The sequence below is a fragment of the Puma concolor genome, chromosome E4 (genome assembly GCF_028749965.1).
Source record: "Puma concolor isolate L17-30 chromosome E4, mPumCon1.1.hap2, whole genome shotgun sequence".
Classification (NCBI taxonomy): domain Eukaryota; kingdom Metazoa; phylum Chordata; class Mammalia; order Carnivora; family Felidae; genus Puma; species Puma concolor.
The window spans coordinates 31148074-31436431 of NC_141683.1; the positions used below are offsets into that span (position 1 = coordinate 31148074).

At 37.1% G+C, this 288358-nt stretch overlaps 1 long non-coding RNA gene and 1 pseudogene across 1 annotated transcript; one reads left to right on the forward strand and one right to left on the reverse strand.

Moving 5' to 3' along the window:
• The first annotated feature begins 10108 nt into the window (after window positions 1-10108).
• On the forward strand, window positions 10109-208220 carry LOC147572555 (uncharacterized). Its single transcript, XR_015245782.1, has 3 exons — window positions 10109-10242; window positions 108173-108287; window positions 208083-208220. It is a non-coding gene; the product is annotated as an uncharacterized LOC147572555 (long non-coding RNA).
• On the reverse strand, window positions 72952-73485 carry LOC147572556 (large ribosomal subunit protein eL29-like; annotated as a pseudogene).
• Window positions 208221-288358: the final 80138 nt, after the last annotated feature.

A 288358-nucleotide genomic window follows, 5' to 3' on the forward strand; every position in this document is an offset into this window, starting at 1 on the left:
ATTTAAAATATTATTACTATTTTGAATAAACAAGGTTGTAGAGCTAATGTTTTTTCTAGTGGCTTATTTTTTTTTTTTTTTCTCAAAGAACTCTGCTTGGAACATTATGGAAAGTTTACATTTTAAAAGTATAACCATGATATAAAACTTTTCAAAGAGGACACAAAAAAGGAAAATGACAATTCATTTTGCAGATTTTATTTTTGAGTGTATATACAAACAAAACTTCAAAGTTACACGAGCATAAGAACAACAACTAATTTACAGCAAAGAGAGTTTTTATTTATTATCAGGGAGTCTATTTGTGTGTATTATCAATATGTGAAAAAAATCATCACAAAAGATGCTAAGGTAGTATTAATAACATTCTATATTGATTCTTTATAATGATAAACTATTACCAGAAATATTCTTTAGCTTGATTAAAATAAAATATCTATAACCAACAATGTACTAAATAGAAACATTAGAACTATTTTTACTAAATTTGAGAACAAGGATGGATGGTAATCATTATTATTATTTAACATTATCCTAGAAATTCTAGCTGTTTCAGTAAGCATGAAGCAAGGGCACGTGGGTGGCTCAGCTGGTTGAGCTTCTGACTTTGACTCAGGTCATGATCTCATGACTCATGAGTTGGAGCCCCGTGTTGGGCTCTGTGCTGACAGCTCAGAGCCTGGAGCCTGCTTTGGATTCTGTGTTTCCCTCTTTCTGCCCCTCCCATGCTTGTGCTGTCTCTCTCTTTCTCAAAAACAAATAAACATTAAAAAAATTTTTAAAAGTAAGCATGAAGCAAGAAATTATTAAGAATTACAGGGTATTAAAGAAGAAGAAAAAATATGCTTACTTTCAGATTATTTTTATGGTCCCTCCAAACATATCAACTGAAAAAACCATTAGGAAAAACCATTTGGTAAAGTGGCTACTTAGCTCATTATCAAAACCGATAATTTTTCTATAAACTTGTATAACAAGCTAGAAATATGATGAATAAAATATCTTCCCAGTAGACACAACAATTAAAATACTTAATAAATTTAATAAGAAATGTAGGATGTATATGAAGAGTACAGCTTTCCAGAGGAATATAAAGTAAAACAAATACATGGGAACATTACCCTTTTCTTGGATAAGAAGACTGAATATTACAAAGATGTTTATTTTTAAATTACTTTTAGATTGATTTCAGCTACATTTCAAATTCCAGTTTTTTTTCTAACTTGGTTAAATGAGTCCAGATTTCAATGAAAGAAAAAAGAATATTTATGAAAATTTGAAAAAAAGGCATGTGAGGAAGAACATTTCCTCCTAAATAATAAAAAGAATGTGGTTTTGGTACAAGAATCACCAGACTGACTAGTAGGCCCAAATAACTCAGAAATAGATCCTAGTATATGAAAGGATTTTGCATATAACACAAGAGATAGTATAAGTTGGTGAAGAAAGGAAAGTTCATTAACAATGCTGAGAGAATTGTTTAAAAATTTGCCATACATAAAGTTACATATCACCTCTTACTTGTAACCAAAGTAAGTTCTCTACATTCTTAGGAGTGATTCTTAGGGGAGATATTTTTAAAAATTAAAATATTAAGATAAATACTGAGTAAAAATGGCTATATTTTACTTAAAAATAAAAGTACATCATTCTTGAAAATATAAACTTAAAAGACAAATAAAAAATTAGGAAATCAGGGGCACCTGCGTGGCTCAGTCAGTTAAGCATCTGACTCTTTGATTTTGACTCAGGTCATGATGTGATAGTTGTAACATCAATGCCTGTGTCCAACTATGTGCTGGGCATGGAGCCTGCTTAAAAGTCTCTCTCCTTCTCTCTCTATCCCTCCCCCACTTTGTGCTCACTCTCTCTCTCTCTCTCTCTCTTTCTCAAAAAAAAAAAAAAAACCCAACAATAAAAATATTAAGAAATCATGTATCACTGGTGCTTGAGAGACCAAGGGCTACTATATTAAACATAAAAAGACTTCATAAAAATGGATTAGCAAAAACACTAGACCCCTGAAATGAGAAGAGAAAATGGGCAAAAGATAAGGTTAGGCAAGACACAGTAGAAAATATTTACCAGAAAGTAAATTAAGGGAAAATATTCAGCACAAAGAAGTATAAATTTAATCACAAACTTTTCCTACTTATTAGTTTAGGAAATATGAGGGACAAAGTGGTATTTGATGTTAGCAGGCATTTGGAGAAATAAGCTATTATAATGCTGGTGGGAAGTAAGTTGGTATAATCTTCCTGGTAGGAACATGGCATGAAAATAGTTCTGACCTTTTGACTAATTCCCCTGGTAAGTAAGGTGTTGTCCTAGAGACATAATCATACATGTATACAAAGATTTATGTGGCCTGATATATAATACCAAGAAAATTGGAGATGAGAGAAAATAATAAATTTTAGAGCATACACAATGGAATATTACTCAGTCATTAATAATTATGTTTTCAAACTGTATTTAAACAGATGGAAAAGTGCCTATAAAGTTCAAGAAAAGGAAGGAAGCTTAAACAGGCATAAAATGATGCTAACTGTGAGTTGGTGTGTATGTCTATGTAAAATATGTGTACACATAAAGAAAAGACTGGTAGAAATAAAGTGTCAACAGTGTATTTTTCATGGTATCATTATTTTCTTTATCCTTTCCCCCTTTTTTTTTAAATTTCTACATTATGGAATGGTTCTGTACACCACAATTTCATTTAAATAAATTGTAGGTGCTTATTGTGAATAATGTATAAATACAGAGTTACATGAAGGCAGTAGGGTTATAGGATCTATTGCTTTAAATAATTTTCACATGCTATTTTTAAATTTAAGAAAATGGGAATTTATGGAGAGTTGAAGACAAAGATATTTTAATATTTCTGAATCCTCTAATGAACTTTTTTGATGGAAAACTATCATTAAGACAAAATCCAGATAAAAGCACAGTGAATGCGGCTCCATTTCCTATCATCTTTTTTTTCTTCTGCTTATCTGGGTTTAGGAACGAATTTCAAAAATTTTGACTCATATTTTCCCTAAAAGATCTTTGAAGAAGTAAGTACTCTGCTTTGAAAAACTAAGTGGACATCTACAATTTTGTTTTGCATTAATGAATAAAGTAGAAGAGTAGTAATTTCTGATGAATTGCAAATGTTTAAAATTTTAAAGTAAGTTGCTAGATTAATTTCTAAATGTATCCAATGGAATCAGAAAAGCTTAGCCCCATGGTCCTGCTATGTGGCTGACGGACAATGGAATTCTGAAGGCCGTTTCAGGTTATCTGCCAGGTCAGTGATATTTTCATAATGAGAAGTGGTTATTTGCCTTTTCCCACTGGCTTGGCCTGTATGCAAAAGCATATGGTGGATATAACTGCTGGCACTTTAGCGTGGATCAAGATAGGCACTCAACCCTATGAGTTATTGGTGAGTGTGTATCTCCTTCCCATACAATCATGGTGAAGAAAATGCCAGTTGCACTTAAGAATATTCTTTAATTTTATTAAATCTTGACCCTTGAATATGCATCTTTTTGATATTCTGTGTGCCAGTGTGGGAATACACATAGTTATTTCAAGCAAAAGCATTTTGCAATTGTTTTGGTTGATAACTGAACTAGTTACTTTTTTTTTTCTCATGGAACCACATTTTACTTGAAAGAACTGTTGACAAACTAGATTTGTCTTGATTCTTTAGACTTAGATGTTTGTTAGACATTTTTTTTTTTTTTTCAAAAATGAACCAAGTGAGTCTGTTGTGTCAAGAAAAACAACTGATAGTATTTGTGGTCAGAGATACACATAAGGCTTTCAGGCAAAACTTAAAGTTTGGAAAATTTGTATTTGCTGCTGGGAACATGGCAGCCTCCCCAAATGTCAAGACTTTTCTCATGAGACCAGTGGTGATAGCTAACATGAATTTTTGATATTGCATAATGAAATGTGTCAACACCTGGAAAATCTCTAATTCAGTGAATGCATATTTTCTGAATAACCAGTATAGAATGTTCAAACTCATGCACAGGAAAAACATCCATTCAAAGCAGAAGATATGTCAATGGATTTTAATGTAACAGAACATGAAAACTTTCCTGATATGCTTTCAGATTCACAGTGCAACTCACCTTTAAGGAACTACCACTTGTTGAGTTTTAGTGCATTGTCAAAAAAGGGTATCTACAATGGTAAAAGATTAATTAAAACACTCTTATCTTTTCCAGTTACCTATCTTTGAGAGACTAGATTTTCTTCATATACTTTAACCGAATGGATTATCAGATAGGTTAAATGCAGAAGCAGGTATGAGAATGTGGTTGTCTTCTAAGCCAGATGTTAAAGATACTTGGCAAGGGGCACCTGGGTGGCTCAGTTGGTTAAGCAGCTGACTCCTGATTTCTGCTCAGGTCATGATCTCACAGTTTGTGGGTTCGAGCCCCGCATCGGGCTCTGCTCTGACAGTGTGGCGCCTACTCAGGATTCTTGCTCTCCTTCTGTCTCTGCCCATCTCTCCCTTCTTAAAAAAAATAAAGATACTTGCAAAAATGTAAAATAGAATCATTCTTCTTACTAACTTGTTTTGTTTTTTGAAAGTGTAGCTATTTTTCATAAAACATGAAATTTATATTAACATGAATGAGTTTATGATTTTTAAAAAATTTTTTTAAATGTTTATTGTTTTTGAGAGAGAGAGAGAGACAGAAACAGAGACAGAGCCTGAGAGGCGGGGGGGAAGAGAGAGAAGGAGACATAGAATCCAAAGCAGGCTCCAGGCTTTGAGCTGTCAGCACAGAGCCAGACGTGGGGCTCAAACTCACAGAGTGCAAGATCATGACCTGAGCTGAAGTCAGAGCCTTAACTGACTGAGCCACCCAGGTGCCCCGAGTTTATTATTATTTTTAAATGAATGAATTAAAAAAACTTACAATAAGTAGCTTGAAGTTTGAAAATGTTATTAAAAACATCTTTTGGGTTGAAATATTACACTATTATTAGTGCATGCCTGATTAAAACAATAACATAAATACATCTCACATTTTGGTAAATACTAAATATCAAAAGTAAAATTTTATTGAGATCCTATCTCTTCAGATGATGGACATGGCTGTTTTTCCCCTTCAATTAGCTCATGTATCTTATAAATAAATATCACATGTGCTAGTTGAGACCAGATTCAATAAAAACTAACATTAAAGGAAGGTAAGTAATTGGGCTATTAGGAAGTGCAGTGCTTAAAAAAGTTCCACTAGTGATTATATTTTAAGAGCAATTGTAACATTTGGATCCCCAACATCTTCCTGTTGAGTTAATTTAAATTAAATAAATGTATTGGAAGAGTAAATACATAATCAGAGAAATGGTTGAGGACAAGTTGGAGACATTTCCAAGGAGAAGAAATGAATATCGCTCTATGCTACGCTCTATTCTTTTGGAAAAGTAATGAAAACGTTTCTTTTATGAGATTCAATACACCGCCAAGGAAATAGAACTACCAGTTACCGTTGACATGTGTTACTTCTACCCAGGATGTAGTGCTGAGCTGTCAAAGGTCAATGCGAAACTTTTTGCCACCTTGAAATCATGCAAAATACACAGCTGAGAAGCAGACTCATGTCTCAGTTAACAGAGGCTTATAAGACATGAATATTTCATGTCCCTTTGCCACCTCAAAGAACTCATACTTTAGGGACAATGTACCATAATAAGAATCAGAAAGGACAAGAAGTATGCCTTTCTTTTGTAAAGAGGGTAAAGGGCAATTGTGCAAGGAAGGTGCAAAAGGAGAATAGGTGTGATGCCCTGACAGTGGCTTGCTCTTAAGCAGATCAGTTTAGGAGAGTATATATGGAATGTGTAGGTCTGGAAATGGATTACCTTAAAACTAAAATAAATGGCTACGTCATTTTTTTTTTTTTTTTAATTTTTTTTTTCAACGTTTATTTATTTTTGCTACAGAGAGAGACAGAGCATGAACGGGGGAGGGGCAGAGAGAGAGGGAGACACAGAATCGGAAACAGGCTCCAGGCTCTGAGCCATCAGCCCAGAGCCTGACGCGGGGCTCGAACTCACGGACCGCGAGATAGTGACCTGGCTGAAGTCAGACGCTTAACCGACTGCGCCACCCAGGCGCCCCATTTTTTTTTTTTTTTAAATGTATCCTATGGAATCTAAATATCGATGCAATTTGTTACTCATTATCATTATTTTATAAAATGCATGGAAAAGCTCTTCTTTTCTAGTTGGAATTTATAATTTCTTTTCTCAAATTCTTATTTTATCCTTTACGCTTGAAAGCTTTTTACTAATCACTGTGCAATAAAAGTGCCTTCACTGGGGCACTTCACTTCTCTGTCTTAGAAATTCACGATAGGAATCTGAGCTACACCCAGTGAGACATCTCGTTCTCTTGGTGCCTTCTTTAAGGCTGCTAAACATTGCAGTGGGATTCGTTAATTTTGCTTTTACTTTTGGTGGGTTTCTTACTTTAGAATGAAGGACGACTAAGGACTATTTATACTTTCTGTAGATTCCCTCGACTCTGATTTCTATTTCAAATATAGAAGGCAAAGTTTTTTAATTTTTTGCTTTTTTTTTTCCCTCTTCCATAACTTTACGGGAGGGAGGGAGGTATTGTCTCAAGTTACTTATCTATAGACTGATGCTAGCATGAATATAAGAGTTTCATGCTTTTGAACCTCTTTTGATCTTAATCCCAAATGCCTCCCTGTTCAGAGCCTTGGTGCCTCGAATTCTGCCCCAAAGGATGCATTATCTTAGACTAGCAGTCTTGTTGCTTTTCTCTACCAATGAAATGAGAGGGTGAAAGAACCCAGGACAGCGGGTTGTGAAAGAAGTGCGGAAGGAAGATAGAAGCTTAGAGAAAAGGTAGCTGGAGTTCTTAACAATGGAGAGGAGACTATTTTGAAGTTCTAAGACCAATTCCAACATGTGTGTCTCCAAGCAATTCTCCTATACCAGTGGGGTATCCTAGAATTCAACTCTGTTCTGACACTATCTACTAGAGATAGCATCACATCCTGCAGGTTAAGGGCTCAGTCATTCAAGACTGCCCCCCCATCCAGACACCAGTCAAGAGCCTAGGTTGTCACCTGTACTTTTGACCAACTGGACATAAATTGGAGGTTCCTACAAGCCCCTCTTTGGGTTTGTTTAATTTGCTAGAGTGTCTCATAGAACTCAGAAAAACATTTTACTTACTAGATCACTAGTGTATTATAAAAGGATATAACATAGCTAGGTATGGGGAAAGGGGCAGGGCTTCCATGACCTCTCTGAGTGTGCCAGTGTTCTCAAATTTCCCTGTGTTCACCAACCCAGAAGCTCTCTGATCCCCAGTCCTTTTGGATTTTTTTAAAAGTTTATTTATGTTGAGAGAGAGCGAGCGAGTGAGCATGTGCATGAGCGGGGAAGAGGCAGAGAGAGAGGGAGAGAGAGAGAGAATCCCAAGCAGGCTCTGTGCTGTCAGAACGGAGCCTCATGCAGGGTTCAGTCTCATGAACCATGAAATCATGACCTGAGTGACAATCGAGAGTTGGATGCTTAACCGACTGAGCCACCCAGGTGCCCCCTTTTGGATTTTTATGGAGCTGTCGTTATATAGGCATGGTTGATTAAACCAATGGCCATTGATGATTGATTCAACCTTCTGTCCCTCTTCTCTCCCCGGGGGTCAGGGAATGGGACTAGGACATGGTTGATTCCCTTGGCAAGCATCTTTGATCCCTAGGTAGAGTCTAAAAGTCACCTCATTAACATAAGAAAAGATGTCTTTATGGCTTTTATCACCTAGTAAATCCAAGGATTTTAAGAGCTATGAGCCAGGAACTGTGGAGAAGACCAAATATATATGAAAAATCTGAATGGCCAAATACATGTTTCTTATAAATCACAATATCTCATAGACCAAACACAAAGCAATTTGACTTCATGATTTTGCCTCAGACTGACTATGAAAGTATTCTAAATGAGAAAGCCTAATGTTAGAATCAAAGTTCCATCAAGGAGGAGAATGCAGAGAGAAAATTTTGGGTGTGATTCCAAATATCTGAGTTAAACCCATTTGTCAACACACTTGAGCAGCTTTATATTTTTATATATTAAGGGAGTCTCAAATTCATTATGACTTATAATAAGACCTTTACAAGGGGACTATGTGGATTGTGTTTAGACAAAACCAGTTTGACCATTTTAACTTAACTGAAGTGTTTCCCATGTCAGTTGACTTGTCACCTGTTAAAAGGTAGAAATGTTAGTGCGAGAAGATAATGTTTTGTAATGGTTTTCCTCTGAGGGCAATGTTTTCATGTGTCCCGGTTATTTTAAATTTTTTTTTTTTTTCAACGTTTATTTATTTTTGGGACAGAGAGAGTCAGAGCATGAACGGGGGAGGGGCAGAGAGAGAGGGAGACACAGAATCAGAAACAGGCTCCAGGCTCTGAGCCATCAGCCCAGAGCCCGACGCGGGGCTCGAACTCACGGACCGCGAGATTGTGACCTGGCTGAAGTCGGACGCTTAACCGACTGCGCCACCCAGGCGCCCCTGTCCCGGTTATTTTTATTGCTTACATGAAAAAGCTATGCCACATGGCTTATGTATATACAAGTGTTGCTTTGAAGGCAAGCACAGGTTTACACCTGCTAAGCTTATGTTGGAATTTATTTTAATTCATTGTACAGGCACTGGCGTTTTAGATAGCATATTAAAATACGATTAAAGTCATAGGAAAGTTAGATATCATTTAGCCTTGTCTTCGTAACTTGCAGTTACAAAATTATGTATTAGCCAACCTAAAAATTGAGTATGTTATAATTAACATAATCGAATATATATAATCAAATACATGTATAATTAAAAGATAGGTGCATCATGGGCTTTGGAGTCTTGTGTTTGAATTTTGACTGTGCTGCTTGCTTTGGACTTTGAATAAGTTACTTAACTTCCTTTTGACTCCATTTCTGTATTTGTAGAGTGAGGATATTAGAGATCCTTCATGGAGATGTTGTAAAGGTTAAATGACACAATACAAATGAAGCACTTAGCATAGTGTCTGACAGACTAAGTGTTCAGTACACATTAGCTAAATTGTTTTTATTTATAAGTTAAGAATTTGAGACAAATTGCTTATGTTTTGGGGTAATGTGGAATATATACTCAAGTAATGTGGAAATAGATATATTGAAACATCTTATCTTTTCAGTGGGTGCCAAGGGTAAAGAAATACATATATATTATATTATGTCTAAATAAATGGGTCAGCATAAACTAGAGGTTTGGTTAAGCTCAGTGAACTGGTACGTATTAACCTGATTATGACGATGTAGTTATTGTGTGGGAACAAGGCCAGGACTCACTGAGACAAAATTAAGTCTTAAGATGCCAGGCTTTCAACTCATATTATATACAGTGAAAACCTTCCTGTTACATTAATACCTAAACTTTTCTTTTTATTTACTACAAATCCATCTCCTTTTATTTTTTCTTTTTTTATATGAGCAGGGGAGAATATTGTAATCATTCTTCATAAAACACTGCATTATAAAGACTTTTTGTAAATGTCCACAGGCGTCCTTAGCTGAGAATGAATCCATTTGAATAAAACCAGTAATCTGAAAGTAATTAAAGTAGTTTTGTAAGGTGCAATAAACATCCATTGTTGGGTCTACAAAGCATTAGTTTATGCTATTGTGAAGAAGATGTCTTTTTAGGCCCTGAGCTGTTTTGAAAAATTTCAGAGGCCACAAATCTGAAAAAAACAAGGACAAGATAATGACTGGAGACACAATTAATCCTGGTGGGTGCCTCTGTATAGTACAAACTGTTACAACAAGCAAAGAAAAAGCTGGTCAGGGGTTATAGAAAGAGAAGTTAATGCATAGTCTTAAAAAAAAAGCTTATATGTAGAGGACTCAATGCGTGGAATGAACAATAGCTGAGAAATTAAACTAGCATAAGACAATACATTGTGTTATAAAGAAAGGGAAAATGAATTTAAAATGTTTGCAGAAAATATGAAATATAATTTGTATCCATGTGTATGTGAAGACCAGATTGAATTTAGGTAAATACTTTTTTGTTTCTTTAGGCATGACCTCAGTTGGTGTCAAGGTTTCAAAAGCCCATGCAATACGTCACACATTCCTGACTCAAAATCCTTGCCCACCATGTAAAGGGGTTGCACGTTACAAGGAGCCTGGAAGAAACTGCCAGTGCACACTCTGAAGGTCAACATTTATCAGGCAGCAACTTTTTATTACTTAACTCTTTTCAAACTTCCTTCACAATAGTCTGTGTTTATGAGGATGAACAAGAATAAACAAGACAATTTCTGGGTCTGACTCCTACCCTAGTGGCCTCCAAATTTGGTACCTGATTTAGGAAATTAAATCTAACCTTTAAATATGAAATAGTTAACTTCCCCACCCTGAAGCTGAATGCTCAGGCAGAGGGATTTCAGCCTTTCTGCTTCCCACCCTGTTTCTCACAAAACAGATTCAGTCAGCATTTTAGGAAAACCTCATTTTTATCTGTGACCATTTCACATGGGATTTAAAATAAAACAATGGAGTATTCAGTTAGCCCCAGTGACCTCTTGTAGACTCCAGGGTGGTCATTTAATGTCTGCTGTTTGAACGCCCTGTAACTTCAGACACGTAAGAAGTATCTTCTTGATTCTGCATTGACTTGGCATAAAGGCATTTGGTTGGAGCTGGGCTCAGTTAAAGCAGTCCTTCTCCAACTTGTGTCAAGTTGATGTACTGATCCAAATGAAGTATTTCTCCCTCATTCTCACTAATCTTGTGCTGAGTTTTATACACGGACTGTTGGTCAATTCACAGATCTTGGAGCATGTCTTTTAGTATCTGTCTGCATCCACTATTCCTTTTAGGCTGGACACACTATGGCCTCTGAAGAATCAAGCATTGGCGTTCAGGAAAACCAGGATCCCTCCCCTGAATACCTGTGGCTTGAGCATACCATCTGCATCATATACTGAAATCCTTTGCACACATAATAATTATACTTTTCCAAATGAGTCTCTGGCTTCACAGTCATAGGCAGTTTTAATCAAAATAGCAGTGATTCTGAGCTAAAACTTTAATGTTTGCATTCCCTTGGAAGAGAGTTGCCAAATTTAGCAAAAGGCAAACAAACAAACAGCAATGATAAAGCTGAGTGCCCGGTTAAATGTGAACATCAAGTAAATCTTGATTTTTTTTTTTTTTTTTTAAGAATAGGTATGTGCAATACAATAGTAAGGACATACTTTAAAAAAAAATTTTTTTTTAACGTTTATTTATTTTTGAGACAGAGAGAGACAGAGCATGAACAGGGGAAGGGCAGAGAGAGAGGGAGACACAGAATCTGAAACGGGCTCCAGGCTCTGAGCTGTCAGCACAGAGACTGACGCGGGGCTCGAACTCACGGATCGTGAGATCATGCATGACCTGGGCCGAAGTCGGACACTTAACCGACTGAGCCACCCAGGCGCCCCAGTAAGGACATACTTATATTAAAAAAAATACTGTTTATCTGAAATTCATATGTAACCAAGCGTCCTGTATTTCGTTTGGTAACTCTGTCTTGGAACCATGATAGATTATAGTTAGGAAAGATAGTCTCTGTTTCACAGTTGAAGTAATTGAGGCCTAGAGGGGGAAAATAGCTTTCCTTCAATATCCCAGAGATTTGCTGCATTTGGTCATTTCACTGGATGGCACGTTTGAGGGACAGCTGAGAGGAGGCAAGATTGTCTTGGGCATTTTTACGTGCTCGTATTCCTTTTGATTTTTCCATTCTTGCTCTGCCATACCTGCCTGCAAAATACATACTCAGATAACTGCCAGTTGAGAAAGCTTTATTATATTATTTTGCCATTGTGGGTAAATTACTGATTTACTGGCTTTTTTACTTTTCCCTCATGGAGTGAATCTGTGTTGGTGGAATTTTAGGCATCAATTTGCAATAAATGGGAGAGAAAATTTGAGGTTGAGGTGTAGGTTCTCAAAATATTATTAGATTGGGTCAAATTTCAGTATCCTAAATATTAATGCTATAGACCTGCAACTGATGGCTGTGTGAAAAAAAACAGAACAACAATTTGGCCAGCTTAATAATATGTAGATAAATGACAAGTTTATACCTCTGCCCCAGTAACTCTGGGATGGGGGATTCAAAATATATACTTCACCTCCAATATTGCATTATAAATTTTTTTGAATGTAGCAAATTTGAAGGAATTATACAGTGAATTGCCATATACCTATTACTTAGAGTCTACAATGAACATTTTGCTCTATTTGCTTTATTGTGCGTCTCTCATCTTTTCATCACTTTATTCATCTGTCATCTCATCTTTGATGCATTTCAAAGTAAGTTAACAATGTTCGTATTCCTCATGCCTACACATTTCATTCAGCAGGTATATCATGAACTAGGACTCATTTATTTATTATTTTTAAGGTAGAAATTACATATAGTGAAAGACACAAATCCTAAGTGTACCATTTGGTACATTTTAACAAATATATACACCTGTGCAACCTATAGGTCACACAGATTATGTCTGTGTAAGATACAGAACACTACCATCACTCTAGAAAGTCTCCTCATGACCCATTCCAGAATAAGCATTTGCTGTTCTGATTTTTTTTTCATTATAGATTAGTTTTGCCTGTTTAGAACTTCATAGAAAGAGAATCACACAATATGCGATTCTTGTGTAAGGCTTCTTTCACTCAGCATGTTTTTGAGATTTATGCATGTTATTGGGTGTATCAGTAGTTTGTTTGTTTTACTAATGAGTAGTATCTCATTCTATGAATATATCACAAAATGGTTAGCCATCCCTCTGTTGAGGAACACCTGGGGTGTTTCCAATTCCTGGCTATCATAAATGAATGTATTATAGGAGCGCCTGGGTGTCACTCAATTAAGTGTCCGACCTCAGCTAGAACCTCACAGTTCATGAGTTTGAGCCCTGCATTGGGCTTGGTGCTGACAGCTCAGTGGAGCCTGCTTCAGATTCTGTGTCTACCTCTCTCTCTGCCCATCTTCCCCCCCCCCCCCCACCCCCGGGCTTGTGCTCTGTCCCTCTCTCTCAAAAATAAATAAACACTAAAAAAATAAAATAAATTTGTTATAAATCTTTTAGTATATGTCCTGTGGACATGTTTCCTTCCCTTCCCTCAATCACTTCCTCCCATCTTCTGCCTCTGGAATAAATACTCAGGAGAGGAATCAACCAGGTTTGGGGAGCATTTTACTAGCTTATGTTATTTTAAAAATATTGGTTATTATATTGATTACCTACTAGCTTTGTTCTACTTTGCAAAGCTTGACTGACTTTAGCTTTTCTCTTAGCTTCTTCTCTAGATTTCTTTGCTCTTAGATCTCAAAGGATCTATATCTTCTCAAATGGTTGAGACCAGTCAAAGACACTCTGGATCCCTGAAACTTGCTTAGAATAAGTCTTCATTCTATTCTGGATGTGGGACACCTCTGGTAGGGTCTTTCTCAGAATCACATTATATCAGGAGAATGAATGTGTCATTGACTTACTTTCTTATTCACTTGATCGTGTATTGAGTGGATGCTATATGCTATGCTCTGAGAATATAAAGATGATAAAACTTGGCCCTTGATTCAAAATAGCACATAGACTTTTAGAGAGGTGGACAAGATAAATCGCCATTTCAGTACAATGTGGTAAATATTTTGGTAGGGATAAGTACAGGGTGCTGTGGGAGTACCTTGAAAATGCACTTGACCCAGAGTAGGGTGTATCAAGAAAGAGTTTCTAGAGGTTATGAAGACTGAGTTATGTTAATGACGGACCCAGGAACAGTTAAATAGCAGGTAATAAAGGGAGTGTGTTTTAGGCAGAGGGCTATGATAAAGTGTTGGGGGCAGGAGAAAGTGAGTAGCTTTGAAAGTTCAATGTCAATAGGTGAGGCTAAAGAGAAGGAAGGAGGGAGATCATAATGGGCTTTTAGATTTAGTTAAGGGTTACTTAATATTCTGAAAAGTTTACTGTGTATCTATCTGTATCCATGTAAGGAGTAGGTCATAGACCACCAGTTATTTCTGTACCTATTTTGATAAACTGAAAAGAGTCTCAGTTCAGTGGCTTCAGCATGTGCTCACTCTTCAAAATAAGGTTCATAATGAGTGTAAGATATCTAACTGGTGAAACTGCATTTTTTTTTCTTAAAAAAAAAAAAAGGCTCAGTATCAGGCCGTACATGAAGGGAAATTTCAGAATCTTTGCTAGAACTGGATAACTGCTGACCCCAGCATCCTTAAATTAACCTCTCAGGAAATGCAAGATTTATAAGTTGTGGGCTTCTTTTTTTTTTCTTTTGAAAAAAGGTCTTAATAATTCAAAGAACTTTTTAATGATTTTAAAAGTGCATGTTAAGTACTTGATGGATTGGATCAATTCAGTCTTTGTAGTGCTGTGTGTTGACATCCTCCTCTCTACATATGGAAATTCGACAGATGTACAGAAATGCTACACAGGATGGGATGTTTCTTTATGACATTTCCTTGTGCATTTCATTGGAGAAAAGAAATGTGTATATGCACTTTATAGTTAGTCATTAACTATAAAAACAAGCTTATTCACAAACCTGCTTTGATCTGAATTTCCTGTGATTTATCTTTGGTGTCTTAGCATGCACTGAACTCCTGATTGTTATTAACTCCCCAAATATTTACATCACTCCAGATAATCAATGCTTATCACAGTCAATACAGATGTTACAAGATCCTAGAAGAAAGATAGTGTCAGCATAACATTTTAATTATTATAGCATGTGTTTTCAACTGTATCTTTTGTTTAGAGCATCAGCTAGCACAGCTACTGTATATATCTAATACATAGAAAATATTAAAATGGTAGAACATATAAATTATAGCTTTTCCCACCAAAGATTTGAAGCCATAGTGTGCGAATGCTTGAAGATATTAACGCTTGTTTAATTAATTTAAATCATGCTGCTAGGACCGTATTTTCACTTTCTGTTCCCCTGAGCTTGTACTCTCAGCGTGGTTACTCAACTGTTATGTGAGACAAATTTGCTTGTGGATGTTTTAATGATGGAAAATATCTGATTTGAACTAGCACGTCACTTCTGTTAATGAAATCACAAGATGGACTATTGTGAGGAAAAAAATAATTTGACTTTATCTGTTTGGCAAAATTCTGCTTGGTTTGTAAGTTTCATTTTTAAGCATCATGCTTCATTTTTTACTACGCTGAGAGCAAAATGCTGCAAAGTTGTCTGAGACCTACGATATCTACTTCTGTGACTCCCCCCCCCAAGTATTTCACAGCCACTCTGGCAGAGGTGGTTGCCGGTGCAATATTGTCTAGCTTTTCCTAGCTGGAGGTACCTCACTACTTCTCCTGCTGGAGGTACCTCACCACCTCTCTTGCACTCTCTTGGTGCAGTTCTGCCAAGATATGTCCACATTCACTCTTACTGGAAGAGCTACAGTGTTAATTTCAAGCAGCTGTGCCAAAGGTAATGGCACAAAAGTTACGCTGTGGTGGTGGGTGTGCAGGAGCAGGATGGGCCTCATCCAGCTCCTTCAGTGAAAGCTCGGTGTAGGTGGGGTGGAGAACTTGCTGACGGTTGAAAGTGGAAGGCCCAGCTTCAACTTTCACTTGCGTTTTCTGATGAATATTTGCTCTGATAAAGTAAAATGCCTGTGCCCTTTCCCAGCTGTGGGGCTGGGCAAACTGCAAGTTACACCTTCAGTAAATAAGAAATACCACAGGGACTTCTTTCTTTCTTTCCGTTTCTTTCTTTCTTTCTTTCTTTCTTTCTTTCTTTCTTTCTTTCTTTCTTTCTTTCTTTCTTTCTTTCTTTCTTTTCTTTCTTTCTCTTTCTTTTATGAAACACCAGAAGAAAGGTATAGTAATAACAAAGCTCTAGTTTTAATAGGAGGCTTGTGATGATAGCTAAAATAGCTAGGAACTCCCCCCTCCTCCACGTCATATCCACTAAAATAAGGGCTTAAGGAAAGATATCATAGCCAGGTTCGGAAACCTGCTTCTGCTCAGGTACTGCTTCTAGTCAGGATTCAGAAAAGAGGCCATTTCTAGAAAGGAACGACTTCTGTCACAGAGAAGACTGTTCTGAAGTATGAAGTATGAAGTATGTTCTGCTTTCTAGGCCTCCCGTCTTCTCCAAGGGCCTAAATTGGCCACACTCTTTCAAGCAAATGTGTTTGTAGATGGTTTTCTTTTTTTAGTTTGAGATACTAAATATGTCGGATTTCCTCATAAGGAGACAAAAATAGTGATATTGAGAGCCCTTGGGGACTAGTGCAAGAAGATCTTGAGTCAGTAAAGTATCACAATAGGCCTCCTTTGTAAAGACAATGTAGAGAACTTAAATTAGCACTAGCTTCTTTCTCATGGAAAAGTCCTATTACAGTAATGCAAGAAAGCCTGTGAGATGCAGAGAGGCCTTGAAGGCAGGGAGTAGCATCTTATATTCTTAAAGGAGCTTGAGAATTTTATCAAACTCCTGTCTTTGACTTAAAGTACAGCTAAAGGGAAACCATTCTGGAAAAAAATGAGTATAGCATTTACCTAAATTTGAAATAGTTTAAATAAACTATTTTGGACGGTTAAGTGTCCAACTTTGGCTTAGGTCATGATCTCCGGGTTTGTGAGTTTGAGCCCTGCGTTGAGCTCTGTGCTGACATCTTGAACCCTGGATCCTGTTTTGGATTCTGTGTCTCCCTCTCTCTCTGTGCCTCCCCTGGTAGCACTCTGTCACTTTCTCTCTCACAAGTAAACATTAAAAAAAAAATTAAATAAAATAAATGAGGTGCCTGGGTGGCTCAGTTGGTTAAGCATCCAACTCTTGATCTCGGGGTCCTGAATTCAAGTTCCATGTTGGGCTGTGTCCAGAGTGTAGAGCCTACTTAAAAAAAAAAAAAGAAAGGCAAACAAAATAAAAACCTCCAGAGAGACAAAACACTCCCACATCCTCTCCATTCTATTCCATAAAATACTATCATCACCAGGTTCCTTTGAATATTTTATCCAAACTAGAATATTGCACATTAACTTAGCTTATGAGAGTTTTGCCTTTGGTCACCATTTTTTGACTTCCACAGCTCAAATTTATGAACAAGTAAAGAGATCATCATGATAAAGTAGGGGAAGTGAAATAATAGAGGTGGTACACGAGATATTACTGAGATAGAGGTTGGGCACTGAATCTAGCTGGGAGCAGGAGAAGTTGGTCAAGAAAAGCTTCCTAGATGTGGGTAGGTTTTGCTGGAGGACAAAGAGATTAAAGAGGGGGAGGAGGTAAGGCTGCCTTTGTGGGCAGGAGCATCTTACAGGGTAAGGGCTTTTCCAATGACATTAATGTATAGTACTTCTTTTTTTTTTTAAATAGTACTTTTTCTAGATATAAAACTAAAATGTATTTAACATTTTAAAGATTCTGAACATATTAGAATGAAATAAACAAGTTGTAATTATTTGGTGAGATTGAATTTCAGATATGTTAAGTAACAAAGATCTTTCTGGACCAATCTTCATTTTGCAGAATTACAGTACCACATACTCATGTAAATTCTTGTTCATTGCCTCTGTTTGTATGGAAGTGTGATTCATCCATGACCAAAGCCATCATCAATGTATGAATCAGTTTTTTAAGTGAATCAAGTAATTTACAAATGCCCTGTTTTTTTTTTTTTTTTTTTTTTTTTTTTTTAAATATCTATTTAGGCCCAAGTTATCAAGATTTACTCAATTTTTATTATTTTAGATTATGTGAACTTGGAATTAATACTGCATTAGGACTTGGGGTAATTTTTTAAATGAATAATACTTTTAATAAATTAATTGAAAATAGTTTTGTATTAATAATTACTATTGCATTATTAAAGTTAGATCTTCCAGGGCATTGGTTCCAAAGATACCATGTTCTTTCAAATAATGAATTTGCATTTCTTTGAAATATTTCATAATGTAAACTTTTCTTCAAGTCACACTTACTTTTCAGTTGATTGATACTTTATTTCTCTAGTGAAATATTTAAACTGATTTTTCCTGTCTTACATATGGAATAGATACTGTCTATATACTACAAACCTCAGAGTTTAGAGAGGTCAAACATGGGGATGGAGGCACACAATCCATAGGTCCTATATGATGCAACTCCAGGGGGCGCCATACACATAAATACAATCTGAAAGGCAACCAATATTCAGAATTGTAAATGGCTGCCCTGGGGACTGGGATATGGAGCATGGGGAAGGATGTTTTCTAAAAAACAAACTCAGTCACTGAACCAACTGGTTATTTAATTAATTGATAAACCCTAGATGAAAGCAACCCTAGATGAAACCCTACATGAAGAAACCCTAGATGAAAGGGATTTTTCAAAGTGTTTTTGGACCAAAAATTTCCATAGTCTAATAAGTTTGAGAAACTCTGGGATAAACAAGTTTTTCTCTGCAGGATCTCCCATAGTTTTAAAAATGCTCGTGTGCTTTGTGAATCTACAAGTGAAGACTAAAATAGGCATTACTTCCCAAGCTTATTTGACCATGGAAATGTTTATTGGCAGATTTGGTACTAATGTTTCAAGGTCTTATCCATCTGGTGTTTAGTCATCACAGACAATCAGAATGACACTCCATTTTCATGGATCTGAAAAAATAGGCAAGGGATATAGAATGAGAGACAATGCTGAGTGAGAAACAAGAGAAGAATGCTTAAGTTCTCTAAACTGTAAAATGAAAATGGACATTTGACTGTTTTGTTCTCAAATCATTTAAATCCTGCTTTCCTTAATGATGCTATACTATATATAAAGATATATACATATGATGCGATATATATTGTAGTGATATATTCATACCTATTTAAAGGATAAAATAAATCTTAATAAATGAAAAATCCAGTGTGCTGTTATCTAAAATTAGAAGCTTTACATCAAGATACACATGGGAATATATTGTGAATTATAAATAATTTGGGCTAATATAATACTTTTGTTTGTAGTACTCAGATCAAAAACCCTTTTTTTCCCCTCTTCCCCTGTCTGGTGACAGTAAGTATCTACAGTTGTTTAGAATACTGAATGACTTGCAAATGACTTAGGAAACATGGGACTTCAATTCTCAAGCTTTGGTTTGTTAAATGAAAAGAAATGTCCAAGCAGCCAGTCATTTTTGTCATGTAGACAATCTTGAATCAGAACATAGTAGCTCTACATGTTGAAAACAATCCCACGCTGCTCAGTCAACCACAGCAGCTTTGACTTAAGACTTTCTATTTCACATAAGATGATAACTTTTTTTCTGTGTGGCTTAGAGTGAAGTTTTGTTTTGAACAATTGATAGATACTTCAGTTCCCAAATTCCATGATTTGCTCACTAGTGTAAAAAATCATTATTTTATGATTGCATACTTTCATGATTTTTGTTCACTCAGTCTTTATAGTTAGTTAAGGATAAAACCATTTATCAACTAAATTCCACATATATTTAACAATTTTCTGTATTGTTTTCCTTTGACATTGTGAAATGAAACCCACATTTTTTAGAATCACATACCAAACTATTATAAAAATGAAGTGTTAGAAATCAATTCAAATGTTAAATACAAAGGACATCCTTGGCTCATTAAGTAAAAATATCTCATTTAATGAGCAGGAAAGCACTGGAGCACACTGAACCCTGACACAAAGCAAATTATTTAAGTGATAAATTATATTTTATGGGGAGTGTAAAAGTTAATAATACTCAGGGGCACGGTAATAAATGCAGAGGTGTAACTGACTTCATCGACTGCTTTACTTACAAACATGCCATATGTACTTAGTTACTTGAGATGATCATAAAAAGAAAGAATAGCAACTACACAAAGATTCATAAAGCGACCTTAGTATGATTATTTTTCAGTTGCATTCCTTATGTTGTGTGATTTTAAGAGATCCTTTCTCTCTGTCTCTCTCTGTTTCTCTCTTTTTTTTTTTCCCCTGTCATTTGCAACATTCTGCTTCCTTCATTTTTGTTTTCACTTTTGGTCAAGTATTTGACCTTGTAGCAGTTAAAGCTGCAGCCTGCTCCTTATCTCTTGGCAGGCCTCATAAAATCAGCCATGCATTCATTCTCTCTGGTGGCCCACAAATGACCTCAGACCACACTTCATGAAGACCAACATGTCGTATGAAGAAATGGGTGGGTTAGCTTTTGTATTGGCACCATCCTGGCTCTTTCCTAAGCAAACATTTCTCAGTAGAGTTGAACAGACCCATCAACAAATATGGTCAATAATCCCCATCCGCGCTTTGCTCAGATGCACAGAGATCTGTTTGCCAAAGCCATCTCCACACAATAAGAGAGCAGGGAAGCCTGGCTGCACTTGTCTGGGTAAAATTAGGAGTATAGATTGAGGATGAGGTGCAAAGAAAGGAGGTGCTTCCTTTTCTTTTTTTTAATTTAAATGATACCTATTTTTTTTTCTGTTTTGAAATGAAATTGTTCCACTTTTTTCTTGACGCCTGCCTGGTTTTGGATCATGAGCAAATTCTAATGCCATATAATTTTGCCTTTGTAGAGGTAGATTCTAGTTGAAAATGTAGCTTACTGATGCTACATGCATGATTTTTACTGCCTGGATTTGGAAAATAATATGTTAGAATCTTTATTCAAAGCTGATTTTAGTCTATGGGACCACTTTGAGGTCAATTGCAGATTGGGAGGTAGAAAATTCCCCTAATGCCAGAGCAAATATGACTTACAGTAGTGTTTCGCACCTCTGAGCCTTTGTGTATTCTATTTTTAATGCCTGGTTGCTTTTCTCTCTTGTCCGCTCAGCAAGGTCCAATAGACGTTTTAAACCCAGCTCAGAAATGCATTCCTCTGACCACTCTCTTCCTCTTTCTCTTCAGGTTCAGTTAATTACTCTTTTCATGCTCCTTTTTAAAAACATATTTATATTACTGTATTTTCTTCTCATATAATACTTTATCGATTCACATTTTCCATTAGGCTTTAAATTCATGAGTATAGAAACCCTGCTTTGGTTACCATTGTATACCTAACACCTAGACAGATAATGGCCCATAATGATGGAAGCAAGCATAAAGGAAGGACAGAAGGAAGGAAAGAAAACCTTTTTTTTAAAATAACTTCTTTCTAAAGTTTATTTATTTATTTTGAGAGAGAAAGTACAAGTGGGGAAGGCCAGAGAGAGAGGGAGGCAGGGAGGCAGGGAGGGAGGGAGGGAGGGAGGGAGGGAGAGAGAGAGAGAGAGAGAGAGAGAGAGAGAATGAATCCCAAGCAGGTTCCCTTCTGTCAATGCAGAGGCCTATGTGGGGCTTAATCTCCTAAACTGTGAGATCATGACCTGAGCTGAAGTTGGAGGCTTAACCAACTGAGCCACCCAGGTGCCCCAAGAAAACCTTTCTTACTATATATGGCACCCTTGTTTAAAACTATTTTTTTTTAGAAAAAGTCTTCCCTTCTTCTGGGCTGGTAGAGCTTTGGGCCAGGGTATAAGGCTTGGCTAGTGGAGAACTGGGTGGACTTTGGTTCTTACTCTTTGCCTCCTCAACCTGAGGAAAAAAAGGAATAAAGAGACAGAAAAGGAGAGATACAGGTAAGAATGAGAGATAGGGAGATATGTCTGTCTTTAGTCCTAAACTGTGGACTCCCTAACATAAAGACTGTATTTTCAAGTTTGAGATCTGGAGCCTTGCACATAGTAACACTTCATACATATTTACTGCATTGAGTTGGATTATTGATATTTGAGGTTGTGTCAGGTTCCTTTATATGCAGCATGGAATGGAAAGAGGAGGGATTGCTAAGAAAGAGGATAGTTGGAAAATGGAGAAAGGTTAGTATGGCAGTTGGAAGAGAGTTACTAACTGGAACTGGATTTATTATTTACGCATTTTCAAAGTATCTTTCTTGGTCTGGATTATAATCATCTTTAAAAGCAAATATATATAGAATTCATTTGGAATCATTTGATCCTTTGAAAGTAATGATTAATCTACCATCTGGGTGCCAATTCTGTCCCTGCTCCTTAATGGGGGCGATTTTGGGCAATTTAACTGCCTCAAGATTTGATTTGTTCAATTTTAAAGTCAGTATGTACTGAGTATCTACTTCACAGGATGTTATGTGCTCGAGATGAGATAATGTTTGTAGTCTGCTTAGCACAGAGCTTGATATTGTTAATATTATTATTACCACAACTTAATGACAAAATATTTTGTAAACCTTTTTTCATATGTCTACTTTTGTTTTTGCCTACACCATTTATTTTTCTTTGGAAAATGACCTCTCTTTTACTCTTAGTTGATGGGGTTTCTGTGGAGGTGATGATATCTCTTGGCTACAGTGGTAGATACTTTCCAAAGCCAGTTCAATAGGAGCTAGTGAGTATCAGTGTGGAACTGGTGTTCGAAGTGCTCTCTTTAGCTGGAGTTGCTGGTGACCATTTTCTCACTTTACATGGAGGACCTGCCTGAGATATTTGCCATGGCAAAAGATGGCAGATCCAAGTGTTTGCAGACCGAGAATGAGAAGGAAGGAAGGAGGGAAGGAAGGAAGGAAGGAAGGAAGGAAGGAAGGAAGGAAGGAAGGAAGGAAAGAAAAAAAGAAAAAGAAAGAAAGAAAGAAAGAAAGAAAGAAAGAAAGAAAGAAAAAGAGAAGGAAAGAAAAGGAAAGGAAGAAAGAAAAGAAAAGGAAAAGAAAAAGAAAAGAAGAGAGAAAAGAGAAAAGAAAAAAGAGATTGATTGATTCTAGGTGATATTGCTTGAGCATCTGGATACAGACCTGACTCTAGCTAGAACTGAAAGCTAGAACCATATCTGGACTTTATAATATGTGAACTTTGATTAAGTAAGTTGGAGTTAGGTTTTTTGTTTTTTGTTTTTGTTTTTGTTTTTTTTTTGATTTGCAGATGAAACAGCCCAGCTAATTGAGATTTGATTATGGTCATTCACAATGGGGTATTAGTGGCAATGGACCCTTCCCCTCTTCATGCTTATGATTGTGAGCTTTTTTTGCTTCTTCCTATTTGATGTCAATGTACCTATTTTTAGCAGGTATCCCCCTTCTAGTTAAATTAGAATACTTAATGAAAATGAAATTTAGCTATTATCAGTGATAATTTATCTAGAATAAGGCACTAGCAATTAGAGGGTTTTTATTGAAATTAAAAAAAAATTTTTTTAATCATACTTGTGTGCTTACCAGACTTTGCCAGGAAACTTCTCCAGGGAAGGGCCTGTGTCTCATTAATTTTGGTACACTTCGCCCCAGAAACAGTGTCTGTGGTTCATAGGTGGTCACTGAACATTTGTTGATTTTAATACACTTGACTACCTCAGATGTGGAAAATAGGCCTCCCTTCCCTTACCTCCCCAGCCTCCCTTCCCCCACCTTTCCTCCTTCCTTCCTTCCTTTCTTCTTCCTCCTTCCCTCCCTCCCTTCCTTCCTCCTTCATTTTTCTTCCTTCCTTCCTTCCTTCCTTCCTTCCTTCCTTCCTTCCTTCCTTTATAAGAAAAATTTTAAAAAATACTAAAAAGTACAAAGAATTATAGAACAAGCACCCTTGTTTCCACCTCACATTAACAACAACTAATGTTTTGCCGTGTTTTCTTCCCATCTTGAATCTTCCTTTTGACCTTTTCCAATTTTTTCTCCTACCACCTCTTTGGGTAACAATGGTCACTTGTGTGTGGTATGTTACCTATTTGTTTTGTATAACATTACACACCTGTGTGCCTCCATTAATGACATATAGTATATCACTGTTTTATTCATGCTTAATAAGTTACATTAATGGCATATTGCTGTACATATTGTCCAGTAAATTCTTTTCAGTCAACATTACGCTTTTGTGATATGTCCATTTTGATTGCTTTTAACTGTAGTCTACTATTTCATTGAGTTACTTTATTACATTACATTATCTTTTGAGGGACATGTAATGTCTTTTTACGGTAAGAGTATTTTATAAAACCTGCTTTTACAAGCAAAATCTTGTGTTTGGAATTTATAATAATTCCAATTTAAATTTTTGAATTGAGTCATTGGAAAACAAGTAGAAAAATGAAAATAAACAGAACCTCCATATAATCAATTTCACTAGATGCAGGTTTTCTTACTCTGCTTTCATATATTAAGTATCTGCACTGATACAGATATATCTTTATATTTTATTTTTCAGAAATATTTATCTCTAGCTCAGTATAAAAGAATGCCATGGTTATTTGCTCTGGCCCCACTGGCCCCTTTGTTGTTCTTTGAGCACTCCAGGCACACTCCCACCCCAGAACCTTTGTACCTGCTATTTCCTCTGCCAGCAACACTTCCCCAGACCTCACATGGCTTTGTCCTCATCTCCTTAAGGTCTGTGCTCAAATGCCACCATCCCAGTGAGACTGCCCTGACTGCTGCCCTGACTGTCCTGTTTAAAATCACACTCTTCACCCTCTTGTTAGCACTCTCAATCCCTATTTTTTGCTGATTTTTTTCTCTCCAACATTTAATAACTTTCTATCTGTTGTAGTATATATATACTATATATTCTAATTTTTGTTTATCTTAAGCAGGCAAAGCTCCATGAAAGTAGGGATTTCATCTGTTTTCTTTTTCCATTGCAGTATCCCCAATGTTGAGAATGATGAATAATAGCATATAATTATGCTCAATAGTATGTTGAATGAGTAAATGGAAAGTAGTAAAGATGAAAATTATAAGACAGTATGATGTGGAAGAAAGAAAAGCATAAGCTTCCCTCTTAGGAGTAACATTTTGTTGTATCGACTTACAACATTTTCAGATGTTTTTTTATTTAGTTGAGATCATATAGCATATAGAATTTTTGAAAAAAGTGTGATCCTGTCTTTCTAGCTGTTACAATATAAGCAATTCCAGTTTTCCAACAGCCATCATATTTCCCCATACATATGTACCATATGCTATATTACCAATTTCCTATTGGTTGAGATTTAGGTCATTTAAAATTTTGGATTTTGTAAATGACATCCTGATGAGTATTATTGTGCCTATATCTTCATCTGTATTTTGTAGTTTTCAAAATGTATTCACAGAAGTAGAATTACTGCATTTGAGTGAAAGATGCATATTGCCAGGTATTTCCCCCAAAGAGAGACAGTATCAAATTACACTCCTGTCCATGCTGTCTGAAAATATTTATTTCACCTCATTCTCATTATCCTTGAGTATTTTCAAATAAAACTCATTTGCTATTTTGTTAGGGAAAAAAGTAGTTATTTGTTTTAATTTGCATTTCTTTGGCATACAAGAAGAAGAGCAGAGAACCCTGTCTGTCCCTGCCCTTGTAAATGGTGGGAGGAAGAATGGCAATGCAGATAGGAGTGTTTGGGGTTGAGACACATCTATCCTAAATGTTCTCTCAGTTTAAGTCAGGAGAAAGGAGATAGAGGTCTAGAGGAACTCCCACAGAAAATTTTGCTGAATCTTAAGTGTGGGACTTGAAGAAGGGACTGCTTTGTAGAACGCCTTGGCGCCAAAGTGATTATGTGGGTGACCATTCAGGGGAAAGTGGAGATGATGCAGAGGGAAAGCTTATTATAACCCATATATAGCCCACGTAGAGCCCTGTGGTTAAGGGATTAGGGTGGGCTGCCTCGGCATCGAACCAAATTAGCGTCACAGACTTCAGGGCCCCAGTAGCAGCGAAAAGAGTGGAGGTGAAGCCTACTTGTCAGGGAGAGCAGCCTGTCTTGAGTAAGAGATTACAGTGTGAATGTAGAAGTGACAAATTCAGGAAATGTATAGAAATAACATTTGCTGGTGGGGGCATAGGAAAGGTGTTGGGAAGACGTGAAGGATAGTTTCCAGATGTCTGGCACAAGTAACTGGGTGAATTGTAATGCCATTTGCTAAGATATGGAATACTGGAGGAAGAAGAAGAAAAATACTTTTGGAGGGTTGGAATCAGGCTTTGATTTGTGGGCATATCAAGACTGGAACACCTTTGAAATATCCAAGTGGAGTTGTTTGAATAGACAATAGGAGACATGGGTCCGGGCCTCAGAAGAGAAACCTGGGTTGAAAATAGACATTTAGGGGCGCCTGGGTGGCGCAGTCGGTTAAGCGTCCGACTTCAGCCAGGTCATGATCTCGCGGTCCGTGGGTTCGAGCCCCGCGTCGGGCTCTGGGCTGATGGCTCAGAGCCTGGAGCCTGTTTCCGATTCTGTGTCTCCCTCTCTCTCTGCCCCTCCCCCGTTCATGCTGTGTCTCTCTCTGTCCCAAAAATAAATAAACGTTGAAAAAAAAAATTTTAAAAAGAAAATAGACATTTAGAAGCCATTGCAGTTCCTCTAGTAAATGAAGCCTGGGGTAGATTAGGAGGCCTACAAGAGAATGTGGAATGAGAAGAAAAGAGGCCTTTGAGCTGGATGAGCTCCAACAATTAATGGAGGAGGAGAAGACAAAGGAGTGTGGAGAAAATAGGCCAAAGAGTTAGGAGGAAAGCTATGAGGATGTAATGTCAAGAGATCTAAAAGAAGTCTGTTTAAAGGAGAAGGGAAAGGTCAGCCATCAGCTACTGTAGAGAATGCAACTTCCTCCATTTGGTGCAAAGCGGTTGAAAATCATGAGTCTGTTGTGCTTAACAACAGAGAGGCCATTAGCCATCTACAGATGATCCCTGACTTATGATGGTCTGGCAAATTTTCAACTTTATAATAGTGCAAAAGTGGTATACATTCAGTAGAAACCGTACTTTGAAAATTTGCTCTATTCTTGGGCTAGCGATATGTGGTAAGATGCTCGCTTGTGATGCTGGGCAGCAAGTCCCATCCCCCAGTTAGCCACACAGTTGTTAGGGTAAACAGTAGACACACAACCATTCTGTACCCATATAACCCTCTGTGTTTCACTTTCAGTATAATACTCAATAAATTACATGACCTATGCAACACTTTGTTATCAGCCAGGCTTTGTGTTAGCTGATTGTGCCAACTGTCAGCTGATGTAAATGTTCTGAGCACATTTAAAGTAAGCTAAGCTAAGCTATGATGTTTGGTAGGTTTGGTGTACTAAATGCATTTTCAATTTAGATATTTTTAGCTTTTGATGGGTTTATGGGGACATAGCCCGTAGGTCAAGGAACATCTCATCCTGTCCAGATTCTTTCTACCAGGCTGTTGCATCTATGCTCCTGATACTGTGAGATGTTTTGCTCACAATTTGCCCTTTCTGAAGAATTGCCCTTGTCCAAATGGAGGGAGTTGCATTCCCCACCTCTTCCTCCATAGTATGTTTGCAAATGTTTAACACTCAGCTTTCTGGAAAAGAAATTTATGCCTCTATCTGCCTGTGTCCATCTATCTGTCTACTTTTATTATAAATTTTACTGATGTAAAAGTCATGTAGTATACAATAATAATCAAATGTCAAATATTCTTTATTCCAAATTCTATATAGCTAATTGATTTTTATGGAGTGCTTTCCTTTTTGTCTTCTTTCTTCTTTCCACCAAACTCTTGTATTCATAGCCAATGTCTATGTATTCAAATAACTGACAAATGCAGTTACATAAATGCTGGTTGATATTTGTGTTTATGTTAATGAGTAGTATGGAAATGAAACAGCAGGTAGGTATGCAGGATTTCACTCATTTGCCAATGGCATGAATGGCTTCTTTATTGAATCAGATAGTAGTTTTCACATACATCCAAAAGTATTTTCTTAACTTTTTTTGTGCTATTCACAATGTAACGGCTACTTCATTAAGGTTTTCTCCATCACCTTAAGATTTCTTGATTAAAAAACAGTAAACCAAGCCCTAATTTGTAGTGTCTGTCAACTTGTACATAAATACTCTCATTGTGACTGATTTAGTGCTACCAATGTGATGTTGTGAACCTGGAACTGGAAAGAGATGTTCATTAACATACCATTATATAGTAGTTCTACCTACAGCATATAATAGATGTGATTAACTTCAAGAACATGGATAAAATATAGCAACATAATTAGGAAGTGATGCATTTTGAGTATTTATTACCTTTGTTTTTAATATACTTTAATTGTAAATTTATATAATTTAATTTTTAATAGTAGCTGTGTTTAACAACCAGTTTGCAAAATTTTAAGAAATTTAAAAATTGGTTCTCACACGCCATACAAGTCAGCTCCAGTAAGCCACTCCCCAATTCCACTCTTTATGCACCTTGCCACCAATGACTAACTGACGTGGAGGTAGACAAGTCCATCTCTTTTGCCTCTGTGGGGCAATTCATAGAACTCCCTGTGGATTTGGCTAAAGCTAGCCTCCAGTTGAGATGACATTCTTGCTTAGACTTTTCCCCTTCTGCCCAATTATGCTTCTCTCACTCCATTTTTCTGAGAGCATCCCATGAATAAATCATTTGCACAAGAATACCCATCTCAGGATCTGCTTCTGGGGAATCCACCCAAGACATTATCTTATTAAGAATACGTTTGGTAAGGCTAAAACCTAATTGACAAGAGTGAGGAGTGAATTGTAAAGTGAGGAAATGGAGACAGCTAGTGTATACAGATCGAGAAGAGCAATAACGAGTGAGAAAGTGAGTGGAAAGTGAGTGTACTATAAAGCTCATGGACATTGCTGGACCATGAAATAGAAACCAGGGTGGCGGGAGATGAGGCATTGGAATCAGTTCTTCTACTTTCTTCTCCCAATGTCTTATGGTGTATGTTTTTATTTTTGTTGTTAAACCTATAACTGTGAATTAAAAAAGTAAATATTTTACATCAAACTGTAATTGGCTATCTTTAGATGAGGGGATCATAACTGATTTTTTTACTTCTTTTTGCTCATCTAAATTGTTTTATTTTGTCATATTTTTCTTTTTTTGGTGGTAAAATATATGTACCATAATATTTATCATTTAAATCACTTATAAGTGTAGGGGCGCCTGGGTGGCGCAGTCGGTTAAGCGTCCGACTTCAGCCAGGTCACGATCTCGCGGTCCGTGAGTTCGAGCCCCGCGTCGGGCTCTGGGCTGATGGCTCAGAGCCTGGAGCCTGTTTCCGATTCTGTGTCTCCCTCTCTCTCTGCCCCTCCCCCGTTCATGCTCTGTCTCTCTCTGTCCCAAAAATAAATAAACGTTGAAAAAAAAAATTTAAATCACTTATAAGTGTACAGTTCAGTGACATTAAATACAGTCATAGTGTTGTGTAACATCACCCACTGTCTACACTCAAACCATTTTATCATCCCCAACAAAACTCTGTACATGTTAAATAATAACTTACCCTCTGTTCTTCCCCCAGTCTCTGGTACCTCAGTACTACTTTCTGTGTCCATGAACTTACCTATTCTAGGTATCTCATGTAGGTGGAATCATCAAATCAATACACAGTGTCTGACTTATTTAGTTAAGCATAATATTCTCAAGATCCATCCATGTTGTAGCACCTATCAAAATTTTGTTCCTTTTTATGGCCGAATAACATGCTGTTGTATACATAGACCATGTTTTGTTTACCCATGCATCTGTTGATGGATGGATCTGTTGGGTTGTTTCTACCTTTTGGCTTTGGTGGATAACACTACTGCAAAATTTGGTATACAAATACCTGTTTATTTCTCTGCTTTCAATTTGTTTGGATATATACCTAGGAGTGGAAATGCTGGGTCATGTGATATTTCTGTTTAACCTTTTGAGAAACTGCCAAACTTGTCTGTAGCAGCTATATCATTTTATATTCCCACTAGCAATGAACAGTATTCCAATGTCTCCATGTCTTTGCATACACATGTTATTTTCCAGTTTAAAAAAATCATAGCCATCTGAGAAGGTGAAGTGATATCTCAGAGTGGTTTTGATTTGTATTGTCTTAATGACGAATGAAATTTGAGTATCTTTTAATGTAGTTATTGGCCATTTGCATACCTTCTTTGGCGAAATGTGTATTCATGTCCTTTGCCTATTTTTGAATTGGGTTGTTTGTATTTTGTTTTTGGGTTGTAGGGGTTCTTTATACATTAATATTAATCTCTTATCAGACAAGTAATTTACAAATATTTTTGCTCATTCAGTAGGTTATTTTTTACTTTCTTGGTAGTATCTGTTGGTACATAAAAGTCTTTAATTTTATGAAGTCCACTTTGTCTCTTTTATCTTTTGTTGCCTGTGCTTTTGATGTTACATTCATGAGATAATTGTCAAATTTAATGTCATGAAGATTTTCCCATGCTGTTCATTTTTGAAGGGTATTTTTTCTGGATATAGAACAGTAGGTTGACTTCTTTTTTTTAATTCAGTATTTTAAATATGTTGTTTCATTATCCTCTAGCTTGCATTGTTTCTGATGAGAAAAGTGAGATTATTTTTTATCTTTGTTCTCTTGCATGTAACATGTCTTTCTTTTCCTATTTCTGTTTTTAAGGTATTATCACTGGTTTTCAGCAATTTGAATATCATGTGCCTTGGTGTTTTTTTGTTTGTTTATCCTGCTTGGAGTTCATTGAGGTTCTTGGTTCTGTGGATTTATAGTGTTCATCAAATTTATAAAAAAAAAAAACATTCTGCCACTATATCATCAAATATATTTTTTGTTCCCCTTCTTTTTCTGGAATTCCATTTATCTATTTATGAGATCACTTAATATTATTCCACAGATTATTGAGGCTTTGTTAAGTTCTCTGCCCGCCCCCCCCAGTCTTTTTCTTCATATGCTTCAGGTTGGATAGAATTTACTATTATTTCATTCTTTGCCAACTGCCCTCTGAGGAAAGTCTTAAGTCTTGATTTTATCCATGATTAGGAGGCAGGAATCACATAATTTATTGACAATACTATTCTTTTTGGAGGTCTTTAAAGTTTTATGGAAGAAAATAAGATCCCTGAAGCTAGATAGATGTAGATTTAAATGATATATACATCATTTAATAGCTGTGTAACTTTGGGAAAATTATACTCTAAACATCAGTTTTCTGTTCTATTAATAGGATTCATTCTACCTACTTTGTAGGGTTACTGTGAATGCATAGTGTTTAGTGAATGCTAGCTGTCTTCTGCTCACCCTTAAATTGTTCACTCTGGTTATGCCAACAGCCATGCTTTTGTTAGTTTTATGGACTAATAGGTACTTTAATGAGCCTGTCCTCTCAGCTGCGTTGACCATATGTTGACTTATCTTTCTGCAAGTTTTACAATTTCTCTGTGATTCCACTGAGTTTGTTAGAAAATTGGACATAACAATTTACCCACTAAATGAAATTTATTTAAACAAAAAAAGAGAAATCACCTAGATTTAAGGATCCCGTTAAGAAGGTAGGTCCCAGAAAGCCTAGGAAGACTCTCTATTTACTCTACTCTTTTTATTTCTAGTTTTTTCTCATTGCATAAATGTTACTACCCTCATAACCATGCTTCTCTAATCAAGTGCTGAGAATGGTAGCAAAAACAAAATAAGACAAAATTAAAAAAAAATTTTAATGTTTACTAATTTTTGAGAGAGAAGGAGAGAGACAGAGAGAGAGCACGAGCATGAGCAGGGGAGGAGCAGAGAGATAGGGAGACAGAATCAGAAGCAGGCTCTAGGCTCTGAGCTGTCAGCACAGAACTTGACGTGGGGCTCGAGCTCACAACCTCGAGATCATGACCTGAGCTGAAGTTGGACACTTAACCGACTGAGCCACCAGGCGCCCCAAAATAAGACAGTTTAATTGTCTCATACCCACTAAGAAACTCAGGCTGTGAGAAACTGGAAGAGCAGGACCTTGCAGTGTTACTAAGTGAAGAGTGAAGAGTGTTTTACTGCCGTGAAGTGGATAAGGCTCAATACCTGGAGATGCTGATCTGAGGTTATGACTCCAAAGACTCTATAATAGTACTGACCACCAGAACTTTCTGATGGACGATGGACATGTTCTGTATCTGCACTGTTCATTATGGTGGTCACCAGCCAGCCACAGATAGCTGTTGAGGCCTTGAAATATGGCTAAGGTGACTGAGGAACTGAATTTTTAATTTTATAATTTTAACTAATTTACATTTATATACTCATGTGTGGCTAGTGTCTGCCACAGTGGACAGTGTAGTTTTACTGCAATCCTATTTTTATTATCGGAAGAACTTGTAAGAAATCAACATACTTACAGATGGTCCTGTCAGCTTTCTACTGTAGATGTGAAAATTCTACTGTAGATGTGGCAAAGGTATTTGGACAGGTGGTTTATAAAACAAGAAAGAATATGTTGGGTATTGCATATAGTGGAGTCCTTTGATACATATAGAGGCTCTTGAGTTAGGGAAAGGAAAGGACTCAGGTCATGTCAGTTTGTCCCATGGAGTAATGGGTATCTGAATTTTTAAGTAATAATTTTTAGAACTTTATTTTTAACTTTGTTACTGATATGTACATCACCATCCTGTCCTACTTTTTTGACCTAAAATAGGTCCTTTCAGGCTAAATTAAGGTGTTATAAACCACATATGAAAAATGAGAATTTGTGATATGTTAGAAAATCATGTTTAGAATATATCACCTTTATTTTTTTTTTGTTTTGTTTTGTTTTTTGTATCACCTTTAAAAGAAGTGCTTGTTGCTACATTCTTCTTAAAAATCAATTTACAAATAAAATCATTTCAATAACATATTTAAATAGAACTGAATAATCTTTACTGTCACTTTCACATGTATTGTCTCATTTATTCCTGTCATTGGCCCTGTGAGTCAAATAGAGAGGGCATTATTTCTGCTTTACAGATGTGACTGTTGTGGCTTCAGAGAAGTTCAGTGACTTGCCCTTGGTCACTGAGGAGGTGAACTCAAACAGTATTACTCATTTTTTATTCTTCCCCGCATCTGCTAGCTATACTAGTTCATGAGGCCACTTGACTTTTTAAATTGATGACTGGTTCTTTCAGCATCTTCAAAACATCATGACTTCAAGCTTGTGTGGCCTCACCCTTATAATTTCTATGCTTCAAGAGGAAGACAGCTTCGATTCATGTCAGTTGTATAAAATTAATGGTACCCTCATATTTTATTTAATAAATATTAATGGTTGGATTTGGCAGAGGGCAGGGGGCTATTTTAGACCTTTACTGTAAAGAAGATCATTATCACATCCCCAAATTTGATTTCTAGAGTGCTTATTTATCAATATTTATTAGACGCTTTGGTTGGCTCTAATTATCCTTCCTAGTTCATGGCACAGAGCTCCTGTCAGGCAGTGTCACCCCGGCTAAGTGTATTCGAGTGCACTTATTTAGCTGTTCTGTCATTTGACAGAGGTTTGTCCTGTCTTTGAGATATAACTCGGTTGTTGTCGTTTCTGTCAGCACACGATACAATAGAAATCCTAAATCAATAACACTTTTTATTCCTATGCAGTTGATGCAGAACAGCCTGCTTCACATTGAGGTTTAATGTGTTGTAAATTAATTATCTGGAATGAATACAGGGTCAATGGACCTTGGTATGACCAGGATGTAATGTTAAAGTGTTCCATTTCCTCCTCCACGTCTCAGCATTCTTACTCTGTCTTTTGTGCACGTCTGTTATGCCTTCGTCTGCAGTAAGCTCCCTAAAGAGTAGTTAATGCCCCTCTAGGGATTGATCGATAGAAAAAAATTTGCTTTACCATAAATTTGCTAAACTATTTTCTGCCCTCCAGGCAAAAATGGGACATTTTTATTTGTAATACATATAGTTGTACTTAAAAAAAAAGAACATTTAATTGGAATTTGTAATTGCCAAATTCAGACTATCATACATTTTCTCTTAATTCAGAGTGATATCTAAAAGATTTGTGCAAATACACGTGGGTTTCATTTTCTCCCGCTCTCTATTGGAAATGAGGATAGTTGTTTATTTTTCAGAATTCAGTTCAAGAAAAGATAACTTTGTCCCATAATCTAAATGTGGATATGATGGCAACCCCATTTCAAATGATATAAAATCAGGTACAGCTAAGTAGATTTTCCATCAGAACCAGAGCAATTAAAAAGCAGGAATTCACTAAGTTTTAAAGTACTCAATTTTCTATTTTCTTTAAAATAAGAATGAGAAAGCAAACTCCATTATAGTTTCGAGGGTAGCTCTGCTATTAGTAGCTATAGAAACGAGGTAACCAGGTAGCGAATAACAGAAAAAGAGGGAGAGAGGGAGAGAGGGAGGAATAGAATATGAGTACGGCAAAGGAAACAGTCAACCTAGCTGTAATGCTTAAGTACTAATATTGTGATTTAGGAACAGGCGAATTGGGAAGTAGATTAGCCAACATCTTTGCTGGTTTATCAGTATGAACACTTCATTGTTAATGCGTGGTTTCTCTGACACGTAGGCATATGGTACAGCACCCAAGCAAAAGAAATAGAACCATCTTTGCAGGAGAGGTAGTAGAGAATGGAGATACAAATACACAACGCTAAATTGCAGGAAGCCCACTGGGGTCAGTTTCATGATTTTTTGCAGAAGCCTTTTCCCTGTCAGGTTAAGGGATGGAGAGTGGAACCAAACTTGCTTTACTTCCCTTGACAACGAGGTCAACACCACTTGTAAATCTGACCTCCTCCCATTGCAGCTGTGTCAAAGGTGGGGCAGTCAGTGGGACACTGATTTCATACAAGACAGCACATTTTCCAAACTCCAACTTGCCACATGCCTGGTGAAAATGCCTCTGATCTTAGTTTAAGTTCTCCGGGAATATTTTCAGCTTAGACTTATCCTCACATGTGTCCTGGATCATCAGACTGTATTACATTGTCGCTTGATCTTTAGAAACAAACACCCTAACAACCAAGCTGGATGCTCTACATGGACAGCTTTTTGAGTCAAAAGAGTGTGTTTTCTCACTCGTTAAAGCCTGAGAGGATTGTGCAGTTACAAAAGATAGCCTCTGTGCTTCTATTTCAGAGCGATAAATTATGAGATATCCCAACTGCTAAAACCTAAGCTTTAATAAAAGGGAGACATACATTTTCAGTGTATCATCATCTTGAGCTACTAAACAGAGTAACAAAGAGGTCAGTGTGTGCCAAATACAGATGCAAACAAATGATTTCCGTTTTTCAGAGTGAAATTATATATTCATTCCAAGAGGCAGTATCATATAATGGTTAAGAACAGGGGTCAGCACCCTAGAGCCCCAGGGCAAATCTAGTCATCCACCTGCCTGTTTTTTAAATAAAGTTTTATTGATATAGTCATGCCTGTTTACATATTGTCTGTGGCTGCTTTCCCACTGCCAAGGCAAATTGAGTAGCTGTGGTAGAGGCTATATGGACTGCAGATTTGAAAATATTTACTATCTGGCTCTTATGGGAAAAGTTTTCCAACCCCTAGTAGAGTGTGGGTTTTTGTGTCACATTGTCTGGCTTTGAATCCTGGCTTCAGTATTTACTGGCTGTGGTACCTGGAGCAGATATTCTTTATGTTTCAGTCTCCTAACCTATCAAATGGGCATACCAATAGCAATTTCCTTTTAGGTTGCTTTGGAGATTATATGACTTAATGCGTATTATTTTAGGAGTCCACCTGGCTTGGAGTAATCAATCCTATTCTACTGCTCCCCTATTCTTAAACTTCTCAGAAAGCGTTCTGGATCTCTACTAAAATTATTTTGGCTTTTTATTGTGCATAGGACAGTTTTATATTTTTAGAAACATTAAATGTGTAGGCATCAAGACTCTTATTTCTTAAAAGCATACACATAGGCAGCCTATTCTTATTAGAAGAAATAATAACTTTGGTCACCTATGGAATTTTCACTTATTTAAAATTGCTAGCATTGTTCAGATTTTGGCACCAAATGTGGTTCACAAAGAAATTCAATTACTTATTCTTAAAATACTGCAGGAAGACTGGCAGAAGCAAATCTAAACCATGCTACATGGCAGAGGTATAGGATGAGGCAGACAGAAGAAATGTGGATAGCTCATTGTGAGAGAACCAAGCCCATGTCTTTGAACCCTTAACTTAAGTTCTCCCGACAGAATAAGAGTCCACATCCTATGGCACTGGGGACCAAGGAGTTACAGCGAATTATTCTCAGTGGCTCCTGGCTGGTTGTACTAGAAAATGTTGCCACATGGGCAAAGTACGTCTCCCATGGCCCCTTCCTCTGCCTGGTGCCCTCTCTTTGCAGTCTTCAGCTGTTCACAAGTCCCTAATGCATTACATTCCTCAGGCCAGACTGTTTCCAAAGTGACTAATGTTCCAAATGATCTTTTCCTGCTCACCCCACAGTTCCTGAGCAAAACTCTCAGTTTGGAACCCATCTATTCCAAGCCCAAAACTGAGCTGATCAAAGTGACTCCTTCTCAAGGAATATTTGTATTTCAAAAGGAGAATGTTTAATACAGATGAAACTCTAACTAGTGAGGTGTTTCTGAGCAGCGGGACCTTTGTCATGCTTTTTCTAGTTGAACTCCCTTTTTCCTCATTACCATTAGTCAGCGATTTAGCACCCCTGACTTCTGAAAGATTGTCAAATCTTGCACTAGGCCAGATTGTATTGTGCTTATCTTATTCAAGAAAACATCCCAAAGCACCATGTGTATAGTAGATTCTCCTTGTGCTATATTGGATTGGATGTCACGGTGTAGTAACTCTAATGAGTGCTCGCTCAAACCCCCAAATGGCACCAAACTGTGCCGAGTATGTCTTAACTATATCAGCATGGAAACTGGGGAGTTGCATGTAAAGAACTCCAAAGCAATCAAGCATATACTGAATTTCCTTTCTGTTCAGCCCCTCCCAGTTAGGAAATTTCCTGTTTGATGGAGAATTTAGAGGTATAGTTCCTACTGGGCAGATGGAATTTGTGATTCTTTCACAAGTATTGTGCTTTAACTTATCACTCTTTAAACTCTGTTGAGGCACTTTCAGTTCATTTCAACTTGTCTTGAGTTTGAAGGACTCTATATAACCCTTTTCATAAAGTATCCTGGATGGTGCCAGGTACATGATTTGATTTGCTTAATCTGTGTCTGATAACATCGGTATATCCTGGTTAATTGTATTAGAATCCCGAATTGACAGAGTTCCTTTCTTCCTGAGAATGTAACTATTTTCCCAAAGGTTTTATTTAGAACACCAGTGTAAGTTAGAGGGCAGTTTCCATTATTTCATCATTTTTGTGGAGAGGCTTGGTGTCAGTGTGACTGACTTATCCAAGGTCAGCCATTTTTCAGATATGGACCTGGGATGACGACTCAGGCTCCTTCCAGCCCCGACCAGTTCTCCATTGTAGACCACACTGCTTCAGTGTCTTGGACTGCTACTGTGGCACCATGCTGTGGTTTCATGTTGTGAACTCGCTTTTAAAGAAGCTGTTTAGTTTGAAACTGAGACCTTTGGATTAGGTTGCAGATGAACCGACCTTACACCAAATGCCTCCCCATTATGAGAATGAAGGGGAGCTATTTCACCCTCACATACCAGCTCTAGGCAAGATTCAGACAAACTTGCTTCTGTGTGGAAGGACTTCTTTCTTCACCCAGTACATAAAATAAGGACAATAGAATGAGTTTTAGAGATGAGCACAAAATGCCTACATTTAAGACTCTTTGCCATGTAACTAGGCATGAATTACTTGGGTAATAAGTTATAGACGTTTGATTTTTTTTAACTGCAATAAAAAGTAAGGTTTTTTGTTTGTTTGTTTGTTTGTTTTTGTTTTTGTTTTGAAACCGATACCTGGAAAGGAACTGTAGCAGGAATGGTGAGAAGGTAGCATTTTGAGATGGTAGGGGCTCTACTCTGCTATTTATACCATTGGGTTAGAACTTTCATTTCAAAGAGATTTGGCTTTACTTTTGGGTTAAGACCACAGTCACTTTAACACTTGTTCTTTGTCTTATACCCTCACCATGTACCACCTTGAAGTGATGTTGGGAAACAAGGTCATTTCTGGAGTTGGTTGCAGTGCGGCTGCTTGTTGGTTTGTGTGAATCTGGCTTCTGCACCTGGTGTGAGAATACTATTCAATCTGTGGAGACCACAGCTCCTCTTGGGCATAGTTGCTTTAAATTGGCAACTATAGATTTACAGTGAAAATGAAAATATCTTCAGGGGTGCCTGGGTGGCTTAGTTGGTTAAGCGTCTGATTTCAGCTCAGGTCATGATCTCACAGTTCATGGATTTGTGCCCTGCATCAGCTTTGTGGTGACAGCTCAGAGCCTGGAGCCTGCTTCGGATTCTTTGTCTCCCTCTCCCCTGCTTGTGCTCTCTCTCTCTCTCTCTCTCTCTCTCTCTCAAAAAATAAATAAACATTAAAAAATTTAAAAAAGAAAATATCTTCAAATGCCTCACAGAGAAAAGAAGAGCTTTTATGGATTGCTCACATCAGTTCTTTCTGTGTATTTACATTTTTTTCATTTTTGTTAATGTCATTCTGACTTTTGACAGGCTTCATTGATGATTAAAATTATTATAACATTGTGTTATAAGCAAGATATTTCAAGTAAACAAGAGATGTAGTACAGGAAGAATTTACACTGAGATAGGAATCAATGGGCAGACTTTTGCACAGTATGATTATCAGGGATGACATAAGAAGAGGTGGGTTCTGAGACAATGTAAAAGGAAGAAGAAAAATACATTCTGTGAAGCAAAGCAGTTGTTTCTGGAGAGAACTGTGAAACATCCATGAAACATATATGGTAGTTTGGCTGTTGTTCTCATGATTCCTGTACCTTGAATGCAGTTGTTGATTGATTTTCCTTACTCTTAATCTGTACAAGATAGTAGCTCAGGCCAATGGGTCCATAGCAAGCAAAGCAAGTGGAAGAAATTACACATTGAAAACAGTCCATAAATGGTATGGTCAATTCCCCCCAAATTGAAAGATGATGTATTGAACAAAACTGCTGGGGGCTTTGGAAAAGTACATTTAAAGTAAAAAAAAAAAAAAATTGGAGCACCTGGGCAGCTCAGTCAGTTGAGCATCTGACTTCAGCTCAGGTCATGATCTCACAGTTTGTGAGTTCGAGCCCCGTGTTGCGCCCCGTGCTGACAGCTTGGAGCCTGGAGCCTGCTTCAAATCCCATGTCTCCCTCTCTCTCTGCCCCTCCCCTGCTTGGCTTCTGTCTCTGTCTCTCAAAAATAAATAAACATTAAAAAAATTCTTTTAAAGTAAAATAAAAATGAAAGAAGTAAAAGGGAAGGACTCTATAATTTTTGAGAAATATTTTATTATTCATACTTTGCAGGTGAGGAAAGTGAAATTTTGAAAGGTGAAGTAACTTCACTAAGGTCACAGAGCTACTTAGTGGTAGGGCTGGGATTCAGGAAAAAGTCTGCTTGGCTCTGAAATCTCTCACTTTTTTAGTGGTAACTTCAGGAAGGACGGGAGAAAGAGGGCATCTAATATAGAATAGGACACATTATCGGGTGAGATAGAGGGGAAATAAACCAATTTAAGAGACTGTGGGCAGCGGTGGGCTTCCTGAGGGCAGAAACCCTTGGAATTTTTGCAACTCTCCTCTTCACCTTCATCCCAACCCAGTAAAATTGCAAGTTATTTACAGATGCAGTAGAAATACCTTAGCTACTTAAGGAGAAAACTAATTTTAAGGATGTCTAGTATAATAAGAAAATTAATAGCACTTATTTTTCTCTGTTTTGCATGATTACTCAGATGGAACTAAGGCATTATGTATATATTTCACACATCTTTTCACTCTGTCTTCCCCTCCATTAACTACTTAGTATCCCAAGATGATACAGTATTATTAAATACATCAGTATAATTCCTTTAAATGCTTTACATAATTAATTTACATCATAGAAAATATAGAATATAGTCTACTCTTCCCTTCAAATAACTGATCTGCATTTTATGTTATGTGAACAGAAAAAATCAATAATTTGTTATTTATCCATGCCTTCCCAGATGAAGGTAGTCTACTAAAAATTTATGTGTGAACTGGTGAATTCATCAACTTTGTCACAAGTCTGCATTGATTGATATTTGTAACTGCAAACTTTTTTCTTTTCTTTTCTTTTCTTTTCTTTTCTTTTCTTTTCTTTTCTTTTCTTTTCTTTTCTTTTCTTTCTTTCCTCTTCTTTTGTTCCCTTTTATTCTCTTTTCTTTTTTTAGAAAGATAGAGAGAAAGAGAGAGAGAGTGCAGAAGAGAGGGGCAGAGGGTAAGAGAGAGAATCTTTTTTTTTTTTTTAATTTTTTTTTTCCAACGTTTATTTATTTTTGGGACAGAGAGAGACAGAGCATGAACGGGCGAGGGGCAGAGAGAGAGGGAAACACAGAATCAGAAACAGGCTCCAGGCTCAGAGCCATCAGCCCAGAGCCCGACGCAGGGCTCGAACTCACGGACCGCGAGATCGTGACCTGGCTGAAGTCGGACGCTTAACCGACTGCGCCACCCAGGCGCCCCTAAAGAGAGAGAATCTTAAGCCCCAATGTGGAGCTCGATCCCATGACACTGGAATCATGCATGACCTGAGCCAAAATCGAGTTAGATGCTCAACTGACTGAGCCACCCAGGCAACCCTGCAAACTGTTTTTTTTTTTTTTCTTTGGGGATCTGCTATCCTAAATGCTATTCTAATGTTAATAGCAAATATAATTTCTGTAGCTGTGTCTCTGTTATCTTCAGTTCCATGAAATGTCTTGTAAGTTAGTTTAATTGTTAATAAATCCAAATCTAAATTATCCTATCAGAATGATTTATTAATTTAGACAGAAATTTTATTTTGCAATATTTCTTTTTTTATTTTTTTATTTTTAAAAAATTTTTTTTTTTCAACGTTTATTTATTTTTGGGACAGAGAGAGAGACAGAGCATGAACGGGGGAGGGGCAGAGAGGGAGACACAGAATCGGAAACAGGCTCCAGGCTCAGAGCCATCAGCCCAGAGCCCGACGCGGGGCTCGAACTCACGGACCGCGAGATCGTGACCTGGCTGAAGTCGGACGCTTAACCGACTGCGCCACCCAGGCGCCCCATATTTTGCAATATTTCTTACATGAACCATTTAATATCCAGACTGTCTCATGAACCATTCAATATCCAAATCATTTTAGAAGAGAGCCATAAACAAAATATGCAGTAACTTGGGTTTCTATCTGTTACATTTAGGGATGACTGAAAAACTGGTGACATTTGCAGATGATGGGGACTATTTACATTTACTGTATTCAGCACAGAAGAGACAGTCTGCCTGTGCTAGATCTGGAGGGGAAATTGTTAAAGGGGTAAAGTTCTAGAGAAGAATCCAAGTCTATGTATTACAGTTGAAAAAGGGGGAAAACAGAAAAGGAGGGGAGAAACATTTCATCTATAGTTAGATTTGCAGGGTAGGTTCTCACAGGTTCTCCTGCCTGAAACCCAGGCCTGGACTCCTGGGTAACTCTGATGGAGAATGTTATGGGTTGAGTTGTGTCTTTCCAGATTCATATGGTCAAGTCCTAATATCTCCACGACCCCCTCCACCGCCCCCCCCGCCCTGCCCCACTCAGTGCCTTAGAATCTGTGTTTGGAGACAGGGACATTAAAGAGTTAACTAAGGAAAAATGAGGTCATATGGATGGGCTTTCATTCAATATGACTGCTGTCCTAATAATAAGAAGAGATTAGGCACAGACAACATGGATGCAGGGGGTGATCATATAGGGGGCAGTGAGGAGGTAGCCGTCTACAAGCAAAGAAGTCTTCAGAAGAAACCGAACATGCTGACACCTTGATCTTGGACTCCCAGCCTCCAGAATGGTGATAAAATTAATTTCTGTTCTTTAAGGCATCCAGTCTGTGGTATGGTGTTATGGCATTCCTGGCAGAATTACACAGGAAGCGTCACTGGAGGCAGCTGGAGGAGCTGTGGAGCTCGGGCAAGGAGATGTGAGCTCAGTGAGAAAATGGCCTACTGGGTTCTTTTTTGAGGACTCTCCTCTTCATTCTCTTTGTGTTTCTTCCCTTCCACTTCTCTTTTTGTCCACATCCTTTCCCTTGTAGGCTCATACCTAACAGTTATGATCCAGTTCACAAAGCTATGTTTATGTTCATAGCTGTGCTATGAAGTACTGGTGAGCATTGATTCATTTTGCACACTGCTTAGAGTGAAGCATCTTCATTGCTTAGTGAACTTTTGACAAAGAGTTTCCGTGTTTCATATTACGTATTTTCCATATGTCCCGTATTTCATATTTCCCTCAGAAAGCAGAATGGAAGCTAAGTTCTGATCAAGGTGACCAGTGGAAAAATAGAGAAGAATATTTCAGCCCTGAGGAGGATCTAGGGAGTTTTCTAGTGAAGCCAGTGGTTCCTGAGTCCTCATTATAAAAGGCTCAGGGATCACAGGGAGGGTGTGGGTTTATAACAGCACCAGGCGATGTTGGCTAGAGCTGTGAGCATAGATCTATGCAATACTAAAGGGATTCCTCCAAAAAAAAATAGCTTCTTGGGCATGTTCAAGTTCTTTATTTAGTAAAAATTTAAATGTTTAATTGTGGTAAAAATTACATAACATAAAGTTTATTATCTTAACCAATTTTAAGTATAGAAGTCAGTGGTGTTAAGTATATTCACAGTGTGCTTACGTTCTTAAATAATGAGTCATATGGTAAAACTTCCACATTCTTACATGAATTTTTGGTACAGATGATCAAATATAATCATTATATTTTAATTTTAGAAGTAATATAAAAACAGTCTAATATAAAATTGAATTAATTTGCAGAAGCCTACAGATGTAGCATCTACTGTGAACAGGCACTGTTTCAGAGACTGCCCAGATAACACTGAATACGATAGAACAAGGACCTAGTTTTCACTGAGCTCACATTTCCAGGGTGTGTGGTGGGCTGAGAAGAAAGTTCTCAAGAACCCCGAAGGGTTGGAGATGTTACCATACTTGCCAGTCAACAAGTTAGCGTGCTACAATTTCATGACTCCTGGATTAGAGTCAAAGGACAGTTTATTATTCGTATCGGTAGAAGTAACCCGATAGCCGCTGTTTTCTTTGTGCTGGTTCCCAGAACCCCAGTTCCCATAGGGCAAAGTGAAGAGGGACAGGGAACACTTGCACACGCAATGAATGTTACAGGAGAGGGACTTTAAACTTGGGGAACCCAAATCTTGGCTAGTGGGCAGTAAGCATGCCTATCCTTGGCTTTGTTAGGGAGACACTAATTCTCTCTTTCTGTCTGTAAGTAGATCATCCTTTTGCCCTGAAGAAAACACCATGTCTAATTTCAAAAGTTATTTGTTATGCAAACATTGCTGAAGAGATCATCCAGAAGAAAGGAAGCAATGCTTCTTTTTGTAAGATGTGCAGAAGCATGAAGGCCCTAAGGAGAATTGTCTCTAGCAGTGGGCAGGGAGGAGATACTGATATTTGAATTTTTTAAAATGTTTATTTATTTTTGAGAGAAAGAGAGAGAGACTGAGTGAGAGCGGGGGAGGGGCAGAGAGAGGGAGACACAGAATCCAAAGTAGGCTCCAGACTCCGAGCTGTCAGCACAGAGCCACGTGCGGGACTTGAACCCACCAGCTGTGAGATCATGACCTGAGCCGAAGTCAGAGACTCAACTGACTGAGCCACCTAGGTGCCCCAGAGATACTGATATTTATACTGAACTATTTATGCAAACAGTGAGGTGTCAGCTCAGTAAAATATCAATTCCGACTTGTGATTTACATCAGCACTGGTGGTTCCCAGCATTGGTTTCAGCCATCTTGTGAGAGAGCATGAACTTCATATCACCTGGTGGAGTGACCCAGTGCCATGTAACCAGTGTGGATCAGGATTTACATCTCTTCTGCCCCTCACTAGCTATGTCACTTGGGCTGATTGCATATCTTCTGTAAACCCATTTCTTATAAGGTAGAAATAATAAAAGCCACCTGATGGAGTTAATGGAAGATTAAGGAAATAGTGTTTGTAAATTACTTAGCATAAAGTCTGAAATATAATAAGCATTTAGTAAATGGGCGGTATTTTTATTTACTGAGTACCTCCTAGGTGTCATAGGCTTTACTTACATCATTTAATTTAATATTCATAACAACACTGCAATGTAGGTACCACTATCCTCATTTTATAGATTTGGAAGCAGACACTCAGATTTATCTGAGGTTACCACCTAATAAGTGGTACAGTCAGATCCCGGCACGGGTCAGTCAGTGTCAAAGCCCACACCATTCAGTACCCAGTAGAGTTTAGTGCTTAGTGCCTCTACACTCCAGGAAAATTTCCCAGCTCAAAATCTACCTCTGCCATTTATTATCCGTATGATTTTGAACAAAATCCTTCATCTAAAAAAATGGGGAGAATAATGGTATCCGTCAGGTAGTATGGTTAAGATAAATGGAATGATACCTATATAATGCTTGCAAATAGTAGTAAAAACTCATATCTATTGATGTTACTAATATTAGTTTTTATTAGTATTGCCATGACAATAACATGGAGTCAACATTATTTATTCCAGATGGCCATTTTCCCTCATGGAAACTTGGGCCTCACCATTCAACTTCTGTGATAAGACTTTCTTGTAGGCTGTATATTAGAATGGTTTTGAGGAACAATAAATACGCAGATTATAAAGTATGGTGAGTGCTTGATACATAACCTCAGATTTGATTAGGGGAAAGAGGAAAACATAATGTTTTATCAGTATAAAGGCAAGTTTGCTTTTCCAGTCTGTTTTTCACTTCTCCCATAATTTTGGTAAATTATACAGAACTGTAATTGACCCAAACGAGTGGATAAAATGTCACTTAATTTGTTTTAGCTCATTATACACATTTGTTCTATGGATTAACTTACCTTACATACATTTCACACAGTATTTAACATTTATTTTGGAGAAAAAAATGTTAGTAATAAGGCTTCTCATTAATGCGTACTAGTGAATATTTGTCATTGAAGTAAACCATTTAATTATTCATGTCAATAAAAAAATAGCACTGAGAACAAGTCAGTAGGACCAAGGAAAATTATCTTCCTTATTCTTTAGCTTCCAGAGATATGTTGCTATAGGAAGGGTTATGACAAATTTCAAAAGTAATGTAGTGTAGTGGGAAAGAGCACACACCCAGGAGCCAGCATGCCTGGGTTTGTGTCTCAGCTCTGGTACCTACTAGTTGTGTGAACATGGGCAAGCCACCTAAACTATAGGAGTTTTATCTTATTAGGAAAATGAGGATAAAAAAAAACATATCTTACTGAGCTGTTAGGTGGGCTGGATGAGCTAACATCTATATGCAGTGCTGAAAAAAGTCTCTGGTTCATAGTAACATTATACAAAAGTTAGCTATTGTTACTCTCCTCTCAGCCACCTGGCATGTGACATATCTCCTATACTGTTATCCCCAATTCTCATGTGCACAGGAGTTGGGGCCAGTATTTCTGAGGTATGACTGCAGGAGACCCTGGAATACTGCCTTCAATAGCATGACTCAAAAGAAATCATTGCCCAGACTGAAATGTTTTGATTGGGTTTGTGAGATCTGGTATTGCTGAATGCTTTGTGAAGATAGGCTGAAGAAATATCTTCTAATTATATTTTCCTTTCCAAATATTCCTTGTCAATATATACAAGTACTTCTGACTTTCACAGCACTTACCAAGTTACCAATTAAATTCTTCATGTTCATCATCCAGACTTACTATTTTAGCTAAAGTAAGAATTCAATTTTAAAGCAGTTTACAGCATTGTACCTAATGCTCGTCAATTGCCTTTTTATTAGTTTTCTAAACCTGGTAGCATATGTATTAAATTCCAGGACCACAGAAATTTGAGGCTGACTGTCCTTTATCCCCTACACTGTTTTTGCTAATCTTGCATACTTATTTAATTTTAAAAAAGTCTGGTCTTCTGATTCTAGAACATCTCCTAGTCTAACAGGCCATCACATCTGTCTACCTTTGGTGGCCTTGTCCTTGATGCTTTCCTGCTTCCCATGCTGTTTTCCATTCTTTAAGTCTTTTCTTAGGCCTCCTTTAAATTTGACTAGATTTCCTCCCAGTGCACCTTACCTATTTTTGACTTAATCTGTAGCATTATTGGGAAATTTCTCACTATCTTATTCTCTGAGTTAACAGTGGAAAAACATAACTCCATTAATTTTTTAAAGTCCTTTTTCTTAGAAGGGAAATAAGTGATTTCATTTCAACAACAATAAAAGGACACTGTAAGGAAAAAGAGTGGAAAAGGTTAAAAACTTGCTGAAAACCACATTCTTTAAGAAATAGCAGTAGTAATAGTGGAACATTATGAGAACACTAATGAAAAAAAAGTTTAAGGCAAAAGGGTACTTTCTCTTTTTTCCAACCATTTTAATGATGAACCTTTGAGATAAGCTAATGTATCCCTAAGTGCTAACTGTCTGAAGCACTCACTCCCAAAAAGACATCGATCCTGCCCCTAGGGCATTCATGCTAAATGGAAATTGCAGGGATATAGTCTTTACTGTTACCCTCCTGGGAAAGGCTGGTGCTAAACCACAAAGAAAGGCAAATGACCATTTATAAAAAGCCCAGAAATGAAGGAGATTTAACACTGTACTTATAAAACATAATTCTCCCAGTTTCCACCCCCCAACGGACTGCTACAGTCATTTAAATAATTTACATATTTTCTAGAATCCCCTGAGAGATGTACCTGCTGTTTTGATGCTTTCTTTTTAATAGCAATAAATGTGTGATGGATCGAAGCCCTTTGAAGAGTTTCAGGCGGTGCCAAAAGTGCTAGTCATGTGTTGGCCGACTAGATACGTTTGTAGAATTTGTGGCCCAGATTAGCATGAAATAATAAGCAAAGCCTGTGTAATCATGCTGTGTCTTTCGACCAGATTGACTAGTTCCTTGGGTCAGTTAGGACAACTATTAAAATACCCAATAGTTAGATAAGCAATTTTTTGCTAGCACATCATTTCAAAAGAAGGCTGGAGAACCAGTTTGAAGGGCCTTCCCTAGCTGGCCCCCAGGTGGTAGATGGTACAGGACAGAGGGATGGTTTGGCATTGCCTTCAATTGCTTTTAGCCACAGTTATGAGAAAGGCCCGTTGCGTTAGCACCAAAGAAGGAACCTAAATGACTCAGGAATATAATGGGGGGAAAAGAAGGCTGTACTCTGGAGACCAGAGGAAGCACTGAGTGGTTGCACACAGTTGCCAGTCTACCAGCTCCCAGGGAACTTACCGTGGAGTGGTAACGTGATATCTTAACATGCCCACACCACAAATACAAGAACATTTTAAAGCCAGGCGCATGGGAAGAAAACATGTCAGAGCAGAGTGGTGTTATTTTTAATGGAGCATGTGTTTGTCTTGTAAGTGTGTCAGAAAGAGAGGAGCAGGTGTCGGGTTCCCGGCTACCGCTTCTGATGCACAGCAAGAGGCGGCCACTAGATCTCCCACAGCTACACACGGTCTTTGATATTGCAAATGAATTTATATCTGCCTAGAATCCATGCACAGCACTATCCTTTCCTAATATTTGTGTACAGTTGATTTGAAAGTAAACTGTCCTCAGGGTGCAGATTTATGAGCGGTCTTTGGGATTGAGCCAGGTCCTCTTAAGCAAAGATTAACAGCCCAATAAATAGAACTTGTGCACCACTGTAAGATTAACACAAGGAAACGGCAAAGTTGATCTAAGGTCTACTCCTAAGGAAAAGATGTGCCCGACCCCTTTTTTTGTGAAGAGTAAGAACACAGATTTGTCAGTAGTAAATGAATAACCCTCGTGTTAGAGAGTTGTCAATATGAGAGACTCTATTTCCCATGTTCAGTAATAAAGCTACCTATTATTTTGGTAAGAAATGCCTAAATTGAAATTCTAAAGGGCATTATGAACTTGAATTAAAAAGGTAATGGATTTTTTAATAAGTTCTGGGTCAAGATGTATTATCAAACTATTTTCCATAGGGCATAGAATATACCATCTATCCTCTTAATAATGCCAGATCTAGCCTTACTTCCAGAAGCCAGCTGAGGCTGCCTGTCTATTATAGTCTCTCCCACCGTCCCTAACAATGAACAAATAACTAGACGGCTATGAAACATTTTAAATAGAACTGTCTCCTAGAGAAACTGTTACTGCCAGACGCAGGCCCGATCTGGGCCTGGGTAACCTGCTTTGAGAAAGAGTAGATCAATACAGTTTGGGAGTAAGTAGTAGAGGGAAATAGGATGATGAATTAAGTAAATCATAAAGCACATGATCTATGCCTTATTGTACCCGATTGCTCTGAATCAGGATTGTGCAGAGGATAATTCTATGTGCTTTGAAATTCAAAGAGCTTTCAAAAAACTATTTTAATTATACAAACCATTTATTAGTAATGAAAGTACTGTGTCTGCAAATCCTTAAGGACTGTGAAGAACTTAACCAAGCATTTGAAAAGTGGTCTGCAAATTCTAAGTTGTAGATGAGCTTCCTTCTCCAATTTACGGTTTGGACCCAAAGCTTTAAACCATTCTTTCTGTTACTCTTGGCTGTCTGACTCTGCTGTACTCTGTAAACCTTCCTTTTTGCTGTGTGCTCTGTTAGAGGACTCCTTTGCACACACCCTGAATCTTTTCTTGCGTCTCTACTTGGTCCTGGGGACACAGACACTTTTGTACGTAGCAATGGAGGAAAAGAGGGGGGGTAAACCTCATGACCTACAAATAGCTGAGCTCACCAGAATTAAGTGTTCTTATACTCTCACTGAAAAAATAAATTATTAGCAGTTAATAAATGCGCAGAAAAAAACTGCTTCATTACGGGTTTAGATACCCTGTGGCTAGGGATGAATTAGTATAGAGATCTTCATAGCTCCATTCATTTTCGATGGTTTTAGATTAGTGCAGGAATTTACTTTATAATATAATTTAATATTGGAAGCATTAAGTTTATTGTTATAGGTTGTCTTCTGTTTTCTATAACTCCCATAAAACAAAGCTCTCGGTAAGGTAAAAGAATGCATGTGTCTTTCATCATGGACATGTGGAGAGAGTGGATCTGGAAAACGAATTTATACTTTTTCTGGAAATGAGAACTACTCATAAAACACTTAATGAGTTCAAGGACCCCTTGTTGTCATTTTGCCTCCTATTCAGATAGACTATGAACAACCCAGAGGTAGTCAGGGTAGTAGTATATTATTGGTTGACTCTGCTTCAAATTTGAAGAACTTATGAAAGCTCTAAATACCAGATAAAAATACATTTTTCTTTAATAAAAGGATGAGATTAATATTTAGCAATCACAAGGTACAATTAAAGAGAAAAATGAAATGAACTGTTTATGCAGATGCAGTGAGTTGCTCTAATATCACAATAGACCTGAAAGTCTGTGGCAAATTTTAAAAATTTTGCTCAAAAGTATAAAGCTCCTCTGAGATATTCTCACAAGTTGTAGCCCCCACTGCCATTTTTATGCATGTCGTGAACTTGTTTACCTGCTGCATTTATGTACGATGTTCAAATGTCTCCTGGTGCTGCCGGTCTCCCTCTGTGGATCTTTATGCACTATATGCCCTCATTAATTTTGGAAGGAATTTTTAAAGAGTGCTCAAATAACACTTCCAATTAGTAACTGATATATATATATATATATATATATATATATATATATATATATATATATAGGCATTGGAGTGCAAATCTCATTGAAACAACCCCCAGATGGTTGGATTTTATTCTAAAAACAGTTCCTGATAAGAAAAAGACTAACTGATGTCTAGAGGTCTCAGTGAACCCTCTAACTCATTTAAAATTCTGTGTCTGCTGTGTAAATTCTGTTCTTCATTTCTAAAGTTTAGACTTGGGGCAAACCCACCAGCTTCACTTTCTCTAAGAGATCATCGGTTTGCAGTTTATTGTGAGAGTAGTAGCCTGGCTGAATTTATATTATCATCCAAAAACTCTATGGCGATATTGCAGGGTGGAGGGTGGGGGCTCTGTAGTGTGGATGCTGTGTGTAGGGATGTTGGTGAGAAAGGAGATGAGTGAGCATATATGTAACAAAGGGATAATTACCAATCATTTATATATTTCTGGAGGGAATTCTGAACTTTAGAAGGGAAGTAGAACAACTGGGATTTTCTGGTCCATGTATGCAATGAAAGATGTCAGGGAGGGAATTATTTAGAGTCTAGGGTATCAAAGATGACCGAGAGGTAAGAGATGAATAGTTGAGAGCAGGAAGGTGAGTCAGAAATTGTCTAGATGCTGCTATTCTTCCCTCTCCAACAAGAAGATGGGTATCTTTTTATTTTCAAGTCTTCCTGCTCCTAGGGCATGCTGACCTGTAGGCGTCCACTTTGGGATGCCTATTTCCAAACAGCCTATCATCTCTCCATTCTTTGGTGGCTCGGCACCAGGTCTCAGAGAGCAAGACGTGAGGTTCTTGCCCTTTTGGCCTTCCATTGCTTCTTTTGGCCTTTCCATTGCTTCTGCTCCCTAGAACCATGGCTGCACATTTTGCTCTGTGTCCTTATCGACCACAACCTAAACTTTGGTAGCCATGTGGGTGATGCTTTTGTTGTGCCTCAACAAAGACTAAATCACTAACATGGAAAAAAATGCAAGTTGTCAGGAAAATTTGGGGAGGCAAAAAGGCTCCCCATTCCAGGTAAAGAATATTTTAATGAAGACCTCTATAAAATAATGCCATGTAATCATTGTTTCCTAAATTTCAGTCATTCTCATACAATATTCAAGATTTTTGTCATATCTGTTTATTACCTATTACTTATTTAATATTATTTTAAACTAACTTTTAAAGTTTGCATAGATTTTAATTACAATGAAACTTTAAATCACTCCCATAAATGGAAAACCGATATTCTTTTCCTTAAATAGAAGAAATTATCAGTCATTAGAGTGATACGTGCCATTGAACTTTAGTTGACTGTGACATGCCCAGGGTTTTGAGCCTGAGGTTTGTTTGTTTATTTATTTAATTAAAAAGGGATATAATAAGAGTTAGGACTTAAGTAATATTAGCACCAAACTGAGAAATTTTCCTTGATTTTACCCACAAGGAGTAAGAAAGATTTAGAAAAGAGAATACTCCTTTTCATATAATTTCTATATTGTTCAATTTTGTGTCCATATATTATTTGTGGCACCTGCCCCCCCACTGATCCAGCCCCAAGACAAAACTCTAAGTGATATGATTTTGTTAAAAACATTTTTTTTAATGTTTATTTATTTTTGAGGAGAGGGAGAGAGAGAGAGACAGAGTGTGAGCGGGGGAGGGGCAGAGAGAGAGGAGACACAATCTGAGGCAGGTTCCAGGCTCTGAACTGACAGCACAGGGCCCAATACATGGCTCAAACTCATGGACTACAAGATCATAACCTGAGACAAATGTGGACACCTAACCGACTGAGCCACCTAAGTGCCCCTAAGTGATATGATTTTTAAGTTAGAAATGAAAGGAGAAAGAAATCAAGAGTGTCCTGGCAAGGAAGGGTCTCACCCCCTTCACATCAGCCCCAGTCCCAGTTGGAGAGAAGATTCAGAGAGAAGTAACTTTCTCAATCTTTTGTGTGTGTGTGTGTGTGTGTGTGTGTGTGTGTGTGTGCGCGCGCGCACGCACGTGTGTATTTAATAGCTGGTAGCTATTTATTACTTTTTTATTAAGTTTTTTTAATGCTTATTTTTGAGAGAGAGAGAGGCAGAGCATGAGTGGGGGAGGGGCAGAGAAAAAGGGAGACAAAGAATGTGAAGCAGGCTCTAGGCTCTGAGATGTCAGCACAGAGCCTGATGCGGGGCTTGAACTCACGAACTGTGAGATCATGACCTGAAGTCAGATGCTTAACCAACTGAGCCCCCCAGGCACCCCTTTATTATTTTTTTAAATATAATTTATTGTCAAGTTGGCTAACATACAGTGTATACAGTGTGCTCTTGGCTTCAGGAGTAGATTCCCATGATTCATCGCTTACATACAACACCCAGTGCTCACCCCAATAAGTGCCCTCCTCAATGCCTATCACCCATTTTCCCCTACTCCCTGCCCCTTCCATCAACACTCATTTTGTTCTCTGTATTTAAGAGTCTCTTATAGTTTGCCTTCTTCTGTTTGAAACTATTGTGTATATTATTTCAGCTGTTCCTGAGCAAGTTGGAGACTTTGTGGAAGACTGACAAGAAAATAGGGAACATAGTGAATGCAGTACTCTGAACCCAAGGAAATGTGTTGTGTACATATTAAACATGAGTTCTTTCAGGGAAAGTTATGAGGTTAGCTCTATGTGAAGTTCTTCATATTGATTGTAAGTTATTGAAGTAACTTGTTTTTCCCTCCTGAAATCCCACAAAAATCAGTTGGTTAAAATACAGATCATGTTCTAAAAGACAGTTTATAGGGATATAAAATTCTGGGACAACCAGAAATCCTACATTTTAGATGTCAGGGTGTTTGGTCCATGCTGTGAAGCCTTTGGCTGATTGAGTGTCTAACCTTGTAAATTTAAGTGCCCTTTACTCTGAAGATCTGTAGTTCTTTTTAAAAATCTTTTAAAGAAATTGAGAATTCTCTGAGTTTCTTGACCCTAGATGAAGTCCATGGGGGAAATCCAGGTTTTAGTCTTCATTCTATAAATGTTAAATTTATAACAACTGTCTGTCACAAGACTATGAATAGTACAATTTGGGGATTCTGGATTTATGAATGAACAGGCAGCTTTGAACTCCTTACAGGAGCAGGCACCATATGCCATTCAAAGGTAATTTCCCTTAGATTTACATTTCATTTATTCATCTTGTGCCTCTAATGCCAAGTGCTGTGTCAGGTCTTGAAAGGAGACATAACAGTGAACAGCAGTCCAGAGAAAGAACGATAAAGCTGACAAATGGTAGCTTCCTCAATAAATCACAGGTACCACGGAGAGAAGTTGACCATCAAGCCTACACATTAGAAAAAGAAATGTAAGAGGAGGAAAAGAAAACAACAGAAACTTGCCATGACTCTGTGAATGAGAGAAATGCATCACAGGGAAACCTGAAATAAAATAAAAAGTATTATCTAATTTTATGAGGCAAAATTTTAAGAAACATGTTTGCTAAACAGATTTGAAAAACATAAGAATGAAAATTATTATGTATAGTGGTAAGAAAAGAGACAAAACCAGTCTCGGTTTTAAAAATGTCCAGGATGGGCATTTTCAAACAAGGTGGAATGGAAGTAGAAAGTTGATAAACATATGGGTGGCTAAAGAGGTGAGAGGCCAGAAGGTGACAGGTACATGCATGTTCAAAGCATGATGGGTTATATTTTGTTTGCCTTTTTGTCTTAGGAAAATTCCCATCGTGTCCTGGTTTTGTGGGCTTTGACACTTAAAGGTTTAGTGCAGCTTTCTTTAAGAGAAAAAGATTAAAAAAATTATAAATAGACAATTAGGCATGGGACTTTAGAAGGTGTCCATGACATTGAAGAGCCCTGTTACGTACGCTTCATTAGCCTCATGGTAAATTCACTACTGGTCCCCTTTGGAGACTCATACCCTATGTGACCAGGGAGATACAGTGGGCTTTGGGCTGCTGCATGGGGCAGGTGGCCTATGATTCATCTTCTTGCATGAAGTGACTTGGGTCAGTGTATCCTCATCATTAGAATGATAAACTAGAGAGGGTTGTAATTCTGGAATGAGCTTAGAAGATAAAGGAATTATTTCTGGCTGAAGTAGTGATTATTGTATTTTAGAAGTGTAAATGGATCAGTGAAGCCTCTTCTTTGTCTTGTTTGAGTGGCCAGATATATCAGAGTGTGCTGGGTACTTGGGATACAAAGAAGAAGAATAAATGATGAATAAGAGTTCTTTTTCAGAATAGGAAGGGTGGGAGGTTGAGAGAAGAGATGCAGAAGGAACCTAGAGTGTCTCACCAAGAAATATTATACTTGGGAGGGAGCCTCAAATTCATTCATTTAACAAAAATTTATTGAGTGTTACATTGTTGTAGGACCTGGGGATTTAGCAGCAAACAAAACAGTCCCAGATCCCAGCTCACATGGTATTTTTATTCTAGGGGAGAGAAAGGGACAGTATGTAAGTATAAACTATAGATATACAGATGTGTACATACATGGACAAATGCTGGTAAGTGCTATGGAGTAAAGTAGAGTAGGTTTTGGGGGAGTAGTCAGTTTGTGTGTGTCTGTGTGTGTGTGTGTAGGGAGCTGTTGCTCTTTTTTTTTGTTTCTCTCTCTTGAGAGAGAGAGAGATTGAGAGAGAGAATGAGAGCGGGGAGGAGCAGAGAGAGAAGGAGACACAGAATCCAAAGCAGGCTCCAGGCTCTGAGCTATCAGCACAGAGCCCAATGCAGGCTCGCACCCACAAGCCGTAAGCAAAGTCAGATGCTCAACTGACTGAGCCACCCAGGCGCCCAGGGGGAGCCGTTGCTCTTTTGTATAGAGCGTCCAAGAAAGACCTCAGTGATAAGACGACATTTGAAAAGAGGCCTGAAAGAAGGGAGGAAGAGAGCATGGTGGGAAGAGCCTTCTAGGCAGAGAGACTAGCAAGTGCATGAGTGTACTTGATGTGTCTGAGGAACAGCAAGGAGGCCAGTGGGGTTGAAGTAAAGTAAGCAGTGGGGATAGAGGAGGGAGATAAGGTCAGAGAGGTATCAGGAGCTAACCCAAGAATGCTTGTGGGTCATGGTAAATATGGTCTTTTCTCTAAGTGAGGTGAGGTGCCATTGGAGGGAGTCATGTGATCTGACTGTTTTTATAGCTTCACTCTGCTATGTGGAGAGTGTTTTTTACAAGAGCAAGCCTGGAAACAAGCTCATTTGGGAGACTGCTGGAGTAATCTGGGTGGGAGATGACAGTTGCAGTAGGTTGGCAGCAACGGGAGGTGGGAAGTGGTTCGTTTCCGATTACACATTCAAGAAGGAGCCAGCAGGAGATCCTTGCAGATCAGATAAGCCCCTGGAGTCAAGATTTCAGACTGAGCAACTAGAAGATCAGAGTTTTTATTTAATGAGATAAGGGGAAGTGTGGGAGGAGCAGCTTGGGAGGGCATGGTGGGATTTCTGTACTAAGCTTAAGTTTGAGGTCTCCAATAGACATTTGATTGCGAATATGGGTAGGCAACTGAATGTGAGTTTGGAGTTCAGGGCAGTGATTGAGACTAGAGATAAAAGTATTTGGGAGTCAGGAGCATACAGATAATACTTAAAGCCATGAGATTAGACAAAATCACCTAGGGAATAAATATAATAAGTATAATAGAGAAAAAGTAAAATATGGTATGTTTCTTTTCCTGAACCTTTGGATATATAGTTGTCATTGAACTTCTAGAGGTGAGGTTGAGCATTTAAAGTCTAGATTCCTGCTGTTTCTCTCTCTCTATATATAGATATTCACGACTTATGACTTAAACACCTCAGCATTTCATATAAGGCTTCCCATAGTCTGACCTGACTGCTCACTCCCCAGTTTTAGTTGCAGCAAACAGTAAAAGTACCATCCAGTTTGGTGCCTTTGTGTGCATCTTTGCTCGTGCATTTCTTTGCGAAATGCCCACTCTGCTCCCAATCCCAGCTTCTCTGTGTGTGTGTGTGTGTGTGTGTGTGTGTGTGTGTGTTTGTCTGTCAAACACACACACACACACACACACACAACTTCTAGGTAATTTCTACTCATTTGTAAGACCTTGACTGAAATATCATGTTGTCCGAGAAGTCTTCCCCTCAGCCCATCCTTAGATAGATTAAGCCCATCTTCTATGCCCCATCATCCTGTACTTGGAAATAATTTCCGTATCCCATTGCATTATAATTGTCTCTTACAATTTGCTCATTTCTTGTCACAGAGAATACTCAAAGTGTTTGTAAAAGTGAACCAAAATATTAACTGCAAAAGTAAGAGAAAAGGCATGAATGAACTAAATCTCTGTATCCCAGTGCAGAACAAAAGCAAAATTAAGCCCCAATTCAATCAGAAACTACTGAGCTAAGTTCCTCAATGTCTTCTGCAGTGTTCTGCACCCAGCGTGGTCTTAATGAATGTGCAGTAACAGACCTTCAATGATCAGCCGATGGAAAAGAGGAAACAAATAGGAAAATAAATCTTTGTAGGAAGGAGGACGAAAAAGGACAAAGGGGGGAGAGAGAGAGAGGGTTCTATTCTGAGGACAAACTGGAATATTCCTAGCTGCAATCTATCTCTCATTTGACTAATGAGGGTGAGCCTCCTGACTAAAGAAATTGATAGTCTCAACTGGGGGCTTAAAAATAACTTACAAATATAAACCTGTTTGAGTCAAAGAGGCAATTGTTTTTACACAAGCATTGTAAATTCTTTAAAATTCATTAATCAATCAAATAATTCATTTGATAATATTGAAATCGTTTGGAAGAGTTGCTCTTTAAAAAATTAAAAAAATTATATTTTGTTCGTGTTTCCTCTACATTACAAAAGCTATCATCTGGGGGCGCCTGGGTGGCGCAGTCGGTTAAGCGTCCGACTTCAGCCAGGTCATGATCTCGCGGTCCATGAGTTCGAGCCCCGCGTCAGGCTCTGGGCTGATGGCTCAGAGCCTGGAGCCTGTTTCCGATTCTGTGTCTCCCTCTCTCTCTGCCCCTCCCCTGTTCATGCTCTGTCTCTCTCTGTCCCAAAAATAAATAAAAACGTTGAAAAAAAAATTAAAAAAAAAAAAAAAGCTATCATCTGTAAACTGCTGATAGATTAGATGTCTATTGGATAATATCATGTATACTAGTTGCTTTCCTAATGCAAATTGGCTTTGACATCTTTCATTTATTACATCACTCAATTGAAATTCCTTAAAAGCAGGAACTTCATGCTATATGTCCTAATGTATGGTACATTTAAATTTGAGAATGGACATGCAGATTTCAGCACATTCTTAACTTCTTGTGTAGAACATATACACCATTCCATAACAATATGTTCCAATAATAGTACAGTCATGATTTATTAGCATTTTCAAGCTGCACATGCTTTATTTATCTCATCTCATCCTTACTAGATGTTATTTTTTTTCAGTTGAAAAGAAGCAGACATTATGGAACTTTAAGCAGTTTGCCCAGGCTTAGAAACCAATTTCTTCCAATAAAAAAGCCTAAACTTTTTCTTTAACTATGCCTTGACACATTAATGTGTCAACTTAAAACTTAAAACTTGAGGGGCGTGTGAGTGGTTTAGGGTTAAGTGTCTCTTGATTTCAGCTCATGTCATGATCTCATGGTTCGTGAGTTCAAGCCCTGTGTCAGGCTCTGTGCTAATGGTGCAGAGCCTGCTTGGGATCCTCCTTCCTCTCTCTTCCCCTCTCCCCTGCTCGTTCTCTCTCGCTCACAAAATAAATAAATTTCAAGTAAAACAAATGAAAAGCCTTAAAACTTGTGTATCTGTCCTACATATTTTCAAGAATTCCATTAATTAGGAAACCCCAAGTATGTAAGTATATTTGAAAATGTTTATTCAAATATCATTCAAGATTTTTCATTACCAAACAGAAGTGATACATTGGAGTTATATCAAATGTATATTAAATTTATAAGGATTGCAAAGAAGCAGTTATAATTGCATAAAGAAAACCATTACTTCAGATAGTTTACGAAATAATAGAATTTCATATCTATTTGACAGCTAGGAGTATAAAACATGTAAATATACAATATAAATATGCAAATATGTAAGTCTGGTACATATTTCATTTCTGACAAATACAAATTGATGAAGAATAAAATCCTAATTTAATCTTTTCTTCTAGCCAATCAAGTTTCCAATGTTTTATCATTTGCCTCTCACCACCCAGGAAATACATCCAATGCTTCCATTGTGAAGAACTTTTTTTTTTTTTTTAATTTTTTTTTTTCAACGTTTATTTATTTTTCGGACAGAGAGAGACAGAGCATGAATGGGGGAGGGGCAGAGAGAGAGGGAGACACAGAATCGGAAACAGGCTCCAGGCTCTGAGCCATCAGCCCAGAGCCTGATGCGGGGCTCGAACTCACGGACCACGATTTCGTGACCTGGCTGAAGTCGGACGCTTAACCGACTGCGCCACCCAGGCGCCCCTGTGAAGAACTATTAAACAAGTTGAGAAGGATGTTCTTTTGCTCAAGCTTGGTGTCTTTGCTAGAGATGTCTTTCCAGCCTCGTCCACCCAAAAAGCCTTTACATATCTTTTAATAATCAGCTGGTGACTCATAAATTTACATCTCAAGCTCAGAACTTGAGCTCAGCTCCTGTTTCAGATATTATATTGGTCACTAGTCATCTCTACTTGAATTGTTCTGGGTCATCTTCAGTCACCATGAGATACTTTTTTCTATGACCCCATAAGAAGAGTGGATTATTCTTCTTGTACCTCCTTGGTTACTTTGTATAAACTTTTGGGATGATGTCTGTAATGCTTTATTCAAGGTCTCTGCAAATACTTGGCACACAGATCAGCATCCCTTTTCTTTATTTATGGGATCTTATTATAATCACAATAGCTATTATTATTATTATTATTATGAATAATATTCATAATGCCGGACTTATATGAATATGTTAGGCAGCTAATGCCGAGATGGGAAGCAGTTGGTCATAGCAAGCCTATTTGTCATTTCTGTGAATATATATTTTTATATTCATTTTTATAAACATGTTAGTTTCTGATGGCACTTGTAGATAAATTAATAAATCAATAAGTGAATACATTTACAAAGTTATATATATTACTAAACAAATCACACCATTTTCTTAGATAAGGTTTTGGTGGCAAAACAGGGTTACTTTAGGGAACTCAAAGTCGCTTCTGCGTGGAAAAGTTCATATTTGATGACAAGTCAGTCTAACAATTCAGCCCATTTCTTCAGCAGTGAATCAATTAACCAAAGTTTAATGCCAAAAAGTTTCTTCCCTGTGAGTCAAGGGAAAAGATGCACAATAACTACCTATGACAAGTATGTAATATTAATTATATAGTTAATTTATTTTTAATACCATGCCTGTTTAATTAGTAACCAAAGGGTGGTGGCTGTCTTGGACAGCTAGAGCTTGTATATTATGTAGGTGTGAAAGCTTACACTGCAATAGGGGTTATAACCTCATATGCAGTTCAAGATTTATGAACCTTACATGATACTTAAAAAGTCCTCTCAAGCTAAGTTATAATTATTAAGTAGTTAGAATCTTAATTACATGATATATTTCCTCTTTTATAAAGGAAGATGTTATCTAAGAGAATTTTGACTGCTGGAGGCTAATAGGATCAGGCCCTTCATGGAATTTTGTTTTTCTATGAACTACAAACATATATTAAAAAAATCATGTCCTTCAAAGAGGAAAAAAAAATAATTAATCATTAATCAGTGAATTGCTTTGGTTTTCATATCCAGAGAACAATCTTGGTTCTGTCCTGGAAAGTCCTGAGTTCATTTTATTTATTTGTCTAAATGTTTCGAGATGATAGAGTTGGTAACTCCTCTGTCTCTATTATTTCCTGTTTCCTATGTTATGGAGCCTCTATATCATTCTGTAGAGTCAGGTGGAAGAGAAAAAAGAAGCATTGTTAAACTGTCTTTAAAATAGCAAGAGAAAATAACTTCCACCTTATATGTTTAAAAGAGAAATTGGATAATACACTTCAAACACAACTTTCTGCAGCATTTTCGTAATTATGCTCTTAGAATATATGATGTGTTTTTATTTTTATAATTAACAGGAAATACATGTTATACATTAAATGTGACACAAGAGATATGAATTATGCAGTCAACTCGGTATGTGCTGATGAGCACAAAGCCCAAGGCACGTTCCGTCGAGTTTCTATGAAGATCTATAATGAGTTTCAAGTACATCATTTCCTGATGGAGGATAAGAAAACATCCATCAATGCAAATTTTTGCACATTTTTTCAGCTTTTATGAATACTTTACAACTTCTAAAAAGAGTGAATTTCGAAAGTGCAACTTGAGCAAATTCTATGAGTAATTTTATATTCTACTGTTTAGGCTCAGTGGAAGCTTCGAAGGTATGTCTATATATATATATATATATATATATATATATATATATGTATACATATATATATATATGTATACACACATGTATATTTAAACTTATTTTAGAGTGCTATAAAGGAAGGTGGCTAGTATTGCACGGTTTCCTGCTGTACAATTTAATATCTAGTTAGTGTCTCAACCTGTGATATTAATTTATGTGGAAAATAAAAAAGTTGGTACCATGCAGTACAAAGCAAATAAATATTTGCAAATGAAACACTGTTTTAAATGCAAAATTGAGCTTTCATATACATATGCAGAGTGAACATGCATATTTCATGCATTTAATTCTTTTGAAAGAATGGAGATTACTATGAGTACCTTAAGTTCATGTTGGATTGCATTTTTATTTTCTATTAGAACAATATTTAAACATATATTAATGAATGAAAGAAAATGCTTAGGGAGTTAAATTATGTTGAATGTTAAATAAATACTAAAAATTACAGCACCATGAGGTCCTTGAGATATTTTATAGAGTAACATATAGTTATTGTATAAGAAAGTCCGATAAGACAACAGCCTCCTAATTGGTTCCCTTAACACGTCTCTCCCCCCACAGTCCATTTTCCACAATAAAGAGTTATCATCCTGAAAAGCTAATCTGATCACATGGCTTCCCTGTTTAAAGACCTCTGTTGGCTCCCTGGTGCCTAGAGGATGAAGGCTAATCTCCCCAGCCTGGCCCCAGCCTGCTCCTCCAAGCCTTATTTCCTGGCAAACTCCCCCACACACCTTAACCTCTGGTCCCTGAACTGTAGAAGCAGAGGCCTGGGAGGGTCAGGCTGGGGCTGAGGGGGCAGGAAAAGAGCTCCATGGATCACCTGACCTGTGCTTCTCCCCTTGAGGTGACTTGCCACCTCTTTTATACCCAAGACGATAAGCAGGTCTATCATCCACCGCTTTTACATTTACTTTTTTTCATTTCGCCTCTTCACTCTTCTCTAACAGATATTACAAAGCAACAAGCAGTTGAAAATTCTTACTACACAGTGCAAATGTAAAGAGAAAATACACTTTTGCTCTCTTCCCTTGCTATAAATTACCTCCTGGTTATGGAAAGTGACAGTTACAATTCCATATGCTCACAGAGGAAGGACACATCGCCACAAGGAGAATGGCCAGAAAGTCCTGTGACCTGCTGAGTCAGGCTTTTCCAAGGGTTCCCAAGCACAGATCCCTAGTTCTATGTACTGAGTTTGGCATGCATTTACGTCCTCTATAGATGTTTATTAACAAATTGAATTTAATCAGCAGGTACATTTCAGTAGTTAGTAGGTTGAAGGAAATAAAATCATTTCAATGATACTACACATAAATTTACTTTGAATACTCTAAAATATTTCTTTTTCTACCAGTCTGTCAATACCTTTCATGATAAGGAATTGTATTTTTGGTTTAAGTGAGAAAAGGATGCAGATCGAGTGCGTATTGGTAAGAGCTACAAATTATTGAGGCCCCAAATGTATGAGGTGGTTTATCAGCCTTTTCTTTTTCCTGTTTCCACACAACTTTAAGTTGGTATTATGACCCTTGTTTTTACACTGAAAGATGAAGTAACATACCCCAAAGCACTCAGATAACAAGCGAGGAGTTGAGTGCATGTTTATCCGATTCACAGGAAGTGATCTTCCTACTGTGCCGCACAGACTATTTATATAGACCAGAGACTTTAAAAAAAAATTCTTCTCCAGCTCAGGAAGTCATTGATCTGAGATCCCTTACCAAGAATGAATATTTCTCAATTCCCTGAAGTTTAACATTAGGGACCAGTATTTCAATTGTGAAGCAGGCAGGGGGAAATAGATGATCTCCTATGTAATCTGAGCCCAACCTTCTTTAGACCTTTATGGATTCATTTGCATATTCAAAAAGGGAAGTATCCTTAGTATCTTAAAGTATTTTATAATTCTTGTAGTAAGAAGAAGTGTCACAAAAGATATTCAGTATTGAATGATATGCTTGAATAAATACTAGCACAAATCAAATTCCCATTTAAGTTTCATTGTTTATGTAAGGAATATTGTTTCAAAAACTACTAAACCAAAACTATGGTAGAGCATAAAAGAGCTTGTACATCAAGCACTTAGTGGAGAGTTATATTATGCTAACAAGCTGAAGAGCTTGTCAACATCTCCTGGGTTAAGTATGCCTCCTCTTTGATCATCCAAAAAGGTTTCCAACACTGTAGGTGGCCCTAATTAACAGGGAACTGTGATCTTCTTTTACTGCTAGATTTCACAAGTCAGGCAATATACTACATTCTATTAATGCTTACTAATATTGTTCTATTCAAATCCCAATATCTCCCCAGATATACAACTGATTATAAATGTATGTCCTGTTTTAATAGTGTCTTTCAAGAGAAAGTTTGATGCTTCATATCTAAATATCCTCAGGGTTCCTGTAGTCAATTATATTTTCTCATTATGGACTAAGAATGCCTCACACTCAGAATAAGCTCCATATCTGAATAATCCACATCTGAATTCTACCCTTGATTGAATTTACATGATCTTTCCAGGGTTGGAGGAGGGGGGAGATGAGACTGTTTATGTGTGTGTGTGTGTGTGTGTGTGTGTGTGTACACGTATGTTAATGTGATTTCATGTGATGTGATGTGTGTGTGTGTGTGTGTGTGTGTGTGTGTGTGTGTGTGTGGTGGTGGTGGTGGTGGTGGTTTCACCTGCATTTAAATCCTGTTTTAATAGCCACAGGAAAGATGTTGGTTGCTTTAAATATATAAATCTCTTTTAATAGTTCAATCCCATTAAATAGTTATTTTGATGTTCATTTTAGAGATTAAGAGACCCAAACTCATTCTGTGGAAAGGTGGCAGATTGAATATATTCATCTAATTTTATTTCTTTTGAAATTGCAGTGAAAATACAGTACAGAGATTAAAAAAAAAAAAAATATATATATATATATATATATATATATATATATATATATATATATATATATATAACCATAATGAGGATGGAGGAAATGGGAAAAAGTAGAATATGTCAGTGCTGGAAAGCATATGGTGGAGTGATAATTGATTTGACAGACCCAGAAAAGCCAACCCTTGAAATGTGGAAAGCTCAGACCCAATGAGATGTAGAATCTTTGAAAGTTCAGACATGTTCAGAACCAGGAAGCTAGCCTGAACAGAATGAGACCATGCTGACACCTTCATCTTGAACTTTTAGGCTTCAGAACTGTGAGCAATAAACTTCTCTTGTTTATAATCCACCTAGTGTCTGACATTTTGTATAGCAGCCCAAACAAAGACACCAGCAATTTTCCCCCATTTTTTTTATTAGAGTCTCTGTAATTTTTTTTTTGTTTGTGTGTAAAATTTTTAAAAATATTCTGGATATGAGCATTTTAAAAAAGTTATTTGTGTTGTAAATGCCTTCCCCAACTTCATGGTGGGTTTTTACACTCCTAACAGAATAGAATTTTTTTAATGAATGTATTTTCTTTAATTGATGTCATTGATCAAATTTCATTTAACACTGGTATTTTTGTGTTCTATTTAAAAGAAATTTTCCCCCAGTTCAAAATCTTGGAAATACTCCAACTTTCATTTTAAACACTTGTTTTGCTCTTGAAATTTGTCTATAATCATTTGAAATTATGTTTTAAAACATATATGCTTAGCTGTTAAGCTAGCTGTCAAGTTTTGATTGTTCTTCATATGAAATTTAATTGATCCAGAACCATTGACTGAAGACACCAGTCTTTCCACACTGCTCTGCAATGCTAATTTTCTAAGTATCCACTTATATATATATATATGTGTGTGTCGGGGGGGCGGTTTCTGTTCGATTGGCCTGTTGTCTACCCTTGGACCAGTACCACACTGCCTTCACACTACTGCATGATAAGTCTCACTACCTGGTAGGACAAGTTACCTCCTCTTGTGTTCCATTCCTGCCACCTGGGGAAGCTGAGGGTGCTCATTTCACTGCCTGTCCAGTTATGATCTACTCCTCTTCTGAGAACTGGAAGTAGGCCATGACTAACTGGGAAAGGGAAATAACTGCCTCCCACCCACATTCTTGCTTGATGTACAGTACTAGGCCCATGCTACATCTTTGCAAAAGATCCTAAATGTGATGAAGTCCTTTTTTCCCCAGATATTATAGCCTTGCCCAAGATTTCCCCAGGAAGGTTCTTGTAAACTCTTAGCGGAACTGAAGTCAGGGCATGACCTAGAGTCTTTCCGCTTATCCTCTCCTCAGAACCCATAGTCGTATTAATAGTGCTCTTTCCTGGTGTAGCTGGCTTGAGCTTCCTACTCAGTTTTTATAATCATTACCTGGTGAATTTTTTTTTCAACTGTTTGTTTTTCCTGTTCCTTTTCTTCTTACTCTTCCTCGTCCTCCTCCTCGTCCTCCTCCTCCACCTCCACTTCCATCCTCCTCCTCCTCCTCCTCCTCCTCCTCCTCCTCCTCCTCCTCCTTCTGTTATCTGTGTATAGATACTGTTCGTGTTTCATTATTATAATTATGATGATTAATCTTTAAATGAGATGGATTCTTTCTGGACCAGCTCTTTGCAAATTTGTGAACAGTCCAGGGCAGTTTTCTGGGCTATCATTACTCTCCCTGGTTATTATGAAATTTCCTTATGGCACAAGTTCATACCGCTGAATGAGTTCTTTTAAATTTATTTTTCCCTCATTGAAGGAGATCTGCAGTTGCATGGTTGCTCACTATCCAGAGCCCCTCTCCTCATAGTTTACTTCCTGGCAGTTGGTCTTCAGCGGTGACCAAGTGTCTAAACATTCTTTGTTCAACTCCAGATTTTTGCTTTTCCACTTTGCTGGATGTGATTCTAGGAAGTTCCTTCCACCTAAATTTGTCGTTCAAGACAAGGGATTGTTGGATTCACTTTTAAGCCTTGATCACTTGCTTTGGTAACTGTGCTCTGTAGGTTTTCTCCCAAACCTGCAGCCACAGATGTCTCTTCCTGATATTTTCCCACATGTCTGTTAGATCTTTGCTGACTTTCCCCATATGTTGTAGTTTGGGGTTACAGCATCTCATTGTCTCACCAGTGATGGCATTTACATTTCAGGTTCACGTTTTTGTTGTTTTAAGATGATTACTAAGGGAGAGAGGGAGCATAAATGTCTTTTTTTTCTGCTATCTCAAAGATTGAAGCTGATACTTTATTAGAAGATATACTCTGCTTGTCTTGTCCTCTGATTCTCACAAATATGTTGTCTCTGCTCTAGTCCAGCAATGTTCAGTACAGCTTCTACGATGATGGAAATGTTCTCTATATGCGCTGTCCACTATAGATAGCTGACAGTCCCATGTGGCTACTGAACACTTGAAATGTGGCCAGTGTGATGGTAGAATGGAATTTTAAATCTTATTTAAATTAATTTATTTAAAATTAATCAGCTAAACCCTAGTTCTTTAGGTTTCCCTAAATGTGTGTGCTTTTAGAAGGCATGTATCTATCTTAGGTTAATTTTTTCCTTCTACCTGTCATATCTTTTCTCTATAGCAAAGATCATAGAACCCACAACTGCTTGAAAGTAAAAGGAAAAATGCTAGGAAGAAAAGAAGTAGGCCAACATCTCAGAAATCTTATCCTCCATTAACTGGCATCTGAATTTCCTGTTTTGATGAAGCCAAAGGCCAAGAATTAGTTGGAGGCATCCGGCAGCTTATCTGGATCCAGATGTGCAGCACCTTTTAGTCTCAGCTATCACCTTTGATACCTAAGGCAAATGCTAATGCAGCATTCTTTAGAATTTCTAATTAGCTATGAAGAAAAAAAAATTATGGCTGGGCTCCTAGGTCTACAGGGGCACAAAACAAAGAGGAGATAAGATATGGAGGATTAAATGTGTTCTTAGTCCCAGGGAGTGGATGTCCCATAAAACCTCCATGCCTTGGCCACCACTTATATCTCCAGCGTCTTGCAAATTCTCCTTTTGTTCTTTGTGATCTGGACTCCTCTCAGACTCCAAGAATGTGCTGTGTCCCTGCTCACTACAGTACTTGTGCATATCTTGTTCCCTATGTTCAGAAACCCCGCTATCCCTTTGCCATCTTTCACTTTTAACCTCTACTCATTCTTCAAATCAAGAATATTTTCCTCAAGGAAGCCTTCTTTGACTCCTTAATCTAGGTCACTTGCACCTTGATTAGTAAAGTGATTTAGATATCTTCCCCAGAGAGGTCACAGTATTTTAGAATTAGAACCACAGTTGGGAATACATTAGCTCCCACTCTCCATCCCTAACATGCATAGATGTAGAGTGTTTATCTTTTTAAGGTTCTTGAATGAATGGTCTGTTTTCAGAGTGGTCATCCAGAAGCATAGGATGAAACTTCCTATTTGCATCCTGTGCTGTGAACTATTGCCTTGATGCAAAGAAATTATATAGGTCCTCCTCTCAGGTATCAATAAGACATTGAGCCCACCCTCTAGGTGATTTGCAACTGGACCTCCAGGCGTTTTAGTTGTAACTTAAAAAATGGATAACTATTTTCATTCATAGAACTCACAGGGTTTTAAACATAGACATTTTCTAGAAATGCAAGATGGAATCATAACAAATCATGGTAAAATTTTATTGAAGGGGGAAATGTAGTGCTTTTACCTAATGAATAAAATTACTTTCCAGTTTGCTGACCTACAAAGTACATTCATTGCTCTCTACCAATTTAGTGCTTTGCAATTAATGGAGGTAGGGCTGGATAGTGGATGAACTGAAAGAAAGAGAATGAAAAAAAGGAAAAATAAGAGAGAAAGATTGGTTTAGTATAGAGTGAAGGAAATCCCTAAGACTAATTTTCTCAATACAAGAGAGCTTGTAAAAGCAATTTCCCCCTTTCAGAAACTACACTGATTATGCTGAGTCAGGCAAATGCTAGGTTAATATCTAAGCTGTTTTTTCTGTTGTCTGGGAGGCTCATAGAATTATTTATTGACAAAGGGGACTTACTGACCAAATAACATGACTTCTTTGAGTTTTCCAATATATCTGGAGTGAGTTGTTCATTAGCAAGGACTAGTGTGAAAGGCCACTAATTGTTACTTCCTAATTGGAGTTAACTCAGGCTAGATTAGGGGAAAGGAGGATAATGAGAAGTCAGCTGGGATATTAGGCTATTTCTAAATGATGTGAGTCAAATCAGCTTTATGTTTTCCTTATAATAAGACTCAATTTAATTTTAAATTTATAAATGCACTAAAATTTCCTGCACTTTGGTTGTACAATGATTTATATTAACTTACCAGGAACAGATCCACAAAAAGATCCAAATGTCAATAACGTTATCAACCCATAAATGTGGAATTCTCAACTCCTTCACGTAGGTGGTGACCCAGAGGAAAGTAGCACTGGAAGGGGTACCTATTTACAGATGGGAACGTGGTCTGAGAGTCCTTAGAGATGACTAATATAAATCAGTCATGTAATTGTTCCAAAGTAGCCTGAAAATAAAATGAAATTCAGATGAAGTCATTATGCAGGCCTAACAGCCTTCTGAGAGTCAAGGCCTGAGGCTAAGAAAATAAAAATGGACCTTATTTGTATTTAACCAACAAATGAATTAATTAGCTCCTTAAAAAGCTTTAAAAATGTCATATTTAAGTAGTCTTGCTCAGCTAGATTGGAGAGGCTACTTTTTTTTTTTTTTTTTAATTTTTTTTTTCAACATTTATTTATTTTTGGGACAGAGAGAGACAGAGCATGAACGGGGGAGGGGCAGAGAGAGAGGGAGACACAGAATCGGAAACAGGCTCCAGGCTCTGAGCCATCAGCCCAGAGCCCGACGCGGGGCTCGAACTCACGGACCGCGAGATCGTGACCTGGCTGAAGTCGGACGCTTAACCGACTGCGCCACCCAGGCGCCCCTGGAGAGGCTACTTTTGTGAGTCAATCACCATCAATATCCAGTGAAAGAGGTGGTTCGGTATAGTGCACATGGAATTTTTTTCTATTTCTTTCTCTTCACCTGCCTGAGCACTTGCTGTCCTGTGTTCTTCAGTGAAAGATACATAATCATATGGCTAGGTGTGGCTTTTCTTTTTTGGGTGATCAGTGGCCCCTTATTTGATGGCTTTGGCAGAGGAGTGATGGAAAAACCTAACATTGGTGATCTCAAAGAGCTGGGCAAAAGCTCACAAACTCACAGGAGGGATCTCCGAGAGTCTCTTGGTCTGACTCAGAAATATGAACTTGGTCATTTATTGTCGCAGATGCAATGTCATTAACATGTGTCAATAAGATAGCATACCCACAAAATAGGATTTCTTTGTTTTAATTGTGAATTTTGCTACAAGAGCGGAGAATGATACTCCCAAGTAATGTACCTTGAACTAAAGATTTGTTCTTATGTTGAACTAAAATTTACATTAAGTCTAACATACGTAATGAAATTTATAAACACTTTGGTATCACCTTATAAATAAGCATAGATTGAAAGCTATGTGCATCTCACCTTTGAATCTGAGGGTCTGTATGGCTGTGTTCAGATACCCTTGCCTTCTCTCAGGCGCAGAGAAGATAACCTTTTTGCCTGAGAATACAGTGCTAGTAAAGATTCACACCTCTTCTCTTGAGTTTGGAAATACATGTTTGTAATTACAATATAAGATTTTTGCCCTTTGGATGGGACATTGAATGAGAATTTCTATAATTCTTTTAAAATCTAATAATAAAATTGCAATAATTTTATATGAATTTTTATTGTGTAAGTTTCTCTTCAGAAACCACAAAATTCTCCCAGTAACCTGTTTTGTTTCATCCTCACTTCTGACATTATTACCACCCAGGAATACTCAAATGTATTTTATTTTGGTAAAATATTTATATTATTCACAATGGTGGTTACTTTGACCTCAACCACTTTTTTTTTTTTTTACAACTTGAAATGTGAACTCTTTTTTCTTTCAGCATTAAAAATCCATCTTACAAATCTCCTCTTCAGAGTCTCTACCCCAAGTGAGTGTTTTGAGCAGATCTCATGCTCCCCTTTTCTTCTCTCCCACCTCAATCTATAGATTTTTCAGGATGCTGGAGCATTTAAGGTAGAGGAAAAGTGGTGTGGTGAGGTGTGAAGTAGAGAAGTTACCACATAAAGACTCAAAGCAAGGGAAGAAGAAAGATGCCAGGCAGGGATGGAACCAGAGGAGGGGAGAGATAACACGCAACAGGGGAGCTGGAGAATGTGGGGCCTGACAATGGGAGAGGAGTGAGGAGTTCAGGTTTGTTCCAGGAAAGGATTTAGGGAGACTCACTTTGTGGTTCAGCTTATTTGGTTCTCTAGAAGAAGCAAAGTGCACATATTTTGGGTTTTTTTTTTTTGGAGTCAGGAAAGAATGCCTTACTTCTCAGCAGCAGTACTTTCTCCCGCCATCCCCTCCTCATCCCCATCCTAGATCCTTTTAAAAGAAACCAAAGATTTTCATTTCACAAAGGTAAAAGTCCCAAACTCACTGGGAAGAGTTAACATGGGTGGGAAGGTAAATGTAGGCATCAGATCCATTCTGGTTTTGATAGAGGCTAGGATCTCTGGGAACCAAATAGCACAGGTCTCCTGAAGTGAGGGGACTGGAGCAGAAAGGGTAAGACTGGTTATCAAAGACAAAACCCTGATTTTATGATTTGCTTGTGGGTGTGGTGGGGAGAGGCTCAAGTATTTCTTTCGTACCACCACTGATTTATTTTCCTCTAGAAACATGCGAAAAAGAAAAAAGGGAAAAGAAAAAAGAAAAGGAAAGAAAACCTTTTCTGGTCAAATGGTGCACAAACATTCTAGCTATTTGATTGCTGGTTTATAGAATGTAGCTGACAGAATGGCATGAGATTTAGAGTCTGTGTTAACCTGAAACCAAGCATAGATGATCATCCTGGTTTTTGGTGCAGGTTTCTAGCCAGAAACGGCAGGCCTAACAGTGCTGGTACCTAAGGCAGGCAAGAGACAAAGAAGCTACTTCTAACTTTTTGTTAGAACTTGCCTTGTTTGGTTTCTGCTGAAGAATGACATTTTGAGTTTCCTCAGGAAATGTCATACTACTGTGGGTTTTGTTTTGTTTTGTTTTGCAATTGCTTAGGATGTGCGAACATGAGACAGCAGCGGGTCCTTCTGGTTCCTGATTGTAACACATCCTGGGCAACCAGGCAAAGCATTGTGGCTAGTGTGGCATCATGGTCACATCCTTCTTTAAATAGCTTCCGTTCCTGTTTCACGGGATTGGAAACGAACTCAATTTGAATACTTCAGGCACAGCAAGTAGGAAGTGGTAAATTAAGAAAAATAAATCATGATGATAATGAATTTATTCAGCTGTGAGCCTAGCTCTGGAGAGAGTTGTGGGTTATGGAGTGCCTAATACCTGAGACTGTGATTTAATTAAAATGTTTAACTTTTTATTTTGAAATAATTCTAGACTTACAAGAATGTGGTAAAAATGGTGTGAAGAATTCCTGTATGCCCTTTACCTATCTTCTCAAAATTATATAATTCACATTGATTAATTCAATTTAGTCCTCTTCAGATCTTATTTGGATTTGCTGATTGTCTCTGGTCCAGTATCTAGTCCAGGATTGTACCTCACATATAGTTGCTGAATAATGACTTTTAAAGATTGTTGTACCACCTACACTTTAAAAAAAAAATTAGGAACCTTTACTCTAATGATGTCATAATTTCAAGACTAGTTGAGTAAAAATGTCCAAGCCTGTTGATTGTGAATTTGAATAACTGCTCTGATGTACTCATTGTAGGTACAATAGCAAGAAAAAAAGTCAGAATTTCCCCAACCACATTTACTTCTCACCCATTTTAAATGGGAAGTGTTGTTATAGTCTTAGAAGCATTTTGCAAGGCCAGCACTTCCCATGGTCATTGGGGTCAGAAGCCAAATTAGAATTGTCTCCTATTTTTAATCCAATTGACATGAGTTCCAATATTCTTATCTGATTTCTATCTTTAGCCAAAGTTAGCCAAAATTTATGCAAAAAGCTTTTTAATCATTTTTGCTTTGACATACCAACTGTTGAATTCTTACCCTAAAGCAATATACTTGCGATTTTTTGATGCCAATTTTGTCAATATCACTGAATAGTTAATATTTTGAAAAGTAGATGAATGGTTCCAGCCTCAAAGAGCTTACCTCATAGAAAGAGTACATATTTTTCTAAAAATATAAAAAGGTGTGCATATTAGATGTATATATATTTTTATATAAATCATATATGCACATGATTTATCATAAGGAATTGGCTCCCAAGGCTGTGGAGTCCTAAGATGTGCAGCCAGCAAGCTGGAGACCCAGGAGAGATGATGTATAGCTCTAGTCTGGGTCTGAACACTTGAGGACAAGGAGAGCAGAAGATATAAGTTCCAATCCCAAAACTGGCAAGCTTGAGACCTAAGAAGAGCCTAGGTTTCAGAAGTCCCGAAAACCATCATGTCCCAGCTTAAGTAGTCATGGAGGAAGAGTTTCTTCTTTCCCAGTCTTTTGTTGTATTCAGGTGTTCAATAGATTGGTTGAGGCCCATTCATGTTAGGGAGAGCAATCTGCTTCACTCAGTCTACTGATCTAATCCAGTCTACTAATCTTATCCAGAAACACATCTTTACAGAGAGAATAATGTTTGACCAGATGTTGGGCATCCTGTGACCTACTCAAGTTGACACATAAAATTAGCTATCTCAGTGTAGAATTAGTATAGGAATATGGAACAGGGAGGCCATTGTGGGTTGGAATAGTCAACTTGACCTGAGTCTTAAAGTGTGGGCAGTATCAGACAGTGGAAGTGCTTGGAGATAGGAGAAGAGTTTGAGTAAATAGAAGATGTTTAAAAAACAACAAACATAAAAAACATCAGGAAAACAGAAATAAGGCAGCAAGTATCATCTGTTATACAGTGAAATTTTAGAATGATTAACTGAAACATGATGTGAGTTAATGTTAGGGTACCCTGCTAAGCTCTACCCTGAGAAACGAACTAAAAAGACTGAAGATTTTGAAGGTCAGTCTGGTAGGAGTATTAGTATGAATTTGAGTGGACTGAGGAATAGAAACTGGTTAGGAGGCAGCTATAAAAACAATTCAAGCAAGGGGCATCTGGTGGTTCAGTCGGTTAAGTGTCTGACTTCAATTCAGGTAATGATCCCACGGTTTGTGAGTTTGAGCCCTGCATCAGGCTCTGTCCTGACAGTTCAGAGCCTGGAGCTTGCTTTGGATTTTGTGTCTCTCCCTCTCTGCCCCTCTGCTGCTCATGATCTGTCTGTCTGTCTGTCTCTCTCTTAAAAGTAAATAAACATTAAAAAAAAATAATTCAGGTGAGGGATGATAATATCTTAGAAGGGAAGACGGTGACTAAGGAAAAAAAAAAGAAATCTAAGAAAAATTAGCAGCAAATGGAATAAAGAAGAAAAGGGGAAAAAAGGAGCCCCAAATCCTAATTCCCACTATTTACTTATTGTTTACTGTGTACTAGAGGCAGGTGCTAAGACTTTAACCTCAATTACATTGCAATCACCTTTGTCAAGTGTCCCTAGTCTCTACAGAGTAAAACCTAAACTCTTAGTTGCATGGCACACAGCCCTTTGTGTGTAGACTTTGTTTAACTGGTTAAACTCATCTCTGTCCAGTAAGTCAGTAGATTTCAACTTTTGGATTTATTTGTAGTTACATGCACTGGGTAACTTCTCTCAAGATTCTGTTTCTTTGCTATTATGGAAACTTCTGGTTTATTCCCTTGAAAAGTTACTTACCTTTCCAAATTGAGTGTAAATGCTACCTTCTGTGGAATGCCTTTACTTCATCTTCTGGCTGGCTGACATGTTTTGGGGCCCTTACCTGACTCACTGGATCGCTGGATACTTGGAAGAGGGAGGTTGTACTTTTTATATTGTATTCTCAGATTCTAACAATGTCAAGGAAAGTAGAGTTTGTTTAGGTTAACTTTTTCCCTGCCTCATGCTTGCTTGTACAAACAGCGCAGAAGGACAGCAGCCCTCAGGCTCACACCAGTCCTTCCCTCCTCACAGTGGCAGACATAGCACTCTACACTGGAGGCATCATGGGTGCCTTTGGGAGCTGGAGCTGCAGCCTCAGCCTGAGTCTTGTTTTGAGCCTTGGCCTTGGCCTTTGGATGGCAGAACCTGAGACCCTCAGCAGTGTGGAGATGAGCACATTTCCTTAGCTTGGGCTGGGCAATATAGGCAAGTTGATGGAGCTTGTGACTGATGCCTTTGGGGATCTTGGGCTTGCCTTCCTAGGACTTCAGGAGGGCCTTGATAGCCTGGGCATGTGTACTTATGGTCTTGGCTTTGCTGGCCTGTATTTTCTTCAGGTCCTTCTTGTGTTTCTAGACAAAGTGGAAGTTTCTCAGGAACTCAGGGTCCACAACCTTAAAAGACCCGTATCTTTGTGATTGGGTTTTCTTGACCCCATTTCTGTGCCATTTTTGGGACTGGTTATGAGTGATGTGGTTCTTGGATTTGGCCATATTTGCATTGAAGCTCATGGCTCCTGAAGGGACTGGGATCAGAAGAGAAAAAGTAAGTAAATATTGTTGATGAATGAATGAATGATTGAATGAATGATGAGAATATGGTTCAGTATTACACCACTAATGTAAATGATTAGTTAAATGATTTAGCACATTGATTGCTTACCCTCTTTCTCCCATTTGTTTTTTCTAATGTCTAGAAATCATCTTCCCTTTTGCTATCACTCTTCTCTTGTTAATACATGCTATCCAGAATGACTGTATGACCGACTAAAAATAGCTCCCCTGTTGCCGCTTCACTGTCAACCTGGACAAATTCTTCTCTCCTGCTTCCATCTTTTAGTGGGCATTGAAGATTGAGAATTTCTTACCATTTGAAGACTTTTTGCTAGGGAAGAGCTTATTTTAAAATCTCTTAATAATGCATTATAAGGAGATGGCGATTTTGCAGAAATCAGAACAGATTTTCTCCATCCTTTGCATAATAGTTGTCATTTATTGAACTCCTACATGTCAGGTGATTTCATTTTTATTTATTTCACAGATATTTATTGAGCACATACAGATGCCAAATATTGCTTTGAGTGCTAAGTTTTTTTTTTTAGTGCAGTAAAAAATGGACAAAAATGTACACATATCACATATTTTGTAATATGGGTTGGTTTGAGTCATGTAATTGGAATCATGTAATCCTTACAACTGCTCTTCAAGACAGGTTTTATTTTCCCTGTTTTATAAAGAAGATAAAGAAACATTAAGAAGAGAGCTTAAGTCACTCATTCATGATCTCATGGTTAGTGACTTTCAAACTGAGATTTGGGTCTAGGACTATCTTCCTCCATAGCTAATCCATGTGTCTCCTTAGTATGACATTGTGGAGAATCTCAGAACTTATGGTCAGAAGACATGGGGGGAAAATCCCAGTTTAGTAACTCAACTCAGTATGACTTTGGATGTATTTCGCAGACATCTCTGAACCTCAGTTTCCTCAGCTAGGTAGTAATAAGACTCTGACTTGAAGTGTTACTGTGAAGAGGAAATAAAATATCCTAAATGGAAACCCATAGCCCGGTTCCTGGCACAAAATAGACATCCAGCAAATGTTAGTTTCATATGAATTACAAATAAAAAGAATATTGTAGTTATTTCCAGTGTCTGTGTGATGAATCAAATTTCTCAGGTAATCTCTCTCCTCATATTTTATTTTCTGAATAACACCTGGATTTATAAGTTGAATTAATGAAGGAACTCAGTGGGAGGGCAGGGAGATGGTGAAAATATTTGCAGAGATTGATTCAGCTTCCTAGGCAATGAAGCAGTGGTCTTCTAAATGATCTATGTTCTTAAAGTGGCCCTTGGATGGTCCCGAGGCTGCTGGGTGCTAAGTAACCCTCCACCCTGCTCCTTCCTCCACAGAGCTGTCACACCTTCTGGTCCTCTCTTGCTGATTGTCTTCTCTGCCACAGCATCTGCAGTTGAGAACACCCACCACTGATAATTATATAGTGCCTTTGCTGCTGCTACTGCCATGGCCACTATCACTGCAGATCCCTGAAACATTGATGAAAATGCGAAAACATTGTTCTGGGAGTCAGGGTAATTAATGATGTGACTAATGGGAAAGTCACTCAGTGCCTGTAGATTCCTGTTCCTGAAAAATAAGATTAGAGGAGATGATTTCTCAGATTTCTTCCAGTTCTCTAATTCTATGATTGTTCTCTTTCCATATCTTATTCTTGCTTCTTCTGCATTTTGTTCGCTCTCCTACCTGCTTTAAGTTCTGCTGAAAAAAGTGCTTTGCTGAGAATGGCTGTGGGTAACAGCTCATCTTTCTTCCCCCAGAGCAAGTGGACCAATCTGTGTGTCAAAGAACACCCTCCCTTTGCTGGCCAGGCCCTCCAGAATCCATCATTGTTTTTTAACGTGCATCTATTGCTAGGTGTGTGGGGTTTGATTAGCCACAAAGAGGTTCTTTTTTGGGTGTTGAATAATTTTCTCAAGTTTTTTTGAGGCTTAAGGGTTCTATAAGATTACTGTCTAGAAGGATATGGCTTCACTATAATGACAATAATAGACAAAATACCTTTCAAAGCGTTTTTCATGTGTTTCATTCTACTTTACAAAATGAAAAGTTACTTGTAGAAAAAAAAAGATAACATGATACATTCATTCTCTACAGAACTGCAAAGGCATTTATCTCAAGCTTCCACAGAAAAATTTTAAAACTGTTAGTGGGATCCTCTTACTCCCTGAAGTTGTTAACTCAGCCCACAAACTGCACTCAACTGAATTTTTAAAATGCCTGTAAAAGTTTTTTAAAAATTGACCGTATAAGACATTTAAAGTGTGATCTTATTTATGATGTATTATCTATTTTTTCATCACATATTAGCAGAATTTCATTTTTTTTCAGATTAGCATGTTAAATGCATACAAACAGAAATAGGTAATAAAGGCCAGAGTGTCTGTCTTCTGTGGTAAGCATATCAAAGTTGACAAAAGGATCTCGACTGTCAAGGATCATTTAAAACCAATGAATTAAAAATCAGGAGGTCAGGGAGAGCCGTGCAGAGATGATAAGGCTCTGTATTTGTCTTCACAAGGGAAGTATTAAACCAGAGTGATTTTCTTCTTCATTCTCTACTCCCCCCCTCCACCAGGGAGAAATGTGAAACTCAATTTTACCCTTGGTTGAGAAGGTGCTAATTTGTCTGACAAGTTGTTGGAATCTGAGGATGCTCAAGGTATCCTTGATGTCTCAAACCTTCATGCTGAGTGAAGCATGCCTCTAATGTGTCAATGTTTAGGAGGTATTCTATATCTCATTAGGTTAGAACAATATAAACCACATGCATGCAAATGGGGCAGGAACTTGTCCCCTGTCAAAGGGAAAACCTTCAACTTTTTATAATCAAGGCATTTTTTGAATCACCCTCATTCAAGTAAATATGTAATCAGAAATTAAGTATTCTTTTATATCCTAGAGGATTTAAATGAACTTTCTCTCCATTTGCTGCCTGTTTCTTGAGAGGCGTGATCTTCAAATCTTTCCCTTTATTGATTGCAGTATCAGTTAGTATTTATCAAGAAGGCTCCTAAGAGAGATGGCAATGTAAATATGAAAACTTTAATTCCTTTTCTTTTTAATTGTGTATTCATTGATTTTTTTTCATACACTTTGTAAAGCCAAGAATTAGCTATGTGAGTGACCTTTGCATGTTAACTAAATCCTGGTTGGTAAACTGATTCATTATTAAGAGAAAAGTCCTGTTGGTGAAAGAGACTTTTCTTAGCACATAATTCACCCAACGTTGCATGGCTGATGACAATAGCTAACACTCATCTAACTCTTATTATGGGCTAGGCACTTTTCTAAGTGTTTTTACTCATTAACTCAAGGAATCCCCATAATAACCTGTGAGGTGGGTATTATTATTTTAGCTTTACAGAAGTTGAAAAGCAATGGCAAAAATTGCCTAGCTATAACATAATGGAGTCAAATTCAAACTCACACTGTCTGGCTTCAGGGTCCAGCTCCTAACTCCTATGCGATACTGCTTTTTCTCATATGTAGAACTCCATTCAGGAGTGATAAAGTATGCTGGATAAGACTGCCATTTTGCAGTGAAGGGAAAATGCCACTGGAATCAATAAAACCTTCCACAGGATCTGCTTATAGCTGTTTTTCATTTGTTTGTTTATTTATTTATTTATGAGAGGGAGCATGCACATGCGAATGGGAGAGGGATAGAGGGAGAGGGAGAGAGAGAATATTAAGCAGCCTCTATGCCCAGCATGGAGCCTGGTCTTACAACCCACAACAATGAGATCATGACCTGAGCTGAAATCACGAGTCAGGCACTTAACCAGCTGTACCACCAGGCACCCATGTAGCTGTTTTTTTTAAAAGATAATATTTTGAAATAAATTTTAATATTTGCAATAACATTTAACATTTACTTGTTACTTTTTAACCAGCAGTGTATATTATATAAAGATTGAGCTCCTGAACCACTCCTAGCATAAGAGCTATTACTTATTGAGTCTCTACTATGTGTGAGACATTTTACATTCATCTTACCTTCAAAATAATTTATGTGGGTATTATTTTTTATATTTTGCATAGAAGAATATGAAATTTAGGGAGGTTAAGTAATATGCCCAAGGCTCCATGTTATACAAAGTGCTGGCTGTTTCTCAGTATTCACTGTTTACTACTTCATCAGTAATAAACCTTCCTGACTACTAGCTATTATAAGAATACCTGAGGGGCACCTGGGTGGCTCAGTCGGTTAAGCATCCAACTTTGGCTCAGGTCATGATCTTGCGGTTCATGAGTTCAAGCCCTGCATCAGGCACTGTGCTGATAGCTTAGAGCCTGGATCCTGCTTTGGATTCTGAGTCTCCCTCTCTCTTTGCTCCTCCACTACTCATGCTCTGTCTGTCTGTTTCTCTCTCTCTAAAAAACAAATAAACATCACAAAAAGAATGCTTGGAATGAAGACTACTTTTAAGTATTCCTTGCAGCTAGGTGTTCCCATGAGATTAAGTTCTGGCCAATAAGATGTAGGCAAATATGTGTGACTTCTGAAAAGTGTCCTTAAAAGTGAGTGTGTATCTTTAACCTACACTCCTGCCCCCTCTTCTTCTTTCTGATGGCAGGAACATAGATATGATGGATGGTGCTCCAACAGCCGTTTTAGGTTGTGAGGAGCAATCATTGCTCAGAACTGAAAAATCTTGACAGTGTCGATTCTACCTAGGACCACTAGTACATCAGTGTTTCTCAGACTCTCATGTGCATTCAGATCACCTAGAGGTGTTATTAAAATGTAGATTCTGATGCAATAGGTCTGGGGTGAGGTCTCAGAATTTGCATTTCATTTTTTTAAAATTAAGTTTTCATTTTAATTCTGGTATAGTTAGCATACAGTGTTATATTAGTTTGGGTGTACAATATAATGATTCAGCAATTCTGTACATCACTCAGTGCTCATCATGATGTGTATGCCTTAATTGCCATCACCTGTTTAACCCGTCTCCCCCCCCCCCCCCCCCACCTACCCTGTGGTGACCATCAGTTTGTTCTCTATAGTTAAGAGTTTGTTTCTTGGTGTGGTGCCCTCTTTATCTGTCTCTTTTTCCTTTGCTTGTTTGTTTTGTATCTTAAATTTCACATATGAGTGAAGTCATATGGTATTTGTCTTTCTCTGACTTATTTCACTTAGCATTATACTCTCTAACTCCATCCGTGTTGTTGCAAATGGCAAGATTTCATTATTCTTTATGGCTGAATAATATTCCGTTGTATATATTTAAAAATAAAATATATATATATATATATATATATATATATATATATATATATACATGTATATAAATATATACATACATGTCACGTCTTCTTTATCCATTCATCTATGGATGGACACTTGGGCTGCTTCCAAATAATGCTGTTATAAATAATGTTTGTAAATAATGATGCTATAAACACAGGGATACATATGTTCCTTTGAATTCAGAATTTGCACTTCTAATAAGATCCTAGGTGATGCTAACGGTGCTTGCTGGTCCATGGGCCACACTTTGATTAGTAAGGCAGTAAGAGATAGCATCAGAATTAGTACCTAGGGTTTTCAGATACCAAAGCCCATGCTCTTTTCTTTATGTCTGGCAGCCTCCTTTAACATTTTTGCTTTTGTAGTTCCTCCTTATGGCCAAACTATCATGACCATAGTATAAACATATTAATGCCTTAATGACCTGTCTCCTTGGCAACTTCAGGATAAAATGTAGGTTCTCCATGTAGAACATATTTGCTTGATTCAGGTGAGGTTGGCATGGAGTGAAAACTAAAGGGAAGGTGGCAGGGTTCATGTACTAATTTCAGTTTATTCAGTGATTCAGTTGAGCATGTAGTTTATTGACTTACGGTTGATTTTGAAGAGGACTAAATGTCATATTGAGTTGACAGGAACAGTAAGATCATAGAAGAAATCAGAGGTGCTTACCCTTGATTGCAAATTAGACTCTGCAGGAGAATATCTTAGAACTTCTGTTGCCCAGGCTGGAGCCCAGGCCAGACAGAACAGGGTCTTTGGGGTGGATACCAGGCATTAGTCTTTTCAGATCTCTCCAGGTAATTTCACTGTGTAGCTACAGTTACAAACCACCGACCTAAATGGAAGTTTTCATGAAAAACTCTATACCTATTTCAAAAAGCCTCAGCCATTAAAATAAATATCACATGGTGTTTCTTGGAGTTTCTTTTGTCTGAATCAAGAGTTATAACATAAGGGGTACCTGGGTGGCTCAGTTGGCTGAGCGTCTGATTTCAGCTCAGGTCACGATCTCATGGTTTGTGAGTTTGAGCTCCGCTTCGGGGGGCTGTGCTGACAGCTCAGAGCCTGGAATCTCACAGCTCAGAGCCTGTATCTCCCTCTCTCTGCCCCTCCCCCGCTCATTCTCTCTCTCTCTCTCTCTCCCTCTCTCTCTCTCTCTCTCTCTCTGTCTCTCAAAAATAAATAAAAATTACAAAAAAAGAGTTACAACATAATTACTTGAATATCTTAGTGCCTGAAGTGTATATTTACTATGAAAGCATAAGAAATCCATTGTTAAGGTAGTCACTAAGTTCAGGAGATCTTCTATAATGATCTAAAAGATTCAGTATAAACCAGGAGCATCTCCTCAAACTTCAGTAGTTATTCAAACCACTATTCCTGAAAAATTTGCAGTCCTTATATATGTGCAGAGCACATTTTTATATACAGGTACTCCGTATTTTTCTTTTGCCCGTCCGGGTGCCTCCATAACCCTTCTTTGCCCTGTGACTTATACGGACTACTTCTGTGGTGCCCATGCCCTCTGTCTTCTGGTTGGCTTAGGCCAATGGGAAATCCCATCCACCCACCCTAAGATTTAAAGGAAATTAAGACATTTATTCTCATAGCTCCCTTCAAGGTTTTCTCACACTGGCTGTTTTCTTCCACTGAAGGTCATTGCTGACTTCAAGGCCACCTTCTCTACTGATTCTCTCACATTTTGGGTCTCTCCTCTCCCTCTCCTCAAGCCTGTAAGCTGAGAGGAGGAAAGACTCCATTACTACTGGTCCCAGATTCCTGCATCATTCCTTGGGCTCCTTCTGTTCTCCATCCACAAGTTTGTATAGTCTCTATGAAAACAAACCGTCCTCAAATCAACCCATTATGACTGTGCTGTCTGCTTCATTGGACCCTGGACTGATCCAGTGCTTGACAAACACTGAGGTGAGAAAATCTGTCCTGAGATCATACCAGTGACAGAGACAATGACTGGAAGACACTGGGTGCCATGTCATTATAGTATACACTAGAATCCAGGTCTAACGTGGAAAGTGTGTGCAACAGTTTTTAATGGCATGTTTGCCTCGGTTTTCACAGGTGAATTGCAGGTTAAATTCCGTAGCCTATTTGCCATTATATCATTTAATAATATTAATTTAAGAATGCCATGAGAATCAAAATATGCATAGCATCTTTTTTTATTACCGCTCTCAGTTACAGTTTCCTCTGCGGTATTTGCCGTTCTCCGTATTTGCTCTGTATTTTTCTATCTCTTAGCTCACCCTCTTACCTCCTCTAAGAATTTACAGTTTAGATCGAATGCGGTCTCTGCCATGAAGTTTCGCTGATTTCTTCCATCTGTTCTATGAAATCTAGCCCCTCATCTCTAAGTCTTGTGGCACTTTCGACTTTACTTTGTATCTCACACTCACCCCTTGATCTTTGGCTGTCCTTGACCAAGCAACTGTATTTTCCTCTCTTTTGTTTTTCTTATCTATAAAGTAGGGATAACAATAGTGCCTACCAAGGTGAATTGTTAGGCTTGTGTTAGATAAAGTAGGTAAGGCATTTCAATTAGTGTCTGGCACATAATGAGCAATAAATATTAGCTGTTTTATTATAGTTATACCGTTGTAATGAAACTATTTGGCACGTGCTATTTTTCTGCAATATAGTTAAGGGACAACCACAGATTCACCTTTGTATTCCCGGCACCAAGCAAAGAGGCAGACACAGAGTTGGTGGGTGGGTAGTTGGTTAGTTCATTCATGTGTTCAGCTAATGAAAAGAAGGCAGTATGGTACAGTGGGTAAGCTCAGGCTTAGAGATATATTTCCTGGGTTGGAACTCTAGTTCTGTTTGTGTAGCTATGAGCAAAGTATTTAATCTCATTTTGCCTCAGCCATCTCACCCATGAATGAGATAATACAATTCTACCTCATAGGATTCTTAAGGTTAAATGAGATAATTATGTAAATCACCTAACACCATGTCTAGAATGTTGTAAGCATTCAAGTAAATAATAATATTATTTTAAAAAATCATAAGATTAGAACAAAAGCAGTCCAGGAGAAAATTACATATGAAACAAAAATGCTGTGGTTTAATGATTATTGTATTAAAGGTATAACACATTGAAAAACTTACAGTGAAAAAATACATTCCTGATAGATAAGGAAAGCATTTTGAGGTTGAGAGTTATGTCAGGACAGGGTATCCTTGTATAAAACTGCTCTAGTGATGTGAAAAAGATTCATACAGTCTATCTCTTGCCAAAGGGTATGTCAAATATGAGATTTACACTTCCTAAGTGTTGTGGATTGTGATACATGCCATTTATTTGCGTGTCAGTAACTCTATATTCATTCCTATAGAGGACCCATTCACTTCTCGCTGACCTCCCCTTTCCACTCTGTACATTCCTCATTACATACCAGATGTGTACTCTGATGTATGGCCAAAAATCTAGGTGAATCAAGAGTGGCGGTATAGAATAGACAGCAGCCGCGTCTTGCAGTGATTCATTCTAATTACACCAAAATCTAACTAATGGAGAAGTCAGTGCAGTTGGAAGAAGAGGAATGTGGCTTCTCTTTCTGCCTGTTCTTTTCCAGAGACTGACCCTAGTGAACTGTTGGAACTTGATAGCCATAATCAATAGCTTGTAAAACAATAAGGTCAGCATTGTAAAGATTCAGATTTTCTGCTTCCAAATGTAATGGGAACAAGACTGGTGTGCTGAGCCATTGAGGTGAGTCTGACCTTAGCTGACTGACTGATAAAAGACCCCGAGCAGAGGAAGAGATAAAAGAATAACACGGGGGAAGATGTAGTTGTAAATATAATATCAGCACAATCCTTGTTTTTACTCTGGGAACATGCTGAATTGTTATTTTGCTATTATATTAAAGGTAGAAAATCCCAGCTCTGGTAAAAATAGCAGGTCATTTAAGAAGGCTCAGAAATGGGGCACCTAGATATTATGTGTGACATCTAGTTAAGGTGCCTCCATCAGTATGCTTCAACTCAAGTTATATATTTGAGTTAATTCCATTAATTCACTCGCATTTCCTAAGTACTAAGTTTACCCAACATTATTTTTTAAATACCGGGGATTAGTATTGTTTATCTCAGAATTCTGACTGGAACTGGTAGTGGTTCAGAGGTCAGATGTTTCTACATTTAAAATGCATACTGAAGGAGTATTATAGGTCTGCATATTTCTGAATCACTCTGCTCTTGATATAGTAGGTATTTCCTGTGTATTTCTGCAAAACACTTTAGAATTTGATGACAAAATGTGGAGGAAAGAAATTGCCTTGTGCACTAAGTAAATGCTTGTCTCCAAGTTAAGAAGTTGTTTCAATCACAGGGCAGATACATACACATATGAGCTGAGATTTGAAGTTCTGCATTAGCTACCATCAGAAAAAAACAAAGAATTTTCTTATATTAAAATATCTTTAAAAGTTTTCTGAAAATGTGTCAGTGGGTTAGAAAGATGATCAAATAACCACCACCAGTTTTTCCCTTGGTGATTTGTGAGCAGTTAGGGACACCTGGGTGGCTCAGTTGGTTAAGCATCTGACTTCGGCTCAAGTCATGATCTCGCGGTTCATGAGTTCAAGTCTCACCTTGGGCTCTGTGCTGACAGCTCAGAGCCTGGAACCTGCTTTGGATTCTGTGTCTCCCTCTGTCTCTGCCCCTCCACTGTTCGTGCTCTGCCTCTCTCTCTCTCTCTCTCTCTCTCTCTCTCTCTCAAAAATAGATAAACATTAAAAAAAAATAAAAAAATAAGTCAGCAGTTAGACACATATATAAAGTAAATTTCTCCTTCAAATAAGTGTGGATTTAAAAATGGGAAGGAAAAGTTCTTCTTAACACATGTTACACATTTGTTGAAGACAGATCATTCGAAAAATTCAAGATGCTCCCTGAAACTAAGAGGTACAGGGTTAGCCATTTTGAGATATGAGGTGACTGAGGATGTAACAACAGCCCAGGGAACAGAGGCTGTCACTTAGGTGAAGAACAAAGATGTGGAAAATGAAACAGAATTGACTCTTGCATTGAATACAATTTGAGTTGAATTTATAGTAAAGTTTTGCTCAGTATTATATGATTAGAGTTTATTTTCTGAACATGTGTAGTAAATGCCAGTCCTAATCTACCTCTATAAAGACAATGTATTCTCCTTGCTGGGTTAACTTCTGGGTTTGAATTTAAGTAAATATACCAGGAGACCTGACTGCGCAGGATACAACCTGGCATAACAAACAGTCGACAATTATTGCTTTTGCTAACACTCTTATCGTCATAGAATTATTGTTATATAAGCTGAGAGCAAAGACCCTGTTAGTATATTGTTCTGAGTTGCTGCCAGCGTAGACTTGAAGTTTTTAAGAGGTGATTATCCTTGATATATTTTTTGCCCAAAAAAGTGTAGTTATTTTGTTTGTTCTTCAGAATCAACCTTTTTCTATCACAGTATGTATTCTGGTATTAAGGATGGGGGACAGATCAAAAGAAAGCTCACATTTTTCATTGCATTTTAGACGAACAATTGAATAAAGTCTCCACTCTGAAACTTTTGGGACTTTCTGCTTAAAATATTTGGTATGTGTGTAGCTGATTCAGGTCTGTCCTGCTTTCTGTACACACCCAGTTTATAGTCAGTTGCTCTGCCAGCTGAGCCATTGAAGGGTGGACTACCCTGCTTTCTAGATTCACATGCAGTTGTCCTTTCTTTCCAAAGGAGATAAAGTAGGAGCCACTGAAAAGAGGTGCTTACTGATGGGAACTGCTAAAGCTGAGATTTTAAAACATTTGTGATGTAATTGAAATGATGAATATCTCCAACATCACCTCTCCCTGTGCCTATCTCATAATCGTTATTAGGGACCTTATGGGAGGGGCGCCTGGGTGGCTCAGTCGGTTGAGAATCCGACTTCAGCTCAGGTTATGATTTCGCGGTCTGTGAGTTCGAGCCCCGTGTTGGGCTCTGTGCTGACAGCTCAGAGACTGGAGCCTGCTTCGGGTTCCGTGTCTCCCTCTTTCTCTGCCCTCCCCTGCTCACACTCTGTCTCTCTCTCAAAAATAAACAAACATTAAAAAAAAAGAACCTTATGGGAATGCTGCCTATAAGAGATAGGCAGTTCTAATTTTGGAGATTTTAAAAAATGCTGCTTTGCCCAATTATTATTATGTGACCTTGAAATTGATATTTTTCGATGATCTTTTTTCACTCAACCAAATACAGTTATCCTCCACTTTTTCAAAAGACCTACACTAGTATCTGTTTTTTGGTAACTGAAGGGAATCCAGAGAGGATTTTTACTTCTATAAAAAAGGGTGAAAAGTGGAAAATAATGTTCAGCATTTGTTGTTCAGGGAGACTTTATAGGGGCAGCACCCACCCTAAGCAGTGAGAGTAGACCCACCAAACTCCTTGCCCAGAAACTACACTCTTACACCCCCTAGACTTTTTCAGCTTCCAAAAAAAATGCTTTTGTAGGAATGCTCTACTCTCTGGTGGTGGGAGGCGGGGAGGGGGCAGGGGGAGAACCTGTGTAACATTTTGAAGAGCCAGAGAAGGTTGTCTTTTTGTTTTTAATGTTTTATTTTATTTTGAGAGAGAGAGAGAGAGAGAGAGAGAGAGAGAGAGAGAGAGAGAGAGAGAGAGAGAAAGTGCACAAGTAGGGAAGGGGCAGAGAGAGAGGGACACACAGAATCTAAAGCAGGCTCCAGGTCTCTGAGCTGTCAGCACAGGGCCTGACAGGGGGCTTGAACTTGTAAACTGCGAGATCATGACCTGAGCTGAAGTTGGATGCTTAACCGACTGAGCCACCTAGGCGCCCCCAGAGAAAGTTTTGGTTAGTGACCCTCATCAATACTTGGGAGAGTAATTGAAGGAGTAACTATTAGAAATACTGGTCATTTCATACATTACAAAACATGGTGTAATGGACAACCCAATATCAGAAGAGCATGCTTCAGAATATCTGCAGCTCAGCTCAGAGATGCCAATTCTTGAGCAGATTTTGTTGAATTACAGTAGAAAATGATTTAAATGTTTAAGAAAGTGAGTTAAAGATTCTACAAGAATAAAGACCACCTAGAGAGATTGTGTACCACAAAGTCATTAGCATAATTTTTATTAACTGTCTGTCATAGCAGTCAGCACATCATCGCTATTAGGTGATCTTGAACATTCACAGGAAATTGAATCCCGGGAATTATATAATATTCTGAGGATTTAACTAAAAATACCCAGGATACCAAAGTATTTGCAATAGTACTCATGTATGCCCATAAGTATAAGATAGACACTGATTGTAATATGTTAATACCTTCATTATATTGTCTCATAAGGACCTTTATCAAATGTATTGAGACTTCCATGCATCTATTAAGATTGTAAATCTCAACAATGATGTTATTGTAAGCCATATTGTAAAAGTACAGTGTGACTTCTCCAAAAAGAAGCTTGCCCTCAGTTCCCTAATGTAATAAGCAAAACGCTTTTTGAGAAGAAACACAAAAATGCCCTATCTAAAGCATTTATGCCGTTAGAAAAGTCTGATTTTAGGAAACCCTTGAAAGATTTCCCAAGGTTTTGTCTACCCTTCTTAGATGCTGGATGTTCCTGAGGGGAGAATATGTATCATTTTCTCTGAATTTGGCCAGTATACCAATTCATTTGAGATGGAAATATTTCCCTTATTTTTCAGGAAAAAATACAGAAAAACTTGATTACCAAATCAAACAAACTTTCCTCAGAATAGATGTATATATCACTGTGCCAACTGTGCTGGTACTGATATCTAGTGAATATTAAAGTAAAACTGAGTGCAGATTCTAAATGGGTTTATTTATTTATTTATTTATTTATTTATTTATTTACTTTTTATTTTAAAATAATTTTCATTTTACAGAAAGGCTGAACAAATAGTATAGAGTTTATACATATCTTTCATCCAGATTCCTCTAATGTTAGCATCTTATGTAAGTGTAGTAAAATTACCAAAACTAGGAAATTATCCTTAGTACAATACTATTAACTAAAGTATAGATTTTATTTCAACTTTCCACTTTTGTTCCAGGATCCAATTTAGCATCTCACATTGCATTTAGTTGTTTTGCCTCCTTATCTCCTATAATCTATAGCATCTTATCTGTCTTTGTGTTTTATGACCTTGACACTTTTGACAAGTACTTATCAGTTACTCTCTCTCTATCATATCTATCTATCTATCTATCTATCTATCTATCTATCTATCTATCTATCTATAATACATTCACCAATTGAAGAAATCCACTTTTGATAGTTGTGAATGAAGTTGCTATAAACATCTGCATATAGGTATAGATCAAGATTTATTTCTTTTTTATAAGAATGCCCAGTTTTTCAGCACTGAAGAGTTGCCTTTGCCTTTGTACTTTTCTTTAAAAACTCAGTTGAAATCCCATCTGTATGGGACTGTTTCTGGATTTCTATCCATCACTGTGTCTCTCTGTTGAATGGTAGCACATGGTCTTTGTCACTGTCACTTTATACTAAGTCTTGAAATTGGGTAGTGTGAGTCCTCAACTTGGCCCTTTCTAAAAATTGTTTTGAACTCTTCTGGTTCCTTTGGCTTTACGTAACACATTTAAAAATCAGTGTTACAGTCTCTGTGCCTGTCACTTCCCCCCAACAAACAGACAAACAAACAAATCCAGCTTGCTTGAATTTTAACTGAGAATATAATGAATCTATAAGTCACTTTTGAGTCTTTACAATATTGTTCCAAATTGTGATACAATATTCTATATTACAGTATTATATAATTGTCATAAAATTATATTACACTTGCCATATCATGTAGCACACTGACAATACAATTATAATATTGTATAATATTATATAATATTATATAGTACTTTATTACAGTATTATATTGATTCTTTCAGTCCATGAACAGATACATCTCTCCATTTTTCAGGTCTTCTTTGGTTTATTTTATTAGTATTTTTTAGTATTCAGCTTACAGATTCTATATATATTTTGTCTTAGATTTGTGTCTTAGTATTTCTTTTCTTTCTTTTTTGCCTGTTGGTGCTATTGTATATGACACTTTAAAAAACGAATTTGTGTTATAATTATTAATTGCTATTATATAAGAAACACAATTTATTTTTGTATATTGATCTTGCGTTTTGTGACTTAGATAAACTTATTGGTTTTAGAAGGTCTTGTAGATTATTTGGAATTTTCTTGATCAATAGTCATATTGTCTGCTAATAGAAACAGTTTTATTTCTTCCTTTACCATCTGAATCCTTTTTTCTTTCTTTTTCTTTCCTTTTTACACTGGCTAGAACTTCTAGTATTAGCTTCAATAGGAGTTGTGAGAAAGGACACTCTTGCCTTGTTCCCTATCTTGTGGGGGTGGGGAGCATTCAGTCTTTTGCCATTAGTTGTAGATTTTTATAGATTCCCTTTATCAAGTTTAGGAAATTCTCTTCTATTCCTGTTTTGTTGAGAGTTTTTATAATGAATGGATAATTAATTTTGTCAAATGATTTTTCTTATTAATTTTTCTTATTAATTAAGATGATCACATACCTTTTCTTCTTTACTAATAGGAGTTATTTGGATTAATTTTTAAATGTTGAAGAAGCTTTGCTATTTTATTGTCCTTTTTATATATCGCTGGTTTTGATTTGGTAATATTTAGATGACTGTTTTGCACATATGTTCATGAGGAACATTAGTCTATAATGTTTTTATTGAATTGAACTGAATTGAATTTTTAATTTATTTATTGTTTAATTTACATCCAAGCTAGTTAGCATATGGTGCAACAGTGATTTCAGGAGTAGATTCCTTAATGCCCCTTAGCCATTTAGACCATCTCCTCTCCCACAACCCCTTCAGAAACCCTCTGTTTGTTCTCTGTATTTAAGAGTCTTTTATGTTTTATCCTCCTCCCTATTTTTATATCATTTTTTCTTCCCTTCCCTTATGGTCATCTGTTTTGTATCTTAAAGTCCTCATCTGAGTGAAGTCATATGATATTTGTCTTCTCTGACTAATTTTCCTTTGCATAATACCCTCCAGTTCCATCCACATAGTTACAAATGGCAACTAATACTTTTTGATTGCCGAGTAATACTCCATTGCATATATATACCACATCTTCTTTGTCTATTCATCTGTTGATGGACATTTGGGCTCTTTTCATACTTTGGCTATTGTTGATAGTGCTTCTATAAATATTGGGGTGCATGTGCCCCTTTGAAATAGCACACCTGTATCCATTGGATAAATACCTAGTAACACAATTGCTGGGTCGTAGGGTAGTTCTATTTTTAATTTTTTGAGGAACCTCCATACTGTTTTCCAGAGTGGCTGCACCAGCTTGCATTCCCACCAACAATGCAAAAGAGATCCTCTTTCTCCACATCCTCATTAACATCTGTTGTTGCCTAAATTGTTAATTTTAGCCATTCTGACAGATGTGAGGTGGTATCTCATTGTGGTTTTGATTTGTATTTCCCTTATAATCAGTGATGTTGAGCATTTTTTCATGTGTCAGTTGGCCATCCGGATGTCTTCTTTGGAGAGGTGTCTATTCATGTCTTTTTCCCATTTCTTCACTGGATTGTTTTTTGGATGTTGAGTTTGATAAATTCTTTATAGATTTTGGATACTAACTCTTTATCTGATATGTAATTTGCAAATATCTTCTCCCATTCCATCTGTTGCTTTTTAGTTTTGCTGATTGTTTCCTTCACTGTGCAGAAGCTTTTTATTTTGATGAGATCCCAATAGTTCATTTTTGCTTTTGTTTCCCTTGCCTCTGGAGACGTGTTGAGTAATAAGTTGCTGTAGCCAAGGTGCAAGAGGTTTTTTCCTGCTTTCTCCTCGAGGATTTTGATGGCTTCCAGTCTTATGTTTAGGTCTTTCATCCATTTTGAGTTTATTTTTGTGTATGGTGTGAGAAAGTGGCCCAGGTTCATTTTTCTGCATGTCGCTGTCCAGTTTTCACTTGCTGAAGAGACTGTCTTTATTCCATTGGATATTCTTTCCTGCTTTGTCAAAGATTAGTTGGCCATACGTTTGTGGGTCCATTTCTGGGTTCTCTATTCTGTTCCATTGATCTGAGTGTCTGTTTTTGTGCTAGTACCATACTGTCTTGATGATTACAGTTTTGTAATACAGCTTGAAGTCTGGGATCGTGATGCCTCCAGCTTGAGTTTTCTTTTTCAAGATTGCTTTGGCTATTCAAGGTCTTTCTGGTTCCATACAAATTTTAGGATTGCTTGTTCTAGCTCTGAAGAATGCTGGTGTTATATTGATAGGGATTGCTTTGAATATGTGGATTGCTTTGGGTAGTATCAACATTTTAACAATGTTTGTTCTTCCAATCCATGAGCATGGAATATTGTTTCATTTTTGTGTGTCTTTTTCAATTTCTTTCATAAGCTTTCAATGGTTTTCAGTGTATGGATTTTTCACCTCTTCAGTCATGTTTATTCCTTGGTATTTTATGGTGTTTGGTGGAATTGTAAGTGGGATCGATTCCTTGATTTCTCTTTCTGTTGCTTCATTATTGGTATATAGAAATGCAACTGATTTCTGTGCATTGATTTTATATCTTGCGACTTTGCTGAATTCATGGATCAGTTCTTGCAGATTTTTGGCGGAATCTTTTGGGTTTTCCATATAGAGTATCATGTCATTTGCAAAGAGTGAAAGTTTGACTTCCTCCTTGCTGATTTGGATGCCTTTTATTCCTTTGTGTTGTCTGATTGCTGAGGCTAAGACTTTCAATACTGTGTTCAATAACACTGGTGAGAGTGGACATTTCTGTTGTGTTCCTAATCATAGGGTCAAAGCTCTCAGTTTTTCCCCTTTGAGGATGATATTAGCATTGAGTCTTTCATATGGCTTTTATGATCTTGAGGTATGATCCTTCTATCCCTACTTTCTTGAGGGTTTTTATCAAGAAAGAATGCTGTATTTTTTCAAATGTTTTCTCTGCATCTATTGAGAGGATCATGTGTTATCCTTTCTTTTATTGATGTGATGTATCACATTGATTTTTTTGCAGATATTGAACCAACCCAGAATCCCAGGTGTAAATTCCACTTGGTCGTAGTGAATAATTCTTTTAATGTATTGTTGGATCTGGTTGGCTAGTATCTTGTTGAGGATTTTTGCATGTTCATCAGAAAATTTGTCTATAGTTCTCCTTTTTAGTGGGGTCTTTGTCTGGTTTTAGAATCAAGGTAATGCTGACTTCATAGAAAGAGTTTGGAAGTTTTCCTTCCATTTCTATTGTTTGGAACAGCTTCAAGAGAATAGGTGTTAACTCATCTTTAAACGTTTGGTAGAATTCCCATGTAAAGCCATCTGGCCCTGGGCTCTTGTTTTTTGGGAGATATTTGATTACTAATTCCATTTCTTTACTGGTTATGGGTCTGTTCAAATTTTCTGTTTCTTCCTGTTTTAATTTAGTAGTTTAGGGGCGCCTGGGTGGCGCAGTCGGTTAAGCGTCTGACTTCAGCCAGGTCACGATCTCGCGGTCTGTGAGTTCGAGCCCCGCGTCAGGCTCTGGGCTGATGGCTCAGAGCCTGGAGCCTGTTTCCGATTCTGTGTCTCCCTCTCTCTCTGCCCCTCCCCCGTTCATGCTCTATCTCTCTCTGTCCCCAAAATAAATAAACGTTGAAAAAAAAAATTAAAAAAAAAATTTAGTAGTTTATATGTTTCTAGGAATTTGTCCATTTCTTCCATAGTGCCCATTTTATTGGTGTATAATTGCTCATAATATTCTCTTATTATTGTTTGTATTTCTGCAGCGTTGTTTGTGATTTCTCCTCTTTCATTTGTGGTTTATTTGGGTCTTTTCCTTTTTGTTTTTGATCAAAATGGCTAGGGGTTTATCAATTTTGTTAATTCTTTCAAAGAACCAGCTCCTGGTTTCATTGATCTGTTCTACTGTTTTTTTGTTTTTTTTGTTTTTGTTTGGTTTCGATAGCATTAATTTCTGCTCTAATCTTTATTATTTCCTGTCTTCTGCTGGTTTTGGGTTTTATTTGCTGTTCTTTTTCCAGCTCTTTGAGGTGTTAGGTTAGGTTGTGTATCTGAGAACTTTCTTCCTTCTTTAGGAAGGCCTGGGATGCTATATACTTCCCTCTTATGACCGCCTTTGCTGCATCCCAGAGGTTTTGGGCTGTGGTGTTATCATTTTAATTGGCTTTCTTGTACTTTTTAATTTCCTTCTCTAATTTCTTGGTTAGCCCATTCATTCTTTAGTAGGATGTTCTTTAGCCTCCCAGTATTTGTTATCTTTCTGATTTTTTTTTCTTGTGGTTTATTTTGAGTTTCATAGCATTGTGGTCTGAAAATATGCATGGTATGAACTCAATCCTTTGTATTGTTGAGGGCTGATTTGTGTCCCAGTATGTGGTCTATTCTGGAGAATGTTCCATGTGCACTCGAGAAGAATGTGTATTTTGTTGCTTTAGGATGAAATATTCTGAACATATCTGTTAAGTCCATCTGGTTCAGTGTGTCATTCAAAGCCATTGTTTCCTTGTTGATTTTCTGTTTAGATGATCTCTACATTGCTACAAGTGGGGTGTTGAAGGCCGTTAGTATTATGGTATTATTATCAATGAGTTTCTTTATGTTCATGATTAATTGATTTATATATTTGGAGCATAAATGTTTACACTTGTTAGCTCTTCTGGTGGATAGACCCCTTAATTATGATATAATGCCCTTCTTCATCTCTCATTACAGTCTTTATTTTAAAATCTAGATTGTCTTCTGTAAGTGTGGCTACTCTGGCTTTCTTTTGGTGACCATTAGCATGATACATGGTTCTCCATCCCCTTATTTTCAACCTGAAGGTGTCTTTAGGTCTAAAATGGGTCTCTTGTAAACAGAATGTAGATGGATCTTGTTTTCTTATCCATTCTCTTACCCTATGCCTTTTGATTGGAGCGTTTATACCATTGATGTTTAGAGTGAGTACTGAAAGATATGAATTTATTCTGGTCCTTTGTAGTCTTTGTTGCTTTTTTTTTCATCTTTTCTCCTCTCAGAGAGTCCCCTTAAAATTTCTTGCAGGGTTGGTTTAGTGGTCATAAACTCCTTTAATTTTTGTTTGTCTGGGAAACTTTTAATCTCTTCTTCTATTTTGAATGACAGCCTTGCTGGATAAAGAATTCTTGACTGCATATTTTTCCAATTCAGCACATTGAATATATCCTGCCACTCCTTTCTGGCCTGCCAAGTTTCTGTGGATAGGTCTGCTGCGAACCTGATCTGTCTTCCCTTGTAGGTTAAGGACTTTTTTTCCCTTGCTACTTTCATCATTCTTTCCTTGCCTGAGTATTTTGTGAACTTCACTATGATATGCCTTGTTAATGGTCAGTTTTTGTTGAATCTAATGGGAGTCCTCTGTGCTCTCTGGATTTTGATGTCTGTGTCTTTTCCCAGATTAGGAAAGTTTTCTGCTATGATTTGCTCACATAAATTTTTTACCCTTTTTTATCTCTCTTCATCTTCTGGGACCCCTATCATTCTGATGTTATTCCTTTTTAAAGAGTAACAGAGTTCTCTAATTTATATTTTGTGCTCTTGTGCCTTAGTTTCCCTTTTTTTTTTTTTAATTTTTTTTTCAACGTTTTTTATTTATTTTTGGGACAGAGAGAGACAGAGCATGAACGGGGGAGGGGCAGAGAGAGAGGGAGACACAGAATCGGAAACAGGCTCCAGGCTCCGAGCCATCAGCCCAGAGCCTGACGCGGGGCTCGAACTCACGGACCGCGAGATCGTGACCTGGCTGAAGTCGGACGCTTAACCGACTGCGCCACCCAGGCGCCCCCTTAGTTTCCCTTTTTTTCTGCTTTATTATTCTCCATAAGTTTGTCCTCTATATCACTGATTTGCTGCTCTGCCTCATCCATCCTTGCTGGTGTGGCATCCATTTGAGATTGCAGCTCAGTTATAGCATTTTTTATTTCATCCTGAGTAGCTTTTACTTCTTTTATCTCCACAAAAAGTGACTCTAATCTATTTTCAACCCCAGTTAGTATTCTTATTATCATGAATCTAAATTCTGGTTCAGCCATCTTGCTTGTATCTGTGTTGGTTAAGTCCCTGGCCATCATTTCTCCCTGTTTTTTCTTTTAGGGTGAATTCCTTTGTTTCATCATTTTGGAGGAAGAAAAGGAATTAAGTAAAAAATTAAAATTAAAAAATTGAAAATAACACAAAGAAATCAAATAAAGGATTCTAGATCTTAGGTGTGTTTTGGTCTGGTTGTTGAAAGAAGTTTGATAGATTAGAGAAAAAAATGGAAAGATAAGAAATAAAAGAAAAAAGAAAAAATAGAAAAAGAGAAAGAAGAAAAAAAAGGAAAAGATTTGAAAATTTGAAAAAATGAAAATAAAATAAAATCAAAGTAAAATAGAATTTAAAAAATTTACAAAATAATAAATATAAGAAAAAAATTAAAGAAAAATCATTTTAATAAAAATGGAAAATAAAAATAGATTTTTTTCTCTTTCTGTATTCAAGAATAAGAAAAGAAAAGAAAAAGAAAACTAATTGAATAAAAGGACCAGGGAACAGAATGAAGTATGATTGAAAGTACATCTGGTTTCCTGTAGAAGTCAAACTGTGAAGTGTTTTATAGTCTGTAAACTAAGCAGGTGGAGAGACTTGTGTTTGTCAAGACTGCTGTTGGCCCAGTTGGACAGTGTTTAGTGTCACAGCTCTGTTTTCCACTAGATGGTGCTGTTTAGCTTACTGGGGTGGATTGCTGTGGTGTATGTAGGCGTGTATGCACATGCACAAGAGGGGTGAAAATGGTGTCACCCAGCTACTAAGTCTCTAGTATCAGAACTCTGTGGTCTCCATGACTGGCAATCAAGCACCCCTCCTTTGTCTCTGGCTTCTGTCTACTCCTCGCTTCTACTTTGTCTGTGACCAAGCTGTCAGGCTGCCAGGGTGACACCTCCCTCATGAGTTTTATCTCAAATGGGGCAGTGCTTCCCAATCCCTCACTTCTGAGGGTCTGTGGGTTTGACCCACTCAGACCTTCTGGGGGAGGGACTCTCTGAGCAATGGCCAGGTCCTGGCCCACCCCCAGGAACATTCGCAAGACTGTGCTGCTGCCAATGCCCAGAGACTGTGGCTGGGTGCCAGCCAGAAGAAGTTCACTTGATCTTGTATCAGCAGCATTTCAGGGTTTATGGAAAATCACAACACACATCCAGTGCCAAGCTTTACCCTTAACGTCCTTGTTCCAACACCAGCAAGTGTGGTTGTTCTCCAGGGTCCACTGGGATCTTTGCCTGTGGGGTAGCCACACAACCTCTAGCAAATGTCCTCCCAGCAAGGGAACCACCTCTCCCCATGTGGCCCTAGGACCCATCAGACTTGCTCTCTGCTCCTGGGGATTCGCCCTTCCCACCAGAGCACCACCAGGTATCAAGCTGCGGAGTTTCAGCCTCTGTGCTCCCCCTGTTTATAGAGTCTTAATGGAATTTAAGCCCTCTCCTTCCTCCTTTCTCCTTTTTTCTTCAGTCCCTGCAGCTGTTTCCACTTTTCCACTTTTCTGCTTTCTCTACAGTTGCTTTTTTTGGGGAGGGGGGTGCTTTTCCAGTACTTTCCCCCTAACTGTGTTCTCTCTCTGCAAGCAAAAACATCTCCTTGCCCTCTGAGGCTTCTCTCTCCCCCAGTTCATGTTTCTGTGCTATGCACCTGCTGAATTCCCTGGTTCAGGTTGTGCAGATTGTTGTGTTAATCCTCAGATTAGTTTTCTAGGTGTGCAAGATAGTTTAGTGTTGATCTGGCTGCATTTCAGGGACTAGAAACACACAAAAAAACTTCCATGCTGTTCCATCATCTTGGCCCCTCCTATAATTTTTTTTTAAATGTAATGCTTTGGTATGATTATGGTGTGGATTTTGGTATTGCTGACTTCATAAACTGAGTTGGAAAGTCTTCCTTTTCCTGAAAAATGTTATGCAGAATTGTTCCCATTTTTTCCCTTGAACATTTGGTACAACCCACCGGTGGAATTATCTAGACTTGGAAATCTGTATTGGAAAGTATTAAACCATAAATTAAATTTCTTATATGTATAAAAATATTCAGATGATTTCTTCTGGAGTAATTTTGGTAGTTTTTGACTTTTAAGAAATTGATTCTGTCTAAATCATTCAATTTATGGGCATAGCATTTTTTTTTTTTGTAATATTCCTTCATTAGCCTTTAGATATCTCAAGGTTTTTAGTGATGCCCCTCTGTCATTCCTGATTTGGTCATTTGGTCCTCTCTGGTTTTTCTTTGTCAGTTTGTCCAGAAGTTTCTCAATTTTATTTCTCTTTTCAAAGGACCAACTTGGGTTTTATTGACTTTCTGTATTGTGTTTCTGTTTCAATTTAATTGATTTCTACTTGTTTCTATATTATTTACCTCCTTGTACTTTCCTTAGAATTAATTTGCTTCTCTTTCTCTAATTTCTTAAGAGTGAAAATTAGTTACTGATTTGAGAACTTTTTTTTTACATAGGCATTTGATGCTGTAAAATTCTTTCTAATCTCTACTTTAGCTGCACACTGTACCTTTTGAGTTGTTGCATTTTTATTTTCATTCAGTTTAAAGTGGTTTTATTTCTCTTGAAATATTCTCCTTGATGCATGGGTTATTTAATAGTGTGTTCTTTATTTTCCAAAACTTTGGGGGGTTTTCTAGTTTTAATTTGGTTGAGTTTTAGTTTAATTCATATATGTGTGTGTGTGTGTGTGTACACACACACACACACACACACACACACACACACACATATACCCTGTCCTATTAAGATACACATACATATATTTTTAACACAATGGGGTGGGCCATAATATTGTCATGAAGATGCATACAGATCTATATCAGTCTATTAAGTAATTACATTGTTACTTAATAGACTTAATAGACTATATATTCTGTTGTATAGATAAAACCTTATTTAAATATTGAATCTACTATTGATGGGCATTAAAGGTGTTAAATTTCCAGCCACTAACAACAATGCTCCAGTAATGGAATTGTATATTTGTATCCTAAAATTTTTTTTACATTTATTTATTTTTGAGAGAGAGAGCTAGACAAAGCACAAGTGGGGGAGGGGCAGAGAGACAATGAGACACAGAATCCAAAGCAGGCTCCAGGCTCTGAGCTGTCAGCACAGAGCCCTACATGGGGCGTGAACTCACAAACCGTGAGATCATGACCTGAGCCGAAGTCAGATGCTTAACCAACTGAGCCACCCAGGCACCCCTATATATTTGTATTCTTAAGGAAGTTTCAAACAAGATATAATTTTATAGTAAACTTGCTAAGGAATAGGTTATGCCTACTTTGAATATTGATGGATATTTCCACATTTCTTCCCAGAAAGGCCGTGCCATCTCCATCACCACCAGAAGTGTATGGGAGTACCTGTTGCTACTCCATTCCATTTCCAAATACTGCTTTCCCTTGGAGCTTATTCTCAGAGCAATATGATGCTGCTAAAACCTTTTGTATTGTTATTGATGTGATGAATTCAGTGTTTGGGCATATTAGTTTGGCATTAGCATTAAGAGAGTATATGGAGATGAGTGAATTTTGATGCATGGAGACAAATGTCATAATCCAAGGTTTGAGGACTTGAAAACCATGACCACGGTAGTTGGATAGCAGTAGGAGCATGGAGAAGGGATTACTGTTGCAGAGAAAGTGAAGTAGGACTCATTAGTGATGGGATATGAGACCCGAATTTGGATTCATAAGACCAGGATTTGAGTCTCACATATGCTATTGTTACCAACTTAGTGACCTTGATCAGTTCTTCCAATTTTCATTTTATCTCTAACAGATTTACTGTAAGGATTAAATGAGGCAGTTTATATGATAGGTTTTTTTTTTTTTTTGCTTTTTTTTTTTTTTTAATTTTTTTTTTCAACGTTTATTTATTTTTGGGACAGAGAGAGACAGAGCATGAATGGGGGAGGGGCAGAGAGAGAGGGAGACACAGAATCGGAAACAGGCTCCAGGCTCTGAGCCATCAGCCCAGAGCCTGACGCGGGGCTCGAACTCACGGACCGCGAGATCGTGACCTGGCTGAAGTCGGACGCTTAACCGACTGCGCCACCCAGGCGCCCCTATATGATAGGTTTTTAAAACTCTAATATCTGAGACAAACATAAGATAAACATAATAAAGTGTGAGAAGTAAAGGAAAAGAAAGACTTAATGATGATCCCAGCATTTGAGCCAGGTGGTCTAAGAAATGAGGAGACATTGGTGGAAGGATATGATTAAAAGGGACGCTGATCGGGTTCAGATTTGGAACTGTGGTGGTTGAAGTAATTACAGAGCTTCCACATCGAAACAGCCAAGTTAGTGGATACAACTGAATTAGAATTAGGGAGATAAAGATTTGAAATGAATTTCCTCTGGGAAAGGCTAGAGGTTGGCTCTCTGATCACACAGTCCCTCCTCCAGTCTTTTGACTGTGAGTAACTGACAGGTTGAACATCCTTCACTGTACTCCCCTTCCTCCAGAGAGGGCTGAGGTGGCCCATGCTAATCTCATGTTAGTTGGAGTTGGCTTGTTAGTATCATCTTTCCAAACATATTATGCTTGGGATCATGTTTGGAGGTTAAAACTCAGTTTGTAGGCTTGGAAAAAAGACATCATCTGTTTTAGCTTGAATTCTCTGTTGATCAGAGGATTATCGAAAAGATACTAGTTGATGTCATGAGAATTAAAATTAAATATCATGGAATTGCTTGCTTTTTAGTTGATAGACCTCAGTAAGTAATAATGAGTATAATACTATTCTTGTACTCAATGAGCTTTAAATCTGGTAGGAAGAGGACTGACCTCTAATAAAATATAACTGGTGTCTTGTTAGGAGTGTGTTTTGGCACAGTGGAGAAGAGAGAGGCAAAGGAGGGAGTGGTCAATTCTGTATTCCAGGGGAGGGAGACAAATATTTCATAAATTTCTAGGGGGATGTTGGTTGAGCTGCAACTTGAAAGATAGTGTTTGTGGGTATGCAACAGGGCAGGACATTTAAGGAAGAAAGAGCAGAAAGATCAACTTGTATGGATGGGAGAAACATTTTGAAATACTCCAGTGTGATGGTACCTGCAAGAGAATCACTGTGACTAGAGCTTAGGCAGAGATGAGGTGAGGCAGGCTGCACTGGCAGGGCCTTCTTGCAGCCATGTCCTTGCTATGATGGTGGTCTCTTCTGCCTTTCCCTCAATTCTTCCATCTCCAGTCCTGGTTTTCCTTCATTTGAATAATGTGGTTTCCTTCATTCAAATAATATGCAACTATTCTGTACCCCCAGCCCCATCTCAATCCTAAACCTGAGATGATTTGGTGGCATTTGATCATCATTTGAAGGATTGTATCATCGGTTCATCTTGACCTTGCTGTGATACAGTGATAGTTATGCCCAAAGTTTATTTTGATACATTAGATAAAGTGCAGTCTTCTGAGCTTTGGTATTAACAGATTTAAAAGAAGCATGGAAAAAACATGTTAACTCCTGGAAAAGGAATAAATATGTGCCACTTCTCCCAAGCACAGTGTAATATGACTTATGTGATACTGTAACCTAATGAAGCCTGAAGTGATTCAAAATACTGCATGCTGCATAATAATTCAGACAGATCACTTATTTGAGGCAGTGCCTGAAGACCGGCAGGCTCCTGGACAAAAGAGAACTGTTCCAACATTCAGCACCCCTAGTCATGACCTGGTGGTTGGACTGTCTGCAGCTGTTTTAGTACCTCAACTTCAGGCCTCCCCCCATTAAGTGATTTGCACTTCCTCATTATTTGTTTTCCTTTACTGTGCTGTCTTTTCTTTGTGTTTGGTCTCAGTTATCTTGCCATGAGAGTAATTTGTTTTTTAACCCGTGAAGACAAGTTTGTCATGCCTTATTTTTTTTATCCAAAGGAAATTTCACTTGCTGCATGTGCAGATTATTTTGACTTCATGGCATCATAAAAACATATATTTTAAGTTGGGGTATAGTCTGATCTCCCACAAGTACAGATTGCTTTTTTTTTAATACATATTTTTTTATTTAAAAGATTTTATTTATTTATTTATTTATTTATTTATTTATTTATTTATTTTTAGAGAGAGAGCGCATGAGCAGGGGAGAGGGTCAGAGGGAGTGAGAGAGAGACTCTTAAGCAGTCTCCATGCTCAGTGCAGAGCCTGATGTGGGGCTCCATCCCACGATCCTGGGATCATGACCTGAGCTGAAATCAAGAATTGGACGCTTAACAGACTGAAATACCCCAGTGCCCCTAAAAGATTTTATTTGTAAGTAATCTCTACACCCAACGTGGGGGTCAAAGTCACAACCCTGAGATCATGAGTTGCATGCTCCACTGACTGAGTCAGCCAGGTGGGCCTAATACATCTTATTTAAATAAAGCCAGAGCATACAATATATTTTACCTTTAGATCATCAGGAAGCACAAAACATTCTCCATTCATACAAAGTCTTTAAACACAGTAGCTTCTCCTGACCAATTTGCGTATTTTAATTGGACATTGTCCCCCGAATATCTGTTTTCTGAGGGGTAAGCTTAAGTGGTGGCAACTCCTTTTCTCATGTCTTGCCTAGCTCTGGACTGGGGCATGGAGGGGCCATGAACATTCTGTATGATCCACGTAGGAGATATATGACCCAGGCCACAGTACTGCATACCCAGAAGGCCTTCCTCCTGCCATCAGATACCCTGCACTCTGCCTCTTCTTGTCCTTGATATCAGCACCACTGGGTCACTGCTTTAGATCCACTCCATCCATCTGTCTGTCTTGATTTCACATACAAGGCACACAGTGGGTTTTTGCTGAATACCTGCCAAAGGCAAAGGATATGGCTATTCTATTAGAAGGTGTGTGCAAATGTACTTTAGACTTCAGGTTGTGAAGTCAGCTATCTCCACTGTTTGAGTTCAGGATACCTGCAAAGTGCCAAAACAGATCCGAGATGTTCACGACTTCATGTTCTCCGGTCTTTTCTGAAACATTTTATGCTCAGTGAGGTCTTCCTGACCACTCTATTTGAAATTGTCCTACACTTTTCTAGAGTTTCTTATTTCTGTTCCATTTTTTATTTTTCATTTTAGCACTCATCTGACATACAATATTCTTTCTTTTCTTCATTTATTAAATGTATTTATTTATTTAGCCTTGGACTGAAGATTTGGCTCTTCACTCCTCTGTTGCTAGAGTCTAGAACTGTGTTTGGCACATGGCAGGCACTTAACAAAAGCATCTTGAACAAATGGATGAGTAAAAACACAGCTACTCTCTCTTCATTCTCTGCTTTCTTCTTTTCTCCATAGATTGCCTTTTTAAAAAATGTTTTCAATGCACAAATGGCACCCATCATTTTCCACATCAGATTCCAACCACATTCAGAGGCTAAGTTGCTGCTGTTTCTCAGTCTCAATCCTAAATTCCTAGGCAAAGAGATAAAATTGATGCCACTTGCATTAAGAGTGTGCCCTGGTCCAGTTGGTCATGGCCAAGCTGTCAGGGACATAAGGAAGCTGCTAAGATTGTTTCCAGGATCCACTTTCCTGGGAAGGGAAGGAAATTCCAAGAAAAGAATAATCATGCATTGAATGGGTAGCAGGTACTTCAGTGGTTCAAGAGTACTGATGAATACTTTTCAAATCATTTAAAATTTCCTAAATATTTTAAATGGGTTCACAAAAGGGTCTTGTATATTAACACAGGCTGCCATAACAATATACTATAAACTGGGTAACTTAAACAGCAGACATGTATTTTCTCACAGTTCTGGAGGCTGGAAGTCTGAGTGTCAGCTTCTAATGAGGACTCTTACTGGCTCTCAGATAGCCACCTTTTTACACATGGCAGAGGGAGATGGAGAGTCAGAGCAAGCTCTCTGGTGTCTCTTCTTGCAAGGCCACTAATCTTATCATCAGGGCCCAGTCTCATCAGCTACTGAAACCTCATTGTCTCTTAAAGGCCAAATATCTCACAGTGGGAATTAGGGATTCAACGTATGAATTTTTCAGAGGGAGGGGCACAATTCAATCCATGTCAGGTATTTTATTGATCTTTGTTAACCTCAGCCTGTAAGTGAAGTTCTCAAGAGCAGATCTCATGTTTTGAATTATCTTTATGCATTGTCTAATGGTTTTAGGTGTTTTAATGCCTTTGTTCCATTGATGATGGGCAAATGGTAAAAATGGGAAACTCTGGTTATTTGATAACCATATCTTGAAAAAGAAAAATAAGGTAGGGCATTTTTGGGCAAATAATTTTAGAAAGGTGGTAACAGTGGAGAAAGGATTTGGAATTTGACTTAGGAAAGAACAATCCTATATGGAAATGTATGAGCATACTTGGTGAACTAGTATTCCTGATGTACCTCTAAGCAAGGTCTCGACTTCAGGATAATAGCTTACAAATGTCCCTTGCTGTTTGACAATGTTAATGGACGGGAAGTGAGTAATGATTTATAAAGTGATGTTGGAGCTGTGGTTAACACGTCTCCGTGACCACAGTGCAGCATGCAGACGGAAGCACCAGTGGCGGCTCACAGAAGAGGGAAGGGGGTTCCTTCGTCATCAGTTCCTATCTCACACATTGTTCAACTCCTAAGCTCCCCTCAGCTCTTTTTTTCTGACAATGCAGAGCCTAAGGATGACCTCTGAGGAAGCTTTTATTGGCAGGTTGTGAATAAAATACAGGATGCTCAGTTGAATTTGAATTGCAGATAGATAAAGAATAATTTTTTAGTGTGAGTATGTTTCACATACTGCATGGGATAAATGCACACTAACGAATTATTTAATATTTATCTAGAATTTCAGTTTAACTTTTGTCTTGTGTTTTTATTTGCTGAATCTGGCAACTCCACTTATAATCCACATTGTTTCATAAGAGGTTATCAACTAACCTAGATGCAAAAAGTTCCTTTAGTTCATTCTTAGCTGCTTGTGGGGGGTGCGGTGGGGAAGGAATAACAGACCTGCTGAAGAATATAGACCTAAAAGCAAGTGCAGGTGGAAACATTTCTGTTGTTATTAAATGCTCTGAGTTGCTTTTTGATAGTTTAAAAGAGTGACACTATTTATGTGGTCATGTCATGAATGTATGGACTTAAAAAAATTCACTGTACATTTAGGAGAGGAAACCTGATAAATCATAGAATAAAGCAGCCAGAAGGAACTAGATCATAGTTTAATCTCCCTCATTTTACAGAAGAGGAATGGAAATGACAGAGTGGAAATAAAGTCTTAACGTCAGACCTGAAAAATGCAAGTTGCATCAGTCAATAATTGGGGAAAACGGGCAGGTGACTTATGCTGTCTGAGCTTTAGTTTTCTACTTCTGGAAATGGTAATACTTACCTTACAGAGTTCTAGTTAGGATTAAACAAGTCAGTATAATGCCCCCAGAACTGCTTTCCTAGGTGTCAGTGCACGTGGCTTCCCAGCGCTTGCCTGAAATGATTCTCAGCAACATCACTGCACTTGATTGTTAGGTGATAATTGGTCTCGGTTTGTCATCAAAGTAGGATACAGACTAATTTACTTCTGCAGGATAAATTATAAGCTTTCACATTGGCCCTATAACGCGTGGGGAAGAAGAAATAAATAATGTTCATCTAAAAAAATAACCCACAATCCCCCCGAACAAAACAAATGACAGCAAAACAGACTAGAGTGTCTCTCTCCCTGAGATTGGGAAGAGAGCTCTACCTAAGTAATTTAGGCCCATTTTGGGAAGCAGGGGATCTCTTTTGGTAATGCCTCCTTAAAACTCCGACGCTTTGATTCTGTTCAATGTGAGATATTTCTTTACCTTATCATATTAGTTATTTTCCCCAGACTGCTCATTTTCACATCCTGTAAAGTGATGGTTCTCAAAATATGGTCTCTAAGCCTGTAGCAGCAACACTGTGCACCTCCTGAATCTGAAACTCTGGAGGTGGGGCTCAGTAATCTGTGTTTTCACACTCTCTTGGTGACACTGATGCTGACTAGAGTGTGAGAATCACTGCTTTAGAGCTTTAACTCCCCACAAATCCTCAGGTCTGTCTGCATCTTGGTTTGATAGCAAGAGTTAGATCTGTGTTTTTGCCCATGATATACAATTACAATTTGAGGACACTCAGTAATTGTTAAGTAACGATATGGGAAGGAGGGACCTTCATGTTCATTAAGTACATAGTACGGGCCAGGGATTACGCTAGATGTTTTATATACATTATCCCATTTCGTGCTCACATCAGCTCTCTGCAGTTGGTATTATCCTACCACTTTGCAAATAATGAAACTGAAGTTCAGACAGGTCAAGTAATTTGTCTAAGCCCACATAGCTCTAAAGAGGTAGAATAGAGATTTAAGCCCAGTTAGACTTTCAACCTTATCAAGATATGTAACGGAGTCTAGCTTTTCCCCTGGGAACTACGTGAAATTGGAAGGACCCAAGACTTGTAGTGAGTGGGAAAAACTGAGCTGAGAAATTTCTCAAGCTTGTTAGAGGTAAGGGAACTACAGGTTGCAGAGGCAGCTATTAGGGGAGCCACAGCTGCCAGTGATTCTGCATTCACACCATGGGGGGGGAGGGATAGGATATCCATACACACGTTTCTCACAGCCAAGTTTAAAACAATTTAAATGAAGCAAAGTATTCAATTAGGGATGCTTGAGGAAACCAGGCACGTATCATCTGTGTCAGCAGTGAAGGAGAAGAAAATATTTAGCCTTTGCAAGCTGTGACCACTTCAGCACTGTATGATGATGTTGCCTCACGGAAGAGCAGAAGAATACATCGAATACCTTAGAGAGATTAATTTCCTAGGAAAGAAAATAAAACAAAGGAAGATCCTCTGATTACATTTAAATATTTCCTTGCCAATGCTTGGGGGAATTCTAGCATTCCTCGCTAGCAGAGGAAAGCTTTTGTGCTTGGGAAAAAGGTGATTAGGGCACTGTGCCTGGGTGGATAGAGATGGCGGGGGTGGGGGTGGGTGGAAGGGAGGAAGGGGTGTTTCAATAGTAGCACAGGTGCAACAGTTTGGAGTGAGTGATGGCCTTACAAATGACCCTGGCACAGAGCAGAGGAAACCCAAGGAGAAGATTAATTGAATTACAGCTACAGTATGTGTGCATTTTATTTCTGCTGTGCAGTCTAAATGGATTGTGGGGCTGGCTCACCAGCTGGGGTAAGGTCAGAATATTGAGGAAATGGGAGGGGATATAGATGAACAATTTTCCGGATGGGGAACAATCCTTTAGTTGTTTGCTTTAGGGTAAAGCATTTTTAGGATGATATAAGCTCAGTGTATAATCTCTGTTGTCTAAGAGCAATGTAATTATTTTTCATGCCAGGATGTGATCAGTATCTGAAAAGTAGTATCTTCTACTTTAAAACAATTGGGATAAGGAGTAACATATTGTCTTATAATACAATTTTTCACTTTCTAAGAGAATTGACAGGATTTGTTTTCTTTAGGGCACTAAAAATGTCATTTTTTTAAAGAAGAATTAATATCCTGACATCTTTTCTGAAGCAATATATATTGCTAAAAATATTTTCTTTGTGAATAGATTTTATGGTATATAAAAATTTAAATTTTATCAATACGATTTCATATTTCCTTAGATTGTTAATCAAATTAGTTAAGTGATGCAAACAAGTTGATACTCAAATATTTGCCTAATCTCTTAAAAGCATTAGTTTATCTGTAGTAATTAAAAGTTTAGATTATTCAGTTGCTCAATGATCTATTTACTTATTTAATTCTATTCGTGTAATATCTTGTGTCCTCGTATCCCATTGCTTTTTGAATTAAGTATTTTAATACTTTCTTCAATGTTCCTTTGGCTAACTTAGCAAGAAGCAACCTCATATATCGAAAGGTCCAGCAAACATTGTTCTAACTCAGAAAACATATATTAAGCCCCCTAAAAAATAGTAGAGAAGAGGTACTGTGGAATAAGCATAAAAAATAAACATAGTAGGATGGGCAGCAACATTGTTTGTTTTTTAAATAAACTTTTGAAAAGAAAGAACTGGATTCAAATCCTGCCTTCGTGTTTTCCTCCTGCCAGGTGATGCTGGTAAATTATTTAAATTCTGACCCTCAGTTTCTTCATCTGTAAAATTGAGATCATAATAATATCTTACAGTGTTGGTATAAGAATTACATGAGGTTGTGTATACCTAGCATCCAGAAATTTTCCTGTCCAGAGCAGACCTTCAACAAAGGCCAACTTCTCCACCCCCTTTCCCTCTTTAAAAGCTGTTTGAGAGAAAATATGGTATATTAGAAAGACTACTAGACTGGGCGTCTAACAGCGGGGGTCTAATCTGGCTACATAATCTTAGACAAATTGTTTTAACCTCGCTGAAATGTGGCTAATTTGTGTCTAATGTGTCCTCAGTCTGCCTTCGGAGAGTCACACTTGCCCAGACACTCTTCTCCTTCCTGTTTGTGTTGACTTCATTCATGGTCACTAATGTTTCTGTCTGCTGTGATCTTAGCTGCTCAGCAGTATCCCTCTCCCAGTCGCTGTGCATTTATACAAACTCGTGGAGCATGTGTTTCATTGTGGCTTAGACGACCCACACTCAGGGATCACAGAGAGAGGTGTATCTGCCCGGCCTGTGTAATAGGGTTTCTGTGAGGGGTTAATAAAATAAGTGAAAGCCAGTTACGAAGTGGAAAGTGTGAGACAGATGTTCATTAAATCTTGGTACTTTATTCCTAGAGCCCTGAATACTTTGTCCTTCTTTTCAAAAAGCTTAAATTACCTTGTGTATTTGACTTCATTTAGTCTCACCGCATCCCTTTAAAGTAACAGGATAATTGCTTGGTTTAATAAACTTCTCCCTTCTGACAGTCTATTAGCTATTTTCTCTCCTCTATAAGTTGTGCAAAATGACAGCAGGATTGGCTTTGAGGCCTTCCAGGGTTTTCTACTCAAAGTCTTACCTAGGGAGTCTAGCATCAAAAGTATAAAGGAAGGAGGGGATGGCTTTTCATTTCAGTTCTCTCTCTCTGCAATTGGCAACATACTTTGATTAGGTTTTTGAGGAAACAGAAATAAAATTAATTAACAGCACTCTAGAATCTGTTCTCTGAGGAAGAGATTCCTTAGATTCATGCAGGCCCCCAGAATTCTAAAGCAGTAATAGAAGAAAGGGGTGCTCGAAACATGTCCAGAACTGTGATTCTGAGTTTACATTACAACCATCCTGCAGTTTAGGACACATTACTTGGGAGAATCTGCATGCCTGCTCTGCACGGTCTTCTGTTTTATTTATAGTTCTATTTATTTAGTAACTCTACTATTGCAGTATTGTAACTACAATAAACCTACCAGTCATGTTGTTTCCTGTTAGAACATCATGTGATTTAATTCATCACTATCCTCTACGAGGCGTTACATTCTTTGAGAACAGACTGCACCTGCTGATTTCCTAACTCATCTCTAATGCTCAATGTGGTGCTCGGCATAGAGTAGATGGATAAATATTTGCTGAAAAACTGAATGAATACATGGTTTTATTAGCACAATGCCTGGAAATGGGATGATACCCAGATTGAGGGTGTGGGTTGGATCTACACATATTATAATTCCACATTCCATATCTTGTTCCTCTCAGCATGTGCGATGTTCAGATTGTGTGCTTCTTTGATTCTCAGTTACGAAATCAAGTATTAGGAGACTTCATCATCATAACACAGAAGGCATCATATACTTCCCTAACATGTTGGAAACACTATAAAATGGGTACTCTCCTGACCATGAATTTATCTGCTGTGGGATTTATAATCTCCAAACTATTGCTTTTTCATAGAGGATCCTGTGTGGTGTGGGAATGCAGGAATGGGGATGAGTTGGAGTTGGGGAATGAGAAATGGGAGTAGAGGCAGCATACAGAGAACTCTGGAAAAGAAGTCCTTGACTTGCGTTGGATGTGAGGGTGGGGAGAATTTTAAACTTTCAGACCACAAAAGCCAGGGATCAGGGTTATTGGTGAGCAGTGTAACTGATAACATGTAATTACATTTTTCTATCTTCAAGAACAACTAACACATTACAGCTAATCATCAGAAAGAATTTCCATTATTTTGAGGAAAAGAACATTTTTGCATCATAGAATCACAAAATGGTAGAGCTGGAAGGAAAACTTGAAACTACCTAATTCAGTCTAATTTTCCTGTTGATTAACTCAAGACTTTCCCAGAGATTTTTATGAGCCCTATTTTAATTTTGTCTCCCACATTTATTTAGGACTTGTGTGGAACGCTTGGTGTTACGGGGAGACTGCTCGTATAGAAAAGAGTTCAAACACAGTCCATGGTGACCATGAACATGCTGAACTGGATGGAGATGATACGACAATTGGGTAAGCAGTCATTTTACTCCCTTCCCAGAAACAGTAAACACCTTGTAGGGTCCTTTTCTGTGAGAATATTTAAGAAGCTTTCTACAAACCTCATACTATTTTACTGAGGATGTCAGATGTCTGAAAGAATGGAATTAATTTGTGATTTTGGTGGCAACAGCCCAAGATGTTTCATCTTCTTAAGTCAATTTCTCCAAGAATATTTTATTTTTAATATAATCAGCATTTTGGGGGGGGAGATGGTTGGGTGGGGGACAGTGTTCTTTGAAATTCTCTGAATGTTACATAATCTATGGAATATTCTTCTTTCTGATTCCCTGTTTCCACAAGCTAAATCTTTCAAAACATTGCTCTCTGAAATGGTTACCACATCACTCTTTCTTGAAAACTGATTTGAATCACCTCAAGTGTCCCCAGCATGGTAATCCTCAACTAACAATGGTACTTCGCAAGAGCCTGCATTTCACTGATGGCTAGCTAGAGTCCTCACTAGAAGACAGCAGCCCTTCTAGGCACAATGCTTTAGCCCACACTGTGTAAAAATACCACACTGTGGTTATATTCACACTGAATCAGGGATAGATTTAATAGAATTTCTGTTTGTGTCCATTAGGATTAAGAATGTAAATTGATGCTAACTGCATGACTGACATCTAGTGGATATATGCCAGTGGTGCTGTTTACAACCTGGCTTCCTTTTTTCCCCTCCTTTGGAATATGATTTGTATGGGGCGGGGGGGGGGGGGGGGGGGGGGGGGAATACATTTGAAGAAATCATTGCCTTAAATCCAAAGTTATCAAACTAAACATTACTAAAATGTTAGGAGTGGGACCCTTCTGTAAATGAAGTGCATGCTTTATAGAGTTGTGAAAGAATGTATAGTGTAGGTTAGAGAATGAAAGGAAGACCACATATAAAAATTCAAGTTGATTTAGTTTGTTGGCAAGGATTGAAATGCATCGACACGATAGTAGGAACTTGTGAAATATGTAAATATCCACAATGAACTGGAACGCTCATTGCTTTTTACCTGTCATTTCTTGTTTGATACTCAATTGCCTGCTTGAGAGATACGCTGAAAAAGGTCTGATCTTATTCTGATATAAACTGTCACTGGGGTTGAACCTTGGCTACTGTTCTAGGACTCAAATATTGATAATTGACAAGTAGAATGAATTTTTAGTTATTCATGTTCTTTTACTACCAGAAAAATTTTATTTGTTGATTATATTAAAAACATGCAAAAGAATTAGGAAAACACCCTAGATATTTTTATTTAAGAAGTTATTGGACATAGAGAAACAACAAGCCAGACAGTGTGATAATGTAGAAATTTGATTCACAGAATGCCATTCTTGGTAAAAGTAGTTTTTAATTGCCAGTAACAGAAGATATTTTGACACACAATCTTGCAGATTTTTAACATGCAAGTTTCCTTGCTGCAGTTTTCTTCAGAAGAAATTATTTTTCTCCTTATTCCATTCCCTCTCTTAAGGTATATGAAATTTCAAGCAAATATAGAGTATTGTTTTAAAGGGTATTTTGTCAGGGAGAGCAGCCCAGCTGTGTAAATTGCATTGTTGAGGGGTACTTATATAATGGTATTTCATAATAAGAAAAAGTCATGCTGCGTATGATTCAGGGTGGATAGCTCATGTTTGTCTTTATAAGTAGATCAGATAGACCTATTCCTGATCCTTTAGGTCACTGTTCACTCTAGGAATGGTTAGAATGCACCTGCCATGGTGGAAATTCTGCTAGCAGGTGTAAAGAAGTGGCAAAAATCAAAATCATTTTTAAAAGCAGTTTCACACTGACTGGAAAGAATATGACTACAGGTTTGCAAATTGTGCCTTTTATGTACATTTATGCATTGATACTGAGAAAATCTTCCTTGGTGATGATGTGACAAAGCTGATGATTATTATACTGAAATTATTAATTTTCCTCTTATTTTAAAAATTGAAGTGTAACTTACACACAGTTGACATGTAATGTTACAGTTAAATGAGTTTTAACAAATGTACTCACCTATGTAATCCACATCTCATATCAAGTTTCAAAATATTTTCAGCTCTCCAGAAAGTTTCCTTGAACCTCTCTTCCCAGGCAAACTCTGCACCTCCCATCACTTCATTGGATTCTCCTACTCTGTTTATTTTCTGATACTTTTTACTTCTGATTATTGGTTGTAGGTCTAAGTTCTTTTAACAATGACATTGTGGAAAGAATCAAAATAGAGATATGTGCAGAGTGTTGGGAACCTAAGAAAGAAAATTTACCTCCTGTCTAGGTTAATGTCTTTTCTCTTTGACCTTCTTAAAATTTGTGCTTACTTCTATTTTGATATATCTTAAAAGATATTCTCTTACTTTATTACTTTTTCTTGTAGGACCTGTGAACTTCCTGAGATATTGGGTGTACCTTTTTAATTTTATATCCTTAGGACCTAACATGCTGCTGGTACACGATAGGTACTTTATTTGTTGAATAAGGTCTATTATTATTATTATTATTATTGAGAGAGAGAGAAAGAGAGGGGGGTAGAGGGAGAGAGAGAATCTCAAGCAGGCTGCATGCCCAGTGCAGAGCCCGACATGGGGCTTATCCCATGACTGTGAGATCATGACCTGAGCCGAAATCAAGAGTCAGACACTCAACCCACTGAGCCACCCAGCGCCCCAGGTCTTTAATATTTTAATAAATATAATAGCAGTGAAGAAGCTTGATTGGAATGAAGTGAGATTGGTAGCAGGAACACTACTTAAAAATATTTAAGTAATCTCAATGATAGATGATGTAGTCATTGGGATAAAACAGAAGGAAATATATTCAGGAGGTATTTACTTAGGAAGTAGTATTGACAGGACTTGACTGGAAGATGTGGGGAGCACGAAGTCAAGAATAACTCAGATTTATAACTCCAAAGAGTGGATAGATCATCATAATGCCATTACATGAAATTGAGACTCAAGAGGCACAGATGTTTTTAGGAGAGGATAATAAGTTCAATTTTGAATATATTGAACTTGAGGTAACTATGGATTATCCAGGTGGAAACTTCCAAGTCGGTTGTTGGAAAGAAAGTTTTAGAACTCATAAGTCTAGATTAGAGATAAGATTTGCATAATCAACCTATGGATGATTATTATAATAGGGGAATGTTTGTGATTCTCAAGCGGGAATATGGAGAGGGAGAAGAGAAGAATGTGGTCAGTGTAACCTAAGAGAAAAATCAAATGTTTATCAGTCTCTGGCTTGATATAAGTGGAGATCAGGGAGGCCAGCAGATTAAGGAGAAAGATGGGAGAAAGTGTGAGGAAAACTCTGAGCCTGGTTTTAATGGTTGCCAAGTGGAGGGATTAATAAATGGTATCAAACCCCTCAAATAAGGACCAAAAAGAGACCTTTGGATGTTGCAGTTAGGAAGCCCAGTGACCAAATTAGGAAATACCATTCATCACACACACATTAGTATACGGAAGCCTTCTAGGTTTCTTTGACTTGTTGGAAGTCAAACCAATGTGAATTTGATTCTACTGTACCAGTTCTGGCAGTTTTCCCTTAGGCAAGCTCCTCAAGTTTTTCTTTTTTTAAAAAATTTAATTCTAGTATAGTTCGCATACAGTGTTATATCAGTTTCAAGTGTATGATATAGTGGTTCAACACATCCATACATCACCAAGTGCTCATCACAAGTGCCCTCCTTAACCCCCATCCCTTATTTTGTGCATCCCCCATTCCCTCCCCCCCCCCCCCCCCCCCCCCCCGTAACCATCTATTTGTTCTCTTTAGTTAAGGCTTCTCAAGTTTTTGACCCATAGTTTACTCTGGTGTAGAATGGTAATAAATTCTGATGATGCTCTTGTGGGATGAAGGGAAGTAACATGTGCCTTCTAGATACAGTAAACTACACTGAGAAAATGTGTGTTTTGACTGAGAGAGAGGATAGGTGAATGGTTTTGGAACTTGGGAAAGAGGAAGCAAATCCCTTCTTCCTTTTTCTCTTATAATCTGGCCCTTGATATCACTGTACACTAACCAAGTCCACACTAGTATGTTAATAAATAATAAATAAAGCACAGGCCTCAATTATAAGATATGTTGGCAGGCCTGAAATTATAAGTACTATTTATAAATTATTTCTAGAGGAAAATATTTTTTTAAGTTACAACCACATCATACCTGGACCTTGGGGCGAAACTAGTTTGTCAGTTGAATATTGCTTGCATTGGCTTGTCAGGTTGAAATCCTATTATCCAACCAGTGTATAGAAGTAATTCCCATTTCATTAAACTTTGAATGTGTATGTGTATGTGTGTGGATATGTGTGTGCATGTGTGTGTGTAGAAACATAGAACAGAGGATTAAAATTCCCAGTGAAGAATATGGTGTTTGAGCATCAGAATTCACATGTAAAATAAGGAAGAAGCATATGGAATTCAAGAGCCAGGAATATTTCTCTAAGTTTTTCTGAAGGTAAAAAATGAATTCTGTAAAAAAATGAATGAGAAGGAAAATGAATATGGTGTTGAAGTCTTTGTAATTTTTGTAATGATGAAGTTTGGAGCTTTTTTTTAAAAAAAGTTGTTCAAAAACTACTCAAGAAACTTTTCAAAACTTCCAAATATCTTTGTATTTATGGAAGTCCATTTCATTGATACTAAGCTTAAGTAAAAGTGAGTTTCTTTTCTACAACTTTTCTTCACTTCTCTAACCCTTACTTTGATTCCCAATAATTTGGGCAGTGAATGAAGGGTTCAAAGATAAACTGCAACTATTTCAAAGTCATATACTCTAGAAGCCAGGAATTTTAGTTTTTGCAGATATTAACCATTTTATAAATTTAAATTTTTTTTTCTGTAAATTATGTCTTTTCCTTTTTCTGAACTCAAATGTAGCATCAGAGCCATAACGTACGAGTATCTGCTGATGTTTTGGGGGAAACCAGCCATGCTTATGTACCTGCTAAATTGAGGACATAATGAGAGCGTAGTGTAAACAAATTAGTTAAAAACCTAGCTTTTAATAAATTACATGAGAGTTCCAACAATTATTTATTAAGTTTGCTTTATAACACTTACTAAAAACAGCACTTTCGGGAATGGGAAAATGGAGAGGGGGAAGAACTACCTGAAATAATTTATTTGGGGTTGTTATTTGTATTTTCCTAAAGCAATCAGGATCATGAAATTGGATTTTCTGTCCCCCTTTCCTCACTCCATTCCAGCTTTGGGTTCTTCAAGGCAGAACAAACACTAAGAGCGCTTGCTGTGGCGGTGTTCCTCACTGGGGACCAAACTTTTCCTTTGGTCAGTTACTGATTAATTTATTACTAGTGAATGATCAAGTCAGCATTGATTGTGGGAAATATTTGCAGCTACTAGTAAGGTCAGTTAGGTTCCCTATTCCCCTGAAGTGCATTGTATAGTAAAAAGCATTTTTTTAAATGACCCTCTACTCATCTACACAGAGCCCCCTCATTTTTATCTGAAGTCCCCATTCCCCCTTAACTCAAATAGTCCTTTCCCTGGTTCTCACCCCTGACTACTTTTTTGAATCCCTTTGGGAGCTTTTAATGATCACCATGCCCAGGCTACAGCCCAAACCAATTAATTACATCAGATCCTTGGATATGAGTTTTTTTTTGTTTGTTTGTTTTAGTTTTTGTGTTTTTAACTTTCTTTCTCCAAAGTGCAGCCAATTTGGAGAACCCGTTATCCTAAATTCTCTTTGTGAAGCTGGGATTATAGATTCATGTACAGTTAGAGGCAGAAGTGGCACTTTGGCTACAGACTTTAAGTTAACTGATTCTAGGAGGATGGAGCGTGCCTTCCCTAAATTTATATGTTGAAGCCCTAATCTCGTGTACCTCAGAATGTGACTAAACTTGGTCTTTAAAGAGTTAATTAAGTTAAAATGAAGCCATTGGGGTGGGACCTAATCCAATACAAATGGATATATACAAAGAGGAAATTAGGACACAGACACACACAAAAGGAAAAGAGCATGTGATGGCATGGGGAGAAGGTGACTACCCATAAGCCAAGGAGAAAGGCTTCAGAAGAAATCTACCCTGTTGACTTCTGGATCTCAGACTTCCAGCCTCCAGAACTGTGAACAAAACCCAATCTGTGGTATTTTATTATGGCAACTCTAGCAAACAAATACAAGGATCAAAATGATTGTAGGGATTAAGAAGAGAGAGGAGAAAAGGAAGAGTTAAAAAAAAAAAAAAAGAGTAAAAAAAAAATCCTCATGAAGCCACCTTGTGAAAATGAAATTCTCTGCATGGAATTTGTCGATGCCAGAAGTGACTTGCTGTGTGGACATGTCTCCTGGGAACTTCCTCTGTGATGAGGCAATTTAACTGAGAGCAAATAGCAAAGGACCTAAACCTTTGCCTGATGATTATTGTAGAGACAGAAGGAAGAGTGAATGTGCTCTACTGATTTGCTTGGCTTGAGTACCCTCCAGATACACACTTACCCCAGTGGTTTTTAAACATTTAGCCATGGCTAGTCTTGCAGTTTTTGTACTATGATGTTTTCCATAAATGCTCCATATGAAATTACATTATAATAAACTCTTCAAGAGAAGAAACCATATCTTACTCATTTTTATGACTTGCTAAATGTCACATAGCAGGCACTAAAAAATGCTTTTTGAATGAATACATGGATTTATTAGTGAGCAAATAGCCTACTGTATTGAGTCTAAATTATTTCATTTGGTTTTCGAAATACTGTCTATCCTCTTCAAAATACATCTTTTGTTCCACTTAATCTGCTGACACAAAAGTTTCCCACAAATTACTTGTCTATTGTTCATATTATGTATTGGTTGAATGTATTGCCTCACTTGAGATGCCCTTCCTTTGTTTTTCAAAATTCATTTTTCATGTCTACTTGGCCATAAACCATGGATCCCAGTCTACACTCAGCAAACATTGGTTGAGCCTCTATTCTGTGCCAGGCACTGTGTTAGATACCAGGGATACACAGACAAATTCAATAAGGTTGTCTGTCTTCCAGGGTTTTGGACTCAAGCCAGGGACAAAGGTGAATAGTTAAAATATAGTGTTCTGAGTGCAATAGTAGAAGCAGCAGACAGATGCTACTAGATAATTGGGGTAATAAAATTAGACTTATATGAGGGCTCATGGGGAGCAGTGTAAGGAAAGTGAATGAAATTGACTCTAGAAGGTTCTTTTGGGAATAACACAGGTGAAGAAAGTGTATAGGATGGATGAAGGAAAGGAAATAGCCTAGATTAAAGCCTGGAGACTTGAGGCGTTGAACACTCTTTAGCACATGTATACTTTTTGTTACTGAATCAGCTTCTGTGGTCTTGAAAGCTAGGAATGGGCACTATAACCATTTGCCCACATGGCTTAGGAAAAGAGTAGAGTATTAGTTACATTAAGTGCTCCCAGTAGGAAAGGAAAGAAGTGGTAAGCAAGAAATCTGGGGTCATGCCATTTCTTTGTCTGGTCTCTAGGTGACATCACTAGCCCAAGAAAGTTCCTTCTTTAGGCCTTCCTCTTGTATTTCCCCATTTACAAAGCAATTTTACATCCATTGTCTCTTTTGAGTCTCATAATAACCCTCTGAGAAAAATACTAGCAAATAATATTCTCCCCATTCTGAAGATAAAGAAACTAAGATTCAGTAGGTTTGAGTCACTTGGGCAAATTCACCTAGATAGAAAGCTGTCGATCTAGGACTCACAGACAGGTTCTCTAACTTCACAATCTAAGCTCTTTTCCTTACAACAGGTTCTCTTCTACATGACGTATGAACAGCTTTAGAAGAAAAGATAATATGACATAGATCACTTGAAAGTGTAGGAATTCCACATGTCCAAAATTTAGGGAGTGGTGTCACTGAAATGGTTCTTAAGAAGACTGAGTTCTAAGGATATACGGTAAGAACAGTTCATTGCTCCACCAACAGGAAATTCCAGAAAATTTATAATGATTTCCGGAGTAGATTCCAGTGATTCATCCCCTATGTGTAACACCCAGTTCTCATCCCAACAAGTGTCTTCTTATGCCCCTTACCCATCTAGCCATTCCCCCACCCACAACCCCTCCAGTAACCCTCTGTTTGTTCTCTGTATTTAAGAGTCTCTTATGTTTTATCCTCCTCCTTGTTTTTGTATTATTTTTGCTTCCCTTCCCTTATGTTCATCTGTTTTGTATCTTAAATTCCACATATGAGCGAAGTCATATGATATTTTGTCTTTCTCTAATTTCACTTGGCATAATACACTCTAGTTCCATCCGTGTTGTTGCAAATGGCAAGATTTCATTCTTTTTGATTGCCAAATAATACTCCATTGTGTGTGTGTGTGTGTGTGTGTGTGTGTGTGTGTGTGTGTGTGTGTGTATATATACCACATTGTCTTTATCCACTCATCTGTCAATGGACATTTGGGCTCTTTTATTTTAAAATGTTTATTTTTGAGAGAGAGAGAGAGAGCCAGAGCATGAGCAGGGAAGGGGCAGAGAGAGAGAGGGAGACACAGAATCCAAAGCAGGGTCCAGGCTCTGAGCTGTCAGCACAGAGCCTGACATGGGGCTCGAACCCACAAACTGTGAGATTGTGACCTGAGCAAAAGTCGGAGGCCTAACCGGCTGAGCCACCCAGACGCCTCTGGGCTCTTCTCAAACTTTGATAGTGCTGCTATAAACACTGGGATGCATGTGCCCTTTTGAAACAGCACACCTGTATCCCTTGGATAAATTCCTAATAGTGCAATTGCTGGGTCATAGGGTATTTCTATTTTTAATTTTTTGAAGAACCTCCATACTGTTTTCCAGAGTGGCTGCACCAGTTTGCATTCCCATCGGGAATGCAAAAGAGATCCTCTCTCTTCACATCCTCACCAATATTTGTTGTTGCCTGAGTTGTTAATTTTAGCGATTCTGACTGGTGTGAAGTGCTATCTCATTGTGGTTTTTAAAAAAATGTTTTTTTTAACATTTATTTATTTTTGAGAGACAGAGAGAGATAGAGCATGAGCAGGGGAGGGGCAGAGAGAGAGAGAAGGAGACACAGAATCTGAAGCAGGCTGCAGGCTCTGAGCAAGCTGTCAACACAGAGCCTGATGCGGGGCTTGAACCCACAAACTGTGAGATCATGACCTGAGCCGAAGTCGGATGCTCAACCTACTGAGCCACCCAGGCGCCCCATCTCATTGTGGTTTTAATTTGTATTTCCCACCAACAGGAAATATATAATTGTCAATCTGTCTCACATGTCCTTTATTGATGATATTTTTGTATAGACCACATATTCATGTTCTTCAGTGCCACAGAAGCAGTGGGATTTCAAATTACATGTCCCAGGGGGTGATAAAGAGTGGTTAAGAGCAAGGGCTCTTGAGTTAGATTTGGGTTCACATCCTGGTCCCACCATTGACAGTTTGTTAAGTTACTTGTTTGCTCTGTGTCAGTTTCCTTGGCCAGTAAAATAAGGATAATAAACTGAGCTTTCTCACAGGGTTGTGAAGATTCAGTCAACATGTGAAATGCTTACAACAGTTCCTGGCAAATAATTACTAAGGTGCCAGCAATTATTATGGTTATTTCTCTCATCCTAAATTTGTGGAAGTTAAGTTACAAATCTCTTGTGCCTCAACGATCTTGTTTTGGTATCAGTTGCTACTGCTTGATGTCACATGTCACATCACCCTCTCAGTGTAGAAGGACATTTTATCCCGGAGAGTTTTGGAATACTTTATTGTTTGGGTGGAAATGCTATTATCTTATGGAACATTTGAATTTGACTTTTGTAGCAAGTCCCAGATTAGAATGATTTTGTGCTAAGGGAGCCTGGGTGGCTCAGTTCGTTAAGCATCGGACTCTTGATTTCAGCTCAGATTATGATTTCACGGTTCGTGGGTTTGAGCCCTGCATCGAGCTCTGTGCTGATGACACGGAACCTGCTTGGGATTCTCTGTCTCCCGGTGCTCTCAGTCCCTCCCTCATTCGTGCTCTCCTTCTCTCAAAAATAAGTAAATAAACTAAAAAAAAAAAGAATGATTTTCTACTAAATGTAAAGTTTTCAAAATTGTGTCTTATGCATATGTAATGAATAATACTTAGTAATTCTAATACTTAGAGTCAATTTTTGTAAATGAAATCTTAATGGACTGAATGGAAAAATTTAAAACAAGAAGCATTTTGTAAAGGTGTATATTAGGGCATAACTTGGAATTGATTATGTGATGGAAATGATGAGTTTAATTTTATATACTTTTTTTACTTGGACTATATGCCTTAAAACAGTAATTGTCTTCTTAAAAAGGTTATGTCTTTATAAATTGATGCAAAAATTTTTCTTTCATTAAGAGCATAATCAGAACTTTTTTGCTATGCCAGTCTTGTCATCTGGGAAACATATGATGTTTATACAGTTTTCAAAGATACATGTGATTTAGTTAGGTGCCCAGAGACCTCCACATGAATTGTTAATTTCATATTGCCTACAACAGTCATCCCCTAAATGTTTGCAGAGTTTATAGGAGATCAGTTACAAATGTGATTATACCAGCCATTCCTCAGACCTGACACCAGTTTCAAATTAAAAACTGACAGACCTCACCTGCTCCTGGGTTCACCCACAGGTCACCTTCTTGTCACTTCAGCTCTCCCCCCATTAAAATGACATCTGTGTTCATAAAGGGACTGAGAGGGGCTGTGAGTTGTTAGAATTGTTGAGGAATAAGAATAAGGTGTCGTCTGCCCAGATAATATAGTGTTCAACTTTGGCCTTTGAGGGGACAAGAGGCGAACAACATCCTACAGTGTTTCCAAATACAAGAACAGAGGCCCAGAGAGGTCACCCATTGCTCCTAATACAACCCATGGAATAGAACAAATGTGCCATGATAAAGAATAGGTGTTTACAGCAATAAGAGGAAAGAGGAAAATAGAAATTGTGATTTAAAAAATACTCTTCCCTTATATCTAAAATATTCTTCAGGTGTTAATTTTACCTAACAGTCAAAAATAAGGATTTATTTTTTTCTTGTAAGAAGTGTAAAAAGATACAGTTAGAACAATACAAATGTAAACTAAGTGAAAAAAAATGTTTGAATTATCTATACATAGCCTTTGCCTCCAATAATTTGCCACATGTTAGCTGTAATGCTTACATATAAAACATTACAATATATTATCTTCTTTTTATGGAATACAAAATGTTTGTAGATCTTATTTCAATGAAACCCCCCAGGTTAAAGAATTAAGGAAAAATGATCATTTTAAAAAGAAAACTAGATGATAAAGCATTTGAAATAATGTCTTATTTCTGTATCTGATACTTGGGACAGAGCCATGCATAGTAGGCATTTAATAACCATGTGTTGATGGTAATAGTAAGAAAAACTAATGTCCAGAAGAGATACCTGGTAATTCAAAAAAGTCACAGATCTGACAAATAATTATATCAAAAATTATAATTATGAAAGTAGATTATTGTTACTGTAACTTCAGTGTCTTAGATTTTTTTAGAACCAAGAATTCAAAAAACATATTAACACTTTTTGGCGACCTCTGCTTCCAGGCCGTGAGGAGCCCAAGAAGGTTCCTCTGTGTCCTGCTGCAAGCCCTGAGAATAATCCAAGCTCACTGGTACACGGTGCCCCCTGAGGGGGAGGCAGGTGATGAGGGGTTAAGGCAAAAGAGGGAAACCAGATATTTAAAATATCTCTTTTACACAAGGAATTACACAAATAAGCTTCAGTCAGTTTCTTGATCTATTTATTGGCTACTTGCCACTCTTGGCGGCACATGATAGCATGGTGGTTAGCTGTGCTGTCACTAGAGCTGGCCTGCCTGGGGGTGATCCCCAGTGATGCCATTTACTGCCTGGGTGTTTTAGTCCATCTGGGCTGCTATAACAAAAATATAGACTGGGCAGCATGGAGAAAAAACATTTATTTCTCATAGTTCTGGAGGCTAGAAAGTCTAAGATCAAGGTGTGGAAGTGTCTGGTGAGAGCCTGCTTCCTCATTCATAGTCCATTGTCTCTGGAGGGCCTGGTTCACAGAGGTGGCTCTCTGGTCTGCGCATGGTGAAAGAATAAGAGAGCTCTGTGGGGTATCTTTCATAAGGGCATTAATTCTATTCTTTTATAAGGTTCCACCCTGGTGGCTTAATCAGCCATGATATTAGGACTTAGGATTTCAACATCTGTGTTTAGGGGCAACACAAATATTCAATCTATAACACTAGGTGACCTTGGGATACTTATTTGAATACTTTGTCTTTGTCTCCCCATCTGTAGAATGGGACCATAGTAATGCCTACCTCACCAGTGGAATTAAATGAGTTGATACTATGTAAAGCACTTAGTATACTGCTTGGGCATAGTAAATGCTATATAAATGTTTGTCAAATCAAATAATTGTACACTGAGAATAATTACAATACTTAATGGGCATATTTTGAAGAGTTATAATAATTAAATAAAAAGTAAACTGAACTCATTTATTTGATAGCATGATTATTACATTATTATTATTATTATTAATTATTATAGTAGTAGTAGTAGTAAAATATAATACTGGGCTGGCTGCAAGGGAAACAGTTTCTGTGCTCAAGGAGACCATCCTTTAGCAGGTATAATATGGTCACTTATGTACTTCTCTTGTCCAAGACAGACAATGAAAGTAACTGGGCTCTATGAAGTGTTAGAAATGTGAGGTTTCCTGGAATCCAACGATTGAGAAAAGGATACAAAAATGCAGATTTGAAGGGGTACATACACCCCAATGTTTATAGCAGCCTTACCAACAATAGCCAAACTATGCAGAGAGCCTAAATGTCCACTGACTGATGAATGGATAAAGAAAATGTGGTAATACACAAACACACACACACACACACACACACACACACACACACACAATGGAATATTACTTAGTCATCAAAAAAGAAAGAAATCTTGCCATTTGCAATGACATGGATGGAGCTAGAATGTACTATGCTAAATGAAATAAGTCAATCAGAGAAAGACAAATACCACATGATTTCTAATATGTGGAATTCAGGAAACAAAACAGATGAACATATGGGAAGCGGGGGAAGAGAAGAGAGGGGAACAAACCACAAGAGACTCTTAATTATAGAGAACAAACTGAGGATTGATGGAGGGATGTGGGTGGCAGATGGGCTAGATGGGTGATGAGTATTAAGGAGGGCACTTGTGATGAGCACCGGGTATTGTATGTCAGTGATGAATCACTGAATTATAGTCCTGAAACTAATAGTGCACTCACTGCATGTTAACTAACTAAAATTAAAAAAAGAAGAAAAGAAAATTTACAGTGAGAGATGGATATTTGAGATGAGTCTTAAAATATGAATAGATTTTGGGAGTAAATCTGGTGGACAGTAGAGTTGTGCCCTGAACAATGTGGTATTAAAGCACTGATCCCTCTGCACTGTTGAAATTCATGTATAACTTTTGTTTCCCCCCAAACTTTACTAATAGCCTATTGTTGACCAGAACTGGAAGCCTTACTGATAATGTAGCCAATTAATACATATTATATATGTTTATGTATTATATACTATATTCTTAAATAAAATAAACTAGAGAAAAGAAAATGTTATTAAGAAAATCATAAGCAAAAGAAAATACATATATGGTACCGTATTGTAAATTTAGTTAAAAAAAATCCATCTATATGTGGACTTTCACAGTTCAAACTGTGTTGTTCAAGGGTCAACTATATTTACACATACACATGTCTTATGAACTAGTTTTTATAATAATGAAGAGTTACTGATATTTGTTTCAGATTAAGGATTTTTTTGATTACATTTAAAATTACAAGTGGAGGAGCAGCATGGAGACCCTCAGCTTGTCTCGTCCTTGAAACAGCTAGATCAGCACCAAACCATTTTGCCCACTTGGGAAATTGATCTTAGGATTAACACAACAATCTGCATAACTTGAGCCACAGAACAAGGCAGATACATGGTACAGAGAGGTGAACTGGAGGAGTGAAAAGCCATGGAGGGTAGGGAGCTGTTTTGGCAGAGAGAGGACAGAGAAAGGGGGAGAGTGTGGTGTATTAGGAGGGTGCAGGAAAAACACTCCTCTAGAAGTAGCTGGAGAGAAAGAGAAAGAATGAAAACACTCACAGGGGACTGAGCAAGAAATCTGTTCCTCAAAACCACTGATGGGAAGAAAGAGGGTTTCAATACCACCAGGATTCTATAAACAGTGGAGCACAGAGTCTGAAGTTTCAGAGTTCAGTGCCTGGTGGTGCTGTAGTGAGGAAGTAGGGTGAATCCCCAGAAGCAGGCAGTGGAGTCCAAGAGGTCTGTGTACCACATGGGGAGAAGTAGTTCCACTGCTTGAGAGCATTGGGTAGAGTCTATATGGTCTCCCCATAGGCAAAGGTCCCAGTGGACCCCAGAGAACAGCCATGTTTGCTGGTATTGGGACAAAGATGCCAGAGTGTGGTGAAACCTGGTGCTGGCTGTGTGTTGTGGTTTGCCATAATATCTGGACCTCTACTATTGCACAAATGCAAGAACATTTTCTGGGGCAAGCTGGCACCTGGCCACTGCTCAGCAAGACCCTCGCCCACAGTGTCAGTGTGGGTCCAAGCCGCAGGTGTCTCTGAGATGTGGGGTTTTGAAACACAACACCATCTGAGACAAAATTCTGGAGAGAGGTGCCATCTGGCAGTCAGACCACTTGGACACGAACAGGGTAGAGGCAGGGAGTGGATGGAGGCCTGAGACAAAGGAGGGGTGCTTGTTTGGGGGTCAGTGAGAGATTGAAGTTCCTGTGCCAGAGAGTAGGAAGCTGGGTGAAGACACTTCCACCTGTCCTGCACACGTGCATATGCACCACAGTGCATCCACCCCAGTAAGCTAAGGAGCACCACATAATGGAGAACGGAGCCATTACACCAAGCCTGCCCAACTGCGCCCTCCAAGCATATCTCCTAGAAGACCAGCACAAATCCCTCTACCTGCTTAGTGTATGGACTATAGAGTGCTTCATAGCTTCAGTTCTAGGGGAAACTGGATGGAGCTTCACTTGGGTTTCCTTCTGTTTTCTGACCCATTTAGCAATTTGGTTTTTTGCTTCTGTTTTGTTAAAAATTTTTCCTTTCTTTTTCATAGATACAGAGAAAATTTTATTTTTATTTTCTTTTTTAATATATTTTTTATTCTTAAATTATTTTTTACTTTATTTTTTTATTTTTAAAAATATTTTATTCTATTTCATTTTCTTTATTTCATTTTATTCTATTTATTATATAGTTTTTAATTAAAAATTTTTTTCTTCCTTTTTTTATTTTCTTTCTTCTCTTTCCCTTTTTTCCTCTATCAAGCTTCTTTCAACACAGACCAAAACACACCTAAGATCTAGCTTCCTTTATTTGTTTTTAAGTTTTTAATTTTATTAATTTTTTTCTTCCTCTAAAATGACAAAATGAAGGAATTCACCAAAAAAGAAAGAACAGGAAGAAATAACAGCCAGGGGCTTAATCAGCACAGATATAATAAGCAAGATGTCTGAACTAGCTGGGGTTGAAAAAAGCATAGAATCCATTTCTGCTGAGATAAAAGAAGTAAAAAATAGTGAGGCTGAAATTAAAAATGTTAAAACCATCTCTCTGACCTCAGTCGTAGCAATTTCTTACTTGACACATACCCACAGGCAAGAGAATTAAAAGCAAAAATGAACTATTGGGACCTCATGAAGATAAAAAGCTTCTGCACAGCAAAGGAAACAACCAACAAAACTAAAAGGCAGCTGACGGAATGGGGAAAGATATTTGCAAATGACCTATCAGACAAAGGGCTAGTATCCAAAATCTATAAAGAGCTCACCAAACTCCACACCCAAAAAACAAATAATCCAGTGAAGAAATGGGCAGAAAACATGAATAGACACTTCTCTAAAGAAGACATCCAGATGACCAACAGGCACATGAAAAGATGCTCAACGTCGCTCCTCATCAGGGAAATACAAATCAAAACCACACTCAGATACCACCTCATGCCAGTCAGAGTGGCCAAAATCAGGAGACTATAGATGCTGGAGAGGATGTGGAGAAACGGGAACCCTCTTGCACTGTTGGTGGGAATGCAAATTGGTGCAGCCACTCTGGAAAACAGTGTGGAGGTTCCTCAAAAAATTAAAAATAGACCTACCCTATGACCCAGCAGTAGCACTGCTAGGAATTTACCCAAGGGATACAGGAGTACTGATGCATAGGGGCACTTTAACCCCAGTGTTTATAGCAGCACTCTCAACAATAGCCAAATTATGGAAAGAGCCTAAATGTCCATCAACTGATGAATGGATAAAGAAATTGTGGTTTATATACCCAATGAAGTACTATGTGGCAATGAGAAAGAATGAAATATGGCCCTTTGTAGCAACGTGGATGGAACTGGATTTCACTTATGCTAAGTGAAATAAGCCATACAGAGAAAGACAGATACCATATGTTTTCACTCTTATGTGGATCCTGAGAAACTTAACAGAAACCCCTGGGGGAGAGGAAGGGGAAAAAAAAAAGTGAGGTTAGAGTGGGAGAGAGCCAAAGCATAAGAGACTCTTCAAAACTGAGAACAAACTGAGGGTTGATGGGGAGTGGGAGGGACGGGAGGGTGGGTGATGGGTATTGAGGAGGGCACCTTTTGGGATGAGCACTGAGTGTTGTATGGAAACCAATTTGACAATAAATTTCATATATTGAAAAAAAAATGTTAAAACCAAGATGCAATCTGGAATGGGTACTGTGACAGCAAGGATGGATGAAGCAGAGCAGCAAATCATCAATATTGAAGACAAAATTATGGAGAATAATGAAGCAAAAAAAAAGAGGGGAACAAAGGGAAAAGAGCACAGTACAAGACTTAGAGAACTCAGTGACTAATTAAAAAGGAGTAACATCTGAATCATAGGAGTGCCAGTAGATGAAGAGAGAGAAAAAGGGGCAGAAGGTTTATGTGAGTAAATTATAGCAAAAAACTTTCCTAGTTTGGGGAAGGACCCAGACATCAAAATCTAGGAAACCCATTTGATTCAACAAAAAGCAACCTTTGGCAAGGCATATCATAGTCAAATTCACAAAATACACAAACAAGGAAAGAATTATAAAAGCAGCAAGGGAGAAAAAGTCCTTAACCTACAAGGGAAGACAGATAAGGTTTGCAGCAGACCTATCCACAGAAACTTGGCAGGCCAGAAAGGAGTGGCAGGATATATTCAATGTGTTGGAAAAATATGCAGGCAAGAATTCTTTATCCAGCAAGGCTGTCATTCAAAATAGAAAGCCTGGATTGCCATATACTTCCCTTTCTAAAGGAGGAAGAAAGGCCTCAAATACCCAACCTAACCTTACATCTAAAAGAGCTGGAAAAAGAACAGCAAATAAAGCCCAAACCAGCAGAAGAAGGAAAATAGTAAAGATTAGAGCAGAAATCAATGATACCAAAAAACAAAACAAAAACAAACAAACAAAAAACCCAGTAGAACAGATTAATGAAACCAGGAGCTGATTCTTTTTTTTTAATTTTTTTTTATATTTATTTATTTCTGAGACAGAGACAGAGCGTGAGCAGGGGAGGAACAGAGAGAGGGAGGCACAGAATCTGAAGCCGGCTCCAGACTCTGAGCTGTCAGTACAGAGCCCGACATGGGCCTCGAACTCACAAACCGTGAGATCATGACCTGAGCTGAAGTTGGTCGCTCAACCGACTGAGCCACCCAGGCACCCCAGGAGCTGATTCTTTGAAAGAAGAAAATTGATAGGCCCCTAGCCAGAATGATCAAAAAGGAAAAGGAAAGGACTCAAATAAATAAAATCATGAATGAAAGAGGAAAGATCACAACCAACACCTCAGAAATACAAACAATAATAGAATATTATGAGCAATTATATGCCAATAAATTAGGCAATCTGGAAGAAATGGATAAATTCCTAGAAACATATAAACTACCAAAATGGAAACAGGAAGAAATAGAAGATTTGAACAGACCCGTAACCAGTAAAGAAATGGAATCAGTAATTAGAATCTCCCAACATACAAGAGTCCAGGGCCCGATGGCTTTCCAGGGTAGTTTGAGTAAACATTTAAAGAAGAGTAACACCTATTCTTTTAACACCTATTCTTTTGAAGCTGTTCCAAAAAATAGAAATGGAAGAAAAACTTGCAAACTCATTCTACAAGGCCAGCATCACCTTAATCACCAAACCAGACAAAGATCACACTAAAAAGGAGGACGACAGGCCAATTTCCCTGATGAACATGGATGCAAGAATTCTCAACAAGAAACAAGCAAACTGCATCCAACAATACACTAAAAGAATTATTCACTATGATCAAGTGGTATTTGTTATTGGGATGCCAAGCTGGTTCAATATCTGCAAATCATTCAAAGTGATACATCATATTAATAAAAAAAAAAGAACAAAAACCACACAATCCTCTCAACAGATGCAGAGAAAGCATTTGAAAAAATACAGCATCCTTTCTTGACAAAAACCTGCAAGCAAGTATGGATAGAAGAATCATGCCTTGAGATCATAAAAACCATATGCAAAAGACCCACCGCTAATATCATCCTCAATGGGGAAAAACTGAGAGCTTTCCCCCTGAGGTCAGGACCATGACAGGGATGTCCATTCTCACCACTGTTATTGAACATAGGGTTGGAAGTCCTAGCTCAGCAATCTGATAACATGAAGAAACAAATGCATCCAAATTGGCAAGGAGGAAGTCAAACTTTCACTCTTTGCAGATAATATGATACTCTACATGGACATCTGAAAAGACTCTACCAAAAAACCTGCTAGAGCTGATCCATGAATTCAGCAAAGTCACAGGATACAAAATCAATGTATAGAAATCAGTTGCATTTATATACACCAAATATGAAGCAGCAGAAAGAGAAATCACAGAATTGATCCCATTTACAGTTGTGCCAAAAACTATAAAATACCTAAGAATAAACCTAACCAGAGAGGTGAAAAATCTATACACTGAAAACTATAGAAAGCTTATGAAAGAAATTGAAGAAGACACAAAAAATGGAAACACATCCCATGTTCATGGATTGGAAAAACAAATATTGTTAAAATGTTGATACTACCCAAAGCAATCTACATATTCAATGCAATCCCTATCAAAAAAACACCAGCATTGTCTACAGAGCTAGAAGAAACAATCCTAAAATTTGTATGGAACCAGAAAAAACCCTGAATAGCCAAAGCAATCCTGAAAAAGAAAACTGAAGCTGGAGGCATCACAATTCCAGACTTCAAGCTGTGTTATAAAATTATGATCATGAAGACAGTATGGTACTGGCACAAAAACAGACAGATCAGTGGAACAGAATATAGAACCTTGAAATGGATCCACAAATGTATGGCCAACTAATCTTTGACAAAGCAGGAAAGAATGTCCTATGGAAAAAAGACGGTCTCTTCAGCAAATGGTGTTGGGAAAACTGGTCAGCAACATGCAGAAGAGTGAACTTGGACTGCTTTCTTACACCATACAGAAAAATGAACTCAAAATGTATGAAAGACCTAAATGTAAGACAGGAAGCCATCAAAATCCCAAGGAGAGAACAGACAACAACCGCTTTGACTTCAACCACAACAACTTCTTACTTGACATGTCTCCAGAGGCAAGGGAAACAAAAGCAAGAATGAACTATTGGGGTCTCATCAATATAAAAAGCTTCTGCACAGCAAAGGAAACAATCAGCAAAACTACAAAGCAACTGATTGACTGGATTGAGTGATGAATGGGTTAAAGGAGATGTGGTATATATATATATATATATATATATATATATATATATATATATGTATATATGGGAATATTACTTGACGATCAAAAAAAAATGAAATCTTGCCATTTGCAACAACATGGATGGAACTAGTGTGTATTATGCTAAGCGAAATAAGTCAGTCAGAGAAAGACAAATATCATATGATTTCACTAATGTGGAATGTAAGATACGAAACAGAGTGAACATAAGGGAAGGGAAACAAAAATAAGATAAAAACAGAGAAAGAGAAAAACCATAAGAGACTCTTAAATACAGAGAAGAAACTGAGGGTTGCTGGAGGAGTGTTGGGTGGGGGTGATGGGCTAAGTGAGCTAGGGGATTAAGGAGGACCCTTGTTTGAATGAGTACTGGGTGTCATATGTAAATGATGAATCACTGAATTCTATTCCTGAAATCATTATTACATTATATGTTAACTACCTTGTATTTAAATTAAAAAAATAAAATAAAACAAACATAAGATAAAATTACAGATGGAATTAGGTTATATACACAGAGAGGCTTATATAGTTTATTCAAGCTGAGTTACACAGAGCCCAGGATAGGAACTCCAATATTTACTGGCTATCTATAATCATGCTAGGCTAGTGAAAATTGATATAATAATGAAAATTATTATTTATGGTTTTCTTACAAAAATAGAGTGTTAACAACTGCACATGCATTATTTCATTTAATTCCCACAATAATCCCACAAAAAGTGTATACTATGATTGTCTAAATTTTATGGTTGAGGAAAACAGTTGGGGCTTAGAGAGGTTAAGTGACTTGTCCATGGTCACCAAACTAGTAAGTGATCTTTCTGACTAGAAGCCAAGTTCAATATGCTGTGTCACAAAATGTGTAAAGCTCTAAAAGCATTTTTGCAGGGTAATAGCACTGAACAGGAAGATATGGTATGAATGCAGAGATTTAAATAACATTAAAAGGAAACAGAAATATAAACAGATACTTGTTGGGTGAAAAGAAGGGGTGAAGTAATGGCAGGGAGACCAGAATATAGTCTTCTGAGATGCTAGTAATGCTGTGTTTCTTGATCAGAGGATATTACATTGGTGTGCTCAGGTTTGTTACTCATTAAGCTGTACACTTAGGATTCATACCTTTTCTGATTCAGGTTATAATTCAATTAAAGTTTGTAAAACTTACATATTCCACATCCAGGTTTGTTGAGGTCTACTGAAATGAGTTAAGGGATGGAATAAAAAAAAACAATCATCAGGGAAATGCAAATCAAAAGCAGAATGAGATACCACCTCACACCAGTCAGAATGGCTAAAATTAACAACTCAGGCAACAACAGGTGTTGGCAAGGATGCGGAGAAAGAGGATCTCTTTTGCATTGTTGGTGGGAATGCAAACTGGTGCAGCCACTCTGTAAAGCAGTATGGAGTTTCCTCAAAAAATTAAAAATAGAACTACCCTATGACCCCGCAATTGCACTACTAAGTATTTATCTGAAGGAAACGGCTGTGCTGTTTCGAAGGGGCACATGCACCCCAATGTTTATAGCAGTGCTATTGACAGTAGCCAAAGTATGGAAAGAGCCCAAATGTCCATTGATGGATGAAGATAAAGAAGATGTAGTATATATATACAATAGAGTATTTCTCAGCAATCAAAGAGAATGAAATCTTTCCATTTACAACTATGTGGTTGGAACTAGAGTGTATTATGCTAAGCAAACTTAGTCAGAGAAAGACAAATATCATATGTCTCCACTCATATGTGGAATTTAAGATACAAAACAGATGAGTGTAAGGGAAGGGAAGCAAAAATAATATGAAAACAGGGAGGGGAACAAAACATAAGAGACTCTTAAATACAGAGAACAAACTGAGGGCTGCTGGAGGGGTTGTGGGTGGGGGGATGGGCTAAATGGGCAAGGGGCATTAAGGAGGACACTTGTTGGGATGAGCACTGGGTTATATGTAGGAGATGTTATATGTAGGAGATGAATCACTGGATTCTACTCCTGAAGTCATCATTGCACTATATGCTACCTAACTTGGATGTATATTAAAAAAAAAATCACTCAAGTGTACACATAAAATTCCTGGCCACCAAGAGTGCCTCCCCCATCTCCATTTATCCCCTGCCCCACTGTGCTGGAAAGGATTTCTAGAGACTACATCATGAAGTCCTTGGATAAAAAGTAGAAATGAGAGATAAGATAAAAAGGCACATGGAGTCAAGGTAAAGATGACTCAGAAATGGAAAATAGCTATATCAATATTACGCTAAATATCTGGGTGGATAGTTTAGAATTCTAAGAAATACACAGCTAATTGGTTGCTACTAGGTTATTTGAAGACATTTAACTGATTACTTGATCTCTATTAGGCAGATTCATGACAAATTCTATAAAAGCAGCTGATTCATACAAGTGCAGGTATATAGAATCAAATGACTCTTTTTTTCTGAATTATATCACTAGAGAGAATAATACCATCATGGAAGCATTGTGTACAGTTACCACTGGGTTCCCTAGTGGAAGTGAAGAAAAGATAAGCAAAATAATGACCCTACATTTAGTAGAATTAAGTTAAATAATTTTATCTTGTTATTATAAATTTTTTATAATGTTTATTTTTGAGAGAGAGAGACAGAGCATGAGCATGGGAGGGGAAGAGAGAGGGAGACACAGAATCGGAAGCAGATTCTGAGCTGTCAGCACAGAGCCCGACGCGGGGCTTGAACTCATCAACTGTGAGATCATGACTGAGCCAAAGTTGGATGCTCAATCAACTGAGCCACCCAGGTGCCCCTATCTTGTTATTATAACGTTAAATACATGTGCTTTTCATACTAGAATCTTTCTGGAGGAATTCAGTGAGACTGATTAGAGGAACAATGGTATATCTGGAAGCTCCTTTATTCCTTTTTTTTTTTAAATTTCTTTTTTTTTAACATTTTTTATTTTTGGGACAGAGAGAGACAGAGCATGAACGGGGGAGGGGCAGAGAGAGAGGGAGACACAGAATCGGAAACAGGCTCCAGGCTCTGAGCCATCAGCCCAGAGCCTGACGCGGGGCTCGAACTCACGGACCGCGAGATCGTGACCTGGCTGAAGTCGGACGCTTAACCGACTGCGCCACCCAGGCACCCCTGGAAGCTCCTTTATTCCTGAGCTAAAATATTTTCATTATTTTGACTTTTGACATCATCATATATGTTAATCAATTAGAAATTTTAAGAAAATCCATTTTCCCTTAAAAACTATTTTTTTATACTATGCTGAAAATCGAAAGGAACAAACACTTGAGATCCTGTAATGTCAAGAAATGGCTCTTGACGGCTTTGTTTATTGGCCTATGGGATAAATTCTGCATCTCGATATCCCTTTAACCTTGATGTATAGTAGAGATTATAATTTTCATTAACATTTACAATATTATTATTATTTGTTAATAATTCTGGATTCTCTGATTCCAACTCATAGATGCTCTGCAATGAATGACCAAACTGGAAACCCCTTCACATACCCTACCTGTGATACTCTGAGGTTGTGTGAAGTTTCTAGCGCCAGACTAGGAGGAATGACAGCTCCTTACCATATTTCTCATCTTCATATCTGTGCATATCTGGTGTTCTTTTGAAGTATTACTTGAATGTTTTTTTCTTTTCTACCTAGTGATCCTTGCAGGCAAAAGTGATGTTATATAGGTAGTTTTTGAATCATTGTGGAGGTAGAAGGTGATTTATTTAGTAAGAAAGTATCAACCATTAACACTTTTCCTTCTTCAGTTAGGATTACTTTGCATAAAAAAACAGAATTAGGAGTGCCTGGGTGGCTCAGTCAGTTAAGCGTCCGACTTTGGCTCAGGTCACGGTCTTGCAGTTTGCGAGTTTGAGCCCCGCATCAGGCTCTGTGCTGACAGCTCAGAGCCTGGAGCCTGCTTGGATTCTGTGTCTCCCTCTCTCTCTGCCGCTCCCCCGCTTGTGCTCTGTCTCTCTCTGTCTCTCAAAAATGAATAAATGTAAACAAAAAATTAGGGTGCAGAGATAATCTCTCTTTTCCAGAGTGCGGGAGGTGATGTTGTTGCCTATCTATCTGCTGTGTAATCCAATATATTTATCAAGTGCTAAAAGTTTGTTCAGTAGTGACTGGCCTGTTGACTATAATAAATATGGATGTGTGTTTAGGTGAGCATTCTATCTGCTTAGTCAGTTTATTAATATTTAATTATGTAAAATATGCTGGCTAAGATAAACCTTGACTTCAGATCAGAAGTGAAACAGCAAATGAAATCATTTTGGAGTTTGGGGGCAGGAAGTTTAGGTTTACATTTTATTTTTTACCACTTACTATGTTAACTTAAATGAGTCACTTAATCTCTTCAAAGTTTCAGAAGTAGAAATGATAGAAATTGTCTCTCACACAGTTAAAGCGAGAATCAAGTGAGATCAAATGAGATAATATAGAACTTTGATTCATAGAATGTATCCCATAAAAGTGCTTTCCTGCAGATCACAAGAAGAGGTCCTCATGTACCTGCAGGATGAGCATTTATGTTAGAAAGTTCTTTCAAATTCTATTTCAGGGTCAATCTATCCTTTGTGCTTCATCTCTTTCTGTGCTTATAACAAAACTCTTCAGCATATTAATAAACATGTATCATCTTTGACCCATATGTTATTGCTAAAGGAATTCAATAAAATATTGGCCATCATCTGGAAGGGCATTGGAGTGTAAAACTGAAACAAAAATTGTAGCACTGCCCTTTTAGAAACTATACAACTGGTGATTCATTCCAAGAAAATCACAAGAGAGTTGAATTGTTTCAAAAAAGTGTAACTACTAAACATGTATAGGAAGAGAAGTGGTTTTTCTTATTCTACAGATGTAGTGTAGAGGTTATGTGGAAAGATAACATCTGAAGATGTGATTGGTAGAAAATTACAAAGTAATATGTGTCTAGGATGAGATATTAAAACTCTAAAGCAAATGGGCTGGCAACCTACAGCCTATGTGCTAAATGTAGCCCACCATCTGTTTTTTTTTGCAGTCTGTGAACTAAGAATAGTTTTTACAGTTTTAAATAGTTGACAGATTTTAAAAAGAATACTATTTTGTTTCATGTAAAAATTATATGAAATTCAGATTTCAATGTCCATAAATAAAGTTTTATTGGAACAGAGCCGTGCTCATTCATTTACATACTGTCTATGGTAGAATGGAGTAATTACAACAGAGCACATTATGGTTCACAAAGTGTAAAGTATTTACTATCTGGCCCTTAATAGAAAAACCCTACTGGCCCCTAATTTAAAGCTCATTGTTTAGGTCATGGAAAGGCAGTATAATTATGCACGTAATGTAGCACACTTATAGAAATAATTTTCCCTCCTATATCTAGCTTCTGAAAATGTTTGAAGCTTTAAAATTGTTTTAGGTGCACATTGCATTTGAATTAGGCTTAAATATAACAACTCCTACAAAACTTTCTTTGCTCTGACAAGGAAATAACAGTTCTCTCTTAAACTCAAAGCACTTTATAACTCTTATGGTATCACAATATTTGCTTTGACTAATGTTATCACTTGTGCTTATCTAACTTTGCCAGCTAGATTATCATCTCCTTGAGGAACAGGAATAGTTTCTCATCTCACTTTTCTCCCTTGCTATCTAGCACAGTGTTTTGTGCAGAGTATTGTTCAGTGATGGTTGAGTGAATGTCAGTGACCTGATTAGCTGCATTTTTAAAGAAAATGGATTCTTATTCTTTTTGAGATACACCTTCAAGATAACACAAAAGCTACCTTGTATATTATTGTTTCTGAGAATACAGAGTTGGATAATGTCCTTCAAAATGAAACTCTGTATCTTGTGACATCTAGATTAAAATATTATTATTTATAGACTAGCTGTTCTCTTGATTCAAGAAGCCGCTTACTGAAGTATTCTTTCTTTGGCTTACTGAATGTTTTCTTTTCCATTTCTTCCCTTCCTCTCTGCATGGATCTCCCCTTCTAAAGGCCATCAGAGAGGTAAGTGTTAGGATTTCATTTTTGTTTTAATGAAAAACAATAAAAATATTGCTTTTGTTATTGATCTTCACTTCTTATACTATTAATTAATTTAGAATTTTTATACACTGGTCATGATTTCTTCTTCTTCTTATTTATCATGTGAATTAGAAAAAAACAAAATTTCAATGTCAAATATGATTTTTTATTTCCAAATTTTTGGTCTGTTTTTTCGTACTTTACCTGGGCATCCTTTTCTTTATTATTCTTTCTTTTGTTTTCCTGAAGCATTTCCTACCCTGTTTCCTTCCTCTTTGATAACCTGCCTTCTCACTGCAAATAGAAACTTCAGTGTAAACGCAAAAAATGAGGAATTCACTATCTGAATCCAAAGAAATTTTGTACAGCCTGAGTAATCAATAACTGAGTAGATGAGGATAAATTAAATCAAAATAAACTGAAGATAGAGCTGTGCACGCAATTCTGTGTTTGAAGAAAAAGATCTTTTCAAGGTTTGTAAAACCATGCTTGGCAGGGGGAAAAATAACAAAAAATAGATTTACCGAGGGCAACACTTTAAAAAAATGATTTGGGTATTGATCATTTTTAATCTTTTGCCCTGAACAACTGGGAGATGTATTAGAGCTAGAGCCTGCAATGAAAAGCAGGTCTGTTCTTTAACCTGCCCCAATTCACTTAGACATATTTTATATCTCGGGGGATTTGGCCACAAAGTCCATTAGAGCTTTGGAGGCAGTCAGGTCAAATCAATTGTCCACACTGCAGACAGGGTACCCATCATTTACGGTAATTCACCCCCGTCATGGTAGAGGAGAGGAAAGGTTAAAAGCTGTATTGCCATGAGCACATCTCATCCATCTTTCAGTATATTGGTCATACCCAAACATTCCTTGCTTAAGGAACAGGATGTACAACTTCAAATTAAGTTGGATTTAGGGGTCCTATGGGCAGTTCATAAAATTCTGTTAATGATATTTTAGAGAGTGCAAAAAAAACCCCTGCTTGTAAGTAGAAATGAGGAAATATCTTGTTCCTGAACAAACCTGAATAATTTTTCATGCTTGATGAGATGTATGCAAAGTATATGGAGTGCTTAGTAATGAAGTCTTGAGAGATTCAGAATGGGTTGAGTAACTGATTTCCCTGCCCCCACCCCCACTCCAGATTCCACTTCGCATTTAGTTAGGTGGAGAGAAGAGATTTATAAATCTATCATCTACATTTAAAGACAGGTCCTAAACAAGGAGGAAGAGATTGAATAAGAGGGTCGTTTAAAAAAATATTCATGATTTCCATATTTTCAGGAATATAAAACCTCCTGTTTTGAGGATGACAATGCTTAAAATATGTCATATAATATTTTATGGTGGGCATCAACATGGTACAAATGCATTCCTGATGTTTGGTTAGTAGGGAGAATTGACTTCAATTTACAAACCCAACCCTGCTTTCCTGTGGCATCAGTGGCTTCTTATTTAGTCTGTGGTTGGGGGCAAATAAAATCAAGTGTGCCTGTCCTGGGATTTTAAGCGAGGTGCAAAGCTATCTGCCACTTTGCAGAATGGGGAGGTGTGAATTAAAATGTATGTGAAAAAAATAGCCTTTTATTCTTCCTTTTTACTCTAGGGTTTTGTTTGCTTGGTTTCTTCTTGAGTTATATTTTTCTCCTTAGTCTTCTTCATAGAAAGCAAATGATTTTAGAGAAGATCATATCTTTGGTGGAGAGAAGACTAGAATGTAGATCAGGTTCAGTTTTGTTTGGGAGTGCACATGTGACCAATCAAGCAAATATTGAATATCAGTACAATCCAAATAACAAATCTTTCTCACCTTTTTATAAGTGCTTATTTCTGTTTAAAGATGGGTGCAAAGAAACCATATCTATAGAAAGACTGTGAGGTAATTTTCTTTAGTTTAGATACAAAATGGGCCCATCTTACTGTAAATAATAAGAAGGCGAAACCCACCTATAACTCCTTCCATAATTTTTTTCAGTACCACTTGTCTGTGAAATTGCTACAAATCAGGAATTCTTTTGTTCCTTTCTATAGCTCTTGGTTTCCTCTATCTTCAAGGCTTCCTGTGTTTTCTGAAGGCACAGAATGAGTGGAAGGGATATGGCTTGCAACGAGGAGTAAAGACATGTCAAAAACAAAATAGCATGCTATCACATCAGCTCTATACAAGAACCACATACTAAAATAACCAATAACTGCAGCCAAAACCCTAGCCATATGACAGTGATAGTTGCGAGTCAGCGATATGTTTCCCACAGGTTCCAGAATATAAGAATAAGTTTTTTAAAAAGAGGTATCTGCTTCAATCACTCCATTTATAAATATACTGGTACACATCAAATTAGTAGAGTTTCAAAGCCGCTGCTTGAGGCAATTGTTCTTAATTTAGGCTTAGAAGGTGGGAAACATATACTTTTATTTCATCTCTCAATCATACAAATTCATTTCAGTGCTCAAATCAGAACATAGTTAATACATCTTCAGACAAAAAGAATTCTTTGAAACTTGCATCTGGTCTAAAATTTTGAGAGCCAAATTTCTGACTAATGCAATTTGCAATGGATGAAACAGTTCTGGCAATAATTGAGTCCTCAGTGGAAATGGTGATTTGATAGACTTTGAACCAAGCAGAGTTGCAGAATAGAGCTTTTCTCAAATAATTTATTTGTTTGAGCATTGTATCTAAAATGTATGTTTTAGAAAATCCAAAATAATAGTTTCAGTTGGCCAAAGTGTCTGTTACTAGTTATGTCCTTATTTATGGCATAGGATAAGAAGGAGGATCGTCTCTTCTGGGAAATTGAAACAAATGATTCGACAAAAGATCTGACAGATGTCTTTCTCAGATGAGTTGAAAAAAGTGAGAAAAGGAAAGGAATGCTTTTTAAAATTTCTAGGAAGCTCTGTGTTTTCATTTTTGGTGAATTTCTATCTTAACATTTTCAGAAAACGATAACTAAGGAGGCTGAAGGCTAATAATAAATTCAAATCCTACTTGTGATTATTTATCTGTACTTAATAGAACACTTCCATACTGTTTCAGCTTGGACAAAGTGGTGGAAATCAGTTTGGTTTCCTGGATGAATGTGAAAATATTTCTAAGGACTTGGGCTTATTTATTAAGAAAGGGCTACATACGATGGTAATTCATTGGAATCATGAAGTTGGTATTTATTGAACTGAGAAGTGTAGCCAGCATATTGAATGAATGGGACTGTTAACGTGTAAGTGGAAAACACCATTATTCTTTCCTTCACTGTTCCTTCACTTGTCACCTCATCCGAGAAGGCTTCTTTGATCATTCACCCTACTTAAAATAGTTTTAACTCTAAAATAGAGTGTTCACTCTAATCTCTCATTATTTCTTCCCTGAACTCACCAACATCTGATATTTTATTGCCTGTTTCTCCATTTGAGTGTAAGCTCCATGAGAAAAGGCACTTTGTTCTTCCTAGCTATGTCCCCAGCACCGAGACAGGGCCTGGCACATACCAGGTACTTGGAAAAATTTGTTACATAAGTAAATAAATCAATGCATGAATAAATTAATTTTTTCCTTTTTATCAAAAACAATATTATACAGCTTGATTGCCCACTTTTTTAAAGCACATTTGGCCCTGAATAACTTGGCTATTTCCAAATACCGAACCTGCTATTAATAAGTACTCTAAACAATATGTTACATGTTTTAAGTGTAATTGTGTGGAAGTTCAATTTATTATAATTACTCCCTGGAAACAGAGGAATTGTAGAAAGACAGTGCATGAATGGGAATAAATTACAACTTAAAAACGTTGCTTTGAAGTTTTAATTATAAAATTAACCATTGTATCTTAGAAATTTGACGAGACATTTCATGTATAATTTAGAGGAGGATTCTTTCTAATTAAATACGTCTTTCTACACAATTATTTCTTTCAATGATCCACCAAATAGTTTCTATCTGGTAAGGTTTAGGAAGATGATGATCTGGAAGCCCGCAAGGGAGAGGACAAGACTTGTCAAAGAATGTCTACCTGTGTCTTTTTCTCTATTAATTCACACTTCACTCCTTTCTTTAACTAGATTCACAGAAGCCCCTCCACTGTAGCTCATCCTGCATCCCACCTACCCTCACTCACCATGGCCTATCCTGTGTTCCTCCTACCCCCACCCAATGTGATTCCATCTTGTGTCCCTCCTGCCTTCACCCACCATGGCTCATTTGTGTCCCTGCATCACCACTCACCATGGTTTATCTTGTGTCCCCATACCCTAAACCTCCATGACTCATCATGTGCCCTGTTGTGAACCAATATTAACCAAAGCAATGAGTCTTCCAATGGTCTCAGCCCTCAATCTCTAGCAGTGTTCACACAGCTTTATTTCTTGCATCAGTTAGTTTGTGAGAATCCAGACTTTGCATTCTGACATCTGTGTATCAGATTTGAGCCCCTATTAAATTATTTAATGACTTAAACAAACTGGTGATATAACAATGGAGAAAATTTATTTTGATGAGTTTAAAGCGAGGTTCATTCTAGGAAGAAGAATATAGGAATTAAAGGCAAGATCCTTTAGGACTAAGATGAAATTAGAGATAAAATATATGTCTTGAACTCATTTTTCCATAACTCTAAGCAAAATTTATAAGAGTTAAAAGTATAAAAATCCTCAAAGAAAACAAGGGGAAATCTTCATGAAGTGGTATTTCACAAAAGATTCTCAAATATGACACCACAAACACAAGCAGCAAACAGAAAATACACATATACATGTATACATATATGTATATATATATATGTATATAAATACATACATATATATATATATATATATATATATATATATATATATATATTAGACTTCATCAAAATGAAAAACTTTTGTGCTTCGAAGTATCCTATCAAGAAAGTGAAACGATGAAACAAACAGGATGTTGCCAGGGTGGCAGAATAGGAAAAGCCAGCCTCTCTCTGCCAAACAAAGATCAATAATTAGACAGCTACCCAAGAATAAAAAACATCTCTGGGAGAGCTCAGGAGTCCATTTAAAAAACTTTAGCAGCAGAGTGGAACAAAAAACCTGAGAAGAACTTCACAAAAAAGGAAGCAGCTTCATCCAGTCCCTGAGGCCAACACTGCTTAGCACCTAGAGTGAATGCCCCAGCTCAGAAGAGTTCCCCTCACTAAGAAAGGGAGAACAAGGTGAGTGACCAGCTTCCCCAGCCTTTAAGGGTTTGGTTTCACCTCACCCAGAGACCATCGCTGAGACATCGAGATGCCTGGCGAAAAGGAAGAGAGGCTGGGGCTACCAGTATCAACCATGCAGTGGGAACTATCACAGTTCACAGTGACCTGCTCTGCAGAGGATACCAGCAGCTTTCACCACTGAAGCAACCAATGGCCAGCACACCCATTGCAGACCCCCTGCAGATTTCACTGTTTTTCGCCTTCCAAATTTTTGTACTTGTAGATGTCAGTCACCTGAATCCCTTCCCACTCCCCACCCCCACCTTACTGCCATTGGAATACACCAGCAGCCAGCCCTGGCTTTGTAGCTGCACAAATGCAAGATGGTAATGTAGACTTCTGACCTCTACTGCTATGAACATGCTAGCCCTTCTAGCTAGCCCGTCTGCTAGTCTGACTCCAGCCAGCCTTCACTGTCACATGCATGACTATGGAGAGACACAGCAGCCTCAGAGGTACATGTTAATAGCCAAGGCCCCCACAGCTACTTTGGGGTCCAGATCAAGTCCTGTCTCCTATCACTGGCTTGCAACTGCTGGGCTCACTTTTAGCTACCTCTAGGTGTGTGCTTCCACCTGGTGTCCTTACTCCTATCACTGCCTTCCCCTGCTATGCTTGTGCCTTTGATGAGACCCTGAAGCCAAAGGAGTAAATAAAAATAGCCAGGGACCTTGGAGCTCCCAGTGCACCCACAGTTGTGCCTGACCTTGCTGCTGGCCTTAGCCATAGTCACTACTTGTATGTGTCTGCAACTGACCTCTGCCATTAGACAAACACCGGTAGCCAGTGTCCTCCTGAATGTGGGCATACCACTGCTTCTGGCCATCATTGCCTGCCTCGGTCCCTAGGTGCTGGACCTAGAGGCACTGCTGAGGACCTGAATAGGTCTTGCAAGCACTTTGGACTCCTGCAATGCTCACCAAACAACATGCAGTTGTTGATGTTTTAGGCCGAAGTAGCCTGAGACATTGAGACATTACACCTCCCCAGACACAGAACTGCCACATGCCCCTGCACTTGGTGCCCTGTACCACCAGACCTGCATACACATTACTGGTAACTTCACCTGTGGATGAAGTTATTGCCTTACCTAAGTCAGTCCATAAAGTCTGGAAGAGGTTACTTCCAGAGGTCAAATGTGTTCACCCATGACAAACTACAAGAAGAATCTGGAAAACATGACACTACCAAGGGAATATAGTTAACTTCCAGAAACTGACCCCAAAGAAATGGAGATACATGAATTACCTAGCAAAGAATTAAAAATAATTGTTCTACCCAGGCCTTGCCCTATGTATCTCTACATCTAGCTGTTCATCATTAACTTTTATCATATCCTTTAATGAACTGGTAAACATAAAAAAAAAAATAATTGTTCTAAAAATGTTCAGAGAGCTACAAAAGAACACAGTTAAATAATTAAATGAAATCAGGACAACAATACAAGAACAAAATGAGAAGTTCAGTAGGAGATAGAAAACAAAGCAGAACCAAACAAATTTTAGGGCTGAAGAATACAATGACTGAACTGAAGAATTCAATAGAGGGCTTCAATATCAGGCTTGACCAACCAGAAGAAATAATCAATGAGCTTGAAGACAGATCATTTGAAATGATATAGTCAGAGGACCACCACCACCACCACCACCAAAACTAAAAGAGGAATGACAGAAGTTTACAGTACTTATGGGACACCTAGTCTCTGCATTATTGGAATCCCAGAAGGAGAAGAGAGAAAGAGAGAGACAGAAAGCTTATTTTTTTTTTAAATGGCTAAGAACTTCCCAAACTTGGAAAAACATTTAGAAATCCAAGTTCAGGAAGCTAAGTAGGTCACCCAAAAATTATAATCCAAAATATTCTCCAAGACACACTAATATCTAAAATCAAAGATAAAGAGATAAATTTAAAGGTAGCAAGAGAAACACATATTTTCTCATACCAGGGAACTCCCATAAGTGAACAAGAGAGAGTAAGATTATATATTCAAAGTGCTAAAAGAAAAAAACCTCTGCAACCAAAAATACTTTAACAGGCAAAATTGCCCTTCCCAAAACTAAGAGAATCTATTACCACTAGACCTGCCTTATAAGAAATTCTTAAAACCAAACTAATTAGTAACATAAAAATATACAAACATTGGTAAAAGTGAGTATACAGTCAGATTCAGACTAGTCTAATACTGGATTACTGGAATATGGTAGAGGGTTACCCACTTAACTCTAGAATAAAAGTTAAAGGACAAAAGTATTAAAAATAGCTACAGCTACAAAAATAGCTGTACAAAAGCTCTACAGGGGCACCTGGGTGGCTTAATTGGTTAAGCATCCAACTTCAGCTAAGGTCTTGATCTTGCAGTTTGTGAGTTTGAGCCCCGTGTTGGGCTCTGTGCTGACAGCTCAGAGCCTGGAGCTGTTTCAGATTCTGTGTCTCCCACTGTCTCTGCTCCTTCCCTGCTCATGCTCTGTCTTTCAAAAATAAACAAACAAACAAAAAATAAATAAATAAAACAAAACCAAAAAGAAACACATACAAAAAAACCCAAAACAAAACAAAGGCTCTACAAAAATAACTTGCTAATGTGTACACATGTAAAAAGATGTAAACTTTGGCATTAAAAACATAAAATGTGGGGAGACAGTAAAAGGGTAGAGTTTCATAGGCAATCCAAGTTAAGTTGTTACAAACTTAAAATATACTGTTATGTCTATAGGATGTTTCAAGTAAGCCTCAGGGTAGCCACAAAACAACCTATAGTAGACCACAAAAGATAAAGAAAAGGGAATCGAAGAATACCACTGTGAAAAATCATCAATTTATAAGAGAGCAGAGCAAGAGAGGAAGAAAGGAACAAAGGAACTACGAAACAGCCAGAAAGCAATGAGCAAGATAGCAATAGTAAGTCCTTACCTATCAATAATCATTTTAAATATAAATGGATTAAGTTCTCCAATCAAAAGGTACATGTGGCTGAATGGATAAAAAAGACTTAATTATATGCTGCCTACATGAGACTCACTTCAGCTTCAAGGACACACAAAGTAAAGGGATAGAAAAAGATATTCCAAGCAAATAGAAACCAAAAGAGACCAAGGGTAGCTATATTTATATTGGACAAAAACTGTAAAAGATTTTAAGTCAAAAACTGTAACAAGAGACAAAAAAGGTTATTAGATCATAATTAAGGGGTCAGTTTATCAAAAGGATATAACAATCATAAATATATATACACCCAACATTGGGACACCTCAATATATTAAGCATATACTAACATAACTAAAGGGCTTAATAGTCAATAATACAATAGTGGGCATAGTTAAAAAAATTTAAATGTTTATTTATTTTTGAGAGAGAGGTAGAGACAGAACATGAGTAGGGAAGGGGTAGAGAGAGAGGGAGACACAGAATCTGAAACAAGCTGAAACAGTCTGAAGCAGGCTCTGGGTTTGGTGCTCTCAGCACAGAGCCTGATGCGGGGCTCGAACTCGTGAACCATGAGATCATGACCTGAGCTGAAATCAGACACTTAACCAACTGAGCCACCCAGGAGCCCCTTTCTAAAATTCTTTTAATGTTTATTTATTTATTTATTTATTTATTTATTTATTTATTCATTCTTTTGAGAGAGAGAGAGAGAGAGAGACAGAGAGAGACAGAGTGCGAGCAGCTGAGGGGCAGAGAGAGAGAGAGAGAGAGAGAGAGAGAGGGAGAGGGAGACACAGAATCCCAGACAGGCTCCAGGCTCTGAGCTGTCAGCACAGAGTCCAACATGGGCTTGAACTCACGGACCTTGAGATCATGACCTGAGCTGAAATTGGATGCTTAACTGACTGAGCCACCCAGGCACCCCTAGGAAGGGCATTTTAATACCCCATTTTCAACAATGGATAGATCATCCAGACAGAAAACCAATAAGGAAACTTAAGATTAGACAAATATATCTAAGAGACATACAGAACATTCCATCTAACGGCAGTTGAATACACATTCTTCTCAAGTCTACATGAAACATTCTCTGAAGTAGATCATGTGTTATGTCACAAAACAAGTATTAGCAAATTATAAATGATTGAAATCATACCAAGTATCTTTTTAGGTTGCAGTAGCATGGAACTAGAAAACAATAACAAAAAGAAAATTGGGAAATTAACCAATAGGTGGAAATTAAATAACATACTTCTGAACAACCAGTGGGTCAAAGATGAAACCATTAGAGAAATGAAAAATCTTGAAACAAATGAAAATGGAAACACAACATATCAAACTTATGGGATACAATGAAAACAGTGTTAAAAGTGAAATTTATAGCAAAAGTGCTTACATTAAAACAAGTGGAAGATCTCAAGTAAATAATTTCACAACACAAGGAACTAGAGAGAGAAGAACAAATGATGCCCAAAGTTAGCATCTTTGTTCTAGAAGAACTAGATAACAAAGATCACAACAACAACAAAAAAAACATAGTAGAAAAACAATAGAAAAGATCAACAAAACTAAGAGTTGTGTTTTTGAGGAGATAAATAAGATTGACAAACCTTTAGCTAGATTTCCTCAAGAAAAAAGACTCAAAATCAGAAATGAAAAAAGACATTATAATGATACTGCAGGATCATAAAAGACTATTATGAGTAAGTATATGGCAACAGATTTGACAATTTGGAAGAAATGTATAAATTTATAGAAACATATAATCCACCAATATTGAGTCATGAAAAAATAGAAAATTTGAACAGATAAATAAGAAGTAAAGAGATTAAATAAGCAATTGTATACCTCTTAACAAAGAAAACCCAGGACCAGATGGCTTCACAAGTAAATTCTATAAAACATTTAAAGAAGGATTTTTAGGGAAGATGGCGGTGTAGGAGGACTCTGGGCTCACCTCGTCCTGCTGATCCCTTAAATTCCACCCACATCTGCCTAAATAACCCAGAAAACCACCAGAAGACTAGCAGAACAGACTCTCTGGAGCCAAGTGTAGACAAGAGGCCCACGGAAGAGGCTAGGAAGGGCAGAGAGACGGTGTGTGCTACACAGACTGTCAAGAAGGAGCTGGGGCAGTGGAGGGGCAGCCTGCCTAGCAAGGCAGAGCCCCTGAAGCCTGGCTTGCAAAAACGGAGGGGCTGGACTCTGTGAGTTCTGACAGCCAGTGGGATATAACATCTGGAATGTTAAAAGTCAACAGCTGTGCTTTTGGAGAGCAGGGAGGGCGAGAGGACCCTGGGAGGGAGAGCTGTTGATCCCCGGAAGACAGCTCAGCTTGGTGGGGGAACAAAGGTGTTGGCAACTGCCGTCTCCCTCTCCCATCCCCCAGCTGAAATTCCAAAGGGAACCAGTTCCATCACCCAAGTTGCTTGCACCTCTCAAATGCCCAACACGGTGCTTCTGTGGATCCATCTCTCTGAAAGGCCTGCCTCCCTCCTGGAGCTGCAGGGCCCCTCCCACAGGGGACCTCCGACAGCAAAGTGAGATAAGTCTGCCCCTCCCACCCCAGTGCACCTTGCGGATCCACCCTGGCTAATATGCCCTTGGCCAGATCCCATTGAAGCGGCACCACAAGCCTGGCAGTGTGCAAGTAGCCCAGACAGGGGCCACACCACTCCACAGTGAGTCCTGCCCCTGGGAGAGGGGAAGATAAGGTACACACCAGTCTGACTGTGGCCCCAGCGGTGGGCTGGGGACAGATATTGGGTCTGACTGTGGCCCTGCCCACCAACACGTTACTCCGGACAGGACAGGGGAAGTGCCCTGCAGTTTGGAGCCACCCCAGGGAATACCCAAAATGACGAAACAGAAGAATTCTCCTCAAAAGAAACTCCAGGAAGTAGCGACAGCTAACGAATTGATCAAAAACAATTTAAGCAATATAACGGAACAAGAATTTAGAATAACAGTCATAAAATTAATCACTGGGGTGAAAAAAGCAGAGAGGACAGCAGAGAATCTATTGCTACAGAGATCAAGGGACTGAGAAATAGTCATGAGGAAGTAAAACATGTTGTAAATGAGTGCAAAATAAAATGGAGGTGGCCATAGCACAGATTGAAGAGGCAGAGGAGAATAGGTGAATTAGAAGATAAAATTACCGAAAAGAGGAAGCTGAGAAAAAGAGATAAAAAAATATCTAGGAGTATGAGGGGAGATTCAGAGAACTAAATGATGCAATCAAACAGAACAATGTCTGTATCATAGGAATTCCAGAAGAAGAAGAGAAAGGGGCTGAAGGTGTACTTGAACAAGTCATAGCTGAGAACTTAACTGATCTGGGGAAGGAAAAAGGCTTTGAAATCCAAGAGGCACAGAGAACTCCCTTCAGATGTCACTTGAATTGATCTTCTGCAAGACATAGTGTGAAACTGGCAAAATACAAGAATAAAGAGAAAATTCTGAAAGCAGCTAGGGATAAACATACATATAAAGGGAGACTGATAAGACTAGTGACAGACCTATCTACTGAAACTTGGCAGGCCAGAAAGGAATGGCAGGAAATCTTCAATGTGATGAACAGAAAAAATATGCAGCTGAGAATCCTTTATCCAGCAAGTCTGTCATTCAGAATAGAAGGAGAGATAAAGGTGTTCCCAAACAAACAAAAACTGAAGGAATTCATCACCACTAAACCAGCCCTACAAGAGATCCTCAGGGGGACTCTGTGAGTGAAATGTTGCAAGGACCACAAAGTACCAGAGACATCACTAGAAGCCTGAAACCTACAGACATCACAATGACTCTAAACCCATATCTTTCAATAATAACACTGAATGTAAATGGACTAAATGCTCCAACCAAAAGACACAGGGTATCAGAATAGATAAAAAAAACAAGACCCATCTATTTGCTGTCTACAAGAGACTGATTTTAGACCTGAGGACACCTTTAGATTGAGAGTGAGGGGATGGAGAACTATCTGTCATGCTACTGGAAGTCAAAAGAAAGCTGAAGTAGCCATACTTGTATCAGACAAACTCGACTTTAAATTAAAGGCTGTAACAACAGAGGAAGAAGGGCATTATATAATAATTACAGGCTCTATCCATCAGGAAGAGCTAACAATTAGAAATATCTATGCACCGAATATGGGAGCCCCCAAATATATAAAACAATCACATACATAAGCAACCTTATTGATAAGAATGTGGTAATTGCAGGTGACTTTAATACCCTGCTTACAACCATGGGTAGATCATCTAGACACAGGATCAATAAAGAAACAAGGGCCCTGAATGATACATTGGATCAGATGGACTTGACAGATATATTTAGAACTCTGCATCCCAAAGCAACAGAATATACTTTCTTCTCGAGTGCACATGAAACATTCTCCAAGATAGATCACAAACTGGGTCACAAAACAGCCTTTCATAAGTATACAAGGATTGAGATCATACCATGCACACTTTCAGACCACAATGCTATGAAGCTTGAAAGGAACCACAGGAAAACGTCTGGAAAACCTTCAAAAGCATGGAGGTTAAAAAACACCCTACTAAAGAATGAATGGGTCAACCAGGCAATTAGAGAAGAAATTGAACAATATGTGGAAAGAAATGAAAATGAAAATACCACAATCCAAATGCTTTGGGATGCAGCGAAGGCAGTCCTGAGAGGAAAATACATTGCAATCCAGGCCTATCTCCAGAAACAAGAAAAATCCCAAATACAAAATCTAACAGCACACCTAAAGGAAATAGAAACAGAACAGCAAAGACACCCCAATCCCAGCAGAAGAGAAATAATAAAGATCAGAGCAGAAATAACGATATAGAATATAAAAAAATTGTAGAGAAGATCAGTGAAACCCAGACTTGGTTTTTTGAAAAAATAAACAAAATTGATAAACCTCTAGCCAGGCTTCTGAAAAAGAAAAGGGAGATGACCCAAATAGATAAAATCATGAATGAAAATGGAATTATTACAACCAATCCCTCAGAAATACAAGCAATTATCAGGGAATACTATGAAAAATTATATGCCAACAAACTGGACAACGTGGAAGAAATGGACAAATTCCTAAACACCCACACTCTTCCAAAACTCAATCAAGAGGAAATAGAAAGCTTGAACAGACCCATAACCAGTGAAGAAATTGAATCAGTCATCAAAAATCTCCCAACAAATAAGAGTCCAGGACCAGATGGCTTCCCAGGGGAATTCTACCAGACATTTAAAGCAGAGATAGTACCTATCCTTCTCAAGCTGTTCCAAAAAACAGAAAGGTAAGGAAAACTTCCAGACTCATTCTATGAAGCCAGCATTACTTTGATTCCTAAACCAGACAGAAACCCAGCAAAAAAAGAGAACTACAGGCTAATATCCCTGATGAATATGGATGCAAAAATTCTCAATAAGATACTAGCAAATCGAATTCAACAGCATATAAAAAGAATTATTCACCATGATCAAGTGGGATTCATTCCTGGCTGCAGGGCCGGTTCAACATTTGCAAATCAATGAATGTGGTACATCACATTAATAAAAGAAAAGATAAGAACCATATGATCCTGTCAATCGATGCAGAAAAAGCATTTGACAAAATTCAGCATCCTTTTTTTTTTTAATTTTTTTAATGTTTATTTATTTATTTATTTATTTATTTTTTAATTTTTTTTTTCAAACGTTTATTTATTTTTGGGACAGAGAGAGACAGAGCATGAATGGGGGAGGGGCAGAGAGAGAGGGAGACACGGAATCGGAAACAGGCTCCAGGCTCTGAGCCATCAGCCCAGAGCCTGACGCGGGGCTCGAACTCACGGACCGCGAGATCGTGACCTGGCTGAAGTCGGACGCTTAACCGACTGCGCCACCCAGGCGCCCCAATGTTTATTTATTTTTGAGACAGAGAGAGACAGAGCATGAATGGGGGAGGGGCAGAGAGAGAGGGAGGCACAGAATCGGAAGCAGGCTACAAGCTCCGAGCCATCAGCCCAGAGCCTGATGCGGGGCTTGAACTCATGAACCGTGAGATCGTGACCTGAGCCGAAGTCGGACGCTCAACTGACTGAGCCACCCAGGCGCCCCTTAGCATCCTTTCTTAATAAAACCCTCGAGAAAGTCGGGATAGAAGGAACATACTTAAACATCATAAAAGCCATTTATGAAAAGCCCACTGCTAATATCATCCTCAATGGGGAAAAACAGAGCTTTCCCCCTGAGATCAGGAACACGACAGGGATGTCCACTCTCACCGCCGTTGTTTAACATAGTGTTGGAAGTGCTAGCACCAGCCATCAGTTGACAAAAGGAAATCAAAGGCATCAAAATTGGCAAAGATGAAGTCAAGCTCTCACTTTTTGCAGATGATGTGATATTATACATGGAAAACCCGGTAGACTCCACCAAAAGTCTGCTAGAACTGATACATGAATTCAGCAAAGTCGCAGGATACAAAATCAATGTACAGAAATCAGTTGCATTCTTATACACTAATATGAAGCAACGGAAAGACAAATAAAGAAACTGATCCCATTCACAGTTGCACCAAGAAGCATAAATACCTAGGAATAAACCTAACCAAAGATGTAAAAGATCTGTCTGCTGAAAACTATAGAAAGCTTATGAAGGAAATTGAAGAAGATATAAAGAAATGGAAAAACATTCCGTGCTCATGGATTAGAAGAATAAATATTGTTAAACTGTCAATACGACCCAAAGCTATCTACACATTCAATGCAATCCCAATCAAAATTGCATCAGCATTCTTCTCGAAGCTAGAACAAGCAATCCTAAAATTTGTATGGAACCACAAAAGACCCCGAATAGCCAAAGTAATTTTGAAGAAGACCAAAGCGGGAGGCATCATAATCCCAGACTTTAGGCTCTACTACAAAGCTGTAATCATCAGGACAGCATGCTATTGGCACAAAAACAGACACATAGACCAGTGAAATAGAATAGAAACCCCATAATTAGACTCACAAAAGTATGGCCAACTAATCTTTGACAAAGCAGAAAAGAATATCCAATGGAAAAAGACAGTCTCTTTAACAAATGGTGCTGGGAGAACTGGACAGCACCATGCAGAAGGATGAAACTAGACCACTTTCTTACACCATTCAGAAAACTAAACTCAAAATGGATAAAGGACCTGAATGTGAGACAGGAAACCATCAAAGCCCTAGAAGAGAAAACAGGAAAAGACATCTCTGACCTCAGCTGCAGCAATTTCTTACTTGACACATCCCCAAAGGCAAGGGAATTAAAAGCAAAAATGAACTATTGGGACTTAATTAAGATAAAAATCTTCTGCACAGCAAAGGAAACAACCAACAAAACTAAAAGGCAGCCAACAGAATGGGAAAAGATATTTGCAAATGACATATCAGACAAAGGGCTAGTATCCAAAATGTATAAAGAGTTCACCAAACTCCACACCCAAAAAACAAACAATCCAGTGAAGAAATGGGCAGAAAACAATAGACACTTCTCTAAAGAAGACATCCGAATGGCCAACAGGCACATGAAAAGATGCTCAACATCATTCCTCATCAGGGAAATACAAGTCAAAACCATACTCAGATACCCCCTCATGCCAGTGAGAGTGGCTAAAATGAACAAAACAGGAGACTATAGATGCTGGAGAGGATGTGGAGAAATGGGAACCCTCTTGCACTGTTGGTAGGAATGCAAACTGGTGCAGCCGCTCTGGAAAACAGTGTGGAAATTCCTCAAAAAATTAAAAACAGATCTAACACTATGACCCAGCCATAGCACTGCTAGGAATTCACCCAAGGGATACAGGAGTGCTAATGTATAAGGGCACTTGTACCCCAATGTTTATAGCAGCACTCTCAACAATAGCCAAATTATGGAAAGAGCCTAAATGTCCATCAACTGATGAATGGATAAAGAAATTGTGGTTTATATACACAATGGAGTACTATGTGGCGATGAGAAAGAATGAAATATGGCCTTTTGTAGCAACGTGGATGGAACTGGAGAGTGTTATGCTAAGTGAAATAAGTCATACAGAGAAAGACAGATATCATATGTTTTCACTCTTATGTGGATCCTGAGAAACTTAACAGAAGACCATGGGGGAGGGGAAGGAAAAAAAAGAGGTTAGAGAGGGAGGGAGCCAAAACATAAGAGACTCTTAAAAATTGAGAACAAACTGAGGGTTGATGGGGGGTGGGAAGGAGGGGAGGGTGGGTGATGGGTATTGAGGAGGGCACCTGTTGGGCTGAGCACTGGGTGTTGTATGGAAACCAATTTGACAATAATATTATAGTAAAACATTTAAAGAAGAATTAATGCCAAATTTTCCTCAAACTCTTTCAAAAAATTAATGAGAAGGGAACAGTCCCAAACTCACTTTATGAGGCCAGCATTGCAATGATACCAAAGCCAGATAAGGGTACATTCAGAAAAGAAAACTACAGACCATTATATATCCTAATAAAGATGTAAAAATTCTCAACAAAATAGTAGAAAACTGAATTTATCAGTACATTAGAAAGATCATACACCATGGTCAAATTGGATTTATCCTTGGGATGCAAGGATAGTTAAACATACACAGATGAAAACTGTGTGATCATCTCAATAGTTGTGGGAAATGCATTTGACACATTTCCCCATCGATTCATGATACAAACTTTCAGCAAACTGGGTTTAGAAGGAACATACTTCAAAAAAAAAAAAAAAAAAAAAAAAAAGAAGGAACATACTTCAACAAAATAAAGGCTGTCTATGACAAACTCACAGCTAACCTCATATTCAATGGTGAAAGTTTGACAAAGATGTATAAGACATTAAAATTAGAAAGGAAGAAGTAAAATTGTCTCTGTTTGCTAATGACAAGATTATATATGTGGGAAAACTCCACCAAAAAGCTACTAGACCTAATAAACAAATTCAGTAAAAGTTTTAACATGCAAAATCAACTTACAAAAATCAGTTGTTTCTATACACTCACAGTGAAATATTTGCAAAAGAAATACAAAAAGAATCCTATTTACAATAGCATCGAAATGAATAAAACATTTAGGAATTATCCAAGGAAGTGAAAGATCTGCACACTGAAACTTTAAGACACCAATGAAAGAAATTTGAAAGACAGAAATAAATGGAAAGAAATCTCATGTCAGATCAGAGGAGTTAAAATTGTTAAAATGTCAACACTATCCAAAGCCATCTGTAGATTGAATGCAATCCCTGACAAAATTCCATTGGCGATATTTTCAAAAATAGAAAAAAAAAATCCTACAATTTGCATGGAATCACAAAAGACTGCAAATAGTCAAAGAAATCTTGAGAAAGAATACAGCTGGAGGTGGTATGCTTCCAATTTCAAACTATGTTACAAATATATAGTAATTACAATGGTAAGGTACTGGCAAAAGACAAAAACAGATCAATGGAACAAAATAGAGATCCTAGAAATAACCCACACAGGGATGGCCAATTAATATTTGATATGGAGCCAAGAATACTCAGTGAGTAAAGGGTAATCTCTTCAATACATAGTGTTGGTAGAACTGGATATCTAAATGCATAACTATGAAATTGGACCATTTTGTCACTTACGAAAATTGCCTCAAAATATATTAAGGACTTAGATGTAAGAGCTGAAATTGGAAAACTCCACATTCACATGCGTTAGAATGGATGTCATCAAAAGACAAGAGATAACAAATACTGATGAGGATATAGAGAAAAGAGAACCTTTGTACACTGTTGGTGGGAATGTAAATTAATTTAGCCACTATGAATAGTATGGGTGTTCCTCAAAAAACTAAAAATTGAACTACCACATGATCAAGCAATCCCACTCTTTGGTATATACCCAGAGAAAATGAAATCACTATCTTGGAGAGATATCTGCATTCCCGTGTTCATTGCAGCACTATTTACAAGATATGGAAACAACCTAAGTGCCCATCAATAGATGAGTGGATAAAGAAAATGTGGTATATATAGATAATGGAATATTATTCAGCCATAAAAAGTAGGATATTCTGACATTAGCAATAACATGGATAAACGGGAGGGCATCTTGTTAAGTGAAATAAGTTACATAAAGATAATGCTATATGATCTTATATGTGGATCCTAAAAGTGCCAAACTCAGAGAAAAAAATCAAGGTTACCAGGGAGTGGGGAAAATGGGGAGATGCCAATCAAGGGTACAAACTTCCAGTTATCAGATGAATGACTTCTGAGGATTTAAGGTACAGCATGGTGATATAGTTGAGAACATTGTATTGTATACTTAAAGGGTGCTGTGAGAATTCATCTTAAATGTTCTCATCTTAACAACAATAACAAAAAAAAATAGGGTAATTAGATGGGGGAAGCATGTAATCTTAAGTAATCTTGTTGTGGTCGACATTTCACAATGTATATATGTGTATCAGATCATCAGATTGTATCCTCTAAATTTACACAATGTTACATGTGAATGATATCCCAGTAAAGCTGGAAAAAAGTAAAGTGAAAAGTCAGTCCATAATAGATCTCATAAGGATGTTGTACCTAGAAATATAAAGAACTCTTTCAACTCAATAATAAAATGACAAAAAGATGATTAAAAATAGGCAGATTATCTGAGGAGATATTTCTCCAAAGAAGATGTACAAATGTCCAAAAAGCACATGAAGAGATGCTTGACATTATTAATTATTGGGAAAATGCAAATCAAAACCATCATAAGATACTGTTTCACACATACTGGGATGGCTTAAAAACAAAACACAACAACCAGATAATAATGAGGTTATGGAGAAATCAGATTCTCTTACCCTGCTGGTGGGAATGTAGAATGGTGCAGCTTCTTTGAAGAGTCTGGTAGTTAGTTCCTCAATTAAAAATTAAAGATCAAAGGCACCTAGGTGGCTCAGGTCATGATCTCGCAGTTAGTGATCAAGCCCCGCATCAGACTTGCTGCTGTCAACTGTTAGTGCAGACCCCACTTGGGATCCTCTGTCCCCTTCTCTCTCTGCTCCTCCCCATCTTGCACTCTCTGTCAAAAAAAAAAAAAAATGAAAGACATAAAAAAATTTGAAGATCGAGTTGTCATATGATCCAGCAACTCCACTCTTTGTATGTACTGAAGAGGAATGAAAGCATATGTCTACACAAAAACTTGTACGTGAATGGTTATAGCAACATTATTCATAATAGCCAAAAAGATGGAAATAATCCAAATGTCCATCTATAGATAGATAAATGAAATGTATATCCAAACAATGGAATATTATTTAGCCACAAAAAAGGAATGTAGTACTAATCAAACACATTATACTAAGTGAAAAAAATAGTCACGAAGTCCATAAATTATGATTCCATTCATGTGAAACTCCAGAGTAGGTAAATCCACGTAGAAAGAAAGTAAATTAGTGGTTTCTTAGGGCTGGGGATTAAGGGGGAATTGGGAATGGCAGGTAAAGTGTACAGGTTTTTTTTTTTTTTTGTAATGAAAATATTCTAAAATTGACCACAGTGGTGTTTGCACATATCTGTGAATATACTAAAGTTCATCGAGTTACACAGTTTGAATGAGTGAATTATATGATATGTGAATTGTATCTCAATAAAGATTTTAAAAAATCCTGAACAAGTAGTAACACTTATTTTTCCATGGACAAGCAGTGATTTTATATTGAGTTGAATTATTAAATTGAGTCACTTTAAGATTTTAGTTCAATTTTAATAAGATTTAATTCATTTTTTTTTTCTGTGTGATTTAAACATGAATCAGAAGCCTCTGGCTTTGTATGTTTCCAAAAGCAGCTTTACTTCTCTTGGCAGTTACCTTCCTGACATCATGAATTCTAATTACTGTCTTTTTCTTGAAGATAATTTGAAACAGAACAGTCTTTTTCAGAAACCTTCGTAAGATTTGCTGCCAGGACATCCATTTACATCTTGCCAAGTGATCAAGTGTTTTCCTGATAAAGCTTATCAATGATGCTAGTTACAGCATCATTAACTCGGTGCTACGCAGAGTGGGGCCCTGTGGGATTCAGAAGTTTGTATGTATTTTAAAGAAGTTTCTGCAGAAATACAGATGATAACTGGAAATGAAATCACCTGCTCTCGGTCATTTTGACAGTGGCGAGCAGTATGTCCATACAGTGTGACATTGTTAACATCTAAGTGTGCCTTCCCTGTCATAGCTCTATGCTTAGTAGTACACGGATATAAAAATAATGCAAGGTTTTATAGTTGGAGGCTATATTTATAGATATATATTCTACTTATATATGTATGTATATGCACGCGACACACACATATTTAGCCATTGGCAATGATAGCAATAATAGAACCACATATAAATAATGTACATTGAAACTGTGCAAGAGTATAAATGCATATGGATTAAAAGATCTATATGCATTTTTATGGATAAGGGATAAGCAGACGGTACGAAGAAGGGTTCCTTGGAGGTCAGATTTAGATAGAGTTTTGAAAGAAAGGAAGAATAATGTCATCCCTCAACCAGGGATTCTTATTTATCTATATTGAACTAATGAGAATTCCTGTTCAGCTCAACTGAATTGCCTAGAGAAACCACTGGAGAGGTATATACACTTCTCTCTTTTTTGACAGGATGGTTTCTTCATTTCCTACTTAAAAATGAGAATCCAGGGATAGGTACATGCATGGGTAGAGATGAACAAGTAGAGGGAGGAGCAAAGTAATTAGGGTTTCAGTTGCATTTGTTTGTTTGCCAAAGTAAATTATTTATTTTAACTAAGATATTCTTCCTTAATGAAGGGCAATCATATCTATGTGTAAACAATTATATATCTTATATTTATTGTAGTTTTCTTCTTGTATTTCATAGCTGGGATATAGACATAGCCCAATTTTGCATATTGCTACTGCAATTGAGAAGTAAGATCTTACTTCAACAGTACTGTTTTTTTCATCATGGGAGTATATTACATTTATAAATTTGCTAATTATTTTTCCTTCCTTTCCTTGTGGCCTGGGCTTGAACTTCATCAGTTTATCTAGAAATCCTGAGAATAGAATTTTAAAAGTAACTTGTGCACAAATAATATGCTTTTAAAACATGATTAGCAGACAGAGTTTAAGGTATTTTTCTCTGTTTAAGAAAAAGCTTATTAAATTTATCTCAATCCTATTCAGTGTTTTTGCCAAACTGTGAAAGCTTGAAGTTGGCATTGAACTGTGATAGACACGGTCAAAGAAGGTAGTAGATGTATACTGGAGATGTTCCTTAGATTTTTATAAGGTGTTTTGTTTCCTGAAAGCAAGGTTAAGGACTTTTAAAGTGTATTCTATGCAGAATGCCTTTGGTTCAAATTTAAGAGGCTGACTGTAAAAATATATACTTACGATGCTGATTGATATTTTATTAATTTATTGATTGGAGAGTGTTACCTCTCTCCAGGTCTAGATTGATTACTAATTCTAGCATCACAACTTTAATTAATGGGTCTTTGTAGGGAATCTTTTTATCATTGGGCCCACATATAAATATATACTACATTGTAGACATACTAAAAATAGCCGTTATTTTGTATTCTTATGGTAATATCATGTATGCATATTATTTAATATGAAACAGAATGTATTGTGATGTGATAAAAACATGGTATTTGGCACCGGAAAGATTGTGTTTATTCATCACTTTGCAGCTTACTATGTAAGTCATTTGAACTTGCTGAATCTCTGTAAAATGAAGATAATAAAATCAAGCTCATGTGGAGATTAAATGAAATTTGTATATTAAAATGCCTGAAAAGTATAGATGCTTACTACAGGGTGGTTGTTTTATGTTAAAGTTTAAATGAGATATCTTACTGTTTTTTGGACCTGTGAATTCCTGGTGAGGAATTTTACATTTGGAATTTTTATTTAAAAGATAACTAACATACTAAAATTAACAACTCAGGAAACAACAGATGTTGGCAAGGATGCGGAGAAAGGGGAACACTCTTGCTGCTGGTGGGAATGCAAAATGATGCAGCCACTCTGGAGAACAATTTGGAGGTTCCTCAAAAAATTAATTGCACCTACAACCCAGCAATTGCACTACTAGGTATTTATCCAAATATCCAAAGGACACAGGAGTGTTGTTTTGAAGGGGCACATGCACCACAATGTTTATAGCAATACTGTCAACAATAGGCAAATTATGGAAAGAGCCCAAATGTTCATTGACTGATGAATGGATAAATAAGATGTATATGTATACAATAGAGTATTACTCGAGGATCAGAAAGAATGAGATCTTCTTGACATTTGCAAAAATGTGGATGGAACTAGAATGTGTTATTGCTAAACAAAATAAGTTAGTCAGAAAAAGACAAATATCACATGAAACAAAACAGATGAGCATAGGGGAATTTAAGAAACATAACAGATGAACATAAAGGAAAGGAAGGAAAAATAAGATAAAAACAGAGAGGGAGGGGCACCTGGGTGGTTCAGTTGGTTAAGCATCTGACTTCAGCTCAGGTCATGATCTCATAATTCATGGGTTTGAGCCCCACGTTGGGCTCTGTGCTGACAGCTCAGAGCCTGGAGCCTGCTTTGGTTTCTGTGTCTCATTCTCTCTCTGCCCCTCCCCCACTTGTTCTCTGTCTCTCCAAAATAAATAAATGTAAAAAAAAACCAAAAAACAGAGAGGGAGGCAAGCCATGAGACTCTTTAACTATTGAGAACAAACTGATGGTTGCTGGAGGGGTGGTAGGTGGGGAGATGCACTAAATGGTGATGGGCATTAAGGAGGGCACTTGTTGGGATGAACACTGAGTGTTATATGTAAGTAATGAATCACTAAATTCTACTCCTGAAATCATTATTACACTATATATTTACTGACTTGGAATTAAATAAAATAAAAAAAAATAAAAAATAATAAAAAATAATATAAATTAAAAAATAAAGCAAATAAAAAAGCATATTGTTTTGGGAAAAAAAGGTAACATAAAGGAACTAAAGAGGCATAGTGTGGAGATAAATTAGAAGTACCGTGCAGTTTCAGTGCCCAGGTTGGCATTTGTGTTTACAATTATATTTGTGCTAATGAAGGTCAAATCACATCATGGCACAGTGTAAGAATGAGGAATTCACAATAATGTAAATATTCTGTGTTGAAGATAGAATGGAAGAAATTATAAGAAAATTTAATTTACACTCAAATCATTTAAAAAATGCTATTTTCTGATTTTTCAAAAACAGTCTGATGACAAAACTAGGACTTTTTTCAGCAACATTGATAAGAATCGAAAACTAACATCAAAAATTATTTTCTCATTCTCAAACTCCATTAATAATCAGATAACCACTTAACATATTTTAATAAAACTATCAATTTATAATCAAATAATACATATTTACAATGTTGTCAAATGATTCTTCATTAACATATCATTTGTACTATTCTGTACAATTTACATCCATGAATATTTTAAAAATTATTGATACAGTTTTGCCTTTTTGAAAGCATGCTTCTGCTTAGGAGTAGGTTAAAATTTGTTACAGAAGGATTAAAAAGAAAAAGCATTAGGTAACAATTAGTTACTACTCTTAAACAAAATATAATTTTGCATCAGAATAGTAGCAGTGTAGGCTACAATAGTACCTTGACCAAAGGACATCTGAATTTCTCTAACTCCTTTTTTTAGCATGCTGTCTGTGAGAACATAACGTTTTGTAAAGGGGAGGTCCCATAAAAAAGGAGAGGGAAACTTACTTTTTCCTTCAGAAGAAAAAGCTAGGTAGGAAAACAAGAGGAGCAACACACATCCTGATTTCTAAAGTCAGAAAAGGGAGTTGTGCAAGTAAATGAGGGTGGGTGCCTTCACCTACACTTTCCATTTGGGAATGTGTGAGGTGCTTGTCTTGAATGGCACTTCATAGCAACAAAGCGTGGCCAGATCAAAGGGGACTTGCTGGCAGAGTCTGGCCAGGCAGGCAGACGTGCTGGGACTTTATCTTTCCTGTACCCTCTTGGACTCTGTGTGGAATGGACTGGTATTTCTAGTTGAGGATCTTGACAGAGGCATCAGTGGCAGCCATAGTGGGGCAAGGTGACTTTGTAATGAGGACCGTGGAACAGACAACCTAATAATATGAGACCAGGAGCAAACGGAAGTTGAAGTCAGACCTCAGTGGGGTTTATGGAAGCAGCTAAGGTCAGCTAGGGCATTCCCCTGGAATTTTTCCAAGTCTAAAGAGAGAACAGAATGCCAGTCACCGAAAGAGGCTGACGAAAGTACAGGGGCACTGCCTGAATAAGAGGGCTGTGCTTCCATAATCAATGCCAATTTATCTTACACACCTTTCCTTTCATAAATCTAGACATGGCAGTAGAGAGAAAATTGGGGAATGGAAGAGAGAAGAGAGACTGTCTGACTGGTGAGCATTTTTATCCATTAGATGTGGAATAGTACCTGAAAGGACTGTCAGAGTTATTGGATCATGCTAAGCTTTAAACCGGATTGGACTTCTGGTTAACTTTTCTCTGTTAAACAGAGGTTAGTGACGTGATGTTGGTGGGTCTCACGTGGAAGATCAAATCTGACAAAATGAGTGAATTAGTCTTTTCTAAGAACACGAGTGTTGTGGTAGGAGTTAAATTTGTTACCACGATACAATTGCCATGGCAAAGAGACATCAGAGAGTAGTAAAAAGCAAAGATGTTTGTAACAGACCTGGATTCAAATTTAAACTTTGGCACTTAGTGGTCATGTGTCTGTGGCCAGGTTACTCATCCATTCTAAGCCTGACTGCCCTCATCTGTAGCATGAATTATTCTGAAAATCACATGAGAAAATGCTCGAGTAATTTTCTCATGTGATTTGCTTATCGAGCTTTTCGTGTGAAAAGCTTATCATAATGTCTGACATATAGTACACATTTAATAGTCGATAGTTAATAGATCTGTGTGTCTGCTAGATACTGAAGACTTGATTTGGAAATCCAGAGGCCTAGGTTTAATTTTGACTTAGTCTATCCTATGGTGGTTTGTTTTGGGTACCTTATATAACCGTTTGGCTACTTAATAGATATTTGACCTTGAATAAGATACAGAAGCTTTTTTTGTGCCTCAGTTTTCTCATCAATAAATATGGGTTAACTTTTTTACTATGCATTCCAAAGTTTTGCTATGAAAATGAACTGAGTCAATAGCTTTAACATGCTTACAAAAATGCTCGACCAAATGTTCAAAAACTGTTGGCTAACATCATCATCATCATTTGAAGCTTTTCCAGTGGCTTCCATGTACAGCGTCACCTGTTTCCCTGTCCCTGTGCAGAGTGAACTGATTATGAGTAAAGGGCTTTAGACATATAGACATTCTAAAAATTTCCCATGAACTATATAATTTAATCTATTTTAAACATTTATTATGCAGACAACTAGAAAATATGAATACTTATTTTTGTTGATCCCTTTTTAAAAAAACTTTTTTTAATGTTTATTTTTGAGAGAGACAGAGACAGAATGCGAGTGGGTTAGGGGCAGAGAGAGGGAGACACAGATTCCGAAGCAGGCTCCAGGCTCTGAGCTGTCAGCACAGAACCTGATGTGGGGCTCGAACTCACAAGCTGTGAGATCATGACTTGAACTGAAGTCGGACATCAAATGACTGCGCCACCCAGGCACCCCTGTTGATCCCTTTTTAACAGTTTTGTTAAAGCATAATTAATGCAAATAAGTCAAACATTTAAAGTATACAATTGATAAGTTTTGACATATGTAGACACTAATGAAATCATCACTGTTGTTAAGATCATGAGCATATTCATCACTCACAAAAGTTCCTTTGTACACCTTTGCATCTTGTACGTTTTCTTCTGTCCCCAGGCAACCACTAATGTGCTTTTTCTCACTATAGATTTCTTTAACATTTGTTAGACTTTATGTAAAGTGTTATGCACTATATTATGTCTCTCTTCTTTCACCTAGTATAATTATTTTTCTATTCATCCACGTTGTACCATGGATCATAGTGTATGGGCATGATTAACTTTAAGAAACTACCTGTATTACTCAGCAATCAAAAAGAATGAAATCTTGCCATTTGCAACTATGTGGATGGAACTAGAGGGTATTATGCTAAGCAAAATTAGCCAGTCCGAGAAAGACAAATATCATATGACTTTACTCATATGTGGAATTTAAGATACAAAACAGATGCACATAAGGGAAGGGAAGCAAAAATAATATAAAAACAAGGATGTGGGGGACAAAACATAAGAGACTCTTAAATACAGAGAACAAACTGAGGGTTGCTGGAGGGATTGTGGGAGGAGGGTATGGGATAAATGGGTAAGGGGTATTGGGGAGGACACTTGTTGGGATGAGCAGTGGGTGTTATACATAGGGGATGAATCACTGGAATCTACTCCTGAAATCTTTACAGGACTATATGCTAATTAGGATGTAAATTAAAAAAAATGTGAAAAATATTTATGGAAACAAAAAACAAAAACAACAAAACAAACAAACAAAAAAACAAAAAGAAACTCCCTGCATACAAAAGACCCACAGCTAATATCATCTTCAGTGGGGGAAAAGTGAGAGCTTTTCCTCTGAGGTCAGGAAGAAGACAATGATGTCCACTCTCACCATTGTTATTTAACGTAGTGCTGAAAGTCATAGCCACAGCAATCAGATAACAAAAAGAAGCAAAAGCATCCAAATTGGCAAGGAAAAAGTCAAACTTTCACTGTTTGCAGATGACATGATACATTATACAGGAAACCCAAAAAACTCCACCAAAACATTACTAGAACTGATACACAAATTCAGCAAAGTCACAGGATATAAAATCAATGTACAGAAATTTGTTGTATTTCTATACACCCATGATAAAGCAGAAGAAGGAGAAATCAAGGAGTTGATCCCATTTACAGTTGCACCAAAACAGTAAGATCCCCAGGAATAAACTTAACCAAAAAGGTAAAAGATCTACACTCTGAAAACTATAGACAACATATGAAAAAAAAATTGGAGATAACACAAAGAAATGGGAAACATTCCATGCTCATGGATTAGAAAAACAAATATTGTTAAAATATCTATACTACTGAAAGCAATCTGCAAATTTAATGCAATCCCTGTCAAAATACCACCAGTATTTTTCGCAGAAGTAGAACAAACAATCCTAAAATTTGTATGGAACCAGAAAGACCCTGAATAGCCAAAGTAATATTGAAAAAGAAAAGCAAAATAAGAGACTCTTAAAAACTGAGAATAAACTGAGGGTTGAGGGGGGTTGGAGGGAAGGGAGGGTAGGTCATGGGTATTGAGGAGGGCACCTGTTGGAATGAGCACTGGCTGTTGTATGGAAACCAATTTGACAGTAAATTTCATATAAAAAAAAAAAGAAAAAGAAAAGCAAAGCAGGAGGCATCACTACTGGATTTCAAGCTGTATTACAAAGCAGTAGTGATCAAGACAGTATGGTATTGGCACAAAAACAGACACATAGATCAGTGGAACAGAATAGAAAACCCAGAAATGGGCCCACAACTGTATGGTCAACTAGTCTTTGACAAGGCAGGAAAGAATATCCAATGGAAAAAAAAGACATTCTCTTCAACAAATGGTGTTGGGAAAACTGGACAGCAACATGCAGAAGAATGAACCTGGCCCACTTTCTTAAACCATACACAAACATAAATTCAAAATATATGAAAGAACTAAATCTGAGACAGGAAGCCATCAAAATTCTAGAGAAAAACACAAGCAGCAACCTTTCTGATCTCAGCCACAGGAACTTCTTACTAAACATGTCTCTGGAGGCATGGGAAACAAAAATAAAAATTAGCTGTTAGGACTGTATGAAGATAAAAAGCTTCTTATGCATAGCAAAGGAAACAATCAACAAAACTAAAAGACAACCTACAGAATGGGAGAAGATATTTTCAAACAACATATCTGATAAAGGGTTAGTATCCAAAATCTATAAAGAACTTATCAAATTCAACACCAAAAACATAAATAATCCAGTGAAGAAATGAGCAGAAGACATGAATGGACATTTTTCCAAAGAAGACATACAGACCCTAATAGGCACCCTATTGGGCACATGAAAAGATGCTCAACATCACTCATCATCAGGGAAATACAAATCAAAACCATGATGAGATATCACCTCATACCTGTCAGAATGACAAAATTAACAACACAGGAAACAGTAGGTGTTGGTGAGAAAGGGGAACCCTCCTACACTGTTGGTGGAAAAACAAACTGGTGCAGCCACTCTGGAAAACAGTATGGAGGTCCCTCAAAATGTTAAAAAAAGAACTACTCTATGACCCAGCAATTGCACTAGTAGACATTTACCTAAATGATACAAAAATACAAATTTGAAGGGGCACATGCACCCTGATATTTATAGCAGCATCATCAACAATAGCCAAATTATAGAAAGAGACCAAATGTCTATCAATTGTTGAATGGATATGTATATGGCTGAGTATATATTATATATGTATGATTATACATACATGTGTTATATATGTATAATATGTGTGCATTATGTGTTATATATGTATATACATAGCAAAAAAAAAACACCTCCACATTTTTGCCAATGGGTGGTATGGTCAGCCTCTTAAATTCTTGAACTGGTATTAATGTTTATACGTATTCATATTTATAATCATACCAACTTTAAAAATTATTGTGTAGTTGCAATTCATTGTGGTTTTATTTTGTATTTCCTTAATAACTAACAATGTTAAACATCTTTTCATGGTTTATTTGCCATTCATATATCTTCTTTGATGAAGTATCTGTTAAAAATTATTTCATATTTTTGATTAAAGACCTAAATGTGGGGCTTAATACCATAAGAATCCTAGAAGAGAAGACAGGTAGTAACCTCTTTGCCATTTGCTGTAGCAATTTTTTCTAGATATGTCTCCTGAGTCAAGGGAAACAACAGCAAAAATAAACTATTTGGGTGACATCAAAATTAAAAGTTTTGGCATAATGAAGGAAATGATCAACAAAACTAATAGGCAACCTAGGAAATATGAGAAGATATTTGTAAATGACATCTCTGGTAAAGGTTTAGTATCTAAAATATATAAAGATACCCAAAGATCAAATGGTCCAATTAAGAAATCGGCAGAAGACATGAACAGACATTTCTCCAAAGAAGGCATACAGATGGCCAACAGACACATGAAAAGGTGATCATCATCACTTACCATGAGGGAAATGCAAATCAAAACTACAATGAGATATCACCTCACACCTGTCAGAATGGCTAAAATGAACACCACAAAAAACAATAGGTGTTGGCAAGGATGTGGAGAAAAAGGAACCCTCTTGCACTATTGGTGGGAATGCAAACTGGTATAGCCACTGTGAAAAACAGTATGGAGATTCCTCAAAAAGTTAAAAATAAATCTACCCTAATATCTACCAATCACACTACTGGGTATTTACCCACAGAATACAAAAGCGTTATTCAAAGAGATACATGCACTGCTATGTTTATAGCAGCATTATTTACAATAGTCAAGGTGTGGAAGCAGCCCAAGTGTCTATCGATTGATGAAAAATAAAGATGTGGTATGTATGTATATATACATACAATGGAATACTACTCACACATAAAAATGAATGAAATCTTGGGGTGCCTGGGTGGCTCAGTTGGTTAAGCATCTGACTTCAACTCAGGTCATGATCTCATGGTTTGTGGGTTCAAGCCCTGCATCGGGATCTGTGCTGACAGCTTGGAGCCTGGAGCCTGCTTCGGATTCTGTGTCGCCATCTCTCTGCTCTTCCCCAGCTCATGCTCAGTCTCTATCTCTCTCAAAAATAAATAAACATTTTTAAAAAAGATAAAAATGAATGAAATCTTGCCATTTACAATGAAATGGTTGGAGCTAGAGAGTATAATGCAAAGTGAAATAAGTCAGTCATAGAAAGACAAATACCATATGATTTCATTCATAGGTAGAATTTAAGGAAAAAAAAAAAACTAATGAGCAAAGGGGAAAAAAGGAGAGAGAGACAAATCAAGAAACGGATACTTAAGTATAGAGAACACACTGATGGTTACCAGAAGGGAGGTGGGTTGGGGGGATGGGTTAAGTAAGTGATGGCATTAAGGAGTGCACTTGTCATGATGAGCACTTGATAATACAGGGAATTGTTGAATAACTATATTGTACACCTGAAGCTAATATAATACTGTATATTAACTAGCAAATTAAAATAAAAATTTACAAAAGTATTTCCCATTTAAAAAATTGCTCTTTGTTTTGTTATTGTTATTGACAATATTGTTAATGGGAATCTTTTAGGTGTTCTAAATACAAATTTTTTAATTTCATAGATGACTTGTAAATATTTTGCCCAGTCCATTTAGTTTTATCAATTTTACTCATTTTCTCAAAGAATAGCTTTTGGCTTCATTAATTTTCTGTCTTGTGTATTTGTATTCTATTTTATCCATGTCCACTCTGACATCTATTATTTTTGTTCATTTGAATCTACTTAAATATTATAGTTTCATACCCTAAGTTTGAATTTAAAAAAATAAAAAAACCCTACAGAATACCCACATGTTATTTTTAGCCCTGTCCAATGGCAGTTGCTGAAAATATTTGTGGTACTTCTTAAAAAATAGTTTAGGCTGATGTAAGAGTGGTGTAAAAGCATCACAGATGTTTACTTTTACTCATGCAAAGTTCACTTGGCACCAGGGACAGGAGCAGTCGTGTGAGCTCTGGGTTCCAGGCTTCTTTCATCTTGTGGCTTTATCCTTTTCTGGGACCTCTGTGTACTCTCTACTCAGCCAGCAGTTGAAGAAGAGAGAGGCTGCAGGGTAATGCAGGAGGATTTTATGGGTCTGGACTGGAAGGCTGGATACAGTATACTTCCACTTACAGTCCATGTCGTGGCCCAGAGTGCAGTCACCTCGTGTTGTCTAACTGTAGGGATTGTAGCACACACAGTTGAGCTAAATGCTCAAGAAGAAAGGGAAGTAGTTTGCTGAATGACTGTCTTGTCCCTGACCTGCAGTTCACTCAGAGCCTAAGGTAATGCTCTCTACACCTGGTTATATAATTCATGCTAAGAGTGCTAGTCCCTCCAGCAGCTGATTTCTGGAGCTGATTTTTGGTTTGAATTTGTTTATTTACCAAACTACTTTGTTTTTTGTTTTGTTTTGTTTTGTTTTAACTAGTAAGTCTACCATGTGGATTTATTGTGTGAATCTGAGTCTCTGCCTCAGTTTCCTGATTATTCTCAGTGCTCCTGTTAGCCCTCTTTCTCCTGAACTTGTCAGTTTGGCTGAGTGTCTTACAACATGGCAATCTTTGTCAAGCTCCAGATCTCCCAGATACTTCCTGGGGACTGCTTTAAAAAGATGGATCTCCACCCTTAACCAGAACCATAGTAGTATATTGCAAGGTGCAAACACATGATTGTGGACATTGTAATCTGAACTTTAATCCCCCAGCAAGTAGGAACCCCAGAGATGATTAATTCCTCTTTCCTGACTCTCTTTATCTGCTGGATCATTTCCAAGGTCCTTTGGATCCTCTGTGAAGTGGTCTGATTATTGCCATGTACTTCGAGAGAAAAAGTCCCTTTACCTGCTGGAGCGTAGGCAAGGATGCTTCTTATCTTCCATATAATCCACAGAGAAGTGTCATTATTAACTAATAATTATCAATAATTTTAAGTCTTATACTTTCAAATATTTTAATTATTCTATTAAAGTATTCTAAAATATCAATTTCACTTGAAATGATGTTATTATTGCTGTTTTAAAACTTGAACTGAATTCCATTTATCTATATTAAAAGAGTGCTTCCCCCTTTTCGTGTATAGTTAAGTAGCCTCTAGATTATTGCCAGCCTCATAGCATTATATTTCATTTCCCATCCTTAAGTATGTAGATCAGAAATTTTGCTCTTCTGTTATATCCAGGAGAGTATCTTTGTTTACTTGCTAACCTCTGGCTTTCCCATACAAAGTTTGGCTCAAATTGACATTTGTTAGTGTCACAAAAGGAAAGCAGGTATTGCTCTGACCTGTGCTTTCTACTAAATAAGGCATGCCTGGGCATTTGAAAAAAAAATTCGAGATCCATCCATCTTCTGAAGCACAGAAATGATATGTTAGTGGTGGTGGTCTTCATCATTTAAGTAAGTAGTAGAGGTTAACTCATCTGACTTCCACATTATATTGATCTTTTCTCTCCTGGGAAGAGCTGTGTTGATTTTTAGTGGTTGTTATTCTTGGGGTGGGGAGCCTGTGGAGAAATGGAGAGGGTGAATGAAAATGAGACCATAAGGACTAAATAACTACCGCATACATGGGGTAAACAAGCTGTATGATACACAAATCTTTGTTCTCAACCAAAGTGCTTCATTTGTGATGGAGATCACAGTAAGAATAAAATGAAGTTGTCTGAAGGAAAATGATGTCTCAGTAGTCTTCATACTGGTTTGGCCACAAGTTAATGATGTGGCCAGCACTTAATAGTGAACTGCAGGACTGCATTATCTTTTAACAGATGCCACTCATATGCAATCTAAACAGGTCAATTACTAGCGAATCTCTGATGATCTCAGTACACCAAGAAAGAGCCAAAGAAAATGCCCAGATGCACAGACACATAAGAGCTGAAATAGGGTACAAACCAATTTACAGAAATGGAAGTTAACCCTTAGAGGAATAAAACCAGCCTACTACATATTCATTTCTATCTTATTAATTATTTATGCAGGATGTGAGCTTGTCACTTGAAGCAAAATTTTACAAACCAATAAGTGCACATATTTAAATTTCCCATTTCCTACAGGAAATGGAATATCCTTAAGAAAGAGGAAGAGAAAAAAAAGGTGTAAATATTAGAAGTCTCCTCTTCTCTTTATATTCATTGTTATTGGCAACTGTGGTTAAGTTTAACACTACAAGTTTCTGGACAAGCCAAACAGTCCTGTAGTAAACACAATAAGAGTCTATTCATCTCTTATAAATGCGTATGTCTAACTCTCATTAATATTAATGCGATTGCGTACAAGCATTGAGGCGATAATAGACTTCCATTAAAATCCATTTGTATTCATGAGTTTTTTTAAAAGGTTACTCTTCAATCATTTCTTCTAAAAATGTGAGTCAATGATCTTCTTCACTTCAAAGATATTTCAAATATAGCTGACTAAATACAATAAGAACCCAATTAAAGTTTATTTGCAACAAATTTCCATGGAAAACTTGACAGTAAATGACTCATTTTTTTCTTCCTAAAATCACTTTCATTTGCTGTATTAATTTGTATATAGTACATTAACCAGAAAGCATCAGATGATTCCTGTTTTCTGCTTCTATTAGTCTTTGTAATCTGAATTTGACAGATTGACAGCTGGCAGTCTGCCCATAACCAAACTTCTCACACTAGTAAAGCCAAGTCAAGTCAGATAGTCCATGTTGTCAATTGTAGAGTATGTCTCAGTATTCTTTAAAAAATTTTTTTAAAAATATTTATTTTTGAGAGAGAGAGAGAGAGAGAGAGAGAGAGAGCGAGCGAGCGGGGGAGGGGCAAAGAGAGAGGGAGACACAGAATCTGAAGCAGGTTCCAGGCTCTGAGCTGTCAGCACAGAGCCCGATGCTGGGACTCGAACCCACGAACTGTGAGATCATGACCTGAGCCGAAGTCCGACACTTCTGACTGAGCTACCCAGGCGTCCCCCCCACTTTTTTTTTTTTAATTTTTTGTCTCAGTATTCTTAAAATCACATATAAGTGGTAGAATATTGAAAACTAGGAACCTTTGATAAATCTCATGTTCAGGAAGTAAGCATTCTATTTGTTAAGGAAGTTATCTTTGTGATATTCACAACTGATTCCACAGAAATATCAGTAATGAAGAAGAGGATTCTCAGAAGGGAGAGTCCGTGGAAGCAGACAGTTTGTTATTTTCATGAAACCATTGTGCTTGTATAAGGAGGAACAAGGCAATAGGACGGAGAATGAAGGAGGGGTGATGGTTAAGCTCACTTTTATAGTCCCAATGAGAAATCCCTTCTGGATTTTCTTTTTTTTTCTTTTTAATGATTATTTATTTTTGAGAGAGAGACACACACACACACACAGAGTATGAATGGGGGAAGGGCAGAGAGAGAGGGAGATACAGAATCCGAAGCAGGCTCCAGGCTCTGTGCAGACAGCTCAGAGCCCGACGTGGGGCTCCAACTCACAATCTGTGAGATCATGACCCAAGCCGAAGTCAGACGCTCAACAGACTGAGCCACCCAGGTGCCCCTGATTTTTCTTATTAAAGTAATACTTTATGTATTTAGAGAAAAACCTACCATACTTTTGCAATGCAAGTTAAAAGGCTGTTGAAATATTATGAAAGCAAAACACATTAAATGAAAGCAGCCCATTTTTCAATAATTCTTCCTCATTAAAAGAACTAAACTGAACCATTCAATTAATGGAAACATTAATGTGTTTTTTTCCCTTGGGCAAACACATGGTTGAGTCTTGATTAGAGAAACAAGTATAAGTGAGATAGTCTGAATCCCCAGAGATTAATAATCTACATAAACCATAGTTGCAGAGAACATACCAGATCGCACCCAAACTGTAAGTTATGTTTCCTGAAACTATAGTTTATAGCTTAAGATAGGTAACTTTGATGAGTCTAAACCCACCTGGAGGAATAGCAGAGCAGAATTAAATATATATCATACATAAAAGAGCTACATTCAGGGAACAAGGATATGACAAACACAGTTCTAGGAAATAAATACTTGGTTTATAATAATATACATTATTATACATTATCAATTTTTATAATTTATAATTTATAATTATAAATAAAATTTATATATAAATTTATATAAAATAAAAATATATAAAATTTATATATATATAAATATATATATAATATATATAAATATATATATAATATATATATATAAATATATATATAATATATATAATTTATAATTATTATATATTACCAGAATATATATAGTGATAAGTATTTTTGGACCAATTTGCATTAACACAACATATTGCTTATTGAATTTAGTATTAAATATTTAAATACATATATGAAAACTCACTGTGATACACAGAATACTTAGTGACACTAGATTAAATATCAATAAAATTAGAGGCTGAATGTATTGGAGTAAGTGGAACAAATGCAAAGAAGTAAAGTCTTGACTATAGTTTTAATCTCTGTTATTTTTTGGATTTTATATGACTTTTGTTAAGTCACTTGTCAAGATACAACATAGTGATAATGAGCAGTCAGACCAGATGTCTCCACTGATGTGTATGTTTACTCATACAACTTCACTGGGTAACCTATTATTTGCCAGGTGTTGGGCTAGATGATCAGATAAGGGAATGAAAAACACATACATACCCCCAGATTATTTTACAGATGAGAGGAAAGACATCTACGTGCAGATGAATATAATAGGTAAATGCTCAGATTGAAGGATGCACTGGATGCCATTTGAGCAGGTTGGGAGGGAGATAGTGATAGTTTCAAGGTGGTAGACAAGGAGGTTGGGATTTTTCTATTTTGGTGAATCCTATTATAAAGATTTATTGTGTTTTTTTCTGCTCAGGATCTGTTCACCTTTTTTTTTTAATTTAAATTTATTTTTTTAATTTACATCCAAATTAGCATTTCAGGAGTATATTCCTTAATCCCTCTTACTCATTTAGCCCATCTCCCTTCCCACAACTCCACCAGTAACCCTCTGTTTGTTCTCCATATTTAAGAGTCTCTTATGTTTTGTCCCCCTCCCTGTTTTTATATTATTTTTGTTTCCCTTCCCTTATGTTCATCTGTTTTGTGTCTTAATGTCCTCATATGAGTGAAGTCATATGATATTTGTCTTTCTCTAATTTCGCTTAGCATAATACCCTCCAGTTCCATCCACATGGTTGCAAATGGCAAGATTTCATTCTTTTTCACTGTTGAGTAATTCTCCATTGTACACATGTACCACATCTTCTTTATCCATTCATCCATCGATGAACATTTGGGCTCTTTCCATACTTTGGCTCTTGTTGATAGTGCTGCTATAAACATTGGGGTGTGTCTGTGTCCCTTTGAAACAGCACACCTGTATCCCTTGGATAAATGCCTAGTAGTGCAATTGCTGGGTCATAGGGTAGTTCTATTTTTAATTTTTTGAGGAACCTCCATACTGTTTTCCAGAGTGGCCGCACCAGCTTGCATTCCCACCAACAGTACAAAAGAGATTCTCTTTCTCTGCATGCTCGCCAACATCTGTTGTGCCCTGAGTTGTTAATGTTAGCCATTTTGACAGGTGTGAGGTGGTATCTCATTGTGGTTTTGATTTGTATTTCCCTGATGATGAGTGACGTTGAGCATTTTTTCATGTGTCGGTTGGCCATCTGGATGTCTTCTTTGCAGAAGTGTCTATTCATGTCTTTTGCCCATTTCTTCACTGGATTATTTGGTTTTTGGGTGTTGAGTTTGAGAAGTTCTTTATAGATTTTAGATCCTAACCCTTTATCTGATATGTCATTTGCAGATATCTTCTCCCATTCTGTCAGGTGCCTTTTAGTTTTGCTGATTGTTTCCTTTGCTGTGCAGAAGCTTTTTATTTTGATGAGGTCCCAGTAGTTCATTTTTGCTTTTGTTTCCCTTGCCTCTGGAGAAGTGTTGAGTGAGAAGTTGCTGGCGGCAAGATCAAAGAGGTTTTTTCCTGCTTTCTCCTCGAGGATTTTGATGGCTTCCTGTCTTACATTGAGGTCTTTCATCCATTTTGAGTTTATTTTTGTATATGGTGTAAGAAAGTGGTCCAGATTCATTTTTCTGCATGTCGCTGTCCAGTTTTCCCAGCACCACTTGCCAAAGAGACTGTCTTCATTCCATTGGATATTCTTTCCTGCTTTGTCAAAGATTAGTTGGCCATACATTTGTGGGTCCATTTCTGGGTTCTCTATTCTGTTCCATTAACCTGAGTGTTTTTGTGCCAGTTCCATACTGTTTTGATGATTACAGCTTTGTAATACAGCCTGAAGTCCTTCTCCCTTCTTTTGATAAGAGCTGCTAATGTTGGGTGGAAAAGGCCAGTATATATAACCTTAATCCATGTGGCCGGGTGGGCTGACACCACTCTGGTTCTGCTGTTTAGTTTTTCTTGTTTGTTTTTGTTTTCCTGGCCACAGTGGTCTAGCATGTGAACCAAACCCGGCAAATGAGATTAAATTGCTGGACTTCAGTTGCAGCTACTGGGAAAAAGTTGTCTTTTCTGCTGGGATTGCAGAAAAGTGCCCAGCCTATAGCAGCTGATGGCTATCTTGGTGCCAGGTGGAAATGTCCTGGGAATAAAGAAAGACATTACAGGCAGAAGAAAGCAGAGAGAAAGTGTCAGGCCAACAGAGTCCTGATGACGACATTGTTTGAGTTGTTGGATCTAATGGGCCTGAATCTCAAATGATTCCTAGACTTCTCATTTATGGGTGCCAGAACATTCCTTTTATTCTTTTGCAAATTTGAGTTGATTTTGTTTTTTACTTGCAATAAAAATAGTCTCCATTAAGGGCAGAGAGTACATTTGAATCATAAATTTTTATGTTAAATACAGTTACAAAATATTTGTTAATTAATGATTGAATGACAATAAAAAGAAGCATGAGGGGTGCCTGGGTGGCTCGGTTGGTTAAGTGTCTGACTCTTGATTTTGGCTCAGGTCATGATCTCAGGGTTTATGAGTTTGAGCCCCACCTTGGGCTCTGCACTGTCAGTGGGGAGAGTCCCACTGCTTGGAATTCTCATTCTGTGTCTCTCTGCTGCTCCCCCACTTGCACTTTCTCTCTCTCTCTCTTAAAATAAACATATAAACTTAAAAAAAAAGGAACTCAGAGAAACATTAAAAAAAAAAAAAACAAGCATGATATGACCATCAGTATAAACCAGGTCTGTAGAGCAGAGTAGTACTTTTATGGCAAATTTATTTTTTATGTATACATGTTTGCCTAAACATGTTTGTGTATATTTTTATGGCATGACTAAAAAACTAAAAACATTCATGTCAAATGAAAAAAAAAGTAAATCTATGACATGAGCTAACATCTGATTTACACATCTGTTAACAAAGATAATAATTTATTCAAGTAATATTTTTCCTTTATTAAAGACTTGAATACTTATGTGTAAATGGCAATATTTTGAATTTCCTATATCCTGCACCTCAGACTGTTAAGCACTCCGTTATGGTAAGGAGTATCTGGCATTAATGCTTGTAATTAAGGTCTGAAGGTGTTTTTAAGTTTCCAAATAATAATTTACTTGGATTATTTATTACTTTAATTTGTAAAATATTAATTTAAAGAGTAATTATATTGTAATATACAGTTTAGAGAATAATGCCATAAATACCCATGTGCACAGTATTCAGTTAATAAATGACACATTCCCAGAACTTTAGGGCCCCACGTGTGTCTATGCACAATCACATACCTTTCTCTTCCCCTCCACTCTGAATTTTATTGGTTCTTTGCTTTTCTTTATGGTCTTACCACAAAAAATATGTATATATTATTTCTTGAGACTAGTTTTATGCTTTTTATAAATAGAATCATAAGGTATTTAGTCCTTTGTGTCTTGATCTTGTACCTGACATTAAATTATTTTTTTGTTTGTTTGAGTATAATGGATACACTATGTTACATTAGTTTCTGGTGTGCAGCATATTGATTCAACTTCTGTATAGGTTATGCTATGCTTACCACAAGTGCAGGTACAATCTGTCACCACACAATGCTATTATAATTATCATTGACTGTATTCCATATTTTATGCCTTTTATTCCCATGACTTATTTGTTACATAACTGGAAGCCCGTATCTCTCACTTCATTTTATGCATTTTGCCCATTCCCACCCCTCTTCCCTCTGGCAACCATCAGTTTGTTCTCTGTATTTATAGTTGGCATTCTATTTTTGAAATTTACCTATATCGATGCACTTAGGTATAATTCATCTATTACTGTATAGTCTTCCACTGTATGGGTATACCATGGTTTATTCATCCTGTGGTTGATGGACCTATGTGTTCTTTGTAGATTTTATTGTTGTGAATAGCATTGCCTCTTGCACATGTGCACCAGGGGACATGATTTGATTATGTATGTACTCAGGAATGTTAAGTGATAAGTTATAGGGCATGTACATGTTCAACTTTGACAAGTATGGTGAAAATGTTTTCCAGGGTGGTTGTACCAATTTGCATTCCACTGACAGAGATTTTAATTTGACAAACATGATGAGTATGAAATTTATGTGAGCTTAATTAGCATTTACTCTATTATTAATGAAGTTGAAGATTCTCTATTCTGTAAGATACCTGTGTATTTTCAATATGCAGCTTTTTTTAATTCTCCTTAGAGCACTTTAAAAAAATTTTTAAAGAACAGTACCTCTTAATTTTAATTTAGTTGAATTTCATTTTTTTCTTTCTGCACTGCAGTTAAGAAACTTCTTATTCTTTGATTCTAAAAACTATTCTTATCATTATATGTACACCTGAAACTAATATAACACTGTATGTTAATGATATTGTAATTAAAATAAAAAACTTAATAAAATATTCTTAAATATCACTTTTAATAAGTTTTATAATTTTTTATTTTTTAATTTATTAAAAATTTTTAATGTTTATTTTTGAGAGAGAGAGAGAGAGAGGCAGAGAGTAACAGAGACACAGAATTGGAAGCAGGCTCCAGGCTCTCAGCTGTCAGCACAGAGCCCCATGTGGGGCTCGAACTCATGAGCCATGAGATCATGACCTGACCCAAGTCAGATGCTTAACCAACTGAGCCACCCAGGCACCCCCAAATGTTTTTTTAAATGTAAATTTGAACTAATATTTGGTGATGTCTATAAATTGAATAGACTTTCGTGTGTTGATAATATAAGCAGAAACTTTGTTAAACTCTTATTAATTTAAACTGGTGGATTATTTATATTTTCTGTGTAGAAATCACATTCTCTACCTAATGACTTTTCTGCTTTTCCAATCACTGAGTATCATATTTACTGTATTTTTGGGAGGTAGGAGGAGGCATATGCCCTCCATCAGTTTAAGGATTTCTTTTCAATTTTTAGATTTCTATGAAATTTCCATTTTTTCCTTTTTAAAAAGATTACAGTTGGATATAGCATTCTTTAAAATATTCTCTGTACTCTTATTTGGATGATCATAAGTTTTTTCCCCTATGTTTGGCTAATATACTGAATTGCTTTAATTTAATTTTTTCTAATTTTTATCATATTTAGCTTTTGCACTATCTAATATGTAGAAGTTTTCAGGTCTTCTGTTTTTTCTTGAGCCATTCTTAGTGTTTTTTTTTTTTTTTTAATAATCATTTATTTATTTTGAGGTTTAGAGAGAGAGAATGAGAGAGAGAATGTGTGTCAGCTGGGTAGGGACAGAGAAAGAGGGAGAGTGACAGAATCCCAACCAGGCCCTGTGCTATTAGCACAGGGCCTGATATGGGGCTTGATCCCACAAACTGTGAGATCATGACCTTAACCAAAATCAAGGGTCAGACACTTAAATGACTGAACCACCCAGGCACTCATAGTGTTTTTGTTTTGTTTTGTTTTTTAACTATGAGATATACAAAGGAAATCTCATGAAGAAAATGTGCAGCATATTTTAAAGCTTTGATTTGGTGACAAGTGTATGATTAAAAGATATATTCATTAAAAGAATTAATGAAATTTTTATAGTGAGAATTAAAGGTGGTCAAAAATAAAGCATCTAATTTGTAAATAAAATGATGGTTGCATAGATATTGTTAGCTGAGCTGGGTTAAGAAGCAGGGACACTTGGAAAGTAGAAAGAAAGAGAAAAAAACCCACAAAATTTTGGTCAGAGAATATTTAAGTTAATTTTCAATAATTAGCATGGCTTAAATACCAAATCCTTATTTTGCTTGTTTTATACTTAAGGACTTAGAAACCGTAATTAAGGGGCTTATTTATGTGATTTTTTAGAGTGGTATGAGTCCCACTGAAATTACCTTCTTATTGGAATGACTTATCTTTCCAGCCATTTTACCTCAAAAATTTGTTTTTTTTCAGCAAAAGTCTTCTGCATTGGTCTCACATGAGTTGTATGAGAGTGCTTCTGCTACCAATAATAATGTAGTTAACATTATTGAAAGCATTCAGTATGCCTGCCACTGGGCTATCCAGTCTTTACTGACAATTTTGTATATTTACTTAGGAAACTAAATGTTATATGTAGCTAATTTGAAAGCTTTAATTACTTTTAACTATAGGATACCAATACAGTAAAAAGAAACACAAATTATTCTAAAATGTCATTGTTTTTCTTTCCTTCTTCTTCTTTTTCTTCTTCTTCTTCTTCTTCTTCTTCTTCTTCTTCTTCTTCTTTTACTTTGCATGTTTTTTTTTTCTTCACTGAATCGCTCTGAATTAACCAAGAATGAGTAATCTATTGGCTTGACAATATGGAAGATGTAAACTGTGTGTCTTGGTAAGGTGCCTTTCTCCTTTGCTAGTTTTCTTTTCTTCAAGGCTTTGGTTGTTTGAAATGCACTAGTTGTTGCTTTAGTTAGTAGAAACTTAATAAGATTTACAATTGAATCAAAAAGAATAAAATACTAGGAATAAATTTGACCAAGGAAGTGAAAGACCTGTATGTTGAAAACTATAAAATATTGATGAAAGAAGTTGAAAAAGACACAAATTAATGGAAAGATATATCATGCTCATGGATTAGAAGAATTAATATTGTTCAAGTCCATATTACTCAAAGTAATTTATAGATTCAGTGCAATCTCTATCAAAAAAAACAATGGGGTTTTTCAGAGAAATAGAACAAACAAACTTAAAATTTGTGTGGAACAAAAAAAGAGCCCCAATAGCCAAGGCAGTCAGGAAGAAAAAGAAAACAGAACAAACAAACAAACAAACAAACAAAAACAAAAAAACAAAGCTGGAAGTTCACACTCTTTGATTTCACACTACATTACAAAGCTATAGTAACCAAAACAGTATGGTATTGTTACAAAAACAGGCACACCAATCAATGGAACAGAACTGACAGCTTAGAAATAAACCCACATAAAGGAGGCAAAAATATACAATGGGGAAAGACAGTCTCTTCAATAAATGGTGCTGGGAAAACTGGATAGCCATATGCACTACTATTGTCTTATACTATACATAAAAATTAACTCAAAATGTATGAAAGTCTTGAATGTAAGACCTGAAACCATAAAACTTTTAGAAGAAAACAGGAGATAATCTCCTTAACATCTGTCTTTGAGATGATTTTTTGAACCTGATTCCAAAAACAAGGGTAAGAAAAGCAAAAATAAATAAATAGGACTATATCAAACTAATAAACTTCTGCACAGCAAAGGAAACAATCAAAACTAAAAGGCAACCTACTGAATGGGAAAAAATATTTGCAAATCGTATATTCATTAATATCCAAAAAATATAAAGAACTCCTATAACTCAATAGCATTAAAATAAGTCCCACCAAACCATCTGGATAAATAATTAAATAGACCTTTTTTCCCAAAGAAGACAGAGGCACATAAAATGATGCTCAACATCACTAATCATCAGGGAACTACAAATCAAAACCACAGTGAGATACCACCTCAGACCTGCTAAAATGGCTATTATCAAAAAGACGAGAGATAGCAAGCGTTGGCAAAGATGTGGAGGGAAGAGGACTCTCATGCACTGTTAGTAGAAATCTAAATCGGTGCAGCAACTATGGAAAGCAGTATGGAAGTTCCTCAAAAATTAAGAATAGAAATACCACATGATGCAGCAATTCCACATCTGGGTATATATCCAGAAGAAACAGAAACATGAATTTGAAAAGATATATGCACCTCTGTGTTTATTGAGGCATTATTTACGATAGCCAATATATGGAAACAATCTAAGTATCCATAGATGGCTGAACGGATAAAGGAAAATACACACACACACACACACACACACACACACACACACACACACACACCACACACACATGCACAGAGTCTCCTAATGTAATACTACACAGCCATAAAAAAGAAGGAATCTTACTATTTGCAACAACATGGATGGATCTTTAGGGAATTATGTCAAATGAAATGTCAGAGAAAGACAAATACTATATGGTTTCACTTATATGTGGAATCTAAAAAAAAAAGCAAAACAAAATAAAACTGATAGATACAAGAACAGAATAGTGTTTACTAGAGGGGAGGGGGGTTGTCGGTGGGAGAAATGGGTGAAGGAGCTCAAGAGATACAAACTTCCAATTATAAAAAAAATAAGTCATGGAAGTGTAATATACAGCATAGTGACTCTAGTCAATTGTAGTGCCATTTAAAAGTTGCTAAGAGAATAAATCCTAAAAATTCTCATTACAAGAAAAAGAATTAACTTTGTATGGTGTGAATGTAACTAGACATATTATAGTAATCATTTCAGAGTTTATACAAATACTGAATCATTATGCTGTATACTTGAAATTAATATAATGTTCTATGTCTATTTTACTTCAATGAAAAAAATGAAAAGCATGTAAAGTTTTATTGTTGAGAGAAAGCATTGCAAAAGTCATTCACAAGTGAAATAGTATCTGAAATAAAACCCAAACAAAACAATACAAATCCAAGTACTTTGTAAAATAAGTGCAATTTTTTGCAAGCTCTGTAGTAAATTATATTTTTAACATCAGTTTTATTTTGACTATTTAATACATAGTAAACACATTCTCTAGAAGATGTGTATCTATGGCTTTTTATTACACTTTACACTTTTGATTCTTTTTGAGAAATATAAGGCAAGATTTATCATTAATACATAATGTGTTTCTATTTTTTAAAAAATTCACTGCCAAATGCAAAAGCAAATTAAATGAATGTATTGGATGTTGCATTATATAATATGAAGAGCATAGTATAGTAAAAAGAACACTGAAATTTTGGTATTATTTGTCTCTACCACTAATAAATTTGCTATCAAAGAGTCTGTTCATCCTATATGAACTTAAGTTTTCTCATCTAAAAAATTGAAATGGGTAAGCTTTGTTCTTGGGTAATAAGACCCATAGAATATGGGAGGGGAATTCAAAAACCAAGACAGTGCTTAGAGTTAGTAAAGGTGCAAGCTTCTATGTAAGACACCAAAACCAAAGATGAAGGCAGAAAAATTGGAAATGAAATCACTGGTCTCAGGCCCAAGAATGACAAAGGAGCCAGTTACTAAAATCTAGCTTCATGTCAGTATAAGGTCAGTGGCAAGGAGCATTTGGATGTTTCCAAGGAGACTGCAAAGACAGAGGAAACACTTCGAGATTAAAAGGAAATCCCTTGGTGTTTTAGATGGTACTTGGTATTGTTTAGTTAGGTGTGGTAAGATGCACAGACAGAGAGTCATGAAGTCATTGTCGTGAAGGAAGAAGTTTGTTCTACTCACAATTTGCTAGGGAATTGGCATGGCATACCCCACAGGGCCACATGGGGACACACAGTTAGACAAGGTGGACAGGAAAAAGAATAGTAACAATCTTGAGTCTTGAGTGCTGTCAGTTACTGCAAGAATCAGGGAAAGGGGAAGTCCCTTACTATTGTATAAGTGTGATACAGATATGTTTAAATGTGCTTGGTTATTGTACACTATGGAATGCACACCCCCATAATAGAGGGAATGACACAAGTGGGCCCAGGGTGGTAAACAAGGGTGGCGGTTAGAGTATGGCCTATAAAAGGATGCCAAAGCATTAAATACAGAAAATATAATGATGGTTACCACACCTGGGGTAGGTTAGGGAGGAGGGTTTCACAGATACGTGGTTCCTGGTAAGCTGCCCTGGCAGCATCCTGGGAAGGTATCAGACAGGACTGGCCAGTGGTTCCCAGCTCATGGTGTGGTCTACAAGCTCTGACCCTGATGGGTACTTGTGGACTAAGATAGTGGTTATCTCCATGGTACTCAGTGTGAAGGGATGATACACTGGTCCTGAGTAACACTGCAGGATATTGTCATAACTCTAAGAGAAAAAAGAGGATCTGAGATTTGTGACTGAGATTAAATCTCTCATCAGCCCCTAGGGAGCTCATACAGTGGTATGTGTTATTTGACAATCATAGAAACAGATGGGAATTGGATCCATTTGTGGAAACTAAGATGCATAATGGGGACAAATGTTTAAGTATTAACTGTCCAACTTCCATTCAGCCAGGAGTTGAGAGAGCACCTCACACTGAGGAGGAGAATCAGAAAGTTGTTTTGGCTTTGTTAGCCATAGACACACACTTCTCCCAAATAATTGGTTTCTTGTTCCAACAAGATTAAATACTTTATTCTTTTCCCACTAGTTTGAAATGATGCCTTTGTCACATATTAAATTTTAATATATTATTTGGGCCAGTAGTTCTTAGAGTTTTTGGCTGCAGATGTTTTTGCACCCTTAACATTTTTTTGAAGCTCTCAACAAGCATTCGTTTATGTGGGTTATATCTATTGATATTTGTCATAATAGAAATTAAAACTAAGAACTATTTAAAATATTTATTAATTCATTAAGAGTAATAATAAGGATATTTACATGTTAATATAAGTAACATTTTTTGTGAAAAAAACTTATTTTCCTACAAAAAAAAACTGGTGAGAAAAAATTGAATTGTTTCACTGTTTTTGCACATCTCTGAATGTCTGGTGTTATAGAAGACAGTTGGATTCTCATATCTGCTTTTTCAGCTAATCTGTTGTGATGTCTTATTTTCCTTAAAGAAGATGAAAAAAATTCTAGTCTTACATAGATATGGGGCTGGGAAAGGGAGAACCTTGTAAATTCTAGTTTTACATAGATATGGGGCTGGGAAAGGGAGAACCTTCTGAGGGTCTCAAGAACCCCCAAGGGTCTTTGGATCACATTTTAAAAACTGCTACTTTAGGGGCGCTTAGGTGGCTCAGTCACTTAACTGTTGGACTTCAGCCCAGGTCATGATCTCGCAGTTGGTGAGTTTGAGCCCCATGTCAGGCTCTGTGCTGACAGCTCAGAGCCTGGAGCCTGCTTTGGATTCTGTGTCCCTCTCTCTCTGGCCCTTCCCTGCTTGCACTCTGTCTATCCTCTCTCTCAAAAATAAATAAACATTAAAAAATATTTTAAAAAAAGAACTGTTACGTTAGCCTATCGAACTTTCTATTCTTTTCTATGCATCTGTCTACCTCCTGAACTAATATTTCGTTGTTTTAATTTAGTGCATATTTACAATATGTTTTACACTCTGTAGTAAAATTTTCTCCCCCCAAAAGTTTTGTACCTACTTTCATGCATTTTTTTCAGTTAAACTTTAAAATAATTTTATTAAGTTTAAAAGACATCCTGTCAGAATTTTAACTGGATTTATATTCTTTATAAAGGAACTTGGAGAGAATCAACAGCTTTACAACATAGACTTTTCTCTTTGATATTACCCCAATAGCTGAGAAAATGGGAAAAAAAGATTTTTGGCCCATTAGACTCCTTAATGGATTAGGGTTAATTCAGTGCTATACACCTTCAATATAGAGTAGTGAAAGTCCACATCTCTGAATTAAAACCTTATGAGGATAATGAAAGTCATTAATCGTAGTAACTGTTTTTGTTTGTTTGTTTGTTTGTTTGTTTGTTTGTTGTTTGTTATAGCATTGAATGGTAAGGGGTTCTTTCAGCCTATTGAGTCTGGTGATTTGTCTGTTGTTTCTTTCTAAGCTTCTATAAAGTTTTGTTTTCATGTTTATGGTCAGAGTTTAAAGGGCTTATTTGAACATTGCAAAAATGTAAAGCATCAAACCTATGACAGTATGCCATATAGAAAGGGATCTTAGGTGGGAAACAATACCGGGAGATTCTGGCTTCTAATCTTAGTTGTAACCATTATTCACTGTGGATTTGGAGTTCATCTTGATCTCACTGATATTTAACTTCATAACTTACAGAATAGCAATAATGAAACCCATTCATTCTCCTTATTTCAAAGGATTGAGATGAAAGTAAAGTGTAGTGAATACTTTGTAAGGTTTTATAAAATTCATGGTATTATGTATTGCTGGAGTAATAGAGTTGTGGACCTGGGCCAAGACCACAGAGATTAGCTACTTCACCAGTCCTTGGGGCCCTAGGTATTTTCTAGGTATTTCCCAGAACCAGAGGGTGGAATTAGGGGCCTGAGTAGGAGAAAGAGTGAAAGTTCAGGGGACCCTGCCCATTTTTCTGTATTAGGTTTATGCCTTGTGTTTTTTTTTTTCTCCCCTTGAAGAAGGAGAGATGGTGCTTTCAAACATCTGGAAACCTCTGGTTCCAGTTCAGACCCTTTTTTATAGATCTAAAAACTGCAGGCAAACAGAAGTTCTATTCTCATTTACTCAGCTTGATAACGGTGGTGTTAGACCAGAAGCATGATCTAATGTGTGATATACACTCAATTTGTTTAACCTTCAATTTAAAATATGTGCAAAATTTCATCATCTTTGGCTTTCAGTCTGGACACCTGATTTACTGCTGAGCTGTAGCCAGGTATATTCTTGATAAATAAAGTCAAATATAGACACACAATATAGATGCTCTTTAGTCTGTCAGAACCATGTATCTTCATCTTAGAACTAAAGAATATTTATACACAATAATTCATTAATATTCATTATATGAAGACATTAGAAAACTCATCTACTTAGAGAAAGTCAAAATCTAAATGAAGTATATTTACTATGGGGCAGAAAAGAAAATTCGGTGGAAAAAAGAAAAATCAGATGTTCTTTATTAAAGTCTAACTCAATTCCTGAAGAAGTTTCGATTAATCGTCTATGTGTCATGTCTGTAAGATACCAAGTACTCAGATGTCTCCATGTATCAAGATGTTATCACAGAGATAAGAAGTTTAGATGAATATTCTTGATTTGCTTTGTTTTTCTTCAGATAATTTGCTATATGGACACACATGAATGAATTACTATTATCGGATCAAATTTTGTTCAAATAAAAGAACTATATGATAAGTTCTTTTTCTAGCATGTCTTTATTTTAGGGCACAATAAAATTCAAACCAGAATATTAAATGTACTCTGGCTTTCAGGAAGACAGTGGTGGCTTCTTCTTGAGAACAAAGACAGCATGTAGCCACTGTTTAGTTTATTCATTTTGGAATGATGTTGAGCACATAAAAGTAATGCGCCAAGAGCACATATACCTGTCCTATAGAAGCATCTTTCATCGGGGGGGGGGGGGTTTCAGAGGCATAGTTGAGTGTATGAGTCCCCATTGCCTCATCACATATGGGGTAGTTCCCAGTTCTCTGGCAGGGCTTGACATTAACCCTAACTCTTGGGCTAAGCGTCTTTCCACTTTCTTGATAATGGAGACCATTCTCCTGTTGCAATCAGGGACTAGGATATCATAGCATACAAAGGAAATTATATTAACCAGATGATTTAAGTAAAATGTTTGGAGTTTCTTAATATTCTAGAAGGTAGGGGATAACAATGTTTAAATTCCCCATTAAATTTTTGGTGGGGTTTTAAGTACATACTCCTGAATTACAGAAGGGTAGAAAAGTCACAACCATATGTAGCAATGTTTACACTTCAGGTTTACAAAGTAAACTTTACTTTGAGCTAGAAACTGCACATGAGAAGGTGTTGCACATTTATGCAGGCAGTATGCTCCCTCACTAATGGGTCTTTGTTATAGAAAATAATTTGTACTGGATGTTGAGCCCTTTTTAAAACAGGAAAATGTAAGTCTCATTTTACACAGACTGTTTTTAATTATAATTTGACAAAAGAAATAACCACATTACCTATTTGATTTGCCAGAACCTTATCTAGCACCACCTGTTGAGCCCAAGGCACTCAAATACTGACATATTGCAGAGAACAAAATTATGTAGCTGGCACACTAACTAGTGTTGATGCCAACAAAAGCATAATATAGCCTTTGTACTCGAAATAAAACAAAAATACATTAAGCTACCAACTGTAAAGGTTTAAGAAAGCCACATTTAATTATATACAAACAGGTCCTCCTAACAAAGAAATATAATGAAAAATGGTCTTGGAGTTTAAAGGCCAAAGTTTGCATGGTCCACGCTGGTGACTATCATGAGCTTAAACAAAGCAGAATTTCATGGTGCAGTTGATTTATATTAAACATGACAAGGAGATGCCAAATTTGTTTTTATGAACTGATGGGTTCAGTCGAGTAACATTGCAGTGTGAGAAAATAGCACAATGCATTGTCATATAACCGGCAAAACAAAAAGCTATAATTAGTTATTAGCGAATGTATAATTCATTGCATTCAATTTTGTGAAGAGTATATTGCCTTTGAAACATCCCCTGCATTTGCCTTTGTACACGTGTTGACTTACACAAAGTTAATGCTGAAATATGCAGTCAAGACATAAAGGGTTGTATAGGTGTTTCCCTTATTTTGAGACAAAGGAATACAAAGGCCAATTTGGAAGACTGACATTAGTAAAAACACAATGTCAAATGTTTGAAAGTATTGATGACTATATCTGTTCAATGTGGAGTCCTTACTTTAGGCTCAACATTGTACTTCATGAACATTATTTCATTATCCTTTTGGAAAACCTGAGAAGTAGGAATCATTATTCATATTTTACAGATAAAGATTTTGAGACTTTGAGAGTTAATTAACTTGTCTAAATTTGCTTATAAATTAACGCAAGGCTGTCTGGTCCCAAAGCAAGTATTCTAAATCTCTGTACAGTAGATATCTATGAAGATATTCTTTCCTAAAAGAGGATCTGTAAATTTGTGGATTAGTGTGCCCAGGTGAACCATGTGACCAGAGTATAGTTCCATGACTGAGATGTCACTAAAGAAGCAACTTAATTGTATCAAAATGTAACTTTCTGATGAAGGGATGAATTAATAGAAGGGCACTACTCTAGGTAGAGATTGAAAGAGAAAAGAGGGAGGTATGGGATAGTAAATAGTGTTCATGTTAGTATAGTAGAGAAGGTGTCCTTCTTGTTCTGAAAGGGCAATATTGTTTACAGGGGCAAAAACACCCCCAGGGTGAAGAGAAGCAATCCAACTCACATATCTCTCCTTCACTGATGACTCTTTTATATTCTGATTCTGGGCTCTTCAAGCAAACTTCTGACCTGTAATTTAGTCTGTGAAGTGAATCAATCCACCAAGAAGCAGCACTCAGGGAAAATGACCAAAGGCTGTGAATCTGGCATTATTTCTTTTATTGTAACTTAATAACTGGCTTATTGGTTTATAAAAGAGACTCCTGCAGGGGCACCTGGGTGGCTCAGTCGGGTTGAGTGTCCGACATCAGCTCAGGTCATGATCTTGTGGTCTGTGAGTTCGATCCGAGTCAAGCTCTGTGCTGACAGCTCCGAGCCTGGAGCCTTCCCTGTGTCTCCCTCTCTCTCTGCACACCCCTCCACGCTTGTGCTCTGTCTCTCTCTGTCTCAAAAATATATAAACATTTAAAAAACTTTTCTAAAAGAGACTCCTGCAATTTCAGTTTGCCTAAATAAATCTCTCTGAGTTTAACTGATTGCCTACAACAATAAAAGATAGTTTCTGAATCTGAAAAGCTGAGAACCAGGAGCTGGAAACCAGTAACCAAGGAGGGAATGCTTATGGGACATGCTCTCTGAGACCTCTTCCTCTTCAGTATGGTCCTTAAATGAGCATAAAGTCTTTATGCTTTTCAGTTCTATCCTCTCATTTATATAAATGGAGAAAATAAGGCAGAAAGGTTCAGCAGTTTGTCCAGTAAATAAATGATGTGGAGCTCTGTGTTTGTCCTTTTATATCTGTACTGATTTTTAATTATTTTAGTTACAGATATTTGGTACTTACACAGTGCAGTTGTCTTTCACTCTGTAATAAAAAACTGTAGTTTCACAGATGAAAGTATTTGACTTTCCAGATCTGCTAAAGATGTCACAGTTTCATTTATTGTTTTATTATTTTGGCTTAATAAGACCCTAAACTAGAATGCTAGAAACTGTATTAAGTTGTAATAATATGATTACATACCTATTGTGATAGGTGATTTTGGAAAATAAGTGCCAAGCACTTTTTAAAACTTTATGTACTAAACTTTCATAGTTGTTATAAATGACAAAACTGATTGTCAGATAGTTCATATAATTTTTCTGTGTTCTAATGGCCCCAATGCTTGGTTTAATACTTATTGCCATTGTCTTAAAATTCTTAATAATTTAAAATGATATATAATTCAAATATAATTTATAATTATTACCACCCATCCAATAATCAGCAAACCTTCAGTTTGTCTATCTTCAAAGCTTACATTTTTTGAATTTAAAAAAAAAAAACAATTTTTTTAGGATGTGTTTAAAACAGGGGCGCCTGGGTGGTGCAGTCGGTTAAGCGTCCGACTTCAGCCAGGTCACGATCTCACGGTCTGTGAGTTCGAGCCCCGCGTCAGGCTCTGGGCTGATGGCTCAGAGCCTGGAGCCTGTTTCCGATTCTGTGTCTCCCTCTCTCTCTGCCCCTCCCCTGTTCATGCTCTGTCTCTCTCTGTCCCAAAAATAAATAAACGTTGAAAAAAAAATTTAAAATAAAAAATAAAAAAATAAATAAAACATACTGAATAGCTTTTAAAAACCATATATAATCTAGGTCAAATATTTAAAATATAATAACCCCCATAAGTCAAAATACTACTGGGTAGATGGGAAGAACTTGGATTGGACAGTTGTTTGTAAGTGAACATCAACAAAGGAACTTATGAGAGGAGAGAACACAAATCAGAAATAGATGTCCCTTTCCCCTCAGCTTTGGCATCCACAGCAAGCTATCTGTGCTGCTAAAACCTGGCAAAAACTTTATAGGCATCAGAAAGGGAATCTGAATGTATGTGTATGTGGACAGTGATAGAAGGGGAGAAGGCAGTGAAGGAAGGATGTAGAAAGAAGTCACCAAGCCTGGCTTCATGGAGCAGGTGACCTGTGCATCATGTAGGGCCCTGTACCCTGGAGGACCGCATGCTCACTCCAGTGCTACACTGTCAATTCTTGAAATTCTTAATAATTAAATAAGTTGACCCCATATTTTGATTTTGCACTGGGCCCTGCAAATTAAATAGCCAGGTAACATTTATAGTTCAGATGAATATTTTGAATCTTGGTATGAATGAGTGATCTACTAATACTCTGAAAAATTTCCCCAAATTGTTTAATTATATTTTAATTAATTAATTATAATTAATTAGTAATTAATTTCAATAATTGATTTCTCCTTCAGTCTCCCACATCCTTTGTAACTATTAGTTGAGAGAAAGTCAGAGGAGGAAATGAACGATGTTGGCCATTGGCATGTCTCAAACACCAGCAATACTTTCTATCTTTGGACAAGCACATAAGAAAAGGGCTTACGGATTTAGTTGAACATCTATTTGTCACTTGCCAGCCTCTGAACTTAGAACTTTATGTAGGTATTTAACTTAATGTTCACAGTCAATTCTCTGCTGGGTGTGTTACTATCCACACCTCACAAATGAGGATAGGGTTAAGAGAAAGTAATTTACCTAAGACTGATATTCAAATCCTGGCTTATATAGTTTTAAAATCAAAGCTGGCTTCCTCAAGTGGGGGTTCCTCAACCTGCTATGGTGACCTTCAGAACTAAAGAGACTTCTTTGCAAATTAATTTGGGAAATCAAAGGTCCAACAGACCCATTGGTACCATGTTAGGTGTAGTTAGTGGTATGCTCTTAAATGTTAACAAATTCAGCAATGGGGATAGGGGCTGATTTGTTCAATTTGCCAATTTCCATGGTGTAAATATTATTGCAGAGGCTGATTTCAAGCTATTGCAGCCTTGGGAAGAGTTGTGTACAGTTGGCTCTTATTATGCGGTGGGACCCAGCTTCAATATATCACTGCTTATAATCCAACAATACATTAGGTTAACACTTTTATTGTAAATGTTGAGTATTCTTTCTCTATATACAGACAATTAGTAGGTTAGATTTAAATATTTTTTCCTTGGTGAGGAGAAAGGGGTGGGATAGTTGATAGAGACGAAGCTGTTTTTAAGTTTTTTCTGCAGCTGTTTTATTGCTAATTTTCTTTGCTCATTGTTGTATTGACTGGGGCCATGCCTGTTTTTTGTTTGTTTGTTTGTTTATTTGTTTTTCAGGTCTTTCATTAAATTTTTTTTAATGTTTATTTTATTTTTGAGAGAGAGAGAGAGAGAGAGCACAAATGGGGGAAGGGGCAGAGAGAGAGGGAGACACAGAATCCAAAGCAGGCTCCAGGCTCTGAGCTGTCCAGCACAGAGCCCCACATGGGGCTCGAACCCACGAACTGTGAGATCACAGTCATCTGAAGTCCAACACTTAACATGATTGAACTACCCAGGTGCCCCTATTTTTCAGGTCTTTTAAAACCACCAGCAGGCATGTGAAAAGTTCTGTGGTCTAGGATCATTTTGTAGAAAAGAAGAGAAGTCATTAAAAAAACTCCTGGACACAGGGCATACCAGCTCTAGGGCATCTTATTTATTGCACTCTTTTCTTATATTTATATCATCTTTGGATCTTTAAAAATTTTCATTTTTTAAAAAATTATTTATTTTGGCAGGGGGTAGACAGCATGAATGGGGGAGGGGCACAGAAAGAAGGAGAGAGAGAGAATCCCAAGCAGGCTCTGTACTGTACTGTCAGTGCAGAGCCCAACATGGGTCTGAAACCCATGAACTGTGAGATCATGACCTACCTGAGCCAAAGTCAAGAGTAGGATGCTTACCTGACTGAGCCACTCAGGTGCCCCTGTTTTTGTTTTCAGATTTAAAAGCATTATCATGGTTTGTTTTTAACTGGCCCTGTGAGGATTGAAACATTGTTAAATCTCTTTGGGAACTTAGTTTACCCTATAAATAGCAGGATTCAATTGCTTGTGATCTTATTACATACTAAAAATATAAGAAAGGATTCATTGAACTAAATAAAACTTTGGGCATAATAAAATATCTAAGCATGGTAGTTCTATAATATTTAGTTTCTGAATATCCTGTTCTTTTTGGATCTCTCAAAATCTCAGTGTAAACTAGGGTTTCTCAGCCTCAGTACTATCGACATTTTGGGCCAGATGATTTTTTGTTATGGGGGCTTTCTTGCACATTGTAGAATGTTTAGCAGTATCCCTGATCTTTATTCAGTGGACATCAGTAGCAACCTCCAAAATATGACAACCAAAAATGTCTCAGACATTTCATTTTTTTTTTATTTTTTTTATTTATATATGAAATTTATTGTCAAATTGGTTTCCATACAACACCCAGTGCTCATCCCAAAAGGTGCCCTCCTCAGTACCCATCACCCACCCTCTCCTCCCTCCCACCCCCCATCAACCCTTAGTTTGTTCTCAGTTCTCAACAGTCTCTTATGCTTTGGCTCTCTCCCACTCTAACCTCTTTTTTTTTTTTTTTTTTCCTTCCCCTCCCCCATGGGTTCCTGTTAAGTTTCTCAGGATCCACATAAGAGTGAAACCATATGGTATCTGTCTTTCTCTGTATGGCTTATTTCACTTAGCATCACACTCTCCAGTTCCATCCACGTTGCTACAAAAGGCCATATTTCATTTTTTCTCATTGCCACGTAGTATTCCATTGTGTATATAAACCACAATTTCTTTATCCATTCATCAGTTGATGGACATTTAGGCTCTTTCCATAATTTGGCTATTGTTGAGAGTGCTGCTATGAACATTGGGGTACAAGTGCCCCTATGCATCAGTACTCCTGTGTCCCTTGGATAAATTCCTAGCAGTGCTATTGCTGGGTCATAGGGTAGGTCTATTTTTAATTTTCTGAGGAACCTCCACACTGCTTTCCAGAGCGGCTGCACCAATTTGCATTCCCACCAACAGTGCAAGAGGGTTCCCGTTTCTCCACATCCTCTCCAGCATCTATAGTCTCCTGATTTGTTCATTTTGGCCACTCTGACTGGCGTGAGGTGATACCTGAGTGTGGTTTTGATTTGTATTTCCCTGATAAGGAGTGACGCTGAACATCTTTTCATGTGCCTGTTGGCCATCCGGATGTCTTCTTTAGAGAAGTGTCTATTCATGTATTCTGCCCATTTCTTCACTGGGTTATTTGCTTTTCGGGTGTGGAGTTTGGTGAGCTCTTTATAGATTTTGGATACTAGCCCTTTGTCCGATATGTCATTTGCAAATATCTTTTCCCATTCCGTTGGTTGCCTTTTAGTTTTGTTGGTTGTTTCCTTTGCTGTGCAGAAGCTTTTTATCTTCATAAGGTCCCAGTAATTCACTTTTGCTTTTAATTCCCTTGCCTTTGGGGATGTGTCGAGGAAGAGATTGCTACGGCTGAGGTCAGAGAGGTCTTTTCCTGCTTTCTCCTCTAAGGTTTCGATGGTTTCCTGTCTCACATTCAGGTCCTTTATCCATTTTGAGTTTATTTTTGTGAATGGTGTGAGAAAGTGGTCTAGTTTCAACCTTCTGCATGTTGCTGTCCAGTTCTCCCAGCACCATTTGTTAAAGAGACTGTCTTTGGGGCGCCTGGGTGGCGCAGTCGGTTAAGCGTCCGACTTCAGCCAGGTCACGATCTCGCGGTCCGTGAGTTCGAGCCCCGCGTCGGGCTCTGGGCTGATGGCTCAGAGCCTGGAGCCTGTTTCCGATTCTGTGTCTCCCTCTCTCTCTGCCCCTCCCCGTTCATGCTCTGTCTCTCTCTGTCCTAAAAATAAATAAAAAAAAAAAAAAAAAAAGAGACTGTCTTTTTTCCATTGGATGTTCTTTCCTGCTTTGTCAAAGACTAGTTGGCCATCCGTTTGTGGGTCTAGTTCTGGGGTTTCTATTCTATTCCATTGGTCTATGTGTCTGTTTTTGTGCCAATACCATGCTGTCTTGATGATGACAGCTTTGTAGTAGAGGCTAAAGTCTGGGATTGTGATGCCTCCTGCTTTGGTCTTCTTCTTCAAAATTACTTTGGCTCTTCGGGGCCTTTTGTGGTTCCATATGAATTTTAGGATTGCTTGTTCTAGTTTCGAGAAGAATGCTGGTGCAATTTTGATTGGGATTGCATTGAATGTGTAGATAGCTTTGGGTAGTATTGACATTTTGACAATATTTATTCTTCCAATCCATGAGCAGGGAATGTCTTTCCATTTCTTTAAATCTTCTTCAATTACCTTCATAAGCTTTGTATAGTTTTCAGCATACAGATCCTTTACATCTTTGGTTAGATTTATTCCTAGGTATTTTATGCTTCTTGGTGCAATTGTGAATGGGATCAGTTTCTTTATTTGTCTTTCTGTGGCTTCATTGTTAGTGTATAAGAATGCAACTGATTTCTGTACATTGATTTTGTATCCTGCAACTTTGCTGAATTCATGGATCAGTTCTAGCAGACTTTTGGTGGAGTCTATCGGATTTTCCATGTATAATATCATGTCATCTGCAAAAAGCGAAAGCTTGACTTCATCTTTGCCAATTTTGATGCCTTTGATTTCCTTTTGTTGTCTGATTGCTGATGCTAGAACTTCCAGCACTATGTTAAACAAAAGTGGTGAGAGTGGGCATCCCTGTCGTGTTCCTGATCTCAGGGAAAAAGCTCTCAGTTTTTCCCCGTTGAGGATGATGTTAGCTGTGGGCTTTTTATAAATGGCTTTTATGATCTTTAAGTATGTTCCTTCTATCCCGACTTTCTCAAGGGTTTTTATTAAGAAAGGGTGCTGGATTTTGTCAAAGGCCTTTTCTGCATCGATTGACAGGATCATATGGTTTTTCTCTTTTTTTTTGTTAATGTGATGTATCACGTTGATTGATTTGTGAATGTTGAACCAGCCCTGCATCCCAGGAATGAATCCCACTTGATCATGGTGAATAATTCTTTTTATATGCCGTTGAATTCGATTTGCTAGTATCTTATTGAGAATTTTTGCATCCATATTCATCAGGGATATTGGCCTGTAGTTCTCTTTTTTTACTGGGTCTCTGTCTGGTTTAGGAATCAAAGTAATACTGGCTTCATAGAATGAGTCTGGAAGTTTTCCTTCCCTTTCTATTTCTTGGAATAGCTTGAGAAGAATAGGTATTATCTCTGCTTTAAACGTCTGGTAGAACTCCGCTGAGAAGCCATCTGGTCCTGGACTCTTATTTGTTGGGAGATTTTTGATAACCGATTCAATTTCTTCGCTGGTGATGGGTCTGTTCAAGCTTTCTATTTCCTCCTGATTGAGTTTTGGAAGAGTGTGGGCGTTCAGGAATTTGTCCATTTCTTCCAGGTTGTCCAATTTGTTGGCATATAATTTTTCATAGTATTCCCTGATAATTGTTTGTATCTCTGAGGGATTGGTTGTAATCATTCCATTTTCATTCATGATTTTATCTATTTGGGTCATCTCCCTTTTCTTTTTGAGAAGCCTGGCTAGAGGTTTGTCAATTTTGTTTATTTTTTCAAAAAACCAACTCTTGGTTTCGTTGATCTGCTCTACAGTTTTTTTAGATTCTATATTGTTTATTTCTGCTCTGATCTTTATGATTTCTCTTCTTCTGCTGGGTTTAGGCTGCCTTTGCTGTTCTGCTTCTAGTTCCTTTAGGTGTGCTGTTAGATTTTGTATTTGGGATTTTTCTTGTTTCTTGAGATAGGCCTGGATTGCAATGTATTTTCCTCTCAGGACTGCCTTCGCTGCGTCCCAAAGCGTTTGGATTGTTGTATTTTCATTTTCGTTTGTTTCCATATATTTTTTAATTTCTTCTCTAATTGCCTGGTTGACCCACTCATTCGTTAGTAGGGTGTTCTTTAACCTCCATGCTTTTGGAGGTTTTCCAGACGTTTTTCTGTGGTTGATTTCAAGCTTCATAGCATTGTGGTCTGAAAGTATGCATGGTATGATTTCAATTCTTGTAAACTTATGAAGGGCTGTTTTGTGACCCAGTATATGATCTATCTTGGAGAATGTTCCATGTGCACTCGAGAAGAAAGTATATTCTGTTGCTTTGGGATGCAGAGTTCTAAATATATCTGTCAAGTCCATCTGATCCAATGTGTCATTCAGGGCCCTTGTTTCTTTATTGACCGTGTGTCTAGATGATCTATCCATTTCTGTAAGTGGGGTGTTAAAGTCCCCTGCAATTACCACATTCTTCTCAATAAGGTTGCTTATGTTTCTGAGTAATTGTTTTATATATTTGGGCGCTCCGGTATTCGGCGCATAGACATTTATAATTGTTAGCTCTTCCTGATGGATAGACCCTGTCACTATTATATAATGTCCTTCTTCATCTCTTGTTACAGCCTTTAATTTAAAGTCTAGTTTGTCTGCTATAAGTATGGCTACTCCAGTTTTCTTTTGGCTTCCAGTAGCATGATAAATAGTTCTCCATCCCCTCACTCTCAATCTAAAGGTGTCCTCAGGTCTAAAATGAGTCTCTTGTAGACAGCAAATAGATGGGTCTTGTTTTTTTATCCATTCTGATACCCTATGTCTTTTGGTTGGCACATTTAATCCATTTACATTCAGTGTTATTATAGAAAGATATGGGTTTAGAGTCATTGTGATGTCTGTATGTTTTATGCTTGTAGTGATGTCTCTGGTACTTTGTCTCACAGGGTCCCCCTTAGGATCTCTTGTAGGGCTGGTTTAGTGGTGACAAATTCCTTCAGTTTTTGTTTGTTTGGGAAGACCTTTATCTCTCCTTCTATTCTAAATGACAGACCTGCTGGATAAAGGATTCTCGGCTGCATATTTTTTCTGTGTAGCACACTGAAAATCTCGTGCCAATTCTTTCTGGCCTGCCAAGTTTCAAAAGAGAGATCAGTCACGAGTCTTATAGGTCTCCCTTTATATGTGAGGGCACGTTTACCCCTTGCTGCTTTCAGAATTTTCTCTTTATCCTTGTATTTTGCCAGTTTCACTATGATATGTCGTGCAGAAGATCGATTCAAGTTACGTCTGAAGGGAGTTCTCTGTGCCTCTTGGATTTCAATGCCTTTTTCCTTCCCCACTTCAGGGAAGTTCTCAGCTATTATTTCTTCAAGTACCCCTTCAGCACCTTTCCCTCTCTCTTCCTCCTCTGGGATACCAATTATGCGTAGATTATTTCTTTTTAGTGTATCACTTAGTTCTCTAATTTTCCCCTCATACTCCTGGATTTTTTTATCTCTCTTTTTCTCAGCTTCCTCTTTTTCCATAACTTTATCTTCTAGTTCACCTATTCTCTCCTCTGCCTCTTCAATCCGAGCCGTGGTGGTTTCCATTTTGTTATGCATTTCGTTTAAAGCGTTTTTCAGCTCCTCGTGACTGTTCCTTAGTCCCTTGATCTCTGTAGCAAGAGCTTCTCTGCTGTCAGCTATACTGTTTTCAAGCCCAGCGATTAATTTTATGACTATTATTCTAAATTCACTTTCTGTTATATTATTTAAATCCTTTTTGATCAGCTCATTAGCTGTTGTTATTTCCTGGAGATTCTTCTGAGGGGAATTCTTCCGCTTGGTCATTTTGGATAGTCCCTGGCGTGGTGAGGACCTGCAGGGCACTTCCCCTGTGCTGTGGTGTATAACTAGAGTTGGTGGGCGGAGCCGCAGTCAGACCTGATGTCTGCCCCCAGCCCACCGCTGGGGCCACAGTCAGACTGGTGCGTGCCTTCTCTTCCCCTCTCCTAGGGGCGGGATTCACTGTGGGGTGTGGTGGCCTGTCTGGGCTACTTGCACACTGCCAGGCTTGTGATGCTGGGGATCTGGTGTCTTCACTGGGGTGGGTAGGCAAAGTGCACAGGGGCAGGAGGGGCAGGCTTAGCTTGCTTCTCCTTAGGTGATCCACTTCAGGAGGGGCCCTGTGGCAGCAGGAGGGATCAGATCCGCTGCCGGAGGTTTGGCTCCGCAGAAGCGCAGGGTTGGGTGTTTGCGCGCGGAGCTAGCAAGTTCCCTGGCAGGAACTGGTTCTCTTTGGGATTTTGGCTGGGGGATGGGCGGGGGAGATGGCGCTGGCGAGCGCCTTTGTTCCCCACCAAACTGAGCTCTGTCGTCAGGGGGCTCAGCAGCTCTCCTTCCCTTTGTCCTCCAGCCTTCCCGCTTTCTGAGCAGAGCTGTTAACTTATGACCTCCCAGACGCTAAGTGGCGCTTGCTGTCAGAACACAGTCCGTCAGGCCCCTCCGCTTTTTGCAAGCCAGACTCGGGGGCTCTGCTTGGCCGGCGAGCTGCCCCTCCGCCCCAGCTCCCTCCCGCCAGTCCGTGGAGCGCGCACCGCCTCGCTGCCCTTCCTACCCTCTTCCGTGGGCGTCTCGTCTGCGCTTGGCTCCGGCGACTCCGTTCTGCTAATCCTCTGGCGGTTTTCTGGGTTATTTAGGCAGGTGTAGGTGGAATCTAAGTGATCAGCAGGACGCGCGGTGAGCCCAGCGTCCTCCTACGCCGCCATCTTCCCTCTCTCCCCTGTCTCAGACACTTCAAATCTTCCCTGGGTGGCGGCAGTGAGGGGACAAAATCAGTCTGCACTGAAAACCACTGATTTAAACTCTATAGATATAATTGATTGTTTGATGTGATTTAATGATGATTTCCATTGTTTTGTTTTGTTTTTTTCAGTTCATCAAGGATTCTGTTGTTGAGTCCATTGTGAGTGGGGTTCATTTAGTTAGCATGCATTTACTAAATACCTGGTGTGGCTTAGGCAATGTTTTAGGTGCTTACCATCCATTACTAAACAAACCAGATGAAGATCCCTGCCTTCATGGAACTTACATTCTAGAGAGGAGATTACTTCTCAACATTTTTAGCCAATTTTAGAAGATGGTAAGTATTAGGCAAAAGAAAAAAAATACAGTTAAGTAAATAAGGAGAATGGCAGATGGCAGGGAAGGGCTACAGGTTGCAAGTTTCAGTAGAGTAAGTAGCTAAGGGAAGGCCTCAATAAGGTGATATTTGGGCAAAAACTTGAAGTTGGTGATATCTGAGGAAGAGCATTTAAGAAGGCAGGGATAGCCAGTGCAAAGGCTTTAAGGTAGGAACATTCCTGGCCTTTAGAAGAACAGCAAGAAGTCCAATGTGGCTGAAGCAGAGTGAATGAAGGGAGTGGTCAAGGGGCCAGAACCCATAGGAACTGGTAGCAGAGGAATGACATGAGGTGACTTACCTTTTAATGCAACCATCTGACTCTTCTGCTGAGATTAGGCTGTTGGGGGTGGTAGTGGTGTAGGATAGAAGCGGGGAGACCTGTTAGGAGTCTATTGCAATAATTTAGGATACTGATGATGGTGATTTGGGTCAGGAAGGTGTGACTGGAAGTAATGAGAAGGGATTGGATTTTTGATATATTTTGAAGGCACAGACAACAAAATTTCTTGAGAACTGGATGTAGAATGTGAGAGAAGTAGAGGATAAAAGGATGACTGTAAGATTTCAATACTAGCAATTGAAAAAGTTGGAGTTGCCATCAATGCAAATGATGAGCAGTGTTGGTGGGGTAGGTTTAATGTTTGAATTGATCTATTTATTGAACAAACAGATGGAGATTTCAGGTATTCAATTGCCTACCTAAGTATGGTGTTTGGGGAAAGGTTGGAGCTGGAGATATGAATTTGGGAGTTATTGGCACATAGCTGGCATTTAAGATCATGTCTGAATGGAATCTCCAAGGGAATTATTATAAAAATAGGAAAGACATAGTGGAAATCTATCCAGCATTGCATGGTACGGGAGGAGAAGGAGGAAGAACTAACAACGGACACTGAGAAGGAACAAGCATTGAGATAAGAGAAGTCTGGGGAACTGTGATGTGCTGGAATCCAAGTGTAGAAAAGAAGAATGATCAACTGTGTCAAACGCTATTGCTAAGACCAAAAGTTGACCATTAGGTATTGACTTGTGGAGGTGATTGGTGACTTTGATAAGAGTGATAGGAGCAAAAGTGATACAAGACTGAGTGGAGTGGATTTAAGAGAAAATGGGGCTGAGAAATTGAAGATAGCATATACAGAGCACCCTTCCAGGAACTTTTTACCAAAAAGAGGAGAAAAAAAAAAAATAAAATGGCAGCTAGTGGGGAAAGTTGAAGTTAGAGATTTCCTTTAAATATGGGAAAATTTTTAAAAGAATGTTTTTCCCTGACAAGAAAGATCCAGCAGAAAGCAAGAATTGATGGCATAGAATAGGGTATGGAGCATTGTTCTAGTGATGTCCTTAAGTGGGTGGGAAGGATGGGATTTGGGTACAAGTGGAGAGGCTGGCTTTAGAGGAGCTATCATATGTATTTGACAGATAAAGAAACAGTGTGGAGAGATTGAACTTTGAGAAAGAAGAGTAGATTTTGTATTATTTATTAAGTAGAAAATATAATATACCATGATATTTTATTATGGGAAGAAGCTATTTCTAAATAATATTCTAGACATCAGTGGTATTGACTGCTTTGTTCTTGAATGCATCAGTATAGACAACTATAGAAACTTCCTCATATCTTACTATAAATAATGTAAGTGGACAATGAAATATGCAATGCTATATTGGCCAAAGTGATCCAGTTTTATAACTTCATCCCCATTTTAATTAAATTCTTTTTTCTTTTAAGGATGTTGTAGATGAAATGTCCTTTGAGAATATAATATTTTTGTTAAGATTGCTTGGGAGAATAATGGAACACAGTAAAATGTATTTTTACCTCAGTTAATTACAATGGAAAATTACAAAGTAGTCTGTTTATTCAATAAGTTTTCATTTTTTCTTTCATGGCAGGGTACTATTTTATTTGCCAAATGTCAGGTTGTTGTAGTAGACTGATCTTTAAAATTTCAAAGCAGTAGGATTCTTTTTTCAAAGAAAACTTTAATTGAAACCCCATTATATAGAATGATAACAATGCTATTTCTTTTGGCCAAATGTCTTTTTAGAAGTTGAAATTGATAACATTTATTTCTTAAGAATCAAATAATGAGTTTTGTTTTTGTTTTTGTTTTTTTTGTGAACACACATATTGAATTTAACAGCTAAGGATGACAGCTACACTTTGTAGTCAGTGTCATAAACATTAATTTCTGTTTTGTTTTAGTTAAACTGTATCAAGAAAATCATGACTAATACAGAGAGGTGGTTGCAAAGGATAACAACTATTTAAACAGCTCATTTTATAATGTCGGGATGGTTGAAAAGCATATAGAATACTTCCAATATTAAAAATGAATACAACTTCTCAAAAAGAATCACTAATAATATCTAACAACTGATTCAGTTCCTTTACTAAAACAGACATTCAGAATACAAATTGGATAATAGCCACCTCTATTAATTGTAATATTCTGTAGTTACTAGCAGACTTTCTCTATAATAACTTCTTATTTCACAATAGATTGCATATCATGATTGGCCAATGCATCGAGCAGATGTTCTTGAGCTCTGTTTGGTATTTAACTGAGTACATGTAACACATGTGTTCTGTTTGTGGAATTTATGAAAGCATGAGCATGTTGAATCTAAATTCAACAAAAGATTAGTACAGAAAGAAAAATCTTTCTAATCAGCAGATTATGAAAAGTTTAAATGTATGTATAGAGATGGTAGGAGGAAATTTGAGGAGGGCACAAAATGAATGGATCTAACTGTGCAGCCAACAGATGGTAGTTTTCAGCATGTCCAAGTTTGATGTATAACACTGAAAAATGAAATTTGTGTCTAACATTTGCAAAACTCCTGGACTATGTCTTTGGATTACCAAGGTTCCAGAGAACAAATTTGAAAACCACTCATTTTATGGAAAAAACAAGAGATAGAACATCTTAATGACTGCCCAGGAATCCTAACTCATTCATGCACTAGCTGTATGAATTTGGGCACATGATGTAAACTTACAGAGCTTTGGTTTTCTCAAGTGTCATGTAGGGATGGTGACCCTTACCACACCTAGTTTTTTGCTAAGACCAAATCCTTTGCAATATAGTAAAATACTAAGTATCTGATACAATATCTGGTATACAGGAAGATGTGCATGAAATGCTGTTAACATCGAAACCTCACGTCTTGAAAAGTAAAAAGTTGTTTCTAAATTCTTAGAAAAAGAGAAAGAAAAGAGAAAAGTTATAGTTTGGGAGAGGAGGGAAGATTATGGTTTGATTTAAGAAAAGAAAAAGTAATTTCATCACAAAGAGAGTGATTTCCTAACAAGGAGAATAATGAATGCATGGGATAAAATGCTTACCTTTGGAACTGAATGGAAATATTTACGATCTAGATTGAATGCTCTGAAACACTAAGTAATGTGTGTCTAATTTTATAAATCAGCTATTCCATTTTTGGAGTCAAAAAATTTTTTTCGATGTTCTATTCAGCTTCCAGTAAGTATTATGTTTCATAAAATGGAGGATAAAGCTGCAGAAAAGATACAGCACCATACTGTAGTTTTTCTGATTGCCAACTAAGCCCTGTGGTCTGCAAGGGTTGAAGGTTGTCTTAGAAGCGCTGTCTTCTGGTGGGCAGGCCCACCCTGGGTCAGTTCATTATTCTCAAGCTGGGGCTGCATACCCAGAACTCTCTCGCTGTAGATAATGTAAAATCACCTCTGGCTTCAGGTCCAAATGAATCCATATCCCCTGAATGAACTTTTCTTCAAATATAAGAGCCAGAAATATCCATGGTTTAGTGACTTTCAATTATTTAACTCCATGAGCCAACTCAGTGATACAAAAGATTACATATTAGTGGTTCCAAAACTTGGCTGCATACCAGTATCACCAAGGGAGCATATTTATGGAACAGATTCCCAGGGTTCACCCCCAGAAATGCTGACTCAAGTACAACCATTTGACTTTGCTCTTAGAAGAATGTAGGGTCCATTGTAAGCAAGCTTACTGTAAGTGAAACTAACATATGCAAAACTGCTTTACTTCAGCTGCAAGGCAAACATGCTCCTTGTACAGATCCCCAGGAGCATGTGGATTTAGAATGTAGTTTAATTTATTCAGCTCCTTACCATACTTACTCTGTCTCGGCTCCTTGGGCAGCCCCACATGGCCTCCCATGGAGTGGGTTAAAAAACACCCTATTTTAGATTCTTTTCATCTTATTTTCCTACAAGGGCCCTTAACCCTTTGTTTTATCACTGCTACTAGAAACCCTTGGATTTTTCTCCTAGGTCTTCTGCAAGAGCTTCTCGGATTCAGAGTAAAGGTGGGATGCTGAAAGATGTGCCCTAGATCTTGTTGACAGAGTATCTATGAGTAAATTTGACCTTATCCTTCTGTCAAAATCAAGCTCTTTTCACATATTCCCTGAATCTTACTATGTTAAAGAATCCCAAGTCTTGCTGGTCAATATCTCTATTCCCCTAACATTTATGTATCTATTGTCCAGGAGGAGGAAGGAGGGACAAGAATAAAACAATCTTGCCCCACTTAGTTGAATATTCTTCCTGAAATTGCTTTTAGTTTTCATATTTTTACATATTTTTAAAATTGTGAAGTCCTTTAAACATAAGAAAAGTATTGAGAAATAATATATATCTCTGTATGTATGCAGGATGAGTAGATATAAAAAAACTTTGGTATAGTTGAATTTTTATTTATGGTTGATGGGAGCTTAAATGTGTACAGCCATTTTGGTAAATTGTTTGACGGTATCTACTAAGGATAATCATGTGCATATCCTCTGACTCAGAAATTCCATTCTTAGGTATATACCCAACAGAAATTTCACACATGAACAAAAATACTTACAATGGTACTCATAATAGTCCAAAACTGGACACCATCCAAATACCCATTAAAAGAAGAATTATAATGAATTGTAATATACTAATACAATGGAGATCTAAATAGCAATGATAATAATGGACTAATGTTGGACTCATGAATAAATCCTTCAGACATAATATGTTTAGTGCATAAAGTCAGAAGCAAAAGATATAAAATTCTGTGATTCCTTGTATATAGACATGAGGCAATATTTAGTGAGAGAAGTTAAAAAATAGTTAATCTTCTGGAGTATTTTGGGGTATTCTATATCTTAATATGGGTGGTGTTTACATGGGTATATTCACTGTGCAAAGAGACATCATTGAGCTATACACTTAAAATGTGTATACTTTATATTATATATGTTATGCTTCAATTTAAAAGTTTACAAAAAAAGAAAAAAGATGAATGACTTCTGGCTTCAGAGATCATAAAGTATCAAAAAGGGTAAATAAGAAAAATACAAACTTATCTACAGTATAATGAAATTTAAAAACATTACTTACACTGAGAAGCTTCTATTAAGTTCAAAGAAAAAGCTGATTATGAACAAAGGGACAAGGATAACAATAACCATAGATTTCTCAACAACATTGAAAGCAAAAAGAAACGTGAATAATATTCTAAAGACGTAAAGAAAAGGGGAAAAAACCCTACATTGTGCCTATAATTTTATATCTAGCCAAATTTTCATTTGATTTGAGGATATTATATAAAAAAATATTTCAGGATACAAAGACTCAGTTTCTTTTGTCATACAAACAACCATTCTGAAAACTTTTTTTTTTTTTTTTGGTAGGAAGTACTAAAAGCATAGTGCCTAAAGTTAGTAATATTGTATTGTATACTTAAAAATTTGCTGAGAAGGTAGATCTTATGTTGTGTTCTTAAAAAAAAACACACTTTTTTTATTTTATTTTTTTAAAAATGTTTTTATTTATTTATTTTTGAGACAGAAAGAGACAGAGCATGAGCAGGGAAGGGGCAGAGAGAGAAGGAGACACAGAATCTGAAGCAGGCTCCGTGCTCCCAGCTGTCATCACAGAGCTCGACGCGGGGCTCAAACTCATGGACTGTGAGATCATGACCTGAGCTGAAGTCGGACGCTTAACCGACTGAGCCACCCAGGAGCCCCAAAACAACCCTTTCTTACTGTTTATTTATTTATGAGAGAGAGATTGAGAGAGAGAGAGAGAGAGAGAGAGAGGCAAAGACAGAGACAGAGTGCAAGTGGGAGAGGGTCAGAGAGAGAGGGAGACACAGAATCTGAAGCAGGCTCCAGGCTTTGTAGTTGTATAAATTTGGATCCTCAAACTGCATGATATACAAGACAGTATTTGTAGAGGTGCTTATAGTGGTCATTTCTAAGGAGAATTCTCCCTCCCCTTCCCCGCCAAAATCGGGCAATTATAAGCTTTTTTTTGTCTCTTTGTGCTGGTGGCAAACTTTTTTTCTAGCACCCCCCCTCCCCCACGCCTTTCTCTGAAAGTGCACATCTTCTGGGATTCTCATTTCATGTTGTTTTTTTTTAATTTAATTTAATTTTTTTTTGTTTTATTTTATGTTTGAGACAGAAAATGAGCAGGGGAGGCGCAGAGAGATGGAGACTGAATCTGAAGCAGGCTCCAGGCTGTCAACACAGGGCCTGATGCGGGGCTTGAACTCACAAAACGTGAGATCAGGATCCTAGCTGAAGTCAGACGCTTAACCGACTGAGCCACCCAAGTGCCCCTCATGTTGGGGTTTTAGTTCTGACTCTGTTTCAACTGGTTCTGAAAAAGCATATCTACTGCTGATGACACTAGTACCCGCCATTTTTCTCTTCTGTGCCCTGCTCCATCTTAGGCAGATACCGAGATGGCTTACATGGATTTCCTCATTTCAGATTCACTCTTCAATTCTGACAGTTGGATGTTTTCTTTTCTTTTCTGGATATCTCAGATAGGCATTAAATTTATTAAATATTTTCATAATTTATGAATATTTTAGAGAGAAGTCAGATATTATTCTGCCATCTTGCTGTAATCAGAAAACTCTTCCTCTTGAGAGCTCTGATACTAGAGGAATTTCAGCCATAAGAGTTTATTTTTTGTGTAAAGTTTATGATCTTCAGAGCAACCAGGACAAATGAAGATTGTTGTAATACTTTTTGTCCTTCCTCCACCCCCCCCCCCAACCTGGTGCTTACATTTCATGCCCCATTCATATTAGTAAGCACATACCAGGTTTAGATTGAAGTGTTCCAAAGTTTTGCCCTTTTCCTTCATATTCTATTCCAAGAGGAATTTTAACCATTTTATCTTTGCATGCCCCCCCCAATCTGCTGAGTCCAATATATGTCACATTTATTATACTCAGAATAATACATTAGCCTCTATAGATGTTAAAAACTAGAATTATTACTTTCAAGGTTTGTTTATTCTTCAGAATTTTTCAAAAATTATTTTTTTCTTTATATCTTTTTTCTTTCACTTACTAACATCTCAAACTTCCCAGGCCATGGTCCATTTTATTTTCCTCTATTAATCATCTTTGTAGTATTATCAAAATGAATGCCATCTCAGAATATAATCTGCAAATATTTACTCCTCCTTCTAAATAATTAATTAGTATGCTACATAAAGCAAGGCGTACCTTTCTCCTCTTTGCCATTCCGTTAAATATCTTCTCAGTTCAGGGTGCTGATGTTTTTCATTATTGGCTATTTCAGTCTCAGTGACAGGTTGCTTAAACAAATCAATTTAAAAACACTTTCTTAGAGGGCTTCATAATGCAGTGTTTTTAATGTCCTAGTAAAGCTCAGTACATTTCCTCTACTGAGTTGGTTATTTACTGGTATTGCTTTTTCCAAGGTGAAAGTCTATGACTGTTTGGTAAGTTTTGTAGTTTAAAATTGCACTGTGCTTTCTAGTTTTTCATTCATCTTTTTGTTCAGCGTTTTACTGTATTTGTTTAAAAATGAAAATTCCTTTTGGAGAATCTGGAAATTTATAATTACAAGTAAATTATATCTGGGAAAGTTAATGAGAGCTCTACCAAAGCAATACAAGAGATATTTAGTAAGGTTGTATATGGCCAATATACGAGTAAAGTTCATAAATAAGTTGCCTTTCTATAAATCATCTATGCCCATTTAGACATGGCATGGGCATATGAATAAGGTTGAATCACACGACAAAACACTGAGCTAAGAATCTTACCATGTAATATGATTAACCTATTTCTCCCATTTCACCTCCACTCCACTATAGATCTCTTCCAGTATTCTATTAGCTAATGTTCTTGTGATACACACAGAGGGAAGAACTTCTGACTGCCTACTCTGTATTGTGCTGGAGGTTCAAAGTGAATAAGACATACACAAGTTGGTCAAACAGTTAATTCTCAATCCTTGTATTTCCTGGCATCTTGGCAACTTGTCACACTGTTGACTACTCCTTGCACCTAGGTAAACTTTCCAGACTTGGCTTCTATACATCATACTTTCTTGCTTTTCGTCTTAAATCCACAGTTACTATTTATTGGTCTTTCTTCCTACTTCCTCCTCTTTTCACCTGCCATTTTATGTTGGAGTGTTGTGAGGCTTAGACCTCGATCTTCCTCTTTATCTTACATGTACTATTTTGATAATCGCATCTCAGTTGATGTCAGCTTCATTTTTTTTTCAGTTGCTCAAGCCAAAAATTGTGCAGTTTTACTTGACTTCTGTCCTTCCTTCAAACTGCACATAACCTGTTATGTAATCCTGTGTGTTCTACCTGTCCCCTTCTCACTACTTTTATAACTACTTCCTTGCTTTGAGTTACCCTTACATCTACTGCAGTAGTCTTCTAACAGGGCTTCTTGTCACTATCTTGTCAGTTTAGCCTTAAGTTAGATGCCAGAACATTTTTAAAAATTTAAATTGTGGGGCATCTGGGTGGCTCAGTCAATTGATCACCTGACTCTTGATTTCAGCTCAGGTTATGATCCCAGGGTTGTGGGATCAAGCCCAACATTGGCCTTTATGCTGAGCGTGGAGCCTGCTTATGATTCTCTCTCTGTCTCTCTGCCCCTCACTCCCACTCACACACATTCTGTCTCTAAATAAATAAATAAATAAATCACTATGTCATTCCTTTGCTCAAGGGTCCGCAATGCTGCTTATTTTACTTAGGGTAAAAGCCATAATCTTATAATGGCCTATAGGAACCCATTATAATTCAGTGACTTTCTTCTTCTGCTACTCTACCCTTATTCCCTTTGGTTTACTTACACTGGCCAACTTGCTGTTCCTTAAAAACACTAGATAATTCCCATGTAAGCACTTTGCACTAGCTAGTCTCTTTGTCTGGAATGCTCTTCCTCTTGAGTTCCTCTCTGGGGGTCCTCGTGTCTTTATTCACATATCACCTTATCAATAACCCCAGTACTGACCACACTATCTAATATTGCTACCTGCCCTGACCTCTACACCCTGCATGCACTCTGAATTCCTCTTATTCTATTTGTTCTTGCTTACTTTTATTATAATGTAAGAAGTGATTTAGCCTTTGTCTCTCTCCACTAGAGTGTAAGTTCCTTTTTGGCAAGAAATTGTTTTGTGCACTAAGGTATCCTAAGAACCATAGACATTCCTGGAACATAATAGATGCTTGGCAGGTATTCGTGAAATGAAAAGAATAGTCTAGGAAAGGAGATAGAAAAAATGAAGATTATTGCATATATTATGGTAAATTATGAGGTTGGTATGCACTAAGTGCCAAAGGAGAACAAAAAGGAATCTCTAGTCTCTTCTGGGGATTCAGGGAGAGCTTCCAGGATAAGAAAACACCTGAACACAGTTTTGAAATTTTGGTAGGTTTTACCAGTGGAAGAGTTCTTGGTGGAGAAAATAGAAAGTGCAGATACTTAAAACATAAAGTCATGTGCATTGAATGAATAGGTTTGGACAAAGATGGTACATTTAGTTTTGGAATGTTACCTTAGAGGTACCCAATGAACATTCACATGAATGAGAAGAGCAAACAGATGGTCAACTGTGCTAGAACACTGAACGCAGTAGGGTGGCCAAGTAGAACTTAGCATCAGAGAGATGAAGAACTTCTGATTATTTTAAAGTTGTTCTCAATAACCCCCACCCACAAAAATAAACCAAAATGCAACAGCATTGAGAACTTGTTCTTCATACAATCAATCTTCCTTGATAGGAAATTCACAAAAACTGAGCATATATAGTTAGTGGTAATAATTTTAAAAATTTACATCAAAGCTGATTTGCTACAGATATATTATTATGCACAATAATTTCTTTGTTGTATAATTGTATGCATGATAAATTGCCCATAAAAATTTATTTAATTAGATGTTTTAAACAATCAAATATTAATTTGTTTTTTCATTTCAAAACTTTGCTCTCTAGAGCCTATATTAATTTTCATGATAGCTTGCACAAAGGTCTAGGATCTAATCTTTTAGCATCTAGTGTTTCATTGTGCTATGGACTAATTGTGTTCCCCCAAATTTGTATGTTGAAGCCCTAAACGTCTGTGATGATATTTTGAGGCAAGGCCTTCAAGGAGATAACTAAGGTCAGATGATGTCATAAGAATTTGGCCCTAATCCAACAGAGCTGATGTCCTTATAAGAAGAGGAAGAGACATAAGAGATCTTTCTGCTCATGCACAGAAAAGAGATCAGGTGCAGATACAGTGAGGAGGTGGCCATCTACAAGTTAGGAAGAGATGTTTCACCAGAAATGGACTCTGCCAGCAGTTCTGTCTGAGACTTCTAGTCTCCAAAACTGTGAGAAAATAAAATTTTTGTCATTAACACCATCCAGTCTGTTATATTTTGTTATGGCAGTCTGAACAGACTAATACACCTTCTTATGCTACCTGGTTCCCACTGTTGTTCCACTGTTAAGTTTTTGCATATTGGCTATGAATTCCCACTCATTTATTTTTTATTCAACAATTTATATAACAAATATGTGTTGAGTATCAGTTTTGAGCCAAGTTCTGCAAGTTTGGGAGACAAGGAAGAAAAACAGAAGCAGATCTTTGTCCTAATGGAATTTATAGTCTAGTAGAGGAGGAGATAATAAAAGAAGTAGACAAACAGATCTTGATTCAATTTATAGTCCATAATTTGAAGGAATTGTACAGTTTAGAAATGCTAAAAAATAATTAGGAGGGGGTAGGAGTTTGGGAGAAGGTGATCTGACAAAGTAATTGGAGAAGATCTTTAAAAAAATGTCATGGAGCGTGCCATGCAAGGAACTGTTTGGCAGGGAAACACATTTCAGCTATTCTTGAAAACCTGAAAAGAGGCCATAGTGGGGGAAGAGTAGAGAGATGGGAAGAAATTAGATCTCATGGAAGGGGCTAAAAAAGCAGTTTCAATTTTACTCTTGCAGTATTAGGAAGCCATTCTAGGGTTTTAAGGAAAAGAAAGTATTATTGATGATTTCACAATATGACTGCTGCCCTCAGGGGAATAGTTTTGAAGATGAGTGTAAGTGATAGCAGGGAGGCCATAGGTCACCACTATAGTGCTCCAGGAAATCGGTAACTGTGGCTTGCTCTAGGATGATGGCAGGGAAGATGGAGAAATAGAGCAGCCCACCAATTCTTTTTTTTTCCCCCACCAATTCTTAAGGCAGCAGACAATCTGAACCATGATGCTGTAGGATTTTCAGTTTATACACTATGCCTGGGAAGAGTAGAAGTCAGGATGGGATTTCAGAACATACATTGTGTAACAGATAAAGGGAGAGAGAATAGTATGGGTCCCTGGCTTATGTAGTTATTTTTTCTTTCCACAAATATTAATTGAATGCTTAAATCTCAATGGTGAACATTAGTCCAGGTGCTGGAGTTGCTATATAAGAGATAAATCTGATCACTGCTTTCTTGAAATTTGTAGTATACTGGAGAACAGGCAAGTAAACAAGGAATTATAACATAATGTGATGTTGGTAATGGAACTTTAAGTATGACAAAGGCAACAAATTGATGCAAAGGCAAGAATAAATTGTTAGGAGTAAAATTTTAAACTCAGTCAAGAATGATTAGAAGTAAAGGGATTTAAAAGAAGAGAATGACTAATGCTAAATTATGGAAAGGGTTTCAGTGCAAAAAAAAATGGGAGAAAAGAGGGGTAGGGATATTCTCATACTCTGCTTCCCATAGGCACAGTGACTTACCTGCTGTCATTCCCACCATCAAAAAAGCCCTAAATGATGAAGTCAGTGACTTTTAGGAATAGCTGAGCCTCCCCAGCTCAGACAATTGACGTGCCCCTTAGTGAACTTCCTATTAGCAATGTTAAAGCCTTCCCTTCTGTAATTAGAAACATAAAAAGTTGCAATGGAAGATACGTGAGATATACACATGAAGTATGAGTGTGAAAAATACCACTTGTTCCTATTTTGACAAGGAACCTGAAGAAGGGGAGGTGAATGACATTTAAAAAAAATACGTAAGGGAGAAGCTACAGATCCTTTACTGGGCCAATAATTCATTCAATTTGACATTAATGGATGATGCTCCTATGGCTTTGAATTTACAATTTCATTCTAGTGGCAGGACTTTGTCTTGATCAGTGAAAAAGACTCTCTGCCTTTTATCCTGGGACTAAGGAGTGAAGTTTTGTGGTTTTTTTGTTTGTTTTGTTTTGTTTTTAATTGTGGCAAGACAATCTATCCTCTTAATAAATGTTTAAATATAATACAGTTTTGTTAACTATAGGCACAGTGTTGTACAGATCTCTGGAACTTACTTGCGTAGTTGAAAGTTTATGCCCATTGAGTAGAAACTTTATGCTCATTGAGTAGAAACTTAGAGAGTTCTTTTGCCCTTCTCTTTGGTTCCCCACTTTCATAACCTGCCCAGGACTCTAGGACCACCCAGACACAGTTCTCTGCTTGCTGATCCTCCTCCAATAAAATCTCTTAGTGAAATCCAAGGCCAGCTTCACATTTATCTTATTATGAATGTATTGCCTGGACATTCTTTGTTTTACTTTCTTTTCAGAAAAACCTGACTACCCTCCTGCTACTCTTCCACAATGCTGACCAACTACTTCCTTGCCTGCCTGGATCATCCCGTTTGCGGACACTGGACATCATCTCCAGCATAGTTACGTTAACTGGATTTCCTCTGCTATTTGCTTTTGAATCCACCTGGGCTCCCCTCAGTGGGTGTGTCTAGTCTCTGGGTCCTGGCCTCATTCAGTCTGGTCCATCCTGCTGGGCACCTAGATAGAATAACAGTAACATAAATTTTATACTTGATTTTAGGAAAAACTTATAGATTCCCACAGGTAGAGCTAAAGCTGAACAATGAGTGGGGAAAACTGTTACCCAGAGAGGGAGTTAAAAATATACATCTAACAAAAATACTCAGGTTGGGTAAGGAGCCAAGAATTCCCAAATTTATTTTCTCTTCCTACACTACTATCACTATTTTTATCCTTGTTCCTCCAATCATCACTCCATTAGATCTTAACACATTTTTTCCCTTGCCTTTATTTATTTATTTTTTTGGATTTACCTGTATTTCCTTTACTTTTCCTTTCTTTTCTTTTCTTTTCTTTTCTTTTCTTTTCTTTTCTTTTCTTTTCTTTTCTTTTTTCTTTTCCTTTCCTTTTTTCTCTTTTCGTTTCTTTTTTCACTTATAATTTTTATTATTTATTTTTTTAAAATTTACATCCAAATTAGTTAGCATATAGTGCAACAATGATTTCAGGAGTAGATTCCTTAGTGCCCCTTACCCATTTAGCCCATCCCCTCTCCCACAACCCCTCCAGTAACCTTCAGTTTGTTCTCCATATATATGAGTCTCTTCTGTTTTGTCCCCTCCCTGTTTTTATATCATTTTTGTTTTCCTTACCTTATGTTCATCTGTTTTGTCTCTTAAAGTCCTCCTATGAATGAAGTCATATGATTTTTGTCTTTCTCTGACTAATTTCACTTAGCATAATACTTTCCAGTTCCATCCACGTAGTTGCAAATGGCAAGATTTCATTCTTTTTCATTGCCGAGTAATACTACATTGTGTGTACGCATGTGTGTGTGTGTATATGTGTGTGTGTATATATATACACACACACATATACACACACACACCACATCTTCTTTATCCATTCATCCATCGATGAACATTTGGGCTCTTTCCATACTCTGGCTCTTGTTGATAGTGCTGCTATAAACATTGGGGTGTCTGTGTCCCTTTGAAACAGCACACCTGTATCCCTTGGATAAATGCCTAGTAGTGCAATTTATGGGTCATAGGGTAGTTCTATTTTTAATTTTTTGAGGAACCTCCATACTGTTTTCCAGAGTGGCTACACCAGCTTGCATTCCCACCAACAATGCAAAAGAGATCCTCTTTCTCTGCATCCTCGGCAACATCTGTTGTTGCCTGAGTTGTTAATGTTAGCCATTCTGACAAGTGTAAAGTGGTATCACATTGTGGTTTTGATTTGTATTTCCCTGATGATGAGTGAAGTTGAGCATTTTTTCATGTGTCGGTTGGCCATCTGGATGTCTTCTTTGGAGAAGTGTCTATTCATGTCTTTTGTCCATTTCTTCACTGGATTATTTGGTTTTTGGGTGTTGAGTTTGATGAGTTCCTTATAGATTTTGGATCCTAACCCTTTATCTGATATGTCATTTGCAAATATCTTCTCCCATTGTGTTGGTTACCTTTTAGTTTTGCTGATTGTTTCCTTTGCTGTGCAGAAGCTTTTTATTTTGATGAGGTCCCAGTAGTTCATTTTTGCTTTTGTTTCCCTTGCCTCTGGAGAAGTGTTGAGTAAGAAATTGCTGGCGGCAAGATCAAAGAGGTTTTTTCCTGCTTTCTCCTCGAGGATTTTGATGGTTTCCTGTCTTACACTGAGGTCTTTCATCCATTTTGAGTTTATTTTTGAGTATGGTGTAAGAAAGTGGTCCAGGTTCATTCTTCTGCATGTCGCTGTCCAGTTTTCCCAGCACCACTTGCCAAAGAGACTGTCTTCATTCCATTGGATATTCTTTCCTGCTTTGTCAAAGATTAGTTGGCCATACGATTGTGGGTCTATTTCTGCGTTCTCGATTCTGTTCCATCGATCTAGGTATCTGTTCTTGTGCCAGTACCATACTGTCTTGATGATTACAGCTTTGTAATACAGCTTGAAGTTTGGGATTGTGATGCCTCCTGCTTTGGTTTTCTTTTTCAAGATTGCTTTGGCTATTTGGGGCCTTTTCTGGTTCTATACAAATTTTAGGATTGTTTGTTCTAGCTCTGTGACGAATGCTGGTGTTATTTTGATAGGGATTGCATTGAATATGTAGATTGCTTTGGGTAGTGTCGACATTTTAACAATATTTATTCTTCTTCCTTTTAGATAGACTAGGAGTTCATTTGGGTAAAGATTGAAAAGGTTAATTTATAAAATAAAATCTTTTTTTTCTGTGTGAATTTTTAATAGAGTTATTTGTTATCTTTCTCAAGTTTGTACTTTCAGTTGCTCAAGACATAGATGGCTCCAACAATCTAGAGGTTTTACTATGATGAAAAGAGGTCAGGGTGCCTGGGTGGCTCAGTCAGTTAAACATCCAATTTTGGCTCACATCATGATCTCATGGTTCACAACTTCAGGCCTGCATTGGGCTCTGTGCTGACAGCTCAGAGCCTGGAGCCTGCTTCGGATTCTGTGTCTCCCTCTGTCTCTGCCCCTCTCCCGCTCACAGTCTGTCTGTCTGTCTGTCTCTCTCTCTCAAAAATAAGTAAACGTTAACAAATGTTTTTAAAAAAAGGTTGTAGGCACATAATAGTAAGCTAAAATTCAAAGTACAAGATCATTTTTCTATTCTGCTTTTTATTAACTCCGCTGTTTACAATGTATTTTAACCTCATTTTTCCATAGATAAAGTGGAGAAAATAGTAATTTGGAGAGTAATTTGGTAATGTCTAAAAAATTTTATAGTTTGCCACATAATATTAACATCTTAAACATAATTTAATAAAAAGAAATGGATATTTTTGAACATCTATTTTTCACTTGGTTTGTCAAAAATTGCTACATGTCATATCCACAAATAACCTTATTAAAAAAAATCACTGGAATTGCTATGAGATTACTTAAGAGTAGTTGTGTGACAAAATTGTGTGCAAAGTATGAACATGTTTTCAATTTGAAACTGGCCTGGAAAATGACATTAGTGACACTTCTAGTGGCCTAAAATATTTCGTCAACTTTAGGTAGAACTAGATTTTACAAAGTCTTCTGTGTCTGCCAAGAAATACAAGGGAAGAACAATTAATAGAATTGCAAATCCAAGGTAACTTGCTAATTTTAGTGTCTAAGTAAATTTTTCAAATTTCTTAATAGGAAAAAAATATTTTAAAGGTACTGAAATAAGCTCATATGAAGATTATGAAGTATAGGGAAGGGTAGTTTGTGGGATAATAGTTGCCTAATAAGCTACCTGCTCTGGGGTTTTATTGTAGGATTTTATTAATGTAAAGCTTTATGCCACATAAGATATCAGAGAGATCTCATTGTCTTAGCATATTCCTATTGTAATCCAAATCTCAATAAAGGTGGCCATATTTAACTGAATTGTAATTTTTTAATGTCTTTTATAAATATATACACTGGGTTAGGGAATGCTATGATATTAGAAGGGTAGAACTAGATGTTTCAGGATAGCCTTCATAGGTCTGCTGGCTTATTTTGTGATATGTTGGGATGGGTTAGGATGGGAATCATATGGAGAAGTTGGTTTGTCACACTCCAGGGATAGAGTCTAAGTAGCTCTATTTTATTCATTTATCTAGAGAGCATCAGTCTCTGAGGGTTTGATTCATGCTATGCCAACAGAGAAAAGATTGTTAAAAATGCTGATACACTAATATCCTTCCTTTCTGTTTTTCTTACATGGAATTACACAATAGTTTGGAAACTAAAGCAAGGGAAAACTTTTCTAGGAATGAGATTTATTAAGTATTGGAATGTACAACTAAGGGAGGCCATCTGATGTCCTTCCTGGAGATCTTCTTAAAATAAGAGCAAGATTAATTATGGTGATTATGGATAGGCCTATTGCCAACAGGAGGACGGATTGTAAGGGCTGTTGCATGGGAATTCCTGCAAGGGCATCACTGTGGGTGGCATCTATCAATGCCTGTCACTGTTTTTATTATTGCTCATCCAATCATCATTCTAGTTGACGGTAATACTTACTTATTTTTCTGGCCTTCAGATAGGATAGGAGTTTATTTGGGTGAAAACTTAAAAGGAAAATTCATAATATAAAACCTGGTTTTTCTTTTCTGTATTCATGTTTAGTGTTTTTTTTTTTTTTAATATAATTCTTTATCTTTAATCACCAAGTTTATTCCTTCTGTGACTCAACCTAGGAAAAGCCTTTGTAGATATTGTGAATCAATGAAGGTTCAGTATTATGTTTTCCTGTGTATTTAGTACCCTCTTCACAAATCAGAGCAGTGGGTCACATGCTATCAAATTTGATTAAATTGAAATAAATTAATCATTTGTTCTTTTTAGCATGTCATACTGAAAAGGAGTTTCAATTGCTTTTATAAAAGTTACTTTCTTACAGAAATGTGAAATTCACAATCCCCATTAATTGAATTTGTTATCCTTTGTTATCTTGGCATTTTTATCCACTGTTTTATGAATCCTTTTTCATCTATGACTTGATTTATAATGAGATTACAGAATCTCCAGATGCTTTAATGAATATCTGTTCTTCCAACACAAGTTAGAGTTATTAGTTTAGCTGCTAGGGGATTTAATATATTTTATGTTCATTTTAAAGTCAGGATGAATGAAATAAATTTTGTGTGGAGTGGTAAACGCTGTACTTAACAAGTTTATCATAGTTTTTTTCATAAACATTTAATTTTTTGAATTATTTATTTATTGTTTATCTATTTTAATTGAAGTATAGTTGACACATGATACTACATTAGTTTCAGGTGTATAGCACAGTGATTCAACAAATTTAGATGTTTTGCTGTGCTCAGCACAAGTGCAGCTACCGTCTGTCACCATACAGCGCTATTACAGTACCACTGACTGTATTTCCTGTGCTGTACCTTTAATCCCCATGACTTACTCATTCCATAACTGGAAGCTTATACCTCCCACTCCCTGAGTCCTATTCCGCCCATCCCTTAAATCCTTTCCCTGTGGCTACCATCAGTTTGTTCTATGTATTTATGGGTCTGTTTCTGCTCTTTGTTTGTTTACTCATTTGTTTGTTTTTGAATAATTTTAGATTTACAGAAATGTTGCAGAGAAAGTACAGAGAGTTCCTATATATGCTTCATCCAGTTTTCTTTGTTGAAATCTTATATTAGCCTGGGGCTTTTGGAAAAATTAAGAAACCAATCTTTATGCATTACCATTAACTGAACTCTAGACTGTATTCAAATCTCTCCAGTTTGTCACTAATATATATGTTTTTCTATTCCATGATTTTACCTAAGTTACCACATTTCATTTAGGCAAAATTTTTATTGAAATAAAATGTTAGTGTTCGAAACAAATGTCAATGTTCTATGAAGAGTACATTGCCTGTCTGTAATCCAAAATTCAAGTCAAGGGGGAGAAGGAATGCTTGCTTCCGTGAGAGAGTGCTTGGAAGAACCACTTCTACTGTCTGTTAGGTAATTTTAAACCCTCTCTCTGGCTTTCCTCATTTCATTCAGATAAGTGGGAATGAGGAAGAAACGGCACACATGACTGCCTCTGCCCTGAACGCTATCCCACTTCTGCCTTCTCTAATAGCCCAGTAAATGTTCCAACATTTTACATTCTTTTTCCTATCACCTGTCCTCTGTAATCTGTAACCTTCAGAAGGTTCTTACAGGGGTATCAGTGGACTGCTCTAAAAGGGCATTAAACCAGTTCCCAGTGAAACAAAGTGCAAGGTATGCATGCTACACTTTTGTATTGGAATACTTTTATTGGAGAATGGAGTTTTGTAAGGGCTTTCTTTTAAAAAAAATACTATTCTGGAAAATTTCTAAATCATTTTCTTTCATTGCTACCATATTATATACTGATATAAATGTTGTTTTATTCCCTAAAATATTTTCTGGAAAGGATATAATTCCATTGCATTCTGGAAAAGCGTCAAGGCCATCTGACAGTTGTGTGAGAAACTTCCTTGTACTGGGCTTTGGAGGAAGGACTGATTCACTAGGAAAGTTTTAAACTGAGGTGACAGTGGAAATTTGCAACTTTTCAAAAAGAATTACTTTGCAAGCTATTGGAGAACATCCTTAGAAACTGTTATTTCACTTTTGAGCTTAATTTTCTGATAAATAAACATGCAGCTTTAAGTAAAAAGATGTAAAGGCTGTCTTGTTAACATATAAAAATAAAGATACATTTTAGAAGCTTAAACTAATATTATTTGATTTTAATAAGCAGTTTTATCAAATGAGAATTAAAATTATTTGTTCTATGATTATATTAGAAAGCCTCCAGAATATGTGTGTGTGTATATATATATATATATATACACATATATATATATATATATATATATATATATATATATATATATATTACTTCTGAATGATTTAACAACTTTCCTTTATAGATCTTGACTATAGATATTTAGGAAAGATAACATTGTTTTCATATTAGAATAGGCATTGAAATAAAACTGGGAGATTTTATAAGAATATACTCTGCATATGTTGTATTTCTATAAGAGCTTTAATCTCACACATTTTATGTATGTATGTATGTATGTATGTTTATCTTTGAGAAAGAATGTGCTTAAACGGGGGAGGGGCCGGGGGGGATGCACAGGATCCAAAGCGGGCTCCGTGCTGACAGCAGGGAGCCCAATGTGGGGCTTGAACTAAGGAACTGTGAGATCATGACCCGAGCTGAAGTCTGCCACTTAACTGACTAAACCACCCAGGCGCCCCTAATCTCATGCATTTTAGATGGAGATATTAGGATGTAGCCTTATCTTGCTGAATTTATGTTGAGTTATCTGTCAGTCATTTCAAAAGTAGCTTGCTCTTGGTCTCTTTGGTGTCCAAACTAGCAACTTATTTTGACTTGCTGTCAGTTTAGATTTTAGGTTGTCCCATATTCTGAGACCAGCCCCTGTAGTTGGCCTAAAGTTTATAGAGAGCCCTGGCTCAGAGTCATAAAAGTTTTGATTTTCTGGTATTTATTTTCCAGTATCCTGCCTAGGTCTTTGACATTTTGTTGCTAAGTCTCATAACCTGAATAACTGCTCCCTCTTGCTTAAAACCTACATTCATCAACCATTGCCAAATTCTGACCAGGGAGACCAGCTTACCCTTCTTCCATATACTGAACTAATTAAGTTATACCCTTTGCTTGCCTAAAACTATGGTACTACCCTGTCCTCTGGACTGTAGTCTCTTGACTAATATATCTGAAGAAACCAAATTGGGCTCCTGATCTTGCCTCTCTTAGCTGTTTTATATATTTTTGTTCAATTACTATACTCCTCCTGTGAGTCAGGAATTGGATAGATGCTATGGAGAATAAAGAAAAAGACCCAGTTCCTGCATTCTTACAGCCCTGGCTAGTGAAAATATAAGACATATAGATTATAAAAAACCAATAGATTTTTTCTTGAATGTGTTCTGAGAACTCAGGGAGTTTACATGGACTTAGGTTGAGTCTTGAAGGATGAGTAAAATTAACTAGGCCTTGGGATCCTCCTGGCTTTTGGTGGTGTGCAAAGGCACAGAGGTGTGAACAAATATGGCATACATGAGAATGAAAAATGTTACTATTGGAGTGTATTTAAAAGCTTTGTTTGCTACCTCCCTTGCCATAGTGTGACACAGTAGTTGTAGAGAAATCAATATGGCAGGACTTCAGTGAAGTTAAGTCAGTACTAGATCAAGGGATTTAACAACTAGAAAGTACTGAACTCTATCTTGAGTCATGGCTTAATTAATTTGCTGTGTTTCAGGTGAGAACTCTGGTGAAACAAGAATCATCTTAGGGAGACACTTTTGTTCCTCATTGTGGTGCCAACTGATAGATTTAATCAAGATATATCTAATATTCATAAGGGTCTGCTATGATTCCTGATCTCATCATGAATACACTTAGAATGGAAGTAGGTGGTCCTTCCAGTTGTTGAACCTATAACCTTGCCTATAGCAGGGTAGGCTAATCAACATTTTGGAATGAATTAGCTTCTATTCATTGATGTGAATTTTTCATTATTTTTATTTTTTATTTTTTATTTTTTGAGAGAGAGAGAGAGAGAGAGAGCGAGCATGTGAGTGGGGGGAGAGGGGCAGAGCGAGAGAGAGAGAGAATCCTAAGCAACTCCATGGTCAGTGTGGAGCTTGTCATGGGTCTCAATCCCACTACCCTGGGATCATGACCTGAGCCAAAATCAAGAGTTGGAGGCTCAACCGAGTCAGCCAGGTGCCTTGATATGAATTTTTCCTGAGTTGAATACAATGAGAGAGGTTAATAAGACATTGCCACTGCTTTCAGAAATATTGATGAAATAATAGAAAATTGTATAAGGTAATGTCATTTAATGCTAAATTATGTAGTTTGATTGAACTTGTAGTTCAAGTATGTAGTGGAAAATCTCCTAGCTGGAGTTATGTGACATGCATTCTCTCTGGGTCACTTGCCATTGTGGTGGGTTCCAGCCACCTCATCTGTAAAATGTAAAGTTTGATATTTAAGTTATTTTCCAGCTTTAACATGCAAGGATTTTTAGGAAGTCTGTTCAAGAATTCCAGCCTTGGATCCAGATATTCGATTGTGTGTAGGGACACCTGTGGGTCAGCAAGAGGAACCATCGACTCTAGCACCTCTCCTTTCTAATGTCAGTAATGAGCATATGGTTTTATATTAAATAAGACTGTTGACATGAAGGACAGAAAAGAGAAAAGTGAAACAGTGTATATGTGAGTCAAAATGTACAGATGGGATGTTTGGATTCAGATACAGATTATTGCATTAAACATATTTCTCAGTATGGCTAATTATCATGATTTTATATAATGATGCTTCCTGTCTTATTTTCTTCCTTCCCCCTTCTCTTTTATACCCATTTCCTACTTTTATTCTCCCCCAGTCCCCCATAGACAATCTTCTAGTATATTTAATGTCGATATTTTTGCAGTTATTGTTCCCAGATGTATATTGTGGTTCTGTGTGCTTGTATTTTTTAGTTATGAAGATAGTACTGCATTATTTATTTCATTCAGTTTCTTATCCCCCCTGTACATACATGTACAATTATGTTAATATATGTACTTCTAATCTGTTGCTTAAATCAGTGTATGCACATACCATTTTTTTCCTATTCACTCTCCCAGAGATAGATACTCAAATTGCCATCAACTGCCTGCCTCCCAATTTATATGGGAATCAATCCTCATATAGGTCCTTTTAGGGGCCTGTGTGAGAGTTTCTTTGGGATATGTATGTATTCGTGTGTGTGTGTGTGTGTGTGTGTGTGTGTGTGTGTGAATTGATGGGTTGTAAGGAACGTGTCTGTGTAATTTGGTTAAGTATTCCCAGATTGTTCTCTAGAGAAGTCATACACTTCTTCTGCACTCCCTGCAGCAGTGCATATGAGGATCCCCATGCCTCCATGTCCCTGTCTTTACTTACCATTGTTAGCTCTCTTCTGCCTTTGCCAATCTAATAGATGTAAAGTGCGTTTTCATTGTTTTTTGCTGGCCTGGTCAACAAGGGCCCTGAGAAGTGACATTAGCTAACCTAGCTGTTTCTGGTTCTAATTTCCATGAAGATGCCTTTTTTCTTTTATTTATTTATTTATTTGTGGCCATTAGAGAAGGGTATGGTGGTGGGAGGATTCTTCTTCTCTTTGAAAGCTTACTTCATATTACTATGGTTTGTAGAACACGGCTAGAGATGGCCTAGACTCTATATGGTTGAACCATCATAGGCCACTCTTTGCCAGGATTGTGTCACTTCAGTAACACAATTTCCACAAAGCTTTGATGGCTGGCCAACTCTCTTCTGGGGACTTAGGCTAATAATCAGAGTCAGATATTTGAGGAAGCCTGGCTCTTGAACTTGGACTTCTCTGCAATAAACCTCAGTGTTCTGTATGACTCTAGTCACAACTTAACTGCTTCCAGCAGTAGGTACTTCTTCCTACAGGGTATATTCTATGCTAAAGGCATCCTCAGGTGGATAGTGTTGATTAGATGGGAATTCCTGAGTGGAACATTATGGTTATTATCTGAAATCAGAGCAACGATGATTTCCTTGTATTTAATTATAAAAAAAATAAAAATAAGAAGCAAAGAGAATTGAGGATGGAGAGGTGTTTTGGGAAATGGAAACTGAATCTGGAATAATATGATATGTTACTTGGAATTGTTAGGGAATCAAGCTTCGTGAATATCAGTTTGGATTATTACAAATTGTGGAAGAAAACTGTTAAGATTTTCATATAGGAATTGGAACTTTTCTCTATTGGAGGTTGGAACTATTTTCTATTTTATTTTGCTTTTGTGATCCAGGAGTTTCAAAAATGTGACTGTTGTAAATATTTGAGAGTAGAATTGGTCCTTAACTACTGTCAAAATCAATCCCATGGTCAACTTTCTAATTGTTCATCAATAATGCTTTCTAATCATTCCATAATTATTGCAGATACTGTGGCTAGACAAGCATGATACAACCTAGTCATTAATGGGAAGCTCAAAGGTGAGCTCATTACTGTCCTTCACAGATCATTTCATAAATGGACTCTGAGTAATTCAATTAATTCTAGCTTATATTTGGAATTTTGTCTGTATCACTTTTTTTTTCTACCTGATATAGAAGAGAGTTTCTCTCAGGTGAAACCCTAATGTCTTCTGGGCAGGCTACAGGATACGTACTTCTTTTCCTGACAAGAACCCATTGTGCTGTGTTATTACTCTGCTATGTTCAGGCAGGGAAAGGTTTTCTCTATAAGACACACCTACATTTCTGTTCAGAAGTGAGGGATTGATGTTATAGTTAAGAGAAGGCAAATTTGCTTTTTGGGATAAATTAGCTTATGCTGCCAGATACAATTCTGTGTATTTATATAGCTACTTCCCTTACCCTTTATCCTCTAAAGCTCCTTGCCCTTGCTTTCTCTATCAAATAAAAACAATAACATCTGTTTCATACTTTAGAGTTGATACAAGTCATTTCATGTGCAATATCTCATTTAATTTCAACCACTCTTGACATGTCCATGAACATATCTAAACAATTAGAATGTTTCAGGATTAAAGATAAAGAGTTCAATCACTCCAAGTTTTACTGCCTAGATGACAAACATATGGCGTTAGGACTAACCCTTGGAAAAATTAAAAAGTGGACACAGTTTGTCTTCTACGTTCTCCCACCTTGTTCCGTGTTTCTCTTCCTGACACAGCCAAATCTTCCTTCTGGCATACTAATGCAAAGAGCTTTCGTTTGGCTTCTGATGAACCAGGATTCTCTCTGCAAAGAGCCTCTGCAAGGCAGCTTGCTTTCCATTCAGTTACTTTCCCTCCAAGTCATCAACATGTACACGCCTTACATTTTCTCTTTGTAATCTCTTCTCGGCTTATAAGCAGTGAACTCACTGAAGGGTATTTGCATCTTGGATGGGAAATCCCAGAGATAATGTCTTAAACCAAAGAAATAAACCAGAAGTGGTAGAATTTCATATATAATGACAGATATAATTTAGAAATAGAGAGTCTTCAACTCACAGGAGGCGGGTGGTTGTCCGTGCCACTCAATACAAGGCAGGTCCTTTCTGGAAGGCACAGTATTGATAAAATAGTCAGTTGAATCTTTATTTTTCACATACAGCTTTCAGTATAATATATGTTGATATTTCATACCTGTTATTTATCATTTTCACCTTTAAGAATAAACTCCTAAGATATACTCTGACCACCACATAGCTCATCACCACTGGCAAACAAGTGTTTAAAAGGTGCTTAGGAAAATGATAATGGTATGTATGGAATACTAAATCTTTCCCATTTAAGAAGGTTAAGTTACTGATTGTGGAGGTAATACGTGTTTACATTTGTAACCTTTCCTCAGAATAAAATAAAACATGAAGTCTCATGTTGTTTGAATTGATTGAAGAGAACATACGAATCGCTTAGTGCAAATTCTCTTACTTTGCAGATGAGGAGACTGAGACACAAGGAGCTTGTCTTCTTGTGTGCTAGCACAGGCATTGTGGAATAAGTAATAAATAAGTAGATGAATAAAGTAGGTATTTAAACTATCACTGCTTTCCTAATAACTTGCAACTATTTTAAGTGACCTTTAAAAATATTGTTGTTCATCATTCTTTCGGTGGTGTTTGGTAGAAGATAATTTTGTATTGATTAAAATTACATAATTCTATATTGAAAGCAAGGATTTTATTGCATGCACTGAGGGTCATGTCACAGTTTATTTCAAATTGTCTTTTATATCCTTTTGTCTCTTATAATTGGACAACAGAAGTTACATATAGATGCAGTTTACTTGGATGAATTGAAAATTATTGAATTGAATTATGAATTGAAAATAGATTTACACGTTCTTTCTGGTTTTCATGTCAACACAACATTTCACACTTTTGTTATTATTTTCTCTCTAGTTTTTGTTCAGACCCAGGCAACTTCTTGGGAGGCAGGTTAACAGGTTTAAAAGATAGATGGCGATATAAATCACTCATTCTGTGTGGAGAGCGCTATTCTGTCGTGCTTTATTTTGCTCAGGACTCAGCTGACTGTTGCGGCCAACTTTAGGAACCTGTCAACTGGCTGATTGCTGAATGAGTTAGAATTTCAGCTCTTCTAGTTAGGTACTGGGCCAGGCAGATGCCTGTTACTGTGCGTGCGACTTTGGACAAGAGTCTTCACCTCTGTTGGCCTTTGTTTATTTCACCCAGAAATTTGAGAGAATAACACAATTCTTGTAGTGTTGTTACAGGGAAGAGATTAAGTGCTTTCAATGCTTACCTCTGTGTTTACATCAGTAAGTTAGGTGTTCACTGGGTGCTCAATATATAGTAATCCTCATCACCACTACTAAAGGAAAAAAGGCTCACGATTCATTTAGCAGGAATTTCTTGAATTTGATGACGGGGTTAGTTTTCCTAAGACTGCCACTGTGGCATGCGCTTTAGTAGAGTGGCCAGTCTCGAAGACAATTCCTTGTGGCAGCATTTCATTTCTGCAGTGTTTACAGGAGGGCAGCCAGCCAGGAAGCCAGAGCAGGGCAGATTCCAGGCATAGGCAATATAGGAAACGTGCATAAAATTATTACCACAAACTGCCTTCAAAGAATTGTTCTGATTGTCTAAAAATATACAAATAGAACTTACTCTAATGATTTCATTCTTTGAGGATTTCCTCCCTATTTCTGTCAGTGTTTAAAAAAACCACCGACAGTGAAGGGAAAACTGTTGCCAAAACTCTTTACAATATGTGTATTTAGCTGGTCAAGTGTGGTGGAAAATTACAGCTAGGATTTGGAGAATCAGCCCATCAATCTCAAGTACAGTATTAACATGGCCACAGCTTATGTATAATAAAACCCACTGCTTTTTCTAACTTTGATCAACGTACACAGATTTAGAAATGTAGCAGATTATATAAATATTCTAGAAAATGAGAATGCATCCTTTTTAGGTGTAGGCTCACATGAAAGCTCATTTTCACTCATAGGTACTAGAGAATGGTGCTCAAGTGATTTCTGTTCTGCTTTTCTTGGATGCTATTACTTTGGAGTTATCTATTACTTGCTAGATCAATTGTTTCTCACGTGCTATGGAAATACATCATCTTATGATAGAGGCAGAGCTGACAACAATGTTACACTGGAGGTATCTGGTCTAGTGGCACACATCCTGTGACTTGTCCTCTCAAACTACCAACTTCATTAAATATCTGTGTGGTGGGTAGTTCAGTGGAATCAATAGGGTATTCAACTGGACTTCTTACTGAGTGGGAAAGATACATTATTTGCAGCGGCCACTTTTCCACTCCCACAGAAGAGTTTTATTGGAACAGTAGATGAAACAAGTGGCCTCAAGATCCTTCCTTAAAATTCATCTTACCGCTTTTTTTAAAAAAGTGCTTTTAGAAACATTTACAAATTGCTCATCCATACAACTTCTGCTTTAAAGAAAACAACCGAGTAAAGTAGATGCACAAGGATTTCGGAGCTTCTTTTCATGATGAATGTTGCCTAACGTTAAGAAAGTCAAGTAAAGAGGGAGGAAAAAAATGTAATGTAGCAGCTTGAAAATGGAAATTTAGAGAATAAGCTCAGATTTTCTAGCCTTCATCTAAAAGCCTAAAGCAGCAAAGAGCTTTGCTATTTTTTTCTGTTCAATTTGCAGAAGTCTATCCATCTTGTGAGACATCATGAAAAGAAATTATCTCTTAGAAACAGGACACTAGGCATATAAAGTTAACTGACAGGAGGATCTTAAAACAAGTCACTCTCTTCTGAATATCAACTTCCTTCATAAAACTTATATGATACCAGTCTTCACATCATGTTTAATAAAAATAATAATCAACTTTGGCTGATTATTAATCAAAAATGCAGGCTGACATGATTGGTAGGCTTAAGGATTATTGTATAGTAAACTATTTTGCTTTGCAGGCCAACTTTCCTATTTGGGGAGATACTTTAGAATTTCAGTTAAAAAGATGTCTATTACAATTTTACTTTTGCAGTTGGAAACAGGTAAAGAAAAGCAGTCAGTTTTGGAATTTGGGTAGTGAATTTGTTGCTTTCTGGATTTGTAGGCCACTGTAAGTTTGAAATCTTAAAATGAAAATATAAATTGGACAGTACAGGAAATCTAGGTGATTATTCTGTCTGTATCATACAGCCTTTAGCTTAGTATTGCAAAAATAATTTGGAATGATGATTTGACTCACGTATTAAATTTGGATTGACTTTTGTCTATTAGTTAATTTTATAATTTTCTCATTTATTCAACAAATAGTAAGAACTTAACTATTTAATGGTATCTTAAGGAGCTGTATATTCATTTACTCCTGTTTATTTCCATAGTTTTTCATATAAAACTTAATCATGTGATGACTTCCATGTATATATTTGATCATTTTTTTCCTTACAAAAATAGCAGTTTCACATGGCTCAAAAATCTATACATATGTATATACCTTCACAACTGTTACAAAATAGATGTATAGAAAAAAAGACCAAAAGGGGACCATTAAAGGATTTTATTTCTTTTTTTTTAACTTTTATTTATTTTGAGACAGAAACAGAGCATGAACAAGGGAGGGTCAGAGAGAGAGGGAGACACAGAATCCGAAACAGGCTCCAGGCTCCAGGCTCCGAGCTGTCAGCACAGAGACCGACGTGGGGCTTGAACTCACAGACCGCGAGATCATGACCTGAGCCAAAGTCGGATGCCCAACCGACTGAACCACCCAGGCACCCCAGGCTTTTATTTCTCAAACATGATCCATCCTTAAGTATAATCCAGAGCTTAAAAACAAGAGCTCCTTGAGTTAACATAAACGTAAATGTTGACTATATCTGAAGTGAAAGGAGACATATTGAATGTACTATCAATTCCTGCATCTTATTTTCTCCAAAATGTGCAGTCTTCTGGTGTCCAAAGGTTTTTTGCTTTTTTTTGTTTTTGTTTTTGTTTTTTTCATTTGAGAGAGAGAGAGAGAGAGAGGGAGGCCAAGTGGAGGAGGGATAGAGGGGGAGAGAGAGAGAGAGAGAGAGAGAGAGAGAGAGAGAGAGAGAGAGAAAATCTTAAGCAGGCTCCACACTGAGCATGGAGCCCAACATGGGGCTTGATCTCACAACCTTGGAATCCTGATTGGAGCCAAAATCAAGAGTCCCATGATCAACTAACTGAGCCACCCAGAAGCACCTCCGCATCTATTCCCCATCTCACCCCAGTGTCCAAAGGTTTTTATTAGAGCAGCTATAAAGTAGCAAAATAGGCTACTTCCCCCACTCCTTTTTAGGCTAACATCTTCTGACATACCAAAACAAGGGGAGCAGAAGAGGAAAAAGAGGCCAGGAATCAACCACGATTTGAAACTTAGCCTATGAGCAGTTCAAAATAGACACAAAGGTTTCCCTTCTGAAAGGGAAATGTATTCCCATTTATCTTTCTATATGATTTATCATAATTACAGAGTATCCCAGGAATAGCTTATGCTGTTCATTTCTTTTCAATGTGGGAAGTAATGTTGTTAAGTAAATCCATGAAGTCCTATATCTTACTGGTCACCTTAACAAAGGGCTACATATTTTCTGCATACACAGCTAGTCACATAAATCATTTAATTTCCCCTTTATTACATTAACAGCATATAGAATTAAACATTGAGCCCTTTGGCTGTTAACAATATGCTTAACATAAACAATATTCTCCAACTGAAAAAGAGAGAAGCTATTTCAAAGGTTCTGAAAGACTTCTGTTACTTAGAAATGAAAGCCTACCTATTAAAGGAGCACATGGATATTAAATGATTTAACACATTTTGACTTATGATTTTTTGATATATGTGCAAAATACAAGCTAACTGGCTTGTCAGTACAGCATCTGATAAGATGTCACATTCAGAAAAAAATAAATGGTGTGGGGAGAAGTTAATTTTCTTTAATTAGGAAAACAGGTTGGGAAATCTGATTTCTTGATGGAACTATGCTAATATGCTTCACACTTTACTGAAATTTTCAGAGTGTAAATTTAAACTTCTCTATAGGAAAGGCTTCTCCTCCCACCTACACGAATTGACTTCACCCTGAAATCTGTTCCATTTTACCATCAAGCAATCTTGAGACATAGAAAGCCCTGAAGTATATTTCTTAGAGTATGGGTTTAAGCAGATAAGAGTAATGCCATTGGATGACTGGCATATCTTTTTGTTCATTTGTACTTCCTGGGCCTAAAACAGTGCCTGATACATGCAGTTGTTGAATGAATGAATACATTGTGGGTGGGAAGGCATTTCAGCAGAATAGTCCAGGTGGGCTTTGGTGTTTTTTTTTCCTAGTCTCCTTTGAGGTCTTTACTAGAGTGACACAAAGATGGGCCTACTCATCAATGATCTCACTCCCGGAGCCCCCACCAACACAGACACCACAAATACAAAATACAATCCTCAAAGAAAGACAATATAAATCTAAAATCTGGGACAATGCTGGGATGAGCTTCCTAGTGTTTGCAGAACTGGGAAGTGTCTGTATGGTTCTTATAGATCTACTTGGAGCCATAAGAGTATTGATTTTATAGATTAATTTTATTTGCTCCATTTTAGAATTCATAAGGGGTGCCTGAGTGTTGATTTTACAATACGAGGGTGCTGTGATTGGAACAGACATAATATGTATTTTAAAGGTTTTGTTTTAATTTCTTATTATTGGATATATGGAAACACTTTATTTCCCAGCATCCCCATCAGTTGGGTTTGAGACATGTACTGTATTCTGGCCGGTGGGCTAGATGCAGCAGTGACCTGTGTCATTTTCAAATAAAAACATGGTAACAGGTGTGTCCAGGCTACTCCTCCTGCCCACGAGGCGACTGAGAAGATCAGTTCTCCCACAGAGCCACTAAATCCCTGAACACACTCGTTCTGACTGGACATGTAGTTTGGGCAAAAAGTAAGTATTTGTTGTTAAGTCACTGAGATTATAGGACTGTTTGCTCTTTTACAGTCTAACCTATTCTGACTAATGCATTTTGCAACCTATAAATATATATGTTTTAGCTATTTGACCCAACATTCCAAGCAGTATTTTTTTTTCAGCTCTGAAACCCTGTGTCGTTAAAAATTAGGAAAGGCAGATACATGATTTCAAATGTTTTTACTTGCAGTTTTACAAAAGAAGAAGGTAAAAACATAATTTCTTAATGGTTAAAATAAAAAGATGTTTCATTTTTCAGCACCCCCCCCCCAATTTCTGTTCCCCTGGATTATGTTAAAGCAAGTTCCAGACATCATGTTATTTTACCTGTCTCTCACAAATAAGAATAATTATCTTTATGTACATACATAAAGATACCACTCCATTATCTCACTTAACAGAAATAATAATTCAGATAATGAGTGTTTAAATTTCTCTGAATGTTTAAAAGTTTGGCAGTAATATATTTGCATTAGAATTCTAACAAGGATGATGTACTGCATTTGGTATTTTGTTTTAAACTTATTTTATTTTATAAAAGTCCGTATTATACTCCCTTTTTTTAAAATATGAAATTTATTGTCAAATTGGTTTCCATACAACACCCAGTGCTCATCCCAACAGGTGCCCTCCTCAATACCCATCACCCACCCTCCCCTCCTTCCCACCCCCCATCAACCCTCAGTTTGTTCTCAGTTTTTAAGAGTCTCTTATGTTTTGGCTCCCTCCCTCTCTAACATTTTTTCCCCTCCCCCTCCCCCATGGTCTTCTGTTAACGTTTCTCAGGATCCACATAAGAGTGAAAACATATGCTATCTGTCTTTCTCTGTATGACTTATTTCACTTAGCATAACACTCTCCAGTTCCATCCACATTGCTACAAAAGGCCATATTTCATTCTTTCTCATTGCCATGTAGTATTTCATTGTGTATATAAACCACGATTTCTTTATCTATTCATCAGTTGATGGACATTTAGGCTCTTTCCATAATTTGGCTATTATTGAAAGTGCTGCTGTAAACATTGGGGTACAAGTGCCTCTAGGCATCAGCACTCCTGTATCCCTTGGGTGAATTCCTAGCAGTGCTACTGCTGGGTCATAGGGTAGGTCTATTTTTAATTTTTTGAGGAACCTCCACACTGTTTTCCAGAGTGGCTGCACCAGTTTGCATTCCCACCAACAGTGCGAGAGGGTTCCCGTTTCTCCACATCCTCCCAGCATCTATAGTCTCCTGATTTGTTCATTTTAGCCACTCTCACTGGAGTGAGGTGGTATCTGAGTGTGGTTTTGATTTGTATTTCCCTGATGAGGAGCGATGTTGCGCATCTTTTCATGTGCCTGTTGGCCATCCGGATGTCTTCTTTAGAGAAGTGTCTATTCATGTTTTCTGCCCATTTCTTCACTGGATTATTTGTTTTTTGGGTGTGGAGTTTGGTGAGCTCTTTATAGATTTTGGATACTAGCCCTTTGTCTGATATGTCATTTGCAAATATCTTTTCCCATTCCGTTGGCTGCCTTTTTTTTTTTGTTGATTGTTTCCTTTGCACTGCAGAAGATTTTTATCTTCATGAGGTCCCAGTAGTTCATTTTTGCTTTTAATTCCCTTGCCTTTGGGGATGTTTCAGGTAAGAAATTGCTGCGGCTGAGGTCAGAGAGGTCTTTTCCTGTTTTCTCCTCTAGGGTTTTGATGGTTTCCTGTCTCACATTCAGGTCCTTTATCCATTTTGAGTTTAGTTTTCTGAATGGTGTAAGAAAGTGGTCTAGTTTCATCCTTCTGCATGGTGCTGTCCAGTTCTCCCAGCACCATTTGTTAAAGAGACTGTCTTTTTCCATTGGATATTCTTTTCTGCTTTGTCAAAGATTAGTTGGCCATACTTTTGTGAGTCTAATTCTGGGGTTTCTATTCTATTCCATTGGTCTATGTGTCTGTTTTTGTGCCAATAGCATGCTGTCCTGATGATTACAGCTTTGTAGTAGAGCCTAAAGTCTGGGATTATGATGCCTCCCGCTTTGGTCTTCTTCTTCTTCAAAATTGCTTTGGCTATTCGGGGTCTTTTGTGGTTCCATACAAATTTTAGGATTGCTTGTTCTAGTTTCGAGAAGAATGCTGGTGCAATTTTGATTGGGATTGCATTGAATGTGTAGATAGCTTTGGGTCGTATTGACATTTTAACAATATTTATTCTTCCAACCCATGAGCATGGAATGTTTTTCCATTTCTTTATATCTTCTTCAATTTCCTTCATAAGCTTTCTATAGTTTTCAGCAGACAGATCTTTTACATCTTTGGTTAGGTTTATTCCTAGGTATTTATGCTTCTTGGTGCAATTGTGAATGGGATCGATTTCTTTATTTGTCTTTCTGTTGCTTCATTATTAGTGTATAAGGATGCAACTGATTTCTGTACATTGGTTTTGTATCCTGCGACTTTGCTGAATTCATGTATCAGCTCTAGCAGACTTTTGGTGGGTCTGTCAGGTTTTCCATGTATAATATCACATCATCTGCAAAAAGTGAGAGCTTGACTTCATCTTTGCCAATTTTGATGCCTTTGATTTCCTTTTTTCGTCTGATGGCTGATGCTAGCACTTCCAACGCTATGCTAAAGAACAGCGGTGAGAGTGGACATCCCTGTCGTGTTCCTGATCTCAGGGGGAAAGCTCTGTTTTTCCCCATTGAGGATGATGTTAGCTGTGGGCTCTTCATAAATGGCTTTTATGATATTTAAGTATGTTCCTTCTATCCCGACTTTCTTGAGGGTTTTTATTAAGAAAGGATGCTGAATTTTGTCAAATGCTTTTTCTGCATCGATTGACAGGATCATATGGTTCTTATCTTTTCTTCTATTAATGTGATGTATCACATTCATTGATTTGAGAATGTTGAACAGTCCTGAAGCCAGGAATGAATCCCACTTGATCATGGTGAATAATTCTTTTTATATGCTGTTGAATTCGATTTGCTAGTATCTTATTGAGAATTTTTGCATCCATATTCATCAGGGATATTGGCCTGTAGTTCTCTTTTTTTGCTGGGTCTCTGTCTGGTTTGGGAATCAAAGTAATGCTGGCTTCATAGAATGAGTCTGGAAGTTTTCCTTCCCTATCTGTTTTTTGGAACAGCTTGAGAAGGATAGGTATTATCTCTGCTTTAAATGTCTGATAGAATTCCCCTGGGAAGCCATCTGGTCCTGGACTCTTATTTGTTGGGAGATTTTTGATAACTGATTCAATTTCTTCACTGGTTATGGGTCTGTTCAAGTTTTCTATTTCTTCCTGTTTGAGTTTTGGAAGTGTGTGGGTGCTGAGGAAATTGTCCATTTCTTCCAGGTTGTCCAGTTTGTTGGCATATAATTTTTCATAACATTTCCTGATAATTGTTTGTACTTCTGAGGGATTGGTTGTAATCATTCTGTTTTCATTCATGATTTTATCTATTTAGGTCATCTCCCTTTTCTTTTTGAGGAGCCTGGCTAGAGGTTTATCAATTTTGTTTATTTTTTCAAAAAACCAACTCTTGGTTTCATTGATCTGCTCTACAGTTTTTTTAGATTCTATATTGTTTATTTCTGCTCTGATCTTTATTATTTCTGTTCTTCTGCTGGGATTGGGGTGTCTTTGCTGTTCTGTTTCTATTTCCTTTAGGTGTGCTGTTAGATTTTGTATTTGGGATTTTTCTTGTTTCTGGAGATAGGCCTGTATTGCAGTGTATTTTCCTCTCAGGACTGCCTTCGCTGCATCCCAAAGCGTTGGATTGTTGTATTTTCATTTTCGTTTGTTTCCATATATTTTTAAATTTCTTCTCTAATAGCCTGGTTGACCCATTCATTCTTTAGTAGGGAGTTCTTTAACCTCCATGCTTTTGGAGGTTTTCCAGACTGGCCTGCCAAGTTTCAGTGGATAGGTCTGTCACTAGTCTTACCAGTCTCCCTTTATATGTTAGAGCTGTTTCTCCCTAGCTGCTTTCAGAATTTTCTCTTTATCCTTGTATTTTGCCAGTTTCACTATGATATGTCACACAGAAGATGAATTCAAGTTATGTCTGAAGGGAGTTCTCTGTGCCTCTTGGATTTCAATGCCTTTTTCCTTCCCCAGATGAGGGAAGTTCTCAGCTATGATTTGTTCAAGTACACCTTCAGCCCCTTTCTCTCTCTCTCTTCCTCTTCCTGATTTCCTATTATATGGATATCGCTGCATTTGATTGCATCACTTAGTTCTCCAATTCTCCCCTCATACTTGTAGATTTTTTTATCTCTCTTTTTCTCAGCTTCCTCTTTTCTGTAATTTTGTCTTCTAATTCACCTATTCTCTCTTCTGCCTCTTCAATCCGAGCTGTGTTCGCCTCCATTTTATTTTGCATCTCCTTTATAGCATTTTTTAGCTCCTCATGACAATTTCTTAGTCCCTTGATCTCTGTAGCAATAGACTCTCTGCTGTCGTCTATTATTTTCTTCAAGCCCAGCGATTAATTTTATGACTATTATTCTAAATTCTTGTTCCGTTATATTGCTTAAATCATTTTTCATTAATTTGTTAGCTGTCGTTACTTCCTGGAGTTTCTTTTGAGGAGAATCTTCCATTTCATCATTTTGGATAGTCCCTGGGGTGGTGCGGAACTGCAGGGCACTTCCCCTGTGCTGTCTGGAGTAACTTGTGTTGGTGGGCAGGGACACAGTCAGACCTGATGTCTGTCCCCAGCCCACTGCTGGGGCCACAGTCAGACTGGTGCGTACCTTACCTTCCCCTCTCTCAGGGGCAGGACTCACTGTGGAGTGGTGTGGCCCCTGTCTGGGCTACTTGCATACTGACAGGCTTGTGGTGCTGCTTTGATGGGATCTGGCATATTAGCCAGGGTGGATCCGCAAGGTGCACAGGGGTGGGAGGGGCAGGCTCAGCTTGCTTTGCCTATGGTGGTCCCCTGTGGGAGGGGCCCTGCTGCACTGGGAGGGAGGCCGACCCATTGGAGGGATGGATCCAAAGAAGCACAGTGTTGGGTGTTTGCTCAGTGCAAGCAAGTTAGGTGAACTGGTTGCCTTTCGGGTTTCAGCTGGGGGATGGGAGAGAGAGATGGCGCTGGCCAGCGCCTTTGTTCCCCGCAGAGCTGAGCTCTGTCTTCTGGGGCTCAACACCTCTCCCTCCTGGTGTCCTCTCACCCTCCTGCTCTCTGAGCAGAGCTGTTGACTTACAACGTTCCAGATGTTAAGTCCCACTGGCTGTCAGAACTCACAGTCTGGCCCCTCTGCTTTTGCAAGCCAGACTCAGGGGCTCTGCCTTGCCAGGCAGGCTGACCCTCCACCGTCCTGGCTCCCTCCTGCAAGTCTGTCTCCGCCCTTACTACCCTCTTCCGTGGGCCTCTTGTCTACGCTTGGCTCTGGAGAGTCTGTTCTGCTAGTCTTCTGGCAGTTTTCTGGGTTATTTAGGCAGATGTGGGTGGAATCTAAGGGATCAGCAGGACGAGATGAGCCCAGTGTCCTCCTACACCACCATCTTCTCCTAGTCCCCTTTTTTTATTCATGCCCATGAATTTTGGGAGAGAGAAAATGGGTCTTTTGTCCTTAACAAAATTCCATATTCTGAATTACACTGATTGCCTTCTTCTTAGGTCTTTTATCTTGCTGTTCCATACCTGTATTTTATATAAACTGGTAGTTAAGTCTAGAGGCTTGACTAGTTTCATTTTATTTTATATTTTTTTATTGTGAAAAATGTATCTAACATACTATGAAAAACATAATGTCTGGTTGAGGACCTTTAATGAAGTTAAGTTTGATTATTGGTTTCAGGTGCTGTCAGCCTGATCCTACCATTTTAAAATTCCCAGTGATTTAATATCTATCAACAATTGTTGACTGATTCTATTAGCTTATTTGGTTACAAAATGGTTATTTTATAATTCAAGACACATAAACACACTCACACATAAACACACACAGACTCACACACCTTCTTTTTTCATAAAAGATAGCTTACTAGCTCTGAGAAAATGCAGCTACCATGTTATGAGCAGCTCTATGGAAATAAGTCCATGTGTCATGGAAGTGATGTCACTAGCCAACAGCCAACAAAGATCTCAGGCCTGTCAACAACATGAGTGAAGTTGGAAGTGGATGATCCTCCAGCCAAGCCTTGAGATGACTGCCAACACCTTGATTGCAGCCTCATGAGAGACTGTGAGCCAGACAGTCTAAGCTGTGCTCAGATTCCTGACTTAGAGAAATTGTGAGATATTTGTTGTTGTAAGCCACTAAACCTGGGGGTAATATTTTCTGTAGCAGTAGATAATAAAAACAGATTTTGAATCTGAAAGTGCAGCGATGTTCTACAGGTTGCTTTTTCACTAGTGAGGTAGCCTGGAGATCATTGCTTATCAGAGTTAATAGAGTTTTCCTTTCTTTATATATTGCATACCATGTCATTGTATTGATGTACCATAATTTATTCAACTGGTATCTTGGTGATGGACATTTGAGTTGTTCCTAGATTTTGTTATAGCTAATAATACTACAGTGAATAGCCTTTAGGTCATTCTCATAAGTGAGGTTGAGGATCTTCTTACATATTTAATAGACATTTTCCTTTCCTTCCCAATGAATTTTAAATACACACACACACACACACACACACACACACACACACGTATCTCCCCAACATTTAAAAAATACTTTATTTATTTTTTTTTTTAATTTTTTTTTCAACATTTATTTATTTTTGGGACAGAGAGAGACAGAGCATGAACGGGGGAGGGGCAGAGAGAGAGGGAGACACAGAATTTGAAACAGGCTCCAGGCTCCGAGCCATCAGCCCAGAGCCTGACACGGGGCTCGAACTCACGGACCGCGAGATCGTGACCTGGCTGAAGTCGGACGCTTAACCGACTGCGCCACCCAGGCGCCCCTAAAATTCTTTATAATTAGGGGTGCCTGGCTGGCTCAGTCCATTAAGTGTCCAACTCATGATTTTGGCTCAGGTCATGATCTCACAGTTTGTGGGATCAAAATCTGTGTGGGCTCTGCACTGATGGAGCAGAGCCTGCTTAGGATTCTCTCTCTCTTCTCTCTCTGCCCCTCATCCTGCTTATACTGTATCTCAAAATAAATAATAAATAAACATTAAAAAAATCCTTTATAATTAATCTTTCACTACGTTTCTTCTATGTCCTGTAGTTGCTTCTTTATGAAAGTTGATGCTGTGTTTGGAGCGTGTAGATACTGGGTGTAATTTATTCTTTGTGATTTGTAGCCTTTAACAATAGAATACATTCTTCTTTGTCATTTAATACTTTTTTCTGTATTCTGTCTATTATTAATGTAACAATGCCTGCTTTTTTACTCTACTTGTTGTAGCTTTGTTTTACTAAGATGAACAATTCATTAAGACAGAAAAGGAGCTCATGCAGCCTTGAAACAATAGCTATTCTGGCTCAAGAGCAAAATAGTAAAAGTGAGGTGAGATAAATTCATATCTCATTCCTGTTTGGGATGTGTGTGTATTGGAAGATCTAGCCTGAAGTGACATTTTTTTTCCACTTTGGCCTGTATAATCACAATTACACTGTTCTCACTTTTAGTCACAGTGTTTGGTTTCATGTTCTAACCAGGCTACACAATTTTAGGACAGAAAGTCTCATTTTCTCTCATAAAGCAAAACCCTGGAAAGGTGATGAGGAGAGAAAAATATTGAGATCAAAACTAATTATTAAGATTTTGTGTTTAACATTTATGGTCTTTTGATGATTTTTACTTATTATTTTCTCTGGTTTTGAAAGAGATGGGATGAGTCTGTTTTTTCTTATGGAGTTTGACTTTATAGTGGTGAATCAAGGGGTTATTTTTCTGCATCAATTTTTTAGATTTGTTTGGAATTAGATAGACCAAGAACACATAGAATATTATGGTGGTTGACATGCTAATATTCAAAGTTTTTTTCTTGTTTAAAAATAAAATTTAGTGGCAAAAACATTGTAAGTTTGATGACGAACCATGTACTGATAAAGCATGTGAAAGGACTTTTCATTTTGTTTCACTGAGAAAAAGAGCAGAAAGAATATCCTTCGTTGATTTGCTTATCTTTAGAAGGTAAATTTATATTCTATTTTCTATAGGAAATTCAGTGCAATAAAAACTCCCAAGTTCCTGTTAATACAAAACTTAAGTATTCCCAAAGCTTAAGTATTTTTTTTTAACGTTTATTTATTTTTGAGACAGAGAGAGACATAGCATGAACGGGGGAGGGGCAGAGAGAGAGGGAGACACAGAATCGGAAGGAGGCTCCAGGCTCTGAGCCATCAGCCCAGAGCCCGATGCGGGGCTTGAACTCACGGACTGCGAGATTCTGACCTGAGTTGAAGTCGGACGCTTAACTGACTGAGCCACCCAGGTGCCCCAAGCAGCACATTCTTTTTTTTTTTTTTTAATTTTTTTTTTCAACGTTTTATTTATTTTTGGGACAGAGAGAGACAGAGCATGAACGGGGGAGGGGCAGAGAGAGAGGGAGACACAGAATCGGAAACAGGCTCCAGGCTCTGAGCCATCAGCCCAGAGCCCGACGCGGGGCTCGAACTCACGGACCGTGAGATCGTGACCTGGCTGAAGTCGGACGCTTAACCGACTGCGCCACCCAAGCGCCCCGAGCACATTCTTTATTGGAGAGGATGAACGTTATTAAAAAATTTCTAAGATCATTTACCTACTTTGCTTAAAAGCTAATCTAGAGTTAGTTCTTGACCAGAGAACCGCTTGTTTTGCAATTAGCAAAGAGGTGAGATTTTTCTGATAATTTTGCTTATCTATTCATCAATTAACTAAATGACAATAGTTTACTTAAATGTGTGCAACATTTAGTACCCCAGATAACGATTTTTTTCACATGACATGATTGACAAGTGTTAAGGGTACCAGAAACTTTATGGTAATTAGTGTGTCCTTCTTGAGAAAATCCTGACTGCACTACAATATAGAAATGATTCCACAATAAATAGGCTCAAGAGACAACTCCCTAGGGGATGAGGCACACACAGGTTATCATAGCTCCCATTTATTGAGTGATTTCTGTTTGGCATTATGCTGAGTACTTTACATATTATAATCGTAGTGCATTAATTGTTACCATAAATCTGTAAGTTAGGTATTGTAACTATTTTTCTATCAGACCATGAGGCTCAAACAAGTTAATTAGTTGGTTCAAAGTAATGTAGTAATGATGGAGCTGGGATTCATCTAGATTATGATTCTAGATTATATGCTCTCTAGATTGATTCTAGATTATATGCTCTCTTTATTTTCGTTTTTTTAAATGAAAACATTTTGATATAAAAAATGTCAAAATTAATATAATAAATATTCTTATACTCATAAATGGATTGAGATAAAACATTACAAATATAATTTTTTTCCTTGGCCCATTTCTGTTCATATTGTTCTCTTTCTTTACCATAAGCAGCCAGTGTCTGAATTTTGTGATTGTCTTTCCATATATTTATTTGTTTAGATGAATGCCAACTTATTCCTAAACAATATATCCTATTTCTCTAAATTAAATATTTTAAGACATTATATAAATTAGAAATTGAAAAATGCTATTTATATCCTTCTGGAATTTGCTCCATTGTTTCTGTGAGATTTATTCGTATCAATACAGGAGTTCTTTTTCATCTCTTTTTAATTGTATATTATAGTCTGTTGCAGAATAGCATAAATTATTAGTCTGTCCTCTACTTGGTAGGTATTATTGTTGAATTCATTTATTGGATATTTTTTGAAACATTTATGTACTAGTTTTCTTTGTACATATCTTGAAGTTTCCTAGGAGTGGAATGACTGGTGGTAAGGGGTGTGCATCTTTAAATTTAGGAGATAGTTCCAAATAAATTTCTTAAGCACTTGTATTGATGTATGTTCACATTAGCATTGTACCTGTCATGTCATATGTTCCTTTATATTGTTAAACTCCTTTTTAAATTTATTTTTGTAAATCTGACTGTGTGAAGTGACTCCTCAGTGTGGTTTTTATTCTTATTTCTCCTTGTCACTGGTTGAGCATCTTTTCAAGTGTATGTACCATTTGTTTTCTTCTGTGAGTTGTTTAGTCATAGACTTTTCATTTTCCTATTGAGAGCTCATTTAAAATTATTTGCCTTTTTCTTTTTCTAATTGAAGTATAATTAACATACAGTGTTATATTAATTTCAGGTGTACAGCATAATTATTCAATAATTCTATACATTCATTGTTCAGGGGATATATCTAAAAGAAGTTGCTACAGCTGATGTCAGAGAAGTTACTGCCTGTGTTCTCTTCTAGGATTTTTATGGCTGCAGATCTCACATTTAGGTCTTTTATCCATTTTGATTTTATTTTTGTGTATGGTGTAAAAATGTCATCCAATTTCATTTTGTTGCATGTTGCTGTCTAGTCTTCCCAACACCATTTGTTGAAAAGACTGTCTTTTTCCCATTGGATATTATTTCTTGCTTTGTCGAAGATTAGTTGACCATATAGTTGTGGGTTCATTTCTGGGTTTTCTATTCTGTTCCATTGATCTGTGTGTCTGTTTTTGTGCAAGTACCACACTGTTTTGATGACTATGGCTTTGTAGTATACCTCGAAGCCTGGAATTGTACTTTTCTTTTTCAAGATTGCTTTGGCTATTTGAGGTCTTTTGTGGTTGTATACAAATTTTAAGATTGTTTGTTTTAACTCTGTGGAAAAAGCTGTTAGTATTTTGATAGGGATGGCATTGAATATGTAGATTGCTTTGGGTAGTATACACATTTTAACAACATTTGTTCTTCCATCTGTGAGCCTGGAATCCAGTTCTTTGTCTCATCTTCAATTTCTTTCATCAGTTTTTTTATAGTTTTCAAAATACAAGTCTTTCATCTCTTTTGTTAGATGTATTCCTAGATATCTTTTTATTTTTGGTGCAGTTGTAAATGGGATTGTTTTCTTAATTTCTCTTTATGCTGTTTCATTATTGATATATAGAAATGCAACAGATTTCTGTAGATTGGTTTTATTTTCTGTGATTTTGCTTAATTCATTTATCAGTTTTAGCAGTTTTTGGTAGTCTTTTGAGTTTTCTATATATAGTATCATGCCATTTGTAAATAGTAAAAGTTTTACCTCTTCCTTACCAATCTGGATGCCTTTTCTTTCTTTTAAAAATTTTTTTTAATGTTTATTTATTTTTGAGAGTGTGAGAGACAGAACTTGAGAGAAAGAGAGAGCTTAAGTAGGGGAAGGGCAGAGAGAGAGGGAGACACAGAATCCAAAGCAGGCTCCAGGCTTCAAGCTATCAGCACAGAGCCTGACCTGGGACTTGAACTCACAGACCATGAGATCATGACCTGAACCAAAGTTGAATGTTTAACCCACTGGGACACCAGGCGCCCCTGGATGCCTCTTACTTCTTTTTGTTGTCTTATTCCCATGGCTAGGACTTCCTGTACTATGTTGAATAAAAGTGGTGAGAGTAGACATCTCACAGTTTTTCCATATAAAGGATGATGATAGCTGTGTGTTTTTCATATATAGTCTTTATTATGTTGAGGGATATTCCCTCTATACCTACTTTGTTGAGGGTTTTTATCATAAATGGATGCTGTAATTTGTCAAATGCTTTTTCTGCATCTATTGAACTGATCCTATGGTTCTTATCCTTTCTCTTATTGATGTGATGTATCACATTGATTGATTTGTGAATATTGAACCACCCTTCAGCCCAGGAATAAATCCCACTTGATTATGGTGAATTATTATTTAATGTATTGTTAGATTTAGTTTACTAGTATTTTATGGAGGATATTTGCATCTATGTTCATCAGAGATATTAGCCTGTAGTTCCCTTTTTCTGTGTTGTATCTGGTGTTGGTATCTGGGTAATGCTGGCCTGGTAGAATGAATTTGGAAGGTTTCCTTCCTCTTTTATTTTTTGCTAAATTTTGAGAAGAATAGGTATTAACTATTCTTTGAATGCTTGATAGAATTTGTCTCAGAAGCCATTTGGTACTGGATTTTTGTTGGGAGTTTTTTGATTACTGATTCAATCTCCTTGCTGGTTATTGGTATGTTCAAATTTCCCATTTCTTCCTGCTTTAGTTTTGGTAGTTTATATGCTTCTAGGAATTTATTCATTTCTTCTAGGCTGTTTAGTTTGTTGGTATAGTTTTTCACAATAGATTCTGTTATCAGTCTGTTCAAATTTCTTATTTCTTCCTGTTTTAGTTTTGGTAGTTTATATGCTTCTAGGAATTTATCCATTTCTTCTAGGCTGTCCAATTTGTTGGCATATAGTTTTCATAATAGATTCTTTTATAATTGCTTGTATTTCTGTGGTGTTGGTTGTTATTTCTCTTCTCTCATTTGTGACTTTATTTATTTGTGATATATTTATCCTTTCTTTTCTTTTCTTGATATGGATACATCTGGCTAGAGTATTATCAATTGTATTGATTTATTCCAAGAACCAGATCCTGGTTTCATGGGTCTGTTTTTGTTTTTGTTTTTGTTTTTGTTTTCTTAGTTTCTGTTTCATTTATTTCTGCTCTAATCTTTATTATTTCCTTCCTTCTGCTTGTTTTGGATTTTGTTTGTTGTTCTTTTTCTAGCTTCTTTAGGTATAAGGTTAAGTTTTTTATTTAAGATTTTTCTTGCTTCTTAGGTAGGCCTGTATTGCTAAAAACTTCTCTCTTGGAACCACTTTTGCTAAATCCCAAAGGTTTTGAACCATTATGTCTTAATTTTCATTTGTTTCCATGTACATTTTTATTTTTTCTTTTATTTCTTGGCTGACCCAACTCATTGTTTAGTAACATGTGTTTTTAACCTTCATGTATTTGTGGTCTTTCCGGATATTTTCCTGTGGTTGAGTTCTAGTTTCATAGCATCATGTCAGAAAAGATTCATGGTATGACTTCGATCTTAAATTTGTTGAAGCTTGTTTTGTGGGCTAATATAATATGTAATCTACTTTGAAGAATGTTCTATGTGCACTTGAAAAGAATCTGTATTCTGCTGTTTTAGGATGGAATGTTCTGAATATGTCTGTTAAATCTGTTCCAGTGTGTTATTCAATGCCATTGTTTTCTTGTCAATTTTCTGTTTAGATGATCTGTCTATTAATGTATGTGGGGTGTTAAAGTCCCCTGCTATTTTTGTATTACTATTAATTAGTTCCTTCATGTTTGTTGTTAACTGTTTTATGTATTTGGGTGCTATCATATTGGGTGCATAAATATTTGCAATTGTTATATCTCCTTGTTAGATTGTTCTCTTAATGACTATTTAGTGTCCTTCTTTGTCTTTTGTTACAATATTTTAAAGTCTATTTTGTCCAATAAAAGTATTACCACTGCTGATTTCTTTTGACATCCATTTACATAATAGATGTTTCTCTGTCCCTCGCTTTCAATCTGCACGTGTCTTTAAGTGTTAAATGAGTCTCTGTAAGCAGCATATATATGGGTCTTTTTTTTTTTTTATCCATTCTTCAGTTTACTTTACCTCATGTTTTAGGGATATAGTGTCATTTTTACATCCTTTGGTGAGTTCCTTGATTGATATTTTACAAAAATATTCATTTTTACTGCTTTTGTGTTTTCTACCTTCAAAATGTCACTTTTGGTCTTTCCTTTCCACTCAGAGAGTAATCTAATATTTCTTGCAGGGCTGGTTTAGTGGTCATGAACTCCTTTAGCTTTTGTTTATCTGGTAAACTCTACCTCTCCTTCTATTATGAATTATAGCCTCACTGGATAGAGTATTCTTGACTGCAGATTTTTCCCATTCAACACTTTGATTATATCATGTCCTTATGGCTTGGAAAGTTTCTGCTGAAAAATCCCCTTATGGATTTATGGGGTTTCCCTTGTATGTAACAATCGTCTTTTGTCATACTGCTCTAAATATTTTTTATTTATCACTATATTTTGCCATTTAATTATAATATGTCTTGGTGTGGATCTGCTTTTGTTGATTTTATTGGGGGTTCTCTGTGCCTACTGGATCTGGATATCTGCTTTCTCCCCCATATTAGGGAAGTTTTCAGCTCTTATTTCTTCAGATAAATTTTCTGTCCCCTTTTCTCTCCCTCATTTGACTCCTGTAATGTGAATGTTATTTTGTTTGATGGAGTCACTGAGTTCACTAAGTCCATTCTCATTTTGCATAATTCTTTTTTCTGTCTTTTGTTCAGCTTGAATACTTTCCATTTTTTGTCTTCTAGGTCAATCATTCTTCTGCTTATTCTATCCTGCTCTTCTTTCCATCAAGAGAGTTTCTCATTTTGCTTATTGAGCCCTTTATCTATGTTATGTTTTCCCTTATTTCTGTTTTAAGGGTCTCACTGCAGCCTTCCACTCTTTTTCTTCAAGTCCAGTGAGTGGACTCATTATTACTTTAAATTCTTTATCAAGCATGTTACTAATATCTGTTTCACTTAGGTCTCTGGCTGTGGCCATGTGTTGTTCTTTCACTTGGGGCAGATTCCTCTGTCTTTTCATTTTGTCTGAGTCCCTGTGCCTGCTTCTCTGTGTTAAGAATGTTAGCTACATCTTCTGTTCTTGAGGGTAATGGCTTTATGAAGAAAATAGTCCTGTAGTGCTCTGCAATGTAGTGTCCCATGTCCCTAGAACCTGATGCTTCAGGGAGTGTCTCAAGGTATGATTTATGTGCTCTGCTGTTGAGTCCTGGCCACTTTATACTTCAGACAAGTTGTCTAGAGAGGCTGTCTTTGCTTGTTGTGTACACTGTTTGGTTCCTGGCCTGATTATGGCATGTTTTAAGTAAGTGCGCTCTGGTCATTTGTGACCTCAGTGTGACCTCAGTGTGGAACTGAGGCCCTGCAAAACTCCCAGGTCAGTAGATGTGGGGTGGGCAGGGGTTTGGGATGGTCTATTCATACTAAAACAATGTGACTGGGAAAGGCAGTTGCACTAGAACCAAAGTTATGGATGTATGAGAAATTAGAGTCCATCAATCAATTTGCCATGCAATCTACTAAAGTGCTTATATTTAAATTGTATTACTTATAATATATGTATATATATGTTGACAGTGTCTAACATTAATAATTTTCCCTACTCTACTCATGAATAATATGTATTAACACGTAAACTTCACAGAACCCCGTTATCTTGTATGTATCTTTGTTCCACGTTTTAATTCCATTTTTGTTTAGACTCCATAATTAGTTATTATTATTATTTTGTACAGTCACTATTTTTTCCATCTTATCTACTTTTATTTGTTTATTTGCCTCCTCATTCTTACTCATTTTGTCTTGAATAGTTTTCAGTTTTCCTAAAGTACTTTACATCTTAATTTAGGGGAGATCTGTTGGAGGTAAATCTTTAGAGATGTTAATTGAGTGAAAAGAGTTTATTTTGTCCTGTTCTTAAAAATGTTTCTATGGTCTTTTGGTTCTGTTTTTTCTGTTAAAAATTATCCGGTCTATTTAATTATGCTTTTGCAGTAATATATCTTCTCTCTCTAACTGCTATAAAAATCTCTGTCTTGTTCTGTTTTGGAATCCTGCAGTATCACTCTAATTTGCCTAAGTGTATATTTTTTCTTTATTGTGCTTGTGATTTGGATTCTTGAATCTGAATTCTCAGTTACAAACTTTTTTGAATGTGACCTATCCCCCAATTTATTCTATTCTGTATTTCTGTTACCTCAGTTAGACGTGATGTTCTTTCCTTCATGTCTGTTAACTTCTTATTCATGTGTTATATCTTTTTATCTCTGCAGTTTTCTTGGTTAGTCTTTGGATTGTTTGTGAACTCATTACTTTTTAGCTGTATGCAGTCTACTGTGATAGATAGATAAATACCAATCTATCCACTAATTTTTTAATTTCAGTGGTTATATTTTTTTCTTTCTTTAGATTCTATTTTTTCTTCTTCCTTAACCTGAATAGGGTTCTAAATAGTATCTTAAGGCTTTGCATAGATGTTTGAATAGATCTTTTCTTCTAAGAAATATTTTTAATATGTCTATTTTATGTTGTACAACTGGTTATCCATGATCGAAAATCTTTGGGAGTCTAATTCTGTTCTTTATTTCTTTTGCTGATTTAAAGTTTTATTTGCTTTTCATAGGACTTAAATTTATTGCTTTCACAATTTAAAAAATATTATCTATAATATTATATAATATCTTAAGTTGTTTACACAATCTTTTTTCCTATATATACATTTTTGTTTTGTTAATAGTTAATTTTATCAACCTTGTTCTGCAAGTGGTTGAACTAGATGTGAACTTTTGTTTTTCTATATCGGATAATTTCTCTTTCCAATTCAGTTGAGTATTTTCTGACCCTCTTACCATTTTGTGGCAAACAATATTGAAATGTAAAGAACCCTTTGGACAGTTTTAAATATTTGTCTAGTGTTGCTATGTTTCAAGTTGCACCCCATCGGACACTTCTGATTGTATTTTGAGTTTTAAACATGTAAAAGAAGAAAACAGCAACAAAGCACCAATTATAATTGGTGCTATTAATTATTTTAATTAATTAATCTATTAATTATAATTGAATTAGATCTATTCGTGGAACACACATAAACAAAAATAAAAACATTTATAACTTGATATTTACACAGCACATGTTACATAGATACCTATATACACATACAGTTTAACAAAGTACATGAAAACCATGTGATTTTAATTTTTTTAATTTAAAATTCTACAATTTAGAGGGTAAATTTCCAAGAAAGTAATCTTAACCATCCATTCTGTATAACAAACACACTTCCTCCTCATATTCCCAAAACAAAACATGTTACTCATGGGCTTTTTATCTAAATATAGTGCTATATAGGGGCGCCTGGGTGGCTCAGTTGGTTAAGCGTCCGACTTAGACTCAGGTCATGATCTCACGGTCCGTGAGTTCAAGCCCCACGTCAGGCTCTGTGCTGACATCTCGGAGCCTGGAGCCTGTTTCGGATTCTGTGTCTCCCTCTCTCTCTGACCCTCCCCCATTCATGCTCTGTCTCTCTCTGTCTCAAAAATAAATAAACGTTAAAAAAAATATAGTGCTATATATTTGAGATTTCGTAGTACTTCATTAATGATAAACTATATGAATGTGAAATGTCTCATACACTAAATAGATAATAGGTCATAGAATTAAGTAATAAACTCTATTGGGTGGTTTTAACTAGAAAAAACCATTATAGATTAAGTTTTAAGGTAAATGTGTAATGAGAAACAGGTTCTAGGGTTTCTCAGGTTCTGAGAAACAGGTTAAGAAATGAGATGCATTAAAGGAAAACTTTCACTCTAAGGAAATGATGGTAGAGAAGATAATAAGGAGGAATGTAACAAATCATGTGCTTTTCATGGGGATCAATATTTTCATTATGTGATAAACATTCTTTATGGTTTTCCTTGGGCTGTTGCTCAGGCTATATTATATTTAGTTCATTTGTCTAGAGTAGGCTTTTAGGAAAATTGATGTTGATTACTGGTTTTCTTTTTCTCTGCTACGCAAACAATAATAAATCAAGAATAATGGAAATCTAAAAATAAAAAAACTAAACACACACAATTTTTCTCCATCTTGTTCATATGCATGTACAATTTTGCATAATTATAATTATAGTGCTTTCTGATTTTCCTCTGTGCATTTCTCTTACTGTTCAATGTTGTCCTCAGTTTTAGTGGCTTCATCATATTTTACCTTTGTGATATGGACTCATTTACTTAACTCTCTCTCTTTCTCTGTTGTGGCGGACATTTATGTTGTTAACAAGTCTTTGTTTTGTAAGAAACACTATTGTTTGTCCACACAGAAGCCATTTCCCTCTTTTTCCTTTCTAACAGAACCCCAGTTTTGTACAACTATCCACACATCTCCTATGTGACTTAGTGGAGGATGTGTCCATTTCTAGTCTCAGAGTGGAAGCTAGTTTGACAAAGCCTACCAGCCCCTGGCATTCCTTTGGTGAGTATCACTGGTCTTGAGTGGCTTAGGGTGATGCAACCAGACAGAAGGAGTTTACATCCCAAATGTATCACTTACTGACTATGACTATATGAGTAATATTTAATCAAAACTCTGTCTCATTTCCCCCATATTTAAATTAATAACAACACCTATATCATTGGTTGTTTGAAGTATAAATAAGTGAATATACCTGAAGTTCTAAATCAGTTTATAAATGTGTAGCCTACTACTGGCACATAGCATATTTTCAATGTCACCTATATTCTTTAGAGTTCTGTCACTTGTATAGTGTAATGTCATCAAAAAACAGCTTAAGATAGGATTCCCCCTAAAATAAGCAGACATCTGGTATGTTTGTGTGGTTGTGTAGGTATGAAAACTGGAGACCTCAAACCATTAAAACTTTAGATGTAGAGCCATTATTTAGTCCATATGACAAATAAGACCCAAAGAGGTAAAATAAATTCACTCAAGTCAGACTGTTAGCAACTGGTTTTCATATATTCTCCAAGTTGATTTTTCTTTTAAAATTTTCATAGTACATTCTTGTTTGTCTATTCATCTATGTATTAAAAACTCATTTACAAAGTATCTACTATGTGCCAGATATATATATATATATATATATATATATATATATATATATATATATAGCTTTTGGAGAATAACAGATCATGTTTTATTTTAAGTATAAGGGAAAGCTATAGGCTGGCCTTGGTGAGGGAAAGGCATAATATTAGTCATATTTAAGAAGGAGTACTCTGACCACTATATGAGACTGACTATAGGAAGATCAAAAGGGATGCAAGAAGAGGAGTTAGCAGACTGCTGAGGGATGCTTGTAGCCCAGTGAGAGAATGGTTGTTGGAAAAGAGTTGAGAAGTATAGGATTCAAGATGCAATCTCTCTGTTAAAGTTTTAAATGATGTGTATAGAAAGAAAATACCAGTCTTTTTTTCAGAGGTAACTATTATTAACAGTTTAGTATATATGCATCACCAAATCTTACTCTATGTCATTTACAAATAGTTTATATATATATAAACATAAATAAATAAAGGATTTTCAATTTATTTTCAGTTTTTTTTTTACTCCTTTATCCTGTGTTGCTACCTCCTTTTCTGGAGCTGAATTAAGACATAATAATGATTTGGAACTCCTCAAAAACAACTCACCTCACAAATGATCTTTGATATAAATAGTTCACTAAGACAACAAGTGAACAAACAAATAACATCAGCATAAGTGAGACTTTAATTAATTAATTAATTAATTAATTTGTATTTAGATAGAGTGCAATTTCCCAGGATTTAAAAGACTGTTTGTTTCCATTCAATTTTTTTTCTTCTTCTTTTTTTTTTTTTCTTTACTTCAGGCTGAAAACCAGTAGAGGGCACTGATAACCCTGTACATGGAAGAAGTCTAATGGAAAGATACTCACAAACAAAAAGTGGAATAGGGCTTTAAGACAGGGATCAAAACACAGGACACTACAGACGTGTAGTTTGGGGATTTTTTTGACAGTCAAAACTATTTATACTACTAATGGGTGAAGCCTTCTTTGTTCCCCCCACCTTTAGTACATTTGAATGTGGGCTTCTAGAAAACATTCTAACATATACAACAAATATTTTGGGCAGAGTGAAACTTATTATTTAATAACATTTTCTTATCTAATTATCAATTATTTTATTTGATTCCAAATGGTATGACACTGAAATCCTTTGTGTAGTATGAATTGGTTAGAAAATGGAAGTAGCCTGGCTTAACAGGATTGCATTTTTACTTGATTTATCTTTCAGATTGTGTGTGTGTGTTCAAAGTTATAAAAGGCATTTAAAAAGGTCATATCTATACCTTTCATTGGCATGTAAAGTGCCTGAGAAAAGAAAGAAAATTATTTGTTCTTGTGTTAAAACCTGAAATTAATGTGGGTTTTGAATTTGGATCTTCAACAAAATGTAAGCAAGTGGTAATACTCTAGAATTAATGTATTTGTTTATTCTTTGATTGACAGAGGGAATTTGGCCTATGGAACAGCTGTGAAAACTGACCCTTACATAGTCAGATAGTAATGTCAAATGATGGAGTACTAGAGAAATAGCATATAATTTTCTCCAAGTCAGAACCTGTATAATAAGGAACTCTCTCAAAGTAATCCCAGCACTTTTCAACTCTGCCAACTCTTTTAGAATTTTACTTACTAATACCACTACAATGATTTACTATATATATTGTAAACAATTTTTGGAAGCCCACGTTCAAATACTGAGTAGTATTTTATAGGATGGATATTAGTGTCCTGATAGACTTTTCATAGCCAGGAAATCTGTATTTTACCTATGCTGAAGGTAATAGTCTGCCTTCATCACCCACTGGAATCATTAATTTTTAATGTCTCCACTGAGGTATCATATGCCTTCAAAACAAGAATAAATATACTTTCAAAGAAACATAGAAGAGTTCATTTACAAGATGTTTTATACTTTTGCACTTGGAGGAGTCTGTGGAAATGGTTAGCCTTATATCACAGAAAGCTGCATTCTCCTTCACTATGACTAGCTTTGATGAATGCTAAATATATTCCATTATTTATGATGACAGTAGGACCACAGACCCAGTGACACTTGATTCTAACTATTATTTTCCCATTATATGGTGATTTAATGAGCAGAACTGCAACAATGTACACATTTCTCTTGGCTTACTTCCTTTTTGGTAAAACTGTAATAGGATATGGCAGTTCATGGCTTTCTGCCTCTGGATGGCAGTAACTCCTGCTTAAATGTTCACAACCCTTAACTGTAATATCCTGAAGTAAGGATTTCCCATTCTTTGTCAGTTTTCTATCCAAAGAAAACACTAATTTTACTTAGTCTGAAATATATATATATATATATATATATATATGTATATATATATTTATATACATGCATACGTATATATCTTAAATGTATACACACACACATATATATGTATATACATACATACATACATACATTTGAAAACTAAGTATAAGTGAGGAATCTGTTTAATGTTAAAAATTGATAGCATAAATCCCAGGTTAAAAGGAAAATGAGGACGCAAAGAGCTAACCTAAAAAAAATTGGCATTTGGATATTTCCATATGTTTATATGTGATTCATTTTCTTTCTTACATAAATTAACAAATGCTGCTGAGCCAACCATATTTCTTACCTCGAGACAACGAGGCATTGCAACGGCTCTAGGAATATATCCAGGCTTTGGGAATAAGCATGTCTACCACTAAAATTATGTGCTCTGATTAATATAGTCCATCTGGATTTTCTGACTGTGACTTTTCATAGACACAAAGAATTAAAGAGCTTAAACATTAAATAAAATGAAATGCACACATGTTAAATGTAGTTCACTAAACTCTCCATGCAGTGGCTACTGGAGTGCCATAAACTAACATCTGGATTGGGCTGTGGGTTCTAATTTATTGTCTGTAATATTTTTTTCTGGTCCTCCTTGTACTTGTCCTTTTAAACCTGCTATTTCTTTCCTTTGAGTCCCTGGTTCTCCAACTCAGCCCTGCACTGCCCTTGCACACCCTTGCACTGCCCAGCCCCTAAGATCATCTGTATTTGAAAAACTACTGAGACACTTTTTAGATCTTGCACTCTGCATTGAGGTGCTACAGCTATGCTTAAGAAGTGCTTCTGTTGCCTGCTTAGTTCCATAGGTTGTATAGCCTCCTGGCAAACCTACACAGCTTCCTTGCTGGGGAAGGATGGATCAGTAAGAAAGAACACTGTTGGAAAATGTTCTACATTTCAGGCATGTTTTACTTTTTATTCTTTTAACAAATGTCCCTCTGAGAATTTAAGGCTTTTTGAAAGTGATACATTAAGACTAAAATTTACTGCATAAGATACGTTCTTGGGCATGTCAACTTCTGATGTCTAATTGAAGTGACATCAGTTTCTGATGACTTCATAATAACTATCTTCAAACCAATGTTGATTTAATAGACTTTACTAAGTACTCATGCATGTAATTCTTTCTAACTCAGAAAAATGAATGTAATTTTTATAGCTTCTGGATGATACATTTTAAATAAATATTATTACAATGATGATTCTCTTTGCCTCAAATAAAATGGTCTATTTATGAGGATGAGGATTGGGTTTCCTTTGGAAAAAAGTGGAGAGTCTTCACTCAAAGTAAAGATGTACACAGAAATAGCTGGAACAGAAAAAGTTCCCAAACATAGAAGAATACATAAACTTGGTAGAAAAGTCAAGGAAAGAATTCAGAGTCATTGAATCCAATAGTGTTTAGAAGCAAGTATAGAATCTGGTATATAAAACTTAGAATCTGGAATAAAGTTAACAAGAATAAGTACAAGAGAGTCCAGCAAATTGGAAGGTGAAAAGAGAAGAGGTCTTGAGGAGCTACTTTTTAGAGCATCTTTTAACTTTTTCCCCCTATGATAGGAGTTGCAAATCTTTGTGCATCTAAGTTAGTTCCATAACCTGCTCATCAATAGACTGATTCTTATCACTGGCCAAAATAAAGCTGTGACTCTAGGGAGTTATTGTATCTGGCGTCATCTGGCTTGGGTTACTTGTAGAGTGCAATGACATCCTTATCCCCATGTAGACAAGAACTGACCACGTTGCCAATAAAACTAATGTCATGGGTAGAATCCAATGTTCTGAAGATTTATGTCTAAGCTGGGTCAGTGCCCTTAATAGTTTCCACTCTGCCTACTTCTGAAACTGCAGGGTACCTTTTAAAAATGTCTGCAGAATGTTTTTTATTCAGTGGAGTTCTCCTAAGTTCCACCTCTGCCCTTCCTCCCTAGGTCCTCCCTTGACTTATTTCCATGATTTTCATTATCCTGCTTTGTATTTAGTTATTCATTCAATAAACATTTATTGGGTCCCTAAAAAAAGCCAAGTATTGTGAGACATTGTTAAGGATGCTAGGTATACAATAGTGAAGAAATAGATTGTGACCTTCCATCATGATGTTTATAGTTTGAGGAGGGATGCAGGCAAAAGAAGAAGAAGGAGAAGGAGGAGGAGAAGGAGGAGGGGGAGGAGGAGGAGGAGGAGGAGAAGGAGGAAGAGGAGGAGGAAGAGAAGAAGAAAAGGGAGGAGGAGGAAGAGATACTCTCTCTCTTCCCCTTCCCTACTTGCTCTCTTTCTCTCTCTCAAAATAAATAAATAAAAACTTAAAAAAATGCATCCCCCATTGCTATGGTATTCACTATCATCCTTACTCACTATCTATTCTAAATTCTCCCCAACCTCAGCTACCACCTCTGCAGATCTTGGTTTTTTAGTTTATGATGTAATCTTAGCCCTCATTTCTGATATACCCAAATCCCTGGTAATTACAACCATCTTAGGTCACGGCTGTGGTATGGTCATAGTTCTAATTGGGTAAGGGAGTGGGTCATCCTAAGTGAACCAAGTGAAACACCTAGGTTCCAACTATATTCTTCACTTCACTCATTGTGTGAAAAAAGCACTATATTCTCATGATGATCAAAATCAAATGTCCCTGCCACTAATGTTGACTCTTCTCCTTGCCTGTTGGTCTTCGAATACAATAAGCCCAAAGTGCCTAGGGGAAACTATGATATGTAGTTCAGTGGGAACTGTGGTGTGTTCTTTGGCTAGAGTGTGCTCCTTTGGGAACCAGGACTTTTAACCAAGAGTTGTGGGTATGGAAAGTTCCTCAGTGGATCATTAGGGATGATGATAATTGAGGTCATTCATGCTTCCATTCCTTATTGCCCTAACTTATGTGTTCTTCCTATTAGAAACATAGCACAATATTGGAATTCTCTAATTTAGTGCAGCATTAAGGAATAAGGGAGAAGGAAAATCTTACTAGTGGGTAGAACAGAAAGTGGTGAATCTGATCATTTATGCTGTATGAAAGAGAAAGTGGTTGGTGCTAGTATATATGTAGATTCTGGGCAATGGCCAATGGTCTGAATGTCTGATCAGAGATACAGAAGAAAGAAATATGGTAGTGGCATATGAAAGTAGAAATAAAACATGAAGATTTTTTTGTATCACATCTTAATGTCTACTGGACAGCATGAACCACAGAAGATGCACTAAATAACCAAGAATACAACTTATCTCATTGATATTAGCCTGTCATCAGTAGCAGCAACACCAGAACTAAAACAAGGGTAAATGATAGGAATAGCAATGGTAGAAGAAATGTAGGATATACATGAGTCCAACAGCATAGACTTCCACTTCCTATGACTATTATAGCTGTTGTCATTTCTGAATGCCCAGCCTACCAACATTGTATTCCCAATATGACACCATTACTTAAGAGGATTAGTTGGTGGCCAGTTGACTACATTGGGTCTCTTCCATCCTGAGAGAGCTAGTGGTTAGTACTCATAGGGACAGATAACTCCTATAACTCCTATAAGTAACGTACAACAGCCATTTCTTAAATGTGGCAGGAATAAAGTCATCACCTGCTTTTGGCTTTAATCACATATGTGGCCAATTGGCATGTGAAGGTTGGGTTTTTTCCCTTCTTCATTAAGCTTGTCCATGGGACCCAGATGGCCTTACGTATGAGCTGAGGGAGGGATGCTGTTGCAACTTTGGGATGTGACATGGGTGACTGGACTAACATGCCCTCTGGCCATGGTTGGACTTGATGCACATGCAACATTTCCATCTCACAGTGTGTGCATTCTGGGTCTACCCAATTTTATGAATATTTGGGACTGACAGAATTGGGGCAAAATGACTGGGCTTTTATACTCCTGCCTACCTTAGGCACCAGATATAGGTTGCTCTAGGAAAATTGTGACTGCAGAGGTGGCTTTCCTGCTGGTGATCCTGCTTTCCTGAGAAGAAAGGACATTCCAAACTGAGCTATTAGAATAGGTGTGGAAAGTTATAGGGTGTGGAAAACGATGGCATTTTTAGGTGATAATAAATGTTTATATGTTTTTAAGGCATAAAGTACAAGGAAGAAAGATGTTGAAGATGCCACAGAGGACTTGTGTATGCAAAGCTATATAATGATTGTGAACATGAAATAATGATTATGACTCTTTTATTGAGTGATTACTCTGTATTATTTATAATATTCTCATTTATTCCTGAGGTTGCCAAGATATTATTATTGACAACTTATATATCAAGAACAAGGTTCACAGAGAATAAGTTATTCCCAAGATCATATATTTAGTACATAGAAAATCCAGGATTTGAACTTCTTTTGTTTTTAAATCCTATTTTGTATCACAAAAACATTCATTAGTTGACTGAGAGCATGAGAATCACATGGTCAAACTTTCAATTAAGACAGATAATTCTATGGGGAAAAATATGGGAATGTTAGATATGTTAGAAATAAGAGGATTGGACAGAGGCCATAATGAAAGTCTAGGTGTGAGATATGATAAAGGCGTGGCCAAAGGCAATGAGAGTGGGGGTGGAGAGGAGGGGTTAGAATTGAAAACAAAACCAAAAACAAAGTAAAGTTATCAAGACATTGAGAATGACAGAAAGTAGAGGTTTCAGAGAGTGAGGAATGAAGACTGGCTTCATATTTCTATTTTAGGGGATATTGTGAATGGTGGTGCTATCAATAAAAGCTATAGTTTTGGATATAATTATTTGTGTATATGTGTGCTTCTTACATTGAAATGTGGTCAGAGACTACTAATTATTTCCGTGTTCCAGCCCTTACTGTAGCACCAGGCTCAATCTGTAAGTGTGGATAAGAATGTACTTTACTGATAATAATTTAATTACCACCATTATAACATGAAATTATTAGTTGAGTCAATATCTTCAAGGATAATGGCTAATTGAGGAATATAAAGAACGTTTATAATATGTCTTCATCACAATTTTCATTCTGTAGAAGTATAATTTCTCTTTATTGAGGATTCCTATATTTATCTTTTTTCTAGTATGTCTAGTTTTAAGATATTTTTTTAACATTTATTTTTATTTTTGAGAGAGAGATACAGAGTGTGAATGGGGGAGGGTCAGAGAGAGAAGGAGACACAGAATCCGAAGCAGTCTCCAGGCCTGTTGTCAACACAGAGCTGTCAGCACAGAGCGTGATGCGGGGCTCAAACTCACAGACTGTGAGATCATGACCTGAACTGAAGTTGGCCGCTTAACCGACGGAGCCACCCAGGTGCCCCCAGTTTTAAGATATTTTTAAAATAAAAGTTCACTTCACTTCTAGAAAACAATTATTTACATAGTTAGAACACAAATTACACTTGATTGATGAAAATTTTGGCTGAGAACCAGGCACTGGGTAAAGTTAATGTAGAAACAAGATTATGACACTTTTGGATGCTAGAGTCTTGATATAATAGGTCTTTCACTGACATATGGCTCCTACACGTACATTTTAGTATCAGACACCTTCTAAAGAAAACAATCTTTAAGTAGATCTTTTAAAATTTCAGTAAATAAACCCTTAAGGTCCATCTATCATACAATAAATTCTGCTTTTATTTAGGATATTATTAGTTAAGTATCTAGGCTTAGAAAGTGGCTTAACTAGTACACGAACTAGGTGTGTGTAATTGTAACAAGAATTAAAAAATGTCCAGTAAACATTGTCCACTTGTTTTATCCAAACATCCTTGTGGAAAGAGCCTAAGCTGTGGAGTCCGATCCAATTTGAATCTAACTTTCAGTATATACTGTTCAGGTAACACTGTCAGTCACATAACTTCTCCAAGACTCAGTTCCTTATTTGTAAAATGAAGGTAATAAAACCTTTGCAGGATTGTTTCTAGCATTGTAGATAATGAAGGTAATGTATCTGGCATGTAATAGATACTCAGTAACAGGAACTGTTATTATGGTTGTTGTTATTAATTACTACCGGTAGTGCGAGTGTGACTTACAAGCTTTATGACCTGGTGACATGAGCCCTTTGAGCTCCTTCCATTTATTTCTCAGCCAGTGCTTGCCAAGGGACGGGAATTACATCTTAATTCTAGTTTAAGTACAGTTGCATGGTAAGTCCAGTGGGTCAGTCGTGGAAACATAACTGTGTTACCTCCAGACAATCTAAAAGTGAACCCCTGACTTGATCAGGAGTTTTCTTAAAAAACTGTGAGAAAATCCTTGAAGTTTAAATGTCTTTTGTGTTTTACTTGCTGAAATCGAATGGAAGATTTGCCATTTGGGAATTGCCTGCATCAGTGCTTCCTTCCATTAGCAAAGATAGGTGAAAGTTGACTGTAATTAGCTGTAATTAGCTACTGATCTTTTTGGACAACCAGAAAATCTGGTTTTTCCTCCAGACATTAAGAGGGCACTCAGAAAGGATACAACTTTTGTAGTAGATAATTTTGAAGCAGATGATATTGAATCCCTCAAAAGCAGCACTTTTAGCATTGTTAGTTCTGTATGTATTTTTAGCATTTTTATTAAGACGTGTCATTGTCTAATGGGGGAAAAAGAAAAAAAAAAAACAAAACACGTAGGAATTTTCCAAATGGCTGTATAGTACTGTGTATAAAACACTGAAGCTAATTGAATTGAATGGCTTTGAGCCCTTGGAAGTCACAAAGTGACAAGGTTTGCTTGACAGCTAGTGAGCGATTATTTCCCGTCCCACTGATTAATTTGGTCAATTAGTGGCAAATAGGAATGTCACAAGTGGAAAGGGTAATGAGAGTCATTATAAATGTAAAAGTAAAATTGAGGGCAACCTTGTCACAAAAGGGGTCTGCTTTGGGTAGCTTAGGCACTGATGGGACCAAGAGTTTATTCTCATTTATGTCTCTCTTTCTCTAGAGACTGAATCTTAATTTGACCAGAATGTCTAGGAAATCAAAATGGACCCATGGCAGCATTTTCTAATGTACATATAGAAAACTGTTTTTTTTTAAGCAGCCTTTAAAATATTCATCTCCTATTTGATCTTTTAATTATATTCTCAAGTTAAAATTTGCAGTTGTATTGTAGAACAACTCAGATAGATTTGAGTCTGAATACCCCAAATGCTGAGTATACCTATGACTTCTTAAGTGGGGAGTGCTAACTCACGCATTAGAACAAGACCACTTATTCTATTAGTTTTCTGTGGCTGCTGTAAAAAATTACTGCAAAATGGGTGGCCTAAATCAACAGAAGATTATTCTTTCTCAGTTCTAGGTGCCAGAAGTCTGAAATGTAGGTGTTGGCAGGGTTGGTTTCTGTTGGTTCACAAACTGGCCCCCTTACATAGAAGGCAAGGACAGACTGAAGAAAGAGGAAGACCACTTCAGATTGGTAGATGGCAGTTTTAATAAGCAGGGGAACTTACTTATGAGGCTTGTCTTGGGTGGCCGAAAGAGGAAATAGATCTCTACATCTGCCAACCAGAATCTTAAAAGTTTATATATAAGCCTTAATGAGGTTTAGTCACATATACTGTCCAGATGGTCTGAACAAAACCTTACTGTCTCAAGGCTATGTCTTTGGAACAGCTCCCACTGGAAGAATAGTAAACAGAGCACATATTCTGAGGACAGGGGAGGAGGTGAGAAACCTCTGATTGCCCAGGTCCAGTTCAGGCATCAACCAGTGGTCATGTTCTCTCTGTTAACCCCTTCAACAGTTCCTTCTGGAGGTTCTGAGGAAAAGTCTGTTGTGTGTGTCTCTCTTAGCTTCCAGCGGCTGCTGGAAATCTATGGCCTTCCTTCACTTGTAGATGCAACATTCCAGTCTCTGTTTACATGTTCTTTTTGCGTGTCTTCTTTCCTTTTTTTCTAAGGTCAGTAGTCATGGGATTACTGTCCACCTTAATCTAGGATGATCTTATCTTAAGATCCTTAATTTACATCTGTAAGGACCCCTTTTTCAAAAAAGGTTACATTTACAGGTTCAGGTGGACATATCTTTTGGGGGACCGCCATTTAACCCACTACACTCATTTTTATAATGAACACCTTCCAGTCTGATTATGTCACAAGAATAAAACTGAAAGGTTCTGGGAGGTAAAGATGATGCTGTGTGTGTACAGACAAGAATTTGTGGTCTTTGCACTGTGACTTCAGCTCACGATGGCTGATGAGCCAGTAGTGCCTACTGTACCCAAGTCAGCCTGCTGACAATCATCTCTGCATCTGATGCATCTCTGCCTCTCTCTTCATCAGTTGTTACTACTTCATGCTTTCGAACTTAATATCTTACCTAAAGTGCCTTGCATTTAGTCCTTCTAAATATGTCTGTCTTTTCCTTATTCCTAATCAAAGACTGCCTGATCAGGTGCTACTCTGTCACAGAGATGTCTTCAGTTGAAGGAATGAAATAATAATCTTGGGAAAGGGGATTTTTTTTTCTTTGAATTCAACTTTTATATTCAATTTTCCCTGCTTTGCTTTACTTTGACTTTTGAGCATTTTTGGCTAGGGACATCTCTTTCATTTGTCTTGTCAGTGGCTTCCTGATACTACTCTATCATCTTTCCTTTAGACTGTATACTGTTGCCAGATACTTTCTTCCAAAACAACAAATCACAGTTTTGCATAAACTTTTTGGTGATCCCATAATTACCGTAAGATAAACTAAAAAAGTTTTCCCATGGAATAAAATCCAACTCTATCCTACCCCTTTGGCTATGTTTTCCCCCTGCAACTCTTACATCCATGATTTGAGAAGATGAACAATGAATGAGCTTCTACCCAGGCCCAAACACATCACTCTCTGTCAAGTTTTTGTGCCTTTGCACAGGCTTATCCCTATGTTTGAAATGTGTTCTATCTTTTCCTTTTGACTCCCTATTAATCCTTTAAGACCCATTGCATATGTCGTCCCTTCTCTGACACATTCTCACACTCCAGGGGGACAGAGGTAGTCTCTTCCCTCTCAGAACTATATTTATACCTATATTATATCAAATATAAAGCTGTATTAACAATTTATGGGTAGTTATTCACTCAAACACATGCTTGAGTGAACTCACTGTGTTCAGGAGCTATGCACTGTAATTTTCTGAATATGCTTACTTCCTTCACTAGTCATTAAGCCCCATGGGGAAAATGATGGACTTTGTATCCCTAGGGCCTCACACAGTGACTATGAGATCTAAATAAACACTTGGCAAATAGATGAATGAGCACATGCAAATGAAAGGAGAGATTTAATGTAGCTAAAGGATATTTTGGTCAATTCAGATACATTCTTAGGCTGTAGATATCCAGGTCAACTTTCTTAACTCATGATTGTTTACATTCCATCATATAACTTACTTACTATTATGAAACAGAGTTAAGCCGATATCCTAAGAAAAATTATATATTCAAAGCATAACTAAATACTTAAGAATGAAAGGATCAAGTACTGGCTTTCTTCAGAAGTGATACCAACAATTTTACATTCAGACCATCTAGAAATTAATCTCTGTCTAAACATAAATTCCCTCTAATAAGCACTCTAATGAAAACAGTGTAGACTATGCCCTTTAGTGTTTCCTGGAGTGACTTGTCAATGTGACACATTATATACATTACATCAGTGTGCCTTATTGTCAACCTCTGATTTGTCTGCTCTGTCCTTGTTCACCTTCCCAGGCAAGAAAGCACTGTATACTGAAAGTGTATATTGAGGTGGAGGATGCTGTATTTGGCAATAAATGCAAGGACACTGAAGACATATGCTTCAGGTTGACATGTAATACCTAACTCAGGGTTTCATTATCATTAAAATAAAAAGGAAGAAAAAAGTGAGTAGAAAAGGGGATGATAATTCATAGCCTAGATAGTATATTGGGATTTCATATGTCCTGTTTTATATGACAAGGCCAGCCTTTGAATGCAACATCCTTCTCTGTAACATACATTGACTTTGACACTACACCTTGATGAATGCATAGCCAGTGCATTGTTTGTCTCCCCTATACTTTGTTGGAACAAATAGTAAGTTGTCCATTTTTATGTTTCACACTTTATTAAGTGTATCTCTGCTGGTGTCTATCTGCACAGCAAATTAACCAAAGTAAATAAGAAAGGAATAGGTCTTTATTCATGCAAAGCAATATTATAATCACAGAAACACAAAACACGTACTCCTCATTGCCCTTATCAAATGGCTAACAGAGTTTTAAAATATGGCTTGACTTGTGTGTCATTCTCAATGTCCTTCAGTTATATACCTGAAACTATTTACTACCTAAACTATGGTATGTATTCAGGCAGCCAAAGTTATTTTACATGTAATGTTCAGTTTTGAGAGTTTTTTAAACATTTACTCTTAATGAATGGAAATTTTTTGTGTGTTGAAAAGATGTATACAAAAGGCAAGATGATGCAAATAAAAGCAAAGGGATTAAGACTTAACAGATGTTTATACACTAGATTTATGACATTGGGCAATTTCCTTAACCTCTTTTTGCCTCAGTTTCCTCATCTGTAAAATGACAAGGTTGAATAACATCCTAAAATCATACCCTTATATAGCATTTATTCTATTCCTGGCACTGTTCTAAGTGCTTTTTATATAATTCACTGAATACTCACAGTGATCTTATGGAGTGTGATCTATTATCAATTCCATTTTTTTTATAGATGGAGAAAGACAGGCAGTGGAAAGAGGCAACTTACCCAGTCACATAGCTAGTAAGTGACAGAGCTGAAATTTTCAATGGGGTATTCTGGCGTTAGGATCCATGATCTAATTGTTATCCTATACTTCTTTGAGTACTTTAGTGACTATATTTTTACTGTTATGTAGCAAGGGGAAATGTTATCTAGAAACTAGTACCTAATTTTGTATAAAATTTGTTTTATTGCCCAGAATCAGTGGGAGGTATAATATTCATACACCAAGCCAGTATGAATCTGTTTTTTTTTTTTTTTTTTTTTTAATTTTTTTTTTTTTAACGTTTATTTATTTTTTGGGGACAGAGAGAGACAGAGCATGAACGGGGGAGGGGCAGAGAGAGAGGGAGACACAGAATCGGAAACAGGCTCCAGGCTCCGAGCCACCAGCCCAGAGCCCGACGCGGGGCTCGAACTCACGGACCGCGAGATCGTGACCTGGCTGAAGTCGGCCGCTTAACCGACTGCGCCACCCAGGCGCCCCATGAATCTGTTTTTAAAAGTCTTTTATAAAGTAGTTTCTTGAAACTGCAATGATGAATCAGTGAAGAGGAGAGGACAAAAATAGGACAATTGAGCTGAACATTCCCATCCTTAATTCATCTTAGAAAGAATTTCCATTTCTTAATGGTTTGAGACTGATTCACTCACAGTAGATAAGATATTTCCTAGGGGTATCAATCTTGTTTTTAAAGTTTTTATTTAAATTCCAGTAATCTTGCATACAGCATGATATTAATTTTAGGTGTACAATATAGTGATTCAACACTTACATACAACATGCAGTGCTTGTCACAGCAAATGCCCTCCTTGATCCCCATCACCTATTTAACTCATCCCTTCCCCAGCAGCTCCCTTCTGGTAACCATCAGTTTGATCCCTATAGTTAAGAGTCTGGATCTTGGTTTGCCTCTTTCTCTTTTTTCCCCCTTGCTCATTTGTTTTGTTTTGTTTTGTTTTGTTTTAATTCCACATATGAGTGAAGTCATGATACTTGTCTTTCTATGACTTTTTTCACTTAGCATAATACTCTGTAGCTCCATCCATGTCATTGCAAATGATAAGATTTCATTTTTATTTTTATGGCTGAGTAATATGTCTTTGCGTGCGCGCGCGCACACACACACACACACACACACACACACACACACACACCTCCTCTTCTTTATCCATTCACCAGTTGGTAGACACTTGGGCTGTTTCCATAATTTGGCTATAAACATCAGGGTGCATGTACCCCTTTGAATTAGTATTTTTGTATTTGTTGGGTAAATGCCTAGTAGTGCAATTGCTAGCTCATAGAGTAGTTCTATTTTTAACTTTTTGTGGAGCCGCCATACTGTTTCCCATAGTGGCTGCCCCAATTTGCATTCCCATCACCAGGGCAAGAAGGTTCCTTTTTCTCCACATCTTTGCCAACACCTTTTGTTTGTTATGGTGTTGATTTTAGCCATTCTGACAGGTATGAAATAATGTTGCATTGTAGTTTTGATTTGTAGTTCTCTGATGATCAGTGATGATGAGCATCTTTTCATGTGTCTGTTGGCTGTCTTTATACCTTCTTTGGGAAAATGTCTATTCACATCTTCTGCCCATGGATTATTCATTTTTGGGGTGTTGAGTTATATAAGTTCTTTATATATTTTGGATACTAACCCCATATCAGATATGTCATTTGTAATTATCTTCTCCCATCCCATAGATTGCCTTTGTTGTTGCTGTTGATTGTTTCCTTCATCGTGCAGAAACTTTTTATTTTGATGAAGTTTCAATAGTTTTAGTTTTTTTTCCTCTTGGTTCAGGAGGCATCGCTATAAAGAAGTTGCTATGGCAGGAATATCAATCTTTAAAGATTGGGTAGAAAGCATAGAATATGCATAAATTTCTTACATATAATTACCTCCTCACAGATATGGAAGAAACAAAAACATACTTTTGGCCATGTTCCTTAGAATTGGACTTGGTCTGGAATAGAGAGGATTCTAGTTATGTATCTACTCTTGATGTCGTTGGGGTGCTGGATAAGAATGTGGCCACTGTGAAAACTTTTAAGTGATAAAAACGTTACTTTCTAGCAAAATTTTTATATGCAAGTAGTGTTGTTTAGTAAGAAATTTGTGATACCTGGACACAAAGTCAGAATTTGAATTCAGAATATACCATTTCATTGTCTCAGGACCCTGGGAAAATAAATATTTATCCCTCAGATTTATCATTTATAAAATCAGTTAATAATAATAATTTATCTTAAAGGTCTGTATGTTAATTATTTTTATACACTTTAGGCATTATATGCAGATAAGTTATTATTGTGATTGTTATGGAAGTATTTATTAGACATGCCTTGCCAATGAATGTGTGATACTCCCTTCTTCAGTTTTCAGTTTCACGGTCTTTTTCCCGCCTGCATTTTAAGGCTTGAGGTAATATTTTCCAGATTTTTTGTACTCCAATTAGAGACATTTTTTTTTAAAACAACATATTGACTAATAGAAGAAGAAATAAAATGAAATTAGGAAAAGGATAACAGAAAAGGAAAAGTTAGAGAAACAAAACAGTGTAGTGATCATCTTTTGATATTTCCAGCTTATTAGATTCCGTAATATTCTATTATATTTTGGTAATACAACTTAGCTCCTGCATATGGTTCCTGTGAGGCTGTCAGCCACAGAATTGTACTCCCAGAGGGGTAGACTTATGACCTAGACTTGGGCAATTGTTTTACTCATTGACAAACTGAACCAGAATTCTTCCCTGGAATTTTGTTGACTTTTAAAAGAGAAAAGCTGTCTTTTCACTTTTGTATCAATAGCTGGGACAACATAAATATAGGACTGTCTGTGGTCATATTACCAACCCCACCCCCACCATACTGTAGAAGAAATATACCTGTACTAGGAGAGAATGTGGCTAAAACACAGAGAAAATGAAACAGAGACAATGGGTGTAGAAAACCTTAATGGGTAATATGGTCCTGTGTTTGCAGCTAGTTGTCCCTGAGGCCCAATCCACTTGTAATTTTCCCATTCAGTCAGTGGATACTTACTGAGTTCCTACCAAGTCTACTGCTGAGCACTATTGTAGGTTTGGGGGATTTAAGAACACTTAAAAATACTTGCCTGGTGGGATTTACATTCTAGTAGGAAGAGGCAGACAATAAAATGCTAAGTAAATTACATAGTATGTTAGGGAATGATAAATCCTATGAGGTACAAGGGATTGAGTAGGGTGAAACAACAAGTAGGAAAGCATAGGAGTAAGGAAGTAGGCAGGTTTTGATTTAAATAAGAGAGTTACGGCCGGCATTTACACACATATGTGAAAGAAGTAGAGAGTGAGGCAAACAGGTATGTGGGAAGAGTGATCCAAGGAGCTGAAACAGCAAGTGCAGCAACCTCCAGCAAAAACAAGCCAAGTGTATGCCAATGATAAGATAGCCAGTGTGGCTGAAACTGAAGGGAAAATTGAAGGAGGTAAAGTCAGAGAGGCAAAAAAGGATGCGTCCAGATTATATGGGGCTGGATAGCCATATGTGAGAGTTTTTGTTTTTATCTCTGTGAAATATGAAGCCACTATCAAATTTTAAGCATCAGAGTGAAGTGATCTGGGTTATACATGTAAAGGATTTGTTGAGAGTAGAGGGGAGGAGTCAAGATGGCAAAGTAGTATGGAGGGCCCTGAGCTTGTCTCATCCCTGAAACACAGCTAGATCAGGATCAAATTTTGGACATTTAGGAAATTGATCTGAGGATTCAACAATCTGCATAATTTGAGCCAGAGAACTTGGCAGGTATGCGGTGTGGAGAAGTGAATTGGGAGAGAGAAAAGCAACAGTGGCTCGGAGGTTAGGGACCCATTTTCGTGGTGAAAAGACAGAGTGGGGGGGGGAGAGAGAGAGAGAGAGAAAGAAAGAAAGAAAGAAAGGGGGAGAGTGCAGCACATCAGGATCGTGCAAGAAACGCACTTGCCTGAATAGCTGAGCTGGAGAGAAAGAGAGTGAGAAAGGATGAAAACTCTCACAGGGGACTGTACAAGGAATCTATTCCCCAAAACCATTGATGGGGAGAAAGGAGAGAGTTTCAATACCACCAGGATTCTATAAACAGTGGGGCACAGAGTCTGAAGTTTCAGAGCTCAGTGCCTACAAGTGCTCTGGTGAGGAAGTAGGGTGAATACCTAGGAGCAGGCAGCGTGGTCTGAGGGGTCCATGGGCCACATGGGGAGAAGCAGTTTCCCTGCTTGTAGTGCATTTGGTAGAGGCCATATACCCTCCCAGTGGGCAAAAGTCCCTGTGGACCTGGAGAGCTGCCATATTTACTGATATTGGAACAAAGATGTCAAAGAGCAGAAAAACCTGGAGCCAGCTGTGTGTGTGACTTACCATAAACTTTGAGTCTCTGCCACTGAGCAATCATGGGGATGTTTTTGGGAACAAACTGATACTGGCCCATTGCTCTGAGAGGATATCCCACAAAGAATCAGTGCAGGTCCAAACCATGGGGGTCTCTGAAGTGTGGGGGCTTTGAAACCCAGCCCCATCTGAGCTAAAACTCTGGAGGGAGACAAACCTGGCAGGCAGACAGCTTGGACATAGACAAGGTAAAGGCAGGGAACAGATGGAAACCTGAGACAAAGGAGGGTTGCTTGATCATGTGTCTGTGAGGGCATGAAATTGCTGTGCCAGAGACTAGAGAACTGCGTGAAGCTATTTTCACCGATAGTGTGCATGCACACACCCATGGGGTTATTCCAGTGAGCTAAACAATGCCACCATGTGGAGAATGAAGCCATTACACCAAACCCTGCCCACCCGCACCCTCCGGGCACATTCCCCAGAAGACCAGCAGAAATTTCTTCCACCAGGTTAGTCTACGGACTGTGGTGTGCTGCAGAGTTTCAGTTTGGGGGAAACTGGATGTAACTTCATTTGAGTTTCATTCTGTTTGTTCATTTTGTTTGTTTGTTGTGTTTGCTGCTGTTTCTGCTCATGTTGCTTTCGTTTTTCTTTCTTTTCTTCCTCTTAGATACAGAAAGATTTTTTTAAATTTTTTATTCTATTTTATTATCTCTATTTTTTTAGATTATTTGACTTTTTTTTACTTTTTAAATTAATTTTTTTCCTTTCTCTTTTTCCTGTTTTCCATCAAGCTTCTCTCAACAAGCAGATCAAACACACCTAGAATCTAGCTTCCTTTATTTGATATTTTTGTTTTGTTTTTAATTTTAATTTTTAATTTTATTATTTTTTCTTCTTCCAAAATAACAACACAGAGGAATTCACCCCAAAAGAAAGATGATGGCCATTGATTTAATCAACACAAGATGTCTGAACTACAATTTAAACCAAATTTATAAGAATACTATCTGGGGTTGAAAAAAGCATAGAAGACACCAGAGAACCCCTTTCTGCAGAGATAAAGAATAAAATCTAGTCAGGCTGAAATTAAAAATGCCATAAATTAAATGCAACCTCTAATGGGTGCTATAACAGCAAGAATAGATGAAACAGAGCAGTGAATCAGTGATATAGAAGATAAAATGGAAAATAATGAGGCATAAAAAAGGGAAACAAAGACAAAAGATCATGATACAAGACTTAGAGAACTCAGCGACTTATTAAAGAGGAATAACATTCATATCATAGGAGACCCAGAAGATGAAGAAAGAGAAAAGGGGGCAGAATGTTTATGTGCGCAAATTGTAGCTGAAAACTTTCCTACTCTGGGGAAAGACACAGATGTCAAAATCCAAGAAGCACAGAGAACTTCCATTAGATCAAAAAAACCTGACCATCACCAAGGCATATCATAGTTAAATTCACAAAATACACAGTTAAGGAATGAATCCTGAAAGCAGCAAAGAGAAAAAAGTCCTTAACCTAAAAGGGAAGACAGATCAGGTTGCAGCAGATCTATCCATAGAAACTTGTCAGGCCAGAAAGAAGTGGCAGGAGATATTCAACATGCTGAGTCAGAAAAATATGAACCAAGAATTCATTAATCAGAAAGATTGTCTTTAAGAATAGAAGGAGAGATAAAGGGTTTCCCAGACAAACAAAAACTAAAGGAGTTTGTGATCACTAAATGAGCCCTGGAAGAAATTTTAAGGGAGACCCTTTGGAGAAACAAAACAAAACAAAAAAACACCAAAGCAACAAATACTATAAAGGACTAGAGAATGTCACCAGAAACACCAACTGTGAAGGCAACACAATGGCACTAAATTAATATCTTTCAATAATCACTCTCAATGTAAATGGACTAAATGCTCCAATCAAAAGACATTGCACATAAGAATGGATGAAAAAATCATCTCATCTATGTGCTGCCTACAAGGGATTCATTTTAGACCTAGAGACATGTTTTTCAGAGTGAAAGTAAGGGAATAGAGAAACATCTATCATGCTAATGGACATCAAAAAAAAAAAAAAAAAAAAAAGCCCGAGTAGCCATACTTACATTTGACAAACTAGATTTTGAATCAAAGACTGTAACAAGAGATGAAGAAGAACATTATAAGGGATGTATCCAAAAGATCTAATAATTATAAATATTTATGCCCCCAACTTGGAGTACCAGAATATAAATCTTTTAATCACAGCCATAAAGAAACTCATTGATAATAATACAATAATAATAGGACACTTTAACACCCCACTTACAGCAATGGACAGATCATCTAATCAGAAAATCAACAGGAAATGATGACTTTGAATGACACACTGGACTGGATGGACTTAATAGATATATTCAGAACATTTCATCCTAAAGCAGCAGAATGCATACTCTTCTCAAGTGCACATGAACATCGTCTAGAATCGATCACATACTGGGTCACAAATCAGCCCTCAACAAGTACAAAAAGATCAATATCATATCATGCATACTATCAGACCACAGTGCTATGAAACTTGAAGTCAATGACAAGAAAAAATTTGGAAAGACCACAAATCTTTGGAGATTAAAGAACATCCTATTAAGGAATAAATGGGTTAACCAAGAAATTAAAGAGGAAATAAAAAGTACATGGAGGCCAATGAAAATGAAAACATGACAGTACAGAAACTTTGGAATGCAGCAAAAGAGGTCATAGAGGGAAGTATATAGCAATCCAGGACATCCTGAAGAAGGAATTAAGGTTTCAACCTAACCTTACACCTAAAAGGGCTGGAAAAGAACAGCAAATATAGCTCAAAACCAACAGAAGAAGGGAAATAATAAAGACTAAAGCAGACATTAATGTTATGGAAAAAAAGCACAACACAATAGAACTGATCAATGAAACTAGCAGGTGCTTCTTTGAAAGAATTAACAAAACTGATAAACCCCTAGCCAGATTGATCAAAAAGAAAAAGGAAAGGACCCAAATAAATAAAATCACAAAAAAGAGGAAAGATTCACAACCAACACTGCAGAAATATAAACAATAATAGAATATTATGAGAAATTATACACCAGCAAATTGGGCAATCTGGAAGAAATGGATAAATTCCTGGAAACATATAAAGTACCAAAACAGAAACAGGAAGAAATAGAAAATTTGAACAGACCCATAGCCAGTAAAGGAATTGAATCAGTAATCAAAAATCTCCCAACAAACAAGAGTCCAGGACTGGATGATTTCCCGGGGGAATTCTATCAACCATTTAAAGAAGAGTTAATACCTATGCTTTTGAAGTGTTGCAAAAAATAAAAATGGAAGGGAAACTTCTAAACTCACTTTATGAAGTCTGCATTACCTTGATTCCAAAAGCTGACAAAGACCCCACTAAAAAGGAGAATTACAGAACAATTTCACTGATGAACATGGATGCAAGAATTCTCAACAAGATACTAGAAAATTGAATCCAACAATATTTTAAAAGAATTATTCACCACAATCAAGTGGGATTTATTCTTTGGGGGCAGCAGAGGTTCAATATTTGCAATTCAATCAATGTGATATATCACCTTAATAGAAGAAAGGATAAGAACCATATGATTCTCTCAATAGATGCAGGAAAAGCATTTGAAAAAATACATTTAAAATATCCTTTCTTGAATAAAAACCCTCAGGAAAGTAGGGATAGAAGGAACATACCTCCAGATCCTAAAGGCTGTATATGAAAGACACACAGCTAATATCATCCTCAATGGGGAAAAACTGAGAGCTTTCCCCCTAAGGTTAGGTACATGATGGGGATGTCTACTCCCACCACTGTTGTTTAATATGGTACTGGAAGTCCTAACCTTGGCAATCAGACAAAAAAAAAAAAAAAAAAGAAAAAAAAAAAAAGAAATGAAAGGCATCCAGATTGGCAAGGAGGAAGTCAAACTTTCACTCTTCACAGATGACATGATACTCTACTTGGAAGACCCAAAAGGCTCCACCAAAAACTGCTATAACTGGTACATGAATTGTGCAAAATTTCAAGATATAAAATCAGTGTACAGAAATCTGTGGCATTTCTATACACCAATAATGAAGCCGCAGAAAGAAAAATCAAGGAATTGATCCCATTTTCAATTACATGAAAAACCATAAAATACCTAGGAGTAAACCTAACCAAAGAGGCAAAAGTTCTGTACACTGAAATCTGTAGAAACCTTATGAAAGAAATTGAAGAAGACACAAAGAAATGGAAAAAACATTCCATGTTCATGGATTAGAAGAACAAATATTGTTAAAATGTCTATTCTACCCAAGGCAATCTACAGATTGAATGCAATCCTTATCAAAATACCACTAGAATTCTTCACAGAGCTAGAACAAACAATTCTAAAATTTGTACGGAACTTGAAAAGTCCCTGAATAGCCAAAGTAATGTTAAAAAAAACAAACAAACCTGGAGACATCACAATTCCAGACTTCAAGCTGTATTACAAAGCTATGTTCATCAAGACAGTATGATACTGGCAAAAAAAAACCCAGACATATAGATCAATGGAACATAACAGAGAACCCAGAAATGAATTCACAAGTTTATGGCAAACTAATTTTTGACAAAGCAGGAAAGAATATCCAATGGAAAAAAAGACAGTCTTTTCAGCAAATGGTGCTGGGAAAACTGGACAGCAACATACAGATGAATGAAACTAGACCACTTTTTTATACCACACACAAAAATTAATTCAAAATGGATTAAAGACCTAAATGTGAGACAGGAAACCATCAAAATCCTATAGAAGAACACAGGCAACAACTTCTTTGACCTCAGCCACAGCAACTTCTTACTAGACATGTCTCTGTAGGCAAGGTAAACAAAAGCAGAAATGAACTCTTGGTACCTCATCAAGATAAAAAGCTTCTGCACAGCAAAGGAAACGATCAACAAAACTAAACAGCAACTGATAGAATGGAGAAAGATATTTGCAAATGACAGATCAGATAAAGGGTTAGTATCCAAATTCTATAAGACTTTATTCAACTCAACACCCCCAAAACACATAATCTAGTGAAGAAATGGGCAAAAGACATGAACAGACATTTTTTTCCAAAGAAAAGTGGCTAACAGATGACTAACAGACACATGAAAAGATGCTCCACATGACTCATCATCAGGGAAATACAAATCAAAACCACAATGAGATACCATTTCACACCTATTAGAATATCTAAAATTAACAACTCAGGAAACAACAGATGTTGACAAGGATGTGGAGAAAAGGGAACCCCTTTGAACTGCTGGTGAGAATGCAAACTAGAATGCAGTCACTCTGGAAAACAATATGGAAGTTCCTAAACAAGTTAAAAATAGAAGTACCCTATGACCCAGCAATTGTACTGCTAGGTATTTATCCAAAGGATACAAAAATGCTGGTTAGAAGGGGCACATGCACCTCAATGGTTATAGCAACTGTATCAACAATAACCAAATTATGAAAAATTCAAATGTCCATCTACTGATGAATGGATAAAGAAGTGATGTATGTGTGTGTGTGTGTGTGTGTGTGTGTGTGTGTGTGTGTATAATGGAATATATTACTTGGGGATCAAAAAGAATGAAAGCTTGCCATTTGCAACTACATGGATGGAACTAGAGTGTATTATGCTAAATGAAATACAAATATCATATGATTTCACTCATGTGGAATTTGAGAAACACAACAGATAAACATAGCGGAGGGGAAGGAAAAATAAGTTAAAAACAGGAAGGCAAATCATAAGAAACTCTTAAGTACAGAGATCAAACTTAGGGTTGCTGGAGGGGTGTTGAGTGAGGATATGGGCTAAAAGTGTGATAGGCATTAAAAGGGCACTTGTTGTGATGAGCACTGGGTATTATATGTAAGTGATTAATCAGTAAATTCTACTCCTGAAACCATTATTACACTATGTGTTAACTAACTTGGATTTAAATTTAAAAAAAGAAAGAAAAAGAAAACTAAATGGCAGTGGTAAGGAAGGTGTTATCTCAGTTTTGAGGATGAATTAGCTGAGGGAAAAGAAGATTGATAGTTGTGTGAAGACTAGAAACAGAATATTTGACTCTTTATTCAGTGTGTTAGAATTCCTCCATAGTGCTGGACAAAGTGTGCTTGGGCATACTTGAAATTACCACTGCCAGAAGTCTAGCATTGCACTGTCTAAAACAGTAGCCCTGGGCGACTTGTGGCTACCAAGCACTTGAAATGTGGCTAGTCCAAACTGAGATATGAGAAGTGTAAAATACACACCAGAGTTTGAGGCTTAGTACATTAAAAAAAAAAAAAAAAAAAAAAAGACGAACGTAAAGAATGTAAAGTATCTCATTAATACTTTTATGGTGATTATATGTTGAAGTGAGAATATCTTAGACACATCAGGTTAAATAAAATATTTTATTAAAATTTAAAAAATAAAAGATTTATTGAGAAGGACTGTACGGATGAGCAACAATGGAAGTAGAAATAACTAGGAAGGAAGCTATTTTAATAATTGAAGGAGGAGATAATTACTGGTGACTTGGACAAGAATATGAGAAATGATTGGGTTATGGATTTGAATACAAGGTCAGATGGATTTCCTGAGGTATTGGATGATATTAGGAGAAAATGAGAAAGATCAGTGATGATATCATTTTTTCCCCCTGAGCAACTGTTATCAGCTGAGATTTTGTGGGTGGTAGGTGGAGCGGGAGTTTAGTTTTGGACATGTTGGATTTAAGACATCTGTTAGACATCTGTGTGCTTATGATAATAAGGGAATGAATATGTAAATATGGAGTTAAGAAAATGGGTCTGTGAAAGATATGAATTTGGCATTAATGACCTGAAAAGGGAGGAGTTTGCCAAAACAATATATGAAGGTAGAGAAAACCTAAATACAGAGTCCTGGGGCAATCCAATATTTAGAGGTCGTAAGAACTGCAGAGGAATCCCTCCAAGAAGTGAATTCTAAAGTGTGAGAGAAAAATCAGTAGAGGGTGGTGTTTTGTCAGGCAAGTGAAGAAAATGGATCCAGGAGGAAGGCATGATCAACTGTGTCAGATGGGTCAGCACGGAAGCCACTGATGGCCTTGTTAGGAGAAGTTTCCTGGAAGTAGTTTCAGTGCAATAGCTGGAGTAAAACTTGACTAGAATGCTTCTAAGAAATTACAAGAGAAGAATGATTGGTGGACAGTGGGGATAGGCAACTTTGTTGTAGATTTTTGCTGTGAAGGGAAACAAATACATAAGGCAGCATTTGGCTGCAAAGAACGAGTGCTCTTTTAAAAAAATATTTTCTTTTTTAAGAGAAAATATTTGTGGCTCAATGGGAATGATCTAGGAGAAAAAGAAAAATTGATGATGAATAAGTAAGAGGAAACATTTCTGGATCACATTCCCTGAGCAGGGGAGAGGAAAATGGAATTAAGGGGGCAAATGCAGAAGGATTTTTTTAAATGCAGAAGTATTTTACAAGAAAATGGTCCATCTATAGTAATAGGAAGAAAGAGTCTATGGAAACAGATACTGTTATGGGTTAAATATAGGAGGTTAGAGTCTGAGGAACTTCTCTTTCTAGGTACTTGAGCCAATGAATTTGACTTACACCACTTCAAGATAGTTCCTAATATAACCAAAAGTCTCTTGAGAGAACAAACAAAGGAAGTTAAATACTTTCCCAAGAGTCACATAGCTAATAACATAGCGTACTGCTTGATGTAGTGACACTGGAGTTAGCGAGATCTTGGAGCTTGGTTTTGATCCTAAGGCTAATCTGACTCAGGCCTGTAAAGAGCTTCTTATTCATCATTCTTGCAGTTGTTTGTTGAGCGGCTAATAGGCATCATGTGGTTAAAAAAATAAACGTGATGGTATCAGTGAAGAAGAGTTACTTGGTGCATTGCTAAAATACAGTAGGGGAATTTCATTGCTTCAGAAATATCTAGTGGACTTCTTGAAAGAGTGACATTTAAGCTGAGACTGGTATGATGAGGTGAAGTTAAGAAGGCAAAGGGAGGATGAAATGCATTTGAGGCACTGAAAACAAGGTTGAATGCTATTTGTGGTAAGAGAGAACATAAAAGTGTGAGGGAGGAAATGAACAAAGGACTGGAGCAGAGACCTCAAAAGGAAGTTGATAATATGATGAGACTAGAATGTAGAGCAAGATCATGGGTCTTCTAAAAACTTTTTTTAATTTATTTATTTTTGAGAGACAGAGACAGCCAGACAGAGTGTGAGCAGGGGAGGGGCAGAGAGAGGGAGACAGAATCTGAAACAGGCTCCAGGCTGTAAGCTGTCAGCACAGAGCCTGATGCAGGGCTCGAACTCACAAACCGTGAGATCATGACCCGAGCCGAAGTCAGATGCTTAACCAACTGAGCCACCCAGGCGCCCCAATCAGGGGTCTTCTAATAAGGGAATTTAAATACAAGTAGATAAAGGTAGCTCATCTTCTCTCGTGGACACACCAAAATCTTCAATTAGTAGGACAACTATCTCTGAGAATGAACTGAGGACTAGCAGAACAGATCTTATATAACTAAGGATATAAAGAAAAAGCTACATTGAAATGGGAAAAGGGGGTAGAGATGTGATCTATTAAACAGAGAGAGAGAGAGAGAGAGAGAGAGAGAGGTAAACTGAGAAACAGACTCTTAACTCTAGAGAACAACTGATGGTTACCAGAGGGGAAATGGGTAGGGGGGATGGGTTAAATAAGTGATGGGGATTAAGGAGTGCACTTGTTGTGATGAGCACTTGTATGGAAATGTTGAATCGCTATATTGTACACCTGAAACTAATATTACAGTGTATGTTAACTAACTAGTATTTAAATAACGTAAAAAAAAAAATAATAATACCTTAAGACAAATGAAAATGGAAATGCAGTGGTCCAAAATCTATGGGACACAGCAAAAACAGCTCTAAGAGGGAAGTTTATGGTAATATAGACTTACTTCAGGAAATAAGGAAAATCTCAAATAATCTAACCTTATACCTAAAGGATCTATAAAAATAAGAACAAACAAAGCCTATAGTTAGGAGGAGGAAGGACATAATAATGATCAGAATGGAAATACATGAAATAGACCAACATTTAAAAAAAATAGAAAAGATCAACAAAACTAAGAGCTTGCTCTTTGAAAAGACAAACAAAATTGATAAACCTTTAGCAATAAAGATAAAAAGAGAGAGGGCCCAAGTAACTAAAATAAGAAATGGAGTAAGAACATGGGATACCCTTGTTAATTTCTTTGTGCTTTTGTTGCATTTCTCTGCTTTAAAATTTGTTTTTAAATTTTATTCATTTTGAGAGAGAGAGAAGTGGGAGATGCAGAGAGAGTGGGAGAGAGAGAGAGAATCCCAAGCAGGCTCTGCTCTCTCAGCACAGAGCCCAGTGTGAGGCTTAAGTCCATGAATGGTGAGATCATGACCTAAGCTGAAACCAAGAGTCAGATGCTTAACTGATTGAGCCACCCAGGCACCCCTCTGCTTGGCAATAGAGGTGCAGAGGAGTTCACAGTATAAATTATTCTTTTTTTAGGTCTTTATTATAGTTTGTGATCTTGAATGTTTTCTCTTTATTCATTAAAGTAAAACAGCAGAGAAAATTAGAAAAAACATAAAAATAAAAGAGAAGCAAATAAAAATTATCTGAGAGCTTGCCAGAGATAGTACCATTCACATTTTAGAAAAATTTATCTCTATCTTTATATATGCTTTTTCACTTTATGTTTTTCATAAGTATTTTCCAGTTATCAAATTAACTTTGAAAACATCATTATTAAAATTTCTATAATATTGTATGTAAAGGTTTTCCACAACATATGTAACTCTTTTCCTTTGGTTTTATGTTTTCAATTTTATACTATTATAAGCAATTCTGCATAAAATATCATTGTACAAGACTTATTTCACAACTGATTATTGATGTATAAAATGTTGGGGTTCAGAGCTGATGGCCAAGAAAGAATTATTGAGGTGTCTTTGGTGTGAAAATGTGGTTTTATTAAAACACAGGGACAGCACCTGTGGGCAGAAAGAGTTGCACTGGGGTTGTGATGGGTGACTGGTTATATATCTTCAAGTTGGGAGGGGGTTAGGGATAGTGTAGGTCTCTAAGGAATTTTGGAAGCAAGGTTTCCATGACTTTGAAGGGGCTAGCTGTTGTTAGGAAAGGTCATTTATTACTGTTTAGTAAAAACTCAGTCATGAAACCCTTCAGATATATATCAGTGAGCCATAAGCTTGGAGTATGATTACCACCATTTATCTGTGGTGGGGGTAGAGTTAAAGGAAGTTTCCAAAGGAATTTTTATATGTTAAAGTAGACTTAGAGGATCCTGGGGGGGGTCACACTGAGATTGCCTTTTGCCCTCAGCAAAGTGTCATCATCGAGGCAGCTGAGTTCCTAGAGGAATGTCACTCTGCCTTGTCAATGGGCTCTAAGTTGTAAGGAAATTTAATTTTTCATTTGCCTTTGTTTCCCACACCAATTATCTCTTTAGAATGTACTCTGAGAAGAGAACTTATTCTATTAAAATGTAAGAATATCGTTAAAAGTCTTAATGCAAATCACTAAATTGTACTGTATTTATGTGTATTTAATCCCCCCCTTGTCAGGGAGATTCAGGGAAACTCTTTTTAGGTCAGGCGAGTTTTAACAGTTTATTTAGCTCAGCATGCGTTTCTTGAACCCATACTATGTACCAAGGGCTCTCTTAGGCATTGGAGATCATCAGAAATGAAAAAGGCAGTTTTGCTCCAATGAATTATACTTCAGAGAAGTACTGTGCTTCTCCTCTAATCAAGGAGACCTTTTACTCTGAGGCCCCATCCTCCCATCTCCTAACCCAACCCCCAGTTTAACTCATCTCTTTCCTGTGGAGGCCTTGCTGCATTTTGGTTATGCTTTTTCGCTTCCTGAATCATTAGACTTGGGTTAGATCTTAATTCTTTCCTATATATTCATGGATAGATTAACATTTTAAACTTTCACCTCTTTTTAATGAGGATAATAATACTACTGATATCACTGTTTTTTTGTTATTGTTGTTAGTATTAAATGGCATTATGTATGTAAAACAGTATAGTGTCTTACACATGATAAACTTGCAATAAATGTCAACTGTTATTATCATGTTTCTACGTTGCAAAGACTGAAGTGTCAGTTCAACACTTATTCAGGCCTTGAACAGTTCTGGAACTTAATTTTCAATGACAGGTGAAGATCCAAAATAAAGGTGGTATAGAAAGAAGTGACATGAGACTGTTCGTGTCACAATAAACGGTAGGAATGGAGAGAAATAATGTTAATATTAGGTGCCTTTTATTATTTTGATTTGGCCAGCCAATTTTTAAAACCTTTACATATATTAATTTTACCGTATAAGTCAGGTACTGATGTTATTTCTATTTTACAGATGAGAAAATTGAGGCAAAGAGAAATTATTTGATTTGCTCAATAATTTGTGAAGAGAAGTTAAATATGGTGCTTCTCTGCTAGACATTTCAAAAGTGTCTTTTATCAGTTCTTTCAGTAGCTCTTCAGAGTAGTTACTGAAATAAATATTATCATTCTCACTTTATAGATGAGGAAACTAGAACTTAAGTAGTATCAGGAAAGTATCTCTGGTTCCATGGCTAGGAAAGATAACTGCATTTGAATACACACTGGCATGCCACCCAACTTCTGTGGGTTCCTTTCCACAGTGCCTTTTACTTTCAGGAATAAACAGTGAATTGTCTTAAGATTTGCATAACCAACATAATTTATAACATTATATGTATAAATAGCATATATATGTATTAAATTTGTTTTCTACCATTCACCCAGTAGACCATAATCTAAATAAATGCAAGAATATCATAAAGTAAACAAAAAGATTCTTCTCAATGAACTGTAATTTATGGAAACATATAGCACAATTTAAAGATTTAACATCACTCTAATTTTGATTTTCCTTTAGAATAGAAGCATACAGGTACAATCATTTGACTTTTGACGGTTGTATAAAAGATAATTATAGCTTTTCACCTTCTTCAAAGCCAACATTTAAATGAAGACAGCAAAATCTGGTTTGAAAATCTTTATCAGGTCATTCCCCAAAGAGTCTTAATTGTAGCAAATGCTCTGCCTGCCAATTGGAAGGGTTTTCCCATTGGAGCTGTGTGTTTATTCTACAATATGGAACATAATTTGAAAAGGAAGTTCAAGGCCTAGTACTGCCATGTGACTGGACATATTGAAATCCAATAGGATTGCAGAAGTTAAGTGAACAGCAGGTGCTCCATCTGCAGACCCCTCCATAATGAGTACAAACAAGTGAAGTCTCATCTCTAGTTTCACTCTCCTTGTCGTTGGAAAATTAACATTTTGGAGTACAGATGAGTGAGGTAGCTAGAAAGGGCCCCACGCCTTTTCTTTAAGATTTAAATATTAGATAATAGGTGTATTATGTTGAGGTGTATGTTGAGGATTTAAATGCAAAAACCACATTTTCTATCTTTGAAGTAAACCTAATCGGTTTACCAAACCAATCTGTGTAAGGTTTATCTGTGAAAAGTCAATCACTAAGTATTGAAACTGCAGGTCAGCAGTCCTTAGCAACAGAATTTTTCTGTACCATAGAATGTACTTAACTTCTTCCATCAGTGGTAAGATTTGTTAGAAAATAAGCATTTAATACAGATCCACAGTGCTTTACCTGCAATTCCAAACTTAGAACAATTTTGAAAACAGTTTTAAAAAAAGATGTCAAATTTACATAAAATAACAGATCCTAATGTTCAGTTAGATGAGTTTTGACAGCTGTATACACCTGTGCAACTTCCCACACTTTCAAAAAAAAAAAAGATATAAACTATTTCCATGCCCCACAAAGTTTCCTTCTTGCAGCCTGCTCCATTTTCTCCATAATCCTCCCAGAAAACATTTCTAATTTTCCTATCAGCACAGATTAGTTTTGCTTGTTCTTGGGCTTCACATAAACAGTCATATAGCATATTATCTTTTCTGCCTGAATTATTTCATTCAAAAACTTTTGAGATTCATCCTTATTTTATTTGAAATATGTTCTCTTTTTCCTGAGTTTCATTCTCTTATATTTAAAATAACACACTTTGTATATCCTTCTGTTGATGAACATTTGGGTTTCTTCTACTTATTGGCTTATGAATAATGCTTATATGACTATCCTCATAGAAATCTTTTTTGTGGATATGTATTTTTATTTTTCTTGGGTAAATATCTAGGAATAGAATCTCTGGGTCATGAGCTAGATATTTAACTTAATAAGAAAATGCAAAATACTTTCTAAAGTAGTTTTACTCTTTTGTATTCCCACTATGAAAGTATGAAGATACTGGGTGCTTTTATTCTCACCAATATTTGGCATTGTTGGTCTTGGTGTTTGGGACTTGAAGCATTCTAGTGGATATGAAATGGTATAACATTGCAGGTTTAATTTATATTTTATGATGATAAGTATTGAGCATTTTTACAGTTTACTGGCCATTTGTATGTCCCATTTTATTAAGAGATTTACAATTTTTTCCCTTTTTTAAATAAGATTTTTAAAATGTTGATTGTTAGTATTCTTTTTTTTTTTTTAGAATTATTTATATATTTTGGATGTGTACCTCCTGTCCGATACATGTATTGCAAATACTGTTTTCCCACAGTCTGTGGTTTGCCTATTAGTTATAAACTGAACACTAAAAAAATTTTTTTAATGTTTATTCACTTTTTGAGAGACAGAGACAGAGTGTGAGCAGGTCAGGGGGCAGAGAGAGAGGGAGACACAGAATCTGAAGCAGGCTCCAGGCTCTGAGCTGTCAGCACAGAGCCTGATGTGGGGCTTGAACTCATGAACTGTGAGATCATGACCTGAGCTGAAGTCGGATGCTTAACTGACTGAGCCACCCAGGCGCTCCCAAAAACTGAACATTTTAAGATATATTTGAATAAATTTAGTTATGCCACTTAGTATCAATATGCATATTTTTCATTGTAAAAATATTAATGCATTTAATTACAAGGTATTATATCAGAACCGAGAGAAGGTTTTACATCATATGTGGTATATATACTATTCTACCTTTCTACAATCAGGAATACTTAAAAATTTTTTTTTTTTCCAACGTTTATTTTTTTTGGGACAGAGAGAGACAGAGCATGAACGGGGGAGGGGCAGAGAGAGAGGGAGACACAGAATCTGGAAACAGGCTCCAGGCTCTGAGCCATCAGCCCAGAGCCCGACGCGGGGCTCGAACTCACGGACCGCGAGATCGTGACCTGGCTGAAGTCGGACGCTTAACCGACTGCGCCACCCAGGCGCCCCGCAATCAGGAATACTTTAAATTTCAAAATGTTCAGTCCTAAGAATTTGGAATTAGGAATGTCTTAGCATGTTCTAGGATGGAGATAATGTTACTGGAACATTGATTATATAAATGTACTTACATCTAAGTATCATTACTGTAAAAGTTTTAATGGATGGAATATAAAATCAAAAGGTTTGAGAAGTCATAAACCATATTTGCTTCTATTTATTAGTATTATATTTTTAATTTATTTAAATCCAAGTTAGTTAACATATAGTGTAATAATGATTTACATCATTTAGTGATTCATCGCATATATATATATAACGGCCAGTCCTCATCCCAAGTGCCCTTCTTATTTTTAACATTTTTCAATGTACATCAAGACAAAAGAATTATAGCAAATTAATTTTTAATTAATTGTAGAAATAAATCAGATTTATTAATTATGGTGATACATAGTCTGATAAATAAAATTGAGTTTTCATTGTGAATTATTCAGAGTTGTTTTTAGGAGCTTTCATCTCTGACTTGATAATTCTTTTTACATTTCTTTGCTTTGGTACATTTTGCCTTAGAAGCCTATTTCTAGAAAGAATAGTGTAAACCAAGTTTTCAGTTATAATAACTGCAAAAATTCATTTGACTGACTTTGATTTTAGATAATTAGCATTTCATTTCTGATGAGATGGCAAGCTATGAAAAACCAAGAGCTGTAGTTAGTAACATAGCAAAATGTGTTTCTGAATTATCTATTCTTAATTAGATAAACAGCTAAAAATTCTTAATTAGGTAAACAGCTAAAATATGGCATTAGGTAAAGTTGAGAACCCCTTCATTTTCATTTTTTTGCTTATTTTATTTCACTTATTTACTGTTTTATTTTATTTTATTTTATTTTATTTTATTTTATTTTATTTTATTAATATCATGATAAGTGTACTCTTTAATCCCCATCCCCTATTTCCCTTATCCCCCCACCTAACTCCCCTATAGTAATTATCAGTTTGTTCTTTATAGTTGAGAGTCTATTTCCTGGCTTGTCTCTTTTTTTCATTCACTTTGTTCATTTGTTTTGTTTCTTAAATTTCACATATGAGTGAAATCATATGGTATTTGCCTTTCTCTGATTGACTTATTTCACTTAGCATAAAACTCTCTAACTCCATCCGTGTCATTGCAAATGGCAAGATTTCATTCTTTTTTATGGCTGAATAATATTCCACTGTATATAGATATACCACCTCTTCTTTCTCCATTCATCTATTGATGACACTTGGGCTACTTCCATAATTTGGCTATTGTAAATAGTGCTGCTATAAACATAGGGCTGTATGTATCCCTTTGAATTAGTACTTTTGCATTCTGTAGGTAACTACCCAGTAGTGTGATTATGAATCTTAGTGTAGTTTTATTTTTAGCTTTTTGAGGAAATTCCATGCTGTTTTCCATAGTGGCTGTACCACTTTGCATTCCTACTGATAGTGCAAGAGGGTTTCTTGGACTTCCAGCCTCCAGAACTGTGAGAAAATAAATTTCTGTTGTTTAAGCCACCTGGTTTATGATATTTTGTCATAGCAGCCCTAGAAAACTAATATGATTATCAAGCCAGAAAGAAGAAATTAGGCTTGGAAAGGGAATATGAAGATAAGAAAAGTAAGTGAGGGAAATAATGAAAGATAATTATTTTATCTTGGAAATTGTTTGGTTATATGTCTTTTCAACTCTTGCATTACATTGGTCTTTCAAAAGATAATGGGGCTAGTAGAAATGTTCATTGGAGACAAGGTTCATCTGTTTCCTTATGACAGATCTCTCTTACTTTCATAGTTTAATGAGGCAAGTCAGAAGTGAGGATGAGTGAAAGAGTAAGTGTAGCAGGTTTCTTAACATTTTGGGGGCTTGTTTTTATCACCTTAAAGCAGGGCCATAGATGGAGATCAAGCACATATCCTATGCTTGCTATCCCCATGTGTGAGACAAAATATTTTCAATGAACGGTAGAGAAACCACATTGAATTGCTAATATTATTTTAATATGCTCATTATATCAAATGCTAAATAGTCACAGCATACACTTTAAGACTGCACTGTCAAATATGGTAGTCACTAGCCACATGTGACTAGATAAATTTAAATTTAATTAAAATTTCATCTCCTCAGTCATACTAGCCATATTTCAGTGGCTCCCACCTTGAACAGCAAGGATATAGAACATTTTATCATCACAGAAAACTCTGTTAGATGGTACTGCTTTAGAAAATAAATTTTGGCCAAACTTATAGCAAACCATATCCATTTGAATTATTTAAATTCCTATATTATGTGTACTGTTCTTACAGTTTTTTTCTGTCTGTTTTAGAGAACACACGATTTTCTTTTGCTTGGGTTAAAACGAAAAACACTAGTGTTAATGTGTACAAAAAATGATTGGTCAGCAACTTCTGAGTGAAAGCAAATCAAGTTGGGAGGGGGTCTTTTTTGTCTTTCCAGAAAGATAAATTTTCACCTAGTGTTAAAAATTGCTTCAGTTGGCTGCATCCAGACTATTGGCATGCAGACACCCCCTCTCCGCATGGGGGCACCAAAGGAACCAGTGGAATAAGTGTTTCAGGTGGTCTCAATTTGTTTTCCAGTATGTTTGGGGAAACAGATGATATGGCATTGTACCACAACTGCCTCCCTGTCCTGCCCAGTATCCTGCCCCCCCACCACGGCAAAGACCAAAGAATCAAAGGAAAGCACAAATTCCTCACCACATGTTTAATTGTGCAATCCTGTACCTGGGAAGTGTTTTCTCTGACCAGGACTGGTGATCGGCTTATGCCCTAAAGCATGAGAAAAGGGTCATTAATTATACAGTGAACTGGGTTTTATAAGGATCACTTCAGTGTGGAAACTGAATGCAAACTGCCTTTAACCAATGTGTTTCTGGGTCCTTCCCATTAAAGTGGAACATGGGAGGTTTTATACTATTTCTTATTTTAAAAGGGAAGAAATATTGACCCCTAATTAAGAATATTGCCAGCAGGCTATATAGAGAAAACAGGGCTAGAATGGAAAGAAGTTGAAATGGAAAGTATATAACTGTCTTGCTAGGGGCACACTGTTCTCTTTCTTCTTTTAACAACAAAATATATAAAAGGTGTTAGGGCTTACAGAGCCTTTTTATTGTTTTGTTTTAAAGCTCTGAAAATGGCCTATGGAGATTTAACCCCCTTCACCCCTAAGAACACTGAGAACCTTCCCATCTGAATCACAGGGAAGGGGAGGAGGCAGGAAGAAAAAGATTACTTTCCATCACTTAGCATGAACTACCCCAAAGCTGAGTGGCTGCCCTCTTCCCCTCCCTCCTCCCCCCCATGGGTATTTCCTCTTTGCAGCTCCCAGTGGAAATCAGACACCTATGACTGGAATGATAGTGGAGAGCTCTCATCCTACAAGGGGCAGGTCAAAGTGTGCTTGGTATGAACACAGCCTTCAAATCTGTAGAGAGGCTGGGCCAAGGGGCAGGTGGATGAATGTCGTCTTTGGTAAAATTCTACGTATTCCAGGAGCTCCCACAGCCCTAATGCTGTCTCCTCTCACCATGGAAATAATGTGACTTAAAGGGAAATATTTTGGCCTAAAAGCTAACCAGGAACTGGGTTCTCATGCTACCTGTTATAATTAGCTGCATATTATTTCCTCGATTTTCTCTATTTCTTCATTTGTAAGACAGGGATAATTAAATCTATCCCACCATATTACTCTGAAGAAAAATAAAGCGCATGAAACTCCCTAGTACACAGAAGGTTTCAAATCAGTGGCTCTTATGATTGTGACTATTCTGTGGGTGCCTTTCCTGAATGGTATTATAGATTCTCAGGATCACCCACACCCAAATAAAACTTGCCTGTCTCATCTCATTTACTTAAGGACCTTATGTTCAGCTTTCTCAAATGACAACTGTGCTGGGGAAAAATATTTTTTTTTAAAAAATCAAATGTTTAGATTTTACCACTAAGGGCTTTCCTCTGCTGCACACACTAAGGAAAAGTCTGCTGTTTCCAAGCCAATTCTTTCACCCTGGGCTTTTATGATATGATATTATAATTAAGGAGGGGACCAAATGGGGACTCCACACGGTGGTAAGTAGAGGGAAAGGGGAATTTATAGAAAGACAGTGGGAGAATTTTTCAGGCAAAGGTTAGGAGCATAAGAAGGGGATGTGAAAGGAAAGGGGAATTTTAAGAAAGGTTGCAGTGAACAATGTTCTAAAAATGTAAGGAAAAAAACTTACTATTTTGAATTTCCTGTTCTATTTTCTGGAGTGTGTTTTTGATTATACCACCACATTAATGTTAAACACCACAGTCATTTCTTAGTGAGGTTTACAAACTCAGCACATTCTGGGGCACTAATCCATGCAAACATGTTCATGGAGAATGTGCTTCTTGAGTGGAGACCTCTCACCTCACCTGTGGTCACACATGTTCCGATGGATGGGAGGCTTTGTTGCCTAATGCACCACATGTCTAATGTGACTTCATAGGGAACTAGTTCAGACCAGGAGGAAATAACTAAGGAGAAGTTGTATGCACCCTGGGTACCTATGGTATACCTCAAATCAAACTGTGGGAACAGCTTTCAATTCTTGTGTGTAGCATGGAGGAGACAGGAAGGCTTGAGGCTAGCCCCTTTTAGATGTGGGGAATTTTACTGGGAGTCATTAACAGTCATTCTTGTTGCTAGTGCTGGCTACCTTCAGTCTGCACCCAAGAATATCACCTGGTTTAAGAATATCCTTTCCCATTTGCCAAGCACCATTCATTGGCTGTTTGCAGAGAGGGGGTGCTCAGAGAATGTGACGTTCAGTTTTTCCCTCAGTTTACAAAATCATGCTGTCACTCCTTTCAGTCATTTAGAGTTGCAGGAAAACTATGAAACATTTTTAAAATCCCAAGTGGGGACATATTAAGACCTTTAGTGAGCCTTAAACACTGAAAATTTGTGGTGCCTCTTCCACATGTATTAAAAATAAAAACAGTTCTAAATGATAAGAGAAGACTAGGTAATACAGAAGAGTTTTTTTTTAGGATTAAGTTCTTTGATACATCTAATTGAAATATCAAGTATATTCCTTCTGATATATTCCTTGTGGGGTCTCTGATTTGTTGGCACCCGATTATGGGTTTAGGCTATCCACTAGGTAACTTTTTGCATGGTAGCTGACATGGATTATCCATAGATGGACTGGGAAAGCAGATGAAGGATAAAGCCAGCTTTACTGAAATAAGGTGCTGCAGCTAAGGTAGATGTGTGAGATGGAGCCCTGGATTCCACAGTGTGACAACTAGTTGGAAGTCATCATAATTTCTAAACTAGATCCGATAATCTAGCCTATTTGCTGTTTTGTCTGTCTGGTAGCACAAAGGGATTTTTCTTCACGACAAAGCTCCAAGTTAGTTTCCCCTAATAAGTTTTTTTGAAAGTATCCACCATGATATTACATAAAAATATTTTAAAGACATTTGATATTTTTCAGTTTTCTGCAAATTATATTGCCAGAGTCCAGAAAATTGATAAAATAATCCTTATTAAAGTAATAATGTTATTACTGTGATAATAGTAATAGCACAAATAACTAACATTTGCGTTGTACTTTGCAATTTACAAAGAATGTGATTTCTCAAATATCTTTTCATTTGAACCTCATATCAGTATGCGATGTGACAACAGAGTTATTAGAAATCCTATAAAAGAGTTAATGAACAAGCCTCCTTCACATTTTAACAGGGACTTTCTGGAGATAGATTTCTTGACACCAAAGATCAAAGCGTTGTTATTAGCTTATAATCATGATATTCCCTCCCCCCCCCCGCCCCCCACGGGGCAAGGAAGATGTCCCACTGGTACTATAAAGAACACATTATAAAATGTACCGATACTCATTTTCACAGAGTCCTTATTCTTTAAGGCCTAGGATAACTGTTACCTCCTCTATGAAGCCTGCCTCACTGCCCAAGGAGCATTCTTTATTCCTTCCCTAGCCGCCAGAGGTACTCAATGAAAGCTCATGTTTTTATGCATCCTCTATAGATCAAGAGTTCTTTCAGGATAATTTTATCCTCTTTTCTATGAGTACACAGTAAGTGCTCAGCAAATATTTATTGACTGATCCATGAGTAAATGGATGAATGAATTAATAAGTGAATGTTTGAGACCAATGATGTGGGTTGAAGGTAGTTCACCAAGTCAAGATTTCTAAGTTTGGCAAGGATTTAGAAGCTGGAGGATTAGGAGAAACCCATAGAATTTTGACTCAGAATCCCCCTTGTCATTATCAAATACAGTTTACATCAATATCCTGACAGTTGCATCTTTTGAAATATTTCAAAATATAAGTCCTAAGAGATTTCAGACATGCAGAAAATGATTAGAATATTAGATATGTCTAACAGTCCATAGGAAGATACCTTACACTTCTGCTTTTCCCATAGACTAAGAAATTCACGAGTTACAGAATATATTCTGGGTACTCTTTTAAAGGCTTGCAAAAATTCTCAAAGGCAGCAGCTTGTAGGCCAGGCTCCTGGCAACATTCTACTGATTTCTCAAGTATTCAATTTTGGAAAAAAAAGAGCTCAAATGTGAAATGCATCTTCTGATCCTGGCTGCTGAAACACAGAAGTTATCATTAGCACTGATAAGCTGCTTGTCAGCACTCTGACTCCACAGTATAGAAAAGCTTCAGGCTTTCCTCCCTGATTAGCACAAGAGCTAGTGAAAGGCCTCAATAGCGACATTTTAGACAGATCTTCTGTAGTTTAAAACACATAATCAACAGAGTTCTTTATGGAAATCCAGTTGAAGTTCATACTTCACACCTTGGTACATTAATAACATTAATTTCACTCAGCCTTTATAATCAGAGTCCCACCTACAGACATTTATTTGAAGATGTCTGAGGGCCCACACAAGTAGGAAGGTAATAATACTTCTTCTAAAGAAAACTGCTCCATGGAGAAGGTGGAGATTAGGAAGAGTAATAATTATACCTGAAATGTTAATAACTGGATATCTTTTTCTGAACTCTTACAAGTATTTACATGTAAAAAGATAAAATTGCTAAAAAAAATTAGGAGAAGAATAAGAGCAGTTTCAGTGAAAAATGGGCAATTTTCTTTTTTGTTGTTGGTGTTACAGCCTAGTTTCCTTAGTGATTCTTCTGTGTAAGCCTGGAAAACTGAAGGAGACCATTATTATGCAAAGCAGTCTGGCACAAATGGCATTACATATCTCATACGATAGGGAATTTCTTGAAAAAAAAAAAAAGAAGAATGAAAAAGAAAAATGAAGCATTCAGTGTTTGGGGTTTTCATGAAAATTCATTGCTGTGCTTGCCAATATTATCCTGCAGCTGGATGTATGCTACTGCTGTACTGTGAGGGGAGAAATTAGAAATTCAAATAGTTTCGTATTAAGCTCTTAAATTCAAGTTAGGGAATAATAGAATATAACTTTTAATAAATTTTAACATTTCTCTATTCACAAAGGTCACATAATAAATATCATTCACAGAGACTGGAGAGTGTAAGCAGAAAGTGTCGAGTGTCTTTTAAAATTATTGGGAAATAATATGAGTGAAAATTAGAAAAGTAAGCATCGTACATTTTTTAATTCAACATGAAGAAAACAAATGATGTTGTCCCATTAACAGAGCAATGAACTCCGTTACCAAAAACTTCAAATCTATAATAATTGCAGTGTCTATCTGTAGCTTCCCTCTTGGCCCAAGTGAGAGTTGGGTTTACTTAATGTAAAAAGAAAGTGAATCACATATATTTCAAATTTAGACTCAAGACTTTACCTGTCTTAAAAGAGAAATGCCTGGCGGGCTCTTGGGTTATGACAACTCTTCCTTTGACTTAGTCAAGGCTAAGCTGTTCCTGCCTCAATCCTTTGTTTCCATGTTATTTGTCCATACAACTAATCAATCTGGAAAGAGTGAAGGAAATGTAAGAGGGAACTGAGCTGCTTTACATGTATTCAAGTCTCCACTTCCATATACATTATATTCCAAACTACTTAAAGTGCTTCATAATACTGTTCTCATAACATATATAATAATCTTTTTAGATTTTTTAACTTTTTATTAAGTTTTTAATTTTAATTCCAGTATAGTTACCATGCTGCATTATATCAGTTTCAGGTATACAACTGTTGGTGGTGATTCAGTAATTCTATATATTGCTCAGTGCTCATCATGATAAGTGTTGTGTAGTAATCTTGAAGAGAAAAAACAAAATAGTCATCACAAGGCTAGAAAAAGTCAAATTATATTGATTTTTTAAAGAAACTTTTTATTGTTGAGAATGTCAAACATATTTGAGAATAGAACAATATAATAAAATTTCTAAACTTATTATACAACTTCAATAATTACCAACTCTTATACTATATTCTGTTGCCCATAATATATCTACTTTCTCTCAGCCTATAAAATTTTGAATCCAGGGGTGCCTGGGTGGTTCAGTCGGTTAAGGGTCTGACTTCAGCTCAGGTCATGATCTCGCAGTTTGTGGGTCGGAGCCCCGCATCGGGCTCTGTGCTGACAGCTCGGAGCCTGGAGCCTGCTTCGGATTCTGTGTCTCCCTCTCTTTCTGCCCCTCCGCCACTTGTGCTCTGTCTCTATCAAAAAATAAATAAATGTAAAAAAAAATTTAAATTTTGAATCCAATTTCAAACATCCAATTTCATCTCTTTGTATTTCAGTATCTCTAAAAGAATTTACTTATTAATGTAATGAAAATATCAATGCCCTAACTGAAAATTGAACAATATTTTAAAATATGATCCTATATCCAGTAAACATACAAACTTCCCATTGTCTCATAAATTCAATAAGTCAATTTATTTTACATTTTGTTTGAATCAAAATCCAAATAAGCGCAATATGTGGCAATGGGTTTTTTTGTTTCTTAATCTTTGGTTTCTTTCTCTGTCTCTACTTCTTTTATTTCTTGCTTTTGTTGTTGTCATTGTTAAAGAAAAGCTGGCTGGTTTTTTTTGTACTTGAACAGGTTGCTCTGTCTTCTAAATATCCTGAAAATTGGTAGTGGATCTAGAGTTTTGATCATATTTGGTTAGGTTTTTTTTCCCAAGGCAATTTCATAGGTGGGGGTGTGTTCCATCACAAGGCAAATTATGTCTGGTTCTCTCTCCCTTTATGATGTTAACAGGCACTGATGCTCAGTGCTTGGATTGAATACTTGATTAAGGGAAAAAATGGTGACATTCTACTTCTGTCCTTCCTTCTACATTTCTTAGCTAGAATACTATTATAAAGTGAAACTTCATCTGATCTGCTGTTAGGTAACTCAATGGTACAATAGTATTGGAAAAGCAGGATAAATGTTTTATTATTTCTCTTCACCCATTTCTAAAATATTGAGTTCAATTTCTTCCATGTTCTGATGATGATCAAGTCTTTTTTTTTGGTATTATAATAAAGTCATGTAAATAAACATGTTTGATATATTTCAGCAATTGCACCTATAATTTTCAATGATATTCAAATTAAATCATTTTGGCCAGCAGGAGCCTCTTCAATTTGACTCCTGAGATCTTTCAAACTATTTGAATAGTTTTTGATAGAGTCATGGCTATCTTGTATTATAAGATATTTCAGCCTTCTTGTATGTTTCCTTCCCCAAACCTGGACAACCCTTCTGCTAAGAATCCTTGGGTTCTTTTTCAGTAGGAAATAGTACTTAGAGACCACAGCTTGGGTTTTATGTACCAGCTGCATACATTGCACCTAGGTTAGTCACTATTTCCTTTCAGTAGACAAAACTAGATATAAGTTCTTGCTTTTTAATTTTTTTTTAACATTTATCTATTATTGAGAGACAGAGAGACACAGAGCATGAGCAGGAGAGGGGCAGAGAGAGGGAGACATAGAATCCGAAGCAGACTCCAGGCTCCGAGCTGTCAGCACAGAGCCTGAATCAGGGCTCGAATTCAACAAACTGAGATCATGACCTGAGCCGCAGTTGGTTGCCCAACCAACTGAGCCACACAGGCACCCCTATAAGTTCTTGCTTTTTAAAGATAGAATATTGGGGCAACTGGGTGGCTTAGTCGGTTAAGCATCTGGCTTTGGCTCGCTCAGGTCATGATCTCACAGTTTGTGAGTTTGACCCTGCATTGGGCTGGGCACTGACAAGGCAGAGCCTGGAGCCTGCTTTGGATTCTGTCTCCCTCTCTCTCTGCTCCTCCCCTGCTTGTGCTCTCTCTCTCTCTCTTTCTCTCTCTCTCAAAAATAAACATTTAAAAAATAAAGATAAAATATTTCATGCCTTATGTTGATATTTTCTTATTAAATTCAGATTTTTACATTTATATTTTCTTTCTCCCATGCTATCAATCTCAGTTTTAGTGACATAATAGTTTTTTTTTTTTTTTCAACATTTATTTATTTTTGGGACAGAGAGAGACAGAGCATGAACGGGGGAGGGTCAGAGAGAGAGGGAGACACAGAATCGGAAACAGGCTCCAGGTTCTGAGCCATCAGCCCAGAGCCCGACGCGGGGCTCGAACTCACGGACCGCGAGATCGTGACCTGGCTGAAGTCGGACGCTTAACCGACTGCGCCACCCAGGCGCCCCGACATAATAGTTTTTATGTCAGTGTCTCTCAGGTCATCTTTGTTCTCTGAAGCTCATTTTGTAGAAGATTCCTTAGGAAAGGTTTGAGGGTAGTCACTGTGAACTTGCATGTTGTTAATTTATTGGTAACTGGATATAAAATCTGTCTCACTTTTTTCTTTGGATATCTTAAAAAAGTTACTCCATCATTTTCCGTCTTTGCTGCATCCAATAGCACTGCTACTGAAAAGCCTAATTGCAGTCTGAATTTCTTTCTTGCCTAGAATTTTTATTTTTAAGGTTGACTGATTTTATTATTTTTTGGTACATTAACCCAATGGGTAATGTATTAACCCAATGGCTTAAAAAACACAAATTTATCTTCTTACAGGTCTCTATGTCAGATATTTAAAATGGGTCGGTCTCACTAGGCTAAAATCACAGTATTAGCAAAGATGCATTTCTTTCTGGAAGCTCTGAAGGAGAATCCATTTCCTTGTCTTTTGTTGGCTCATGTGGAGCCCTTCCTTCATCTCTAAAGCCAGCATCACTGTATCTTCCTCTGATAGTTCTTCAGTAGTCACATCTCCCTCTGACCTCAGTCAGGAAATGTTCTCCTCTTTTAAGGATTCATGTGGTTAGATTGGGCCCACTCAGATGACACAGGATTATCTCATCTCAGGGCCCTTAACATTAACTACACATGTAAAGTCCCTCTGTCATGCAAGGGAGTGCATTCAGAGTTCTGAAGATTAGGGTGCAGCCATCTTGTAGGGTGGTCATAACTCTGCCTAGCACTCTTGATATTGTTTGTTCTGGGCCAATTTCCCAGGAACACAGTAGATCATTTCAATATGAAGTTTCAAACTTTATCCTTCTGTTTGAAGCATTTTCTTGAATTACAGGTTTTTGTTGGTGCGATTCTATTCCATTGCATTACTTTACTTTTCCAGGGACCTCTGTTATGTATGCTGGTGTTTCTTTACCAGCTTCTAATTTATCAGTTTCTCTCTAATCCTTTATACTTTTTTTCTTTATTTCTCTTTTCTTTATTTATTTTTCTTTTCACCTTCTATTTCTCTGAAGTTACTATGTACTAGGTTTATTTGCTCTTGTGTTTCTTTTGATTTAGTCTTTATTTTTTAAATGCATTTTTCTTTTATTTTTAATTCCCTTCTAGGTTTATTTTACAGGTTTTTTTTAAACAGTTTTAGATTAATAGAAAAATTGAGTAGATATGCTCCCCACCCCACAACACAGTTTCTCCTTTTATTAGCATCATGCATTAGTGTGGTATATCTATTGAATTAATTAGCCAGTATTGATACATTATGGTTAATGACCACCATTTACATTAAGGTTTATTCTTTGTGCTATATTGGTCTTGGGTTTTAATACATGCATAATATCATATATGCTTCATCATAATATCCTACAAAGTAGCCTCACTGTCGTAAAAATCCCCTATGAACTGGTGTTTCACTTATTCATCCCTCTTCCCCTCCCCTAAGTCTCTAGAAACACCATTCATCTTTTTACTTTCTCTATAATTTTGTTTTTACCGGAATGTCACATAGTTGGAATTGAAGAGTATGTAGTCTTCTCAGATAACTTTGTTCACATAAGAATATGCATTTAAAGTTCCTCCATGTGTTCTTATGCCTTCACAGCTCATTTTAAAAAATCATTGAGTGATATTCCATTGTATGTATATACCACAGTTTGTATATCC